Genomic DNA, 222,390 nt, shown 5'->3' on the forward strand with positions numbered 1-222,390 from the left:
CCTTGCTCTGGGAGAGAACACGGGAAAGTCAGGTTTTGGGGGGCGTTTCTGTATTTTTTTTAGAAACCCAGCTCTTTTATACAGACACTCGTTTTTATTAATGCCCCCTAAAGTTCGGCCCAGCTCTGGGAGAAGAGCTCTTCCCAGCTCCTATGGGGAAACTGAGGCACGGAGCATCTCCCCTGATGGGTAACTAGGACAAGGGGGTGCCGGGGACTTTCTGGGGCCCCCCCAGCACCACCCCTTTCCCTGCACCCACCCCCCCCCCGCATCCCCACCATAAATCACCGCCCTCCCTTGGCCGAGGACCTTTTAAAAGGATTTACGAGGGGGCTGGCGGCGCGGCGGCGATGCGCTTTCATAAATCGGGAAGGCACCGGCGCCCCTCACCGCCACCACCACCCGCTCTGGGGGTGGCGCGGGAGCACCCCCGCTCCCCACGGCCCCCCCCGGCACGCCGCCGGCCCCCTCCTCGCCGCCGCCTCCCCGTCTGTGGAGACCGCGAGCGTGGAAAATCCCCAGACGGGGAGTGTAAATGCTTGTTCTTTGTAAATGAAGAACATAATTAACATTAAATTAAGGTAATACAAATGAAGACAACACAGAGCCTGACAGGATGAGTGTTTGGGGAGGCAGTAGAGAGAAGTGATTCATATTTTTAATTTACTGTACAAATAGACTAGCAGGGCTGGGGGGAAAAGGGCCATCCAAGTGGAGTGGGGATTTTTTTTTTTTTCCTTTTTTTTTTTTTTTTTCCCACTGTTGTTTTGCTGTGCTTTAAGCACACAATGACTATTAAAGTCAACTGCCCATATAATAGGACATCTCCTACATGACTGCTCTCCGAGAGGCAGCTTGCTGTAGCAATAAATTCCAGGAGTGCCATCTGCTGGCGCGCACCCTGCGCCGGGCACCTTCGCCCCGGCCACCCCGACACGGGCACGGGCAGCAGCCTGCTCCCTGAGACCAGCAGCCGATAACACAGGATGTTTGTTTTTTTTTTTTTTTTCCATAGGAAAAAACGTTTAATGCATTTTTTCCGGTTCCCCCTTTAAATATTTCATCTTTTGCGCACGTATATGGGTTTTGGTGGGGTGCTGGCTGGCTCCGAGGAAGTGTTTTAGGCTTTTAAATGAAACACATCGTTGTTTTGCTCCCCACTGAAGTGCTGGGTTTCAGCTGAGTGCCCCTTACCCAGAACATCACAGTAAGGAATTACAACATTTCAGGTTTTTTTTCTTCCAAAAAAAGGCACCTGAGCAGAGTATGTGTGACCAGCAGGCTCGGCTGAGGCTTGCTCTGCACTTTAAGGGGATGTGCTGCTCACCTTGGCATCAGGCTGTGCAAAGCAAGGATTAATACGAAATCCAGCGGCCACAAGGACCCGTTCCTGGCCAAAATCGCCCCTCCCAGCCAGAAGATGCCCTGGGACTGCGCTGAGAGCCTCCCACCCCATCCCCAAACTGCTCACCTGGGGATTTTCCTAATTCTGGGGGCGCAGCCTTCACTCTCCAGGTCTCTCAGGTCCAAGTGGGTATTGCCACGAGCAAGCCCGCAGGCTGGTCCCTTCTGGCTGGTCCCTTCTGGCCGGTCCCTTCTGCTCCCCATCATGGTCTGAGCCTCTGCCTTGGTGTCCCTGGAGGCCCTGCTCCTTCCCCGGGTGATCCACACCTTCCCATGCTGCTGCTCCCCCTCTCGACCCCCTGGTGCTGCCTTTCCGCAGGGACAAGCTGGTTTCCCCAGCTCCACCTTCTGCCCTGTCCTCCTCCTTTACCTCCTTCTCCCCCTGTCTGTGCTCGCTGCCTTCCACCCTGAGGTGCTGAGGGCAGCTCCAGCCATCACTTCATTTTTACCGACCCCAACGTGTGACCAGAGCCTCTCAACCCCCTGCCTGGGGGCACTGGGGTGGGCAGAGGGGCTCGTGCAGGACAAACCCCGCATCCAAAGGGGATGAGATTCTCAGCCTTCATCGCCCTGCAGTGTTTTTACTGTGCCCGTGAGCCGCTGGGTATAAAACACCGCTCCCACACCACGGGTACAGGCTGCAGACACAGGCTCTGTCTGCAAGCTGCCCCCCTCCCCAGGCAGTGCACCCCTGCACCCAGCACTCGGGTGCCTCTGGGGGCTCCCGGCTGCTGGGATCCCATGAGCCTGCCCCCAGCACCGTCCCCCATCCCTGCCGGAGCCCCAGGGACACTCGTTGCTGCCACCAGCACTGGCACAGGGACACCAGGGTGTCCCCAGCGAGCTTTCATCAGCTCCCTGGTGCGCTGTGACCATTCGCCCTCAGCCAGGCACCTGGCAGAAAACTTCCCTGTAGGATCTGGAGTATTCGTGGCATCACCAGATCCTTGAGGAGCACATTTCAAAGTATCTGGGACCTTCTTTCCTACTCCATTTGGCCATGGTGTGCTCCAGATTTCCATGGGTTATACCTCAATGCTTAAGCTCCCCCATCCTTAGCACATCACAAGAAGGCATCTTCATCTTTGTTCCTGCAAAACTTAATAGGATCAGAAGAATTTCCAGGCATCAAGTCCCTTCTCAGACTCTTCCCTGCAATTTCTCCAGTTCCTCAAGGTGTGTTTGGACACTGGTAGGGGATGCAGCCTTCCCCTCATCAGCTCTGAGACATCGTCCCTCTGGGTCACCTCTGAGTGCGTCCGAACCCTTCCTGTGGGTTTGTGCAGTGCTGGAGCCCGGTGCCCCTCCCCTGCCCGTGAGGACACCAGTCCCTGCTTGGGACACTGCCCGTGGCCATCACAAGGTGACTGCAGAGCAGCCCACGCATTTCACGGCCAGCTGGGCGGCGGGACGCCTGCCCCATGGGAGGCCAGCTTGGACCGACAGCCCCAAGCAGAGATCCTGCCCCGATATCCTAATGATAAGCTGGTGAGAAGCTGGCATCCCATGAGCATGGGGCTTCCTCCACAGGTCCTGATGGAAGGAGCGTGGACGTGTCCTTGGCACGGAGCGCTCAGAAAGGTCCCCAAGGTCCCCAAGAGTGAATGCCCCCAAAAGGCACCATAGGATTTTTACCAGTGACCTCCCATCCTTGGGATTAGGGAACTTGAGGCTCTGGTGGTGTCTGAAGCCGTGGGCAGGGGGGCTCCTACCAGGTTTCCCAGGCCTGTCCCACCTCACCAGCCAGCACAGAGCAATCCTTGGCCATGGGGCAGCAGCCACATCCCTCGGCCAAGCCAGGACCCGGGGATGGGGGCTGCTCCCGGGGGGGTCACTGCCAGCCACGCGGAGGGCAGGGGGCATCTCCCGAGCTGCCCAGCACGCCGGGTGGGAGGGATAAATAAATACCAGGATAAATAAATACAAGTGGCAAAGAGGCCTGAAATGATGCTGTCGTTTGCTGGGAATGAGAGACACAAGTGTAATTTAGGTTTTGATATTATGAAAGTCTCGCTGCTCTAAAACAGCAGGGCACTCAGTGCCTCATTAATAAAGGATAAACTTGGAGTCTATTTACAATGCACTTTTTGGGGTTATTTACACTCCATTATACATATGTAATGCTGCACATATTTACCGCTCTGTTCTGCTGCCGAGAGCAGCCGAGGCGGGAGGGAGGTGGAGGGGGACGTGACGATGCTGGGGAGCCGTGACCCTGCTTTCACCAGTGTCCCTTCGGCAGCTGGAGGGTGGAGGTGCTGGGACCAGGCACTGGGCACCGCTCTGGACCAGTCCCTGTCCCCATGTGCCCAGTGCCCCCCGTTTTGGGATGCACCCCGGGGCTTTGCTGCACCCCAAAGTGTGGGGAGGTCAGGCAAGGCCGGATCCTGATCCCAATCCTGATCCCAATTCTGATCCTGATCCCAATCCTGATCCCAGTTCTGATCCTGATCCTGATCCCGATCCCGATCCCTCCAGGCTGCCCTCCAAGGCCCCATAGCCACGGAGCTTCAGCATCCCCCCGCGGCACGCCGGGAGGACGGCGCGGCGGGTGGCGAAGGTGCGGCTGATCTCCATGAAGGTTTTGTTCTTGGTCTCGGGAATGACGAGGTAGACGTAGAGGGCCACCAGCAGGCAGACGCCGCAGAAAACCAGGTAGCAAAAGGCTCCGGCTGACATCTGGGGACGGGGGAGAGCAGGGATGGGGCCGACAGGCAGGCACTGCGGTGCCCCGGGGGAGAAGCAGGGGCTGTGCCCATCCCACCCCAGAGCCCCCCAGGCTGGTACCTGCAAGAAGGGGAAGATGAAGCCGACGGTGAAGTTGCAGAGCCAGTTGAGGGACCCCCCCAGGACGTAGGCGGCCGGGCGGTGGGACTGCGTGAAGAGCTCGGCCGTCATCAGGAAGGGGACACCGGCTGCGGAGGGAAGGGACGAGTCAGGGGTGTGGGGTCAGGCCCCCTTGGGCACCCCGGGTGACAGCCCCCTGATTGCTGGACTTGGAAATTTCAGACTGAGTCAAATTCAAGGTGGAGGATTTCATCTGAGCCTCTTTTTGCAACCACTTGCCTAAATGCTGCTGTAGGAAATCTCACAGAGACCTCAGGCACGCTGAAATGCCTTCCTGGTGCCCTCCATAATGTCGTTCCCACCCTTCCTTGGTCAAAACAGTCTAGAACATTTCCTTCTATTCCACAGATAACAGTTCTGATGCTATGGCCTGCTTTAGGCAGGAAAGGAACAACCACATTTCCGAGCATCTGAATTTCCTGCAGGCCACAGAAATGGACTTTTCCAGCCAGCCTTTCCCAGCTCTTACTGTGAAATCAAAAAACAGCACCACTAGAAACGATGGCTCGAGGCTTTAAAAACTGGGCACAGGTTTTGGCCACTTCTCCTGGGAGGACCCAGCCCCTCCTGGCCGGCGTTAGCCCAGCCAGGAGCCCAGGCTCCAGGACTACCCTTTTGCTGGGGGACAGGATTTGGGGTCCAGCACACGTCCCCAGCACATGGGGACCTGTCAGGGGTTGGATTTGCCCTGGGGACCTGTCTAGGGTCCCAATGTCGGGGACAGGACTGTCTGGGACCTCCTTAGGAAGGGCGCCGTGGTGGAGAAAACAAGCAAGGAAGCGAAGTGATAACAACTCCGGGAGGAGCGGAGCCCCTGATGGACTCTTACTCACAGCTCGCCCAGAATAGAGATATGTATTTTTTTGTTTTAAAAGTCCTATTCATCATTGTTTGTGAACAATGAGCCATTAAAATCCTAATTAAAGATGTAATTACAGTGAATAAAGTCTGGGCTGAGGATGAATTACAGATCCGCTAACAGCTCTGCTAATACATCAGCTGGGTAAAGCAGCCCAGGTCTCACCCCTCGGTTTTGGAGCGTGGTCCCGCACCGACACCTGCCTGAGGGCAGGAGGATGCTCACCATGGTGGGAGTGGGTTACACCTCTGGGGGGCTGCCGGGGCTTCCTCCAAGCGTGGGCCATGGTTGGAGGTGCTGGGAGGAGGTGGGGTGTGCTCTGGGCCTTGTGGGGTGCAGCAAGATGAACCAGGACCCGGCCATGGGGAAGGGGACGGGGTGCCGGTCCGTCCCTCCTGCTGCCCCCACCTGCAAGCCCAGCTCCGTGCTGCTCCCTGCTCCCCCTGCACCCCTGCTCCTTCCGCAGACCCACCTGGTCCCATGCAGAAGCCGGCGATGATGCCGACCACGCAGGCGACGGCGACGTAGCGCGTCCAGGGCAGGGCGGTCTGCGAGGGGACACGGGGCGGTGGGACGCCGCGTCCCCAGCACGGGGCTTCGTGCCGCGGCTCAGCGGTGGCCCTGGAGGACGGTGGCCTCGACCACCTCCGCGGGACACAGAATATATAGGAGAGTCATGGGCGGTTTGGGGCAAAACCGGTGGGATTTGGCCTCAGCCAAGCTCCGTGATGCTGAGATGTCCCCGGGGCTGCGGGACAGTCAGAGGGAGGAGGGTTCCGACCTCTCCACCTGCCCTGGCATTTAGCAGCTGCCTCGCTGGCAACAACTCCTTGTGCAGAAGAAGCTACCAGAAGCAGCAAGATTTTTCTGAACTTTTTTTTTCTTTTCTTTTCTTTTCTTTTCTTTGCTCTGAGTTTTCCTTCCCTTTAACTTTGAAGGGAAAACAAATTTGCTCGGAAGAGCCAGCTCAGCCCTTAAACCCACACACACCCCTCCATCCCCAGGGAGAACCCATCCCTTCATTATACCCAGCCCTAATTAAGGTGCCCAGGGCCCCGTTCCCGGCCCTGCCCCATACCCCAGGAGCTGGCGGTGGCCGGGCCCTACCTGCAGCAGCAGGCAGAGGGTGATGCCCGCCAAGCAGACGCCCATGGCACAGAAACCAGTGATGATGAGGGGCCGCCGGCCCAGCTTCTCGATGGTGAAGCACTGCCGAGGGAGAGCAGAAACCAAAGGGAGCAATGGGGACACCCCCCCGGGGACGGGGACATCCCTTGAACCCCAGATCCAGCTGCAGGCGTGGGATGCTCCTGGTGGCACCCGGGGATGGGGACATCCCGGAGGGTTTTTCCCATCCCGTTTGGAGCCGGGAACGTGGGAATTGCTCCCGGGCCGTGGGGTGAGCGGGGTCCCCGGCCGAGCAGAGGTGGCTTTTGGGGGCAGAGGATGCAGGATGCGGGGAGGCGGCGCGGCGGCCGCCGGAGCAGGCAGGGTATTGACAGCAGAACAAATGCCTGCAATTTTATAACCAATCTCGGCACCTCCGTCGGGGGCCATTGGCGGGGCTGCTCCCCAGCAGTGGGGGGGCTGCGGGGCTGGGCAGCACGCCAGGGGCTGGGGGCACCCTACAAGGGGCCGGGGGCGGCTGGGGATGGGGGTGCCCCCCCCCTGCTGCTGGCTGAGCTATGGGGAGAGGGGGGCGGCCCCCGCTCTGCCCCTCTTTTTCTGGGAGCGGCCGCCCCCCATCCATCTCTCTAATTGTCAGGGAGCGGATTTAGTGCCGGGTGGCTCGGGCTGGCCCCGGGTGACACTCGCAGATGGGACGAGGGCCATAAATCTGCCTGGCCCAGTGCTAACTCTCCAGCTAAATGAGGGCTGGCGGGGGGGTGGGGGGGGTGGGCAGGGGCTGCCAGCCCCGGGGCGGGCCGGTGCGTGGCTGGGGGGCAGATGGGGATGTGCGGCTCTGCTAACCAAGTGACAATGAAATCGGGAGCCAGAACAAACTGCTTAGCCCCCTCCGTCAGCCCCGGCCCTGCTGCCCGCCTGGCGTCCCTCCCAAACTCCCTGCTCAGCCCCAGTTTTCCCACCTTTTCTAAATGTGATCCCCCCAAAACCGAGCCCTCCCCATCCCATTCTCCCCCCCCTACTTCCCTGCCAGTCCCTCTGCTCCCACCACCACCCAGCAAAGCGGCAGCGCTGTGGCACAGATGGTATTTGGGGTCCGTCCAGCCCCCCCCGGTTTGATGGGGCTGGATGCTGGGGACAAGCCCCCAGGCGCGGAGGGGCTGTGTCTGTCCGTCCATCTGTCCGTCCATCACTCACCCCGACCAGCCCCGCAACAACTTCAACGGCGCCGGTGCCCACGGTGGTGTAGGGGATCTGGGACGGGGGGATCCCCGCGTTCTCGAAGATGGTGTTGGTGTAAAACCAGATCTGTCGGGAACGGGGGGCTCGGCATGAGCGGAGGGCACTCAGGGAGGGTGCAACGAGCTGCCAGGTCTCAGCTCTGCCCCCGCAGAGCCGGGTCTCGAGGTGAGGACCCCGCAGGACTTACGGCGTCGATCCCCGAGAGCTGCATGCCGGCGTTCACCACCGCCACCGAGAGCGTCTGCCAGCGCACGGAGCGGTCCCGCAGCAGCTGCCAGACGGACACCGTCTGCGCAGAGGAGAGCGACCGCTGCTCCTCCTCCATCTCCTGCACCGTGTCCTGCACGTCGGGCGTCCCCAGGAACCGGCGCAGCGCTGCGGGGAGCGCGGGGCTCGTGGAGGAGCGTGGACGCTCATAGGAATGGCACGGGGCAGGGACGTGGGTTTGGCTCTGACCAGAACACCTCCCTGAGCCCCCGAGGCTGAGCTCCCCTGGGGAGATGCCCTGACACCGGGGTGATGGGCACCACGGAAATGTTACAATGCGCCTGGGAAGGTTTGGGGCTGGGCTGTTGGGGCTGGGTGTGGAAGGATGCTGCAAGGGTGCGCCCTGGTCTCGGGAGACCTTGGAGCAGCACCCATCACCTCCCGCAGCTGGACACTCCCCCCCCCCAGGACACCCCCTCACCCTCAGTGGCCCCGCAGATGTCGTTCCTCTCTATGAGCAGGTACCGCGGGCTCTCGGGGAAGCAGTGCAGCAGCAGGAGCTGGAGGGAGGCAGGGACCACCACCACTGCCAGGAACAGGGGCCAGTACCTGTCCTGGAACAGGACGTGTCACGGAGAGACAGAGTGGGGGCCACGGGAGCAGGCTGAGGGCATCACGCTCACCTTGCCCAGCAGCTCCGGGAGGCCCAGCACCTGCGCGGAGAAAACCCCCAGGCAGATGAAGATGCTGGGCATGAGGCCCAGGAAGCCCCGCAGGTTCTTGGGGGCGATTTCTCCCAGGTAGAGGGGCACCACGCTGAGACAGATACCTGGGAGTGGGGACATGGATGGGAGACACAGCCAGGGGAAGGGTACCCATGAGCCCCCCCCCCCGCCCCAGCACACCCCCTGCCCTACTCAGCACCAGCTGCAGCAGGGGACCCTGTGGCCAGCGAGGTGACCCCGTCTGCCCCTCAGAGCCCCCCCGGTGCCCTGGGAAAGGGCTGCAGCCCCCCTGCCTGGGCATCACCCACCTGCGTGGATCCCCGTGATGGAGCGGCCGATGATGACCATCTCGGGGGACTCCAGCTCCCTGCTGAAGCCCATGAAGCCGCCGGCCAGGAGGACGAGCAGAGCGCTGCGGCTGAGGGTGCCGCTCCTAGCGGGGCACAGGCAGCGGGGCAGCCCCTCCGGCCCCGTCCCGGCCCTCGGGGCCACCCGTGCCACGCCACCCCCTTACCTGCCATAGCGTGCCACCAGCAGCCCCACCAGCAAGGAGCCCCCCAGCCCGCCCAGGGCGAAGGTGGAGACGGTCAGCGAGTAGAGGAGGGTGAGGAGGCCGGGGGCCAGCCCGTGCCCGTACCGCCGGGACCAGGTGGCGTTGTAGAAAGCCTTTATGTGCTGCGGGGTGGAGGGAGACACGGGCACCGAATGTAGTAGGGAAAGGGGGAGGTGGGAAGGCAGCCCCCAGGGGAAACGCAGGGCAAGGCAGGTCACAGGTGGGGATGACTGGGGTGTGCTGCTCTGGCTGCTCAGGCAGGCTCAGTGCCAGCGGGGTTTAAGGATGTCTTAGAGGGCCCCCGTAGAGCTGGAGCAGCTGCTGAGGGCTTCCCCAGCCCTGCCTTCCAGGGGGTGATACCAACCCAAGGTCCTACATCCCTCTCACGCCGCCCTGGTCCCTGGGCTGCTCCCCCTGGGGCACAGTCTGAGGGCAAAGCCAGCATTTCAGCATGGGGCTGGGGTCCCACCACTGTGCCCTGCTCCCAGCAAGGCCGCCCCGTCCCTTACCACTGCCGGCGAGTTCACCACAGCCAGGTTGTAGCCGTAGAGCATGGAGGAGCCGAAGGACACCAGGAGGGTGACCGAGAGCAGGGGGAAGGTGAGGCGCTGGGGGAGAGGAGGGCGGATCAGCACCACCCTGGGCCACCGCCCCATTTCTATCAGGAGAGGGGCAGGGATGTCCCTGTCCCAAGCCAAGACCCCAGCCCCGGGGAGCCCCCCCGCTGGGCACCACTCCCTGCCACCCCCAGCCCAGCAGACCCACACGCACCCATCTCCCAGCACCTTTCCTCCATCAGTGCCTCCACTGGGGCTGGGGGGACAGGCAGGATGGGTGTCCATGCTGTGGGGTGCTGATGGCTGCCGAGGGACACCCCACAGACACCCCCCTTCACCCAGCAGGAGCTGAGAGGCATGCAGGGCACCCCTGGGTGCTGCACCCTGCTGTCTGCTGCAGCGAGCCACCCATGGCCTGACACTGACAGTGCTGTCACAGGGCAGATGAGCAAATTTGTGCCCCCATCCCCGGCAGCAGCAGCACACCCCAGTGCCCAAACCCCAACCCCAAGAGCCTCGTCTCTCCCCGAGCACCCCTCCAAGCCCAGTAGCCGGATCCACAGCACCCAGCAGCTCCCGGCTCACGCATGCCAAATCCCCACTGATCCCACCAGGAATCCTGAGCTGGGAATGGGGGGGGGGTCAGGCCAGGGGCTCGGGGAGAGGCAGCACACCATGGAACACACGGGGAGCGGGGATGGGGCAGCCCCCCCAGCCCAGCAGCCCCCTGCCCATCAAAGCTCACCCTGGTGATGCCCCTGCCGGGGTCCGGGGTCCCTTTCCCATCTGTCGGGCTGAGGCTGCGGCTGGAATCGGGTGAGAGAGGGTGAGGAGGAGGGGAGGAAGACAGCCCCAGTGCCTGGCTCTTCTCTCCCATTTTTACTTGGAAGAAGGAGGGAGAGGGGAAGGGAGAGAAGGGGAGGCCGCCTGGGTGTCCCCGGGACTCATTGGAGGCTCCTAAGCAGCTGGAGGAGGAGTCCGGGGGCCTCCCCGCCTCGCTGGGGCACCTTGCAGGTAGGGGTGGCCCTGGGGCCAGTTGTGGGGCAGAGGCTGGGGGTGGAGGGGGGGTCCCCCATCTCCCAACACCCCCATCAGCCCCCTGAGCCTCCCCCCACCACATCAGGCTGTGGGGCAGCAGCATCCCATCCGCTGGGACTTGGGGCAGGCGGGCTGGTAACCCACGTACCGCGATGTGGCCGTGAACCGGGGCAGCTGCCCCTGTGGGACAGGGGGGTGGCAGAGCCCCCAGCCCCAGGGCAAAGCCCCCAGCCCCAGAGAGGAGAGACGCGGCTCATGGCAGCTCAGAGGAATCCAATTTTGCTGCGGCCAGAAGCTGCCTCCCCCGCTGCTAATGAAGTGCCTTTAATTAGCAGCCTAATAGCAAGCTCTTAATTTGCCGAACAGCCAGTGGAAAGGATGGGGACCCCACTAAGCCAGGCTGGCAACAGCTCCGAGGGATTAAAAGGGAGGGGTCCGGCCGGCTGGCCCCACCGCGGGAGGGTCCCACGGGACGGGGCTGGGAGAGCCCCACGGGCACCCCAAGGCCTCGGGGCCAGGCAGAGCCGGCGCCTCGTCCTGCCACGCGGGATGCTCCAGATCCTGCCCCTTCCCTCCGGCTTCACCTCCGGCTCCCTTCAGAGTCACCAGAGCTTTACCCTGCCCCTAGGAGCCCTTCCCGGCCTGCTGGCATTGGGATTTCCCAAGGGATGGTGCCAGCTCCAAGTCTTGCTCTGACTCAGTTTCCCCGTGTCTCCACCGGGCCATCACCTTTACCAGACGCTGCCCCAAGCCGGGGGTCACCACCGCCCTGATTTAGGGGTGAATTGAGGTTACTGGTGCCAGTCCCCAGCAGCGGCTGGGAGAGGAGGTTTAGCAGATGAGCAACACGTGCCAGGGAGGAAGGGGGACGAGAGGAGGAGGGAAGCCTGGGGTGCCAATTAAGGGCCACCAGGGAGCCGGGTTAATTGGAGACACTCCTGTGACCTGACCCGGTGATGGCGGTATGAGGGGCAGGAACACCCGCTGCTCCGTGCTGCGAGGGAGCTCGTCTCTCTAATTTACAGGTGTCCCCAATCCTCTCCTGCCTGCGTGCACGGGCTCCCTGGCTAAAAACACCCGCCTTGGGGTGGGGAAGCTGCCAGGAGACCACGGAGCCGCCTTGTGCCCTCCCGCCATCGCTCCTGGCAGCGCCAGGCCCGCCCTGGCCTTGCTGCGGCCTGGTCCCCAGCCCCTGGGGTGAGGTGAAGCCCTCGCAGAGGACTTGGTCTTTGGTGCTGCCCCTCGGTGCCCACCCAGCAGCCAGGCAGGGCCAGGATAAAGGCCACGAGGAAGCAAAACGTGGCTTGAATGAACCCCGGTGAAAAAATGTGTGGCTTAGCAGCTGTGGATGCTTCCCCTGCCTGGAGGGAGCTTCGCAGCCTGGGCACGGCTGCTCGCAGGCGTCTTCATGGCTTGGAAGGTCATAGCAATTTGTTGGTGGTGCCTTTTCGGGGTTGAATCACCAGAAACAGAGACTGTCCTGTGATCATGGTGGCCCCATCCTCCCAGAGCACCCGGGAACTGTGGTTTTGCAATGGAAAGCTCCTGCCTCCATCCTCCAGCTGCATTTACCTGTACGGGTGAGGACCTGTATGGCTCCCCTCCGACACCAGGGCAGGCACAGCTGACTAGGATTTGGTTCCCAGACCACACCACCTCTGGCTGCTGAATCGTCCTACACATTTTTGATAAGAACTGCATCAATTTGCCCAGCAGGTCTAAACCGACCAATTTTCCTCTTTCCAAAAACAAGCTTACTATACCCTTGAAAGTGTGTGTGTGTGTAAATATACATATATATATATATGTGTATATATATTAAAAAACAAAAGCAAACCCCAAACCACCACCACCAGAGGATTTCATTTTAAAGCTGTAGGTTGATCAAACGCCGTTAATTTGAAGCTATGGTAAACATTACTTTCCTCCTTCATTTGAAGTGGAAATAAGGCACACATTTTTAAACAGAAAGGGTAATTAACCACTGAATCTATTTAAGATAAGCCGTCCTGGCGTTCACTCCTTTCCTGTGGAAATTTACAATTGAGATTGCTTTTCTTTCTCAAAGAGGCGCGTGCTTCGGTTCTTGAGCTTCTGGATGTGATGCCAGAATTCCTGGGAGAAGTTTTCCAGGCTGTGCTCTGCAGCGGAGCACTGCCCTGTCCCCGAAATTTGGCAGAAATACTCTGAGCCTTGCTTTCAGACATCGAAGAGGGGGAAGGACCAGTTAAGGAACGTCCAGGAATAGCCCACAGGGAGAACCTGCTGTGGTGTTTGTGCCTTGGGCACAGGCGGACATGGGGTGGGGATGCCCAGAAGGATGTGCTCTCGTTTGGGGTATGGGCAGCCACACGATGCTCAAGCCAAACTGCATCCTGCACTCCAGACCGACTGCCTGTCACCCCAAGTCCTCTTCAAAGCCTATTACTGAGTGGGAGGAGAGAGCAGGGAAGGAACAGAAAAGGTTAAAGTGGGGTAAATATATGCATTTATTTATTTTAAACAAAACAAAACAACAACAACAAAAAACCCACCCTTGCTAAACAAAGCAGCCGGCCGTTGGGAATCCTGTCAGAAGGAGAGACGGGGATTGGAAGTGACAGGAGCCCCGCTCCCAGCGCTGCAGCAAAGCAGGAGGCGTCGCAATCTCCAGTCCCCCGCTGGCTGCCAAGAATGGAGCCAGCAGGGAGAGAGGCGGCGGGAGCGCCGCGCTTGTTTGTTTTCTGGCCACCCCAGGAGCCAGGGTCTTAAAACCGCGGTAGCCTTTGTTTTAAAAGGGGCTGTTAAGGAAAATGGAAAGATCCAGGGTTGCTATCGGCGGAGCGTTTTTTAAGAGGAAGGTATTCTGAGGGCAAGGGTGCTTGCGTTGAAATTCGGGTGAGCCGCAAGCATGTCAGCATCCCCAGCCATTGTGTTGCATGGCGGTGCCGCGATATGTCAATTACTCACTCATTATTGAACAGCAGGGTTCTGATTAGCTTATAAAACAAATTTGTGCTTCTCCTACCAGGATCTTGCAGGAGTATCCAGAAAAGCACAAAGTCTTTATAGTTTTCCCCCTCCCACCCTTTTTTAATGGGCAGGCCGGCTGGGGCTCGGTGCGTCAGTCACATCCCCTCCCTGACTTACAGGGCAGACTCATTTGCCATCAGCCACGAATGGAGAGTTTGTTAATTAAAAAGTATGCTGTGGTTTTCGGAGTAAGTGTTGTTTGCTTGTTGTTTTTCTGGTGCCCTGTACCAGAAGTGCGATCCGCGTACACGGGGGGCTCAAAGACACAGGCCTGATACTGTGACGGTGTCCTTCCCAGCGAAAGGAAAACAGGAGAGATTCACAGCTTAACCTTTGTATTTAAGTTATTTTCTGAACAGTTAAAAAAAAAAAAAAAAAAGGAAAACGAAACAAAACACACTGTTACCATGACCCTAGCTCAAGTGAACATTAGTACATTAACTACACATCACCGTAACATAATCACGAAATTCAAAGCACTCATTACTTAAGAATCCAGATAACAAATATAGCAGGGTAACAACCCAAAAACTCTGGAGAAACCATGTTCTTTCTCACCTCTCCCACTCCCGCTCCCATCTCAGTCTGAGCAGGCAGTGATGCAGCACAGGCTGGCCTGGCAGGCTCTCAGGAAGGTACCGACGGTCAATGGCTGGAGAAACCAGCCCTGCTCCTTTTTGCTCAGCTCCAAATTATTTTCTGCCATGCTAAAACTGTGGGTAGGCTGGCTGAGACCTGCAACGCCTCACATGGTAAAGACAAAGCAGCTGAAAGCACATTTATGCTCCCTAAACAGCTCCAGATCCTTACACTGAATTTCCCCCAAATTCTCACAGTTAGCTCCTTGTTAGTCCCAGCAAACAGCCTGGGACAGGCTGGCCAGCCTTCCTCCTGCACGCAGAGCTTAAAACACTGTCTGTAAAGGCAAGACAATTTATTTCGGGTACAGGTGTGGAGCTGAAGGTGCCCTGTGATGAAGACTGGCGTTTCAGGCTGATTTTCTGGCCATGGCTGCTCTCGTTTCCTGCTTGGGCAGGAATCAGGATACCTTTTAGGGCAATAGGTTATTAATAACGGGACCTATCTAGGAGTCAGTTAAAATATATTAAAGGTTCATACATCTACATACATCAGCATCCCTCTAATTTTCAGAGTATCTGTTTAACATCACTGAGGATTAACTGGTGGTGACAACTCCTGGGGGATATCGGGGACAAACAGGGAAACCCAGTGGCTTTTGAGAGCAAGCCCAAAGTCATGGGAAGAATTTTCTGACAAGACAAAGGACGATTTATTCTGGCCCAGTATCAAGGCTCACCACAGGAGAGAAGCTTTGGGAATGTGCCAGGAGTTAGTCTATAGCTCATTAAAAATTAAAAAAAAAATAAAAAAAAAAAGAGGGGGAAGGGAAAAGGAGAGGAAGCCAAATCTGAGCCTCAGCAGGCAACCGCTCCCCTGGGCCCACTGCTGGGGTTGCACAGAAGGCATGAACCCAAGGGACCTGTTGCTTCTGTGAGTCTTGGTATTGGAAGTGGGGACAAAGACAGGCCCCTCATGCCAAGCAGTGCAGTAGGGCTTTGCTGGCAGGAGGAAGGAGGGATTTCATATGGAGACCTCCTCTGGGGACAGCCGGGGCTCTTGCTGTTCCCCCTTCCTTCTGGGAAGCTGTTGCTTATTGCTTCTGGGGGGGACAACAGAAGGGCAAGGCTCAGCATGTCAGATGCATCATGCATGCCACTTGGAGACCCCGGCAACGTTCCTTCTTCGCTTGGCCACTGTAGCTTAGACCAACCCTTCCAGTTCGTGCCCCCAGTGCAACCCAAAAGGGGGCATCGGCTGGCCAGTTCAGCAGCTGGAGGCAATACCTGATTACCTCCTGACATTTCTGATGTTCTTATAGAAACCCTTTGTTCTTGTGAGCCTTGTACACAAGCTAAGAAATCTATTTTCAGCATTGTCCCCACTCCCGTAGAGGTCCATCTCCATCCCCACACTTCCTTCCTAGCTTTCAACCACGTGGGTTGTCTCCTCCTTCTCCTCCCACAAGAGCAAGTCTGCAGTAGGAAGGCTGGCGGCACTTCTCGTCAGCTTCCCTACCCAGGAAAAGCTGCTAGTACTGCGCATCAACCACAAATGTGCCAGTTTGGGAATCATCAGCCAGGAAAGTCAGATCTAAAATGGTGCTGAAGGAAGGTGCGGTCAGAGCTAGGCAAGGAGCCCAAGCTGGAGATGTGCTTCCCATCAGAGCCGGGATGCCGAAAACCTCAGAGCCAAGCCTGGAGCTCTGCTCAGACTGGGAAAGGAGCACGTGGCAGGGGCAGGAAACACATACCTGGGAGCAGAGAAATGCACATGATACCATGGTACTCTCCAGCTTTTTCAGTGTTGTTCCAAAAAATAAAAAAAAAATAGGAAAAAGAAGAAAGGATCCTTTGGAGCAGGAGGCAGGTAGGTAGAGCATGGTGGTCCAAGTCAGCTTCCAGTTTAGAAACAAGTGTAAAGCATTTCAGCGTTTCTGATGATCATGGACTTCTCGACTGGTCACCTGAATCCTTCCGTTCCAGCAGCGATGTGTCTGTCCCTGAAGGTTGATGAGGAGCAGAGGGAGCTGCTCCCCAGGAGACAGCCGCACAAGTTCTCTCACTGCAAATTCCTTCATGCCGTTCTCTATTTGCATATTTTAAAGCAAGCTGTATTCCTCTGAGGCTGAGAAATATTTGCAGCGAAACTGTGCCCTATTGCCAAAGGAGTCACAAGCAGGAGGTGGTGTGGCCGCAGCGGATTGTCCTGCTCTGATGTCCCACACCTCCATGACTTTGGATCCCATAGTTCGAGGTGGAAGGCTAGCGTGAGCTTCCTACTCGTGGGAGAAGTGACGATCTCTACTCAGCAGAGGTATTTCATTTCATTTCAAAGCAATGTGCAAACACTTAGAGCCCACAGACACTTCTAGCCCCTTTTTATCTCCTTTCTGCAAGCACGTTCTAGCTCTTTTCATTATAAACTCTGCAATTGCTTCAACCCAGCTGAGGGATTACCCAGTTGGTTCATGCTGAAACCTCTCTCTCACATGCACTCTTACACACACACACACACACACACACACGCACGCACATGTATCCTAAGGGGGGAATTTGAAAAAGCCACTCTCTTCTGACACTGAGAGATCTACTTACCAGATTGCTCCTCCCTGGGGGTACAATGAACACCACCAAATGTCAGGCTGTGGCAGTTTCAAGTTCAAGTTAATCAGTTAACTTCAGTTTCCTTCTTAGCTATCAGCTAATCTGTACAACTCGGGAGCGGGGTAGGAAGCCTTGCCCTTCTGCAGGTTTGTACCAAGTACCCACACAGTCCCCTCTGGACGGTGAGACGCTGTTCTTATCCTTTGCCAAAACCAGATTTCGGCTGTTGCTCACAAACTGTACCTTGAACAGCTCTATACAGCAGAGTTCAAACTATGGTTAACTACCATTCGAATACCCAACAGTGCCCAGAGGTTACAGAACAGCAGCACGGAGCAGCAGGGCTATGACAACCATGGACAATCTGCAGTGGTGGTGTCTCTGTTTGGCCAGCCGGTCTTTCGGTTCTCCCAAATTCTTGCAACTAATAAAATAAAATGCATCCTTGCAGGCGGTACCCACAAAGACGCAGTTAAAATATTAGGAAGTCTGCAGCCTTCAGAGGCTGGAGTAACAGATTGGTGTTTTCTACAATCACCTAAATGGAAAGGACAGAGGATGACCAGACAAAGTGAGGAAAGTAACTATTAAATCTGAGGCCAAGGTTTATCCCCTACTGATATGCAACCATGCTGCAGACCACGTCATAACTGAACTTAGAGGAACAGCGATCAAATGAAGTTAAGAACAAGATGCAGAACTTCAACTGAGAGATGTCTGGGATGTGCACTTTGATTCTCCCTGCTCCCCTGCCAGTTTTGCTTTGGGACTGCGGTATGTCTGATATGTGTAACTGCCTGAAATCTAAAACGGCCTTCCTAGGCTCAGAAGTAGTGTCAAAATTAGTTGTAGATTAACTTATTATTGTCACTCAGAACATTTAGGACTCTGCAGAGATAAGTCATGCTGTCAACGTTACCTGAACAGAGCAGAGTTAACCTGTTTGACCCTTTTTACAGTAATAGTTCAAACAGGAGTGTCACCACACGCTCTGAGATGCTCTTTTGAACTGATGTAGTCTCTAGGCTCAACGAAAACCCAGGGAGCTGGGTGCTTAACGCTGCTGCTCATGCGCTGCAGGAACTGTGCCAGGTACACCCTACGCACCTGCTTTCCGTTCCTCCATACCTCCACTGCTTTCTCATCCATCTTGGCTGTCACCGAAATGATTTAAGCCCTCTGAACTGCTCTTTGGGGACCCTGGGCCCAGCTCCTTGCAAAATTTCATTGGTGGGAAAAGCGCATCCCAAGCAATTAGAAACAATGCAACTGCTTCCATAGCAGTGAAGATGATGAGAATAGCTGAATATAATTTTCCATCTGCCAAGTTCCAAGTTTAGAGGGTGTTACAAAGCCTGTTTAAAACTCCCCTAGCCCCGAGACAAAGTGCCCTGACTTCCCACTGCAGACTGGAGCAACTCCCTGCTATAACCCAGTGGGGTTATTCAAGACCTACAGTGGGAGATGTGGGCACAGCCCGGAACGGCCAGCGACTGGATTTGCACAGACTTTCCTGACCCAAACGCAGGCCTGTTGCAACTCCTTGCAGCTCTCCAGGAAGAGCCATGTTCCCCAGACCTCTCTGTCTAGTTCGGAGATAGGCAGAGTTTTTTCTCATGTCCCTACCCTCCAGGGCTATTTTTATCTCCTAAACAATAGCAATTTGCAAAAGCCTCGGCCAGAAAGCGAAGATCCAGCTCAGCTATCAGCAAAGGGACTAATCATCCTGTGTCCCTACACCGCAATGCAGCATGCACATAGGTTAGAGAAGCACACCAAAGGCTCTCCCTCCTAGAGCTTTCTAGTAAGGCCAGCCCCAGAACTGCTGTAGAGTTGTCCTGGAACCACTTCTAACTTCACTGTCTTTAAAGTCAGCCGTCATCTACCCACCTGCCATCACCAGGAGACTGTACCCTTGGATGGTAGGAAAGGAGCAGAGTCCAGCTCCCCTCCTCGTCCTATTTACAGAACGATTCCTAAGCCATCACCTGTCTTCAGGGAGAACAGCAGGGGTAAGATTGTCCTTCATACAAACCACCTCTTTGCTAGTGAAGTACTGTCCTCAGACAACGTTTCACTGGGATGGAGGGAACTGGACCTCGGCCCCAGTCCCTCATGCTTGGGACTTTGGCAGAAGAGTGTTTAACTTCTCACTGACTAGCATTCCCCAGCCAAGCAGATGTTAAAGGAGACTACGATATACATCCAGCTTCCAAAGGGTTAGCGGAGCAGGCAGAAGAGGAAAGAGATGGATTTAGCTCATAATAGTCAAATTTCAAGGGTCCTCTCTCCAAAGGAATAGGTCTGTAGTCAGAACAGCCAAAAGCCGCAGGGAAGGGGGTGCCCTGGTCTGGCTGTTATACACGTTTCTCTTGCTCTTCAGAGTCGAATGCTTTTACAAAGGCCTAGCAATGGATATTGATTTCAGTCTGAGAGTAGCAGCCTCCTCCCCACCCACCCTGGAGTGACTCTCCCAGCAGGGTGCACTGTGGCTATAAGTCTTCTGCTTAAGAGCAAAGCAACACATTCTGGCAACGTCTTAAATATATTCACAGGACATCTGTGACTGGGTTTGGAGGGGAACCAAACAGGGTAAAGGGGAGAGGAGTGAACAGGAAGATGGGGATGAGGGAGGAAAGGGATGGGAAGGTTTAAAAATGTTAATTGTTCATGAAAGATAAAAGTCATCTTCTGATATAGCAGCACTTTAGCAGTCAGCCGCGCTGAGTAGACCCTGTCTGAGATCAACCGCATGCCAACTTTGTTCCAGAAACGAGTCTGAGAGCTTCTCTCTTCAGCAAGTATTGGTTACGTGGATAGTTCTTTTGTCCTGGCATTGGCAGATAATTTAAATACTGCAGCTTAAATGAGTCCTGGGAACAAAAAACAGAACAAACCAAATAAACCCCATTTGTACTAAGCCTTTTAATGATTTAAAAGAACACCTGATTGACCAGAGTGTTTGAGAAAATCAAAGTAGCTGATGTGACAGCTCTGGAGCATCACTGTATATTTACTCATCAAACAGGATATAGGATGTGCTCCAGGACAGAGCATTTTCATGGAAAAATGTCATCGTGAACATTCCCTTGCAGAAGCCTGTCAGCTCATCTGCCTTTTTTCTAAAGTCACTAACAGCAGTGGTACCCATCAAAGTGGGCAATCACGCCATCCCACTCCGCTGACAGACATCAAATCCACTCTGCAAATGACCCAAACGTAAGAACCACAATTTCCTCCCCACGTTGTGCTGGCCAAGACAAAAAGGTAAGGTGACGAGCAGACCAGCCAGGCTCTGACATGAGCAATTTAACAGCCATGCTGTAGTAGAAAGGAGGAGGGCTGGCCCTGTCAGTAAATGATTTTGCATATTGATGCATCTCGATTTAATTTGCCAGGTCTTGGGCCTCAGTATCTCCCCCCTTAGCCAAACTGTTCTCTTGAATCAGCTTGCTGCAGAGCGAGAAGAATGGTCACCACTTCAGCGGGAGGGAATAAAGCTGACACTTCTTGGCGAAACACTCCTGCCTGGTTACAACTGCCCAGGGTCAGGCCATCTGCATCCCCTTGTTAGGCGGCAGCTGCTCTGCTCGCTCTGCAGAAACTCTTCTTCCTTCTGGACAGCAGTGATAGCTGATTTAATTATTGATGATGATGGACAGAGGAGGAGTTCTTCCAGAAAACTCACAGGCACCACATGCCACAAATCCTAGGATAAAGACCCCGTTCTAAGGTATCAGAATCCTTGCTGTCCTTTCACAGGTCGCTGCAGTTATTGTGCAACCAAGAGGAGAATTACTGATAGACTCAGCTAGGCATTCAAGCAGCATGCTCGTATTATGTCCAGTGTCATCTCTGAGCCTCTTTAATTATTATTATCATTATCATTATTACTATTATTTTTACCTGTGCGAGTGTGAGGTACAGTGTAGTGTTATTTATCTTGAGATGTAAGTGTACGTTCTGGACGGGGAACGAGTGGATTCTGCTTGGGCAGCTGGGTCATTCAGAAAATCCCAGATGAGGATGGTGTCATCGTGTGAGCTGCTAACAATCTGGAACTCGTCAAACTGAAGTCGAAAGACTCTCCCAGAATGCTCCTAAAAGCAAGTGGAAGACACAGCATGTTAACTCACAAACCTGCTGGCACCTAGGATGGAGCAGGAAAGAAAAACCTGGGCTGGGATTCTGGCACTATATTAATTCCTCAGTCAGAAAACTCTATATGACACATTGTGCCTCCACATCACGTAGTGTAAACTAAACCATCTTCAGTGAAACGAGTTTGCCGTATCATGTTCTTGGCTCACAGGAATTTTATGTTACATTTACTTATCACTCCTTCAGTCCTGGTAACTCACAGCGCAGAACAAACCAAGCTCTCTCCACCACAGGGAGCAGCCTGGTGAGGCTGATGGGAGCAGTCTCTTCCTTGTTTTATGGCAAAATTCTTTCCTGAAATCACAGCACTCCCAGATGCAGGAGGTTACAGGGGGAGAGACAAGAATTTCGCAGACAAGACTTGGCACCATTACTACTGCAGAAGAGGGAAGAGCTTAATACTGGAGGACACTAAGGAGCCTGTTGTAAAGTCCAGTGACACCGTAATAATTCCTCTTAAGCAGTTCTAAAAATATGAACCAGAAAGGGCATTCTTTATAGGCAGTTTGCATTCTGCTCTGAGGCTGAGTGGAAATGGCATGACGATTTGGCAAGAGTTCAGCCTGTAATTAACAGGAGGTAACGGCAAGATCCTGAATATCACAGAGCAAATCCACAATGCTTTCCTTTTTGTGCCGGCTATTTGTTCTTGGTGCTTACTGCTGCAAGAGCGAGCAGGAGCATCCACCTAAGTCGGAAGGGAACAGAAACCATGCAGGTGGGACAAGCCCTCTCTCTTCTATTAATATGTATTCCTCTGGAGTGTCTACATGTTGTAAGAGGCCCGGGGTCTGGAAAAAATGCTTACAAGTGTTTTAATATTGAAAATATCGTTTTTTCAAATATTTAGACAAAAGAGAATTACTAGCTACTAAATGGGAAATCTGTCTTATGGCACAGGACTCTGAAAATACAGCTCAGTTTGAAAAGCACAGAGAGAACACAACAGCTGTTTTAAAGGGCATCTCTGAATCTCTAAGCTAACTGAAAACAAACACATACTCCAAAGTCTGATTCCATTTCTATGACATTTTAAAAAAAAACTCAAGCTATTCAGACCTCCCTGGTCTTTTAACCAAATAACAATAACCCCAATTTGTCTTAGAACCACTTTCTATCTTCCCACCTATTTCAAAGAGAAATGTGCTTCCAGACTCGACTCTATATTATATCAGCGAAGAAGTTCTTGCTAAAAGTATCACTACAACTGTCAGATCCACTGAGGGACCGTTCTCAAGGACACCAAGAGAGAGGTACTTCTAAAAACTGCTTTGAAAAGGACCCGGACTTTTTAGCTCATGAGGAAAGCTGCACTTATTCTGCGCTTGGAAAGCTTCTGTCAAACTCAGGCGGCCGCTGTTCCAGCTAACGGAAAGGACCTGGCATGCAGCGAGCATTTGTTATATGTGCACTTTCCTCCTACTGTTTGAAAATTGAACATGAGCAGCAGGAGACTCACGATGTTCATTGTGCAGCCAGGTTTAATTTTGGAGGCCGAGGGAAGAGAGGAAAAAAAAAAACATGGGTAAGCGGGTATAAGGACGCCCTGTTGTCATAAACATGAAAAGCCCTAAAAGCACTACAACAGCCTCCTCTGCCCCTCCTCTTCTGGCCCCCTCCATTGCTATCAAACAGGGATTTATGAGGATCCATGCGTTGAGATTCCTACAGTGTTTCCATCCCACCGCTTCTGATTTATAATATAATTAGTTGGGGCACTTTGGCTGTCCACTGCTGGAAAATGCGGAGGAAATCACACCAGTTAAATTAAGTCTACAGGTTACTAGGCACACATTTGTCTCAGGCTGGAGCAAGAACACTACCGATATCAAGCTGAAGTCTTAGACTCTTGGGATAAAAGTGTTCATGGGCAAGGAGTTGTTCCATACTTTGCAACCGGATGGCTGAAGACAAAGGGGTTTTCTGGATTTCGGCCAAGAAATTATTTGCCGTTCTACCTGGCCACCAAGAAGGTTTTTCAACGTAGTACCTGCAGGCATCCAAGGCTCTCACAGACTCCTACTCTGCAGCTTTCAGTCCAAATATGACTGGAAGAGGAGTTAGTGTGGCTTAATGATCGACCGCCTGTCAGCTGAGTCACAGTAACCCACACAGCCTGTGCAAGGTGTGAAGTAAAATACCAAAAAAATCTACAAAATCTATTAAAATCTACAGCAACAGTAGCAGTTCAGGTGGTAGATGCCTGTGCAGAAGGTCAGCGAGAGCAGCCCAGCTGATGAGAGGTAACCACTCCTTTAGAGGATCAGACACCCTCACTATGATCTTGGTTTAGAGCACACACAATGGTCACAGGCCACTGCATGAAAAGGTCTAATGTATCCAACATCATCCCGAAATTTCTTTTCTAAAAGAAAATAATAATTCAGTACTTTTTTTTTTTTTTCAAAGTGAATACCGTACTGGACTGAGATCTTCCTTTAACCCCAGGGCAAGTCTATCAGAGCAGCAGCAGTACATGTTTTCTGGGGTGAACGGGATGGAGGAATGCTTATAGGAACCACCCCATGGCCTTGGATGTGCAGGCATTTTTGTCAAAACCTTCCCACATTATTTCAAGACCAGTGCAAAGGCACTGTTAAGCATGACTGCGCCCGTTGTTAACACTCACACAATGACATTTTTACCACACCGTCATCAGACCTGCACTAAATATCACTGGAGAGCATCAAAGTAGTAGTCACTGCTTAAGGATGAAGCAATTTCACTGCCTGTTCTAGTCCTTAGCCTTTGTTTCCTTAAGCACCCAAAAGACAGTTAAAAACAATGAAAAGGTTGCTTTTGTTACTATTTTTTCTCCTCTGATTTGGAATGTACTACTTTTCTTTAAGAAATTTCCTGTCAACAACTCACAACAACATGTACTGCTACATCATGAGGTACATACAGGCTAAAGTAAAGACTAGTCTCAAAAACGATTTAGTTATTAACCTCAAATCACAGAACAAAACTCTTGAAAAGTGAATGAAACCTCCACAGGTGTTAATTTTTAATCCGTTACAGCCTGCAAGATTAAAAGTAAGGGTCGGACACCCAAAGAAGCCAGATCGCTGGAAATGATTCTTAGAACCTGCAGGTTGGTGCTAAACTGACTTAAATTTTCATGGCTCAAGACAGCCCTGAGCAAGAACACTTTTCTGCTCCCTCCACCACCCCTACCAAAAGCTCTTACCACAAGGGTTCGCAAGCAGAGGGTCCCTGCTGGAGCACGGGGGTCCAAAGCAGCCACAAGATCCCATACCTTAATTTTCCTAGTAGTGAATAAATAGAAAAACACCATGGCTCTGTCAAAAAGAAAAGATCAAGTGCTCACAGACAAAAAAAAAAAAAAGAACTGTTAGCACAGCTTAGCTGATACAGCCATCCATGGAAAACTACAGAAATACTGCTCTTGAGACATGGTTCTTGCACTTCCCCTTTGTAAAGCTCACAGAGCTTAACGGGAGAAAAGAATATGTTGTCAACAAAGTAAAACATATAAAAGTCAAGTAATAATAACGAAAAGAAACATGTTGGAGGGTTAGTGCAGACACTAGTCCCTAATGGCAAATGGGCCAGAAGACAACCACAGATGGTAAAAATTGTTCTTACCAATGGTTCAGCTAGAAGATGTTACACGTCTAGTCTGCCAGATATTCTTACAAGCTAAATAAATGAACCACACACATGAAATAACACTGACTTATTTAAAAAGCAAGAAAAAAAACAACAACAACAAAAAACAGGTGTACTTTGTGGCATCGTCCTGATTTACTGGCCAGGAAAAGAACCTCTTGGTGTGACAGACAGAGTCTAATTTTCATAAGGAAGATCCAGCAAAGTGGGATGTGAAACACAGAGAAAGAGGAGGATGGAACGTATTAACGGCACTGACAGCCTCACCCATCATATGCCCCGCTGACTATCCTCTTGTTATCAAAGCGTATGCATCTCACCAGCTCTTCGTGGCCTTCCAGTACTCGTAAACATGCCCCACACTCGATATCCCATAGCCTGGAAAAGATTAGGAAGTATATCTGATTATTACAAGGAAATATCTAATATCTGATTATTACAAGGAAACATTTGGTCTTTGCTTTTCGTTAATGGAAACTTGGAATAATTTATATAATTTATATGATTTATATAATTTATGATAAAACAACAAAGAAGAAACAACCTATATTCACTCCTTTTCCTGCAGTGAATCTGATGTGTGTTTTTCAACATGACCCTGGTATGTTACAGTATCACATAGGAAATGATTCAGAGATCCGAACATCTTAAGACCAGTCATGTCTACCACCTACTCCCCTAGCAACACAAGACACACACACAAGACTCCCACTTATCTTTTAGGGAGCCTCATAACTTTATTTTACTGAAGTTAGTTTTCCACAAAAGTATCCAGCCTTGATTTGAAGATGTTAAGAGAAGGAGACTCACCAGTCCTTTGGCAGCTTGTTCCAATGGGTAAAATCACCTTCACAGGGCACGTGCCCCTTTCTGTACCCCTATACACCTATTTCTGGCTTGGAGGCTGATGTCAGACAAATTAAGACATCAATACAGTGGTGAAAGGCACAAGAATTAACAAGCCCCTTTTATTTGTCATTTTCTCTCTCTGAAGGTGTATCTACTCTGTAATTAAGACACCTTATACATAAGCTAAAATGGGCAGTCTGTGTTTATCATTTTGTAATGTGTTTTCTTCTTGTTATACCAATAATTTCCGTGGCTCACTGCTACCTGTTTCCATTAACCCAATCTTTTTAAAAAACTTCTTGCACCAAAACCAGGACAATTCCAGTAACAGTCTGAGCAATGTCTTATCCTTCCAACTGTAAAAAACTCAGTTTGGGGCTTTGTAAAGGATGTTTAGCATGGAGAATAAATGAAAATACATTAATTTTTTACACTTAGATACTACATCGAAAAATACGGCAGAAATGCTTGAAACAGTTATAAGAAATAAGGCTGTTTGCTTTCCATACTTTTGCCAGCTTTTTGACATGAATCCTAATTATCATGGGTAAAGAAAGAAAGATTATTTGCGTACAAGTACTGATATTCTTGACACGTATTGTCTACAGGTGTTCCCTCTAAGTGAGATGTGCTCTGTTCATGCCAAACAGCAATCTTTCAGTAGCAGCATCTGACACACAGCTGAAAGAAAGCAGTCACACGTGCTCCTGAACGCTCATTCGGTGAGAGTTCAGGCTGACAGGGACTTCATAGGAGTGAGGTTCATGGTTCATGGGATTTCTCTGGGTGACATAACCCAAAGAAACACAGCCAGTAAGGGGTCAGGTGAGTTTTCCTCAAGAGACAGAGAGATAAATTGTCCCCACGCATTTCACTCCTGGGATCCCCCAGGGAATAATCCGGATCCAGTGGACGTGTGCACAAGGATGGTGGATAATCATTTCATCTGTCCTGCCGCAACAAGCTGCCCTCACTTTGGCCAACCAAGGAATGAACAGACCTTTTTGTTTGCTGTACTGGGAAAGGGTCACTCTGTGCATACATTTGAAGCCACAGAGGAGCAGAAGATGATTCTTTAGGCTATGAAGTTAACCTTTCAGGAATCTGTGAAGATCCCAGTACTTCTGACACTAGCACCAGCACACCAGACAAGGTCAGAGCAAGCAAATCCATGGCAAAGGTCAGCCAAAGGCACTCTGGCTGGTCAGAAAGCATTAAGTCTCCCAAGAACTGCAAAATGGATGGACAATGCCAGAAATGAACTGGCGCAGAAAGGTTTAAAGAGCAATCTTGTGCCAGGAACTTTTGTGCCATGTGTTTCCATTCTTTGCCATCAATCCTGACATTGCCAGCAGCTCTGGGAAGCCGCATCACACTAATTCAGGCCTGTATTATCAGGTCCCGGTTTGATTTATTTACCTGAATTTGACTGTGATTAGAAAAGATGATCACAGCCCTTAGCCATGTGGGGAACGGGCCTTCACATACATCTAGAATTGGTACCAAGGGCACCTCCCAGATTTGATAACCTCCTCAAATGTTTACTTCTTTAAATAGTCTAATGACCGAACTGTAAGAAAACTACTTTTTGTCTTGAGAATTGTGAGAAACAAAGTTGCATTGTTGCAGTAGAAAGTGTTTTTGCAATCGAATGTGTTTTTGGAAAACTTCAAATTCCCTTTCAGGAGGCAACCCCTACTAAAGGCCAACACACAACATCTGTTATTTTACAATGGATTAAAATCAAACATACAAAACACCAAGCCACCCACAGAGAGGCCTTAGTAACCTGCCTTTTCTTAATCACCCTTCCACTGACATGTGCCTTCTGCTAATGGCTGAGAGAAAACTATGTGAACAGGTAAGCCTTGCACCTTGCCCACACAGTTGCCAGACTGGACTTCCATTAGGATTCACTGCCAACATTCCTGGAATTCTAGCACAATTTATCTGTCAGCTAGGGATTTTGTCCAATGTAAGCATAAAAGTAATCATACTCCTCTGTAGTGTTATCATGACATTGACATTTATTTTTGTTAGTATTACAAGTCATATTTTAGATCTTTCCCTAACTGGTGTAGCATTTAACTATTTCTTACTCTAATTCTGAGACCAAGTTTCACAGTACGGTTGCAGAGTGTTATTTTTTCTGTTTGAAGTGCAGGAGTTCCTACTACATACATGGTGCTGTTCTTACACAAAGCCTATTAATACTGATTCCCCTGATTAACAGACAGGAGTCCCAGCTCTATGAGCAGTCCCAGAGAGTCATGCTTTCAAACAGCCATGTATTAAAATATGGTACAACAACCTGGTAGTAACAACCAAAGAACCACCATTTTCCAGAATGCAAAGCAGGGTGAGGTGGCGTACTGCAAGCAAACTCCACAGGCAAACATCAGCATGAATCATACTCACTGAGGAGAAATAATTTCTGACACGGAAAGTGAAAGCTTTCTGCTTAGCCTTGTCCAGCTTTAAAATTTTATCAGAAGGCACACAGTTCTTCAAAGCCATGGTGAAGACAAAAGGGAGGCTTCCCGTCCTTCTGCTTGCATGACAGAGCCATACGCCTACATGACTTACACTACTATTCAAGCTTGCTCAGTACACCCAGAGATTAGTGGGACATCCCTCTGCCAGCAGCTGCAGGATGTAGGGAGAAATCCTGGCTCACGATACCAGAAGGAGTTAAATCTCGGATTGCAACAAAGGCAGCTGGAGAAGTGCAAAAGGCAGCAAACTGAACTTCATGCTCTAAACCAGCTGTTCCAAACTTAACCCAGTGCCAAGTACCACAAGAAGAGTTTGGCCAGAGCCCAGGAGGATTTCTGCAGAGGATTAAATGCCTCTTACAGCAAATCTGACCCCTTTAACTAGACACATAGCCCAATTAAAATATCACAAGAGGACATCACAGAAAGTGGTACTTGCCAGCTCTTTCATACACCAGAATTGTCAGAGCAATGCAACTTGTTGATTAGTATGGGACTCTGGAGATATAGAGGATGAAAGACAACACAGTAAACCAGACTTCTAATATCTCTTTTCAGTAGTTCCCAATGTTCTATACCAAAGGAAGCATATTTCAAGGAAGACAAGGGTACAGAGCACTTCGGTTGCCTAACCTCCGCACATCCCAGGGAATCGGAGAACGTGCTTGCAAAGGAATCTGCAGTGGGGACCGTGTCTCTCACCTGATAGTATTATCTGAAGAGCCGCTCACTACCAGCCTGTCTCTGTACTGCAGACATGCAATGCCTCGTTTGTGGCCATTTAAGGTGCGCACAAATTCGCAGGTACTAGTGTTCCATACCTGTGACAGGAAGGGGGGAACCACACAGGCAAAATTATTGAGAGACTAACAAAAGCTGGTATCTGTATGACATACAGGTGCGTTGAGGATGTTCTTAATTGGAGACATGACCATTAAGACTGGGAAAATTACCCCTCCAATGACTTGTGACTATAGCCTGCAACTGTTAGCAGCTTGGGTCACTGTACACAGGTTTTTGCCATACTGTATTAGAATTAGCTTCCAAAATCAGACTTCAGCACTCTCAGGCTATGATTTAGTCTAGACAGGAACACAGTTTTAATGCTGCAGATTGGGATCACAGCAGTAAGACTAAAGCGACTCCTATGCACTCACCTTCGCTTTGGCCCCCATGCTGCCCTCTCTGAAAACTCTTTGTGTGACCAGTGCTGAAACAGATTATGGAACCAGTCAAGTTGAAAAAGCACACAGGGAAAATAGTCCTTTTTCAACTACATCCGCACTTGGATCTGATTTGCCATACAGCTCTGTAAACAAGTTCTGCAAGCTCAGCGGAGGAGGGACTAGTGGAAGTGAGCAGCAGGAAGAATACTGCTTCTAAAGGAAGATTTGTGAAATAACAGCTAAAGACCATCTTTCCTGTCTGGTCACTGGTCTTAATTGTCAAATACCCAAATAAAAAGCCTCTGAAATACCTCACCTTGATAGTTCTGTCACCTGATGCTGATACGATGTATTTGTCATCGAAGTCCACTACGTTGACAGCAGCTCGGTGCCCTACTAGCACTCTCCTCAGGGTGATGTCCGTTGGTGAGGCCATGTCCCACACAGCAATGGATCGGTCTTTGGAACATGTCACCATCATGCCGTTATTGAAGCGGAGGTGCAATACTGCTTCACAGTGGTGAATCAGTGTATTCAGCATCTCGCCCGCATTCACGTCCCACACCCTGCAGTTTCAAATTTCAAACCAGAGAGGAGAGAGTTAAAAAACTGTACAGTAGATTTTCTGCAGAGAGAGAGAAAGGGATGGGGAGAGGTAATTAACTCACTAGCAATATTAGAGAAGCAAACAGCACAAGTTACAGCTAAATCTATTAAATATTTCATTAAAAGATATATTATATAAACCTGTTGATTTTGCATATGTTGAGACAGTCCAGCAGCCAAAAACCCTGCAATGCAGTTAACACCATAAAAACAACCCAGCCAGAAAAAAAAAAAGCATTCTTTAATTAAGAGAATTTAGTGCTGAGGAGAAGTATGAGATTGACAACCCTAGGGACTGATGTTTCCTGGTAACGTCAGCCTACCAGACTCCATTTCCAGTCACTGAGTACTTAAACACAACCTGTGAAGAAGGAAGTTCAGAGACAGGTTTAATTTTTTACTTCTCTCACAGGACTATCAACTCAAAGGATAATTTATGCAGAAGCAGAAGATAAGATTATGCTTTTCAAACAAATATAAGTAATTGCCACAAGTTGCACAACGGATTGCATTTACTCTGCAATGTATCTGGTGCACAACTACATTCTAGGAATGTGCTGAACACTCAAATTAAGACAGAGCATTTATGTTGATTTAACATTATTGGAACCAACTGCTTCATCTGAAAGATAATTTAAGATAAAAGTCAGACAAATGCTTCCTACAGAACTTCTAGGACTTGAAATGGAGATTTTAAGCCTTAAAAATTGTTCCTTTTGGGCTGTTCTGTTTGCAAACTTCTTTTGCCCTCTATAATGAGATTTCTTTTGGCACTAGCACACCTGTATCCCAGATATACTATGTGAGAGCAGAAAATGGCTGCATCAACAGGCTTATCAGACACTGCAGAAGCTGAAACTTTCCTCTGCCAATACACTGAGAAAAAGCAAGATGTGAGAAAGACTTCTAATGTCTTATTTTCTATTGCATGGAAGCTGAAGCGCATCAACTTCTGCATTATAAATGAGAAAGAAAAGTACACTTCCAATTACAAAATGCAAAGTTAAAAAGATCACAAACTAAAGACCTGAGCCATTAGCATACAAGCAGTTTGCAGACAGGGTTGCCAAACTGAACAGGAGCTGGAGACCTACTGACTTCTCTGGACAAGTGCATCCCTGAGATCTCGGAAGCATTAAGAGTCCATCTGTACTGCCTATTGGACGAAGCCCCTCTTCCTGAGGAGACCCAAGGATAAAAGTGATGCATCCTATGTGCCTCTGGGGTCTGCACAAACATTTATAGATACAGTGGGAAACGAAGTACTTCTGGGCAAGTAGCCAGTCTGCAATTTGGCCTGCCTGGCCTGAGATGTAAAGTGATAGTGCTTGTTACAGAAATAAGTATCTCCTTTTGCAACCTGTGTTTAGCATAGTACAGCTCCCACACTGAAAGTCTGAATTCCTGCTAATGGTAGGATCCCAAAATCCAGCAGCACCACAAGACATCACATGTAAGGAACTAAAATTAATGGTCACTAGCTTAACAGCAGTAGTTTACATGCAAGCCTGGTGATAACCATGAGCAGCCTGCAGCCATAGGAACACATGGCAGTAGCTTCAGAAAGGGCCACTGGCACAACTTTTTGTCATCTGTAACTTCACTGCATGGGCATCGTGGGTACTCTGACAAAAAGAGGAATATGTAACAGCATGGAGAAGACAGACATCTTCTTCATGTCCAAGTTCATATTGCAACTCACTAATTCAAATGTGCCTGTATTTACACTGCAGGTTTTAAACTCTCTGGGAACCTGTAATATGTCTAGTGGACTGTACATCTGCATAGTGAAAATGTGCACCACATGTGCTGACTTGAGGTGTTCTGCCTTTTAATGGAGACTGGAGGGAAAACAAGGTTAGAAAGACTGAGTGGGAAAAATCATCATGCTGAAATTTAATTAAAACTCACAGGAGATCTAGTCACACTTCATTTGTTAAAATTAAGGGACAACGAATGACTGAACTTTCAAACTTGCTTTGAGAACTTCAACCAACCTTTAAAACGTTATTCTCATGGAGAATTTAAGAACATTCTCAGGAAGTGCCCGAACATGCAAAACCTTGGTGAAATGTCAAATGGTCTTCCTAAATCATCTTAACATTGACTGACCTTTGCTTAGGTTCTCATTTCTCCTTGACAGCCACTTGCATGGACATCTGATAAACAAGGACAGTACACTCCTAAACAAATGTGCTGAACTACTTCATGGAACTAACTGAACAGCACACGTTTAAGAAAAGATAATTTCAGCAGTTTGCAAGGCTGAGCTCTTTGAGGCAACTGGAAAGCTCCAAATCACAAGCACACACCTGACCGTTGAGTCCGAAGATCCAGTGATGATCACCCGCTCATCGTATTGGAGGCACAGGACAGAACCCGTGTGTCCGGTGAGAATTCGCTTGCATTCCAATGTATTCTTATCCCAGATCTAGGAGAGCAAACATTAGAAAACAGACAGCTAAGTAAGCTTTTCATCATACCTCAAGCACTTCCTGCTCTGACCGGTCTGTTTCTTCTACAACACAGACATCCATATTGCAGAGAGAACACCTTTAGTGGCATGGGCTGATTTTTGTAGTCACGTACGGGCTGTTTGGTACAGCACATTAACATCTTTGATATTACTGGGTTTACTATGAACACTGGTCTTACCTTCTTGTCAAGGTACAGGACACAGTAGTTACATCGTCTGTAATTACTAATGGTGAAAAACTCTGCCAGCAAATTCAGTTCAAGAAGAAAAGAGGGTCTCTAGGCTAATGTAAGAGGCATACAAGCTGCTCAGGTATGAGGTGGGTGAAGGAGAAGGCTAAGTTACTAAAAACAGATTGGTTAAATGCCATTGGCATGCCATTCTGGAGAGTTCTCACCTTGATAGTATTGTCTCGTAGGCCACTTACTATCTTCTGATCATCATACTGTAAACAATAAACCCCTTTGCTCGTCTCACTTCGGCAGTGGATTCTCTGTAAACTGTGCCTTCCACACCGCCAGTTTGACTCTATTGTCTTGAGGAGAGACAGGAGACAAAAGAGAAGTAAATATAGAACACAGGACTCTCTCTTCTTTATTTTTGTTGGAGAAGACATCAGATATTTTTATTTACATTTATTCCTGCAGTCAGGCCCATATAATGACTTAACAGTTTTCCAGAAGAAGCAACACGTGATAAAACCAATTAAACAGGCAAAGAGGCCTGGAATAAATATCATGGCTAAACTCATCTGTGCTGTATGGAATGATGAGGGAGAAGTGACCTAAAGTAATTTTCTGTCTCCAACTTTTAACTCTGTAATTTAACAACTAAACAATTGCAGAGAAAGTCTCAGCTGAGCTCTAGCTAAGGGCTTGTGCAAACCTGCTACAACAGTACCTGAGCACCTCTTTTGCCACTAGGAAACTGTTAGAACATGGCATTTGGCATTTACCCACCACTAAATACAAGGCAACAATGCCCAGTTGCTTCCTGTTTCCCTGGGATTGCACTTTCTCCCTGGCTCATTTCCTGATACTTCCCCGTATCACCTTATAAGATCTCATCTGAGCTGGATGGAGCACAGTATTGTTAACAGAGAAAGACAAGATGGTACTGTGTTGCTCTGACATCTGATGTGCAAGCCATACAGACTCCACCTGTAAACAGCTCAGTGAACAACACAAATCACCCTCTGTTTAAGGGAGTGATGAAGGCCTGGGAATTTATAAGTAGCCCAGATCTTCAAACTCCGGACAAACATAGACACATCATATTTAATTAAATACTTATTTCATCAGCATGAAATATTCTCAGAATTCGAGCACTGTGAGAAAATCAGGGAGGCTGTAAAAAATACAAAACAAAACAAAAAAAAACCCACACCACACCTGGAAGCTATTCCTTACCTCTATGTCCTGTATAATTTTGGGGTAAAGTGCTCTGTAGAAGGAGTTGGGTGGAGCAGAGCCATCAGGGGGTTTATTTTTAAATAGGTATTGTCCCCTGGAAGACAAAGAACACTCCCATTGAACAGAAAGCATGTTTCAGCATTTTGGAGGAAGGTCTTCCTGGCATTTTACACATGGGTAACCACTGTTGAAAAGCACACAAACGTTCATATTCGAACTTCATTTACTCAGCAAGACAGGGTGGTTCCTTGTTTGTTTGCCCTGCAACATGTTCGTGTTGCATTTAGACACTGAAAAATTCATGGAAAAGCAGTTCCTACTCACTCAGGGAAGGAAAATCTGCTATCTGTTTTGGACATGAATCCCTTCAACTCAATAGGAGGTGAGAATGGCTCATACCCACTATACACACAGCCACATCAGAGGTCACCTTTAAAACAAAGGATACAAAGAAAATGAAGAGAAGCCAAGGAACCCTCAAATTCACGATGCACTCAAGGCCTGCTTTGATCTGCAGTAGCAGGAACAGCATCAGTTTTGGTACACGGACATTTTACTGCTATTGCTGCATTTTGGTAAGCAACACTTCATCTGTGGTGCCTTCCTCATTTCAACACTGATTTGGAATACTCATATCCCAAGCTAGATTTTTGCTACAAAAAAAATCCATAAACGGCAATCACTACCTGCTGTGTAAAAAACTTTAATTCCTCATCCTGAAGTTAAGAAGCCACCAAACACGGTGTGGAAGCTAGTAAACCCCACCATGGGCGTACTAACTGCTGTTCTGCCTGGCAACATGCCTCACAAAATGGAGAGAGGCACAAATGCCTCCGAGTGTAATCCTGGCATCAGAGGCACCGAGTTTATACCGGGCCTGCTCTCCGCTTCTCCCTCTCTTGCTCCATTATGGCATAATTAATTGCTCAATACTTCCTTGTGCATTTCTTTCTTGTCCTTTCCATACGGTATACCTTGAAACTCATTTGAGAGGCTGTACTTTAGCTGTCCTGCTAGACTTTGGGCAAAATCTGTACTAGGGAAATCACAACAGTGAACAGAAACTCTTAGGTTGTAAGTGGGTAGGTACACTATTGGACTGAGAACTAAACAAATGCTAAAGAAAAGAATTTTTGACAATTCTTTAAATAAACTACCTTCAATTTGAGAGAAAGCTGCTTTCTACTTTGGACAAGGGAACCATCAGCAGCCCCTCATTTGGGGACAAATATATGTGAGGAAGGTACACTTGGATGCAGGCAAACCACCAACAAGATGGATCCTTACATGACCCAGTCAGGAAATGCACGCAAGAAAATTAAAATTATTGGCCCTGGCAGACCAAAAATGCTTTGGAGATGTGCATAATAACCTACAGCACACCCTGGAAGGCTTGGCGTAGGTCTAGGACAATTTGTATATAAGCCTATTTGCCTGAAAACCTGTCAACTGTTTCCAACTATACTATTACAAGGTCTTGGTGTTACCTATAAGCTATGTCTTGCTGCATGTAGAGCCAGTTGTTTCGAGGTCAGCTAAGGCACTGTTTAGAATTTCCATGGCATCCCAGTGACTGCTGCGCTAAGGCTCTGTGACAAAAGGAACTATTGTTGGCAGCTTTTGATGACCAGCCAACTCAATCAAGTATTCAGATGGGCTTAATAGTACCCAGATTTTGGGCTTCTGTTTAATTTTTCTCTAAATCTGTGTAACCCTTACTGCTCCCTGACGAGATGTCAGCGAGGTGCTGCAGAACTGGGTGTTTCTGTTGTAAACCAGAAGCTGCAAATGCTGAAATTAGCAAGTCCACATGCAAAGTGAGGAGGTCTAAGCAAGTAATACCGGTCCTCTACCACCCTGCCATGCCTCAGCTGTATCTTCTAGAGCTAATCAGAGGGCAGTCTGAAAGATGTGGCACAACTTGCTCTAGAGGAGTCAGAAAAACCTGAGAAAGAGGTCCAATAACATGGTGTGACTGTCCTTTGAGATAAGAAGGATTTTGCAACCTTTTTTTTTTTTTAATGTCAGTCTCTGTGGCTAGTAATGGGTATTAATATTATTTCTGCAATATGGAGGGAACAACTTGAGAACTATCAGCTATTATCTCCAAGATGTGGAGAATGAATAAAGTTCCAGAGAACAAGAAAAAGACAATTGTAGCTCTTATATTTTAAAAAGGGGGATAAGGCAGACCCAAGGAAATGGTGGACAGTCCAGCTCAACATCACAGACTGCTGGTACTACAGCACACAGTCAATTAGATGAATTCCTAGAAGATGACAAGCTGACAGGCAACAGCCAAATTGATCAGTCCAGAACAAATCATGTCAACTAGATTTAGTTTCTTCTCACAGGCCATTCTCAGGTTAGCTAGAGAAGTATGATCTTGGTGGAAGTGCTCAAGGGTGGACACACAAATGGCTGGCATGCAGAGTTTACAAATGGTGCACTCAAAAAATAAAGGAAGGCAACTGGGATCTTGCATAGAGTCTGTCCTAGATCTGTCATTATTAAACATTTTCAATAATGACAAGGAATGGAACAGGGAGTATGTTTACTACATGGCCAATGACAGTAAAGTTGGGAGAAGCTACAGGCGCTTTGGAGGACAAGCTGAAACTCATAATGTTCCTGACAAAACAGAGAAATACTAAACAGTAAATGGAATCTAACTCAATAAGGACAAGTGCCAGGTTCACCACTTAGTAATATCATAAGCATGCAAGATGAGGAATAATAGCTGAGCAGAACTTCCACAGAAGAGGTAATTAAATGTTATATAACAGTATTCTATCACTGTTTAAAAAAGCGCATGTGCTACTGGAAAGCATAAAATGCAGTGTCCTCCATAAGGCAAGGAAAGCAGTGCTTCCCACACCACTAGACACTGGTGATGCCTGAGCAGGAGGAAGACACCCAGCTTGGGTGCAGCTCCATCCTCCAAAAAAGGAGCAGAGTGACTGCAGGGAGTCTCAACAGAGGCAACCAAGAATGACAAGAGGACGAGAAAACACAGGATGAGGGTTGGTTAGTGCATCCTATATATAGGAAGCAACAATCTCCCAACCATATAAAAGAATGAGTAAAATGAGAAACAAAAACGAGAAATTGTCCTCTGTGTCTGTGTAGGTTAAATATTATGTGCTGAACTGTAGCTAGGAAGACTGTGCCTAGATTTTAGGAAAATCTAGATATTAGGAAAGCAGTGACGTTACTGAAACAGTGGCATTGCTTGCCCGTGCAAGGCACAGGGGATCTCCATCAGAGGTTTTTAAGAACATGTTAGATGAACATCTCTGGAATGACTTAAAGAAAGCTCATTCTGCCTTTGGGACACAGGAGGGACTAAATAGCCTCCCAAGGTCCTCTTCTGACTTACTCTGACCTCAACAACACAGAGCAAAAATAGAAGTCCTGAAGAGAACAAGACACTAAAAGGGATGCAAAAGTTAACACTGTCTTGGTTGTGTTTATTTTACACTCCTTACAAACGTTACACTAGTAGAAGCTGATGAACATTGTGTTTATTTTTAAAAGACATTTCACAATCCTGATTTACTTGCCTTTACTCCCAGAGACAAACAGTAGAACAAAACTAAGCATGAAACGGGAGTCTTTGTTTGCAACTCTGTATCTTTTTCTTTTTAATGGCAACCAAAATGCCTGAGCTGTCACTTTTATCTTGTTTATGAAATATTCATACCCAGCTTCCTTTCTGCCAACATCCTAGGGACACCCTTGGAAAAGAAAATTATGTATTAAAGGACGTACCCCTGAGAGGGAAAGTTCTAATGAAATGTTAACAGAGCAGCTTCAAACTTGAGTGAGACCCACATTGTAGTAAGGCTATTCCAGCTGATTATTAACTAATCTATCTGCATTTCTAAAGTCCCCTATTCTCCGTGGTACCTACCCTCAGCTTCCAGTTTGAAAATTAAACAGATATCTAATAGTGAAAATCTGCTGAGGAAAACAAACAGACCTATCAGGAAAGAACTAATTCATAGCACATGCTGCCCCACTGCCACCCCTAAAAAAGCTCTTCTGCTCTGAACTGCTGACTAGTTTAGTGTTCCCCGGGGCGTACACAGCTTCTTAATTTGAACCGAATGACAGCTGGGCGTAAAAATCGCAGTCTGTGTATCTCACTCGTCACAGTGGGATAAGAGCATCATCAGATGAGGAAAGTGAGGAACAAGCCCCCACATTGCCTGCACAGCCAAATGATGCCCCGACTCCCCAACCCCTGAATTTTGGTTTAGGTTTGTGGGGTTTGGGACCAACATGTTGTTTCAGGGTGCTACGTACGCCTCTTCAAACATGGTTTGAAACACATGGCACCTACTGTCTTAAATGGGGGCAAAAGAGGTGAAGATGCAGTTCCCTCACCATCCTCTCCTCTCCGACAACCCCCTCCAGAGCGAGTCTGTCCTGACCATCCTCTCGATCAGCTTCTTCCACAGCATGCCATCCGACGTCACGCGGTACCACTCCTTGCACACCAGCTCAGCGGCGCACAGCGATTTGGCATCCAGGTAGGACAGGATGTTCTCAGCAATATGATCCAATCCCCGAGCTAGGAAAAAAAAAAAAAGAAAAAAAAGAAGAAAAAAAAAGCATTATTTGTTTGGGAGCTGTGCAGTTTAAAACAACTCCCCTTACTAGTACAAAGATGCGCTCTCTTCCCCATCCCTTTCCAGCTACTCTTCTGCATGCAGAGCTGGACCAAATGCACAGATGAGCATTTGTGGCTAAGTTCAGGAGTGAACAGCGTTCTCCAACTTCCTTTGGATATAACACAACAAGTCATTAAAAATAATAAAGAATCCAAGAAGTCATTCCAATCTATTTCGATGGGTTTTAGCACTAGGGGGATATTCTATGGATGGCATTTCCAACTCAGCGACGCAGCCCCCAAAATCTCTCTATATTAGGACCATTTCTCATCTCACTGCTACAGCTGTTCTCATGTTCCAACGGCTCAAAAGCTGTTTTTGCTAAAGCAGTAGCTTTTAAACGTAATGAAGAAAAAAATATATATTCCCAATGTGTGCCCTGAAGGGTAGTGGTACCTTTAGACATGGGGGAGGGAAAGATATGCAGATGTACAGACAAGGGGAGAGGGAAGAAGAGGCTGGCTGAGGAGAAAGTGAAGCAGGTTTGCTAGCTTCATCCATTTCAGTGGGTGGAGGGAAAATATGCACCAAAATTATATAATTTGCAAATATTTTCCAGTGCGAATACCAGGACTGGCTTTGTTTCAACACGGCTGGAGGAAAATGTAGAGCAGATGAGTAAAAAGCCAGCGACCAGCAACAATTTCAGGGCATGGCTCTGTAGCCTCGGTTGCAACTAGGAGACATCGCTGCACTGGGGGCAGCAAGGGGATGCTCTGCTTTGTAACCAGAGGGATGGGCCCAGCAAAAACGTGCCCTCACACGTTCAGATGTGATCACCAGCAAGACATCAGAAAAATAAGATGCCTTTTAAATGAGATGTTGCGTAAATACAACTTGTCTTTGAGGCTGCTGAATTCCTGAGTGAGACAGTGTCAAGGCGTCATCCCACTTCACGGGTCACATTTCGGAGGCTTTGTCAAAGCTGTGGTTGAGACCCCACTACCCCTCAGGCATCATGTCCAGACCAACCCAAAAGGAAGCACGGCAGATGGGTATTACATGCGTCTCCCTTCCAGTTCACATCTGGGACACCGTTAAATACGTCCTTTCTTGCTTTTAAAACAACGGCCTCAAAGACCAGGCCCTGCTTGTCAGTGACAAAGAAAAAGCAGCAAATGCAGTTGTACAGTCACATCTCCACACGTCAGCAGCCCAAACTGGGGGCAATCAGCTGATTCTTATTAGACTTCGTAAGAAACAAAAGGCCCAACCTTTGTTTGGTTTCGTTAACTGAAAGATCTCAAAATTATCTCCTGGCACACGATAACAAGGAAACTCAGCACGTCTCCTCACTCCTTTCAAACATCCTGAGTTTATAAACACACTCGGTGAGACTTTCTGCCCAGCCTTTTCTGCTTCCATTCACAGAGCAAAAAATGCACGGGAATGATTCCACGCACAGCCAGAGAGAGCAGAAAGAAGCCTGACATTTCTTATCTTTATAGGTGCAAAATTAGATGTCAACCTGCAAAATAAAAGCATCAGCAGCCTTTATTATGTATTTAATCTGAAAAGATATATACAGCCATTACATGAAACACTCTCTTAAAAAAGAAGTGTTTGTAAATTTAGATTGACACTACAGCAACTCGTGGAAAGAGAGAGATATTTTGGTGAACCTGAGGTGGAAATTGCACGAATTCCACAATTTAGTAGGGCAGATGTGAACAATTGTGCTCCCCTCCTTCCCCACCCTTGATGCCTGCAGTCCTGAGCTCTCTCCTGGGTGGAAACAGCATATTTGCTTTCCCAATCTGTGTTGCTTCCAGTGGGGAAACAGACAGCCACCCACCAGGACATTAAAAATGCCAGCCCATGTAGCATCCACACTGGCCTTTTTACGTAAGCAGCACAATCGCAAGAAATTATTTTATATGGGGAACAGATTAGTGGCTTTAGGAAGCAAGGCTACGCTGCATGAAGTGGGGACAGTATTCCACACCCACAATTCTGTCTCTGACCCACCTGCCCCTTCTGGATATTCAGGAGCTTTACTTTAAGCCTAGCTGTATTGAGGTGTCGTAACTACTTTAGGTTTCCATCACTGTAAGTCATGCTTTTGATCCTAGACAGATTCTTTGCCAAAAAGAAATACTGATGTTTTGGCCTCCTCTTCCCACATTTATGGTAAGTGGAAGGGCAGAGCTATCTTGGCCTGGCAGCAAACAGAAATAATTTTATTATTATGTGAGCCACATATCTACTGGAGCACTGCTTTCTTAAAAAAATCTCCTTGCACAAAAGCTTTTGCTAAACTAATGTGAAACACGATTAGCCCTTCAGTCCTCCAAACCAACTGTTAAAGGAATGTTCCAGTTATTTCACACATGAAACCCTTATAAAATGACTTTGCCCATAAAAAATGTTAAACAGCTTGGAAATGCTAAGCAAAGGCCTTGGTTTTTTTAGAAACGGAACAAAGTTTGTTAAGTACGCAGTTAAGCTGTATTTTTCAAACAACCTTAATTCTGTCCTAAGCACTGGGAAAACATTCTGAGCCAATTTTCCTCTATAGTAGTGAAGTCTGCTCGTGATCTAAAACTACCTCTGGTCATTCTGTGGGACAGCACTAGGAGGACAGAGATAAGATGCCTCATGATTCTGGAGTATCTTTATTGTTTTATTTACTTGAGGGGAGAGCAGGAAAGAGAATGAAGGTGTAAAAAAGAAACCAGAGTACTGAACACTTGCACATTTCAGAAAGCTACAAAATACTTAAAGAGTTCAGTTTTTTTTATTGACTTAATTCAAAATTTTAGGTTCACCATTCTTTCCTCAGCAGTTTCTGAACCTTCCCTTTTCCCACCACCCTTACTGGAAACCTGCCTATACCAAGGACATTCTGCACCTCCCAGACTGCAGTCTGAGCCACTACAGTTCTTTGTCATTCATTTTCTCCCTTAGAGAGAAATATATATGTTCACTATATTCACTAGGACATTAGCACTTTGAAAATATGCAAATTGACACTTGTGCTTTCTTCGAGCACACGGTTCCCACAACTGTTCATATATTCAGATATTAGCTGCCTAATTCTTATCTATTCTGCACTTGGATATACCAAAATTCAAAGCTAGAGCTGCCTCCTGAGTAAGTGTGAAAAGACCACCAACAAATGCGGTATGGCTGGGAAATTTTGGATGCCTGTGAAAATATTTCTAGTATTTGCCCAAAAAGTTCACAAAAAAGGTTGTAGCACGAAATTAAACAAGTGAAAATTAGATGTATTGGCTTGCTCTGGTGGAATTTTGTGGAGGAAGACCTGGAAAAATCGTGTAGCTAACTGTATGCATACTTCCACTTTAAAACTGGGGAAACCAATGCACTTTCAAAGTACTCTCTGTTTTCCTGAAACAGAACAGCTCCACAAGTTATAATGCTGCTCTAAGTACATGCGATTATTGCCACTGGACTACTAAAAACTAACATAAAGAAGGTACTTAGCATAACTAAGATATTTTTTTTTAATGCTACAACAACCATTTGATTACTGGCCACAATGAGCTTAAAAATCCAGAGTCTGCATACTTAACATCATAGCAAAACTCCTGCACTGCCTTCATGCTTTGTACAATTCAGAGTTAAACATGTTTTTTCCATCTTTTTTTCCATCTTATTTTGATTTCAGGCTGAGAAATCCCTTCTGAAGAATGATCAAATGACTGGAAACTCCTCTCTTCACACAGCTATGTAGTTTTAATTTAAGTTTTTTGGTTATTAATGTATCGTTGTGGGCATTATGAGCACAACTACCTGTCCTGTGGCTTGTGATGACTCTCCTTAAGATACACGTAAGAACTATTCCTAGCCAAATCATGTTGGTATTAGATCTATTAGATCATGCCTTGAGAGATGGTAGGAATACAAAACAAAATGTTCCTATATTTTGCATTGGTATGGAACTTTTCATTCAAAAGTTATCATCTATTTTGCAAGCTGACCCTTGAAGAGACCTCTTCAGCAGGGCTGGCCAAAGTCACAGGAAGCCAAGGGGAACAGTTTTCTGGAAGACAAGACGGAGGAACAAGCTTCCTCTGCCTGCAGAAATACCTGGCAGTGCGGTGATGAAGTCCCTCTGTAACATGGGTTTGAGGTATGAGTTTATATGTCCGTGCTGGTAGTGACACATCTGGGAGATGAGGTGCTCCACGAACTCCACCTGGTCAGACTCGGACCACTGTTCAAAATACTTGACGCAGAGCTCCTTCTCCTTCTCATAGCTTGCAGACAGTTTTCTTTGCTTGGGCACAATCATACTGGAAGTGCCATTGGCAAGTTTCGTCTGTGAAAGGAAAGAAAAACCCAAATGATTAATAAGAAAAGAAGCTCAGGTGGTTTTATGATTATTTTTTTAAAGATAACAGAAGGAAAAAACACTCTGATACATAAAGTTGGCCAAGACTGTGTATCTCATTTGCTGCTGTCAGTCGGAGTGCTGTCACGGTGAGCTGTAACCCCTGCAGGACAAGGTACTGGTTCATGTCTGAGCTGCACATGAAGGACTGGTTAGATGGGAAACCATGAGTGCCAATTTAATAAAAACAATTTTATTTACACCTTGCAGACAGTAAGATGCATTTGGATTCCTAATCTGCAGTTACCAGTTATGTCAATGCACTAACAGAAAAATGCACTTGTATTTTCTTCTAAAGAATGGACTGCTGCTACAATTCATAGGAAACGCCTGAAATGGATGAGAAAGAAACGGATTATACTTCTTTCAAGTACAAAATTATACCCCGAGAGTAAAGCCAGCTAAAACACACCCTGATATATGTGACATACTTCCTTCGCAGAATGAAAGATCTTAAACTTTCTGAGCATTGTTAATATCTCGTCAGAAAGGCTCAACTCAAAGAGTTTCAGGGACAATACAAAACACTGACATTTCAATTTACTACTTGATAGCAAGATGTAATTTCTGCTTTCTAAACAATTTAACTGGAAGGAAAGTGCACATTTTGCATTGCAGGAATATCCTTTGTCCAAGAAATATTAACCATTTATTGGGAAATTATTTTTTCCCATACAGGTCAGATAGTTTATTAAATGATAAATCAAGACTTTTGTTTCTTTTTAGGATTCATTATCCCTACAAACTCACTTCTTTATCTCTCCAGTCTAGGAATACATACTACGGGTACACATTTAGCCAAAGCAAGTCCAATGTTGCTGCAAAGACTTTCCTGTACAGCACCCACCCTGTGACAATTCTCATTTTCCTACTATATCCCACCAAAAACATGTGATTTTCTCTTTTTCGCTCCAATACTTAACATCAAATAGTGTTACAATACCAGTCAATAATCATTTTTATTTGCAAAATATATTTAGAAATTCTCTATTAATTATCAAATAATTCGAAACAAATTACAGACACCGAAATACGTAAACCATTGATTTAGGGGTGCCATATTTCTGTTGTACGATGACAATTCCAGGCAGCAACCTCTCTAGACTTCATTGACTTCAGAGGAAAAAATGAATACCTAAATGTCTGAAATGATATCTAAAAGAAAAATATGGATTAACTCATTTTACAGGGAAAGAAAAAGAAAAAATAAGAACAAACAACTTTTCCCAGCAAGTGCTGAAACATGTTTTGAGACCACAGAAACTAGTTATCAAAGCTGGGTTTAGAAAGCAGGAATTCATTGTTGCTGTGGAGAAAAGAATTCCTGTACTTCAATAACCCCCTGTCCTGCTAGCAATCCTGACTTCAGAACACCAAAAACATTGTAATTTGAAAATCTACCTAACTATTGATCATTTACATTCCATTTTATAGTGCAAATCCACCCAAATTTCAGCATTTCCATCAGATCTGGACAGATTTTTTCTTGTACAGAAATTAGCTGCCATTTTTAACAAGCATTTTTTTCTATTTTGGTATTATGAATTGAAACGTGGAGATCATATCACCCATGCTTAATTGTGCAGCTCAGTGTTTTCAACCTTACTTTTATCCCCACTCCTCCCTGCAGACTTGCGTGTGTGTTGAGTAAGACCACGTAAGACACGGCCTATGACTGATCTACACTACTTCATTTGGTCACCACACAGACAGCACTGACTGCAAGTGAGTCACAAACCAGTGCACTATTGGGCAGCAGGAAAGAAATACTTTCTTTTGGGGCAACTTTTTATGTAGAGAAATCTCTAAAGGGACTGTGGGAATGACATCCTTGGTGTGAAAGACTGGAGTTTTCCTAGCGAAGTCCACAGCTAGCAACAGCCTGGCAAAAAACGATTACCAATGGACTGCCCTGTACATTGGTCTTAGGGGATTCTGGTCATTTCTGCTGCAGTTAAGCTGCCTGCAAAACAGACACCCCCATAAAAATGCTGGATTAAGACGGAGGAGAGATGTTCTTTCTACAAGCTTGATGTCACTGAACTCCTCTTTTTTTTTCTTTGCCGTGAAGTCAATCTTACAATAGGCTGTCTCAACAAAACATTTTTTAAAAGCCTATACCTCTGCCTTTTAATGTGAGAGATTAAGTCTTACATGATGCTGAGCTGGCAGCAGAGCAGACAGCTGATGTGCACAGACCACAAAAGGGGCAACTTGTGCTTTCATGGGGTGGCACCAGCTTCTGGCCCTTGCTTGCCTCCTGAGCACCCTTTTCACAGCAACCTCCAGCTCCCCACTTACCTCTAAAATGTCAGCCTGGGGTATCAAATAGAAGCTGCAACATCTGTAAAAAAATCAACTAATGGCTCATGTGTGTGTAAAAACAGATGGCTTAGGTGGGAGCAAGTCATCTTGCGTACATCCCAAGTGAATACAGGCCTCTGGGGCAGGAATAATGAGTAAATTAAAGAGCCTATTGACCAACTTGTAACCTGAAGTCAAACTCTAGGCTGATATAGTGGATCTGCTAAGAAAAGCACTCTATGTGTTACAGTGAGTATGTCCAAATTAGTGGAGAGCAGTACAATGTGTTTGTAGCTCTGTGTGCTCTACTTTGGCCACATGTGACAATATCAGCTTGAGACACTGTTTGCACCCCTGCCCGTCCCAGTTTGCCATCGAAAGGAGCAGGGACAAGCCCACAGCTAGCTGTGGCATGCCCAGCAGGTCCTGTGGTCTATAAAGGCAGAGGACCAGGCAGACAGGGCAGACCACAAACACACCGGTTCTGCAGATAAGACAGATGAACTCACAAGGCTCCAAAATCATGCGACTGCAATGCATGCACCCATGCCTCCCCCAGACCGTCTGTAGCTACAGTTGAGAAGAAAATTCCAAAACTTCAGTTTGAAGATTCCTGAAAACCCACGGGGGGTTCAGTGAAAAAGGCCTGTTATTAAAAAAAAAAAAAAAAAAAAAAAAAAAGGAACAACAAAACAATGACATCAAGCATCTGTATTATTAAAGCACTGGGGGGGGGGGGGGGACCGGTTACAAGCAGCAAGAGAATCGATTTGGCTTCCTAATAAACCCTGATGACTCAACCTTTCTGATCAACTGCCTCCAGTTCATTGCAAACCACCTCAGAACAGCAGCAGTTTGTGTTTCCTGGAGCACGCGATGGCCTACAGCCTCCTCCTGCTCCTGGTACCACAGCCAGGCCTAGCCTGACGAGGCGAGAACCACCCCACAGGCCATGCACACTGCTAGGTTCAATATTCATCCAAACATGAATATAAATATAAAGCATATTATGCTTTTTATAAACTTCACCTCCAGAAGTGGCAAAGAAGAATAAGCACTGGTAGTCTGGCACCCCGGGAGAACGCTTGGGTGCAACACAGCAAACTACTAGCTTGGAACAGAGAAAGCTTTTTGTGCTTCCCTTTCACAAACCCCTGGTAAGTGAGGGCTCGGCGATGCCCAGGGTGGCTCTGGACATGCCAACCCATCTGCAAGGACAGCCGAGGTGTCCTCCTCCAACGGTGTGCCCGAGCTAGTAGGCCGTGCTGGGAAACCCAGGGGACTGCCTGCCTCAGGTTGGTACTAGCTCAGGGATCTATGTACTATGCTCCATTGCAGCCCATAATTACAAGACCATTTCTCCAAATGGCTACATTTAACACAAAGCACATTTGTATGCCCAGTGAAGTAGAAGAGGACTAATATATGAAAGGACTTTAATCTAAATAATCGTTCGCGACTATAGGAAGGTGCCATATTTCAGCACAGATAAATAAAGCCTGGATAAATCTGCTGCTTTGCATATAAAACAAAATAGCTGTGGTATATCACAGCTGTAACCCACGTATGACAACCAAGGTTATTTTTGTTTTTGTTCAGTAGGGGGGCTAAGAATCCTTCTGAAGCACAGGGAAAAAAAAAAAAGCACCAGCACAGTTCTCTGATCATGGCATAGGCCTTAAATAGTGTTTTACCACCTGTACTAAAGGTCAAAACTTTGATTTTTTTTATTAAAAAACACAACATCTTCTAATTATCGCAGAGGATTTTATTAAGGCACTTTGCACAGTGTGGATGAATTCAGATTATACATTTCTTGATGTTAAGAGGAGATCTCTTTTAAGAAAAATAGAAGCTGTTTCCTAGAGTATCACGTGTGGCTTAATCCCAGCAAGGCTGGGACGTGCTGAACCTTCCAGACATCTTCATGCTGGAGCTCTACAAAGAGCGAGAGCTTAGGTCACCACCACAAATTTCTCACTGAGCTTCTTTCCAGATGAAATGAAGGGAGTTCCCCCTGACAACCCAGTCCCAACAGGTCAAACTGGGTTTCCTCCCTTCCTCCCCGTACTCACTGGGGCTGCAGACTCCGACCCAGGTAGATGTCTTCTACAGCTTATTTGCAGCTGCAGCATTTCACCTCCAGCTGCTTGCACTGCCAGTTGTGGTTAAGTCACTGATCTAGACAGAGCCACCTTAACAGGAATTTTGGATGGGTCTTAGTGAAGGGGAGGAAAAAAGAGGACATAATGTTTAATTATAAGAAATGATTGAAATAGGCACAGACATACCCCGGGTGCCTCTGCACTGCAGCAAGCTCTAAACTTGTTATCGTTAATGGTTTAAATTTCACTGTGCTAATCATTTCAGGACACAAGCCTTTCTTGATAATCTAATGAATTATTCCAACATCCTTCAGCAAAAAAAATCCTCCATGACAGCACTAATTACAAGACGTTTTCCCAGTGCTTATGTAAAATATGACAGAGCAGCAGCTTAGGGAATTGCAGAAAACTGCTTCTAATTTCCACTGAGAAACTGACAAACACCTCTCTTTCATCTCTCCCAGCTCTCAAGTAAGATTTAACTTTCTCATTTAGTTAATTACCGAGTGAGGATCATCATTTTCCCGGATCGGAGCGGCACAGAGCCTTTATCGTGTTAACTTGTGAACTTGATCGATGGCTGCTGCTAAAACTTAATAACTTCACCCCCTGGCAAATTGTAAGATAAATATAATAGGAGAAACTCTGACAGTAAAAACCTGCCAGAAATGAGCGCTGTGTTTATGTTTCTTTGCAGGCAGCAAAAAAACAACCGACAGCTTATTACTGGGTGCGTGTTACTTATATTTAAAAGACTCCAGGCAGTTAACTTTCTGCGTACTGCTCAAACTTTACTCACAAGATAAAAGACACGGGGGAAAAAAACGAGCAATTGGATGACAAAGAAAGGTACAGTGGAGGTGTGTGTCCGGAGTGGGGGGAGACGGTAACTTGACAATGAAAGCAAAGCCACGCTTGTGTACATATCCTGAATATTCCTCAGGATTAACCGCATTAAGAAACCAACAGTGAATCCAAACACGAAACTAGTTGTTTCAGCAGCAGCACAAACAAAGCTCAGGAATTTTGAAGCTGTGTGGGAAAAGCGGAGGGATTAAAAGGTACGAGGGTGGCAGCGAGATGTTTCGGTTTGATGCCTGTAAAGCTGCGCTCAGACGGGGAACGCCGGCACGGCTCGCTTCTCCAAAGCTACTTGTGAACCTGCTTGCTCCTGCCCGGGATGAAATACCACTCGATACCACTCCAACGCAGCAAGATGATAAAAAGGCTGAAACAGAGCTGGACCGTATGCCAGCCCTCCATACTACAGGGCAGAGCTAGTATTTCAGAGTCCTGTTGAAAGGGGGCTGTTTGCATGGCCTAGAGGCAGTAACAGCGTAATTAACAGGACACAGGTTCAATTTCTATGGCTGGCTTCTTCCTTTTTAGGCTTGTAATTACCAAATGCTGCAGAATTGATTCCCAGTCTGCCAAGGCTAAGCAAAGAGGCTGGAAGTCATTTATAGCTCCTTAATGGCAACTTCCCACCCAAGAGCTCCCTTGCTTCGAGATTCGGGGGGTGACGAGCGGGTGTCTCACCATAAAGAGCAGGATCTCACGAGCCACAGCACCTGAGTGACACGAGAAGGGTAGCCGGCTTCTCATTTTTCTCCCTTGCAGAGTAAACCTGCTTTTCTGATGTTTGACTTGACAGAAAAGCTACAATGCTAGGTCATTAAACAACTCACTCCATTTACTTTTATTTTAAAAGCTCGGTTTAGAATCTACCCATTTCTGCCTGCCTCCATCTCACATAACAGACTCTGTGAGGTTAACCATGGGTTTAGCACATATATGGACTTACTCGCTCAGTACTGAATTAGTTTCCACGCTGCGAAGCTCACTGAAACATTCTGAAAAACGAACATAACCCAGAAGCAGATGATCATCAATCACATCTGAGAGTCAAAAGAAAGCACCATGAAAGAAACCACAGCATCATTACTATTTATTTTCAAGAGAAAATTCAAAATATATGCTCCTACTGAAATTAACAGCCCCCTGGTTACTCAAGGAACTTGCAGTTTTGCCTGTCTGTGGCTTTCAGCTGTTTGCCCACATCTGGTTTCTAATCACACTGCAGAAAAAACTTTGTAAGAAAGGACACATCTAGATGAAAGATCACTGGAATTACGCTGGACATAGCAGTCCAACCTTCTGCACTTTCTGAAATCCTGGGGGGCCAATAGTTTTCAGAGGTACCATCTAAGTACCTATGATATGGTGTTAGCCTGGAGGGCACCTGGCTAAGGCTATTACCTCAGACACGAAGAAAGGGAGATGGCTGCTTTGTTTTAGGGCCAGAGAAAGCTGCAGACACCGGAGAAGTAATGCTCTGAGTCTCTCTGGGGACTGGGGAGGCAGGACTGAGCCATGGGTGCTTACACACCTGCTATATAAAGAGAAGCAATAATACCTTGCTGGAGAAGCTGCTCCCCTCCTACACTGCTACACAGTAAACAGCAACAGGGAGAGGAGATTAAAAAACTATTCTTTTAAGCTAATACTTAATGTTTCAGACAGACTAATAAAGTTTAATTGCCTGGAATCTCCTAGCTCTTACTGTAAACTTTCCTTTGATATAGGTCTCCCATCTAGATTTTAAGTGCTGGTAAAAACCTCCAAAATAAAATTTCTCTGATGCCAGCAGTGGATGTGAACTGGGAGTCCCTCTCCTCCTCCTCCCCTATCTCCAAGTTGCCTTTGAAAATAACAAGCACTGATGAGAAATCTGCTTGCATCAGCACAGCACTGGCATATGTTACTTTCCCAAACTAAGATCCCTGACCAAATGCATATCCAGACATATGGGGCGGGGAGGAGCAGACATCATCACTCTTAAAGAGCTAATTTCAGAGCACACATTTTATTAGGTGCAAACTGATCATACACAAGTTTCAAAGCAGATCCTACAGTAATAAGAAATCACTTTCCCTGGAAGCCACCCAAGGAACTGCTTGCTTTCTCAGAATGGTTACCAGAACCAGTGTTGAACTGCTGGGACCATTACATGTTATTACTGTTAATGGAGGGAAGGAACACTCACATTATCACTTGGAGAACCAGTCTACTAAAGTCATCAGGTAATGGCCAGTAGCAGCACAGGGCTCGTTTATGACAGGGAAAGGCATAAGCTATGCTCTAAGCAGCAGTTTCAAAGTTTTCTGGAACAGTTGCTTCTGTTTTAAAAACACCCAAGCATGATCTACTTAATGCCTGAGCGAAGTTTCTCTTTATGGGTGTTACCGTTGATTTTCTTTTTGCTCCAAGTACTCCCTTAACTCAGAAAGTGGCCAGAACAGGCAGAAGGACTTGAGTGGTATAAAACACGGCTTAACTGTGAATATATAACACTGGGAACCAACCCCCCAGTAGAGGGAGAGAATGACCTGAGAGATCTATTATCTGCAATTATTCTCAGTAATATTATTGAAATTTTCAAAACACTACAGTTCTGTTTATGTAAAGCTTGTATTATCAAGAAAGAGAAGCCAACCAAGATAGTTTACCAAGAGAGCAGAGCTCCAAGCAGTACTATTCTCCATAAGCCTCCTCTTCGGAGATGCACTTTGTACCAACAAAGAGGGCACAAGAGCACCAAACGACCTGGCCAAGGCAAAGCGAGTGAGCGATTCAGAACTGCAAATCATCAATACACACGTGGGATGTCATGTACCGCTTCCAGACTGGCAGAATACTAGGTATTTCCAGGGAATACTAGAGATATGCAACAAACAAAAACACAGCAGCTTTCCGAAGAACTACAAGAGTCACGTACGTGCTTGCTCCCACTACAAACATACTCCTTAGGTCTGCCGGCAGAGTTGGCTACACAAGCACTGCCTAACCTATTTCAGTCAAAATAAGCTTGTTAGCAAAGACCTGCTATTTAAACTGTCTAAGCTAAAACACCTCATCTTAACTGAAAGCAGATCTGCAGTTCTGCTGACAGATCCTGGAGGGCAGCAACCTGCAGCAGCCAGATGAAGGCTGCGTGGTGCTCTTTTCCACCAGCACAGCTAGGTCTAGAAGAGGACATCTAGTGAGTTAACACTGACTGATACCAACACTCCTGCTGTCAGCAGCCACCACAGAGGCAGCTGTAAGAGGAGAAGTCCATGAAATACTTCTCCACGGTGTCAGGGTCAACGCTGGCCAGTGGATTGTAGCCAAAATCCTGACAGATTTGTCTTGTAGCCTCCTACACGGTAATCACACAACTCTCACCCGCTAATAAGTGTCTTCTTGAGACTAGCTGTTATGGTAACCGTGCAGTCAAATGTTACCTCACTGGCAAACTGGAGTGATTCATGGACGACTAATACTGCTAGGGGAGCTGGATGTGTTTGGCCTGGAGATGACCAAGGGTACGTAGTAGTCTTCCACTACCTAAGGGGAAGTTACAGAGGAAAGTGAGACAGAGTCTTTGCAGAAGTGCATAATGACAGCAAAAGAGGCAATGGGCACAAACTCTGGATGTTAAGAGAGTGATTTTAAAAATACAAGTGGACAAGGTGCCGAGCAAATTGAGCTGGCTCTGAAGGCAATCTTCCTCTGAAGAGGCAGTTGGACTGGAGACCCCCAGGTGGTCATCCCAACTTAAAGTTTTACGTGACTTTTATTTTAAGACTAGGCTGGTCCATTCTTTCATTGGTATCTGTAAGAGATTCGTAATCTGAGCAACAGACACCAAAAATAGAAGCCAGGGACATTCTCTAGTGAATTCTCTATCTTCACTCATCACATAGGGTTGGGTTAGGCCAGACAGTGTTGATAAGTGAAAGTACATGACAGAAAAAAGACGAGAAATAGTATCCTCTGCAACCCCAAGCAAACAGCTCAGACTGTAATAGCTCCTCAGCAAGGCACATTCAGTTTCACAGCTGAGCAGACTGGGTCCCTATCAGCTGATACTCAAATTGCACAGCCCAGAATCCGAGTCACAGCCTACTGCACCAGGGATTCCTCCTTGGCTCACCGCTCAGCTGCCAATAATCTTTCAGAAAAACCTTCAAAGTAAAGGAGGGAGGGAGCCTTCCAGTATTTTTTCATCTTTTCATCCCACTTCAGAGTGTTACTTTCCTGTCACATCAAGAGTGGAATCAGTGTTGAGCATATCATGTAACAAATCTCTTCCAGCCTCATGCCTTGATGCATCCCATTGTAAATTTATCTAATAATCACCAACCCTTTAATTTCTATTATAATAATTGGCTAAACATCTAAAACCCACTTACGTGCTGAGTGAAGTAGTTTTTCCTTACAACAGTTTTAAATATATTTTCCTTCAAATATGAACAGATTTTCTGTTGTGAGAATTGCTCTCCTTTGTGAAAACAAGTATATGGCAACATTAGGCTTTACCACGGTATGTTATCTGTTAAACACCTCAGTGATACCTCTCATTTCTGTCCTCTATTTTCAGGGAGTTCACAATAGCCTGTATTTAGCCTAGTATTAGTATACTTGAAAATACACTATGTGCATCTTCTCATCTAGGAAAAGCAATTTGGGAACACGCCTGAAAAAAACATATGTAACTTTCTGATACAAAATAAAATTAAATATAAAGAGAATTCAAGATCTCCTACCAGAGACCAAGCTAGACAGACACACCACTCACAGCCTGCTCCTTTGATCGAGGGGTTAGAGCTCCCTCTAGCACTCTCAAAACAGAAGAGCCATAGATGCTAAGATGTGACTATCTGGTCTCATCCAAAGCACTCTTGGGTAGTGTTGTCCATACTTTTTATTTGCTTTGCTTTTTGCTGTCACATGAATAATTCAGAATTCATCCACTAGTTTGTCTGAAATTCAGGAGAAACAAGTGTCAGAAGAAATTCTCTCTCTGATTATAAATACTCAGATCGCTATAATTAACTGTTCTCTATTTTAAAATGTAATCTAAGAGCAGTTGAAGGATTTTCATGTCAGCTGTGGGCAGAATGTGAAATGTAGCAAGAAATTAAATGAAAAAGTTGTTGAAAATTTCAAGTTTCACAGCATACAAAAGTCTTGCTACCTCACCCTACCTTGCAGCTGACAAACATCCAAATGCAGCTGACAGGTCGCCTACAGCTGTGAATTAGGTGTTTCTGCTTCAGCATTAAATATTGAGTAACTCAGCTTAAGTGAAACTCAGAAGGTGTAACCCTGCTGAGTTCTGCACAATGCTGAAGACAGAGAAACATCTAATGACAGAAAGCGTGTCAGGGTTTTTTTAATCACAGGTTATTACTTATTAATTCTTGATAAACTGAAAGCTGGCAGTACAATGTAAAAATGAGAAGGGAAAGTGGGAGCCAAGTCTTTCAAGTTTTATTCCTAACTCTCCCAATGCTTTCTTGAGTTGCCGTAGGCAAGTCACTCCTCTTCATTTCATTAGTCTCTGTTAAATGTATGTGTCCTAATACAAGCCACACACAGAAAAAAGCAAGGCCTGATGCTGGGAAAGGCCTGGGAGGCCACTGCACGGAAGGTGAGGGCAAGTACCACTGAACAACACCACACCACACAAACGTAAGTTTTCCCCTCAAGCGCTGGCAAACACTTCTGACTCTTAAAGAATAAACAAAAAAACTTGTTAGAAATGGCACGGCCTGGACATTATTAATTGGAAAAAATGAGGCTGCACTAATCATTTTTGCAGCATCTCAAAGCAGACTCAAAACTCGCAGGTATAAAGAAAAAATTACATTTTGTCAAACTGAGCCACTGCATGCAGATACCAGATACCACCAATACGAATGTGGAAACAAGTACACTCCCTGAACATGAGTGCCCTAGAGAGGGTGCACTTTAGTTAAGTTCCATTACTTACCACAGCAATTTCAATATTTAACCACCAGGGGACTTCTGAACATTGCTCGGTTTTAGAAGTTTGCAATTTTAATATTAGTGTGTGACAGAGACGAAGAAACACAATAGGATGTTAGGCTATCCCCAGTTACATTTTCACTTCTCTGACAAGCCCAGTAAGAAAGACTAGAAGTAACCAGACCCGAGGAGATGACAGAAGCACCTGACAAACACTACGCAAACTTCCTGGCATAACCTGCCCGTGTCCCTCAGTCCCAGCTGACAGCTGTCCTTGCCATTCCGGGCCCGAACTCTCTGTACGCAGTCCTGCTGCTGCACCCAAACCCTGACATCCAGACCTTCCCTCTCGTGGTACAGCTGGCATCCGAGGCCGGTTCTTTCATCCCCTTAAGAGGACTTGGAGAAAAGCGCTGGCAACTCCTTCCTGCTCCCCACACCTCTCCCATGTGGCAGGAGAGGATTACAGGCAGTTATCTGACCTGTCCAACGCGAGTGGAAGGGCATGTGAAGTGAAAGCAAGACTACCCCGTAGCAGTCCAGTTGACGATGCTGGCAGTACTCAGCTCCCTGGACCCACAGCGCAGTCTAGCTGCTCTCCCCAGCGCCTACGCATGATGGTGGCTCGGTTCTCAATCAGAAACAGGTATGTGGTTGTGCTGGCAGAACGGTAATAAGCCACAGCATCAAAAATACGTTCCTACACATGTATGCCCAAGGACAGGAACTTTCTAGATCTCTGATCACGGCTAAATATTAGAAGCCACGTATCTTCCATCTTCATTTAGGATGCAGTTTGCAGCCACTGCTCTTGTGCCTGGGTTCCTTCCAGGTTGCATACCTTGATGAGGTCCTCGGAGCTATCTCAGGAAACAAAGGGGAGGCAGCTAGTGCCAAATGTAGCCCTTCTCCTGCAAACACGTGAAATACTCCAAGCATTAGCTAGATCTGTGGATGCTGTGGCAGGCTTACGTCTTGAACCGTAGGGAAGAAGTTCTGAGTATGCAAAACGTGGGGGGAGCAGGTACCTAACCACTGACATTAACTGGGACTAATGAATTCAACATTGACTGTGCTCTGAGCAGAAGTTGGACCTCCCGAGGTCTCTTCCAGCTTAGATTCTGATTCTCTTCTTCTATACCTCGGGTCAAAGCTCATCTACATGTCCCAGGCTTCTGGGAAAAAAAAAGGTATTTAGGTTTTGGCTGAAACCAAAATATAGTTGTCTGATGTCGATGCATGTCATTTATTATAAACAAAACCTGAAATTCTATTTAAAAGATGTTTTACAGAGAATTATTTTTTTAAAGCTTTCCAGCTCTGGGCTTAACAAGCCTCTGCTTTTTTATCATTCATTCTTTGCAGCGATCAAATACCAGATTCTTAAAGAGTTCTGCAGATATGCAGGCTCTTCTGGTTTTGCAGGTTGAGAGGATGCAGGATTCCAGGGCCCTGCTTAGACATCTAATCTTGACTTTCAATTCTGTCCCTCCAATTGCTTATTTTTTCTTCAAAAACTGTTGATTTTGTTCCAAGCCATGTGATGTCTCAGAACTGTGCTGATTCTCTCCAGAAATGATTATACTCCACATATATCTTCACTTACAACCCGAACCAACTGAAAAATTCAGGTCTCAAACAACAAACTAATTGACTGCAATGCTTAATCATCTTCAGAGTCTTCTAAACTCACACTGCAACCCACCTCTGAACTGGCTGAGATTAGAAATGATGATCAAGCCCAGGATTAGCAGATCTCAATTAACATGCTAGGAGAATAATCTGATTTGACAGAATCACACAATTCTGTAAAATTCAGGGACTTAAAAGAAAACAACACTTGCACATAATTGGCATAAATTAAGCAACATTTTTATTACCTATAATCAAAGACTTACAAGGAAGGTTTACTTGACAGAAAGAGGGCTTTCTTTGCTGAGAAATTACAAGTCTTACTTAATTAACAATCTAATTTTTTTCATAGCGTAGCTGTTAAGTATTTTTCACTTTTATTTTCCCCCAGATGAATGTTATATAGGGGAACTGACTCTGAACACAAAAGCTATTGTTTAAATCGACAGAAGTGGGGTCAGAAAAAACAATGCTGCAATATTTTAATAATCACGTACTTCAACTCAGCTTGCGGCCACTGTTGCAAGGCTCTCGTTTTGTGTTCTGAAGCAAGTGGAGGATCTCAAGAGTTATGGATATGAGAAGGTTAAATCTGAAGGTTAAATCTTTCACAAATTCAGGGTATACTTTATCATGAAAGTAAGTTTGCCTGTCGCACACAGAGCCCTGTCAAGATTCACTATTACGGTGGGGTAAGTAATCGCGGCTACTTTGAATGCTACTTCCAAGTCTGTGAGAGCAATTATCTGCTTGCTTGTTTTTAATTTTCCTCAACAGTAAGGTTCAGCAATCTATACAGTTGGCTTTCCAAACTGCAGCCTCAGCTCAGCCCGTCAGTCACATGCAACAAGGGACTGCCTGCCTTGTTGAAGTTGTCTTGGATATGAGCTTCTACAGGCAGACTAATTTGAGCCTCTTTTTGTAAATTATAAATTGTGTTAAATATACATGAAGGCAAATATGGAACAATTTGTTTTACTGCACAACGTGAGTTATTTCCCATCCTAGGTTCCCACCGAGAAAACTCTGAATTTAAAAATTTGCCAATTAGTGGCAGTAACTACTGGTGAGATCTGACCCAGTCGAACAGTAGTGCGTGCTGAACGCTGCGAAGGGCAGAGCAATGTTCCAGGAGAACTAAGGAACCAGAACACCAGACAGTAACAAGAAGCAGCATGCAGTTGTTTGCCCAAGCTTACTTTTCCCTTCAGAAGAACTGAAGGTTGCGTCCCTGCCTTAACATGACAGTTACGCTATAAATTCACATCAGCCAGAAGTAGATCTTTGCATGTACATGAAAGTGAGCGCTAATTGCTGCAGTAACGTTTAGGACAATTATTAAATAGAGTGTTTGTAAGAGAGTGTGATCGGGAAAGCAACAAATTAATTCCTCCAAGAAACAAGTTCCTCAACCACAAATGCTCAAACATCTTCACCGTTTCTCTTCCTTCTTTCATAAATTAAGCCACTCCTATTTAATTTGTCCTAATAAAATAAATACAAAGAGGGCATGACTGCTCCCTATACATATATGGGGATAAACACCAAAAAGGGAAGGGCCTATTCATACAAAAGGAAGAAACAAGCATAAACACCAGTGTTACAGTCTCACTATGAATAAGCTAGCTTGGAAACTCAGAGAGGATTTCCAGTCTTTATCCAGTCTTCCAATCAGGTTCTGGAATGATCTTCTGATGGAAACGGAAGGAAAAAAAGTCCTCAGGTCAATCTTTAAGTGGTTTTAAGGGGAAACTCAAGGTTCACCAAAGGGACGACACAGTATGTGCAAAAGCAAGGGGCTGGAACCAGTGACCTGAAAGGACCCAGTAGGTAGAACGGTACAAACCAGGAAACAACCTGTTCTGCAAGAGGTCATTCACCACCTTGTAGCTCAGAAAACACCCGAGACAGCACAGATGCCAACTTGTTGACTGGTAACTGAGCAAACTGACCTTCAATGAATAGAGAACATAAATGGGACTGAGGACTCCACTCTATTAAATATACAAACGTATATTGATTCCTCTACCATGGATGATGGGCCACTCCATCAGCCAGAAAAAGAGCTGCCAATTTTCAATCTGAGCTTGAGCATACCTGAGATTTATGACGTGTCCAACCTACACCCTTTTCCACGAGGTACTGAGCTGCTGAGTTCCACATGACACACAGGAACACTATTTATTCTGGTATGTTGCTATCCATCTGTCTCAGCTCCGGGAGATCCGTAGGTAACCTCAGACTGCCCTGAGGCTATATTCAGTGTCTGTAGTTGCCTCGACAGGATATCCCTCCTAGACTCTGGTGCATTTATAACACATGGGAACAGAGAAGATCTCATTTCATACTTTCACTGCCTCCAGGTAAACTCCCATAGGATCTGGGGCAAACCTTTAAGCTGCTCGTTCATGTAATGTCTGGATGTTAGACGAAGATGGGATCTGGCAGATGGTAAAGCAAGTGACCTCAGAGTCCCTAATACGTATGCACTATTGCTGGAGGAGTAGGGAGGAGTTATCTCAAGTCACTTACCACTGACAGGAAAGACTAGGCTGTGACCTGCTGGGCAGTCAGCTGCAGAACTCTACTGTCTCCAGAGATAATCGTCTATTGTCTCTATAGTCAGAAGAAAAGATACAACTTTGCTGCTGTCTCTGCTAGCTTCTGCCTTTAACTGATCAGCTATCTAAGCATAGGTTGCAATGGCTATCTGGCACACACTCCTACACTCTCAGGCATTTCATGATTATTGTTGGAACCACAAAGAGCAAAGAAACTCAGACAGGTACCAGCTAGAGCCCAGTAGGACTCCAAATCAATTCTTACCACTAGCAGGATCACCACTTGGCCTGTCAGCTGCTGGTGATCTGCTGCAAGAGACAGAACGATGCAAGCGAGTGTCTGACCTCCAGACTATTTACATTGAGTCACTTCAGGTCCCACATAAGATGAAGAATTCTTTAATTTAATATCAGGAAGCTCTGAAGGTAAATGGGACTCCAACCAAGGACAGGATCTGAAGCCCGTTGATCTGGTCTTTCAAATCAGAAAGGATTCTAACTGGCATTACTTGATCCAAAGAAGTTACTGTGGTGACAAATGGTCAGAAAAAGAGGTAAAGACAATTACGTATTTCGAAGTAAACTGAAGGTAAGACATCAAGTTCTCCAGTTAAAACTGTTTTATTCTCTTAAACAGCATTGGAGATGAGACTGCAGACGCAACAGTGACGCTCCCATTTCCTAACCTATAACTTATCCATGCAACCTCAAAGTTCACATTTCTCTGTCCCCCTTCCATGGGAACAAGGTATGTTTTAGGGATCAGCACTTTAATACACATATTAATTTCATTAGTACAGGTAAGGTTTTTTAATCTCTCTAAAGAGAAATTATATTCTGTAATAGTTTATGAATAACTGCCTATTAAAAACTTAATAGCTAAACTCACTAAATGATTTGTCTCTAAACAAATGCTCTCCTTGTGTTTTTACATTATTCATAAAAGTTTAATGTACCTGCATTTGATAGATCAGATACCACATTGCATAACTTGAGAAACAAAGTTACCCTGTATCACATGTTGACTCATACTGTTTATATGGAAAAGGGGACGGTTAAAATCATGTAAAAACTTTGTCTCTTTTGGACTTTAAATGTGCTTTGCCTATAAAAAGATAGTACTATAATTTTTAAGTGAGGAAGGATTTCTGGGGAATGGTAATATTGATTATATAGCTGGGGGAAAAAAACACTTTAGATATACAAACCTTGCTATTACTTTTTCAAACACAAACAAAATCTTCTAAGTTAAGAGTCTGAAAATTTTGACTCGGTTTAACCTATTTTGTTAAAAATAGAAAAATTGCAAAGAAAACGTTGCTAATGTTCTGTCAACAGCAAGTGGAAAGTTTGCCAGTCCTTGTAGAGCACAGAAAGAAATGGATAACTGAAATAAGCAAAACACAGAGAGAGTTTAGATGGAGGTAGGAAAAATTCTAATACAGAATAAAAAACAGCTTTCATTAACAGTATCCAGAGAGGCTTTTGTGTTTGACCAAGCATGTAATACTCTAGAAAGTGCATGGGTATGGGATCCATGGAGTCTACCATCTTGCTTGGGGCCATTTTAGGTGAAACGCTTTGGGAACTTTTGTTACTTAACCACAGTCTGGTGTGTGCCTGCTTGCCAGAGTGTTTGTTTCTAGCAATGTGTTTATTGAGGTTGTGGGAGCTCTTTGAAAGCTGCAGGGCAGAGGGAGAGAGAGGGAAGAGTTCTGTGAAAATTTCTTCCAGTACAGGCTCTAATTACTTAATGATTTTCTTTATCAGATCCAAACCAGGCTGGCTTGTCAACTAGCAACACATGATCGATAGGCATCTATCTCCCTTCTGCCCTGCAGCATGCCCTGCAGGAGTTTGTGCAGGGCTTCTGGGTAGCTCGTTCAAAGATGAAAGCTTCCTCTCTGCAGAAGAGTCCTCACCGGGTAAGGGTCGCTTTGGATCAGGGAAGCCAATGGGGCCGTATTGTCCTCAGGGCACACACAGCCCCGTCTGAGAACCTGGCTGTACATCAAAGCCTTTGTGGTGGCCTCGGGTCATCGCCAGCTTTACAGTAGGCATATTGCTCTGTGGGGTTCCCTTTTAGGTCGGTCCTGATGTCGGAACGTTACAGTCATATGAGGAGTATTTCAGAGAGAGTTTGAAGAAGAGAGATGATGGTTATTGAACTTGTGATGAAAACCAGGGGGAGTCCAGAAAGCAAGCACATACCTCTGGGAAAGGCGAACTTGCTGTTAAAGCACAGGACTGAACTGTCAGCGGAGCCAGAGGGCTACTTCTACTCCTGGCTGTCCTCAGGCTTCCGTCTGATCCTGGCTAAGCCACTCCTTTCCTTCTGAGACACTCTGCAGCTACTTCTCAGGGTGTTGCAAGTTTACAGGAATGTTCCCTAAGCTGACTGAGCCTCGGCCAGAAGGCAGGAAGCAGCAACACTCTACACATAGCTCTGATCATGAAATACGGTAGAGAAAAACTCCAGAACGATCAGGCAAAAAAGGTGAAGGAGAACATCCTAGAGAAGGACTTCTCCCAGGCTGGAAGCAGGTCTTAACTGAGAAGGGGACAGAGCAGGGAGAGCGGAGGGCTGGGAAGAGAGAGGCTGGAAAACTGCACTGAGAAGATGCAAAACAGAGAGAGAACTGGATGTGAAAAAATACATAAAACATTTTAAACGAAATTAACAGAAAATAGGATTCTAAAAACCACCAAGAACTTCTAATGCTGATAAAATCAACCAGTTACAAAACCTAACCAGAAGCACGAAAAAAACAGATCATGTTAATAAAGAATTAAGATTTGCTGTATGTTCATTTTAACATGTATGTAAACACTAACAGTCTGTAGGCTGCCTATTAATTCACATGTGGCATATTTACACTATTTCTGATATTATACCCCATGCTGGGACATCCCATTACAGAGTCACGGTGGCGGCTCCATACTTAAGGTGTCAGGAGGCTGGGAATTCTGCAACACATCGCCTCTCTCCTGTTATTCTCTTGCAGTAAGATTACTTTTGGGCAGGAATTTGCCATTTGCTTTCAGCCCACAAGGGAATCTCTTAGGGAGCTGACAAATTGATTTAAGCAGCTGTGGAATATTTTCCTGACTTTATGTTTTATTAAAAGAGGGGAAAAAAAAAAAAAAAAGCTTTGTCATCTTTTGGTGTTTTATGCAACGAGAAGAAGAAATGTTTGGTTTACAAAGTGACTACTTTTCCTTAGACATTGCCATTGCCTCCCATGAGGACTGCATCTGATTGCAAACCTGACTGCAACCACTGGTGGCTGGGAGGCACCAGCTTCCTAAAACGTGTCTAACACTTCCCAAAATGCAGGCAGACCTGGAGAAGAGAGAAAGTGCCAAAGGAGTGGAGCTCGAATCAGCATGAGGTGTATGTAAACAGTCGTAATGCTCATGTACAAAACATGCTTCCGCTGGTATCACGTTTCCAGATCCCCAAACATCCAACAAGGAAACGTTAAGCAGCGTTATTCCGTTTCACAGACGGAAGGACTGAGATGGAAAAGCAGAATATGACAAAGACAAAAGATGCCTCCAAATCTGGAGCCGTAATTCCTCATCTAATATGCCTCCCGTGAGGCCTTGTTGCTTATTATAAATAAAGTGTTTCATTCCTGGATTTCAGTCGTAAGAGAACTTTAGAACTTCTCCACAAAAAGGGATGCTATGAGTCCAGCCCTTGTCCCAAGAAAGACTGGAAGGATTAATTAAGGCTTGTGAAGCACTCAGACTACAGGGAAAGCCCCAGGAGGAAGTTCGTATTTCCATATTCTGACCAGGGCTTGAAAGGCACGCAATAAATACAGCCTGAGGCACCGAACAAACAACATGAATAAAATAAAATATTGAGCAGCTGTTCGTTAAGTGAATACTGTTCATCCCACAGCAAACTTTATTTTTGCCTCAGGCTGCAGGGAGCAGGGGAAGCAGATTGAGCTGGAAATAAAATTTTACTTCAAAGGGTTAAATAGTAGCACAGTTATAAACAACTGAAACTGATTCTTATAAAGCAAAATATTAGACAACCTTAAGCCTAAAGGGTAAGCCACACTACTGATTATACCACAAATGCAATTGGTTTAGATAGTGCAAAAGGCCTGTGATTTATCAGGTTAACTTTTTGCAGAGATGTCGTTCAAGCTATAAAAACCAGGTGGACATCACCAAATTCTCACTAACCTCCCCCAGTTTTTATAGGAGGGGAAGGGAAGAGGTTCCATCACTGTAACACCGTTCAAAACAGTACGCTAACCGAAGATGGGGAGCTCTGCCTGGAATTACCGAATAAAAAACCCACACAAGCCCTGCTTTCCTGCACTCTGATTTCCTGCTCCCTTACCTACAAGTAAGCACAGCGAAGTTGGCGGCTGAGCAAGCGCTTGCAGGGGAGCCACAGGCACGGCCCGCACACCTAGCTGGGTGCAGCACACCGGCTTCGGGCTTCTCTCACCAGCTGCAACGGTTTCACTGGCTTTTCAGTGTCAGAAGAGGGATACCTAGAAGCGGAGGCAGCCTGCGCGAGCATCCTGATGGGAAAAATGAACGAAAAGCAGCACAGGCACTGCACGCACAGTGACAGAGCCTCGGTCTTCAACCGTTAAAACTTCTTTGGCAGTTACAGGGAGGGAGAGAGGTGATGCCTGAAAAAACAACGCAGAGAGCAAGGAAGGAAGACCAAGAACCATGTTAATCACAAGTAGCTGGATTCCTCTGCACTGCAACCATGAATATGATTTCATCGCATTTCTGATTTTCCTTCCCAGAAGTCACCCCCTGATATCACTCTTCCCTCCACATTATTTTTTCCCTTTGCAGAAATACCAGTTTTTGAAAGACTGCTGTTCAGATCCGACAGTCAGTAATTACCATTCATGATTTTAGACTACACCTGAAAAAACTGCTATTTTATCAAACCTTTAGGAAGAAAAAAAAAGAAAAAAACAACAATCAAGTCAATCTTCTCAGCAAACACAGCTGCCACACCTTTCAAATTATAATTTGGTGGTAAGTGAATAAACTGAAAAATACTGGGGCAAAAACCCAAGCCAAACAATAAATAAATAAAAGAAAAAAGGAGTCTTAGGAAACCAACGCAGTATCTGATCTCTCCTCTTTTTTGCTGCTGAAAGACACATGGCATGCACAGTATTTTTAACTGAGGAGTCTCGTTTCAAATATATGCCACGGAATCTTATTTCAAACATATACTAAATAAGGAGGGGAGTAATAAAACAGGCAGTCCCTTACTCTAATTTTATCCGTCTCCCTCCTCTTCTTTCCTTGATGCAGTGAAACTTTAAATCCAACACCAAACCCTGTCTCTCTCTCTCCTGTTTTTTTTTTTTACACAGTGATCAACATTTTCCTAAATGACCCCCGAAAGGACCTACTTCTAAACTACTCATTAGTAACAGCCACGTTTGCAATATTAACCTGGATGCGGCTGTTTATTAAGATCTTTTAAGGGGTTTCGAATGAAGACACACTGCCGGTGTACAGGGAGCACAGAAGGGGTAATTTAAAACCCGTGTTTTTCCTCCCCCTCGCCGAAAACATGCCCAGCATTGTGCAGCTGTGCTGCCAGCTTCATCACTCCCTCCGTCTCCACTCTTGCTAATTAAAAGGTTGATCACAGAACAATGCTCTTCTCATTAATTTCGCCTTTCTGATTGGGCAGGATTCCCGCTCGCTCCGCCTGATCTTTTCCACGCTGCTGAAGTTAATGTGACAGGAGCCCGAAGATGGATTACCCGCTGCCATATTGCCCATCACCTCCAATCAGCAGCTATCTGGGTAAACTGATTGTTCTAATTTGCTCTCATTATTTTTACAATATCAGGAGAAAATAACGCACACAGCTCACTGTCAAAGCCGTGAAAATCAGCCATTAGTTAAACCCAGACACTGAGTGGCTTTATTAGAAGCGCTGCGGTTTATTGATGCGGCTTCTCTACCCTAAGATAATACCTGCCCTGTTTAAGCACACTTTTTTTGGGCGTATTTATGTTGAAAGAAAATATTTATTAGGATACTTGTGGCAAGACGCGCTGTCTCAGCCTGTTATCCTGATACGCTGGCGTACAGCGAAGATGAAGAACAATAGGCTTGACTTCCACATAAAGAAGGGCAAAATATGCAGCAGCCTGCCTGCACATCTCCCCCGTTATTTTACGGTTTAAATAAATTAAATCATTTCAGCCCTAGCACGACAGGTACAATATGTAAATACACCCCCGAATCACACAAAATATTGTAATACAGCCAAGACAAAGCTGGTATGGGCATAATTGTGGGAGCTGTACGTACAAGGTCAACGATTTGGGTTGGGGTATTTGTTTGGGTTTTGTTCTGCTAAGCAAAGGAGCCTGTGGAGCCCAGCATCGAAACACGGCAATTGAGAGCAGGAGCTCCGAATGATAAGGCAAACTGTTTCGTACAGCCGGGAAACTCTTTTTCCCCTACGAAAAAGCATCGTGCTGCCGCAACTTGGGAATGAGTCAGAGCAGAAATGTCATTCCACGCTGGAGCTTCGCAGGATCCCATAGCTAAGAGATGAATAAAGTATTGTTAGCGCGATGAAGTCAGGCATTTTTACACTGCAGCAGTGGTTAAGAGCTACATTCAAAATCCTGGACCGCTGACAGTCTCTATGCTGTGTATAAAGGGACCTAAATTATTTTGGCTGCTGCCTATCTGCATCTTAGCAAAGGGAAATGCTAAATAGAAGGATTAACAGAAATACAGTACCTTAAATCTTGCTAAACATAAACCTTAAACCGGAGTCTACAATGCTGTAACTCGCAATGTGCTCGAAGACTGACAGGCAGAGCGCAGCAGACTGATTTTACTTTTAAATAATATCTAAATTAGATTAGCTCTTTGTGTAGATCTGCATGAACCAGAGGGGACATTCATCATTGTGCCAAAAAAGTTAAATTCGCTGGGGTACGCTCAAAGTGAATGGTTCTAGACCTACGTTTTATCTCTCAGACACATCATCAAGACGCTGTGCCAATATGCATGAAGCCAGCTAGGAGCTGCAAGAAAGACAACGGGAGAGTAACTGGATACCAGAAAAGGTTTAATTTTTCCCTTTGTAGATTATGAATTGCTCAGGACAGGATCTGTGGCTTCCCTGTCTGGTAAGCAAAGAGCATCCCTTTCAATACTTGAGCTTCTTTTTTAATATTTAAACGGATTAAATATAAGGAAGGGTACTCTCCTCCCTCCCCCTCCAAAACAGATGTAATTCTCCTTCCCCTTCCTCCCCCTGCTGTAATTTAAAACACTACAATTTGCAGTACTGCTTTCTTAATATTTTTAAACCCTCATCAGCTAGGGCCTTGCATTTGGGGGTTGATTTTTTCCTCCCTCCCAGCAAAAGCTGCCTCCCAGCTTCGTTTGGTGTTTCTTGTGACCCTTGCTAATGGTTTCCTCTTGGAGGGGCGTGCCAGGCTTTTCTCCTTAAAATTCCTGCACTGAAAGCCTGCACCGCACCACACTCCACGAAACGTGCTGATGGCACAAATTACAAGCCCCCAGCCGAACACTCCAGCCCCCACCATTCGGGCAGATTTATGTGGGCTCTTGCCGACGTTATTACAAGTCAGAGTTTATTGGGAAATTGTTACATTATGCGGAGTGTCTAACAAATTGCTTATGCTGCTATAATTGGATTACAACAGCCGCTTGCTCCCACCGGTAAGATTAGGCAAGTAGGACTCCTGCCGATCTCTGAGCGTTAGCAGTAATTTTATTTGCCTTGCCTCTCTCTTTCCTAACAACATGCCTCTTTCCCTGCCAGCTGTCTGCTGAAAAGGCACAGGCTTGTTCCTTGGCCCTAACAATGCAATTACAGCCCTGCAGATCGCACTGTTTGTGCATTAAGTACAGAGCCAAAACGAGGCGAATTGATCGTTTGACTTTTGGAGGAGCCATGTGATCTCGGCGTGCGGGTGATCCGGCATGCATCAGTGGGCAATGCTGCAGTACACGCCTGCTGATGAACTCGCCTCATGCCATTTCCCCTCCCCGTCTGCTCCCGACAGCAAAGACGTTGGAGCCTACCATTAATCCGGATCTGGCTACAGAAACGAGCTCCTTTTTGTCACCTCTTCTGCTGGGCTAAACTCAGGGCTGGTTTCGCCTTCTGAGACGTGACGCTTGGCCACACCAGTGGCATCCCTGCGGCGGGCTTTGGTACGAAAAGATTATTCCAGCATTTCACATCCCAAGCTTTAGCACAAGAATTGGGCTTATTTTTCAAACAACTTTTTAAATTCTTGCTTTTGAAAAATACAGAAGACATGTCTAGGTAAGGTCATGATGATGGTGTTTGTTTGCCCTACGATCTGAGGGTGCTGCCGCTGCAGGTGACTACTTGAGAAGTGATGCTTCTCTGTGCCTTTGCCAGTTTACCACTAAATCCATCAAGGATTTGGATTCCAAAGTGTTTCATGTTTCCATCACAAAAGCTCCCTAAAAAACTGCGAGCCAATTTTTTTTTCACACTCTTATCCTGGTGAACACTCCCTACAAGCTTAATGTGACAGGACCGGAATGAAGACCCCATGACTGTAACTCTTTATGCAGACTATCGATCACCAAAACACAGCAAACATTTGGGGTGGAAGAACAACATGTGACTATACACGCAATAAACGTGCAGGGCAATGCTGATTAAGGATGCCAGGTGTTTCCTAATTTGAAAGTTTTATATTACATCTTCACTACCTGTATACGTGGAGGATTATAGGAGAACTCAGTTTAGATGGGACCTCAGGAGTTCTCCAGTCCAACCTCCTGCTCAAAGCAAGGTCTGTTATGAGGTCAGATCAGGTAGCTTAGGGCTTCAAAACCTCTGGGGATGGAAGAAGCTGCAAAGCATCCACAGGCAACCTATTCCAGATGATGCTCATCATCATGAAAAAGTTTTTCTTTGTGACCAGTCAAACTTGAGAGGGAGTTTCTAAGACCTGTACGGGAGCCCCTTCAAGATTTCCTGAACTCAGCTTCACAGGTAATGCAATTTTCTTTCTCGAGATTCCAAACCCAGGCCTCCAAAAAGTAAAAACATCTCCATCGAGTTGACTGCAATTTGGAAATAATTCTTCATATCAAGATTTTTCATATCACATGCCCATCCTTACTGCAGAGCTTTGAGAAGTGATCTCTGGAATGCACTTAGAGACCCTCAGCTATAAAGCAATTTATGAGAAGTAAGTATTATAGTAATATTTCTTCAAAGTCTCTCTTTCATTTAAAAAAAAAAAACACACACAAGTGTAATTCTTTTTTAATTTGTGGCTTCATTGACACACAAAGTCATTTCGGGTGGGAAAAGAAGCAGAAATGACAAGCATAGAGTTTGCATAACTGAAGACTAAAGAAGCCTGTTTACATGTAGTTTAACACTCAAAAGAAACTCTGAACAGCTGAAATGCCTTATAAATAGCTCAGACCCAGAGGAAGTGCAAACGTCTGCATTGTGAATTGTAGATCTTAATTACAGACAATGGCTGGTACAGCAAGTAGCACGGAAAAAAAAAAGTGAAACAGTTGCACTGTTCATGGTTGGCAATAATTCTTCAGGAAAATATTTACTATCAATCAGTTATGAGAAAAGGGACTCTGCGCTCATAAAACAGCACGTTGCTTCTCATACCAGGACCATTTTGCTTCAGCATAATCTGAATTTAAACAGCTTGTTTCCTGCGGATATAATTTTGGAAATAAATAAAACAAGTCTATCAAAATCTGGAGAATGTGTATGGTAGGGTAGGGTGGGGGAGCAGAATATCACATTTCTTTCTCAGTCACTTGCAAAAAGGTTATTAGACTGAGGGGAAGCTAAAGCATAAAGACTGTCCTGACCTAAAAAGTATAAATAAAATAAAAAATTAGAAACTCACAATTAAGGTGAAAGTAGACATATTGCTATGAAAGAAGATTAGCATTAGGTCAAAGCTTTTAGATAAGCCCCTGATTCTGTATTCTGCTTGTGCTGTCTAAATACTGAGAATTCAGTGCCGGACTTCACGTTTTAAAGCACCTTTTGAACATTAACTAACCCTCAGCAATGTCCCTGCAATACAAGCCATTCACGCCACCCTCTTTTACGAAGAAAATACCTGGAACAGACATGTAAAATGACACGTATCGATCTCAAGGACTGGAAAGGCTTCAGAAGCACTGGAAAACCGTACATTATCTGAAAATATACCAACTCAGCAGTGTATCACAACAGATCTCCGAGCTGGCTTGAGTTGTTCATGCAAAGTAAATGCAGGGACACTCAGGAAAGAGGAGCCATCAATCTGTGACATAAAGGGAGTTGAGAGTACAAGAGGGACACTCTTCAGATCCATTTGTCCTACTGCCAAACTGGAACCCTAAATGTCAGTTTTTTAAAGAGTACTTGTGGTTTCGCCATTGAATTCATATAAAAATTCTGAGCTCGATGTTATTATTATTGTGCAGACTATTCTTACTCTAAAAATTCTGAAGTAGTGATGCAGAAAGAACTTACAAAGGAAAGCAGACTGCAATTACCAGCTACTTCCACCACTCCCTGCTTTATGGAATCATCCTTTAATGTAGAAGTGTAGCTACAGCTAAGTAATACTATGCATCTTTGAAGAAAATTTCACATAGCATGCTTGAAGTGACAGGCTTTGTTCTGCATTTCTGAACTGACCAGGACATAGCTCTGTTCCCCTGCATACCGCAAACAGCACATTACTGCATGCTTATGCTGAACTTTTCATCCAAGGATCTCAAAAGCATCATACAGTCAAATTTCACAGCATTCCTGCAAGGAGAGTATTGTTCAATTCACTTTTAAAAAGGAGCAGGAAGAGCCATCAAGGCCAGAGAGAATGAAGTTGCAGTGCTGGAAATGAAGAGTGTGAACCCTTTCTGTATTCCTAGTTCAATAGTGTAACCATTACAGAATGCAAAGTTTAAAGTACAACAAAGAGCAATTCAGAATTCCCTAAAAGGCACAGCATGCTTCATGCAAAGACCTGAGAAGCCTCTTGGTTAGCTGGGACCTAAAGAGGAAGGACCAGTGAGCATATGTGGGTAGCAAGGAGTGCTCAGCAGCATTTTTCTTTATCTAAGGGGAACGAAATTGGAGAAAGACACAGAGAACTTCTCCCAGCTGCTGCTGAGCTCAGATCTAAGCAGAAATCAGGGGATGCTGTGTGCCATTTAAAAGGTGTCTGTGCTGTCTTTGGCTCGTATGCCATAGGTTGCCTGTCTCTTGCACATATAGGAATGAAATACATGTACAAAATGAGAACACTTCCTTACGTAGCAGATGCAGACAAAGTGGAACTGACTGCATTAGTTAATAAAAAGTGAAGTCCTATCTAACGAATACAGGAAATGGGTATTGGCTGTACAACCCCATAACATCAACTATACGCTAATCTCTTGCTGGGAACGAAAAGAGCACTTTGAATCAGGTTATTTCCAAGATCCAAGAAAGCACAAAATCCAACAGACTCCAAGTGAACAGCAAAACTCAAACCTAACACAGCCCACATTATAAAAGGGTGAAAAGGCAAGTCCTTCTTTTGAGAACAAGAACATACATAATCCACCCAACCAAAGACTCGGCCAAGGAGACTGGAGACAGTCAGAGCCTCCCTCACTGCAGAGCAGCGTATGAAGGTCACCACAGAAAGCAAGTGGTCCCAGGTACAGAACAGAAGAGAAACTTGTCTGCACACCCAGGAGCATCACAGGAGTCCTAGGGACAGACCAGATGCCAGGGGGTTTTTAACTGTGGCCCTCTCTAATTGAGGCTGAAACGCACACCAACACCATTATCTGGCCTGAAGATACTGGCTTGCAAAATATGGAATAAACAATGGGAACAGATGCTCATTTGGCCAGTTTTCAGTAAGCCTCATTAAAACCAAACACCCTGTCCTTGGAGCTCAGGTTCATGCTACATTTCTACCTTATTTAAGCACCTAGCACGAATTTCTGAGAAAGCCATCCGCCTGTGGTTGCACACCAGTAGCATCGTAACAAGAAATCCTCTTGCAAACATTTTGTGCTTTCTAAAAGGACAAGCAGGAGGATTTGTGCGTGTGTGTACATATGTAAAAACACAATTAGAAAGTACATTTACTTTTTAAAGCCATTAGGTTAAATATACATCACACTTGTTGATCACTCAAAGGCAATGGGCAGCAACATGCCAAAAGATTAATGGAAGAGCTCCTGAGGATGAAAGACCCGCTGTTACAGATCACGCAGGTGACATCTGTGCACCTAAATATATAGCTTTTAGTTTATGATCCCTCCTCTTCAGTCAATACATGTGCACGCTTGAAACAATTTTTATTGTGCCTTATCTGCTTCTAACCACATACTCCCAAGTCCCAACAAGGGAGTTTCAGAGGACAAACATACCAGAAAAGCAAGGCTAAGAACAACATACAAAGATTAATCAGAACAGGATATTCTATTTTTAAATGCCTGAATAAAACTAGATAATCCACAGGCTTGCAAATACCACCGAGCACCTGGCTGTGGACAGTCAGCTTGGCATCATACCGATGACTGGGCAGCCTAACTCACTAACACAGAGCTCCTTGAGTGGTTGAAAACCCAGTAACCCTATGCTACTTTGCATACTTGAAAATCTTGTGTGTATATATATACGCACACACACACACGCACTTCATTTTCCACCATTTTAGAAACAATGCTGAGCTTTGTCAGCTTGGTAGGTTGCACCTGAATGTCCTGTACAGAAGTACTCATTAACAAGAGAGCTTGATGGATGGGCAGTGCTTCAGTCTGAAAAAAAGATATCTCACTATTGATGTGCATGGCCTCAAGAGAAACTAAAAATCGTTCTTTGAACAGACTTCAGAAGCATCAAACACATGATCAGCAAATGGCATTAATGTAATCATAACAGAGCACAATTTTCTTTTTTTGTAAGTAGGTGCAGAATCAGAAATCCTGTTTTCAGAAAAAAAACTCGTCTCTTGCAGACTGACAGTTCTGACAAGCACACGACAGCGCTCACTGTGATTCCCAGTCAGGGCTGATGCTGCACTGCAGAATCAGAAAAGGTAAATCATAATTTCCAAAGTAATCCTTTTTGTCTTTCACTGCCAGTTTTAAACAAAAATAAACGAAAACCCTATAATACTTTTGGAAAAGTGCTGCAGATAAAGTAACCCACGCTCATGCTTTCCAGCATTCACTCCCTTGACAAAACATTTTAATGTCCAAAGCCCTAAGACACATCAATCATGGAGGATAAAACTCGCTATGTGCGTAAGGCTAGGAGAAGGCCTCTGAACTCCTTAAATCCCGTTTAAGCCCTGCACCGAGGGAACATTTAACAGTTGTGCCATTTGCCTATGCCATCACTGAGCCATCTGCATCCAGCTAACTGGATTTTTAAATGCTTCAACACTTCTGGAATGTGAAATTTCTTAGAACCTATTTCACTTTGGTTTGTAGTTCAGAAGGCAAGGGGAAGGGGGTGTAACAGCCTGACAAGCTAATAATAGGGGAAATATATCCCCAGAAAAGTCCGTATTTTTATTTCATAAGGACTATATATATGGATATATACCATATAGCTTAGTATGTATAGTCTGTGTGGTCATACAGCAGTATATATAGCAGTATATACAGTAGGTATGGCTATATATACAGTCATGCAGCATATAGATGCAATACTTAAGAACATGCACCTTTCCACCTCCAGGATGACTGTTCAAATTCATCCCAATAGCATGAAAGAAGTCTTACTGTTCCTACCTCCAACCCTACCCCTATCTCTTACCATGATCCCCACTGAAAACAATGCTTTAGGAGAGTCTATTATTTGGGGCATTAGGATGTTAAAGGTCATGACTTAAATTAGCTGTACTTCTTGCACATCCTTGCTCCTTAGTGAGGTGATCAGGTCCAGAAAGACCCTGTGCTGTGAAGCACATGGGGTTGAGTGGGTTTGCTCTAGCTAGCTTGCTGTGAGCTGCTCATGGCATCAAAATAGCGCTATACGCTGACAGAATTCAGTAAGAGCTGCTTAAAGAATTTCACCCACTTCGCATCATAAAGGGCCTTAGAAAGCAATGTGCAATACCATTGATCTTAAGCTAGGAATGGAGGTTTGGGTATTAAATATGAGCACTTTGTACCAAGACTGGTAGCCTTCCTCTGAAGTACCTCCTCACTGGAAGGCAACCTTGCACGTCAAGTGCAGTTTACAAGTGCTAAGCCACCTGCATGCACCACGACAAACTTATGATGGCCAATTCACCGACAGAAAACGAAGGTAATGAAACATCCACATTTCACCAGAAAAATCCCAAAGCAAAGATTTAGCTGGGAGATTATCTTAAAGGTCAATACAAAAACGGGTCCCAAAGGGACAAGGCACCTTTAGAGTATGAAACAAAAAAGGGTCTTCAAGAAAATCAAGGAACTGAAAAAACAAAAGAGAAAACAGGCTTTCAAGTGGTCAGGTTGTGGTGACAGAGGAGCAACAAAATGCCAGCTGGTTTCAGTAACAGATGGCTGAGTGCACTGATCTGTCCTGCATGCCCATTCTAAACTTCCTTTCAGTGGAAATACGAAGCTTATACAAGGTTAAGCAGATCCTTCACACAGCCTTTTTATACTTATTGCATCATGGTTCAAATGTTTTCCACCCACAAACAACCCTGCATGTATCCTATTTTACTGCAGTTATGCTAAATTTTAAGAAAAGAGGGTGGCTAGTGGCACCTCATTTGTTCTGATCATATCTACCACAATTCTCAAGGAATGTCTTTTCTCTGATGCATTAAGATACCCATTTTCTAACTGCCGTATCGCCCTCCTCCCCCTCCCCTAAACATGATATAAAGAGTTCTCATGAAGTATTTTAGCATGTATCTGGATCATTTATCATTTGAAGTTGCCACAGCTAATTACATGGCAGGAATAGGTCATGCCACTGGAAAAGCCTATTACTTGTAGAGCAGAATGAACCCTTCAGTCCCGATAGCTCAGGACTCAAGTAATCATTTCCACCAGAGGGACACAGCACATCTCAAAACTCTGCACTGAAGGACAGAAAAGCCTACCCAAAATACTTACTTTTTAAATACTTTAAATACTTACTATTTAAATACTTTTTCGAAGTGTAATTTTTAACAAGAACTTTTCTTTGAATAACAGTGAACAATACAACAAAAACCTTTCCAAACCAAAGACGTTCTTTTACTTACTTTGGCCACACAATTTTCAGTCTTCATAGCCGTGCTTCCTAGACACACCGTTTCCTGGTTTAAGCACAGTCTGGCACAGCTGTTGTAGGTCTGCAGAAAGATTAAAATGGTTATGAATAGAAGAACACAATTTTCTTTCAGGCGCCACATTTTTGGCACAAGAACCCACAACAACACTACCACATTTCCTTTTTCCTAAGGTGTAAAAGTTTCAAACGAAAATAAACTAGTCTGCAGCAAAAACCTACGTTGAGGGCATGTGTTCTCTGAAAGTGATGTTCAGTTTTATAGTTCTGAGATACACAGATTGAAGAGATTTTTCTCCTCTTTTCATTTGAGAAAAGAAAAAAAAAATCTGATCTTAGTTGTTCAGTCTTTTAAAAACTACTACATAACCAAACAGCTAAAGCAAGGCGATTTCTGTACACTTGTTACCAAAGCGCAAGGCAAATGTTAATAAACATCTCCTGTCTTTATCGGGTAAGAACACATAGGTACAGTACAAGGGGTTATAATCGGAAGTGAACAAAGGCAGACCACATCTCACTTGTATCTCATTTCCACAATTTTGGGAAGTTTGCTCTTCTGAACCAGAATGACTTTATCTTAACCCATACACTGTCCTGCACAGGGGATGTTCAAGTGGGAGTCTTTGCCAAGGACGTTACTCGGAGTCCCTCCCTCTTTTAAGGGCAGCACTTATTAAGTGTGCCTAAAATCAAACTTTGGATGACTAGACTATTTAAACTAGGATGTCTGAAAAACTCAGGAATTTCTAATGGAGGCTTTCCCTGACCTGCTTTCAACACCATTTCAACAACTACTTGATGAAGCTCAATTTTTTTTAGGAGGAGGAAGAGGACAGTAGCACTTAAGATCTCCAGTACTGGTAAAAAAAAAACTACCTTGCTAGGCCTGGTACTAACAGAAGACAATAAATATGCCCTGTACAAGGTCACGAAACTTGCAGGCTACACCGGCATGGCAAGGGCTCCTAAACCTCTCCCTCTGCTGCACAGCCGTGCCATCGGAGCCAGAGGCCCTCGTTCAGTGCTCCCTGTGCCGAGTGCCAAACAAACGTCTTCCCCTTTGTATCCCCCTGCCACAGGCCTGGCTGGGCAAGATGCAGCCAGCAGCAGCACCCAACAGAGCAGAGGAACATGTTGCAAAGGATATCTGAGGCAAGAACACAGAGAGATTAAAGGGGGGTTATGCTAAGCAATAGGAGGTACATTTGGAAACGCAGCGTTCCTGATGCAGCCTCCAGCTCAGAAGGATGGCAAGCACCAACCGATGGGAGCTCGGTGTTTATAACCACGGCAAGCATCACACATTATCCACCTAAGTTCTTCTGATCCTCATTAAGCATTCATTACTGCCCACCCCGGACAAACAGTTTGCTGCCTCGGGTCGACCTGTACTGGTCCGGCACAGTCCAGACGCTCGTGGGGAAATTCAGGGATTCACAGTCCCTTCCACTGGGCTTCTTTACAGACCCCCTTCAAACTCCATCAAGAAACAGAAACAAAAAGGAGCACAAAACCCCCTTATCTTCTCCACCACTCCAGCAGTTTACGTTTTATTTCTCAGTGAGCTCTCTAACCAGAAAATTGCCAGTGACAGACAGGAATGCAGAGTATCCTGGCTCCAGCGGATCTCCTTGCAAGTCCTAACACCGCTATCTGCTGCGACTAGCAGCCAGCTAGCAATTTCTGACCCTGGATCCAGAAGGAGAGCCTGAAAAATTCAAACACACGAACCCTGTCGGAGTGCCGTGTGGCCGAACAGAGCGCATCTTTCAGCAGGGCGGGGGGGTTAGGTTCAAACTGGGATTAGGCCACAAGCAAACAGAAGTCTGAGAGACTCAACTCGGCCTCTCGCAAATATTTGCCAACGTCATAAAACCATCACTCTGGTATGCACAGCGCTTTTTCTTCAGAAGAAAGATCAGGGTAGCATAAACTATCCTAAATTGTGGCTTAGATGCAGTGGCTCAACTGGTGGACAGAAAAGTTGGCGCCATCTGCTCTGCACTGACGTTCAGACAATTCTGGAGGTGAAAAACTGGAGAGTTGGTAAGTTCCTTGTTTGTTCTTTATATTTGTGTAATTTAAGCCATTTATTGTAAATCTGTGATCTCTCCCATTTGCAGTCTCATTCCTAGAATTCCAGTAGCAGTGTTTCTGCACAACATACCTCGCATGTACCGTAATTTTTATGAGGCCCTGACTCACAGAAAGCTAATACTAACTCCCCTTTGCAGATGGAAAGCTCAGTCACAAAAACATTCACTGAAAGAAACAAGGTAGCCTGTAGCTTCATGAACTGAACCATGAACCAAATTCACATCTTTTCATTTTTTTTTTTCCCCACAGGACAAAAAACCTTGGTAACAAGCCAGCTTTTTAAAAGCCAAACTTACACCAGGCTTTCTCTCAGATATACAAATGGGAAAGAGTGGATAATCCAAACACGCTATGTAAAATAATAAAGCCAAAACTAAAAAAAAATTAGAATTTTATGAGAAGGAAGCTCACTACACTGCTACTCAAAAGCTGGATGTACATCAGAATACAGACACAAATAATTCTTCCATTGTATTGCTTTATTTTTCATTAATGTCATCATTTAAAGCAGAGAAAATGAAACAGCTGATACAGAAGGCAGTGAACTTCTAGAACCTGCTGCCACAGGATGCCATGGAGAGAAACAACATCAGCAAGTAGAAAGGGGGATTAAACAAACTCAGGGACAGCACGTCCATGGAGTACTTGGCAGGGATATCCCCTGGAGCAACAGCTGTAGAGGCTGCAGGAGCAGGAGGGGAATGGAGAGCAGAGAGAAGCCAGACCTCTTTGCTCTCCCTATGCAGCATCTTCCACTGACAGTGCTGATCGAGCTGGGCATTCCCATGTTAATACCTCTCTGCCCTTGGACCACTAGCCAATGATATTAAAATCTCTCCTTCCCAAATTTTTCAGCCACAGAAAGTAGACAAGAACTTACTTTTGTTGTGAGAACCAACTTTTGCACAGTAGTTTTGTTACGTAAAGATCTACGTAAGCACCAAATTACCCATCATTTAGTCCTTCAGCAGCTCGTTGTTTCCCAATAAAAGTAGCAGGGAAAAAAAGAAAATTAAAAGGAGTATGTATAATGGAATCAACCCATTGGGATGCAGATTTGAGAATAAAACACACAAGCAGCGATTGTCAGCTCAACGTCCCTTACTATGTTTGTACAGTTCTCCTGTTCTTCTTTTCATACTCTCACAGAAGAATGCATTATTAGCTATGTGTGGTGAATAAAGGAGATACAGAACATGCATATTCTATAATTCGGCCAAAAAACTTCAAGCAAAAATGCAGAAGTCTAGTTCTCTCTTACAATCCAGGGGTAAAAAAAAAGAGGTCATGTCACTCTACTTAACAGGTCTCAAAGGAAATTTACTGATAATGTGGAAAAGACGCTGTGTTTGGCTCACAAAGTCCAGCCACGAGAAGCTGGAAGAATATAGTGTGGAGGTTGTCTTCTTCTACTGTTTCTCTGCAGGCAGCAGTAAGACACAAGATCACTGCTGTACATGGAGATTTGGTTTCACCTGGTATGGTCGTATTGTGTCTGTACACTAACAGCTACAAGTGAAAAAGACAGAACTGAAAACAGATTGACTGTCATATCAGGAAATAATACTGCAGAGCCCTACATTTAGATGAAACATTGGATGGTGTCTCAGTTACACTGCAACACCAGAGCACCTCCCTTCATTGGCTCTGATGACTATGGGAACACTGACTAATCTGGAAGAAAAACAAGAAAATCAAAACCAGAACCAAGTCAGAGAAAAGCAAATTTCTCAGCTCACCTTTAAAGCTCGACCCTTTTATGAATCTCATCTAACTTGCACCAAAACCGTTCGAGTTTCTCCTCACCTTTCATCAAGATAAGAGGTTTCTTCACCAAGGAAAAGCAGTCTGAAGCGGTAGCCTGGTTCAACGCCACAGGCAGATAGCTTTGCGTTGGAGTGCTTTAATATGTTTTTATATTGCATATAAAGCATGCAAACATAAACCAGTTTGGTGAAAACTACCCTCTTTGTGGAAGCTGGCTGTAATTCTGAACAAGTTTTCAATTTTTGCACTGCTGCTAGGGTAAAACATTTTAAAGAGTTTAATTTTTACAGAGGCTTCAATGACACGAGATTATCTAACAAAGTAATGGTTAATCAATAGAGGGTTTAGTTGTCAGGTGAAACATATAACACACTAAAAGGGATTGATTGCAAGGCTCCTCCTTATTTACTAGGAGGTATATATTTAAAATGACACAAACTTGTTACCGAGCTGCATTCCTTTAACCTTGCAAAAGCCGTTTGAGAACAGTGTTAAGCAGCCCTATAGCAAAACAAGCTCTAATGAAAAAAAAAAAAATCCTACAGATATATGGCAACCCCAAATCATGTCAGAAGCAGGGGAACCACAAAGCTGTATTCACTCACAGCCAAAGGCTTAAAATGCCACAGAGACGCTAGACTATAGTTCACTAAAGATAGAGCTGTATCCGATCTCATTCCGTAAGTGTCTTTGGTTACATTTTTCTTTTTAAAGAAAGTGCGATCCTGCTCTTTGACACAAACACGTAAACATTTCTCCTTGTGTCGGTGTAGCTGTGGATGAGCGCTCAATGCCAACCTGAAGCCTCCGACCCAAGGCAGAGCTGCGTGTGCAGCTTTTCTGCCAACTGCAATCCATTTCTTTGGCCATTTATCCAGCGAATCCCCAGTCCCTGAACAAAACTCCACTTTTTAATAGAAGCTGCAGCCCATGAGCTCAATAAGATTCTCCCCCCCCAATAGTTAATAATTACATGATTTATCAGAGAAAGATAACACTAATAAAAACGCAGCAAAAAGACAAAACCCATACCCTCCCTTCAAGTCATTTTCAGGGAAAAGATTATTAAACTGTTCTTTTTGAACAAGGGCTTTTGTAGCTAAGCACAAATTGCCAAACGGTTAGAAAAAAAGTTATTAGACTCAGAAGAATTCAGCAGAAGTGGGAAGTTATATAAACAAATCACTCCAGCAGATTTGGAAAGATCGCTTTCATCTTACTTAGAGTCTTAGGAGACCTGCATTAATTACCCTTTAAAGGTCTTTCACATGGACTATTTAAAATAAACGCAATTTATTTATTTATTTCAAATGAGGTGCTTCTTCTGAAAGAATTAAGTAATCTCAGCAAATTTAAAAACGTTTTTATAAACAGGTAATTAAAAAGAAGACTAGAATTAAGTCAAGCTGTAAAACATTCCCCATGATTCGCTGCAATTATTTTCTTAAGACTAAATTTTTGTTATCTGGAGCCCAGTCTTTGAGAAGGGTAGTCTCCACAAAAAAGCCAGAAGACATAATAAAGACCAGCCAAACAAAAAAACTAGATCATTCACAGCATTTTCCCTAAAGCACAGTTTGTCATATTGCAATTACACCTTGCCTACTGTGAAAGCCAGAGTCCTTAATATTGCCACTAGAGGGAAGAAGTGTCTCAACACATGGCAATGGTAGTTGGGGAGTGGGTTTTTTGAGCAATTACCATAACAAAGCTCCCTTGGCTGTGTGTACCTTCTAATTACTCAGTACGATTAAAATGACTTACCTAAAACAAACAGGGAAAGAAAAAAAGCCCCTAAAACAAAAAAACTCAAGATACAGACAATGCGCCTTACTCCAATCTGCCTGTTATCTGAAATTACATTTAAGCTGGAGAGCTTTTTTTCCTCATCCATCAATGCATAAGGGCAAAGAGGGGGGGAGAGTACGCCACAATGCCCAACCACCACAGGGTTGTTCAGCCAAGTAAAAGCACGAAAACAAACAAAAACAAAGAGCAAAGAGAACTACATCTCTTGTTAAAATAAAGAAGAAAAAAAAGGAGGAGGAAATGTCGTGGTATTTAGCCATCTGGTAGCTGCTTGAAAACAAATTGTCCTCAAAAGAGCAGAAATACAGTATGTCTTCTCTCAGTTCACTGGCTTATGAATCAGACTTTTTTTTTTTTTAATACGGGCACGGCGATATTAGACTTCAGTGCTGCTGCTGCTGCTTTCACTTGCCTCTTGTGCCACTGTGCCAAACTGGCCATCCCCATCCGAACCCTTGTTCCAACCGGGATGCCGCATTCGCAGTCTTTCAGGGTGCATCTTGTTGGCCCCATTGTTCAAAATCCCTCCGGATTTTTCTTTTCCCTGACAGCCACTCGCTGGTTTTTAAACCCTTAAATCTTTCATTTTATAAGGCACGTCATTAAGGGAAGATGGCAGCCGAGCGATTTTTCTTCCCATTGACAATTTGTGACATTTCTCCAGCAGCGTGCAAGGTGTTGAAAACCTGGCAGCTGTTACCTCCCGGGATGAAGCTCCTTTTTTATCCTCCCTTGACAGTTTAACTCAATGGGTCAGCACCTTTAAAGACTGCAAAGTACCACTGAAGTGGATGGAGGCTTGAATTACTGCTCCCTCCCTAATCAATGTAAACCCTCACTGCAGGTGAAACTCTTCATCTATAGAGGTGCATGGGGGAGGAAAATGTAATGCCCTGAGCCAGATGGTTTTCATCTTGTTTTTTAAAGAAGAAAGGAACAAGCTAACAAGGGGACAGCTACTTTGTTAGCTTCTTGGCCTCTCTCATGGCTTCGGATCCCCAGGGTTCCAGCCACACAAGAGAAAGAATACAGAAAAACATAAACACTTAAAGAAATATAACTAGGGGGCTGGCAACACGCTGCTTTCAAAGAGTTGAGAGCCCTGTTCAGCGCTTTATTTATCACTGCCCACGTTCTTCGGATGGTAAGTGGACACGGACACAAAGGGCAGGGGGGAGTAGACAACACTTGCAATTTACTCAATTACAGAGGAATGCAGAAATGCAGCAGGGTGACAGATTCCTATTAGCACGACTGCTGAAAGAGCCCAGTGGCCTTTCTGCCACAAGGCAGCATTCCCATTGTAACTCAGGCTCCAGCTCAACCCAGGTTGGCTAGTTTTGTAACATGCATGAAGTGCTACAGAGGAATGGAAATGATTTTTTTTCTCTTTTCTTTGAGACAAAATATATATATATATATGTGTGTGTGTGTATCTGTATATATAAATATATAACCAAAGAATATTATTAAAAGTAAGACCAGGATGTGCCTCTAGCAATTTCAAGCTTGGAAGGCTTTTCAAGCAGCAGCTCCTTACTAGCAAGCATTAATACCGTAAAAGATGAGCTAACCCTGCTAACATTACAGACCTGGTACGTACGTCCTCGACATCTCCCCTGGGGAAGGGAGGAAGCTGAAGCCCCACACTCCTCCCCACTGTGCAATCATCCCCATTGGGAGGACAGCAGGAATACTTCTGGAGAACTTCGGTGTGTGCCTGGAGAAGAGCCCCAGGCAGCGGGATGAGGCCACTGCTGCCAGCGAGCAGCTTTTTGTCTTTGCTTTGCTTTGCCCTACCTTCTCTGACTGCTTTCTGCTTCTTCCAGTTGGCTTGTGTATTGACTTAAGAGCAGCGTGCCTCTACGTTAACACTGCAACAGTGCCAAGAGCGTGTTTGAGGTGCTAGATGTAATTTTACAACACCATCTCAAATCCATACGAGCGAACTGAGGTAATACTCTGTGCCAAAATGCTAACAGGGAAAGATCTTGAAAACGCTACGCGGCCTGTTTGAATGGGGTAGCGGGCAGGGATTTTTTCCCCCGGACGTCCATCTGGAAGCCCGCAGACAGACAGCGGGGTCCGAAGCGAGGCGTGCAGGAGGGTCGCTGCGGCAGGCTCGCTGTTTGCTGCCAGCACTGCCCCACGAGGCCACCTCTGCCTCGGCTTCCCCCGCAGAACAAACCGCGGCGGCGAAAGGCACTTCATTATTGCTCCGCTGAAGAGAAGGGAGGGAAGGGTTTTAAACAAGCTGCATTGTGCCCGTCTTCTTTAAAAACCAGCGGGGTAATCAAGTTCAGGGCAGCCCCGGACAGCTGCCCTGTGACCTATTCATGTTGACCCCCGCTATTCATCACTTTCCTCGGGACTATGAGGGCAAGCTCCCGGGGAGTGACCACCACAATAGACAGATACGAGCCAACAATAATACGGTTCCTGAAAAAAAAAAAACAAAAAAAAAACAGATGGCACTGCAATAAATTTACAAATCTGCATTCATGGCTCTGTTAAAAACACCCAGAAGCTAAAAGGCTGGAGGGGCCCCCAGAGAGCTTCCCCTGCCCGGTTTCTAAAGGCCGGCTCTCTCCCCAAGACTATTGAGCTCGTGTTCTTCATAAATGAAGAATGGAGACATAGCCCTTAAAATAACAAATGCCTGACCTAATCAATCTAGTGTTTGGGTCTAACACTAACTGATAGGCACTGAAAACTAATTATGTTTTTTGGCAAGGAAGTTGAATTAAAATGGAAACACACAGGTTAAAAAGGCACTGAAGCATTTGCGAGTCCCTTTGAAAGGGCAGCACACACACACACACACACGCTCACACGCAGGGCTTGAAACAGGAACCTGATTCAATAACTCATGCATTTATTTTTAAAATGAATCAGATTAGTCCCATGTGTGACCTGCCGGTCCATCTGTATGAGCCGGACTTAATGGGCACTCTTCTCACGCTTACTTCAGTTTGAAGTATGAGAGAGATAAATTTAGTTTAATTTTCAACAGATCAAGCTATCCATTTTCCAAATGGACCATCTGGATCAGCCTATTAAAATTAATTTATAACTTTGCAGTGTGAAAATTCGTTTGTTAGCTTAAATAAAGTTGCCAAAAACTTTTGCCACTTGTCATTGTTTTTTCGGAAGTCTGTTTTCATACTGTGGTTTTCAGTTTTCCCCTTCAAAATTTAATTTTGTCAGATCGAGCACTCAACAAGAACTGAACATTTGCATCCGTACTTCCAAATCTGTCATAGCTTAGATCATTTTACTGTTCCAGCTCACAGTGTCAAGTTCATTGCCTGTTTTTGTTTCCTTTCCCAGTGCTGATCTCCGCATCTCTTCTGCCTTGCTGCTCCTCACCAACCTCAGAGCAGCCGTGCCTTCTCCTGCCAGCATGCTGAGGACACGGCTCCACTTGTTGAGACTTCTGAAGATACCCTCCTACAAAAACCATTACAGTCACCAGAAAAACTGCTTTTCTCCTAGTAAGAGGTCCATAGCACTAAGCTATGGGGGTCTTCAGCCTCTGCTTACAACTTCAGAGGCTTAAGCAACCATTGCACCTTTATATTACCTCCACCTTCTGGTACATCTGTTCCACAAACCTACCTGAGGAAACATTTATGGCCATGGCTAATGGCTAACTAATCAAAAATGACTAAATATGTGGACAATTTCACTAGAAAGACCGTTTAAATAGACAGACTTCCCCCCTCTCTCCACATACACACATTCAATTCTTCTGCGCAGGTAGGTCCACATTTCCCAATAATGAAATTTTACCAGCAGTGTCTTAAGGGAGGGACAGAAAATATGAAGTCGTACACTCAATATTTACCAAGTTAGCATCTTTCCACTAAGGTACTAGTACCGCATTCAGCACTTTTTGAGTATTACTGCTTTGACAGCATTTGCAGGACAGATCTTTTCAGCTTTACAAAATATGTGCAGATGTGAGACAGGGTAATCACTCCGCATACCTTCCTCTAGGAGATGCAGATCTTTCCATTAAGCATCACTTTACTCATTGATTAGGAAGGAAAAAAGCACGTGCATCTGTGTCTGATTTCTTCACCTACAGTTGGAAAATTCCCAACTGGTTCTTGTCCATCATTAATAGAGAAAAAGGAGCAATATGAGCTTCCAAAATGCTTTGATAGTTTCTATTTATGCCCACACAACGAATCTAAATTCCTTCTACCGCACACGCAAAATCCTGGGCAACCACCTCATATGATCTAGACAAGAAGGTACTTGCGTTAAGACTACAGCTTGAACTTGTCCACAAACACTGTTCTCAACACCCAAGGTGCCATAGACCAACCAGAAGACCCAAGGATTTTGGCCACACAAAAGACTGGGCATAAAGATGGAGGCTGTGATGCATCTCAACAATATCCTGAAACACAGCTAATCACCTCGCTGTGAACAATGTCTTCTTTTGACAAACTGCTAAGAAATTTGCTTTACTATACATAAAAGGCTGAGATATGTTTTAGCAGCCCACTCTTTCTCCTTTCTACCCACGAGGCACATATATGAATGAGAAGAGAATATTGGTCATTTTTCAGGTTATTAACCTGGACAACACCTCCAAGAAAATCCACCTTCAAGGGTAATGGAAAACTTAATTGTTCTAGAATGCTTTGAAATTCTCGAACACATGATCTGAAGCAAGACAAAATATACTACAAACAAGGCAGGAACAAGAACAGAAGGAAAGGCTGAAGAGAGCTTGATGAATACCAAATGGAAAAATGTAAAACTCGAGAGCAGAAGTCTACATTTCCTTAGAAAGAGTCATCGACTCTCCTGAAAGGCAAATCCATGTGTCTGATTTTCCTGGGTATACTGTGACTAGCTCAGACTTCAAGGGAGAAAAGAAAGGATTTCCATGAGCATAAGTCAGACTTCAGCTTCCAAAAGCATTTAAGGATTCAAATAGCTAGAAAGTTTTATTGCATTTTTAAAGAGACTGATCACATACCTGTCTAAGTGAATTCTTCTCAGGAATGATCTTCCTAGGGGGCTCATCATTATTACAGTCTTCTCTCTCAGAGGAGTTCTGTGAAAGAAAGTAAGCTTTAATTCAGTTCTTATCCCTAATATTACTCTGCGAGGAGAAAAGAAACAGAATATTTGTACTATGCAAGCTACAGTATTTTATGTATACACACACCGGAGGCTAACTTGTACTTTTAAGCCAAACAGCTTGTTATGGCAGAGAAAGAATCTCTCCTCAGTACAGCAATGCACCACTGTGCAGGTGTCTATCGGAGAAGACTGTGCTTTGGAGATTTATTCTGAAATTACCAATAACTGCCTCTTTGAAAAGCTGAAATAATGGCTGGGTCAGCATGGTAACTAACACCAGCGCTCCCCAACACCCCAGAAGAACTATTCAAAACAGCGGAACCTGAGGAAAACAAAAGACTGTGAATGGGTGCAACTGTTCCCTGTGCCCCTATGCTTTTAGTTTGACCAACAATTATTAATTGTACCGAGTCTGCTGGGCTGCCAAAAATCATAGAGAAATTTAATTACACTAAATTCTGGTGAAAGAGGTTGTCAGATCCTTTAAAAAAAAAAAAGTGTAGGTAGCAAATGATACCGTGGTTATATTTTTCACGTCTGCCCCCTGAAGCTGCACACACAAACACCGTTTCTAGAAAGACTGAAGCTGCAAAACTTAAGCCATCGCCTCCAGAGAAGAGTAAAGAGTAAAGATGAGGGAAGGGGGACAAGAAAAAATAAATACAAGGGCTTTTTCTGCACAAGTAAGAAAGAACTCCAGGAGCTTTTTGTGTGTTAACCTCACCGTTAAAGCCAATTATTACTTGCTTTAGAGTAAAGACAGGATATTGTTTATCTCAAGACGTGTACAATCTTTAGCAAACATTTGGTTTAAAAGTGCTGGGTATGTGGGGGAACCCTGTCCTCGCTGACAAAGCCAGCTACTCTGGAAGACAGTTTCTTTGCACGGGTTCAGCTACTGTGCTGACAGAGTAATGACAGCCAGCTTTGGGGGAATCCCACATACACATCTAAAATCAGTTTGATCACCACAGTATTCGTAGCCTTAGGCCACATTCCCACGCATTCAGTAGTGAGTAACTAAACAGGTTTTAAAGAGATACAGAAAAACTGCTTAGGGAGAGCTCTGCCAGGAAAAGGGTGGTTTTCCAGCAGCTCGCAGACAAGCTCCGGAGTGCAGAATTTCTAGCAGCAGTGTGCGTTTTGTACTTGTACCTCCTCGCCCCAAAAATAACCTGTCCTTCTCAGAGCCTGATTTCTTCCATAACCAGCTTCCAGCCCAGCACCTCGGGAAGCAGAAGTGGTGTCTGCTGGCAAAAGGAGGAGCAGCAGCATGGCAGGGCAGGGCTAGCAGGGGAGCAGCGTGCCCGGTGCAGCACGGTCATCGGCTGGGGTCCAGGCAGCTCAGCTCTGCTGAAGGGGAAGAAAAGGCACAGCCAGGAGGTGCAGGGTGTAAGCTGTTTGCTGGGGAACGGCAGGGAAGGGAAAACAAACACACACACACGCTTGGGATGTCATAAATTGGTCAAGAGGATTGCGTGTTACGTCGAGGCTTGCAGACCAACTACTGATCTTCTTTGTTGGTTTTTGGTTGGTTGTTTGTCTGAACAAGCTATAGGACTCGCAAGGCACCATGACATCTGGGATGCTGTAACTAGGGTTTTATAATGGAAATCAATCCTAAACAGGCCTGATAAATCGCTGTACGAGGCCAGCTTTTAAAAGTTTTCATGTGAGGCCTCTGCCAGGACCAAGTTAGTACATTAAATCCAGCCTAGAAAGGACTGTGATCGTAAAAACGCACAAGCTAGAATCACATATCTCCAAAAAGGAATGCCAAACGTTAAAACTGCTCTTTTCTACTCATGAAATATAGTTTAGCAAGTGGTTGGATTCAAGAGAGGGTTTTAATTTTTGTCCTTTGGAGAAAAAGACCAAGGGAGAGAAACATAAGAACCTGAGGTGGGCGCCGTGCATCTCCTGGAAATGCACCTTGCCGGCTGGGGGGCTGGGGGGGACTCACAGGGTTGTTTATTCTTCTTGGATGCTTTCCCAACAGTCATCCCCTTCTCTACTGGAAGTGCTAAGATGTTTTCCCACTCCTAAGAATCTTTTCTACAGCACTGACAGCTTGCCTTATTCTTGCCTTTGGAACCATTCAAGATTCTCCCTCCAAAAATCTCAGAAAGGAGGCAAATCGGTGCTGACGGTGAATCGCCAGCCCTTACTCGGAAATTCCTAGCTACTGCAAAGCATCAAGTTATCTGCTTTTTCTTTAAGCCGAGCATCCGATTTTAAGAGCGAGCAGAGGACCATTTTGCATTCATTATCTTTATAGGTGGCAAGGCTAAGAGGTTGGCTGAACAAAGACCAGACAAAGACTGCCAAGTGCATATGGTGGTTCACAGCTTGGCGTCTCACCACTCTACAGCACCAACACAGCAGCTCCAAGCGCAGACTATTACAGAGGAGCGCTGCTCATGCACTTTTTGTCGGCAAGCAAGTTACGCTCGGTGAAGACAGAATGACTGGAAAGCATTACACTTAAAAAAAGCACAGCTGTTTGTAACTCCCACTCATTTCTCACGAAGAGGGAAGCCATCAGTCCAGGGGCAGGTACGAGACCCTGCGTATTTCAGGACTAACCGTAGCTGCGTGGAAGTGAGTTACACTCGACAGGGCAACGCTCAGCCACGGCCGTGGGAAGAGCACAACATAATCGGCTGAAACGGTGCACCTAGATATTTCTCCCTGCTGAACAAGGTGGGAGGAGGGATAAATACGTGCGAGGTCAGAGTAAGGTTTGCTTCGGCAGGACTTCGGCGATGCTCTCTGCCACAAGAGAGGCAGACAAAGGGAGGAGCTGCTCCGAGCACCCTCTCGTGGCTACTGAAACGCACGTCTCAGGCACAGAGCCGGAAAGGAGCACTGGGTATCCAGACGGTATTTTGGGTGTACTCGCTGGGAATATTAAAGATCTGCAGCAATTATGCTTGATACATAGTAGACGAACGATGGAATTTATTAGGGTGAAAGGAGCGAAGAAAACCAGTGCACACCGAAAGCTGAAAAGCCATACAAACTCTCTTTCATCAGGGAAACTAAAAAATCCTGTAACCTTCCTTCGCAGACTAAAGCCAGACTGGCCAAAACCGTTTGCACCGAACTCAAGGCTCTTTTATTTCAAACAAGGACAAGAAAGATAAGATGAGAAGTGCCAAAGCCTCCAAAGCACAAATTGATCAGTCGCGGTGAGATAAGTAACGTGTATGTGCGCACACAGTTTCCACAGGCAAAACAATTTTTTTGGTTTTGATTTGCCCAAGGTCAAACAATGACACGGGAAGTGCTGGGAAGAGAAGGCAGCAAACCCAAGCTCGTTTCCTGTAACCTTCGAAATTTCTCTTTAACGGGAGGTTCCTGCGAAAAGGGGCTTCGCCCTCCATAGTTTGTTTTTCCTAAAATGGCTCCTGTCTGTAACGAGAGCCTTTTAAATCTGATTTGCATTTAAAACTTCAGCCTGTAATTAACAGAATATAATTCCGTGGCAGGTTGTCTTAAAGACCACTACGAAATTATTACTATTTAACTCTCCCCGTGAAGCCTCCTCCGCCGCTAAACACAACATGCTACAACGCATACGCAGTCCCCAGACTGAAGCGGTTGATGGGAGATGACACGCAGCATTTTGTGTACGCAGCCCAGCAAAACACTGCTGGGAACGAGCTATAATACGCGGCTAAATGCACTCCCAGGGACTACCAATTGGGCAGAGCTACCTTTAGTACCGCCTCGCTCGTCGTGGTGGAAATCAAAGCCCTGCCAACTGGGGGAGGCTTTCTTTGGGGCTCTTCTGCCCGGCACTAATTATAAAACTGTACAGATGCAGCCTTTTTTTTTTTCCCGAGTGCGGGGAGCTGGGGGTGGGGGAGAAGTGTGTGTCTATGCGAGGAGCACAACTATTTTTTATGCTTTCAAATTCTTAATCCTGTTTGGAGCTGTCAGTGGGGGTTAATGGAAGCCTTGGATAGGAGAATTCCAATCTGGTTGGCAGATGGATAGGTTGGTTATAGCTGCATAACTATGTCTTGCCTGCAGGCACAATTCAGAACACTGTTAAAGCAATATAAAGTCTCTGTCAAGCTGAACCATTTGGATCAGTAGCAAGGAGAAATAATAATAAAAAAAGGAGTTCATTTCTGGGCCTTGCGCGTTTATGCTAGTATGCAGAAACTGATTAATTGTCATCGTGCGCTGGTCTGCTATACCTCGGATTTCTACTTCTGGAGTAGATTTTGCATGCTAATATAATCATTCTCCCTCTTGAGACATTAGCAAATAATCAAATGAAAAACAGGATCATAATTTACTGAGATTCGGGCAATTCTCTATGCAAATTTGACTTGTTATTGCTGCTGCCTCGTTAATCTGAATGCCTTTGACAAACTCCTTTGATTTATGAACTCATGACAACTCCAATGTGTATATATTTTGCTAGATTGACATTATCATTAAGAGTGGGTGGACTGAGCTCACATGAATGGCTGATTTTATTCGCTGGTGTCTGCTGCTCAACAGCTGAGCATCTCCTTCTCACAAAGCCCCTGAGCGCCAGGCTCTTCCCATCTACCCATCCATTCATCATCTCGATGTTAATTGGCCCAGGCTTTAAGCAAATTTTCAACACGATTTAAAGGCACGATGACACTGATTACTGACCCTCTGCCATACGGTGCCTATTGATTAACCTGACAGAGATGATGAGCTTGAGGGAAACTAGGTGTGCGCGGACCTCAGGGGGAAAAAAAAATATATTGTTTATGCAGGCAAAACACTTGTCATTATCCCAAAGGCCAGAATTTGTGCTGCACTGGCCCTTAAAACACACTATTGCTTTAAACACCTGCATCCAATACAGAAAACGCTGGCTTGCTGTGGAAAAATGATTACAAATTTGATGTCATGTGCAGTCTGTATTTTAATCGAGTTCCCTGATAAATAGACCCCCTCGAGCCAGCCAAGCCTCTCTCCAGCCATCGCGCGCGTATCCATCAGTTTGAGCAGAAGCCGGGGCAGGGTGTGTTTTTAGTGATATCAGCAGATCCAACCGCGTGGAGGAAATCTACTTGGGTATTTCAGGTCTCTAAGCAAATAATACAGTGGGAACACAGTGTCCGAACGGGTACAGGAGAGTAAATATTCCAAGGGCAAACCGGATGCCAGGCATAGCCATCTCGGTACTTGCTGCCACGCTAAAAAAAGGTGCTTTTCACACCAGTGAAATACTGCTTTTCCCCTCTCCCAGTGCAAACTTGTTGCTACGACCTGACCCTCAGACTCCTAGGTGCGTTCAGACGTTTTAGCAGAGCTCGAAAATAACTGGCATCCTCTTTAATGTTTCTTGAAGCGCCCCCACGATGCACTTGCTCCTCCTCACCAGGGGCAGAGGGGGACCGTGTTCAGTGGCTCCCGCCTGGCTGAGAAAGAAGGTACATCAGCATTCTGCCCGCAGACCGGTGCTAGATGAAAGGAAAACGAAGCAGAAGGCCTGCTTAACCCCTGCCCAGCCCCGGGTTAAGCCTGTCAGTCAACGCACACTTCTTCTTTCCCAATCCACGCCAGCAGCCTGCCAGCAGCCCAGATGTTTCTCTTGTTTGGTCTGGGCGGGTTGCTGCCCCAAGATGCTACGAAACCGTCTCCTAATTTGCATCATTGATTGCAGGGAACAGGACAAGGAATCGCTGGGTAAAGGTACGGGGGAAATTAGCTGCAATTATCTGATGCCCATGTCAGGCAGAGTGCACTGAAAAGGGGAGGAGAGAGGGAGGGAGGAGAGAAAAGAGAGAGATGTGTGGAAATAAGTGCCAGGCTAAGACTACAGGCACATATAAGCCTTACGTTCCCTTTCCAATAACCTTTGTAAGTGATAGATGAGTCCAAGCCCATTGTTATCGTTAAGGGACTGTCAGCATCCTGATTTTATAAATGCTGTCTGTCAGTTTATAAATATCTCAGCCATTTCAAACAGTGCCTGGATGAATCCTGGCATAGCCAATGTCAGCCCGAAAGCAGTATTACTGTTAAAAAATTATTGGGCTAACCCCCACTTAAAAACACTTAACAATAGCTTCTCCTTTTTCGCCTCCCATGAGGCCCGAAGTATTCAAATTGAGGCTTATTTAGCTAGTCACTACGCTATATAAAATGGTCCTTAACATTGGCAATGTTTTGAGAAATGCTTTGAGAAGAAAAAAAAAAGGCGTAAAAACATCAAGTTTGAAGGCAATTCTCTGTCTGTTTGGTAGATAAAACAAAACTGACAGCTGTAACACACAGGGAGATCCACAGCAATGAAAATGCAGAGATAAGTATTAGACCCCATTCCTCTTTGGCATTTGCTGCTCTGAACATTCACCGAGATTAGATCCTTTTAGAGAACACCATAAATTGCAATATGTAGGCACAAGGGGGTGACTTCAGCCCGGAATGAAGGCACAGCCAAGTTTCCCAGCCCTTCCAAGTTTCAAGTTAAATGGTACTTTTACACGGGGTTTATGGCTCAGCATCAGAATGACTGAAAGCGAGCAGTCGCTGCAGCCCGTCTTGCAGCGACTGCTATCAGAAAAGCAAAGGAAATGAGCACGACTGGCCTTCCAGTTCAGTGCCTGCTTTGCAGACTGGCATGCATGCTCATACCATGATTATGCAGCTATTATCCCGCTGCACAGATCCTGCTTGGGATATTTTTTTTCCTCCACTACATTTATGAACTCCTCACGACAAGGACTTCTGTCCCTGTCACCCCTCCCAAATGTTTACGTGGTGCCTAAAGAACTGAAGTTCGAATTCGTGCCCGAGCGGCTCAGGTACCTACTAAAAACTGAATTCTTACAATTGAAGCTCTGACAGCAGTGAAAATGGAAAAGTACAGCGCTCCCCCCCAGCCAGACACATACACACATGTTCGCACAAGTCCCAGTTTGGTTAACGCAGCCCTCAACAAGAGTTTCTAGTTTACTTATTTTTCAAAATAAAAAACAGGAGAGGATTCTTTTTTTTAATCTGTAGAATGGACCCGTCATATTTTTCCTTTTCATTCACATCAATAATTTGCAGATTGGAAAAAAAATGTGCATTTTCAAAGCAATGAGACGACAACGGAGCTTCGTGACATCAGGGAGAGTTTTCTTACCAAGCTGATTTAACTTATTAATTATTGGTTTGTTAGAAAGAATAACTTAAAGGTGCGGGGAGTCTTAACATTATGAGAACAGCATATTCAGTTTAATGTTAAAATATGAAAGACACGATAAACAGGCATCTTGAATAGCACAGATCTGAGTTGTAGTTAAAAAATACAACAGAAATCCAGGTGCAGGGAACTGGCCATTTAGGGAAATTAAAAAAAAAAAAAAAGCAGCTTCACTTTAAAGACATTTCTCAAACGAGAGAGAGAGAGGGAAAGAGAGAGAGAAAATATGGCTAATGAGAACAGTCCTTCCACGTTCCCCGGGAAGCAGCCCTGCTTAACATTTCTGTTCTGTGAATTTAAGAGAGTCAGCAGTGGTAAATTTGTTTTTAATATTCAAGCTTTCAAGCCTTGCAAGCTAGTTGGCCAATGGCCCTTTCTATTCCAATGTTTGTTGGTGCCTTATTTACACAAGCATTACATCCGGAGAGCCTTTGAATATAATTTCACGTGGATTAAGGGAAGAACATTTGCTTCTGCTAATCAGGACATCTGGTTATTTTTGTAACTCAGACATCTGCATTAGGCAGCTCGACTTCGCCATTCTTCATAACAAGGTTAGAGCTTAAGAAGCCTTAAGGACCTCTAGCTAAATTTTATTATTTGCATTTTTTCACAGCCAGCTCTGCTTCAGAATTTCTTTTCCTAAATAGCACAGATCGATCAGCACCTTCACAGGTATACATACGCTTTTCGAGCTAGCACTTTCCACGCGTGATTTTACAGCATATATCTCATACTCTAAGATTTTATAGTAGTTCAAAGCTGTCTGCATCTTTCTGAGGAACAGAAAGCCCACATTGCCAAAAAGCATGGATGAAAACATCCAGTTAACCTTATGATACATATAACATGGGTATACCTCCAAATAGCCAACCAGGCCACTTACGTAAGACTGGTGTCAGGACTTGTTCCAAATCTGATTATCGTGGGGCTTCCCTTTGCCTCTTCCTAGCGCGTTATACTCATATCTGCTCCCCGCGCTGCACAAAAAAGCATTCTTCCATTTCTGTTCTTTAGGACAACCTTAACAATTTCTCCAATCTTTTAAATTCTTGCTCAAATTCTTGTTTAAACAGTTTCAGCTGAGGTTAATTTGTCTGCAAGACTGCAGAATTGTGCCACGCATACTTCCGGAAGACAGATTTCGCATGCAACAGAAGCTTCTTAAAGACGAACAGAATCAATCACGGCTTGACTCTCGCTTCTTTGTTGGTTTCATTTTGCTACATTCCTTTCACAAAAATTCATTTTCAACACTCATCTCAGGGCGCTAAAGTACTGAATTTGGAAATTATACACACTCATTCTCAGTTTGCAGGATTCTTCCCCTCCCCTCCCACGAATCACAGCTTTTATCAGTGCTTTTTTTCATTTTTTCACCTTCAAAAAAGATGTTTTCTTGATTTTCCCCTACGTGTAAGGGGGGAAAAAGAAGCAAAGTCTGTTTTTACAGGCTGTGAACATAAGCCAACATACAAAAAAGGTGTCAAAAACATATTTCTATTACTAACAAGAGTCAGCAAGAGCCAACAGATCTTGGGAGTTTTTTAAAACTTTTTATTTATTAAAATTCTCTAGATAGAGATTAACTTTCTTTGTACAATATTTATTACAGATTCATCTGCATAGGAACCGCAAGTGCTCTAAGAACTGGGTTGTAAAATTGGCTAGTTTTGCTGTAGATTTCATCTCCTTCTTGAAGAATGATTTTCTAACTTTTCATAGCTACCTCCCTCAGAGGACCAATGCAGTTTCAGTCTCACTCTAAAAGCCCTTTCCCCTCCAATCCTTGGTCATCTCCTACTTTCTTTATTTTAATCTTTTTTGAAATCTCCCATTCTGAGCTCTCCTGTCAAGTAGACCAAAACACTTCCACTACTCAATGCACCTTTTCCTTAGAGCCCTTGGCTTGCTCACTCCCAAACTTCTAATTCAATCACGCGGCCCTCACCGTACTGCATTGTGTCATGCTTTTCTTGGTCAGCTTTGGTTTTTAACTTCTTATTTTTCATTGCAGGGAAGAGGAAAAATGATACAAAAAAGAGAAAGCATGAAGTAGACGTTGTCTGCCAAAGTCAAAATGGCAGCATGAAGGAAGAATCCCAAATTCTGTCTTGTGTTAACTTTTTAATCACGTTTCTTCCCCCAAATATTAACTGAATGCAGCTCACTTGTTTAAAGAAAGGGCTACTCAGTGAACTCACTGCATATGTCTACACCGCAGCACATCAGGGCACCCGTGTCTTCACGTTGTAGACAATGCTTGCCAGGTGACCCTCCAGCCAAAGTGACCTGGTTTTGCATCTAAAAAAGTACTAGAGAGTCACCACGGAGCCATTTGGGTGATACAGCTCCGATTTCCCAGCGTTTCTCACGGTTGCAATTTGTCCAGGCAGGCCTAGGTGCTTTGTCTACCTTCCGAAGCTACATTCATCATGGGAAGCATCATCCACCACTGGACTGCGGGGCAAATTTGGTTAACTTCCAACACACGGTGCGTCCATTTCCATACAGCACTACTGAAAAAACTAAATTGCCAATATACCAAAAGGTGCAAGTCTAAATGCTTCCCAACCTCCCATCCCCATTAAGCAAATATATATATATATATATTTCTAATAAAAGAATGGGAAACTACGGACCAGGCACTGCACATTTTAACATTTTACTAGCAAGTACTGTGACCTTACAATAACTGCCACCCAAGAAAGAATCCTGGGTCCTCCCAATCTGGCTACACCAATTTAAATGTGGTAACACAAATCCCTCCTGTAACATTTCAATTTACAAGCTCGCTGTTAGGATCTTTTAGTACAAAATAACGCCAACTCCAAAACACCATTTTCTTGTAGAAATAGAACAAGGAGGTACAAAACGTCGTTGCAAATCTCACTGCCTTGGGTAAGGATGAAGAGTTGGACCTGCTATGGAGACCATCAAATGAAGTGGGTAGTCAAGCAATCAAAGAATGAAAGATAAAGGTGTAGATAGAAGCGCGTCTTCAGATACCTTGGGGCTAGCAAACGTTTTGTTCCTATAGGAAATTATACAGCCCTAGACCATCAGCTGTCGAGATCCACTATTTGCAGCTTTTCGCTCCAACATGAATGGCTTATTAAACCTACAACATATCTGTTTTACTTAACTTCTTGGTGGAGAAGGGCCAGGAAAACAAAATGTACTTAAATGCTGAATTTTTTTTTTCCAGGCTGAATGCCTTTCATCCAATAAGACATTCAAAGCAGTGACCCAGCAAATGGATTGAAAAAGCAATCTTCCGTCTCAGTGCCACATTATCATTCCTATTCAGTATTCTCGGTGAGATATCTCAATCAGCTGGATGTGTGTGTAAGTGACAGCGCAGCCCATTGCTGGGTTAATTAAACATTTGACTTTAACACCCTCCCCGTCATTAAGCAAATAAAAACAGATAATTCAAACTGCACTTCATCCACGGGGTACACAACATACATGTCAAAATTAAGAGAGTCCAAGGCCCTCAGGGAGTTCTACTCGGGGAGGTAATCAGTTTAAATCTTATCTGGTTTATCAATTATTCTATTGATTAAAGCAGGGTGATTATACAAAACTCCTTCTTGCCACATGGGATACATGTCAGCAAAGCAGGACAACACAGGGAGGCTTAAAAACGATTTGAAGAAAACACAGACAGATGAATAACCGTCTATTAGTACATGCCAGCAATCCATACATGGAAAAGCTGACTTCTTTTTTAAGCAAGCCCTTCCAAATTAGAGCGCCGACGTTGTTACTTCATCTGCTTTAAAATCAGATCTACAAATTGAAAGGGCAACCCTTCGTTTTAAATGGACAAGTTCTTCCCCAGTATTTGAAACGTGTTTTATTGATGCTGATCTTGGAACATAACAGACACCAAACACAGGAATTTCCAGACTTTTAAAGGCATTATACTTATCCATCAATAACTCTCAAAAAGCAGATGGAAAGGGCATTCTTGATACTTGAATTCTCCTACATGTATCCATGATATAGCCATAAGTAAAACGCTGCATTTTAATGATAAGAGTGTGACAGCTCATCTCAGACTTAAAAACCTCATGTTCTAAGGGTTTTGGAGATTTTCTGTCTTGCTCTGGAGGGCTGCAAAACGTTAGCAACTGTGGGAGGTGACATAACCGCATTTTCCAAATCTTCACAAGCCCTCGTGCAAAATCCCACTAGAGCAGTCCCTAGTGCAGCTTCTCTTGCATTCAGCCACAGTACACAAAGCAATTCCCGTTACTTTGCATTTTCTGCTCCTGGATGAAGAAAGGTTCAAAGGACCACAGTTCCTCCCAGGTGTTTGAGCCCTGAGTTTATGAGCGCAGCCCCATCCCCACAATCTTCCCAGTTGTATTTTATTTCAGGTTTTACTGTCAGATCGTAAACTGGATCCTAAATTGGCCTGCTCAAGACCTTGCTTTACATACACGACCCAGGGACCATTTTAAAAATGAAGCACTGCAGTCTAGGAAAAAAACAACAATTGCAATTTATTTCTAAAAGTTCCCTCAAAGCAGAGGATTAGCAGTAGAAGAAAGGTCAGCCTTAAACCAGGGACTTTTTTCCACAACACCTCTTACGACCTTTTTCAAAATACTCAGACTGGTAGTGCAAATTATTTATTACTAATCTAATCACATCTCAATTTTTAACCAGGACAGAGGGTAGGAACCACAGTGGTCACACCTCTGACAACCTGCAGGGCCCCAGCACTCCGCTTGCCAGCATCGTTGGAGCTGCAGTCACAGGAATTTTAAGAAATAAGGCCAGCTAACAAGAAGGCCTGAGGTATGTTCTTGCCCTTCACCTTCAGAAAGGGATTAGATGCTGCTCCATATTGGCACTGCATGTGCATCCAACCATACTTCAGCCTCTTCTTCGCAGCTCTCTTTTCTTCTTTGGAAGCAAGCTAGAAGACCGCATTAGCATGCTGTATTTTACTCTCACCACTAGAAATACTGAGGGTGCTATTTGTAATTGTATTCTTTTAAGAGGTTTGTTCTCTGCAGCTGTTTTCTGCTTGCAGTGTATTTTGTGTAATCAGCACATCATCATAAATACATTGGCTGTTCCCCCGAGGGAAGCTGTCACTGTTTAATTTACAGAACAACCTGGCCAATGTGAATTCTAACACTACAGCACTATGGCAAGAAGTTACCACACTCGGAAAAACAGGTTTCTATGAATTTTTATATCAAGAGCTGGTCCCAGGACAATTTAGGTTCTAGAAATAGATTGTTTTTAAAAGCACTTTATACACTGGATGGAATAGATTCTTTCCCACTTACAGCTTCTTAAGGCAGCACTGAACTCCATCCCCACATTATTTTGTGGGTGCCAACCCCAATCCCCGCGACGTAACCATCTTCACTTCTGAGATCTACCCAAAGAAGGCACTGCAGGTAGGTATCTTAAACTGAACTTTTTTTTTTTTATGAAGAACAACCCAAAACATCAAGGTGTTAGCTGTCCTCATTTCAACAAGGAAACATACTCTGTTGCAAGGTCAAATGTTATTACCTACATCAAAAGGTTGCTGCACAGTTTATTACTCTGAAGATGCCATAGAAGTGCAAAGCATATTGCTGAAAGACTAAAAACGTATGCAGCTTTATTGGCTGAACGAAGAGTTGCTTCCTTTGTTTGCTGGATATAAGGCTGTATTTTAAGAGAATAAATCACAAGCACTGCCTTTTTTTTTTTTTGTAGAAGGTAGAAAAAAGCCTGACAGCTGATCATACTATATGCGGCCACAATTTAGCAAATTCCACAATGGTGCCAAGTTATACCGGCAATCATTTAAGAACTAAACACGAACCCCAAGTAAACCTTTCGGCACAACATGAGTTACTTGGGTATTTTATTTGCAATGTCTGCTAGAAGCAATCTGCCTGACTATTTGGAAAGGGACTCAAGGAGGCTGACAACCTGATTATTTTATGCATACATTATACATATAAAATATATAAGGTATATTGATAAATGCCAAAGAGAACCAACTACAAATGTAAATAAATCAAACCCAATTTAATGGATAAAATTAGTTGGGAATTGTCCTCAAAAAGCAACACAACTATTTAATACCAAAAAAAAAGATGTTTTTCATTTCCAGGGCAGTTAAAGAGATTTCATTGAAACTGAAAATCCCCAAGTTCTGTGTATAGCAGCACTTTGCTGGTTCTCAGCAGTAATTAGAAGCCCAATTAAACATCACCAGACACAGGGCAAGTATACGAACATAATAAAGAATCATGCACATCACAGAGTACTGTTTATGTATTTTGACAAGCACTGTCTAATTTTACTTAGTTTGCAACAGAATTCTAGGTAATTATTTTGGTCTATTTGAAAAGTAACAAAATCTAAGGAACAACCATTAAAGTAAAATAAATACCATCTTATCTCTGATACGGTCTGTGAGAATGATCTACCAAATCAAGAAAAAGCTGAGTGGGAATGGTTAAATTTTTTTTTGGAAAACTGAGTAATTGGGTTCTCTAGGTAAGAAAGCATGTCTGACTATTTTTATGCATGAAATAAGTAGCAGCCAACAGAAAACTGAAGAAATAAAAAGAAACCCATCCCATGCAGTACAAAAAAAAAATATGTCTCTCTCCAAGCTAGGAATTTGAAGATAGAGCAAGCGTATTTTTACTCTGAGGATTTGGGTTTGTCGCCCTGGAATCTGCATGGAATCAGCTAGGTACCTGATTTCACTGAAGGAATATTTAATTTTGTTCTCCCTATACATGCATGCATTTGAAGTTATTTAGGACTATCTCTGTATGTTGTATTTTACAAAGGTCACTGAATTCTGACCAGCACTGGCTTAAGTATTAGATGACGCAGTACTTGGTGACTTCCCCAAATTCATGGTAAAGTTCCATATTTTAATTTTTTAATTAAAACTGTATTTGACGTGGCATTGGCTCCGTGGCAGTTCTGCAGAAACAGGCAAAACTGATCTGATGCACCTGGCTGCCTCCGAAGCACTGCTCACGGAGTCCTCAGACCCGAAAGGATGCCCATGCCGAGCGCTTTACCGACCGCTCCGTGCTAACTCCTGCAGGAACACACCGAAATATTTATTATTGCTACCAGGGGACCGCAGCGGGCTGCGCTTAATCCCTCCTTGCTCCGCCTGAAGCGAGAAAGATTACGGTTAGATCAACGCTTATCACGATTAGATCGGCGCTTCCGATATTTACACGACGAGTGACTAAAACGTTAATTGGGAATTTATTTCGGAAAAAAAAAAACAAAACGCCACCCCAGAGCGCCCGGGCGCCGGGCCCGTGAGGCCGTGCAGTACCCGGCGGGGCCGGCGGGGAGCAGCACAGGCCGCGCCAGGCCTCACACATGCGCTGAGGCGGCTCCTAATTCAATTAGCGCAGGCTGCGGCTCCGAAAAAAAAAAAAAGAGTAATTCAATTAGCGCGTTGTGGAGCTCCGCAGTACCTCCAAGCAGATGTTCGCGATCCTTAGGAGCTGGAGCTAGGTTTAGAAGTACCTGGATGGCAGTCGGCAGGCCGCCTGCGCGCACCTCCCTGCCTCCTAACGAGGGACGGAGGCGAAAGGCGGGCTTGGTGGGGAGAGTTTTGTTCTGTTTTCCACAGCAATCGGCCAAAGTAATGGCAGTGCACTGAAGACCTTGCTCTCTTCTTCCCTGAAGAGCCCATGGTGCAGAAACCAGAACAGGGTGCAGGGGATTTTCAGCTATAAGGTGGCTTAAGCCCTTAAGCAAGGGCAGCATCTCCCACTAAGTGCTCGGCGCCTAGCTCGAGGAACTAACAGAAAAAAAGTGCAAACGAATAAATGCCATTCCCAACTGCTAAATTGTCATTTACTCCCAATCCCCAAAAGTCTTCACTTTGCCCCCTAAATGGGGGGAAGGCTCTGTGTTGCTGCTGCTAGAGCTGAGACCTCGCAGCTCCATCCCGAGGCCAGGCGAGCTGTGTGCTTCCCAGCCCAGCCGCAGCGCTGCTGCCAGACATCAAGGTCACCAGATTTAAACCCTAAATATCTCTTTTTACCAAACCTGTTCTCTGTCCACAGGGCAGTGGCTTTACTTTCTTTAAAATCTAAAATCCCAGCCTCAGATAACCTCTCTCGGTCTTCCTAAAATTACGCTCCTGAATGAGGGCTGGAGCCAAGTGCAAAAATTGCGCAATTAATTTGGCTTCGTTTCTGCTCCTTCTCTTATCCCCTCTCATGCCTTTATAATCGCTCCTGCCAGGTGGTAAGATGAGGAGAAACATGAGAAACGGATGCCGAACACCTCCAACAAGAAACTTTGCTTAAAAAACCAGGTGTCACATTGTGGCAGTTCAATATTTCATAGCCAATACAAGGAATGTGCAACAACACTGCAACTTTAAATCTTTGCCTCCCGTGTCAGTCTCTCTCCTCTCATTGTAATGCCAAAGGGAACAGCAATCAGAGTGGAGATGTTCAACGTGATAGAGGTCAGGACACCGGTGGATCAACGTACCAGAAACACGACCTTGTTTATTTTTTTCCCCAGTATTATTGTTTACAGGGTGCTTTGCTCATGTACCTTGTGGTTCTTAGCTAAAAGATGAAATTACAGCCCAGGATGAAGCGCTCAGGCACACATCCAATTTGTGTTTCCATCTCAGAAAACAAAAAGCTTCTGAGGCCCTCGGGCTGCCATTCAAACTTGGAGAGGCTGACATTTTTAACAGCATGAACCAGAGACTGGCAGAGGGAATGATCTAATGCATTTCTGACTTGTCAATCAAAGATCTCACCTCTGCTGTCTTGTAAACAGTTGGGGGCCACCTAACTACGATCATAAACAGGGGAGAGCCTGCCGCCAGCCGGGGGGTGCTGCAGCCACATGCTCTGGCTATTAGCCACCAAAATTACCATTCCGTTTTAGAGGCTCGCTGTAAACAGCCCACGGGCACATTTCACACTGCCACTGGGAGTGCACGAGAGGGGGGAATACAAAGCAGCCTTGGTCGAGGGAGGCCGCATCTTGAGGCTGGTGGGGCGTGTCAACTGGACACCACCCCATCTCTCTCCCCACTAAGGTACCCAACTCCGCCTACCAGTAAAGGTCTTCCTCCAAATTCATTTCTCACAAAAGCATTTCTGAGCAGGCACAGCTTGACCACCCCCAAGACTTTGGCTTTAACCTCCTTGTAAGGCCATAAATAAAGTACTACTATGACTACTACTCACATTTACTCTGCATTTCTCAGCAATAAAACATCAACTTTTAAGGTAAGAGGCATGAGCAATCTGAAGGAAATTAAGAATGACCATTTCTAACAATTAAAAATAAAATAGATGTAAAAATAATCTGAGAAACTAGTTCATTTCTTCCTCGAGGGTGCAACAAGCTTTCATTACACCAGACTGTTTACATCTTTGACACTCACCTTTCTCCAAAAGCGATCTCTGTCCAAAGAAGAGGAGCAGTGCAAATCACATCCATACTGCAGAACCTTAAATACCCTCCTGTTTACTTCAATTTGACTAATACAGAAGGATGGCCATGCATTCCTCAACCAGGACAGAGACTTCTGCCTCAAACAAGGAACACATTTTGCTTCTGCAAAACCTGCTTCTGCAGAACGCAGTCTTCTTCATTTAACACTGCCTGGTGTGCCATTCTTTATGATCAAAGCCTTCACTTCAAGTAAGGCAAAATGTGAATTTCTGGCATTCCAGAGAAAAGCACTTCCATATTCATTCAACAAGAGGCTGCTACCACCACCATAAGAAAGTCAATTCTCCTTTCCAATTACTAGAGCCCGTTAGAGAAATAAGAGTTTCGGATCCAGCAAAATAAAGCTGATTAGACCACTTTTTGCTTTTTCACTGGTGCCTAGGCTCCAGACAAAAAAAAAATTAATGCATGACTCTTGTCCCAAAACATTTACAACCTACAGTGGAGCCAATATTTGTAAGCAGTGTCAATTGGGTAAAAATGAAGAGATGATGGTCTGTTCTCTGTGATTACCCTGATACATAACCTTTGGCAAGACTTTTAAATTGCTCCTTAAGAGTCTGCATTCATACAGTAGCCTACAGAAATAAAGGAAATATTATGGTCTTCTGCAAACCTGAAAGGTTTAATGCAATCGTTTTCTTGGCATCGTCGATGGGTGTAACTGTAAATCAGAATTTTCAAAGAACTGTGACTATGAAAAATAACATAAGCTGAGCCCTGTAAGCATGCATGGAAAATATTTTAAAAAGGGGAAAGTAATTATCTTCAAACGAAAAACGTCATGAAAACAGGCACCTGTTGGCACATCTGGAAACTTCAGAAACATGGATTTCTAGGAAAAATACACTCTACGTTTTTTTATTATTTGAAGAATCTACTTGCAACCCAGCTTTCAGTTGTTTTGCAGAGTGACAGTACAGCATCCAAGACACTGAAAATGAAATGGCTGGCCTTTTTCTCTTTTTTTAAGCACCCTTTTTAACCCCCTCCCACAAAGCCTTATCAGAGTTCATGTTCCAATTTGCTGCCTTCTTTCACCATGATCTCTATGAAATTCAGTTACACAACAGACTATCGGTTGCCAAGCCCTGAGATAAAAGATGTTTTAAAAAACAACTGTTTCTAGCTCCTTAATCCCCCATTCCTGGGTTTAGCCTTAAAACCTTTCCCACTGTGCGAGGATTGCCAAATGGAGCTAAGGAACCAGAAGATCCTGTTTTCTCAGAAGTGTCTCCGATAATAAAAACCCACAAAGAAGAAAAATGAAGTTATCTGACATATTAACAGAATCATCTCTAAATCGACTATCTGCCAATGTTTCCCATGAGGAGTCAGCAGGGCTTTAACTGAGCTATTCAAAAAGAGCCTGTTTCCACATTTCTGTCTGAGCATCTGAAGGTAAGCATGTAAATAACTAGACAAATTCAGCAGTGACTAAGTAGCCTTCCAGATGGCACCTTCTCTTTTGCCACAAGCAAAGAACATTGATATGCTTCTCCAGTTACTTCAAGCTTGCTAGCGAAAAAAAATAAAATAACTTAATATGAGGAAAATTTGCTGGGGTACAAAGAAGTCTTTAATGCTTTCCTGAAGATTCAATACCAAAGAAAGCATTAAAGAACGATGAAATATTTCAATATCACAGCTTCAAGCAGGTTTAAACCACTCCCATTTAGACTACTGCACTGGAAAATGCAGAAGCCATGCCTCCTGGAGGGGAGTTTTCTGCAGACCATGCAAGCTAATGGGGATCAAAGCCCATTGAAAAGATGGGCTGAAATATGGATGACTCATTGCTGCAGAAGCTGTTACTGGCATTTAGTTTCTCAATAGGCACTAAATGAATTCCTCGGCAGAGTCAGTGCTATGAAGACTACTAGTATACCATTTTAGATGGCAAGTGAGGCAGCCTTCCCCAATTCCCATAGTCACTAAATACCCACGGAAATGTTTTGCTAAATCTGCAGGAATGCAAATGTCAAAGTCCTGATCCACTTCCAAGAAGGCAATACACGGTAAACGGTTCAGCTTCTGACTCATTTGACCCCAAATATCAACGCAGCGTATTAGCAGAAAAGTTACTGTACATAGCTATCATTATCGATAACATCTTGAGCTAAAAGAGGCCAGTTCCCCTTCCCCTTTGTAATATACGTTTATTGTGAGTAATCAAAAATAATTCAAAGTAGAAAGAAGTCACAATTTGAGTTTATAAATTGTTTTCAATATGCTGCTAAGGTTTTCTAAAACCTGAGCTTAAAGAGATCTGAGATTTATTCAACAGCAGAAAGCCCAAAAAACGAGGCCCATCCGATTTAGTCAAATTATGCAAATCAGGATTAAAAGTAGGATTCTAAATTCTGCCTGTTGTCTCCAGAGTCCTCTTAGACTAATAAAAAGTCTTCTTCCCCCTCCCCCATGGAAAGCTCCACTAAAACCTTGCTGCTTTAGCAGAGGAGGCCTGGCAGGACACCTTCCAGAGTCCATCAGTGCTAGTGCTGGGTCAGCAAAAAGAGTTGCAGCAAAATGATGTAATACACTTAAGCCTCCCCTGAGACTGAGACGATTATTTCCACAGTACTCTCCTAGTCCTGGAAGCAGGCAGCCAAATTCAAAATTATCTTTGCACGCTACCCTTTAGAAGCGGGTAACGAACTCCCAACAAAACGATTCTGAAATTTTCAGGACGATTCTAGCCTATTCATTATGCCTGGTTTTGCAAGATGCTGGTGAATAAAACTTGTCTGCCACAGGTTAGGTCAACAAATCCAGCAGCACAAACCCTGAAATAAACATTCATGCTACCATGAGCTCAAATGAGCACACTCTCTCCAGAAATACTTCTAAGGTCCCCCAGACACTGCAGTTCACACACAATCATCCAGAGAGAGCATCTGATAAGAAAACATCTCTGCAGTCCAGTCTCCACTGCTCTCCTTTTTGTACCCACTTGCCATCATAAAATGCTTGCAACAATATTGAGCTTTAGCTGGGTTTCTAGACACTAACCTACCAGCTGCTTCACCCACAGGAGAGTAACTCAATTTTGTAAGAGTCACTGGTCACCTAAAGCATCTGAACAAACCCTGTCCAGCAAAAAGCTGTCTCATGACTGAGAAAAGCTTAACTAACAAATGTGGAGACCAAAGAAAACCGGGTTCCTTTACTTGTCATTTGATTGACAGCTTACTTGTACAAAAATTTTCGATAGTCAAAGTGTCCAGACTACTGCTAACAAACTTGAAGGAAACAAACGCTGGCATCAGTTATCACTGTGGCAATGAACCCACCCCCTCAGTCCTCCAAATGGCACACAAAATTTCGATAGGAAGGGAATCACTGGATGAATAGCCAGATTGGAGACTGTGTGATGGATACTGTTTGCCAAATATAATTAAAGTGCTATATTTTTGACACAACTGAAAGCCAATGGAAAAGATGATGGTACCAAGCCAATTTAGACAAAATAATCATATTAAATCAAAGAAATGGAAATGCCCCAGTACTGAGCCACCCTGAATCTATGCAAGATGGGTTTAAATACTGGAGGAGCTCTGAATGACAAAGGAGAGGCATACAGTATGGAGCAGAATAAATGAAGGTAAAGCAAACGAAGTAGAGAAGCAGATGCACACATACATGGGTGGAGAGAAAAGAAGGAGCGTGGAGAGACAGAAAGTACCTGGAAAGCTGGGAGTGCGCCAGTCCCTGGGTTATACAGGCATCGCAGCGAGGGCATGCTGTCCGCCAGGCTGGAGCAGCCCAGCCACAGAGATCTGGGCATAGAGCACTGCAGAGAAAGGACAACTATGAGATGGGACTGTATGAGACAGGATGGCACAGATTACAGGAACTTTCAAGGCTTAGCCAAATGGCATCAACACGACTGCAACTGGCCTTAAAGACTGAGACATCTTTAAGAGAACACAAACTGCTGGTGACACTTTCCTTCCGAGAAGCTTTACGGATGTCAGAGTAGCAAGAAAAAGGCATTATGGATCAGGAGAGTAATTTTTTGATCAATTTTCTACACCAATGTGCGAGTTTTTTCACCAAAAAAAAAAAGTTCCCTTCCAATCAAACAGACCTCTTCCCCATGCATAGCACATTCCAGGCACAAAACAGCACAAAGCAAGCAATTCTGCAAGGGAAGCAGAAAAGCAAATGACAACTTTAAATGGAATACTGGCAGGGAAAGAACAGGCTTTTTGTACACTGGGGTTTAGAAGGAAAAACCTGCAGGTCAAGGTGAACAGGAACTTGGTGACACTTGATAGGATTTTGTGTTTCTGCTTGCCTTGTTATTCATGAAATAAAATACAATTATTACAACAAAAATTCTGATCATCGAAAGCACAAATACAAAAAAAAAAAGGAGCCAAAGCAGCCAGTCAAGGAAAATACTAACCATTTTGTATAGTTAAAGCCCTTACTTCCTGAAATACAGGGAGTTGCTTATTCATTTTAAATCGCTACTGCTAAATCTAGGGATGCATTATGACAGCTATTGCTTTTACCAGCCAGAGAATTTTTGATGCCATAAGCACTGCTGCATTTGTCTAATTACTGGTAAGGCAGAGAAAAACAAGTACATTGTAAACGGGCAGCTAGCTATGAAAACTGTAGGATGTGACAGATTAGATGCTAGAGGTTTCAAACCCTTGCACTCTTCCTTTTTGCAACACTTTTTTTTCCCCCTTTTTAAGGGGGATGGGAAGAAATCTGAGCGGAAAGGGCAGCTGGAATGGGTATGAAATGACAGCTGGCTTTTGAGCCACCATTTCTTGCTGCTCTTAAGAGGGCTAGAAAATCTTGCACTAGATTACTATGTAGGAGCAACAAAACCCATCTCTGAGCACAAAGGTGATCATCAACATTCATAATTTGGCAGTGTGTAGACAGCCACAGAGAGATTAACCCTGTCCATCACCACATTCTTTGGTGTATTTTGTCACAATTTATGCTGCTGTTCCAGAAATAGTATTAAAAGATTGCTGGGGTACAGAACCTATACAAATGTGCTTTCTGGAAGTCTATGGTACCTTAAAATAAATTCCCCACCTCATTTTCTCTTTAAAAACCTCTTCACCTTACAAAGAAACGGGAACTCAAGAACCGAGTACTTTATAATATTACTCCTCATGTGAGAAAATGCCTTTCCTGGAGACAGAAAATTAGAGCCAGAGTATTGTAACAGGCACCAGAACTGAGCGACACTTCCCTGTCTGCCATCCTAGCCTTCCAGGGGACACTCACTCCCACCTACAAGCACCTTCCAAATGCCAGCAATCTTTTCTTTGCAATGTAACGTGTATCGCTTCAGCTAGTAAAGCTGTTGTGATGATCAGCCTTAAAAAAAAAAAAGTGTACATCTACAGTTAACCTTTTATCCAATTTAATATTTACTTCAATCAAAGCTGGCTGTCAACACTCTAGAAGAACGTCACAGTAACAAAGGAGATGGAGGACAACGTGGTATCCCTGATGACATACAGCAAATTTACTAGGTAAGCATCAGCTGTTTACCATTATCCATCCTAAGGTTCAAGACATGATACAAATAAAAGAAAAAAGAGACAACTATCCCATGTTTTCTTGTGTGCATAAAGACTTGTTAGCAAAGGCTTGCCCCAGCCTTAGTCCCTCTTCCCTGGCTGTCCCATTCCTTGGGCTCACTCAATCTTCCATCCTGCCATGATGAACTAAATGAAGACCTGATTGCCACTGAAGTAGGTTTGGCAAAATAAAAGAGGTTTCTTTAAATATACGTACTGAGCAAAGCATGGAAAGAGAGGCAGGAAAAAGGAGGAGCACTCTGTCTGCAGCAATGCTCGCTCATGTTGCCTCAAAGTTGATGTGAGAGATGACTCCAGTCGGATGGAGTCACTACAAGCAGCAGCTCGGGCTCTCCATTGTGCCAGGGCAATTACAACGTTATGTTCCTCTAAAATTGCCACCAGAAAGGAAAACATTGAAGGTCTTTTCTGCCGAACTCCCTATAGCTGCAGAGGACACTCGTACTCACCCATGTGCTCTCACTGCTTAGTATTATTCCAGAACTAGGGAAGTACATAGTAAACAATTACCAACACCTTAGATGACTTCTGAATCTGCTCCGGTATGTAACAAAATTCACATTACTGATACAGTTCTGTTACCCAGCTTAAAAAAAAAAGTGGGAAGTTGCACACACACTGGGAGAAAATGTCATTGCTGTTCTTGCCTGTTACCTATTGAAGGAAGCAGAGACTCTAAATTACTGCTGGTGACTGAAAGAGGCTTATTCACAAGCATGAACAAAAGGCCCCAGGTGCTTCAATAGAAACAGCTTGTGTGTAAATCAGATGAGTGACCCAACAGAACAACTTCATTTACAGCCTGATCTCAGAAAAATCTCAACAGCCTCTGTCCCCATCCACCGAGCAAGCCACGTGTCAAATGCTCACTTTTGTACTGTCAGCTCCACAAACAAGGGACTGGCCTCTGCGTTCTCTGCTTGAAAGCTGACTGACAAAATCCTCTCCTGAACTCCAGTCAATCCACATCGATTCTTCAAAACAAAGATACAGAGGCACAGAGGTTGGACCGCAGCCAAATGGGAATGCTGATACTGCTTGCTAAGTACTGGGCTGGGGTGCAGCAGCCTCTCCACCTTCCTTTCTCCCAATTGCATTAATACTTCGGATGTCTGTGCGCCTTCCTGACCCAGTGGTGCAAAGCTTTTAATTTATAACAGCTAAGCATCTTTAGGAGACAATAAGTGGCATTAGATAAGGAATTATTTGACAAAATACACATTTCTTTCTCTGTTTCTAAGTCCTGTCCCCTGAACTCTTGAAATATGTTTTCCCACTACAGAAATGCAGAGAACTGAGTTTGAAGCAAGCTCAGCATCCTCCTGACAGAGGCTGGTACCAGCTGCTCCACTGGTGATTAAATGGGCTTGCCTTGCTTTGAATTAAAATAGGCTGAGCTGAGTGGGCAGTGACACTGAGCTGAAGGGAAGCCATATTTTAACCTATCCAACTATTCTTGTAACTATACTGCAAGAACATTTTTGACTACATCAGATGTTTCACCACTAATAGCCTACCCTCCATTCCAATTATTTGATGTCCTAAAGACAAATCTCGGTACACATTCCTTGGCTAAACTTTTGCCACTGCTAAAAACTGGTTATTTACTTTATTTCCTATTGCACTACAAGATTATACGCTACAATTTCAGGCTGCTTTTTGATCAGATTTGTTCTCTTCTGGTCCTTCAGCAAATACAATATACTACAGGTAACTAACACAGTTTTAGTAAATTACGTTACAGGTCAGAAATATATCACCTTCTCCTCTAAAACTAAGTGGTTCTACATGAGGAAAAAACTGAAGTTGTTGAACTGCCACACTTTACAACTAAAGTGCACAGAAGGTGTGAAAATACAAATGCACTTTACTGAACTCACTGTAAACAGCAACAAAAATTGAACACTAGTTTAAGGATATTTTCTTTATAAACACTTTGAAGATCTTAATTAGACAGTAATATAGGATTAAAGCCTTTAATTGTCGCCCTTTTTTACATACTAAAGGGCAATAACCTACTAGGCATTGCTGAACCCTGCACTCAGCCTTGTGATAACCCGTGCACATAAAATGCCTTTGATTTACAGGCAACATAACATGTATTTGTGCACAACATAACAAGTCAGTGGCAAAGCCAAAAAGGAAACCCTTTTTTTTTTTCGTTCCAATTGCTAATTTTGGTCAACCGTACACAAGACTAACTTCAGCTGCTAAGCATATCTATTTCAATCCTTTCCTAGTTCAGAATTATTCCTCTTCTAGCACCCTGTCCAGTGCTTTATGTAGTTCAGCTCTTGAGATAAATCAATATAATTTCTTCTTCTCCTGGGAGATGGGAATTAAGATCCTGTTCACGCAATATTTTCATTAAGGAGCACAAGTAGAATCTGACATGTTGACAAGAGAAGATGAAGAGTTTAAAAACAAAGAAAAGGGGCTTTAGCTGTTTGGTCCCACTGATCATAAGTGATGGAAGTGGACAGGGTTGTACAAAGAGAAACAGAAACAGGGCACAATTTGTAAATATTACTAAAATTGGGACAAGAGGCAAAGAGAATTACTACAAATTCTACCATGCAAACTGCAGCAAATAAAATAAAGGGACACTCGAAAACATAGTAAAACTAGATACACCAGGCCTGAGTGATGAGACAGGTCTTTCCACATTTCATCACTCGAAAAGTCAAACATGGGATGGCTGGGAAGTACAATTCTCCTTGAAGAAGTCTCTTTCAGAGTACTGTTTCCTATATGCCTTTTAAATCTAAATGTAGGAAGTATGCCTTCGGAATTTTGACCCTTTACAATGCTTTATCAAATAAATGCTCAGATGTTATTAGGATCCTTAATATTCATGATTATTTTATAACACAACACAAAAAGCAGGAGGACAAACCCCAAACCTTTCATGCCCACTCAGTTCCTCTTGTACTTTTTTTGGCCACATATTTAACTAAGCCAAGGCCAAAAATATAACACACATCACTTTCACAGTGTGTCTGATGTGCACTATTCCTGTCACCACAGAATGCAATACATCATATAAAATATATTAGATAAGGCAGCTGCTATTTACATTACAAACGTTGGTGTCATGAAACTTAATCCCAGAAATTTGCTTCTTGCTAAAGAGTGATTTGGGTTTATTTCTTTGGTCTAATTTTCATCCTTTTGACCTCCCATATATACATAAAAGTTAAAATACATCTTATATTTCTTCTCTCTGCTGTTCAGATAGGTACTTTCTTTGATTAAATATATGACATAGATACAGAGAAAAGAAATCCCCAGTGCAACCTGCGTGCTTTCACAATTAAAAATCTGCCAAATATATTTCATTTTTTAGCTCCAGTAGCACTTGATCTTATGGGGTTCTTAACCATGAAAAAGTTGTATGATATAGCCTCAAAAAAAATCCACAAAAATGGAACAAGAATTATATTTAGTAGTTCTTTGTGGGGCTTTATTTTTTCTCTGTTTCCCCCCCATCCGAACTGTGGATACAAGGCATGCTAAATACGTAATTACATGAGAGAGCCACCCAGCTTTCAGAGGAGCCATTTCAGTGAATTGTGTAAATAATATGCCTTTAAAAACCCTCAACATATGAATACAGATTTACCATTTATGGAGCAGTTATATACCTGAGAGACAAAAATACCCATTTAAAAAAAAAAAAATCCTGCCTAATTACAAACTTACCAAAGAGACTAGCGTGGCTCAGAGCAAATTAATACTTTTATAAGTTTCTCCAAAAGTTTGTCTTTTTTTCATTTGAAAAAAAAAAAAAAACCACTTTTAAACCTATAAGTCTTAATTAAGCCAAAAACTAGAGTTAGAATTTACACCTCCTTAATACTCCAGACCACTGGTTCTCTGCACTTAAAATAACGCTGACTTTCTTCGTCACTGACTTCTTGGCTGTTTTTCCATAGTAAGAAGATTAAGTTATAAAATAAAGAAGAAACTACAACATCCCTCAAAGTGTGACCATGAGAAGGATCTCCCAGGGTTCAACCAGCCCACAAGCTGTCAGCTCTTCCAGCTGGTACGTACTGCACCAGAATTGTGAAGGGCAACACACTGTTGCTGTCAGAACCAGCACTTTTCACAATTTCTCAGCTTCTATTGTGTTCAGGCGTTTAGGTCACACATATGGCGCCTATCAGAAGTGGTGTGTTCCTGTTTTGCTGTAAGAAAAGTCATTGAGCTACCTTACTAAGGGACCCCGAAGCATTTTTATGATCTACAAATCTAGCAACCCAACTCCTCACTTTTGGAAAGCAGAGAGTACGTTCCCAGTTCCTGCGGAACTCTTCAGAACAATCAGGCCTCACAAATCAGACGTTGAAACATGTTAGCAGGGTTCAAGCCCAGCACTCTTCCTCTATTCCAAACATAGGAGGTGCTGGGCTTCTTACACCCATGTTGATCACTGAATCCAGTGCAGAGGTTTTCCCATTCACCCTAAGGCTCGTGGGCTCAGTGCATTCTGCAAGCTCTGCTGTGCTCAAACAGCTCAAACCACTGGAAATGATTTCTTTTCCCTTAGCCTCCCACTTTTCATGTAATTGCTCCGTAAATTTTCCTGAACGCACATATTATGCAAACTCTTCTCTAATCTTCTGGTAACTCCCTAGCTTACAGTAACTTTTTACAAGAGATTCCAGTTCACTAACTGCTCTTAAATATCAAAGATAAGGTACGTAGAAAAGGGATTACATATTCAGGCTATCCAAATATTTTCTTACCTGAACAGGATCCGGGAGGATCAAATCACAGCTTTTAGGTAAATGTTTGTGAAGAAACATTTCCCTCAAAGAGTGGTTACTGGAGCTGTCGGAGCTCTGGGATTCAAGATCAACAGAACTGACGTGCCCCAGAAAGGAGCCAACTTCCCAGCTATAAGGTGTATGAGATCCTCAGCTGCCAAGCGCTAGAGGGAACTCATGTAGATCATATCTGAACTAGACAATACTAATGTTTTCATAATTACAGCTCTTTAATCTGGGAAGCTGATTTATCTAAAGCAGTGCACCTGCAGAGCTTTGATTCAGATGCCGTACCCATCCTTAAGGAGTGTAACAAGTAAAGACTTGTGCGTGCTTCTTTAAGCAACAAAGATGGTGTTGTTAAACCCAAGACCTACCCAAACTTACTAAAAGCAATCTCATCAAGGTCTACAGCATGCCAACTACCTGACGGGTTAAAATGGAGATGCTCTTGGACTAGTTAGAGAAGAAACAGTTGCTATTAAGTTCCATCATGTCCAAAGCCTGATTTTGTCGGAACTTCTAACAATTTAAAATCTTATCATGTCACAAGAGATAAATGGAAGAAGATGAAAGAGACAGCCTGAGACTCAGCAGACCCAAAATCTAATTCTTTGAACACGCATTCTGCATGTGCTTGAGTAAAGAGTAGCACAGCATCTCAGTCCCGCATCTGCACGGCAAGGACAACAGAACCACCCTGCCTGAGGGGTGCTAGAGACCAGAACGGGTGTTAACTGTGCAGCTCTGACACGCAAACACCAAACACTGAACAACACGGAGTGGAGAAGAGAGCAACAGTAAATCACTTTTGTAACAAAAAGCAGAAACAGCAATATACTAACTGTTTGAGCATCACTGGACCTGAACATCTACCAGGTTTAAAAAAAATCCCCAAAACCTACTACTCTAGAAATGAGTTGAAGCCTCCTCAGCTTGAGACACTTGTATACGTCAGGTCTGGAGTTCCATCACAAAAACTGCACAGAAAAATCCTACATCGGTGGAGAGATTAAATGGATGTTTTGTTAGATTTTCTCCCTATCTTTAATTTTGTGTAATTCCTGAAAATTTCTCAGGATTATTGTTATTTTATGCACATACCACACAAAAGCGTTCTGAGGATAACAGGCATGTCTTTGAAGCACTTGACATTCTCAAAATACTACATGAATGCCAAGTATTAAAAACAAACTTCAGAAAGAAAGCTTATTTCTACTTTCCACCCAAGGAATTAGTATCTGGATTGTAAAAAGCATATGGAACCATCAAAAATAGAATATATGTTTTAGAAGTTAAAGAGTAGATGCCAAATGATGAAATCAACCACTAGAACAAAATCAAAGTATTTCCAATCATTGCATTTTTTTCCTAGGAAAGTGCAGTTCTAGTGAAAGAATCCTGGTTTTGCCCCAGTCCTGCTTTTTCCACCCTGTTTTCCAGCTGACTTGACTGAAGTGCAGACCATTAATATCTCAAATGCCTTGTTTGATTACGCTGGCCTTTGCTGGTACCAATCTAGTTAAGGTAGCACCAAGAATTTCCAGCATAAAACACATTTACAGGTTTATAACTTGGCTCTAAAAATTCTACTCCAGAAGACAGTGGGAGGCAGAAAGGCTCAGATGAACACATTATATTACATATCCTATGTGATGCATACTTGCTCACGATAGTATACAAAGGGAAGGGATTATCTGTAACTCTGAATTACCACGTTTCACAAGCCACTTAAAATGATACTTCTAACCTCCCTATTAAGGCAATCAAAATAATGTTTTGCAAGTGTTTCAGCTAATTAAGAGCCTAATTTGCCCAATTTCTCACTTTGGCTTAAATCACAGAAGGCATCAATATCATATAGGGATTGGAACATGTCTACTGACCGCAGTTATACGCTAAAATTACCCCCGCCCTTCCCTCAGAAGTCAATGGCAGCCTGTCTTCAAAGGGTCAACATCTGGTGATGGGATGTTACAGGCTGCCAGCAGCACAATGCAGCCATTTGAAGAAAGGATTAACCGAAGATCAAGGCCAAATAAAATAACTGTAGGTGTTTGCCTTTTTGTAAGGGATAAACTCACAAGAAGCTGCTGGAGTAAAAAGAGCTTTCCAGGTTATTTAAAATCCTGTTCTTAAAGCAACACACATTTCTGGCCATCGGGATCGTATTTCCTCTAGCCCACATATGAGCACAGTACAGCTCTCCGCTGCAGCACAGCAACATTAAATAGAAAAAGCTGCCATTAAAGGGCAAAGGGTAATGACATTAGTGTGGGCGACCCATGCTCAGGTAGTGTTCAACTATTATCTCCAGTTTAAGTAGGCTGAAAATACGCAAATCCAGCCAGCACTGTTTTTAGATAAAATTGTCAGTTTTATGGATATTTATAGTATGTGTCCAGTCTTGCAGAACTCCATCTTCCTCCACCTCATCTGTAATATAAACTGCTTTTAGCCCACATTAATACAATGTGTTACTGGGATACTTCCCGCATTCTGTGTAAGCCAGGCAGCAGATCAATACTCAGCTACACCGAGGAAAAAAAAAATCACTAGAATCCTTTTAAAAAGGCAGACACCAGGAGGGATAAACCTGATGCACAGACAACATTCCATCTGGATGCATATGTAGATTGCTGCTTTTAAACAAATCAAAGTGGCTTTCTTTCCGATACGTGGTTTTAAAGAACCTTACAGGTAGGGCCTTTGTATATATATCCTAAAGCAAATAAGCCTGACCTCAAAAAATTAAACTCTCTGCTTATGAGAACTCTTCCTTTTGATCAAAAATTGCCACCCTTTGTATCAACTCCCTTACCCATATACGTCCTGTGGTGAAATCACAGCACTCAAATTGGAACAGTAAAGCTATTTCCAAGACAGCATCTGCTGGTGACACAAGCGCAGGTTTATAACTTTTGCTTGGATCAAGGAGGAGTAAGGAGATTTAAGATAAAGGCTTTAGGACCAATAACACTAAAACAAACACCAAAAAGAAAGCAGCCACACAGAAGAGTATAAAAAATGTGCAGGTTCTTTTATTATTTGAGATTGCCTAATGTGAAATTCGCTAGCTGAACACTTTGTGTTTGTTCCCCCCCGCCCCCCGAGTATTTTTCAGAGGCAAAAATGCACATATCCCACCTGCATCAGAGCACTGACAACATAGCATAGCATGAACAGATGCAGGTCTGTTTGCCTCAGAAGTAAAAGAAAACAGAAAAGCCACACAGCCCTCTCCCTATTGTTCTCGCAACCTACCACATAAGGAAAACTGATGCCATGCCCCATAGGTCAACAAACTTGAGCTCTGAGAGACGTTAATTGCAGAGCTGAGATTCCTCTGAGACACCTTGCCTGCAGCTCAGCAAAGTTTAAATCAAGAGAACATTAGCTCCGGTGTCCCAGCTGACCTTCGCTAGTGGGGACTTCCAGACAGAGAGGGATGGGCTCTCAGAGAGAAGCTCCAAACCGCGCTTTGCCTTTGCAAGACATCACTCATCTGAAGCACTGGTTTGCAAATGTACTCCGGGACTCAACGCCCAACTTTTTATAAGCATTTGAGCTCTTCTCAGTTTCCCAGAAGGCGATGTAAACTGAGAGCAGCGAGCAACTTGCACGAACACGTCACCACTTACTACTTGGAAGATACTGAGACAAGACTGGAGAGGCTCAAAACCATCCTGTTAGCACCTGCAGTGAAACCCGGGTGTTTCAAGGTTTTGTGCTGCTGTTGGTTTTAATTCTCTCCCACTCCACACAGGTGACTTGTCTCTTTGTTTCCGTTGGGCTCACAGCTCCACGGATCCTTTCACCACCACTTTTCATCATTTTCCCAACTCCAGTTGCCACGACAACAGGATGCAGCTTATCTGTGCTGTTTTCATATTTCCAGCTTTTGTTGCCATAACAACACAATCTTTCTGGCTTTCGACAGAAACAGCAACTTTAAGCCCCGTATTCGGAAGGACGCCGGATCCTCTCGTGAAGATACACGTATGATGAAGAGATTGATACAGGCAATTTGTAAATTAAGCCATTTTTTTCTGAAGGGGGAATTTTTCACTCGCAAAAGTGAAAAAGCTGACAGCAATTGCTAGAGGCAGACTGCTGAGACAACTAAAGCCTGGCCTTTAATAACAGCCGGAGCAATATAGCGCTGGGCCGCTTCTGAGTGGGGAGTCCCCACAGTGTCAGATTGTGTCAAACTGCACAATTGTTATGTGATGTGAGCGAGTGTCCGCACTTGTTTCACCCAGTCAGACCTGAATTAGACGCTCGATGCAATTCTCTCGTGTTTTAACCCATTGGCCTCACCATTATTACCAGCGCCGCCGCCACGCAGCTTTGTGTTTGAAGGCGCGTTTTAATTCTGTAATTTGAGCTGCTGTTGCAGATTTCTTTTCGGACTCTGATCCTTTCTGCTTTCAGGTGACTGCTTTTTGAACTTTTATTTACAAGGAGTGCACATTCAGAAGACTTGTGAGAAAACGTTATACAAACACAGCATGCATAAACACAAAACAGTGATGGCTATGAAGGGTATCAGCTAACATGGCACCGTAACTTCATTATACCCTCATTTATGTACTTCACTAATGAGACAAGCACAGGTGTCCAACACAGTCCCTCACATGAGATGAATAACAATAATACAGTCCAACCTGCTTTAGCCATGCTTGGTATCCAGAAGATAAAAGTTGGAATCCATCTTTTGGCATGTGTATTCGGGGCTAGGAGAGAATAGACATAGAGAGAGACCTCCTTTTACACTGGGACCTAGCTAACCTAAGGCTAAATTCTGGAGTATTTTAAGCAATGCAGATTTTTATTTATTTATTTATTTATTACAAAAAAAATGTGAATGTTTAGTCCCCAGATTTTGTTTATTACCTCTGGTATCAGCTGCTTTAGGAACACTCTCCTAACAAATCCATCACTTTTTTTTTTTTTAAACAATTTCCACCATTTTACATTTCAGCTGGGTACATAGAGATATTTCTTTACAATTCCCACACAAATGCACTTGGATAAGCACAGCGGCTGTGGTAGGTGCAGCACCAGAGACTAACAGCCTTTAATGATTTTTTTGCCAATGTGTAAAGCTAAATGGTACCAAAACAGCAGCAGTCAGGCTATGAGAGCATTTTTAGTCGCTCAACAATCAGACCAGACAGTGGACAGTGTGAAAAGATTATGGAAAAACTCTGGAAAGGTACAGCCTTGACATGGGAATAGCAGGAAACCACACTCGCACACTATCATAAATTATGCCTCAAACTGAGAGGCAAATATAAACTCCTCCCTTTTTATTGATTCCATGCTTATCGGCTTGAGGAAAAGGCTAGATATCCAGTCGCTCTGGAAGCACAAAGCATATTGTGTAACTTACAAATAAAGAAATGTAACAAAAACGAAACATTACCTGTCATAATATTCATTTGCAATTCAAGATTCTCAGAATTTGCAAAACTGTTTGAATTTAACCATGCCCCCCAAAAAAAGGAGATGCTTAGGAACTAAACTGACATCTGAGCCACAGGACCAGACAGGACACACTCAGACACCAAGTTCACCATCCTTTTTAGTCCTGGCAATTACTTCACAGTCCCTTTCTTAATTCACTGTAAATTTCCGTCTAAAACAGCAGACGCATGTCCCCACTTCTACTTCTGGATGGCTGGAAACATCTATCTGATTTTCAGAATAGATCTATTCAAGGTGAGTTTGTTCCCATTTGTTCTTGTGTCAACACAATATTTAGTTTGTACAAACTGCGTCCACCTTGGTACTTGTAACAGTAAAAATTAGAACTGGTTAGAGAGGAAAAATGCGTCAGCACTGAATGACTAATATTCACAGCTATGGCAGGGAGGCAGTTCAGCCTTGGAATTGGAAACAAAAACATGAACTGGAACATACGAAAATGTTCCCTATAAAGAGAAGTACACATACAGGATTTCAAAATATACTTTGAACCTTAGTTATCTTTGCTTCTCTCCAGCTGAAATTGAAATCCTCCTAAATCTTTCAAAATACTTGTAAGATTATGCCCTGGTGTCCTAGCCTGTAAACTCGGTTAAACATGATTTTTAATAACCACTATTGTGCTGATAAATTAAAGTCAAGTACATCTGGTTATGGCATTCACCTGCTGAGCTTGGACTTGCAATGCTTAACACATTAACAAACCATGTTTTAGGGGACTCCTTACACAGCTAGAAGCATCATGCTCCAAGACCTAATCCTTAGTTCAGCACTAACTTCATGGGTGGTTAGTCTCTCTACTACTGTAAAATGAGGACAACACTTATTTAACCCACCTCACAGGTCTGCTGAGAGGAACTGCTGACATTCCTACGTGCTTTGAAAACAGAAGAAACTACACAACATCCTACCTACCTAGCAAGAATGCTACAGAAACCCACATTTTACATCTGGCTCAAGAGCTTCGGTTGCTTTTTCGAAGTTGTACAGCATGGTATACCTAACAAGGGGAAAAAGAAAAAAAAAAAACAGCCTTCATAAACAAGCAGAAATAATAACCTTTTGGTTAAATCAGTGTCAGGAGTACCAAGACCTGAATACCAGCCTCAGATCTGCCCAGGTTCACACAACAAATCTGTGAAAAATGACCTCGCTTCTTTCTCTGTTTCGGTCACCTGGCCTGCAAATTAAAGAATAACAGTAAAGCTTTCTCTTAGGACTGGCAGGCTGCTTAATGTTTGTAAAGACCAGCAGCCTCGAGTAGTCTGAGTAACAGATTTAAGAATGATTTAAACCATTTAATTTGAAGATCCTGGTGCTGCAAACATGTAAGTATATTAACAGATCTTTTGCAACCACCAGGATTACTCCCATGCAGAAGTGTCTCCAACAAAGATAACACCGTATTTTTATTTATACAACTCTTAGCAACACTAATTCTTTGTGACTTCATTGCTTGAGCACTAGCAATAAAAGTAATTAGGACTTTCAGCAGATTAGCAGCTACTGTAAACTTGATTTATTTTTCAATACTGATGAGTTAAATACACAAACAGGAGAAACCAAGACCCATCACCACACTTGCAAAAGCACCTCAGTGAGGCACGGCTCCTCTACATTTGATAAGTTATCCCCATTAATTAAAAATAATCTATGCAGAAGAGAAGCAAATCTTACCAGTACAAGGCATGTCACTACCCACACATGCTGCTTATTCTGTTGAAGTGGGATATGTGCACAGGTGAGCCCCCATTCACATCAAATGCAAGCACTGATGGAAAAGCGTAACTTAAATAAAATCTCTGGAGCTCTAACTCACCAGCATTTAACTTATATACACTCACCATTGGCTCAACTTTATTTTACAACCAGTCTCCTAAATGTTGCCTTTGGTTCTCATAGCCACACTTTGAATGACCCCAGGAATGCCTTCTTCAGCGCAAACAAGTAAGTACATCTGGTTAAACCTTTCTGAATTTCTGTGCCCAAATGACAGCAGACATGCAACTGCAAGTGACAGAAGAGGAACGCACATGTACCTTTATTTAAAAAAATATATATTTTTTTAAACCTTTAAATTAAAATAAATAAATAAAACCATCCTTCTTCCCCTGCCAGCCTTTAAAACCTCTGGAACACTGACAAATATCTTGGTTGAAAGTTGTAGTATTTTATCAATCAACACTAAAATCCTCCAGAGTTACGACCCATTCAGGGCAATTCTATCAGCGACACAATTAATTGCCCAGCAAGATCTACTCATTTTTGGATTTTCATGAGCATGCACTGTTTATGATCATGATTGCAGTGTCATTCAGAAGTGTAATATTATTTTCTTAGTGTCTGCTCCAGCATTTTCCATGACTAGAGGTTAGGCTGCTACATTTTTTTCTGTCTTTTTCAATGCCCACCCCTGTGCTCACCTTCCTCAGAAGTAACTTGGCAAGCACTCTAACCGCTAACTTCTGTCTTGTTTTTTCCAACCCTTAACTGGCTTCTTTCCTTTAGCAATCCACTCTTCCTTTTTCAATCCATTTGATTTCTGCCGTCCCCAGCAAGGCCTAGAACAACAGAATGATTTCTGAGAACAAGTCAGTAATTTAATATTCAGTGGTACCCTCTTCCCTTCCCTAAAAGGGCTGATTTTTAGAGGACATTTAATTACAGGCCTGAGTTCCTATTTTCTAAGCCTAAACACAACCCCTGAAGGCTTACAATATTTGAGTCACAGCTGGAGCTGTGGTTACTATACAGTTTAAATATCAGCCTCTTTACTGTGCAATTTGTTTTGAAAATCAAATCAGATGCCGTGTCATAAACAAGTGCTAATTAAGTACTGAGCGGAAATTGGGCTTTTTTGTGCAAGAAGGGTTCTTAAATATCTGCATCTTCACTTCCATAAGAAAAGATAAATATGTCAGAGCGATAATTATAAAGTGAAACCTACTATGGTACGTGCAGAGCAGTACTGCTGCCTCTCCGTTTTATCTGCTCCCACGTAAGAAGAAATAGGGGGGGAAATGAGACTCATATGAAATATATGTACGTACTAAGGATTTTATGAATCTGATCATAGAACCCATAATGCTTCCTTCCCCCTCAAAGAGGACACCGACTCGGGGTTTCCATCACGTACCGTTCAAGCAGGCAAGCTAAACCCATCGCTCTCTGTCACCGCAGAGCAACTGTAAAGCTACTTCTATTTTCCTTCCTTTTAAGTTATGATCTACAGCCAAGTATTTATTTGAAGATAACATTGCATTCATTAGATGTAACACCTTGTTTTGACAAATACCAAGTGAAGAAGAGGAATAATGCATTTTAATACTCTGAAGGTTGCCTCTGAGTAACAATATTCACGACTCCATTAACTAAGAGGCTTGTGGCTACAACGGCAGAATTAGATCTGTCACTCACTGACATGAGAGGGCATGGCCAGTTGCACTGAAGATTGTCCAGTTGAGATGACTTTCACAGTAAAGGAAAATATCCCCCGTGGCCTAGAACTTGTTAATGAGGTTGTATGCATTACAGCAATAAATTGGATTCCTACTACACAACATACTGTCTCATGGCCCAAACAGATACCTTATTCCACTGCCCAAAGCACTGCTCAAAATAAGGGGCCGTTAAATCTGTGGACTCTAATTCAACAATAACAGATAGGATTTCAATTTCTTTCATTATTATTAGGAGAGAAATCCACCAACTCTCTGATACTAAAACCACAGGCTGCTAACATGTAAGCATTCCTGGGATTTTGGAGAAGGGATGAAGGACATCGAGCTGGTTGGCAGATCTCACAGTTCAATGCATGAACTCCTTCTCAGGGACACAGCACTCCCAAGCAGGAGGCTCTGCCTCTGCCTAGAAGCTTAATGAATTCACCGCACATGGTGAACACGGCTACTCTAGTTCTTCAGTGAATTTGTCTGGAGTGTATTGACCAGGATATGTTCAAAACCAACTTATTGGCAAGCACGTATTTATATTCCTTGACAGATAAAAAGACAAGCTTTTATAGCCTGCAAGAGCTGCAGCTACAAGGAAAGCTATTTCAGTAAGGTGAAACATCAGGATACCTTCTTAAGGGCTCACAGGAATACTAAGCTACAGCATTCAAAACCAGATGGAGATCCGTGATGACACTCCATTAATCTTAAGACAAAGTAACAGCAAGCTCTATGAACATGCTTGCTATCACAGCATAAAGACATCCTCCTCATGCCCATGCATAAAAGCATCCCTGATTTCACATCCACTGGACATTTCACATCTGAAATTCAAGTTCAATCCCTTCAAGACTACAAAATCTAATGGTGAAGAGAAACCACGTCTCATGTTACTGTCTCGACTTGTGCAGAGTATCCAACAAGAATAGTGGCATCCATTACGTACAAAACAGAAGGTGGAGAAGCTTGTCCAAATCTCAAGAAAATTAAGACAGTGCTTTCTAAGTCTGTATCTTGTCTCTTTTTCCTAAACCCATATAAAAGCTGGAAAGCTCATCCTTGATACTAATTTCTCATTATGACTCAAGAGCATCAGGAATAAAAAAAAATGTGTTTCAGAAAAAAAAAATAGAGCCAAGGTGAACAAAATTAAGAAGTCTGGAAAACTATGATTTCCATAATCAGTAAAAGAACCTCTAGCACTTTTACCTTCCCGATTTCCTACTCAATTCCAGGTAGCAGACCAAAAAAACAATACAGAAGAGATGGGTTAGAGATCTGTGCCAACTATCCTGCAAGGAAATGTGCATTTCACATTAAGCAGACAAATTTTTAAAGAGGAATACAATTATTTTTTTCTAAAGAAATTGAAACACTTTCGAGAACAAAATCCAGCATTCAACCACAACATTCTGGTTAGCTAGTCAGCCTTCTGAATACACAACACTCCAGCCAAACGCTTTCCTGTTCAATAAAATAATCAAAAAACCTTCCATTTTGCAAAAACGGCCATTCTGTCCCAATTAATTCCCCCCACAAAGCACTGTGCTACAATTACAACATGGAACCTATTCACTCCTAAGTAACTTGGAACCCATAAATAACTGCTTGGGGTATTTACCAGGATGTATTTAGTCTCCTTTCCTAAACGCCCTGTACTAAGGTCAGCTCCACGACAGTTCTCAGCTCCTCAAGACTGGCACAAGATGCAAATGATCCTTTGCCTGGCTCGACTAGAGAAAAGGCTTCCTTAAAACCAGGAGTACCTAGGAAGTATATTGTCTTGGAGGAAGGATTATGGTGCAAGAACAAAGCAGAAGTAACTGAAGATACCTCATCGGAGGTCTCTGGCAGCATCCTCATGCAGAACAAGTACATGTAACAAGACTAACGAGAATGAGTCTGAAACGTTGCAGGACTGGCTGACCAACCTTCAGAAAAAAATAATAGTAAAAAATACACACACATAAAAACCAGTACATACCATCTCCCAAGAAAGGAAATCTAAGACCAAGTTCTGATAACTATTGCCAAAATGAAGAACTCACCATGGGAGACCAAAGTAAATCTACTCCCAATTTAGAACAAATTAGAATTAGTGCTAGACTAACCCAATCTTCTTCTTTAAGAAGATCACTGAAGTCCAGACAAATTAGAAGTAGTTAAGCATTTGATAGATGACACGTAGGAAGTTACTAGTTAAAATGGAGAGGATTAGGATTAATACCGGAGTGGTAAGGAGGTTAAAAAACCAAAGAGGGTCGAGGATCACAGGTTATTTTGAAAAAGGAGAACCACTGACCGAGCTGTACAATTTGATCCTTGTTGAAATCAATTATTAATCTTAGAATTAATGTTCAAATATTTTCATTAATCACTAAAAGAGAATTACCAATGCACTGATGAAATTTGCTGAAAAAGTTAAGAGACATCATAACACATAGGGCACGGCATCCTGAAGATTTGAGTAATACAACTAACACAAGATGTGTATAAATCAAAAAGTAACATTATTCCCATTATTCCCTCGGCACCCAGCAACTGAGAAGAGGGGAATAGGCCTAGAGCTATGTTCAGATTCATTAGACAGTGATGGTTCACCAGTAAGATGAAGCCACAAAAACAGAAAATGCTACTACAGGATGTATAATATGAAAAGTTCTCTGTAGAAATACATTAGTATGAATGCTTTAGTACAAGGAACCCATAAAACCTCTCTGTAGAATACTGTGTATAGCTCTGACCACTCTTGTTCCAGGTAGATTAATCAAATTCTGCAGCTGTTTAAAAAAGATCTGCTAAGATGATAAAACGTTATACAAAACATCCAATGAGGAAAAGCAAAAGGAAGAAAAAATCCATCTCAGAGAATAGGAGGATACAACTGCTCCCCACAAATATATCCAGATGAGCACAGAGGACCAAGAAGAGCTGTTTAAGCTCAAGAACACTGACACAAGAACAAATGAGAATGAATTTGCCATGAATGAAGTTAAGCTGGAAAATAAGAATGAGAATTCTAGGTATCAAGTACTACAGTTTGGAATAGCCCTACAATACCATATCAAAGAAAATTCTACTCATCTAAGAAACTCCTTTGAGTAGGTTGCAAAAGAGACTACAGAGTACAGCCAATACAGGGGATTCAGACCCATGGTCCACAAAACCTGCTCCGATGCCACATGGAGATCTTTCCTGTCACTAAAGGGCTCTGTACTGTTTTGCCTCTGCATAAAGTCTTATTTTTAAGGTCAGTGAGAAACGGATATATATGATTATCCTCTTGTAAGTGGAAAAGTCTCAAGACATTTCTGCTTGTTTATAAAAAACAGCTGTAACAAAGTACAAAAACAATGCACTATACTGGAGTCATCCAAGTCAAAAAAAGGAAAAAAGGGAAAAAAGTTACAAAAATGCAGAGGGAATGTAGATTTTTCTTTTAAACTTATTAGCAACAGAAAACACCTTCTGTCATACTTGAAGAGGGTGTTAACATCGTCTAGGTTTCTTCAGAAAACTGCTGAGATGCTTCCAAGAAGCATCTTCTAAAATGAGACCGATCCCTGGTTCTTGAGACTACACCCACTTCTCATTGTTCTAATTTTTAGGAGATGAATGATGGCTGGCTGCATTCCTCAGTTCTGTTGAGAGCTTTGGCATACCAGAAGGAAGAGCATTCAGCAGATCCAACGAACCACCCCTCTGGAGAATCACAGCATCTTCCTATCAGACAGGAATTTGAAGGCCAGCTATCCATAAACTAAAAGCAACTCCCACATAACCACAGCTCTGTTCTGCAATGCTCTCACAATAAATTACAAATGATGTGCGTGGAGAGGGAGCGATTGTACTGTATGACAGACTTCCACACTAGACCATTTTTCCCTGAAGCAACCAGAGACTGCTTTGGCAGCCAAATGGGGCAAGCCTGGAAACTTCAAGATTTCCTTTTCCAGTCAGAACGCAGTCAAGCCCTGCTTTGTACCCACACAAAGACCACCATCACCTTTTCCCTGAGTATTGAGTCCATCCTCCTCCATTTGAAAAAACCTCATAAACTGTAAGAATAACTATGTCCTTAGATGCAATAATCAAACAAGCACTCCTACAAACTGCAAGAATCCACGTGGGCATAAAGCCAGGTGATGGAAAAAGCCACACCAGAATTCAGCACTCGCTGCTATCTCCCAAATTCCCTTTCTACAATCTTCTTCAGATCTATTTTGCTACAGATGCTTCCAAAGAGGATGGTGCAGACAGCCAGACTACAGTTAGAAGCACGCTTCATGCTGTCCTGCTAACGTACATCTGGACTTCAGAAATTCATTCCTTCAAAGGACGTCCCTGCAACGTTTCCTTTCTTACCACTAAGGCTCTTTGCTTCTGCCAGTCTGAACTGGTTACTCCAGCAGATTCTGCCAAGAGGTTGCATGGCTCCAGCTCGCAGAGGGTAAACGCTCCTGTCCTTCCCTCAGGAAGGCTGGAAGGACCCCTCGCCATGCTTCCCTGTTCTTCCTCGTCCTCTCTTTCCTGCTGCTCTCATCAAGACGATGCAAAGACCCTGTTTCTGCAGTGGGGAGAAGGCAAATTAAATCAGATCTTTTCAATTCTTAGTACAGAAGACTAAAATCAGCAAATTTACGATCTTTTGTTTCTGAACAACATCACTGTGAAAAAGTGAAGGAATTTAAAACAAGAAGCCTCCACTGCAGCTTCTGCCATCACAGCTACCAAACCGGGCTGTGCACATAGAGCTGCAAGCAGGCTGGGCACCCATTGGCAAATGGAACCACGGAACTTGCAAATGAAGGAGAAAAAATGAATTTTAATGCAGTTTTTAGAAATACTTGTCATTGTTTCAGCACCGCCATTTAGTGAATGGGACCGATTTCTCTCTCAGTAGGGGATGGTATTTTAATGATGTAACAGTGCACTTCCCAGAAGAAAGACAAGCCTCATGAGGCAGATTAAAACAAAGAATATTCAGATCCCATTAAAAACAGACAGTTTCAAGCCATTTTAAAAATTAATTTTGTTTAATGATAAAATGTGTTATCTTAACAGGTGGTTAGCCAATTGTAAAATTAACCAAAACATGGTTAGAAGCACAGGGGTAGCTATTAGAACAACTGGTTTCTTTTTTTTCTTCCTACTCTTATCAGGGTACCATATGACCCTACACAAATTCCTCCCGGTCATGACCTCAGGCAAATTTCTGAGTTTCAGTTTCCTCTTCTGCAAAGCGGGGGTAGTACGTGGCCAACACCAGACTTCCTCAAGAACTCAGACAAAAAAAATAAAAAATAATTAGAAAGTAGAGTTGTTTAATAAGCAGGACACATTCAATGTAAATCTCAAGATGTTTATTTCCCAGCAGTTACTGTGGAACCAGGTTTTTCTCAGCGCTAATCAGCTTCTCCATTAAGTGAACAGCTTCATGTTCGATCGCCTATTAATTATATTTTGAGCACCTACCATTTAGCTGCAGCCACTGGACTCTGCTATGCTGCAACTCATTTGCTGTTTCCACAGCTAAACAAATGCTGCATTCAGCCCTTCTGTGCAAAAGCACTTGAAATATATAAATAATATGCCTTGTTGAGCATCTCCTGAGTTGTATGAAGGAGGAAATGAGGAAGACTGGAGAGAAGACAGAGCATTAGAAACACTAGTTGGCCACTGAGCATGCTTAAATACTACACACCTCTCAGCAGCACACAGGGAGCTTTGAGGTGACACAATGTAAACAGACAATGAAGCAAGGAAACAGGGATAGCTTATTCCACTTGCATTGCTGAATTTAGTATGACAACTTTTATAAAATAAAATCAAGTGGCTCAGCTTGCTGGTTGTACATGTGGTCATTCATACTTTAAATGCTGTTGTAATGATCACTCAGAAAATGAATATGCCACAAAACGCATCCCTCTATTCAGATGACAAAAGTCAGTGGAATCCCATCACTCAATTCAGTGAAATTTCATAATTTTCAGGTGTAACTGACTTTCCCTGTAATAAAAGGCCTTTTCATTAACAAGCTTTATGGTACAAACAACTACCAGCAGAGTAAAATGAAAAAAAAAGTGGATGAGCACATCCACTTGACAAGATACCCAGTCAGCATTTGTACCACAGCAAACACTTTCTCCTCTCCACTTTAAATGTTTTTATAGCTTGAAGTGAATTTTAAATCAGATTAGAACATGAAGCTTCTCCTGCCATTTAATTTCTAGTCTCAAATCACTTTCCCCTAGCTCAGTGAGTGCTCACACTGAAAACAAACAAAGGGAAAACACTGGGTAACTTTACCTTTTCATCTCACTTACTGCCCAGAGATCAGAACTTGTTTGGCCACTGGAAATGCTCTGATCAGGTTCTGTTGGGTTGGGTTTGTTTCCTCCCCTCCTCTCTCATTAAAGATCACCTCTTGAAGAGGCAATCTCCAAACACGGCATATTCCCTACCTTACCTCTGGAGACTACAGAATAATTTTATTTTCTTCTTTGGAAATCCTCATTACATCTTGCCATCTCCCAAACCACTACAGACTATCAGAAGTGTTGAGGCCACTGCACATATTTTGTACCTTCTAAAGATTATTTGGGAAAACCTTTGCCTAACCAAACTCTGTGGCTAGAACAGGCTGCTTTATCTCACTAATGAGAATGATAATTTAGTACCAAATACTCATGAGGAATTATAGCTCTGCTGACTGGCAAATAATTTGCCAAGGCAGATTAGTTTAGCTGCATAAAATAAATATCCACCTGCACATACTAGTACTAATCAGGGCGTGAAATTAAACTTTTTATTCAGTGGGAAATAACTGCTGCAAGGCGGCGATTTAGTCTGAGAAGCAAATATTAAGGTCAGCCTATTCTCTCTGATGTTTATAGTATATATAATAGTGCAAAGAGCACGGTGCAACAAATTCTGCTTTTTAAGTCTATGAAACTAAATACTTCAGTGATGCGATAGCAAATTTGCCATTTGCTTTTCTAATTGCACACATTTAATGGAGCAAAGTGGCTGAACTGAAACATTACCAGAGAAGCAAGGGTAAAGTTAGCCAAGTACCAAAGGCCTACCCCGAGTGCAGAAAAACCTACAGCACAAAGAGTTTGGGGCAGAAGAAAAGAAATCAATGTCTTCCTTACAACACACTAGTTCCAACAAATCCTCAAACTAAACAAATGTTATTTCAGGTCTATTGGAGAAAACGACTAAGTATATATTCAATACTCAAGCAGGATTTAAAACCCCATATTTAGGAAGTAACTCTCTGCTATCCCAGCTATTTTACCAAATTACTCTCATTGCCTTCACGCCACCCTTGCTTTGGGTGCTCAGGATTCTCTGCCAAAGTTACCACAATGCAAATATGCTACTAGGAAGATGGTAAGATTCTTAAAGCGGTTTTAAAACAATAGCTAACAAGTCCTAGGTCTTTAAAATCTGAGTCCTACTGATGCCATAAATCAACAGAGTTCAGTACAAATGGAACCTCTTGAAAGTATAAGCTTTTGTCTATCTGTTTTGTGTGTATGTATATATATAAATATTTATATATATATGAATAAAAAGAGAAGGAAAAAATAAACCAGGGATTCCAAGTCTGTTACCTTTCAGCCTCCAACTACACTTACTATTCCTTACTGTGTTGTCGTCCAGTTAGGCAGAAGCTCCTGCAAGCATTGTAATACCAAAATTAAGGAACTTAAGGGCTTTCTCACAGAGAAAAAGAAAATGAACAGATGCATCTTAAAAAAAAAAAAAAAAAACTGATTTTGCTTCTTCCGTGACACTGGAAGGCAATATCAGGACCTCCTAGAGTCACATTGCCCAGAAATAAAAGGAAAACACTAACAGGGGTGAAGTGGAAAAAGAGCCTCACGAAGAACACTATTATCAACATCTTCCTATTTACAAGGCAAGATATTAAATGAAGTATTGCAAATTGGTTCATTCAGAAAAACTGAGAAAGTGAAACTGCATTAAATAGCAGGTTATTGCTTGACAAACCATCCTAGCTAGGATCCCACACTGGTCAGGTACAGCTCCAAGCACTGCTAATTAAACACAGCTGAAGTTGTCACTAGTCCATTCAAGAAAACAGATGTTGCTTCATAGAGCCTTGATATTTTTCTTAAATACCTTTCAAAATGAGGAACAAAAAATATGAACTCTTATAAAAAGGGCTTTATTGTATTTTTATAGCATATTACATACCTTATAACAATCATTCCGTTAAGTGTGAATGTCAGTTTTATTTTCTGTCCCTTTTTTCCTGGCTATTTACAAGCTTTGTAAGAATCGTTCCTTAATTAAGTCTAAACATAGTTTTATATAAATGGATTCCTGGAATTAAAAACGTTCAGACTTAAGAAATGATTGTTACAGAGACTGTAACAGGCCGTAAAAAAGAATGCCACTTTAAACAAAGATTTCTCATTTTAATTAAAAAGATAATCATCAGAACATTCGTACACTTAACAGAACCATTTGAAGCTACTTTGAAAAAATATCTACTATTCTATGCAGGCATATGTAGTTTACTTTATATGACATTTAATCAAAGTCTCAGTTGAGCCTATTGCACTCAGGCTTTAAATACTGTATCTACAGTTTTAAGCGCTTCATTCAAATATGGAAGTTACTTATTGAGCACCTCATTCCTAGCACTTCTGTAAATGGTTATGAGAACAGAAATCCCATATTCTTGGAAGAATAAAAAAAGAGCTCTGTAAGGCATGTTTTTGTTGATGTTGTAGGGCTTTTTTTTTGTTTTTAAAGTAATGGGCATATCTGTCTCTCCTTTTATCTTGTGTATCACTCTCTTAAACGCTGCACTTTACGAACAGTGTAGTTTTTTCTCTATAATGTTTTAGGAACGTGAAAAGGCACCGAGATGAAGTGAGACAGATCCCACTCCAGTAAAATCCTTGGTGCAGTTGCAGAACAGTGGACTATGTAATTCATAATATCGTATTTTAAATCTATAAGCTGGCTTTCACTCAAAAGAAGCTCTGAAAGATGGCATGCGGACTGCGTGACAGAAAACACTCATTCACCAGCAGCTACAGTCATCCCTGGTGAGCAGCAGCGTAGCATTGCATAATGCTAACACACAGCAGCTTAGTATCAGAAATAAGTTAGACCTCCTTGAAACACAGAGGCAAACAGAGCAGGCAGATGAAGTTAAATGAATAACCTAAAGCTGAAAGCATGAGGTTATATATATTATAGCTGAACACACAACTGGAGAGCCGGTAGCAGCTATTAGCTAACTGCAATATTATTACTTCACTGGCCAGTAAGCAAGCCAATACCAGCCAGGAAGAACAAGGCCTTCTTTTAGTCTCGTCAAAAAGGTTACACACACAAGCACACAGGAAAGACACAGTCAAGTTTGTCTTTCAAGGCATCAAATATAGATACTTGGATGAAGTTTCCATGTGGCATTTTTCCATTAGCGTTGGACATTAAAAGAAAAATTGAATCACCAGGTCTGTCTTGCCTGATACCTTGTGACTCAGGAGAAATGCTCAAAGGCACTGCCAAAAATTAGGTACTGACATTTTTAAGTAGAAAAAGTAATATTTGCTAGAGGAGCCCAAAAATAACACCACCTACAGGGCTGGTTTTCAACATGAAATGAAACCTAGCAGAAATCCAGACCAAAAAACAAAGCGAGAAACTGGAAAGACAATAGGCCTCACGCCTACAAAAGAGATTTGAATATTTCCCCAGGATGACACGGGTAGCACCTTAGCGGTTAGGAAACTCTCAGGGAAAACTCGGTAATTAACAGCAAAACCCACCTCAACCCGAGCTGCAACCACCTGGTGAGGAAGCAGAGCATGAAGCGCATCACGCAGTCGGATAATTCTCTGCGAATGATTCAGCATTAGCTGCGAAGACCTGCTACCTCCACGCAGCTAATTGTGCCCCTGCCATTACCGCTGCGAGGCAGACACAACAAGAGGCTTTCTCGCAGAGCCGAGCTGGTATTTACCGCTGATAGGATCTCACTTATCAGAGCAACCTGCCTGCGCCACACCCCCACGTACGGCAAGGAGAACACTGAAAGGCCTCACCAAGTCTGACAAACACACTTCTTCATCAACGTAATTAAAATGAGACGTGTACTAGATGGATATTTACTAAAGCAAAAGCCTGAGAGGTGTTAACAAAAGCCTTTCTCACTCTTCCGTCGCCGGTAAAAAAAATACCTTAAAAGTTCAGTGGGGATAGAAGGAAGCTCCATCTTCCATTGCACTTTTTACATGCATTTTGCATTCGAGGCGTATTTTAATAAAACATTAAGGAACTTGTTTTAGCTTTTAGTTCCCAGTGCAGCCTGATCCTTGCTAATTCTTCCCTTTATCTGGAGCTCTTAACAGATGCAGCTTCTGTAAGAGCAGCTCTCTCTCACGCTCAGGTCTCTCCCTAGTGTCAGGGAGCTCTATTGTGCAGGCGGAGCGCAGCCAGCTGCAAGACAGACAGGGAATCCCATGAGATAGGGCCTGGTACCTGCTGAAGATCTCAAATGCCTGGACTAAGGCCTTAGGCTGGGAATCGTAGCTCAGAGGGTGAAAAAAGTAGCCCAAGAGACATCAGGGCAACATGCTCGCAATGTTGTTGGCAGAAGGCAGAAACTTCTGCAGAAACTTTTCAGGATATGAAACTCGCTATCTCGCTGCAGGTTGTAATTACCAAGCTTGGCCAAACACAAGCGCAACAGGATCCGGGACACTCCTTTGGCCAATCGCACACCAACAAGGGTGGGTTATTATTACTAATTGCTACCCTGCCCATTTAGGTATCCATAGCATTTTCTCACTTCACTGAGCTGAGGCTCTATAAATCTGACAGACTTCAAGACTATTAGCAAAAGGGTCAAGAAGTCTCAGGAGAAACAAGTTCTACAGGATTAAAAAAGCAGAAGCCAAACAAGCATTGCGAAGCACAACTAAAAACCAAAATTTGCAGCGAGCGTTTCCTCAGTTTCATTCTGGGCATACGTGCTGGAGGTTTAACAGAATCGCTTCTTCTTGATGAGCTTGGATTTAATTCTGTACAACTGGAAGCACTAATCCGAAACAAACTTCTAGCAAGCATTGCCAGCCACTCCAATGATATCCTTAGGGAAAGAACAGTGTGGGGCACCCGAAATTTACATGCAGTTCAGTTGGCACCAGTTTGATTTCATTTCTAAATCTCGTGTTCCTAGCCAAATGGTTTAGGAATACCAACAATAAAGAAAAAATGAATTAAAGTAGACTTTAAGCGTATCAGGCCTCAAATCTAAGTTAAGTAGGCACGTCTGAGGAGCAGCGTGGATGCTGGCACCCCCAAGGCCAAAGGCCAGCCCACAGACCTTGGCCGCTCACGGTGGCTACCAACGACAGGCAGCAGGCGGAAGATAAATTTGCGGCTCGGTGCTTAGGGCTCTCAGAGCAGGGAAACGCAAAGTAAAACTGCGGGGGGACGGCGTGCGGCACAGAAGCGCAGCCTGGAGCACCCACACCAAGAGGAAAAACCCCACAACCCCCCCCCCAGCCCCACAATCCCCCCCAGCCCCACACCCCCCCCATAGCCCCACAACCCCCCCCCCCATAGCCCCACACCCCCTCCCCCTACAGCCCCCCAACCCCCCCCCAACCCCAACAAGGCACCACACGGGGACACCCCCCCCCCAGATCCCTCAGGGCCCCGCTGGCCGCCCCCCGGCCCAGCACCCCCCTCACCCCCTGCCCCTCTCCCCCCTTCCCCTCACCCGCAGCCCCCCCCACACGCACCCAGGTGCCCCCCCGCGCCCCCCAGCCCCTCACCATGAACTTGAGGGCCTTCTCCTGCAGCACGGCCTCGGCCGGGTCCATAGTCCTCCGCCAGGCCCGGCCCCGCCGCCGCCGCCCCCTCCTCCTCCCGGTGCCAGGCCGCAGCCAGCGCACACAGGAACCTGCGCTGCCCCCCCGCCCCTCCGCCTCGGCCTCCCCCCCCCTCCCCGTCCGCCCTCACGGCTCATGCGCCTCCCGTGGGCCCACGGGAAATGGAGTCCCCGGCCGCTCTGCCGGCAAGGGGTTGAGACGGGGTGGGAACTACAAAGCCCAGAGGGCATTTCGGAGGGGGGCACGCCGGGAGCCGGCTGGAGCGTGCGCTGCCGGTGGAAGGAAGGGATGATGGGAGTTGTAGTGCGGGGAGGGGGGTGACGGTGTAACTTGAGGGCAAGGGCTGAGAGGAGGCCCCCAGAGGGGGCCGTTCTTTGGGGACATTTGGACCGTTTCCAGCCCAAAATCGCCCCACGGCCCCCCATGTCATGGCCATGCCCTGTTTCCAATTAGTGCCCTACGTGTGGATAATGATGGGTGCCCACACACAGGTTCCCCACGCCTGGGGGAGTCAAATCCTATTAACGCAGCCCCACACACCACCTGCAATTAGTCCTGTGCACGCGTCAAACCAACACCAAAAACACTCGGTGACTTGAACACGGGTAGAACGTTGGGCCAAGGACGCCATCGTTGCTCCTCGGCAGTGCAGCGTGACCTGGGGAGACTTACATCCCCATCAAATTCCCCTTGCTGTGTCAAGCAGTAAACAAACAAACAAAAAGGAATCGACCGGCAGCCCTTTGGGAACAGCTGCACGTAGGCAGGAGGGTGTTTGTCAGACCCCCCCGGCCCTCTTTAATCTCCTCTGGAGCACACCAAACGAGAGCGGCTCGCTCTTTGGCAGCCACTGCTTCTAATCCTCTCAGTTTTGTTAATTTTGTCTAATCTCTTTCCAATTTGCCTACATTTCTTACAGTCTGCCCAAAAGCTGAAGCCACTTCACATGGAGGAGCAGAGAGGAACTACCTCCTCTACCTTCAGCACTATTTGTAAGAACCTGATAAAATTTGCCTTTCTCTATGGCAAGCATAACACTGATTCCTATGCAGATTGTGATCCAGGGAAACACTCAGACACTTTTCCTTGCTGCATTTATATATACAACTTTGTACATTAAGTGGGTTATCCTGAATTTCTTCCAATTTAGATGCAAAGGAGCCAGGAACAAACACCAGCCCTTACTTGCCAACATGCAACTTAAGCCCATTCTCTCTGTCCCTGTGTTTAACCGATAAAGTGAAGCTTCAAGCTGCAGGTATGGTGCCAGCATCTCCTCTGCGCCAGCCCTGCCCCTCATTTTCTCTAAACACCCCGCATCTCCTCCAGATTTTAAAGCAAGATAATCAGAGAGAGCACGATGCAGAGAATATGCCCATTACTGCATTCCTTGCAGGGACGCCTGACCTGGGTGGTGCCTTGTGACCCACTGCCAGGAGCGTGTCCTCCAGCAAATTCCCCCTCAGAGGTGACAAGGGAACATGAGCTCACCCGGGGCTGGGCCGCGCTGCCGGATGAGCTGTGTTCCCAGAAGAGTGGCTTGAGAGACAGAGGCAGGGTAACCTTATGTCCTCCCTCTGAAGTCCCAAGGCATAGAAATCTTCCAGAGAAAGCTTTCAGGTCACCAGGACATGGGCAGCTATTCTTGGCCTGTCCCAGCCACGCTGTTGGTCATCATACTTTGAGCCCAGACTCTCAGCAGTGAAACGCCTGAAATGCTTGGCTGTAATAGGCCTGGGCATCTTCCAGACTGCTGACAGAGCTGAAAACACTTGCCACAATTATATAAATAACAGTAATTATAATGAGGGAGTCTTATAATTACAAAGGGACGGCTCCTGTAACAGAATCGCAGGCAACCGGGGGCCGCCGGTGCTGAGGGCACAATTCTCCTGCCTCCTCTCTGTGGGCACCCTGCAGTGGGCTGGGATGCGAGCAGATCCCCTCTGCAGCAAGGCGGCAGCTCGGGGCTTTGATGGCATGCTTTATTTGTCAATAATATTTGATGGTGGCTTAATTGTGGGAAAATTGGAAAGTTTAATGCTTCAACACCAGATACCTTTGTCCCAAAGCCCTCTAGGCTGATTGATCTATCTGGACTGTAACTTAAAGGGGGTTAATGTGTCTGGGTCATAAAAGGCACAGGCTCATAGCAGAGCCAAAACTGTGATGAGTATTTAGGAACTAGACTTAACCTTTGTGTAAACTGGACTTTGATGGAAGAAGAGACTGGCTCAGTTATTCTGCTCTGCTGCTGTTGGGCTCCCATGATGCAGAACCACCACAGAGGGACAGGGCGAGGGGCAGCCTGTGTGTGCGTCCCACAGCACAGAGGGACCAAGGAAGGAATTGTAGAGGCAGCACTTGACCTGGGGATGCTCAGCAGGGAGGCAATGCTTGGCTTTCCCACATCTGCAGCCCAGCATTGTGGCCTCTTCCCACCCAGGGGTGCTCACTGCAGCTGGCCATCTGGCTCTGTGCTTGCCACATCTGCCACGTCCCAGAGCAGACCGGCTCTGACACTGAACTGTGACCCTGACCAGGGCCCAAAAATCTCTGCAGCAGCCCTGTGCTATCAAACAGTCACATCACACAACAGGGGAGAGGCATCAAAGAGGTCCGTGGTGCGTGGTCAAGGTACATTTTGAGTCCAGCAGATTTACAACCAATGAAATAACAATTTGTTTGGATTGCAGGAACCAAGACCTGGGCGTGTGTGGTCAATGCTGCCTCTAACACAGTAGAGCTGCCCTGGCTGTTCCTCTTATTCTGCCTTGAAACAGCAACCACGTACCCCAGGTACCCTCCTTCCTGCCCTCCGCACCCTCACTGCAGAGCACGTTGCACGAAGTGAGCCATATAGTGCACAGGGAGCTTGCGATCCTTCCAGATGAAGGATGCTACCTAACAGTAAAGATATTACTGTGATTATTTTTGCAATAGCATATTGCTCTGTGCATTCTGGACTCTGCGGACCACATCCACGCCTGGTGTAACGCCATGTTAATTTGCTGTGGCAATCATTAATTGGGTAAGGAACAGCTGGTGCTTTGCTTTAAGTGAAGCTGATTGGGTCAGTAAGTAACTGTTTGGGTAAACGATCTACAGCAGGTACAGCCCTGCCTCTCTCTGCACTCCAGAGGGGTTTCACTTCTTGTCCCAGTGACCCTTGGAAGAAGCAGCAAGATTTGGCCATGAAACATTAGGGAACTTTAATCAGTGCAGTTCCTTTGGGCATTATTGCCTGAATTTTAATATTTTGAATAATAAAGGATGATTTTAAATTAAATTTGTGGGCTCACCATCTGTGTGCGCTTGGCCTTGTTTTCCTCTGCTTTGGCAGTCCCTCGACTTCGCTCTTTCCAAGTTGCGGCAAAAGGGAAGGAAAGAGAAAAGAGGGGAAAGCGCTGGTGCAGGAACCTTTTGTTGTTCCCTTTGTCCTGCAGGATCTTTGCAGCGGCGGCAGCCGTCACTGCGGTGTGCTGCACAGCGCTGAGCATGCAGACAGCGCTCAGCGGCATAAGAGCTCGTGAGAGGAGGCAGGATACCCCCACCCGGACAGCAGGGTGGTCAAGAGTCCCTGTGGTCCAGCTCAGCCTCTCCATCCCACGCTCACCTGTGCTTCTCACAGAGATCCCTCTGTTGGCAGTGGCCTGGGGAAATCAGGGGTCAGGAAGCTTTGCTGCAGCCTGTGAGCAAAGGAGCTTTTTTAGGGCTAAGGGGCACAGCCAGTTGTTTGTGCAAGAGGAAAAGAAGAGAGCCCAAGACCTTGCAGAATGAATTATAGTCCCTATACAGCTAAAATAGGGCAACACCCATTAGCTGGTACTAAGGAGATGTGTAGAGGAGATAGTAGATGGCCACGCACACAGCGTGGTTGCTCTGCGCTGGCTGGAGAGGGAGTCTTGTCCTCAGAGCAGCCAGGCCGTGGATTGACAGTACAGGTTCAGCTGAATTTACACCTCACACTGCTGGAAGGGGGCTGCATCCCCTCTCCTCCCCCTGCCCAGCCACATGCTTCCACCTTTCATCCTCTGCCAGCTCCGATGCTCATTTGCTAGCACAGTGAACTGTTTTAATTCACTACAGTGACAGAAGAATGATAATCAGGACGTACAAACTAAGCATTTCTTTGTTGGCAAGCCAAACTGGCTTTCCTTGTGATCAGAAAAATCGCAGAGCTGCTGCGAGGGGGGGTGGGAACTGCTCCTCAGTGCACAGGAGGACAGGATGAGCCTGGTCCTTCTCAGTGCTGATTTCACAGATACCAGGTGAAAAACCTCACGTCTTCACACTGCCAGGGTCTCTTGGCCTACACCCTCTCCCAGGGTTGAGCCTTCCCTGCTCCCATAGCACCGCTGCTACCACTGGGGACTCTGGATAGCTACGGCAGAGGAGTGGGACTTCTCAGGAAAGCCAAACCTGGGATTTTGGGATGCTGAGCAGGGATTTCCCATCTTACCACTTGGGCTGCACATCACTGGTTCTCCCCCTGGATTTGCTTTGCCACCGAGAAGCAGGAGATGCAGAAACCCCAGTCCCAGCCCTCTCCCTAGACTCTGTGGGTGCTTGGTTTTAAAATACAGATGGAAAGAAATCAGTGCAACAGTGTTGTTCTCGAACAGGACCTCAGCAACAGGCCACCCCCACGCTTCTGGGATGCATCCTCCGGTGCCTGCAGCATCTTCTGGCAGCCTGTCCTTGGGATGGCAGCAACGACGAAGTCATCAGGTCCTTGGCAAAGGCAAGAACACAGGAGGAGCAGCGCTGGGGGCTCAGCACCACTGCCCAGCTAATGGGGAAGAGGGGGGGAAGGAAGATTTCTTTTTACGAGGTTGAAAAACAAACCCAAACCACCAAACCTGACCCAACCGAACAAAACCCACCCCAGCAAGTACCTCGCAGTCAGAAAAGCTTTTGAAAGCCTCATGAATATTTAGCTTGTCCTCATGTAAAATATATGACTTTGTGTAAGGATCAGGCAAAGGAGGTGCATGATTTTTTTCTGATTTATGGGCCCGGCAACGGATTATTCATAGCAGAGCAGCTGTGTGGAAAGATTCATCCACTGCAAAATGTGATTGTACATCAGGCAGTGTGAGGGAACAGAGCTATGACTAATGGCTACTTTACATATAAATGAGAAGGTTTGCGCTAGGAACTGTAAAAAAAATACAATCGTTCAGCTGACGGGCCCGGCCTCTTTATCGCAAGCACTGCACAGGGGCCCGGGGAAGACAGAAGAAGGCTGCCTGGAGGCGCTGCCTCCCCTCGCATCCTCCAACGTGCAATAAATAAGGCCACGGCGGTCGAGGCTTCCAAAGGCCAAATTTGTTGCTGGTGTCAAGCCGCAGGCTGCGGTGGGGGGAAGGCAGGCATGGCTCCCGCCCCGAGCACGGATGCTCTGGATGTCCCTCGTGGCTGGGGCAGACCTGGCTGTGCTTTAAGGCAAGGGGACAGCACAGGGTGGGTGCCCAGCACAGCCCCAGCACCACCCTGTGCCCCCCTCCCCGCTGCGCTCGCAGCCCCCCACCCGCTCCCCTCCCCGCGACGGGCTGTCTAGACGTTGCAGATGTGGACAGATGTTGGGGCTGTAATTTATAACAATGGCCTCCAGAAGGCAATTCCAATTTGTTTCGCTAAAGCTTTAAGTTACAGGCAGCAAGATCTCCTGTAAATACTCTTGACTTACATACTAAGTACGTAAGAGTTTTCCTGGTGAATGCCCACTTGCTGTGGTGATTATTGCTTTCCCCGTGCCTCAGAGGGCTCAGGAGAGGTGTCACAATTCACGGGTCCAAAAGGGACCTGACAGGGACCCGACAAGTCCCAACTGACCTGTGGTGCAGGTGCTGACAGTGGTTCTGAGGTCTCTTCTCCAGCATCATTCAGGTTGGGATCCGGACCACGGAGCCAGCTCCCACCCCTCGTGTGCTGTCTTCCCCAGGGGGCATATCCCAGCCATTCAGCACCTGAAGGACAATCTGCAAAAGCAAACTTGCTAGGAAACTCTTGAAGGCAAGAACACCCTTCACAGGAGAGGTTTTCCTCGTGGCATCCTTCTAAAGCCAATAAAAAGTGCAGAACTCAGCCTTGCATCTTCCCTGGCTCCCACCAGCCCTGCTCAGAGCAGCCCAGGATGGACACCAGAAGATGATCTCCCTCCTTTGGACACCACCAGATATCCCAAACACTCCTGTGCTAACACACCTCTGAAAGATGACCACAGCCCCGGCTTTGCAAACCTGTGGCGGATAGCATCAGAAGTGAAGGACGTGCTGAAAGCAGGAACACCGCACCCATGGGAATAGAGGGCACCAGGGAAGGACGCACCCATGCCCAGCTGGCTCTTCTGCTTTGCCATTCAAAGCTGCCCGGGGATGCTTCTGATGAGGGAGAACATTTCTCCCGCATCACCTCAGAGGACCTGCAGCTCTTCGGCTTGTCCTCAGCCCAGAGCTTGGGTTTTCTTGGACAGCTGGAGGGAAAAGAGATCCCACCTTGTTGTAGATTCAGCCCTGATAGCTGCAATAAGAACAACGCAGATCATTCTGCCCAGAAAGCTAGCAAACCCATTGGTTTGTCTGCATGGACTTCCACCTGCCCAAGGCAGGTCCCACTGACCATCGTACCAGGGAGAACCTGCAGAAAACCTCCACATGGAGAAGACCACAAGATGACAGAGATGAAGTTACACCAGTAGACCAGGATAGAGCATACAGATGAAATCCCACCATAGGGCATCAGCCAAGAGAAAGCAAGTTAAAAAAAAAAGTATGTAAAACAAAAGAGCAGTGTGTTACACAAAGTGGGACAAAGCTGGGAAGACTCATGCCTTGGAAACTCCCACTTTTCATCTCAGAGGTGATAGCTGGAGCACAGCCAGCTGCTCTGGCAATTTTGCCCATGAATTTGTGAAGAAACACAACTATGCAGAGGCCAAGAGCCACACAGTGCTTCGATTAAAGCACAGTCCTGTGAGGTTTGGGTTGGGTTAGAGACGTGCTCCTTCTGGAACTGCAGCTCCAAGTCTACACCTCTGTGCCACCCTTGCCTTGCGGAGCCCAAAAAGAGAAAAAAACCACTGGTCTCCAAGCAGTGGGAGCAGAGACCAAACCAGCACAACTGCACTTTGTAAAGTTTGTCACTTTTGTTCCAGAGTTTGTAATTAAAGCAATGGGAAAAGGCAGTTTTCAGGGTTTCGGCCAAATTAAAAAGTCTTCCTTTCCCCAGCCCCCAAAAGTTTAATTTCAGATTTAATGAAACATTTAATTTGAAGCAATATATCTTGATTTGGGGGGGGAAGCAATTTTTTGAATTACAGTAAATAAAGTAATAAATTATTTATTGCTCTTTAATTTGGAACTTTTGTTTTCAGCTGAATGGAAGGTGAACCAAACATCTCCGTGAGCCACCGTCCACCTTCACGAGCAAAGTGTTTGACACCTCTCAGCTCCACGTGGGACAGGAGAAGGGCATGCAGGGAGGGCAGCGGTGTTTTGGCACTCTGCTCATTTTGCAGCCACAAAGGCACCTTTCCATATCACCCTGCACACCCATATCAGTGCTGGGAAGGCACAAAAGTGCTGCGGCTCATCCCATGGGCAGCACCTGGACCATCCTGTGGTGGAGGGATGGTTTCATCCATGGGAATCTGCCTTGGAGACTTTTCTGTGACCTGAAGGACAATGTGGGGATTGGCATCCAGAAGCAGATTTGCTTCCCATTCCCTTTGAAACAGGAGATGGGAACAGGCCTCTTAGATTTAGGTAATTCTCCCAAAATGTACCCCAGCTGCATGTTACCTACCCATACCTCATCCAGGGCTGTGCTGTCCTTGCCCAAGGGCACAACCCACATTTTCATGACATGGGTCAGCACGGGAGGGACAGGACCCGAGTCCCACTTGCACGCACCATGCACTGAACCAGCTTCCAAAACAACACACAGCCCCAAATCCCACCTTATCCCAGCTGCTTCACACCCATGTCCCAGCATTTCCAGAGCCCTTGTGGGAGCCTACCTGAAGATGGAGGAGGAAGATGAGGCTGGGGTGCCAGGGCACCCCAAAGAAGCAAACCAGCCAGAGCTCGCAGCATCCCCAGCAGAGAAGGGGCTGGCAAAGCCCCGGGAGCAGCCAGCCCCCCCGGGAGAGCGCTGCTTTTGGGTGCCTGGACCGGCCGGCTCCCTCCCCTGCTTGCTCAAGCACTTCCAATTAAACCCGGTGGAATTTAATCTCTTACTCTTAATAAACTTCCCTGTTTCCTTGCCAACTCCCCTCCGGACACCAAGACGCTATTACTCCAAACACAACAGGAAAGGGCTATTTTTTCTGCAAACTTTCTGACTGAAGAGGCAAGCGTGATTCCCCCCTAGCAGGATCCGAGCCATTAGGATCCATGAAAATTAACTGCAAATAAACATTTGGGGAGGGGAGCGGGGGGGAACAGGGCTGGCTGCCGAGCCACAGCAGAAGGGATGCTCACAGACACTCACACCTCCTGAGACGGGTGAATACACGGGGTTGTGACCAGGGTGCGCCTGCGTAGGGTGCAGCATGGAAATAGGGAACGTGCACCTTGCTGCCAGCACTGGGCTCTCCAGGAATGCTGACTCCCACCCCACAGGTCCCTTCTCCTGCATCCCAGGCACATGGTTGTGGGGGAGACAGTCCGACAGCCCCGACCCAGCACCACACGTACATGTGCACAGCCCCATCCTGCAGCCTGGCTGCCTCCATCCCGAATCCCTCGTCCCCACGCGCTGCGTCTCCGCCACGCAGACCCAGAAGATTGATGCAGCCATCGCCCCTTTCCCAAAGCCCCGGCCACAGCTTTGCGAGGCAGGAGCCTCCTTCTCCGCTCTCCTCTCCCTGACAGATGCCTCAGAGCCCGGGGCCGCAGTTAAGGTGACAAGATTCAGCAATTCTTTATGAACATTTCATTCCCGCTCGCTACACGACGTAAATTAGATGGTGTGTTACATTCGGGCAAGAAGCACGATATGTCACCGTGGCGCCGGCCCATTGGATGGAGAGGCTAATCCTGCCGTGAATTTCATTACTGCTTTTATGCCGTCGGAATTAGCTCGGTGACAGCGAGCCTGATTGTCTTTCACTAGGGGTTTGCCGGGGCGCGGGAAGGCTTCCTCCCTGATGGGAGCACCACGGAGTGACCCCGCGCCTCCGCCAGGCAGGGAGGGAGCCGTGTCCGGCTCAGCGAGCTCCCATGTTCCTCCTCCCCAGCACCAGGATGAGCTCGGTGGAAGGAGACCCTTCATGGTGGGTAGCCAGGATGGCAGCGACCCCCTTCCCTATAAAAAAATGGGTGTTGTGTCCCCCATCTTGCCCCCACATTGGCAAAGGCAGCTATCCTGGGGATGCTCTTCTTGATACATTGGATTTCTGCTTTCTCCGTATATCATGCCAGGTACCAGTACTCAAAAACTTGAAGCTCAGAGCTGGAGAGCTAGGGATGTGGTTCTGAGGGCTGCAATCCACCCTGCAGCCAGGCCAAATTCAGTCATCATATCTGCACTTTTTATTTATTTATATATTTTTTTTTGGAGTTGTTTTTCTTTTCCCTTGGCCAGCACAGGAGAAGGAGACACCCAGAGCTGTGCTTCCACCACTACCTGCAGGCTCCTCATGCACCGATGCTCAGGCTCCATTTGGCCAAACTGCTTCTTTGGGGGCATGCTCATCGAGGACAGCAGGAGCTCAGGTGACTCGGACAAGGCTTTGACATCAGAACAAGTGAAGCTGGATGAGCTGAACCCACCTTCCAGTGTCCTATCTCTCCTGTTATAGAGCTGCTACTAAGCAGGGAGCCACACCAGGGGCACACAACCCCCCCTGCACCCCCCCGGCAGCCAGCACTTACCTCCTGTGAGATTGCCAGGAGGCCACGGGTACCAGAAGGGAGGCTCCAAAAAACGTGTGGCAGAGAAGTCTGGGAACACCTGGAGAGCTCGCGCCAAACACACGTGGGGCTGGATGCGTGCACATGCTGGGTCTGTGTCCCTGGCAAAACCAGGAGTCTCAGAAACACAAATTGTCCCCTGATGTCACCTCCAGACCCAGCCATCAGGGGTCCCCTGAGCCTGGCCACACCGTGTTTCATGGACACCATGGCATGGCTTCTCCAAACCCAGCTTCTGTAAAGCTTTCCTTCCCCAGGCTGTGCGCTGTGGCCAGGACAGCCCCAACTTTCTCTCCATTTTATCTCTTTATTTTACCAGGAATAATATCCAGCAGGCTGAGGTGTTACCAACAGGCAAGTTAAATTTGAAACCCATCCCTAAATGTGCATCTGAGAGCGGTGAGGGTCCAACTATAAAACATTTAGTCTGGACATGCCAGCAGAAAACCCAGAGAGCCAATAATACCGAGATCTGGAGCTCTGCTCCGGGCTCCTGGCCCTCTCCTCCAGCTCTCAGGACCATGAGGATGCGGAGCCTTAATGCACATCTATTAGTCGGAGTGCTCTCCCCTTAGGTAAGCACTTTGGGAAGCTTGCCTAGCCCTTTGCAGCAATACTGCATTAGCCCTTCGCTCTAAATCCAGTTAGGGGGAGGAGAAGGAATGGGAAGGGATGGGGAAGAGGGGGAGGAAGTTAAACTGATTTGGGATGATGAACTACATGAGGTGTATCAACAGGAAAAAGAGTAAAAGCAGTCAAATTTCAGATGTTTGCAGGATGAGGGCCTGAAAGGGATCTGGGAACAAGGTGCAGGAGAAAAGGGCTCCTGAGCTCTCCCTGAAGGAGAAGGGGGCAGGATGCAGCCATTCCCCCAGCCTTTGGGGTGGGAGGCAGGCAGCTCCGGGAGCTGGGTGGGCATCACCTGGGGAGCCAGGGGACCACTGGCACCCAGGCATCACCCCCAGGGCATTGTCACTGCCTTCCCTACTTTTGGGAGCCATCCCAAAGCACCCCAGCAGCAGCAATAGGGGCAGGAGAGCTGGGTCAGAGCCAGCCCCCAGCCCACCCCCACCACATCTCCCCTCCAAACCTCTCCTCGCTCGCTGCGCCAGGCAGAGCCTGCTTCACCAAGGCAGCCCTCCTGGAGCCCAGAGTCGTCTCGCCTGGATTTGCCCCCAGCCGCCAGGAAGCCTTGGACAGATCATTCATCGTGCAGTCCAATGCAGCTGAGACGAGGCCAGGAGCTGTGCAGAGCAAAAATAAAAAAGTCACAGGGACTCCCCATATCATATATATATCAGCCAGCAACGGCTCCACTGGGAACAAAGGTATTCAAGCATTGGAAAGAGAGTGCTTAGCAGTAAAATAGGTCCTGGAAGCCCTCGGGCACTATTTACTGGGGAATGAATCTACCTTGGTGACTGATTGCAGCCTTTTAACCTGGATAAATCAGATGACAGATAAGAGCATCTCCCAGGTAGCCCTGCCGGCAGGTACCTCTGCTACAGCCCCATCCATTTCAGACAGCTCTGTCACCCACCAGGGGACATGTCCCCTGCTGTGCAAGGCAAGCTCCACGGAGGGATCAGTGGGCAGAGGTGCCTGCCAGTTTTTGGAGCACCTCTGCCCCTCTTTTTATGGCAGGGAAGAGGAGGGAACCATTTCCAGCCTCTGCGATGCTGAGGACTGAGCCCTGCCAGGCTCCAGAACCCCAAAGGACCCCACGTCCCAGCACCAGAGCACTGACAGGGGTGGGAAAGGATGAGTGGCTCCCCCCAGCATGATTTTCTGGGGTACACCAGCCCAGAAAGCTTTTCTCATCCACAGAGAGCATTTTGCAGGCTGCCTGAAGCAGGGCCCCTCTGCATCTCACACCTGAGCCAGCAGGAGAAGAGTCACCCCAAATCCACGCAGACTGCCACTATCAGGGGAACAAGCTGGGTTTATATGAGGACACTTGCAAGCCACGATTGCTTGCAGGCAGCTTGCCCCAGGCTCATTTTGAGCGATGCCACCCCTTGGTATATCTGACCCAGAAGGGCTCAACGTCAGGTTTTGCTGCATGACTTAGTAACACACAAAATCCCGGCTCCTCCTGTCCTGGAGATGAGCTGCAGGCACAAAGCTTCCCAGCTCCCCTTCCAGCTCTCCAGCAAAGGAATCAGGAGCAGCAGCAGCGATGCTGCAAGCAGCAAACTGGGTGCAGCCCCAGCTGTCTGTCCCCTCTCAGGCTGAGGATGCTCAGGGTTAGGTTTGGGTGCGCACACCCTGCCAAGGTCAGCCACAGCGCAGCAGCGGAGCAGTGGCAAAGTTAGCAGCAGCAGCACCTGCCCCATGCAGCCTGCCACCCCTGCAGCCCAAGTGAGGATGCTGCCACTCCCTTCTCTGCTTTCCTGACTTGTTTTTTCTCCCCTATGGGCATTCAAAACTTGCAGGTGAGCAATACAACTCACTTGTTTTCCACAACTCCAATCACAACATCCACAGTCACTGTCTGCAAAGCTCCAGTGATACACCAGGCATAGTCCAGGCAGCATTCTGCCCCATTCCTGGTCCTAATTCCTGTTCATGTCTGCTTTGGGGCCATTTGGAGGACTCTAGTATTTTGACTGTCACCCTGCAGTGCTCTTCAGCAGGGAAGCAGCCCCACCACAGCAGACTGCACCAGCAGCTCCATCCCCACGTGCACAACAAAGCACAGAAGACCAGGGAACTTCTGGGAAGGGGAGAGCCCCAACCCCCCCACTGCCTCCCCAGGGCTCTGCACTGGGACCTGCTGCCCCCAGCAGCCCGGGAGCAGAGCCCAGCTCCAGCAAGGAGCACCCATGTCACCAGCACGCTGCCACTGCTCCTCCACCAAACCCCAGAACACGGCAGAGAGCACCTGCTGCGGGGCTGCCTGGCAGCCCCCACAATCCTGCAAGCCCCCAGCAGCTCTGTGCCATCCTCTCCTAACACAGCAAGGAATGCAGAACAGGAAAACGGACATTTCAGCAACAATTACTGCTCAATGTGTCCCTTTACCTTATAAAAGGGGAGAAGCATTCTCACCCACAGCACCTTCCCTGGGCAAGGACCCCAGGCACTGCCCTCCCCTCTCCCACTTTATAGATTTTAGGGAGAAAAGGAGAGGCAAGGACAGGTGTTCTCGCATCTTATAACGCAGCCCTCTGCTCTGCCGCAGCTCTCCCCAGCACGGCTCCCACCCAGGACCAGCTGCTGATGTTCAGGAGAATTAATTACTCACCCTGAGATAACAACCCGAACCAGAGAGCTGGGTGGAGAGGAGTTAAAGGAGCGGTGCTTGGCTGGGGTGGCGAGGCCAGGGCTGGACAATCTCACAGCGCTCCAAGCCATCGGTGTCCCCAAAAAAAGACTTTTACTGAAAACTTTGGTGGCAGACACCAAGTGGGGAGGGGATGTGTGCACCCAGCTTTGGCTCTGCGTGTTGGATCAGCGTGTTCTGGAAAGTATAAGCATGCACACTCCTGTTTTTCTCTTGGTTTTACAGTTACCAGAGGACGAATGAGGGGAAAAAAAAAATAAACCAACCCAATACATATCGTTTGCATTCCTGTGTATGGGAGTGCTCCCCTCTGCTCCATCCCCATGCCAGCTGGTGCCAGGGGCTTGCACAACAGGCACGGGGCGTTTGCTGGGGCTGGAGGCAGAGCGGGGCGCGCAGCACCGGGCACAGCGATGCTCCCCTTACCCCAGAGCACGCCCGGCGGTGCTCAGCCTGCCGGGAACCAGCGGCTGCTTTTCAGAGGGAAAATCCCTGGGAAGCGCTGGGACAGCCCCGCTGTGTGCAGTGCCTCGGATCAAGGACCCGATCCCACTGGGAATTATTATTATTATTTATTATTATTTTCCAACGGGGTTGTTTTTAACTGGATTGATTCCCTGCCCTGGCCTCTGCGCATCCCTGGGGCCAGCAGAGTGGGGTGAGCACGCGGGGAGCTGCCAGGGTGCCCAGGGCAGGATTGATCCCAGCTTGGCACATTTCCCATGCTCCAGAGCCTCGGAGCAGAGACAGGGGAAGCTCCAGAGAGGGGCTGGGGGGTTTGGGGGAACAAGGACCCCCCCTTTACCCAGCCACGTGAGCCGCAGCATGTCCCTGCCCCACTCCGCGTGTGTGATGCAGATGGGGAAGCCATGGACTGTCTGTCTGTCCGGCCAGGTCTCAGATCTCCGGGATGGTAAAAGAGGGATGAAGGCATGTGTGCGGGGCCGAGGATCCACCCAGAGCCTGGCCTCCCCCCTCCGTCAGAGATCGCACCCTGGAAGCCATGCTCAGCCATCATTAGTATGCAAAGACTGTGATCTGAGAGAGGGGGAGAGAGAAGGAGAGAGGCAGGGAGGGGGGAAGAGAGGGAAGGGAGAGAGAGAAAAAGCCAGTTGTTTTATTCATGGCTGGTGATATTATAGACTGAGTGAAAATCACATTATCGTAATGGGAAAGTTAGAGTTGCCGTGATGATGCCCTGAAGCTTGTGTGCTGATTGGGGTGTGATTGCTATCTGTATTTATATGTAGAAAGCAAAGTTCACTGCCAGTTCAAGATGGTGGAGCCTGCTTCTTCATGCTACATAATTCTTCAGTAGGGAGAAGCTGGGAGCAGCCGGGGCAGCCGAGCCCGGAGCGCGGGCAGCAGCGGGGGCACCGTGTCTGAGTGCCCGGGGGGGTGAGCGTCCGTCGGCCCCCCAGCTCTGCTTTCTGGTGGTGCTGCGGGAAACCGAGCCGCCGTCCCAATTCTGGGGGTACAGAGCGATGCCAGGAGCGGAGGAGCGAGGGGGAGCGATGCTCACGTCGCTGTGCTGCTTGCAGGCACGATGGCTGCACGTTGTTTGGGGGCCAGGATTTAGTGATGCCTCCGGGTGTTTTCAGAGAGGCGGGGATATGCGAGACAACCTGTGGATGCTGCACGTCCTGTCCATCATCCGAAATCCCCCCTCAGCCCCCAAGGACTTCTTGCGGGGAGGAGTGGCCTTGGACCCTCCTGCTCCAAACCCAGGCTTCTGCAGCTGCACCTGGGGGGGGTTCTGAGCAGCAGCAGCAGGTAGTGGGGGTGGAGATAAATCCTCGTGGCAAACACCCACCTGCAGAAACGGGTGATGCCCAAGGAGCTCTGAAACCTCCAAGCGCAAACCTTTTCCTCTGCCAGGCCTGGCGCTCATGTCTGGTTACTGTGCTGCAGCGCAAGGGGACTTCTGTTCACCAGTTTGGGTTTTTAGATCCCAAAGCGACACACATTAAGCAGGCAGACCATTAACTGTGCATCTGTCAGCACTAAGGCGGAGGTTATAGCAGCATCCCCGCGTCCCCGCCACCTCCTCCCAAGGACACACCTTGCAGCAGGCTCCCGTTCTGCAGAGGTGTGCCTGCACCCAAGGGGTGCCTCTGCCTCCTGCTTCTGGGGTCTGCTAGGGAGGATAATGAAAATTCAGTTTCGGTGGAAACAGAGGTGTATTTATTACACCACAGAAGAGAAAAATAAAAATAGTTTTGCAAAAGAAAAGTGAGGGCAGGCCGCTGGAAAAGTGGGAAAGAGCAGAGGAACGGTTTAAAGGCTTTCCATTTCCTTGCTGAGTTTTGGCAGGGTTTATGGTAAGCCACTAAATGTGCTCTGCTCCCCCTGGAGAGCCTTCCCCACGGCCAGCTCAGCCCCGTGCCTCCCATCTTGCTGGTGCATTTCCCATCCGACCCCACGGGGAGCATCCACAGGGAGCGCCCCATTCTGTGCAGGTTTACGACAGGTTTCCTGCAGGTTTACAGCAGAGCCAAGAGCCGAGCTGGTTTCTCCCCGTGCCAGATGACCGAGCATCCCACGCTGCTGCTGCCCACGGGCCCAGGGATGCATCTGCCCAGGGCCCAGTGCTGTGGTGGGGATTTCTTGCACATCTCCAGCCTCGTCACCCTTTGGTGTGATGTGCAAAAATTTGGAAACATGCCTTGGGAGCACGAAATGATCTTCCAAGGTGATTCTGCCGCATTTTGCGCTGGTGCAAGGAACGGCACAAGGTGCAGGGACCAGAGCAGCATCCCCCAGAGGCCGGACTGTCCCCATGCTGCGTGGGGAGCCGCAGCAGAGCAGAGGGACTTGGGGACGCTGCGTGTCTGGGGATGCTGCGTGCTCTGCAGGAACGGCTCGGCCCCAAGGTCAGCGGGAAGGACAAGCTTCCCTCCCCGGGCAGAGCTCAGCCCTGCCCCGTCCAAGGACGCGTGGTGGCAGAGCCAGCTCCTGGGTGCCAACCCCCTGTGCCCTCGGTGCGCCAGATGGATGCTCACGCTCCCGAAAGAGCAGCCGTTACCTCGCCCGCCTCCCTCCCGCTGAGGGAGGCAAATGTGGCTCCGAGCTGTGCCATGCCGCGGAGCAGAGCCTGCCTCCGACCCCACCTGTCCCCTCTGCCTGCCGGCACGGCGGGGCTGCCAGCCAGGACACCCCCGTGTCGGGCAGCGGGCAGGCTGGGATGGAAGGACGACGAGCGGGGACCTTGTGCCACCTTTTTGCCATTTCGGCTCTGCAACAGCCCAAGACGCACCCCACGCAGCAGCCCGCATGCAGGTGTGGGTGTGGGACACCCCCACTGCCCGTGCCTGGGGCGAACAGGCACACACGTACTCCTGCAAGCAGGAGGCCAAGCTCCAAAAAACTCATTTCCCAGGCCTGACTTCCCCCAGTGCTTAACACATGGCATCCCTGCTCATCTCTGCTGCATGCAAACGAATAAAGAAAATAGCATCCTGCAGATACAGACTTCAGCAAACACCTCCACAGAACTCGAGGTTTCCTCCTGCCAAGCATGTGCGTGGGGCTCTGCCACACGGGAACCCCCAAGGACCTCAGGCCTGCGTACGGGGACATCGCTGACCCACGGGTGTACCAGGTGCTGTGAGCACAGAGGGTGCAGCACCCCCTGCACACCCCGCAGCAATCAAAGCAGCGTGCAGGTCTGCACATTTCCACGTGCACACTCACACGCACACATGTGGGTGCGCACAAAGGTGCTTTGTTACCGCAGATGCCCACGCCACGACGCCCACAGCTCCCCTCTTCCCACGGCACCTCCTCCCTCCCCTCCTGCCTCCTCCGTTTTTCACAGTTTAACCAGAATCAGCAACTTCTGTCACCTGCTGCTACCTGGCGCGTCCCTTCCCGCGCTGGCTAAGTCTGCCTGAACCCACAGATGTGTGATTAAACACGGCGAGCGTTCGTGGCGAGGCACCGCTGCGCGCTCCCCGTCTGGCTGATGAGCGTGCAGCTGGAGCAGAGCTCCCTGGGGTACCCTGCTGCTCGCTACAACACGCCAGGTCGGGGGGAGGAAGGTGTCGACACGGCGGGCAGGGCATTTAAGCATTAAGCCATTTCTTTTCCCTACAAGGTTCCTGGAACCGCAGCTTTTTCCTGCCTGGAAGTGTCTGCCTGAGCCTCTGATGTGCTTGTGGCTCAATGTGACCTGCGCTGCAGGGGAGAGAGGGAGGTGTAGGGAAAGGTGCCTCGATTTGAAACAAGTTTATTAGTGACTTGCCCAAACAGAGCAAATCGTGAGCTCAGAGCAGGGCAGGGCACCTGAACCCCTTTTTTGAGCTCAGCAGAGTGAAGCACTTAGGGTCAGAAGCAGGAGTCCTCAAGAGGCACCCGAGGACAGACCCGAGCAGAGACATTTCACACGAGCTCCAAATAAATAACAGCTTCAGGTGGCTTGTGGGGCCGGCCCAAGAAACACAGGGCCACACTTGGGTGGTGCAATAAAACCCTCATCTGCTGTTTCCTCCACGTCCCTGCCATGATCCCTGACCCCAGACTCTACCCAGCTTCTCCACCTCTCCCCAAAACCGAACGTGGCACCAGGGCAGCCTCCCAGCCAGGACAACCACCAGGTATCCCCTATCAGCTTGCACCAAACCAAGCTGGCCCCGATCTCTCTGCTTCCCTCTGTGCTCTGGTTGCTCCTCTTGCTGGCCTCACCCCTGCCCTCCTTGCTTCTCCGTGTCCTGTTTTAACGGGGAGCAGACCGGGTGCGATGCTCCCATCTGAGTGAGCCCCACGTAAGCGCTGCTCTGCTCTCTGCAAACAGTTGACGGATAAAAAGGGCGCCTAGAAGGCCCGCGAGACCACGAAGCATCATTCCTGGGGAATTAGCACCGACACAAATTGACATGGTGCTCTGCAGCTGGTTTCCTCTGCGCAACGCCCTGTGCCAACAATTACTGCGGGCAGGAAGAGGAAGATCAGTGGATGAACGGGTGTTCACGGGAGCTCCACGAACGGAGGGATGGATGAAGGGCAGCCCAGATGGATGCCGGGTCCAGTCAAGGTTCCCGTGTAAATTCCCAAATTCCTCATATTAATTTACTTTCCCACCTGCTGCGGTGAAACCAAACACCCCAAACTTTTCCTTATTCCACACTTTTCCCTCTTTCTGGCAAGGATTTCATGGCATTCTGCTGGCGCCTGGCTTGCCGACCCCTCTCTGCGTGGCATGACGTGCTGCGGGGAAGCAGCCAGCATTAACACCCCGAGGGCACCGTCCCCTCGGGGCCGGGCACAGGATACCCCTGAGTCTGTGCTCTCCCCTGTCCCACCTGTGACAGTGTCTTTGCAGGAGGCAGATCAGCCACCAAGACCTTTGCACTGATCTTCTGCACCCCGAAATGGGCTTGCATTTGTCAGGACTTGGGGAAATGGAGAAGGACCAGTCCCCCAAGCACTGTGCAAATCCTAATGCATCACCATTAAAGGGTCTGCAGACCTCTGGGGTGCGAAGCTGATTTTCCCCAGCTGGTCTGGAGTTACCCAGGACCACGAGGCAGGGGCACAAGGCAGCAGCAGCCCCCCCTTTGCTGGACTTCAAACCCTCTGCCCTCCACGTCTCGCATTTGCTGCCTGTGGTGGGAGCCAAGCTGGCTGGAGGGCACGCAGCTCCCGGAAGGGCTGCGCTTCGCATGCCACAAGTGGCTTTGGTGCAAGCAGCACCGTATTATTTGGATGGAGTCAGTGGAGTCAGAGCCTCATTTTCCTCGTGAGATGAGAGACAAGAGAGCTGGTGACGCCGGTGACGCTGGGGACTTGGCAGGATGACCCCGCTCACGAGCTCTGCACGGGAAGGCAGCACCCCTAATGCTGCGCCTGCAGCAAACGCTGGTGGAGCTGGGTGACATTTTGGGCAAAACGCTCCTTAAAGCACTCCAAGCCCTTCTGCAGAAACTTTTTGCTTCAGTAGAAATCTCCTTGTTATTTATTTATGATTCTGCAAAGCCCTCGTGTCCAATTTGGTTCTCAGCAAGGCAAAACCAACAAAAAAAAAATGACAACCGGGGGTTTGTTCTGATTTTTGGAAAGCCCAACACAAAATTTGGCTCTGAAAGCTGATTTGGGGAGAGAGAGAGAGGGAGGACGGGTTGCTTCCAGCCGCTCATCCATAGGAAAAAAGGAGGAGAAAAAGCGAAGCCATTGGCAGTCGCACACAAACCCGGAGAGGCAGAAGGAAAATGTCAATGCCATGTCACAGCTCCAGCGGGTACAAGACAGCTCTTAGACAGAGATGTAAGAGGGCTGTTTGGGATCATGTACCCTCTGATCCATAAATTACGGGGGAGTTGAGGGGGGCAGAGCGAAGCGGGGCTGGTCGGCGGTTTTGGGAGGAGGTCCCAGCCGGTTCCTATTTCACCCAAAGTGGGTCACCTGTCCCAGCTCCTGTTCCCTCTCGCTTTCAACCTTGGCTTCCTCTTGGGCGTTGGGCGCCCGGCCACCGCGCCTTGCCTCTGCTCACGATCAATTTTGATCTCCCCTTTCTACCTTTTTCTTTGCTTCCCAGGAGCCGTGTGAGCCCTGCAGAGCCGGAGGGATGGATCCGGCCCCCTCCTCACCCCACGCTTCTTGGGGTCCCATGGCATCGGGGCCTCGCCAGCCAAACTCTGGCATGGTGCGGCTGGGCAGCGTGTCCTGAGGCTGTGAATCAAACCTGCACATTCCCCTGGTGGCATCCCGCTCGGGACATGTTTGTTCCCCTCCAAAAAAGTGCAGCAAGGCTGCACGCCCCCACACTGCCTCCTCGGCCCTGCCCGGCCGAGCTCCAGCAGCCGCCACCCCAGGGACTGCCACGCGGTCCCTTCGTGTCATTTTTGAGCACAAAGAAGCATTAAATTATAATCCACCTACTTGGCATTCTTTCTCCTTCCCTTCTTCGTCTCCTCCATCCCCAGTCTCCTCATCCTTCTGGGCCCATAAATCTTAATCGTGTCTGCAACTTGGGTTTTCTTTCTCCCTCTTTCTGTCTCTCTCTCTTTTTTTTTTCTTTTTTTCTTTTTTTTTTTTTTACACTGTTAATTAATCATGTTTAGGCCTGGTCCCAGCTGTTGCCACAAGAGTCCCCTGCCAGCCCCCTCTCCCCACCCCCAGCCCAGATGCACGTCACTTTTGGATAAACCCAACCCAACGGAGGAATTTGGCGCGAGACACGGACAAGGGGCTCCTATCCCCAAATCCCCGGGCTCATCCCCATCCAGGAGGGATGTGGATAGAGGAGCCATCCTCCCTCCTTGGGGAACCACATGGCGAGCAACGTTGGCACATCCCCTGGGGGTCTGAGTGCAAGGTCAGGCCCTGTGGTCTGCCTTCCCCCGGCTCCCCCATCCCCTCCCTTCCCTGCACCAACCCGCAGTCAGCTGCATCCTCGCCTGGCACCGCTCCCCGGAGCAGGAGCGGTGTTTGCATCAGCTGACGGGGCTGGCACATCTCCGTGCCACGTGGCACCCTGTCCCCGGAGGTGACCTTGTGTCTGCCACTGCCACGGCACACGGGGACATGCAGGCAGATGGGCAGAGGGTGCTCGTTCTCCCCGGAGCTCTCCCCAGAGCTCTCCCCAGAGCGGATATTCGGTATCACGAAAAATTGAAAGATCCCTGTGTGCTCTAGTTAGGATGGTTGGGAGTCTCTGTCTTGGAAAGACAGAGGGCTGGGAGAGCGGAGGTGGGAAAGGGTCAGCCCTGCTGTGGTGCAGCGGGCGTGCAGAGCTCCCCTACCAGGGGCTGGGAGGAAATCTGGGGTGCGGAGCGACCCCGGGGATACGGGGAGAGCTGAGGGATTTGGGGACGGCAAAGGGTGCCTGAGCCCAAGCAGTGCTGGCAGAGTCCCTGGTGCTGGGGAGCTCTGAGAGAGCTGCAGAAGACACGAAGGGCACGGGCACAGTGGGCAGGGCTGGACATGGAAGGCCCGGATTGCGCACCCCGACTGACGCACGAGCGCGGCCGCGGCATGCGTTGAGCCGGCTCCCAGCCATGCCTGGCTGGCTGGGGCCCCCGGCACTTCCACGAATGCTTGCCTCTTGTGCCCAGCATTTTTTTTTTTTGCTCCCCAGCAGTGTGCCAGCCTGCCACGCCAGGGCTCACGTGGGCCAGCAATGTGAAAAGCCCATCAGCTCACCCCGTGCTCACCCATCACTCCAGGTGTGCTCCACAGCACCTCATCCATGTGCTGCTGTGTCCCGGTTGTGTCCCATCATTGCCGGGATGAGCACATCCCATTTCCCGATGCTCCTGGCTCTCAGGAAGCTTTCTTGAAGATCCTTCTCTGTTTTGCCTCCCTTCCCTGCCGCCTGTCCCTCTAAATTATATTCTTTCATCCCCCCAGGCCGTGCTCCTGGTGCTAATACCCCTCAGATATTTGCAAGCTATCATCGTGTCCTCAGTGAGTCATCATTAGGCTAAGCTCTTGCACTTAGCTCCTTTAATCTTTCCTTGTAAATCTTTCCCTTTGCACCTCCGCTTGCTTTCATTGCTTTTCCTGAACATCTTCCAATCGTGCCAGTGGCTTTCGGGTCATAGGCCTGGAAATGACCCTCGTGCCTCTACTTGGACCATAGGCAGAGCTGCCCAGGGCCGATCCTTCCCTCGGCACGTCTGTGTTCAGTCCCAGATTATATGGGCATCTTTCCAGTGGCAATCTCCCCTCTACCAGCCACTCATGGCTGTGCCCAAGGGTGCTGTTCCCTGACTCCAACACCAGCTGAACCAACGTGGGCTGAAAAAAAAAAAAATCAAATAAAATTTACTTCTATTTGTTCCCTTTGAAAAAAAAAAAAATCCAGCCTGTTTTCCTTTAGGCTCACAAGGCAAGAGGTGGTGACTCACACTGCAAGTGAAGCAGGTGAAAATGGAGCAGGATTCTTTCCCCCACAACAAGCCAAGCCACTGCTGGGTATTTTGGGTTGGGAGCTGGAATGAAGCTGATGGGGCCCATCTGTTACTTTCCCCTTCGCAGATCAGCTGTGTTTTCCCAAGCTGACCTTCATCTGCTATTTCAAACCCCAGGTCAGCCTTCCCGTGGGCTCTGTCCAGCTCCCACTGGGAACGAAACCCGGTGCTAAATATTTTGGTGTCATTTCACTATGTGTTCCTGCCTTTACTACCACCTACAGGCTTCAGGAATGAAGCAGCTTCTTCCCAGATCATTAACAGGGAGCTTAATTAAGAGCTGTCATAACACCAGGCATCACTGCTGGAGAATGGTAGCCCACTTTGCAGCTGGGTGACAGGGTCACGCTGTTCTCATTACCCTATCGAGAACATTCTTCCTTTATCGCTGACTCCAGGACTCACAGCTCCATCTCTTTTTTTAACAACTCGCCCCTCCTGCAACCTTTTCCCATCCTTCTTCAAATTCTGGCTGATATTTTAGATGGAAGAAGCCAGTTTTAAGTGAAGAGAGCAGGAGTGGTGAAACAAATTATTTCAGGTTGTTTCTGCCCCGTCCCCATCTCCTCTGCAGAGCTTACCAGAGTGAGACACTTTGACCTTTTAAAGCAATATTCCCGTTAGAGGCTTTGGGGAAGGGCTGAACTGATTTACCAATATCCACACGAAAACTTGGTTAGAGTTTGATGGCTGGTGACTAGCAATACCAGGCACAGCCAGGCCAGAAAGCTCCGTATGCTCAGCCATGACTGCTCCACACTGGCACGAAGAGATAAGCCTCCATCCATGTGTCCCCTAATCCCACCCAATTCTCTGTACCCCATAAGTGGGTAAAAGCCTCCACACAGATCAGTTTCTGTCCTGCCCCTTGCTATTTTCAAAGCTAAGCCCCACAAGGACCCCCGTTCGTGCAAATGTTGAAGCACACACTCAAGCCGTGAGCGCATGTGCTTTGCCACTGCTCCCAGAGGACTTCAAAGGGTCGGGCCCACGTGCTTAAAACTGAACAGGTGTTAAATAAGCTGCTGGATCAGGTCATCAGTCATCTGCGAGGCAGGGGGCACTGGATCTATCTTGCGATAATAAACCACTTTGCTACATTTGCACAGGCCTTTGCAACAGCCAATAAATCAGGCAAAACAGCTGCTGCCGAGCTATGCAGAGACTTCGCCCTCCGACGCAAACTTTCTGAAAAGACCAGCCGTGAGCTGGGCTGGGGGAATTTGAGGCTGGGCTTCTGCAGACCCCGACGCCGGACTGGGGGCTGTCACTGCAGCTCACCCCGAAATGCAGAAGTGGATGGAAGAGCAGGTGGTGACAGGAGCTGGGCTCAGCACCGTGCCACTTGCAGCACGGGGAGCCCAGTGCAGCCGTTGCCCATAGAGCACCAAGCCTCCCAGTGGCTAAAGCACCCACGTGTGGCTGGGGAGATTGTATCACCACTGCTATCAGGGCTCCCCTGGCTTGCTAAACTGGGCAGCAGCACAAAACGTGGCTCTGAAATGTTTGGGGATGTGATGAGCAAAGGGAGGTGGCAGGAACCTGGGCATGGGTCCTCAGTCTGGCTCCGTCGGCTGCTCCCTGATTTGATCCAGTCACTTCCCTGCTTTATTAAAGGATTCTTACCTAATTCAGCCAGCACTTTACTGGGCACAGCTCCCCAGGAAATGGTTCTCTGTGAGTTTTATCACCTGCTGCCCTGAGGGAAAAGGAAAGAAACCCCCAGCAGGCAGTGAGCCCCTGGGGACAGGCTGCTGAGATACAGCAAGAAGCGGCTGCCAGAGCAGGTTGCAAGGGATGAAGAAGGAAGAGTGAGGAAAGCCACACACAAAAAGGAGAGGAGAAAGGCCCCGTTTGAGAGGAAGCCCCAAAATGAGACGCTGTCAACTCTACAAGCTCCTCAGAGCACACCATGAGGAGAAAGGGTAATGTTGCTCTCCGTCAGCATTTAGCTCCTGATCCCAGAGGCTAATTTCTGCTAATGGAGAGCAATTCGCCTCGGCCGGGATCCCCAGGGTGACGCCAGCTCCCACCTCACTCCTGTACACACAGACATTTTGAGCTGAGGCCTGGAATCCATACGTTGGGCCTCAGCTGTCACCGAAGGCCTGGGGGGGCTGACAGGGCCCAGCTGCCGGGCCAGGCACGTCCCGTGGTGTTCGGTTTTAGCACACCAAGTTTCACAGAAAATCTCTCCTAGCTTTTCCGGAGCGGGCTACTGCTTCAGGGCTGCCAAAATACTTGTTTGCAAGAGGGACGGGGAAGGGGAGTCTCTCCACAGGACGGGAAGTATCGCTTCCCTGCCTAGCCCCACGGGGGGACTCAGCGCGGGGCCCTCGGATCTGAAGGACAATCTCCACTCTGTAAAAGACCCCGCAGCCGATGTGTGAGATAAAGCCACCAGCAGCGAGGGAACATGCTGCACTCTATCAACCTGTCAGGCAACAAGTGTGCGCTGTGCTGGGCTCGCTGCTTCCGACCTGGGCAAATACATCCAAGCGGGGAGGACAGCTGCGGGAAGCCTCTGTGTGTGTCCTGCCATCTCGCTCACTTGTGCGGAGTGACTCCCAGAAAGCTCCTTCTGACCCTCGTCTGCTTCTCTGCTGCTTTTCTGCCTCCGTCCCTCCCAAAAAGAAAAAATAAACAGGCTCCGCATCCCTCCTGCTCCTCCAGCAGCTGCGAGAAAAGTACACCGGGGGGATATTTTTTCACAGCCGTGAGTTAGTGCAAGGGTTTGCACGTGGAGATGGAAGTCGTGGGGCTATGGCAGGGTCTGGATGGGAACAGAGTGCTTCGGGTTTGGTGTTGTTTGTTAAAGGGCAAAGAAACCCACAGCTGGGCAAGCTACAAATTGTTATTATCTCCACTGTGCTTGGCTCTTCAGGACACGGACAGGCATCGGGGCACGCTGATAACCCAGGCAAAATAGCAGGAGCACCACTAGTGCCCTGGGACAGTGTTTCCCACTTGCAGAGCTCAAGGTTTATGCAGCTCTAAGCCAAGCCTGGAGGTGCAAGAGGGCCAAGGAGCCAGGCGATGGGCTGCCAAGATGGGGGAAGGTGGTCAAAAGCAGCAGAAGGGAGGAACCCCTGTGGGACAGTTCAGAAAGAAAACCAAGCAGGACCAAAATTTGGGGAAGATAAAAGGTGATAAATGTCCGTTTCTTCACCAAACTTTTCCGCTTAGCCTCTTGCTGAACCCAATTACCCTAACTAAAATGAATGTGCTGTAATACGACAGACTTTTCTCTTTGATTAAGGACTTGCAGGCCTCTTGCAGGTGATGCACACTATAACTCACTGTAAAGATGGCTGCATTTTATAACCACTGAGTTGTGTGGAGTTTAGGGCTTTTTTTTTCCCCTTTCGCCCCCCTCTTCCCCGATTCCTTGCTCTCCAGTTCAGACCGAACTGGGTTTAACTAGGCCTGAATAATTTAATAGAGTCATTATGCTCCTATGTTTTTCCCTTACTGTCAACTGTAAAATCCATACAGTAGCTTCGGGAAATGGGGCTAATTTGAATTGATAATAGGAGACTCTGGAAAAAGTCATCTATTGCCGTGCAATGGTGGAGCAGATGCATGCTAAATCTTGTATAATGAAAGAATATGCTGGTGTCAATTATGTAAGAAAACGACTTTACAGTGGTTTGAGGCAATGGGTTAGCATTCTGCTTGATATTATCACATAAAGAAACACCCATCAAAACTTCTCATAAATATGGAACGGCGAGTAAGATTACATTATAAATTTGAATGTTATGAATGTGTATGAGAGAGACAGATCAAAGCAGGAAACCCACCTCTCATAACTGGAAGTGAAAAAAAAGCCATATTTCAACATTTACATAGCACCGGGAGGGCAGGACGAGATTGGGGCCGGGATTCTGTCCCTCCCTCCTGCCCCATAGCTGCCGTGATGGCATTTGCTGGGGACAGCATTGCCACCAGACGCTGGTGACACAGCAGCAGGAGCCTGCATGATGCTTTGGGGTGAGGTGGCTGGGGAGGTGGCGTTGCTGCTGCAGGTGGCTTTCAGCTTGAGAGATGTTTGCATGAGGAGCTAAACTTCAGCATTTCGGGACAGTTTTAGGGGTCTGGTTGCCATCAGCCAAAACCCGTACCAGCAGCCAGCACACGGCTGGGCACATGTCTGAGTGCAGAAAGCCTCAGCAGCTCGGGTAAGCAGGTCGCTGGGACAAGGTCTGTTTGCCCAGGGGCAGAGAGGTATCAGCTCAGGGCACGGCGGGCAGAGAGAGACAGAAAGGATTAGCAGGGTATCAGAGGGGATTTGCTTCCCAGCAGATTCCCAGCACGTGCTGGAGGGAGGAGGCGCTGGGGGCGAGGGAATTCCAGGGCACAGACTCAACGAACCACGTAACTAAATTCAATTCCTCGTAAAACACAAGCTGCAGCAGGCGTAGAGGAGAAAAGAGACGGCTGGCCTGAGCTGAGAACCGGGGCCGGGCAGCTACAGGGCAAGTCCCACAGCTCACATCCAGCCTGGGGCACGGCAGGTCACCCCGTGCAAACCCTCTGAGCTTGCGCTGCCCACTCCCAATCCCCCTGGGACCTCAGCAGCACCCGAGCCGCTCCCAGCCACAGCATGGCCCCTGGCAGAGCTGTCGGTTAGCCCAGCTCCAGGGCTGGATGCAAAGCGGAGCAGATCCAGGCTCCTTGCTCCCAGCTGATGGCTGAACCCCCTCGGTTTGCTCTGCCCGGGCTCCAGCTGGCCGGCTGCAGCCTGGGTCCGTCAGGCGCTGTCAGCGTGGTGTACCCGAGCTCCCGACGCGAATGGGAGGCATGTGTGAGGCATCACTTCGCAGCCATTCATTCCCTCATGCTCTCCCAGATGTTGCTGCCCTCCGCAGCCGGGACAGCTGAACGCATCCAGCCCAGAGCCAGCCTGATCTGGTGCAGGCTTTCAGCATCAACACAGAGAGAAATCGGCAGCGTCAACATTGGGTTGTGAGCCGTGGCACTTCAGGAGCAAGCATCCAGCCGGCCAGCTGCTGGGGTGGAAAAGGCCAGCTGTGGGGCTGGGGCCAGCCAGAGCGTTAGGTGACAACACGTCTGCCACCTGACCTCGGCCCCAGCATTTGAGTTGTCCTCTGAGCCCATGCTCGTCCTCTCTGGCCCTACTGCTGGATGTTCCCAGCCCTGGAGCAGTGGGAATTGTGCTGCTGTGGGTGCACTCACCCAGTGTACCTGTACCAAACTATCTCAGCATCGCCCACATCAATACCCATGTCACGCTGTGGGATCTGGTGCAGAGGTGTTAATCAGCAGTGTGCTGCCTGGGAGAAGCAGCAGCTCTTTTGTGCAAAAGCTGCCACTGGAAGCTGCCCAGCAGAGCAGGGTTTGGGGTGACAGGTCTGCTCTGGGGCATGCAAGATGCAGAGAGCCAGGGCCAGGAAACCAAACGTGAGAGCAAGGGAGGTGTCTCCAGCCAGTCATTAGCGTGAGCTTCTGCCACAGACTGTAAATCCTCAAGTAGTCACTGCAGAGCATGGGGTGGGCCCAAATCACTGCAGGTTTCCACCAAAAGTCCATAAGGATGGCAAGTGCCACTGTCTTCCTAGGGCAGGTCCCTGCGAAACTGCATTCACTTTGACATCTCCGGTGCAGGCAGCACCACCATGAGGCAGGGTAGCTCTAACCCCTGTATAGGACGGGTGCCCACATCTGGTCACCAGGCTCTGTTTGGCCTGAACCACTAAATTTTACCTCCTCTTGGGTGTGATGTGTCTCCTGCTGCTTACGGTGGCAACATCTCTGTTACCTGGCACTCATCGGGCACTTCTCATCTACACCGGGAGCCCCAGTCCATCTGGCACTCCAACAACGTTGCATGTGCAGGTGATGGCTGCTTTAGTCGGGGTAACAGGCTGAATGAACCCCATGCCCTTGGGGCGAGGTATGTCTGCGGAGGCAGCAAAGAAAGAAGATCCAAAGGACGAAAAGAGAAATGTGACTTTGAACAGAGCTCCACAGGGGAAATGACTCTGGAAGTTCTGGTGGCCCCACGTATGGGTGCCAGCATGCTCCTGCTAGCACTGAGTATGGGCTCAGCTTAAAGTCCTACCTTGGGTAGGTCGGACCTGGTGCAGAAGGCTGGAAATCCAGCTGCTCTTGGAGCTGGAGCACATCCCAGCAGAGACGCTGGTCCACCTGGTTGAGAAAGGAGGATCCCAGTATCAGCACCTCCATCAATAATTAATAGTGGAGGAAACCAAGGAAAGGTGTCTCTCTGCAAAGCCTGACTTCACAAGGAGAACAGAATTGGGGCTGGGGGCTCTTGCTTGGAATGCACCCAGCACAGCAGCCCCCTCATGGACCGAACAGCCTCTGTCTTCCACGAGCACCGACTTTGGCCCACACCTGCCCAGTGTGACTGCTATTCCAGCCTCTCTTTGCTCTGGTGGTTACAAACCTGCTGCTAATATCCAGCCCACATTTCTTCCCTTCTGCTTTAGCCTTGTTTGCTCCAGTGCCAATGTCCTCTTTTAGCTTCAGCGGCTCTTCCCTGCTGTTAACCCTGTTGATGTATTTATGGGCGGCAATCAGATCCCCTCTCAGCGGGTGTCATGCTGGGCTAAACAAGCCGAGCGCGTTCAGCCTCCTCTCCCCAGAAGTGGTAAGAACATCCTGCACTGAGGCACTGCAGCTGCTTTGCTTCTGCGGCCAGGTGGGAGCACATCTGGGCTGGATTCAGACCGTCCCCGTCCCCATGCTTCCCCTGCTGTCACGGCCTTGCTAGGAGTGGGGGTAGGTGCTGTGTCTCACCCTTTCCCCTAGGACAGATGTCCCTGCAGAAGTCACCCTGAGCAAAAGGCAATTCCAGGAGCTTTTCTAGGGACAACCTAAAGCCTTGCTTGCTCCTGGAGAACCTTGGTAGGGAAATAGTGGCCAGCTGCACAAGGTAGTGTCTGTCCCGCACAACAGGTGCCACTTGGGTGCTGTCATGAGGAGGGTCCCTTCCCTGGCTTTGTGGAGGGGCTGTGGTTTCTTGTGGGTGGCTCTGTGCTTCCCCTTCAGACCTTCCCTGCTCCCCACCTCGGCTTTTCTAAGAGGCCCAGGCAACATCCTGATCTTGGAGAAAGGCAGAGCAGCAGAAGGCAAGGAAAGCACTGTCTGAAATGAGGCTGGAGGAGGACACGCTCCCAAAGCTGTCTTCCAGAAGGCTGGAGAGCCGGTCAGTGTCCCCTGGCGAAGCACAGCAATGTCCTCAGGAGAGGAGGAATGTCCCCTCTACGGTTGCTTCATCCACTGCTGCCCTCTGATCTAACAAAGAGGTTGGCTTTTAAATGTAGCTAACTTAAGAGAATGACAGCTTATCTGTCAAGCTAACATACGGCCCTCTGTGCTGGCTCTTGCCAGCAGCACAACACCAGATAATTTAATATTATAATAGGATTCGAACGGCCCTTTAAACTAACAGGGTAACAACTCTATTAACTGGTACACAGGCAGGGAAAATGAGGTGCTGGAAAAACAGAGGATGCATCAAATTTAGACTTTGACAGAGGTGTTCACATCCCCCCAACATTTGCTTTGTTTGCCAGCGCTTGCAATTTATTGCCCAGAGACATGAAGTCTGTTTGTAGGATTAGCCACAAACTGTATGTGAAGGTGGCAGTGAGGAAAGTGGCACAGCAATCCAGCCACCAAGGTCTAATCTCTGGTATGGATCAGTCCCCTGTGGTCTCTGAAGATGCCCTAACTCTGGCTGGTCGGATCCACAGCTAACGTAACCTGAGAAAAAGCCTGCCTGCTGCAGGACTGACCTGGGCTACCATATTCAGGGGAGTAACCCTGAATTTAGGTGAAGTGTGGTCAGGTGTTGGCCCACTGAAGCCAGTCCGGGTGTGGAAAATGGACACTGCATGAATGGGGGTTAAGTATGTCTCTGTAGGGTCAGCTGGTAAATCACTTCTGTATCCGCAAACAGCTGCCTAATCTGACTCCAAAGAAATCCACTGGCTGATGGAGATCCTCCTTTATCACTCATCCTTAGGGCTCGTAAGTCTGCAACCGTGATATCGGAAGACCTCAGCCCCTGATGGTCCTCCTCCTGCACTCCTCAACCCCAGCACAATTCCCTCTGGGTGCTCCTGGGCCTGGGTCTTGGCTCTTTTGGGCAGCGGTGCTGGGCTGATCAAGGTCTTCTCTGCTGTTCTTTGTGCCTGTTTCTGGTCTCCTGTCTTCAGGCAGTGATAGCCTGTCAGTTTCAGAAGTCATGCAGTCCATTCCACCATCCCACAGGGACACTGATAATCTTTCTTTCTCACATGGACATTTCCGTATGGTCGCATACCCTGGACCAATATTGCTTTTCTCCCAGTGGTTTTTGTGCAGTGTTGGCATCTCACTATTTGGATTTCTGATTTCTTCTCATCCCTGCCCGTCTCCTCTTTTCACACCCTGTAAACAGCACAGTATTTATTACCTATTTTGAACTCTATTAAAATCATTTCCACTCTGCTCTACCTGCAGGACCTCATTTTCACGCATATTTACCCAATTTGTGGTGACTATGGCTCTGGGACCAGCTCTGCTTCACCTTGACATCGGCAGCAACGCAAAGACATGATGCTTTTGCATCTGGCTGCTAGGATGTCTCTGATGAGATCTGTTCATATGAAGCACTCTCTCTTCGATCTTCCCCTGTGACATAGCTCAGAAACATCCTAAAAATCTGCCCTAAAGCAAAATGGCTAAAGAAATTCCTGCAGGACAGCACTCAGTCAGAATGGACAATTCTTCTAACATTGGAAAGATTTGCCTGATTTTACCAGGATTCCAGTTTGGGAGAAAATCCAGAGGAAAAGCTTGGTCAATGTTCGATGCCTCTGCTTCTGTATTTTCAGAAATAACTATGCTTGGTGTGTGGATATGACTTCCTGTTTTAACATTTAAAAAAATATGATACTTTTAAACCTTGAAATGAAAATGAAATTAATTAATCTGATCTGAAATGAGTGTTCCTTGAGGACTTTCCTTTGCAGGCATTTTGAAAGTGGTGAAAGGAGGGAGGGAACGAGATGGACATTTCTAATTAAGTGTTGCACATCTGGAACTCTCAGGCTTCCTTCTCCCCTCTGCATTTTGCAGACTTCTGTGCCTTGCAGAGCTCTGACCAGCCCTTTATTGTGCTTGGTGCTGTATAAGCATTTAAAAACAGTAGTCCCAACGCCAGTCCAAATCCCAGAGCTTCAGTTCCTATGTAGCCAAACGTTTCTCATTTATTAGCATGGATTTACTCCTAGAAAGTTGTTTCTTGCTATATCTTTGTGCAGCATTCACTGCATTTCAGCCTCTCACCCCCTAGCCCCTTCCTGACACCCCTTTGCTATGCTGCAGAGCCCTTGCATAATCCACAAAGTTGTTGACTGTAAAGCAGAGATTATAATTCTACTTTGCCTAAGATGAAATGTGCTTTATTAATTTTGTCTCCTAATTTGCTGAAGTTAAATTATTCAGTGGACTGGTTTAGACATATTCCCTATTTTATAAAAAGTGTAAACGTTCTGAAACAGTTAAAATACTATAAAATGAAAAAGTGGCTGTTTTCTGCATAAAATGAGCTTTTTCTTTCAAAATATAAAATTCAATGAAATGATGAAAACTGAAACCAAGTGATTCAAAGTAGCACATACAAAAATATTCATCCAGATTTCTGGGAAAGGAGCTGCTGTGACTTTTGGAGGTTTTGTCCTGAGTAGGGACAGGGCACTTCTATAACCTTCAAAAAAAAAAAAAAAGAGAGAGAGACTTCCTAATCCTAATTCCAACCAAGTTTAAAGGCTTCAGATTGTAAAACTCATTAAGATACAGATCTTTGTCCCAACTTTGTCCCTGCCCCAGCTGGATGGGCCGAGCCTAAAGCCCTGGAGTGAGAGAGCCCAGCCAGCTGGTTTCCTTGCAGTATTTTGCCTCTTTTGCCTTGGTTTTTAAGCTAGGAAAGGGGAGACCACCTCCCCAGCCGTCTGGAAAGCTCTCCCAGCAGCTTGACCGCGAAGCGGTGGGTTGGTGTGTGCTCAGCATGGACCCTGCACTGCCAGCCGGCCCTGGGAGTCTTGCCCACGCGCCCTTCTCATGTACCAGGGTATTTATAGCCGCCGATGCCAGGAATTCGGCTGGGACGCCGCCGGGGAGGATAACAAGTTTCTCTTTAGGAGGAATGTTCCACCCCGACCGGAGGAGCGAAGAACAATAAAAGATGATTGATTTCCTCGCAGCCGCCCCGGAGCACGGCGCTGTACCCATGCCAGGAGGGCTGCCAGTGTCCCCGGTGCAGGTCTGCCTTCCTCCACTGCCCTCGCCATGGCCAGCCGAGATTGTCACCAGCGGGCAATCGGGGGCTGCAGCCCGACATCCGCATTTGCTCCCCAATCCGGGCGTCTCACATCGCCTTCGCCTGAGACGAGTGGGAAGAGGAGGAGGAGAAGGAGGGAGGGCTTATAAGACCGTCTCCATGGGCCTTCAGGCACTTTCTATTTACATTCTTTGGAGTAAATTACCGAGCTTTAGAAATTTACAGGGAAATCGCTTTGATTCTTAAACTATATGAATGAAGCTGCAGATGGAGAGAGTAATGGCTTAAATTTATTAGCGTGCATAAAATTGTTGATGCTAATTTTCAGCTGTACACTAAGCAAACAGTCTACGGGATTAAACTGGATCCCTTATTTAAACAAACTCACAAAATGTAATTTACATCTAGTTATTATTTCCGACTCTTCTCAGACCCCTTCCCAAAGCTCCCTCTAATGTTGCCAGGTTTGTATTGCACCCGCTCCTTATGCTCCTCCATCACCTCTGGCAGGACAGCGATGCAACCGCTGAGGGACCTTGATGGAGATAGATATATATTTAGGCAGAGCAGCGCCCTCTGAGCTTTCTTCTCTAGGCAAACTGGCCTGGATTTTTTTTCCCCTACAGATGCCAGATTTTCCACTAGAGATGCCACTTAGAGGTGCTTTTTTTCCACTAGCAACGCCAGTCATTAATTTTTGGGTTAAGCCTCCACCGGTGTGTTCTCACAACGAAGGGAAACCTCTGTCACAGGGCAGTGCCAAGCTGTCACACCTCGAGGATTAAGTATACAGCCTTGTCTCCTGCCCTGCAGTGAGTCTGGGTATCTGTTGTTCACAGCACCAAGCATCTTCCCTGCTTCTTGAGCCCTACTGCTGGTGCCTACTGCTGGTGCTGGATTAGGAGAGATTCTAGAAGGATTTAGCAGCAAACGAAATTCCTGGAGACCATGGGAGATGGCCCCCATGCCAGCAGCCTCACACCTTGCTCCTCCTTGCTCCACCACCTGACCTGACTTCCCCTGCATCTTGATGCATGCTGTCATCTTCCCTGGGAAGCAGAAAGCTCAGCTGCTGCCCCTGAGCCAGCAGAGAAGACTAGACAAAAAAAAAAAAAAAAAGAAAGGACATGCAATATGCACTATCTTTCATCTGCATATAAAACTCTGCAGGTCGAGTGAAGATTCGCTCATTACATGCAGAGTGCCTGACCTCAGTGGGGTCCAAAGGGGCTGCAGGGATGAGAACTAATTAGATGGAAAAAATCTGGCCATCCTCAGCCCCAACCAGTCACATGAACTAATCCCATAAGTGTGTCTGTGCTCCAGCCAGGAAAGAGACGGTGACATAGGACAGGGAATGGGGTCAGAAAGATCATCCATGCTTCTGACAGCCACACGCAGAGTCCTTATTCCCTGCCCTCTGGTGCCTCCCTATGAGAGGAGTCTGTGTTACAGAAAGTCTGGGTGTTGCTGGAGGGTAGGGAGGCTGCAGAGGAGGAACAGGGCTGGCAGAGCATGTGGAAATACAGGGATACCAGGGGAGCTGCTAATCCTGCTCCCTGTGGCTGTTAGGGTGACCAAATCAGTGATGCTCACACACTTGGGATAGGGCCACACTCAAAAATTTCTCTTCCTGGGCCAGGGCTGTCCTCAGGCCCCTGGAAGCTTTTTCCCCAGTGCTGGGGTATGCAAGGATTAAGCTGCTGCTGTGAACTGAGCTGGATGGGATAAACCAGGCTCCTCTGTGTCCCTGCAGCAGGATCGACACAGACTTCAGTCTTCTCCACCAAATGGACACACCTGTGTTTGGAAAAACACAGGCTTGCCCCCATATATGTTCTACACCTCCAGTGCTTGGAGGGGCCCCACTAGAAACATCACTGCTTGGGACAGAGAAAAGAGGCTGGAGGGACCAATCCTGCCCTCCTTGAGAGAAAAGGACATGGAGGTGAGGCCTGAAAGGCCTAGGAGCTGCTGTTCCTTCAGCTCCAGTGGGGACAGGAGACCAAGGACAGAGACGGAAAGCCACTTCAGCATCTCCCCTCCCACCACACCACTGCGCGCTGATCAGCCCCGTGTCACCTTACAAGCCACTTAATCCCTTCCGTCATGCTTCTCAAGGAAGGGGGTGTGCAGGCCAAGGTTTAGCTGCCACCAGCTGCCCCAAAGTCATATGCCAAGTGTCTGCAGGAGCATGTGCAGGGGGACGTGACTGACACCTCGCCGGTCCCCCGCACCTGGGAATCGCCCAGCCCGGCAACCCCAGGCCCAGCTGGCCCTTTGATCTCCGCAGGGGCTGAAGCCGGTTCCTCTCCGCTCCAGCTTTGGAGAGGATCATTTTGATTTTGTCTGGACATCTCACATCCTGGCAGGTGTCAGTCTTGGATTCCAAGATGCCTCAGAGGGGGAGGTGGGAAAAGAGAGGATTGTAAAAATAAATACAATATCTGTGCCCACCCTTCCTCTTGGTCCATGTGCTGGGGCCTTTTTTTTGATCTCTGGAAGGGCCTTCTCCTCTCTGACAATACCAGCAGCCTTCAAAAGAGTAGCTACACACCTACTACTGCAGGAAATATCACCCTCGGTGTTTTTGGAGCACCCTGAAGTGGAGATGTGGGTAGCTGGGTGACCTGGAGACAGCCTGTGCCCTGCCTCAGCACTGGACAAAATTGTCCATCATCTCTGCTGGGGAAGGGGCCAGAGAGACCACTGGACACACACAGGGCTGGAGGACAGAACAAATAACTTATACTCTTCTCAGCTGCCTTGCACTGAGTCCCACCAGCTCCTGCTTCTACTGGCTGAGCTGAGTGATGAGCCAGTCCACACTGCTCCCTGTAAGGAGCTGCTGTAGAAGTAAACCAGCTACTAACCAGGGCCCTCTAAAGCCTTGACCATCCTCCACCTGCACTGAGCATCTTCCAGTCCATCCCAGGAGGCTGTATGCCAGGAGGGGTCTCCTGCTCTTGAGTCCTCCAAGCCCCGATTTGGTACTAGCTATTGATAGACCCCAGATGACGGAGTCAGCCTAAGTGCCTTTCTGACAGCCAATGCTGAACCCACTTTTTAGCAGGCCTGTTGTCCATTAAAGAATAAGAAGAGGGTCAGTGCGCCCTGACGTTTCTCCAGAACAGTTTCACAGTCTTCAGTGATCTTTGATCAGAAGTTTCCTAAGCCAAACGTTGTGGCTTTGTATGTAGTAGCAGCTCTTTTTTTTTTTTTTCCATGCAATTTTTTAGTTCCCTTTTGAACCCCTTTAAGAAGCCAGCATCCACATACCCCAAGGCGAGGAGTCCCACAGGTCAGCTGCACACAGTGCAAAGAATTCCTCTTTCCATTTGTTCTCCTGCTGCCTTTATTTGGCAGCCTTGATTCTTGTATTGAAGGAAAGAGAGAACTGTCATTCCTTATTTACCAGTTCAATAACACTCACCTCCGTCACCCAGCCTGCCTCTAGTCTTTCACTGGCTGAAGGGTCTCAGCTCATGCATGGCACAGATGCTGTGTTATCTCTTTGACCATCCTTGTATCCCCTTCCTTTTTCTCATCAGCTCATGCTAGATCCACTTTTGAGGGAAAACCAGAACTGCACTCCAGGGCTGACTATTCCACCTTGCTCACAGCAGGTAGGACATCCAGAGAGCTGTGTGCTGTTCTTGGCATCATGCTGCAACAGAGATAAAGACTTTGAAAATCTGACCTTGGAAGGAAAATTGGAGGAATTGCATTTATTTTGCCCCAGAAAAGAAAGGACCAGAAGGCAGCAAGCAAAAATATTTCAGTATATAAGGTTTTTATACAAGGACACAGATGGATTGCTCTCCATATTCAGTGTGGGGACAGGACAAGGAAAGTGAGATTCCATTTGCAGCAGAGATTATTTAAGTTGGATGTTAGGAACCTCCTTCAACTCTAAGCACACACAAACCCAGGAGCAAGCTGTCGGGAAGGGATGGAGTCTCTTTCACTGGCAGTATTTACAAGCAGGTTGGGCACCCATCTGTTGGGAGGGTTTGGGGGGAGCTGTCTTGCAAGACCATCTATCAGGGTCCCTCCAGCCTCACATTTCTCACTCCATGTTCCCTCTGTCGAACCATTCGGCTAGGACAGACCGTGCCATCCAGGGGCTGGGGACACTCTGCCAAAGGGCCTGAGGGAATGAACAGCACTAAGAGGAAATCTGTGTGAATCTATTATCTGTACTCTCTGCCGAAGGCAGGGAGGGTCTCAGTATCAAGCACATCCCCAGTGGGAACTGCCTTCTCACCTCCCTCTGCTCCCCCAAAATGTCACTGCTCTAACTACAGAGGAAATAGTAAAGGAAAACTTGACAGGGGCAATGTGAATTTTGGTCACTTGCAACCCCACTGGCTTTTCTTTTGCACTTTTTATGGGACTTCTTGGGATCCCACAGACTGAAGGCTGAAAGCTGTTGGTGACAACTATATGTCGTGGGGCTCATCTCCCTTCCAGTGTCACAGCATCTGAGGCCAAGCTGAGGGACCAAACCTCCTCACCTGCATCAAAGCAGAGATACCTGCTCCTGGCTGTGTGGGCAGGCACTCCTCAGATGCCCAGGAAGATGGAGCAGACAAACAATGAACCTCCCACTCCCCAATGGACTTCACTGAGGACGAAGTTTTTAATAGGGACATATTTTTAAGAGTTTACACCACAAGAGGCTGTTTGTCATTGCTTCCTCCTCTGTTAGAGCACTGTGAGTTCCTTACTTACCACTTACTTACCACTTAGTTACCACTGCGCTGTGGTGAACGGATGGTAAAGAGACGGATTAAATAGGCCAGACATGCACAGGCCACCCAAGAGCATGGGGTTACAGGCAGTCACTTCCACTATCTGTCCCTGAGGGCAGTCACATTCTGGCTGAAGACACCAATGAACTGTTCTATCAACACTGCATTCACTATGGGAATCTTCTTAAATGGCTGGGCTTAGTTAATGTGTCTTCCATGGACTGTCAGGGCACGTGTTAACTGCAAAGGATCATTCAGGTTGCAGTACCAACCCTGCAAAGATGCTCAACTCCACCAAGATCTGCTGGTCCCCCTCTCCCTCTCCAGATCTGTCTGCATGGCCAGTGCTGTACAGTCATTGCTGATGCTTTCCCTTCCCTCTCTCCTAGCTCATGCAAGGCATGGCCACAAAGCAACCCATCTTTTTGCACTTGTAAATGCATTTTACAGAGTTGTAAATGTTCTTATTGATTCTTCAGCCTTATTATCCTCACTGCTCAGCCAAGAATTAACTTCCATTTGAGGATAAATTATTAATCAGCCTTCCCCAGGTCTATTTCATAATCATTTCCACCATCCTCGCTGTCACATAAGAAGGATTTGCATATTTATTCTGCCACTTTTCCCCAGAACAGTACGTGGGAGCACATGTTTACCTGCAGTCTCGTAAATCACGTTCCCTACCTTATAAAAGCATTGCTTTTAGAGAGAGCCGGCCCTGCACAGCGCAGTCCAAGTCCCTCTGACTCATTTACTTTGTGGCATATTTTTGCAGGCTAATACTTTTCCTTTTCACTTCTCTGCTTTTTCATTGCTTATTTATGATACCCTGTAGGGTAAAACTGTGTGGTTTGTTCAACAACCCATAACAAAAATACACAAGCTTCCAGCCTTGTACCGACTGTCTCCGGTCCCTGGCCCAGCTTGCACAGGCGAGCATGTTGAGCTGGTGTTTTGGCTTTCGGCATTGTTTTCCCCAGACGGTCAGAGATGAGCAGCCCATGTGCCCTACTCAAGGCATGGATGTGTTTCTGTAGTACAGAGTGCTGCTCAATGCAAAGCGTTTGGGGAATGGTGGGGCAGGAAGCGGGTGGGAGCATGGTGAATCTAATGGCACCTATCTAGGAAGGGCCAATGTTTGTAGTCACAGCACGTCAGACGGAGGGACCTGAGCAACCCAAGGGCTGGTGTTTTAAACAGCATGCAGGAGGACACATTCTAGGATTAAAGCCCGGGCTTTGCAGTGCCCTGAGTGCACAGGCAGGCAGGCAGTGGGTGGGCAGGTTCACCCCAGCGCTGCCCTCCTCCTTGTGCCAGCCATGTTATGGCTCCCAATGGGGTTTGTGTGGTGAGTGAGCGCACAGGCTGATTCCTTCCAGCAGATGGTAGCAGGAGTATATGAGGGGACAGACATCCACACCAGGACCCCCAGCTGGACATCACATCATCACCTCACAGCAAGGCCAATGTCCAGGGAGAATGGCTGCCAAGTGAACAGCACCCAGAGCCGAGGCATCCTGGGGCACCACAGCCATCCCTTGGTGCCTGGGCCGTGGATAGTGTGTGCTTAAGGAAGGACTTGCTATTCCAGCAGGGAGATCATGTGTCAAATGGCCATGGGTTGTGCTCATAGACACGGCAGCCTGTTGGGGTCTGTCGGCCAAGATGGCGGCAGTGGGACACAACAAGATGGCTGCCATGATATCGGGCAAGATGGCAGCCACAGCGCAGGCCAAGATGCCTGCCACGGCACTGCAGGAAGTGATTTACAGCCCTGCTTAAAGTCTGCCCCATTGTCCTCGAGTTTTGTTTGAAAACCTCCACCCCAGACCTCATGTCCTGTTCTCTCTCACCTCAGGAGCCAACAAAATCACAGGCATTGTCCCTGTACATAACTCCATGTCTCTGTCTCCTCTCTCCATGTCCCTCCTTCATTCTTCCACCTTCTCTGTGTATATCCCCAGCTGTCCTATTTCGTGGCATCAGGACACTGCAGAGAAATTTCCAGTTTGGCTTTTTTTTTTTTCATTTGCTCTGAAAGTAAAGATTTTGCTCTCCTGATTACAGAGAAAGCTTAAAAATGTGGTGAGTACAACGGGAAGAGTGGAGACTAATCAATAGAAATCAAAAGGAGCCATTAAACAAGCGGCTGAACAGAAGGACATGGGTGGCTGAGGTGAGCGTGGATCCATTTTGCAAGCAGAGACAAAAGCAATCTTTCTTGGAGCTACACAAGACGAGAGAGAAGCAGGCAGATCCACCAGGAGAGTGGATAAGAGGACAGGTGGGGGCAGCTATCAATGCTAAAAGACAGTCTGCAGATGAGCAAAGAGTGAAGACAGGTAAAATCCTGCTGGGTACATTAATGAGCAGGGTTAGATTGGATGTAATTACCTGGCAAGCCTCTTAACACCCAGGTTAGCATGCCATGGAATCCACATCGTATCATGGTGAGGCAAGCAGGAGTGAGGTGCAGTTAGGGTGGTAGATCAACAGCAAGAGCATCGCCTGCATCTGCTTTGCTATGGGAATCTTTTATTTTGCTGCACAGTAACAGGGCTGTATTAGCATTTCAGCAAGCACATGGGGTGAGTTCCTTCAGGAAGACTTGCTGGGAATAGCCAGATATATGCTTTTATATATACAGTACATATACAGAGGTGTTGCCATCTGCCAGAGGGCTTGGTAGCAGGTCTATCCCACTGGTTAGCAGTATAACTCATTCCTCTAAGTCTAATGCCTTTTGTCCCCAGCCGTGGTGTCTGTGATATATGTTTGCTGCCAGAGGGCTGCAGTTTTGGGGTTTAGCGTGGTTTCCTATGGAAGGGATGTTTAGGCACCTTGTTTGCAAGTATGCCTGCCTGTCTTCTCCTTAATGACTTTTGAAACTGTTGGACAGTTTCAAGTGATTTTGACAGAAGGGAGGAGGTCTCAAAGATGTGAAATTCTGGCAGAATTTAGGAAAATACATGCTTGGGAAGAGGAGATACCCAAATTAGCTCCTTCACTGAGATGAAGAGCTCAAGCTGTGAAAGAAGACCAGTATCCCCCTTGCCTTCCTTCTTTGTGCTGCTCAGTGTAGCTGGTCCTCCCTGGAGCAGTCTGGCTGCTCTGCTGTGAAGTTGGGCTCCAGTTTATCTGGGAGAAGATGCACTGCGATAAAGATGTGTCTGTAGCACGTCTAAGAGTGAAAATGAGAGACATTTGCTTCAACACCTGTTGTGCCCAGGCTCCTGGAGAACTTGTGTGCTGTTTTACAAAGGCATGCTTATGCATCCTGGTCGCAGCAGCTTCCCACCTTCAGGATGTCAGTCTCCTGTTACTGTGCCCATTTTCTAAGACCCCAGCTTGCATCCAGATGATGGGGGTACTCCTCTGTGAAGGTGTGTGGTGTTTGTGTTGGGTTCTGGAGGATTGGGATGTCAGGGCACAGCATGGACCTTCTGCAGAGGGAGCCGTCGGGCACGTGTTGCTGTGTGTGACATTTGACAGGTCTGCAACATATGCTGCGTCCCATTGCAGGCCCGGGCTGTCCTCCGAATCAGCTTCCAGCCTGTCTCAACATGAGGTTAAACCCTCACTGGGGAGTGGAAAAGCAGAGAAGCAGCAGATGGAACCAATCAATTTGCCACCCGAAAACCGATCAATTTGTGGGCACCCCTCCCCATCCAAAGGCAGGGTGGGAACAGGCCCTGGCTGCTGCATGCATGCAGGAAAGATCAGTGGGCAGCCTATAATAAACCCTGAATGTATTTCCAGCCATAAAATGCTTGACGTGCCTTCAGAGAGGCTGTTGAAATCCCTGATTTGCAGCTGGCACTCATTTTCCATCGCAGGTAGTAAAAAGACTCAGCCAGAGCGCTCAGATATTTCATAGTCGGGGTCCATCGCCATCCCCCAGCCTCATGGCCAGATCTCTGGGACTCACACACCTCCTCCCGCTTCCTTCTCAGGGCTCTCCTTTCCCTTCAAACGCGGATCCGGACCCGGTGCAGATGACGGGACAGCGAGATAACGAGCAGGAGTGGCAATTTCAGGAAGTGGTCAGGCCTTGTAAATCCTCGCGGGGGCTTCCTCTGTCAGAGGAGCCATCCGGGGAGCGGGACATGTGCGGGCTGAAGTCACGCCTGTTAGGGAGGTATTTGTTCTTCTGGCCCCCGCGGCCGAGCCCGGTTGTTGTAACATCCCTCGAGCCAGGATCTGGTTGCAGCAATAAAGTTGGGCGGGTCGGGTTCCTGGCTGGGCAGGAAAGAGTTATTGATCAATGCCACCAATCCTTCCCACCTTCCTCCTGTCCCAGGGCGGATGTAACAGATACCAGGAGAAGTGGGAAGGAAAGCTGGGAAGATGCTCTGGTGGGGAGCAGAGGGTGGCCCAACCAGGACAAGGACATGGGGGAGGTTAAACAGAAGCTGAGCAAAGCGCAGGAGCTTTTAAATGTCTCCAGATTGGGGCTGCAGGTGGATGTGGTTCACTCTGTGGCTGAGCAAATGCATCTGAAGATATAGGAGGGAACAGGGACGGGGTGTTTCTCCATCCATTTGCTCAGAGGACATCCCAAGGCCCTGCTCTCTCTCGCATCTCCCCCTCGGTGCCCAATCTGCAGCAGCTCCATGCCTTGCACATGCCCCAGCGATCGGTGCTGGGGATGGATACTGACAGGAGCACTCAGACATTCCCTGGGTGCTGGACGTGTGCACCCAAACTCTGCAGCACCATGTCTGTGAGCACATTCCCTCTGCGAGTTAAGCTGGGAGCAATTCAGAGGCAGCTCTTCATTCTCTGGGGCTGGAGAGACATGGGGGGACACCAATCCAGAATGGAGGTCTCACCAGAGCAGGGTAATACCAGGGAAAACTAACTCTAAAGAAACAGCATACTCGTGTCTTGAATTGTACAGGATCTCCAAGGCATATTTTCTCTCCCGCAGTGCTGCTGAGATCATCGGTGGACAACCACTACGTGCCCACTGGGAGATCTTTGGCATGTGGCCTGAGACCCAGCACCTCGGCCAGCTAGTCCAGCTTCATCATTTTTGATCCTCACCAGATATTATGACTATAATAAGATTGATATTAGTAATACAGCTAACAATTGAGGTAATACTAATAAAATAATATTGTACTCCTCCATCCAAGGAGCTTGACGCTTTTAAAGGAGTTTAAGTCTCATGGCATCCATCCCACTTCAGGAAAGCTTATTTAGACAGCAGCAAAGCCTCCTCACCACCTTTGTGGAGCGCAGCCTCCTCCAAGGTGGAACACAGCAGCTATTTATGAGGATGCAATAACAATCCACAGCAATCTGGGCCAAGCAATGAAAGCAAATACCATATTCAGGGCAATTATAGGGGCTATAGAGAAGATAATGTACCAGGACACTCCTCTGAACCACTAGGATTTTAGGAGATGTGTTAGGGGATTTTTTTTTTGTGGTGTTCACATCCTGCTGTGGTCCATCATAAAGACCTCTGTCTCCAGCAGCAGTGTGGTCTCTGGCTCTACCCTGGACACCCATCCCCTCTTGATTTGGAAAGCAAAGTCCTACTGTGCAGTGTCCTCCAAATTAGCTACTCCTGACTCCTGTCCTGGTACTCTGCAGTAGGGATTTCTGCATGTGCTATCTCGGGGTATATACCATGACTAGAAGTTAGGAGAGGAAAAGCTCTGGCTTTTAAAAAGCATGCTCCTTTCCCAGAGCCTGTAACTGGCCTGTGCCAGTACAAGCCTGCCAGGAGCGAGTGGACCCCATGTGTCCATTGCATGCACAAGAGCAGGCTCTTGATGACCACACAGCCTTTTCAATCCACCACATTTTCTTCTCTGGCCTTGTGGAAATTACAGATACCACCAGCCCAGCCTGAACATCTGCAGTGGAAGCTGCACCGGGACCTAGAGCCATGAGGAGCTTGCAGAGAGAAAGCCAAAGCATTTCTGCTCATCAGCACATGGTGCGCTGCCGTCCCCTCCTGCAGGCTTTGATGAACGCAGAACTAGTTAGCAGCACTGGTGTGAGTGGGTCCGAGAGGTCATGCTGAAAAATGGCACTTTGTCAAAAATGTCATTTCAGCAGCATTTCATTGCCTTTTTCTTTAAATGAAAAATTTCAGAAGGAAATGAAGCCAATGTGTTATTTCACCGTGATTTTAAATTTTTTGCTTGCTGGTTCTTTAAAACAGCTCTTCCCCATGCCTAGACTCCTCACCCTCTTTCAGGACATCATTTACAGCTCAAAGAGCAGATCTCTGTCATTCTTCAAAGAATGCAGTTTTACCTTTACTCAGTGTTTCCTTTGCTCAAAAAAGATGTACAACGGCAAAATGAAGATGTAATGGCTTTCAGCATCACGGGGAGAGGAGGTGTGAGGGGTGAGGGAGCCTGTCCTAGCCTGCCTCAAAACCCTCCCCCATCTCTGCCTTCTCTCTGCCTGGGGAAGAGAGCAGGAACTCACCTAGGACCCTGGAGACAGACTTTCAGCAAGGAAGAGGCTGCTGCTGTGCATGTCAGGAGTGATTTGATCAGCAAGAGAGATGAGCACCTCCAGCGCTGACATCAGGGGACAGGCAGAGGAGAGTGCGAAAAAGCTGATGATGGGCAGCGGGACTGCAGTGCACGGCAGGGTGTGGAGACCTAGGGCTGGGGGAGCACCCGCAGCCTGGACACAGGTCTCTGCTGGGGACAGCGGAGCTCAGAGGTGCCTCGCCAGCTGACGAGACTGATGCTGTACTGAATATCTTCTCCAACAAAAGCAGCACCCCTGCTCCCATCTGGGATAACAGTTTAAGAGCTTTTAGTGCAAAGCTGTGGACCTGTGCTGGCTGGGATTAAAACCAATTGGATGGCAGCAAGAACGCTTTGCTCTTACACATACGTGTTTACCCACATGTGCTAACACCCCACACATTATATATTACCTGTGAAAAGATGGGTGAATTCAACAAATGGGGGATCAGCTTTACCCAAACCCTTCCTAGCAGACCCTACTTTAGCCTGCCTCACTCAGGAATGTGGCCCATCACCTGGCACATCTGCTGAGCCTGGGTGTCAGCCACCCCACAGCCTTCCTCTGTGCTCACCAAGGAGCAGTGGGAACAGACTGCATAACCCAGACCCCTCAGACAAACCCGTCTCAGGTTTGCCAATCTGAAACCCTTTCCAGTTTTTTAAAACCTCTTTTCAATGTGAATTCAGTGCTAGTGAAAGGCACTGGATTGTCAGCCATGGACAGCGACATATCTTATTTATCCATGGAGTTTTGGAGGTCCTATGACAACAGGTCCCTTGTCCTGATATTTGCAAGACTAGATATCCAGCAAGCGAATTCCCATGAGGGTTTCTAAGCAGAGGCCAGTTGTGATGCACGCTGTGTGTATGTGCACGTGTGCTCCAAACCGCATAGCGCTCTGTCTCATCCTGGCACACCAAATTGTCAGGGCCACCAAGACCCTCAAGGTCCTTCTCTGACCTCTCTGGCTCAGCAGTTTCTGAGAGCCACAAATTGCTTTCAAGGGCTGGACTCCCACCAAGCCCAAACCCTGGCATTACAGCATGTCCTAGAGGGCTGTGAGTATATTTTTGCCTCCCATACAGCCAGCCACTTCAACACGTAATCCTCTTCAAGGATGCTCACGGGGCATAGGCCTTTGGGTAATATCCCCTTCCTTGGAGCTATTTCCCTTCTTTAACAGCCAGGCACTTTCCAGAGCCCTTTCAATACATCTCACTTTCCTCTGCCCTCTCATCATCACAGCATTTTGCCATCTGCTCGTATTTATTTCCTTTGGGAATAACTCCCCTTTATTTTTAGATTCCAGGGGCAAAACATAGTCAGGAGGCTGTGGGTGGGGGTTAGCCTCTTTTAGCCTCTACTTTAAAAAAAAAAAAAAAATACCCAAAACATGGGGAAAAAAGGGCAACAACGCAGCAACCCCAAAACAAAAAAAAATCGACACCAGAAATTCTGCAGAGGGCCACAGCATGGTATTACCATCACATCTACAACGAAGCCCCCCTGTCAAAACCCCTCTCTGCCCCTCTGCGTGTGATTCTCAGCCTCACAGTCTGCTGGTGTCTCCTTGCCTCTATTTATACTAAAGCCCTTGCAGAATAAAACATCCATGTAAAATCCAATTTCCTCTGAATCTCTCTCGGAGACGAGGCCTCGAGATTGAGTAGATAACCTCTGCAGTAATTGCCTGAACCACTCCTGTTTGCTGGAAAGGTGAGATCCATTTTTCAATTATCTATCTGCAGTGACAGCAGCGAGCAACGGAGCTAAGAGGAAGGAGAGAGAGGGAGAGAGAGAGAGAGAGGAAATCCAGCCAACAAGAGCCGTCTGTGTCAATCCTGGCAAACGGGAGGTACGATAGATGTGGTCACAGTTCCTGCCATCAATATCCTCTAATATAAATGTCAGCGATGCCATTTTACCCACAGTCATTTCCCACAATGCTGATTACATTATCGTATAATAGAGGGGCGCCAGCCGCACCGCTTTCTCTCCTAACCCTCCTTGCGGTAATGTGTCAATAGCCTGCCTCCATGAAACAAGTCAATTTTCTGCAGGCTTGGCAGCGGAATAAATCTGCCGACTATCTAGAGAGCTGGAGATATTTATACACACCGCGTCCTCTCTCTCTCGCTCTCTCTCTTTCTTTCGCCCTCCCCCCTCCCGCCTCCCCTCTCTGTGTGTGCAAGCATAGATGTGTGTCCTCAGCAGAATTGAGTGATTTTCAGCCCAGACTCAATAAGAAGAGAATTTAGGGCAGTCCTACAGCTTGGCTTCCAGTAACAGCCCTACACGTTTATTTTCTTTAGCTTAACAGGAAAGAGAGAATTATGTTTAGATTTATATGACAAGGGCAGTTCTACCAAAACACTTGCGATAAGCACCGTGGAAGGGGGGAGGACGGTGTGTGCGTGTGTGGTGAAAACCAGGCAGGCCAGTGGCAGAGAGGGATTGCAACACCTTGCAGGTCACAACAGGGGGGTCCTCTGGGAGCTGGCAAAGCAGCTCTCGTTTTAACCGACAGCTCCTTTTTTAGTGTATGGCCAAATCACACAGCGGTGGAGGAAGGAGGAGGGAGGCCATGGACTCCTCCGTCCCCACTGACAGATGAGGGTGGAGGTGTTCGGCTCCGCTCTCTCGACTCTTGCAAGCAGAGAGCTCGCGGGATGCTCTTTCTCCTGGGGATGTCCCCATGAGACCCTGTGGTCCGCCGCCCCACAGACCCCACTGGGATTTCTGCTCTCCGCCAGCTCAGAGGAGGCTCAGCCCCCCCAAGAGCCCCAGTGGCTCCCTCTGCCAGCCAGCGTGGGCTGCTGCTGGGGCCGAGCACAGCCTCAAACGGCAGCTACTGCTCACATAGGCAGGCATTTGCCATCTTGCTGAGCCACGCCGGCAATTCAGAAGGGCTTTGGAGAGCCCCTGCTCCCTCTGGGAGCTGCCAGAGAGAGCTGGACACTCAGCAGGTGATCACCGATCCCTGATGGCCTGGGCCAAGGTAACGGGAAGGATTGGTCCTTCCTCTCAGCGCTGCTCAGCACAGCAGGCTTTATATTTATCCCCCAGCAGGGGAATTTTTTGGTGATGGAAAATGTCGTCAACTATTTTTTTGCCACAAGGGGAATAAAAGCCTGAAAAGAGTAACAACAAATATGAATTTGCCTTCAAAATCCTGGGCTTTGTTTTGGGTTGTTTTTTGTTGCTGTATTTTTTTTTTTTAATAAAAACCTGCAAATGTTCCATCTGTTTTCATGTTTTCAACAAAATTTTGTGCAAGAGGCAAATAATGCTTGGATCATTGCTTTTGGCTCGATTGCTCCATCCTCCTGCTCCAGAACATAGCAGTTTCTGGGCAGGGAGCTGGTGTGTCCTCCATAGCGAGTCCACTGCCTCCCACAAAGTGATGGGGACGGCTCCCTCCTAGAAGAGAACAAAAACGAGCAGCTCACAGCGAAAGGTTGCCCTGCAGGCTGAATGCCATCACTGGCAGTTTTCAGAAAGAAGATCCAGGAGGGGACGGCGACCTGCTTCCAACTAAGAAGACCCCAGAGACCTGTTTCGATCCCTGGCCCCGAGCAGAGCTCTGTCCATGACCCCCAGCCTCAGTGAGCATCATGCACTTCCTCACCCAGCTCTGCTGTGACTTTGTGAAAGGTCATTTATGAGCCCCACCGACACCACAAAGTTCATTTCAGACACAAATCCCCTCTGAAGCAGAGCAGGCTCAGCAGACGCGGAGCATCCTCAGCACACTGGAGTGGCTTGGCACAGCGGGCACATTGCAGGATTATCCCAGGCTCAGGCTCTGAGCTTCCTCTCCGCAAAGGGAAGACATCCAGCTCCCCACCCACTGCTCTGCTTTTGCACACACGTTTACAATGAGCCCAGCAGCTTTTTTTTTTTTTTTTTTTTTGCCCTGGCAGCTGTGTCAGAGATTGACAAGGGCTTTACAAAATTGGGAGGGAAGTGAGGCTCTGTGTCTTGATGAAAGCTTTATTTAGAAATCAATGAATCCCACAGCTCCATCACACAAACTCCAGCCCTCCTACCCTTTTCAGCCCTGTGTGCCTGGGCTGCAAGTCATCAGCACCTGTCAGCAAGAGAGGTACCTAAGAAAAACCAGGCACCACACAGTTTCACACACTGAGGAACCTTAAATTCCAATTCCTTCAATGCTATCTAGAGAAGGCTCTTTGTCTGGAGAAGTGTTGGGTCTGTGCTGGGAATGGCCCTACACACATGTGGAAGGGAGCAATCTGCAATGGAAAAGAACTGAAGTGAGAGATAGTCAATGCTGCCTGGTCCAAGAGCTGTCGGAGCCAGCAGGAGCCTTCCCGTTGACACCATCAGCCTGCAGATGAGTCCAAGATTTGGAGACGTGCCCTGGATCACAGCCTTCCTAGGGTCGGGGGGATTGGGTCTCTTTCATTGCCAAGCCCAGAAACAAACTGCAAAGAAACAGCATTAAGAAACATTTCCCCAAAGCTAGGAAGTGGGGACTGACTCCAGAGCTCTGGTTCAGATCCTTGTCTGCATATGTGGTGTGTCATTAAGGGAGAAAAGCTGGCAGCGAGCTTCAGCCGCTTACTACGGCACTGGCAGGAGAGACAAATGCAGAGCGTAAGATAAATGAGGCACTTCCAAGTGCGAGAAAGTCAATACTATAGAGACCTTCAAACTGGAGCCTGGGGAACGGCTCACAGTTCAGCTCACCGGTGCAGATGGACAGACATCTCTGTGTGCTGCGAGCTGATGAACCTGGGGCTGGACTTGGACACCAGTCCTTGCAGAAGCCCAGCAGGAGGGTTTGCTCATGTATTATGGGAGCTCCTGGAGGAAATCAGAGCGTTGCTGAGCATCACAGTGTACCTGTAAAGAGACTCCGTCCAGGTGCAGGACAGCCTCCGGTGTGACCAGGCAAAGAGCAAGAGGGAACGGAAAAAGGACTGGCCCCAAATCTCAACAAAAAGCCAGGCTGCTTTTCAAGATGTAAGGAGTCACCCAGGAACGCTGGGCACCCAACAAGTCTGTGCATTGCCCCTTCTCTGCTGTGAGGCAAGGAGGGAACGCCTTCTGTGTGACCCCACAAGAGCCACCAGCCCCGACGGGCACCAGCTCGGTGCTGCAGCATGGGACTGAGCGTGGCTCTGAGTGCACACACGTGCCCCGTCCGACAGCTGAATGAAATGCAAACTGATCCACCCGAGGAAAGAAAAGAGACGCTGCCCTGCTTTTTTCAATTATATCCAGGTCCAAGGTCGGCGACCTCTTCCCTCCTGCACTGCAGTATCTTGTCACACAAAACCCAGAGAGAAAGGGAATGTGATAAAGATGAAAGTGATGTGGCAGTCTCGTATGTGAAAACAATCACCCTTCAATTAAGTGTGATTGATTTCCCAAATCAGAGATGCATTCAGTTTCCAACAGATAGATATCAGGGAAAGCCAGATGCTGGGGAATTCAGCGCACGTGCTTGGGCTGGGACATCGCAAGGAAGCAAAATGGAGATGCTGTAAAGTGCCAGGTGCTTTGAGACGAGGCAGAAAGGGGCACGAGGGCCGAGCCTGGAAAATTTCCCCCCTTAAAGCAAGGGCAGGATCAGTAGAGTAAGAAGAAAGAAGAAGAAGCATTTTTGCATGCACTGAAACTGCTGCTCTGTAGAAGATTTTTTGCATGACAGCAGCAGCCAGGGACAGCCCAAAAGAGAGAGGGGATTGTGTAGAAGAGACCCACAGACTTAAAGCAGTTTCTGTACAGGGTCGACAAGGGGCTGCGAGGCACCGTAGTGACATCTCATGGAGTTGCTCTACAGCCTTTGACAAATGACTGCGAGGACCAGAAACTCCATTTGGTTCCTCTGCGTGTCCTCCGTTTGGTTCCTCTCGGCTGTGTCCCCTTTCACATTCAGGTGGACATGGGGCCCTTCCAGCTGTTTGATGGACCCCTGGTGCTTCGTAACCCAAACCTGCCACCCACTGCAACTCTGCTGGGCGAAGCACCTCGAGGCGTTTAACAACAGGCACGCAGTGGCCTGGAGAAGGACAGCAGAGAAGCCACCGTGTGCTTGCCTGAGGTGGAGGGTGCTCTGGTGTGAACGTCTGCAGCGAGCCCTGCTCTTCAGAGCCCCCACTCATCGGGGCTGGCCTAAGAATACGCCGTGCTTTTGGGGGAGGCTGGGATCTCCCACCCTGACTGCCAAAACTGCTCTGGTTAGCAGCCGCCATCAGCAATATTTGAACCATGAAAGGGGAGCTTCCCCAAAACTTTGCTCCCTTGGCTCTGATGTGAGTGCCCATCATTGTGGCATCTGGTCACAGCATTCCCCGAGCCCCACAGATTCCTCCTGCATTTGTCAGTAATGGCAAAAGACAACACTGGTGGCACCAGGGAGGGGTTTGAATGGGGAAAAGGGAAGGCAGCACTGCAGGCTTAGCACAGTTTGTGTCAGGAGAGCATCTCCCATAGGTTAGTCTGGGCTGTTGTGCCATTTTCCCTACCCCGTTCAGCCTAATCCATCCCCCTTTCTCTCCCCCTCATCCCTTTCAGGCTCCGAGAAGGAGGGATTTCAAATAAAAGGTCTGCACTTGACCCCCTTCCTCCCTGCGGGGAGAGGGGACGGCCGTGAATAGCGAGACCCTCATGTTTGCAGAAGCGATTTTCCCACTAATGGCAGCATATGTTTGCATCGATTCCCACCTGCAGGGCTGCGCGCGGGCGCGTGCGTGTGTGCCTGCGCGGCCGGCGGCTCTGCGTGTGGGTGCACCAGGTGCTCGCTGTCAGCCTCAACAAAAAGAAGTGTCAGCGCTCAGCGCCGGGGGGCTGCGCTGGCAGCTCCCCCCCCCCCGCCTCCAGCCCCACGCTCCGAGCATCCTGCCGCTGATTCACATCAGCATCCTCTTGCATCAGCTGCTGAGCTCTCCTCCCCTTCTCCTCTTCCCAAATCGCGCGGCGTGCCCTGACTCCAGGCTGTCTGCTGCCACCCGTCCCTGCTCCCTCAAGGCTCACATGGTCCCTGCGGATGGATGGAGGGAGGGAGGTTGTGCAACCTCCTTGCGCTGGAGCATCCTCCGGAGACTGCTCTGACCTCCTGCCAGAGCCCATGTAAAGTCGTGCCGTACCCAAAACCAGCAGCTTGCTGAATTTTCAACTCCAGCTCACGGCTGGCTGCAGCCTGCTGCCTCCTTTTGTGCCTTCTCCCCACGCTGAGATGCCAGAGGGCTGGCACCCAAATGTGTTCTCCAGGCTGGCCAAGCATCCCTGCGCTCACCAGGGGAGGAGAACCACCCTGTCCCAGCACCCAGCACTCACCCTGCTGCCTGCACGGCACCAGGCTTCCTCCATCCTGTGCCAGCAAAGCCGGCTCTTCCCTCCCTGTTGCAGTGCAGAAGCAGGAGTTATGGCTTGAGCAGGGACCAAAAGCAAGCTGCACAGCTCGCTGCCCTCCCGAGGTGCGCTGAACCCAGATATTTCCCCATGATGATGAAGCCAGGCCTTGCAAAGGGGGAGGCCCGACCCTGCCGCCTGCTTCACTCACGCCCAGGGAATTTACCAGTTCATGGACGTGCTCAAACTTTTGTCAGCAAAACTTTCCGGAGGAGACCAGGCCTTAATCTTTTTTTCTGCTCCATTTCTCCCGCCTCTGAAATGGGAGTCACTGTGTTTCTTTCTGCTGCACTGTGCATCCATCTTGTCTGCTTAGATCCTGACCCGCCTGGTGCCCTGGAGATACGCAGCGGCTCCAGCAGCAGGCCCTGCGTTTCCCGGGGGTCTGCAGGCACTGCTGCAATCACAGCACACTCACGAAGAATAAGAATCAGGCATCATCCGATGCGGACTACAAGGGCTCTCGGGGGCACAGCTGGAGTGAACAGAAAGAGCAAGCCTGTGGGTGCTGCTGCAGCTCCGGGCACGGTGATAAGGTGTCTCTGCTCCTCCCAAGTGAGCTCGGGGCTGCAAAGGGAGCCTATATGCCCACCAGCTGCCTTGTGCCCCAGGGGAGCTCAGCTACTGGAGGGTCCCAGCCTGAGAGCAGCAGAAATGAGGCATCTTCCTGGTGTCGGTGAATAGAGGGAGTCCAAGCGCGTAATAACGCAAGCCCAAGTTAAGACAGGTCAGAGAGAAGCACCACTAACTGTGATCACGGTGAGGGAACACTTGGACAGCATCTCCCGCTCTGCTCTCCTGTTCTCTGCTAAGTGATTGCAGAGCCCCAGCTTAGGTACTGCTTCAATAAAACAAAGGCGAGGAAAAACACCCATTGCAATGTCACCAAAGCCAGACATCCATCCTTGGGACGGATGCACTTCAAGCAATCATTTATATGTTAGCAAGACCAAGTACCCACTCCTGAAGGGGAGAACTCCTTCACTAGGTTGCTGACTGCCACAGTTCCAAGGAGGAACCAAACGGTGAACGTGTGACACTAGGGAGAGATCTCCTGGTGGACTGTAGGGCCTGTGCCACCCATCTTACCCCTTGGTGAACAGCACGTTTCTTCCATCCGTGGTTTTATCTCCATTGCAAGTGTGGGTTGGTTTGAACAGAGACGCCTGTAGGGTTTGTGATGTGGAAATGGTTTTTCTACCGCAGGGCAGCATCCTGCCACTGCAGGCAGAGTTCCCGTGGGGAGCGGTCGTGGCACCTCGCAGAGGTCACTCGGGACAGCCTGGGGCCCTGCAGGCAGCCAGCACCAAGAATCTGATATTCGTATACAGTCCTTAAGCAGAAAATGCAAAAAGTGAAAACACCAGCAAGAAAAACCTCTGCTTGGCCAGTGGAGGCGTGATTTGGGATGTGTCACATTTTAAAATGAAGACTGCTGCTTTGCCTGGGAATTTTGAGCTGGCATGGTTTGTACTGTTGCTTTGGTTCTCCTGATCAGAATATTAAGAAACCTGCACCAATGAAAATATTTTCCATGAACTAGTCTTGATGCTGGAATAACTACATTTGTGGGAGATGTTGGATGTTGAAGAAAAAAACAGATTTCCCTCTGTAAGAAATTCATACACACAATTCATACACACAATTGGTCAACTCATTCTGTTTAGGTACACTCATACTCTAATCTTAAATCTTCCTTTCTGTCATTTTGGCTATTAACACATTTGTTTTCCCCTGAAAGCAGAGCCTCCATGTAACCACAGAACCCAGGAGCTGGGGCTTTAATGCAAGCACCACATATCCCAGAGGTGCCAGTGCTACACATAGCCACACCACGCTTCTATAGACCAGAAGAATTTGGTGGATGCAATAGCCTGGTGCCTTATTTTTAGCACAAAGCTGTGGAGTGGCAGTGGTTTGAGCTCTGGTTGCCATTTCCCTTTCAGTGTCTGCACCCAGGAAAATAAAAGCCTGTAAGATAGACTAAGGTACTGTCACCCCATGCTCTTGAAGACTTCACTAGCACCCAGCAAGCAGAGGACCACCAGCTCCAGCAGTGGTGCATTTGGTGGACAGACTCCTTCCAAACCCAGCACGGAAATCAGGCAGGTGACCCCACAGCATGGAGAGTTTTTTGCTGGTTTTGTGGGTCCGCAATGATGGGAGAAGAAGCTAAAGACAGAGTGCTTTTAATTTTTCCCACCACCTGCAGCAAGATTCAAAAACCCATCTCCGAACACCAAAAACCCCACGATCCCAAACACGTATAGGACATTCCCTTGCCAAGCACCTTCCCGCCAGCATCCCTGCACCGTGCTGATGTGGATCACGCGCTCCCAGTGCAGCCCTCCTGCCATAGCAGGGCTGCGGGGATGGAGGTTGATGGGAGGGCTTAATTAATCAGTTAATTAATCCCAAACATTTTAACCCTCCAAATCCCTGCTGCGCTGTAGTTCGGCAATTTGTTCATTAGCAGAAGTTTTTTGTTTGTGTTTGAACTTGGATCATTTGGTTTTTCCCCCAAGACAGGAATGAAATATGACGGTGTCATTAAGAGTGTGCGAACGCGTGTGCGTACATTTGCGTGGGGAACTTTGTGTGTGTGCACGCATGTACTGCTGTGGTAGGAGCAAGCTGTGCTCGGGGCTTCTCTGTGCTATCTCTGACCTCTCCTTGGATCTTCCTTTGCGCTGAGCATCCTGAGTCTGAAGTCAGGCTGTGCAGGCGTGGTAAAGCTCCCTTGGTTTCTCTGTGCATTGGTCAAGGCATCCCAAATGCTCAGGCCAGGGACATAGGGTGGTGAGCACAAGGGGAGAAACCTGCCCTGCCTGCAGCCTGCCCTGCTCATTTTGGGGTAATGATATGCATAAAGGGCAGAGGCACGCCATGTCCAGCCTCCTGGGACACAACCATGTTTTCCACAAAGCTCCACACTCTTTCTCTACCCCTTTGCTCTGCCTCCATCCCTGTCCCTGGCTGGGCTGGAGATGTGCCTGCCTTACCCATGCTGCTGCCTGCACCGTGCTAGAGCTGCCGCTCCCTGAATTTGGCTTCCTTCCCCTCCTCAGCTCCCCGAGCACACACGCTCCCTGCCCCGTGCTGCCTCTGCAGCATCTCTCCTTGAGACAAGCCCAGCACCACCCAGCTGAAGGACCTCTGGGCAAGTGAGAGGATGTACAGCTCCAGATCCCAAACATCACAGCAGTGCTCTGCACAACCCCATTCTCTGTTTTTTTTACAGTGCATCTTTGTGCCACTTGGCTACAGTAATGAGGCCCCACCTAATTGCCATTCAATAAACTCCAGTTAAATTAACAGCTCCACCCGATGAGCACCAACATCTGCTGTTCACCAGGCAGCCTTCCCTCCCCTCCTCCTCCCTGCGTCTCCTTAAATCCCAAAATTCAGCCCCGTGGGTCCCCAGCAAAGGGGCTGTGAAGGCTGATCCAAAAGCCTTGCCACAGCCAGGAGCTTTTGTGGAGCGCATGGAGGGGTTTGTGTGGGCAGGTTGTGCGTGGGCAGGGTATGGAAGCACGGAGAGGATACAAGAAAGAAAGTGTGCCTCCCGTTGTGCCCATGGGGTGTGCTCACACAAGTGTGGCTCTCATGCAGATGTCCATTGGATTGTGGCACGCCCATCTGACCCCTGTGTTGCCACACAGTACATTTGTCATGGGCATGAGCTCCGGGTGACTCAAACGACTCAAACCTCAACTTAAACCTCTGCTTTTCTCTGTGTTTTTTCAGTGTAAGAGCAAGTGGAAGCACGTGCTTAGCTGCAGGGATGGGTCTAGAGCTTCACACAAGAGCTTCACGCTGCTTTCATTCATCATTCCTGCGTGTGGGTTTGGTTCTGCACCAGCCCAGCTCTAACCGAAAATCAGAGCCCAGGTCTGACTTCTGTAGCAGGTTTGCACACAGATGTGTGCACGCGTGTATGAAAGCTTGCTTGTGCATCGCTGTCTCCAGCAGCTCCATGGCGGCTGGGGAGAGGGAAGGTCACCTCTCCAATCCAGAGGTTAACAGGGTCACGCTTCGCTTGTGGAAAAAACTCTTGCTTAAAATTAAGTCTCAGCCTTGCAGAAAGACAGGCCAGACAAACCATTAAAAAAGGTCAAAGATATTATCAGCTCCTAATCCAATTAGATCCTGATTATCTGTAAATTCAGCACAGCCTCACTGTTAGAGCTATGCTTAGGAAAATGAGCATCTCCAAAAAGCAGCTGGAGATCAAGGGGGCTCTGAGAGCCGAGGCAGCCTCGTGAGCGATTATGCCACTGCCTGGGGAGCGCTGGCTGTAGCAAGAGCCACGTCGGGTTTCCATAGCTATCTTTCTTCACACTTGTCACCTGATGGGTGACATTACGTTGCTGGTGAGGGAGGCAAGCGGCTCTGCAGTCATCCCTTCTCGTGAATATAAGTTTAAGGACAAAAAGAAACGAGAATTTCTGTATTCGATTAAAATCAGTGATGCAGCAGCCTGACTTGTTGGGAATTCTCCAGCAAAACATTTTTAATGGAAAATATCATTCTGGCAAAACCAACAGTTTCCATGGGGAAATAACAGTTTTACCGTTTACTTGTTGTGTTGTGGGTTTTTTATTTATTTTATTTTATTTTTGGTCAGTCCAGCGAAAAGCATCACATTTTAAGGAGATCTCCTATCAATGTCGTTCCGGAAAGAAAACCTTTCAGCAGGGTAGAAATCTAACTGATTTTAATCTGGAACTTGATTGCTTTATTAAGGGGATTATGTGATATGGTCCTGAGATACCAGGGGGATGGATTTGCTCCCCTGGCAGGCGGTCTGACTCGGAGAAAAGAGAGTTTGTGTGCTGAATGCTGGCTGAAAGAGGTATGGAAATGACCCCCCGTGGCTTCATCCCCCTTGTCTCTGGACAAGGAGGTCTTTGATATTTCTTTGTGCTGATAATAGGACTGAACCCAGGCCGCTTTCTGTCTGTAAATGGAGCACCTTGCACATCTTGCCGTGACAGACCGATTCTGTGCAGGTGTGAATGCTTCTGGGTGATTCCTTACATAAAGGCAGGGAGAGCTGCAAAGGGCAGGGCACGTGCTGAGCGCCAGCCCTGCTGCCCTGTGCCCTGGCTTGCTTTTTTGGTGCTGGCTGCACCAAAGGGTGGGTTTGCATCCCCCTGCCTTCTGCAGCTCACCCTTCCTGAAGGCAGCATCGGCCTGGCTCCTTATTTACAAAAGGCAACCGATTTAAATCTCTTCCCTTGTGCTTTACAATCTCCCATGCCTGGCTGGTCAGGGCGGGACAGCTTTGCAATAACTCGCTGAGCAGCTCGATGGATTTCCAGCGTTGCCGTTTGGCTGCACTGACACTTCGGTTGTAGCTTCTGCCTTGGGGGAAGCAAAATTCTGCTAAAAGCAAACCCATCCGTCAGCAGGGCACCCCTGGGCTGGGGCAGGAGCAGAGGCTGAAAGGCTGCAGAGCAGACAGAAGCAGATCATGAGGGTGGCAGGTGATGGAGCTGGGACTCGGGTACCAGTTCCTGACCTCCAGAAGAAACCCTTTTGACTGTAGGCTGGACATAGGAAGATAACACTGTGGCCTCCCCTCTGTGATTTAGCTGTGAGAGCAGCTCTTCAGCCAGGCAGTAGCACTCTGAGTCCGTGCTTTGGGTTTACATCTGCTGAACATCTGGACTTGAGGGTTTAGCCACGTGGCACTGGTCACCAGCATGCACTTGCAAAGGGCATCTATTACACTGCGCTAACCCCACGCGGACACGTGCGGGCAGGATTAAGAGGCCGTAATCACATTCAGCTTGGTGGGCTTTTGAAAGAGAAATCAAATGAAGGCTGTGAACAAGGATGTCCCTGAGGGGGCTTAACGCAATTTGGCTAATCCATTTGGCGTGTAAATGGTTTGTTCAACTTCATCATCCCTGCCGGCCTGTAGAGACAAGGCGGGAGGAGTGCACGTGGACTGCAGAGCTCCAGGTTGGGGGTCTCTGGGGGGGCCCTGGGGTCCCCTCCTGCTCCCCAGGAGCTTGGCCTTTCCCGGGGCATCTGAGGCAAAGAGGGAGAAGTGCGATGGGCCCGGCTGAGGGTAGGAAGCACTTTCCCCGGTTAAGTGAAAGACAGAGGAGGAGATGTTGGTAAATAGGCTATTAACACCCAGTGTCACTCCATTAATTTCATGGAATAAATCTGTCCTCTCTTCTGCCTCCTGCCTCCCGTGGCCTGAGCTGGAGGCTGTTTGCTGGGCTTCAAAAGAGACCTGACACGAAACCAGGGCTGGTCGGCTGCGGCCCCATCCTGGGAGCTCAGCTGGCACCTTCGATCTGACAAAGGTGACCTGCAGCAGTCAATGTTCCTTCCATTCTGGGAAAGCAGGAATTTAGGAGTATTTGCTATCCTCCCTGCCACCCCTAGAAAGGCAAGAAGCCTTTCAGACAGCATCTGTATGGCTGTGCCCGTGCTGCCCCTCCTCTCCCTCCATATCTGTATCTCCCCAGCAAGGACAAAGCCCACAGAAGACGGGAGAGCTGTTGGCCCTGTCTCCAGGCCCTGTTTTTTGCTGATAAAGAGCCAAAACTCAAGGCAGAAAGGTGCAAATGCTCCCTGGGAGGAGCAATAATGCCAGAGGGAGAGCTGCAGCCGGTTCCTGATGGGAAGAGCCTGCCTCAGGCCTGGCAACCCTGAAGCCCAAGGTGCTGCCGCCTGCTGAAGGAGCAGCTCCATCAGGACACGGGATAAATGTGGGGACTTTCCCCTCTATACGTGGTCTCTAGGCCCTGGTGTAAGCCAGGCAGCTGCCAAGGCCATCGGGACCAGGCCTGGCTGTGCCAGGCACTGCTCAGGCCTTCGATGGCACTGCAGCAAACGGCCTGAGCACAGGGGCAGAGGTGGGAGGAGAGGCAAGTGGACATTTTGGCTGCTGGGTAGAGATCTGTTTGATTTTTATTCATTATTTTTATTTATTTTTAATTGATGCTTCCATGGCAGGAAAGGGTTTTGCCCAGAGACCGCAGGGCTGCAGGTAAAGGCTGCTGGAGTTTGTGGGAGGCCTAGTTAGAGTGGATGATTTGAGCAGGCTCCCAGATCAGTGTTTCAGAACCTGCTGCCATAAAGAGCTTTCCCCATCCCTCTGCCAGCACAGCCCTGCGTGCTTGGTGGCACTGCTGTGTTCCGTGAGAGAGGAAGACTCTCAAAGATGTTTAAAGTGGGAGGTTTATTACACGCGTCCTTTCCATTTCTTAGGGTTTCCTGAACTGTAGCCACTTCCCTCCTTCTCAATATTTAGGGGTGTGAGTGTGTCCTTAGGGCAGCAGGCTGGTGGTAGAGGACGAAGCACGATGAGCCCAAAACCCGGCCAGCTAGGTGGGAAGCTCAGGACACCCACAAATGCCTCCTCCTCCAGCAGCAGCCCCCATCTGAGCCAGTCCAGGCCATCCACCAGTCGAACTGAGGGGCAAATGGGGAGCAAGGGGCGGCTGAGCCGCAGGGGAGAGGCAGCAGGAGATGCTCTGGTTTCAGTCGTGCCCGCTCCCGTGGGAAGCTGGGGAGAAGGTGAGAGGAGCCCCTGCTCTGGCATGTGTCCCAACACATCCCCCTTCCCACCGGCTCACGGGCAGCTGCAAAATCCACCACTTTCCCAGCACTCACCCAGGAGGGAATAACGATAATAAAAACAAAATTAGAACAACTCCCTTCCCCAGACTGGGGGGTGGGAAGGGAATGAGCTCTTGGGAACGGCTTGGATTTCACAGCCTCTCCTGGCAAACGTGACTTTTCAGAGAGAAAGTCGCCGCCACCGGCTTCTCCTTTGTGTCTGCAGAAACAGGGTCCTCTCTCAGCTTTTCCCTTGTCATTGGATCTTGTCAGAGGGGCTGCGGTCCTGCCACGTCCCATGCAAGAGAAACAGATTTGCCAGCCCTGCTTCAGGCTCTGCATTCCCAGCCTCTCTTGCCTCATTTAAAGGAACTCCCCAATCCCCCAACAATGTAAAGCTTGAAATCTTTTCTTCCTACTTGATGCTTCATTATTGTGATTGCTCTTTATTGATTGACAGAGCTGCTTTTGCAAACACCCAGGACCCTCGGAGAGTTGCAAGCTGCAGCCCCAGTCCTGCTCTTGCACACGGGAGCTGCTCCCACAGAGCCTGGTGGAGCTGCATGTCCACTGGGACAGGGGGAGACATTTCCCCTTCCTCCCCAAAGGGTAGGTGGGAAGATGTGGAGCTGGTTTCTCTGCCAGAGAGCCTAGCACAGAGCTGGTCCCTCGGGCAGGCTCTGTGCCACATGTGGCACAGACGGCCATGAGGATGCAAGAGGCGGCCATGAGGATGCAAGAGGCTGCCACCAGGAGCATTATTAATAAAGGGTTTTTCTCTGTGCAGCAAGGGCAGGCTGTGGCTCAAGGATCGCTGCACAGAGGCACATCACTACATCAGTGCCACAGGCCCTGGCAGGATCTTTGCAAAAAAAAAAAAATATATATATATATATATGTAATCTCAAACATATCCCTGCTTCCTCCAAACCCCTGCCATGGGATACATTTTTCCTGCTGGCCTCGTATGGCTGCAGCTTTCCAGTCATGTTCACAGGGGCACCACCACATCAGCCACATGAAATCAAGCCCTGGTGCCAACCTTCAAACCTGCCCCTGCCCTGCAGACAGGTACAGGGCAGCCAGCACCACCCCAGAGACCCTGCCCCTATTACCTGTGAGCAGCTTTCAGCTCCTGCCTCTTCTGGGAGCTCAGGAGTGGGTGGATGGATGGATGGATGGATGGACGGATGGACGGATGGATGGATGGATGGATGGACGGATGGACGGATGGATGGATGGATGGATGGATGGATGGATGGATGGATGGATGGACGGATGGATGGATGCATGGATGGATGCATGGATGGATGGGCAGGCAACCCTAGCTGTGGGCAAGACCCTGACCTCTCTCCTGCCCCAGGACCCCATGTATAGGTGCACTATCAGACTGAGAGGCTGGACACAGAGCTGGGATGCAAATGCGCGAGGTCCCAGCCTGTTCATGACAGCCCATGGCAGGATGAGCATCTCAGCTCTGCTCACACTCAGGGGATTTAAAGCCCAGGGAAACAGTCAGGGGGGTCACAGCAGCAGACTGAAGACTTCCCAAGAGCAAACCCTTTTTCCCACTCCGAACTTCTTGCTACACATGCAAACCCAATTAAGCACAGTGCAATGGTCAGGGCTTGTTAATATTAGGGCTTGGCTGGTTTCATTCTTGGCTGCCAGGAGGCAGGGACTGAGGTGGAGGCAGCGAAACCACACAGCGTAGCGAAACGCTGGCACTCTTCCTGCTCCCTCTTGGTAGGATTTAGGAGGACAAGAGATCCCAGCAGCCAGATCACTCAAGGTGGTCTGCAAGATGGGTCTGCCTGCCCTGGGTCTTCAATCACACCCGAGGATACTTTCTTCTCCTGACTTACTGAAGACACATTGCTCAGAAAGCAGGAGACAAAATGCAGCTGTCAGAATACAGCTCTCAGCCCTGAGGCATGGGGCAGTGAGACGGGCTGCTGCTTGTTATCCCTGCTCTGCCTCACCAACGGACACGGGGACGATGCGGAGAGCCACTGCCAGGCAGCGGGCAGATCTCAGGGAGCTGAGCCATAAGGAAAAACAGCCCAAAAGGATCAGTTGTGAAGGTGAGGGGAGCATTAGCTGTTAACCCTCTGCAGACACTGATTAAAGAGATGCTATCCTATGGATTGCACTCAAGGTTTTCTAGCCATGCTAGGAAGAGCAATATTTCATAACCGAGGGGTTTCCAGTGCTATTTCCAAGCATTTTGAATTTTAAAGCAAACCTTTTCCCCTCCTTCCTGCAGGAGGGGAGCTGGTGCTCTGCCCCAGCAGCGCAAACCCAGCTCTCTGCCAACAGCCTGGCACGGCTGGGGGCTCAGCACGAGCACAGGCTGCGCTTGCCTTGCCCTGGCTGAGCAAAGCATTTCAGCAAAGCACCGACAGGAAAGCTGGGGCCACAGGCTGAGACATGCTTTTTCTTCCTGCCAGCTTCATTGCAGGGGGTAGGATCCATTCCCGATGGCAGCAGGGAACAGGGGTCGGCGTTTCCTGGCCTTCTCCGCAGGTGACAATGGGGACGAGGAGGTGTGTGCCGGCAGGGAGGAAAGAGTGCTTCGTGCTGGTGCGGGCAGCGCCCCAGCCCCTTGCCCCAGTCACCAGCTTACATCTCCCCAGCCAACTAATCCAGGGTATTTGCATCGCAGAGCAGATTATCCAGAGCCGAGCCACCTCCCTCTGTGGGGTCACTGTGCCTCCAAGGGTCAGCCCTCGGCCCAGCAGTGCTGGGAAGTGAAGGGGCAAACAAAGGCCTTGCTGCACAAGGCTGCCATGTGCTCCTGGAGCAGGCACATGTCCCAGGCTAGCCTAAGCTGGAGGTGTCACCCTGCCACCCCTGCCCATGGAGAGTCATTCCCAGGAGGAGATGGCACAGCCCTCCGTCCCCCAAACCCATTTTGCTGTGCACCCTTCTGAGCACCTCCCAGCAGAGGGAAACACCAGCACAGGGTCCGTGTGACGGCAATAACCTACATGAGCCTGCTGATGGGTGCTGTCACCCTGCTTCTCTCCAGGGAGCCAGGGCAGTTCTTGGCCCTGTCAGGGTGCGCGGGGGAGCCCCGGGCACAGAGCGCACATGCAAGGGGCCATGGCAGCTGCCAGACCTTTGTGCCCAGGCTGCCCAGCGGCTTCGCATCCAGGAGCTCTTCCCTGTGGTGAGAGCAGCTTTGAGTTGCGCCCTGCAGCCCTGGCTTCTTGGAAGGGTTATTCCCTTTGTCTCCTTTCCTTTTTTTCCAGATCCGACTTAAAACAGAGATCAAGATGACTCGCAGCGAGCAAAGATCCCATGACTGTTTCCCCAAGAGCCAGGATATTAGTCCTTGTATCCTGGCCATATTCCAGCTCGGGAAATTACCTTCTGCCTCCCTAAATACCCCCTGTGGTTTCAATTGGATACAGGCTTCTTCGCTCTCTTGCTGAAACTGCTGCGCAGGGTTGCTGTGCGCGGTTAAGCAGCTGCTGCAGGAGATGGGTGATGGGGTGCACCTCAGGGTGCTGCACCCAGGGCTGCTCCCAGCCCCAAACTGGGCTCCCCTCACACGTCTGCCCCTGAAAACTCTTGCCCCAGGCTCAGGCCCCTCTTTGCCCTCTTTGTGCTGCAGATCCAAGACAAGCATGGAGCAAGATGGATTTTGGTTTGGTTTACAGCGTCTCCAGAGCAGTTGGTTGGACACCACACACTTGCTCTCCTTGCAAGCACATTTAGGCACAGGTCCCCTCTTCCTTTTGCATGTTCGTGAGATACCTCTGGACTTTCAGCCACTGCAGGACTTGTCCTTGTAGGAGGAGCTGCAGTGGCCCCACATGGGATGCGCTGTGCCGCTACACTCACAGTGTGGTCTCCTGCAGCAAGAGGCCACGGCACAGAGAGAGCCCGGCTCTGCCCTAAATCCTAAGCCTGGGGCTCAGCCCGTGGCGGGACCCCCTTTACGTGTCCTTGTGCCAGGGAAGGTGCCACCACATCCATCTGCAGAGCATCACCCAGCGCTGCCGCTGCAGAGCAAATCCCAGCAGCGAGCAATCCTGGCACAGGAATCAAATCCTGGAGGTCTCCAGGCTGAAATTGTTCAGCCTCGAGTTAAAAATGCAACAATGTCGAGCAGCCGGAGTTTTCGTTGTGCTTGTTGCCAGAATCTATACAAGCAAATTACTTTGCTGTCAGGAATACAACAGGAGACAGAGAGAGAAATCCCCTTCCCGGGCACTCTGGAGACATACCCAGAGTATTCAGAGTAATGCAGCCATCGCGCTGACATCCCCTGACATCTGGGGAATGCAAAAAAAAACAGACTGAAAAACCTTTAAAGTCATTTAGTAGATGTGATTTGTGGATAAAATATAATATACAGTGAAAGATGGGGACAAAATGGCCTTTAATGGAGTGTCTTGGAGGAAATCTTGCGCGTTTGTGCATGCGTGTGAAGGGGAGGTGTTTATACGCACAGATACATGCTTTTAAGCACACGTCTAAATCTGTAAAACATTATTCCTATGTGTGCGCATGTATAAATGTACCCATATGGCATTCCTCAGGGGTCTGCCCACAGTTTATCCCATCACACGGCCACGTCCTGCTGCCGCACACGCTTTTGGAAGGGGACAGGCAGCAGGACCCTCTCTCCCCTCCAGCAAGCACCACGCACCCCGAAAGCAGGCGCCCTCGCCCCATCTGGGGTGCCATAAGCGAGGGGAGCTCTGGCAGCTGCCTCCCGGCCCTGCTCCACCATGCAGAGCTGTTCGGGTTTAAAGCGGGAGCTAGAGGGGAGGCTTATTTTAGCAGCAAGTTGTTTTCATGGCCTGCTTCGTCGAAGCAGAGGCGGGCTCGTTTAAAGGGAAACCCCCTGCGCGCGGGTCCAAGCACGGGGCTAATTTTAGAAGCCGGAATATCCTGGCGCAGTGACAGGGGACTCGAGGGGACCGTGCGAAGTGGGCGCCAGCAGAAACAGGGCACGGGTCTGGCCGTGTATGGGCTGCTGCTGAGGGCCCAGGTGGGTGCGCTGCCCCGGCCAGCTCGCTTCTCCGTGCCTCAGTTTCCCCACCCCCAGGGGGGGATGTTGCTTCCGCATGAGACCACTGGAATGGTCACGTCCCGGTTGCAAATGGCAACTAGAAAAGAGAAGTTCATTTCAATCTCTTAGAAAAGATAAAAGGGATTCTGGGAGGACTGTGTTTGTTTGGGTTTTTTTTAAGTGTTTTTTGCAGTTCAAAGAGTGTGAGAGTTTGCAGGGAGGATGCCAGCAACAGGCCAGGCTCAGAACCAGCCTGTGGGTTTTAACCCAGCATCTGCAGGCTCAGGATCGGGGTGCAGCCTTATCCCAGCTACTCCCGCAGCCTTGCCCTGCTGCTCCAAGCGCTGCAAAACCCAGGGATAAGCTGCCTGCACGCCCTCCCTGCAGCCTGCCAGCCTGCTGAGCTATAAGCTAATCCTACCCCGAGCTGATCTATAACTAATTCACTCACAACACAATTGCAATATCGATTCTCAAACTGCTTTGCAGACAGTGCTGAAATACGTTTGTGTGTGTGAATGTGTGTGTGCAGCAGGGACGAGGGAGCCGGCTGACAAAAAGCCGCGGCGCGGGGAGGGCACGGGTCAGTGCCCGCGCTTCGGGGGGAGATCGGAGGGTGCTGCTGGGGGGAGGCAGCCAGAGCTCCCCCCTGGAAACACCACTGCCAAGGGCTGTGGCTGGCTGCAGGGAGACCGAATGCTCCTTTCCACCAGGGCATCCTGCGGACACTACGCATCCACCGTCGCTGTGAAGCAAACCCAGTCCCACGCTCACCTACAGCCACAGGAATCACTGCAGCGTGGGCAGGCCTGGGGCTGGGCATCGGCGTTTTGGGGGAGAAGCACAGGAGCAAAGAGCTGGGTCACGGCTAATGGGGAGGTGAGGCCACGCTCCCAGCACGAGCTGGGCTTACCTGGGGAGGCAGCCACCACCGCAGCTCCTGCTCTGTCCCTGGAGGATGGGGCAGCTCGCCCCAGCACCACCGGTGCCCGCTTTCTGCTGCACCCAGAGCCCCATGGACCGACAGTGCTTTGGGGCACAGAGGGGCCCCAGGAGGGTGTATCTGCAGCCAGTCTTGCTCCTGCCAGCCCGGTTTGGCTTCAAACAGCCTGGTTTTGGCTACCAAGCCCATCACAGACTGGACACAGTGATCTTTGTACCTTCCTAAGCCCTGGGGCGAGCACAAAGCACTCCCTGAAGGCAGCAAGAAAAGCCCCCTGCTTCGGTCAGTGGTCTCCGAGAGCAGCTCTTCACGCAAGGAGCCGTGTCTGAAAGGTTGATTTATGCAGCACAAAGTAAGGACGACATATTTAATGACGAATGGAAATGTCGTATCGATCCCAGGGACGGGCTGTATCACACGCGGGCTGTCGCAGCATCCACCAAGTGGCTGGGGCAGTCAATACGGGGAGCAGGCTCTGCACCCGGGGAGCATCAGCAAGCCGGGATAGGAAACTGGAGGAACCTCCTAAACTGCGAAGCAAAGAGGATGTCCAAGGACTTCCCAACACCCAACAGCACGGTTAACATTTCCAGGGTGTTTGCGGGCATGAAGGGACACCTTTGGAAAAGGGACCCCACAACTGTGTGGGGTGACCCCAAAGGGATTTGGGGGGCTGCCGTCATCCCCCTGCCCTGCTGCAGCCGTGAGGGTCTGTCGCGTTGCTGTAGCAAAGGCTCAGCTCAGCTGGAGGAAAGTTCCACTTGGGCACAGCACAGCAGAGGGGAAAAGTGATCTTAAACTGGCAAAAATAGAGCATCAGCCTCATATAATTTCTCTGAAAACAAGATTTATTGAAGTTCTGTCTGTGGAAATCACTGTAGTGTGGTACATTCAACGCATGGGTTCGATCACTGACTCGTACCCTACTACATTTTTCATTAGGAAAAATATTGGCTGGGAAAGTTTGACCTCATAATCTCTGCATTTTAAACAATAACTAAGGAAAACAAAAGTGACGGGCTAAGGCAATCTCTTCCACCTCAGCACTCTGCTAGGCAGGAGCCAGGACCTGAAGCTGGCTGCCCTGGACCAGAGCTGCCTGCTGTGACACCTCCAGACCTGGGGGACATTGGCCACATCTACCCAAGGGTTTTCCAGCATGGCACAGAGCTCACCGGTATGTGCTGGAGGACAAAGCCACACAGGCTGTGAGCTCAGGACAAGGAGGGTTTGCAAAAAAGAATGGCAACATTTCAGAAAGCTGGGCTCCGTTCCCAGCGTAATCTGGGTCCCTGAGCATGCCCAAGCAGGGACGGTCTCAACTGCAGGGCAAATCAGAGATAACCCTCATCTGAGCCTCGACTTCTCGCCTTTCCGTAACCAGATCTCCCCAGGCTGCAGGCAGCACGGGGTCGGGCAGACGGACAGATTTCCATCCAGGAGAGCTGTGGTGTCCACCTCCAGTGCGGCCAAGGTGTCCCTGCCACCCGCCAGGGCTGGCTGGAGCCTCGTGCTCCACGGCAGCCCCTTTCAAATTAATTCCTGTTTTACGGTCTAAATAAATTAACCTCCATCGATTAGAGGTTCCCGGTGCTTTTAATGTCAGTGTCATAATCAGGCGCCAGAATGGATTTGCCTTTCTAAATCATAGCTCCAAAAGGCTCTGAACGTGATGCTCTCGCTGCCTGATGCGCGCCAGGCAGAGCGGCGAGGCTGGGGGTCCCGAGCTCGCCAACAGCCTGCCCCTCACAGCCAGCACCGGGCCTCTCCCTGGGCTCTGTCCGTGCCTCCCACCACCTGAACTCCTCGGCCACCAGCTTTCCAGGGAGGTTTTCTGTCTTCTGCTTTATCGCTGCAGATCTCGGGGCCCTTTCTGACCATTCATCTGACACCGGGCAGAGAATTCCTCTCCACCCCCTCTCCCGCGCTCAGCATATCCCCTGCAACTTGGTCCAAGACCCTCGGTTTGATTTCCAAGTTCTGACACAGCCATCAGTTACGAAGAGCGATTAGTTTGGTTGTTGTCGTTAAGTCATTTTTTAAATGGCTCCAGGCGGCATTAGAGAACAAAGAAACAAAATACCCGTGAAAAGAGTTAATCACAAATTACTAATTATTCCCCCCCTCCCTTTGTGCTTCTTCCTCCCCAAATCATGAAATATTATCCCCATGAAGAAAGGAAAAGGTCTGTCCATCCGTGAGCCCTTCACGGATTTTATACACCTAATTCATCAAACGAGAAACACTTCCTGATTGTCCGGGATTATTTGGAGAGGGGAGCTCCTGACCCCCGACCCCTCCGCTGAGAGCCACGGCGAAGGGCGAAGGCTCTGATTTACGTGTCCCCAGCCCCGGGGAGGGGACCTTGCAGCCCCCCCACCCCTGCCAGCCCCCTCCGCCCGGGGGGACCCCAGCTCCCGTGACTCCAAACGTTTCTGAACCCACTCGGATTTTATGGGGCCGCCGATTTCAAATGCGCCGAGCGCTTTGAACAAGGCGCTGTGCATGCTGTTTGGGTTTTCATCTTTATTTACAGTGAGGTCCTTTATTCCCCTTTCCAGCCGAGAGGTACGTGACACAAGACAGGTCCTGAGCTCAGAGGGACAATCTGGAAGGCATGGGGCTCTGCGGATTTTGCTGGGAAGGAAAACCTGGGGTTGGCAAGGGCTGAGTGCTCCAAGGCACACAGGGACACCCATTGCTCCCACGTGTGGATCCACCAGAATCCACTTGTTAAAAATCCCCAGGTCACTCCGAGTGGAGGTGGCTACCTGGGAAAGCACCGTTGAAATAGTGACTCCTGCAAATGTCCTAATTCCCTGCTTGCCCTGTTCTCATGGAAAGCACCAGTGGTGCCAAAAGAGACACAACTGTGATTGTGCCAGAGCAGAAACCATTGATGAGGAGTCTGGATGCAGATAAACCCAGATAATAATGGGGATAATATTTCAGACCCTTTGTCACCCCTTAATCTCTTCCTCTGTGGCTCTTCCCGTTCCCCACTGAGCCTCACTCCTCACATGAACAAAAGCGTTCCTGTTCCCAAGCCCCCATCAGAACATCCCTCCAGGCCTTGAAGATGCTCAGGGTTCAGCTGCAGACCCACACCTAAATACTGAAGATATTCTTATAAACACGCAAAAGCAAAATCAGAGGACTTGAATGCCTCCAGGAGACCCAAGCTCCAGATCTGCACAGCAGACGGCAGCGGTAACTGTAGGACCGCTGCGTGGTGGGAAGCTTGGACATGCAGGTACATAAATCCCCACCTCGAGGTATTTTTGCAGCCCTTAGGAATGGCTCCCATCGCAGAGGTGCTCTGAACTGCACCACAACCTCTTCTACAGGCTCCAGTTTTGCCCTTTGCTTGTTTAAAACCCTCTGACCTTCTCTGCATGCGTTCAGAAGGACATCCTACTTTGAGTGGCAATGAACCTACTTGTCAAAAGACAAACAAACAAACCCTATCCCCCAGACCTGGGAGGTGAGTTTGGGAGCAGCGTGCCCCTGGGCTAACCGCTGCGTTTCCCAGGGCAGAAAGAGCCAGTCCTGTTTGCCTAAATCTGAAAGTGATGCAAGAAGGGGACCATAAGGGAGTATGGAAATGCATTTGAATCAATAGGATGAAGTTAACAGGATCAAGAACAAATAAAATGAATCAAATGGGATAAAAATGCCAGAGGCAACGCTAGACTCGGCTGTGCCCCAGGGATCCCTGCTAGAGGAGCAGCGCAGCCAAGTTCAGCCTCGGCCGTTCCTTCCTGGCTTTTTAAAGCTTGGTGGATTTAGGAGCTTTGGGCAGGATTTTTTTTTTCTCCCTGTCAATGATGTCTCAATTGAAATAATGTGTGAGATTCTTGGGTTTGCTCCACACCCACCTGGCACGGCTCAGGGCCCGGCTTCTATTAATGGCAGCTTCCCGTGACCCAGCGGCGCTGCTTTGGCTACCGGGGTGTCCGGAGAGGTGCCTACATGTGAGGTTTGGGTGATGAATTTAAAGCAGCCATGTTTGCAGACCAGGTCCGATGTTTATGTGACAGCCTCTGTCCTGATTCAACAAGCATGCTGACAGCCAGGCTTTGCTCCAAGCATGTGCTTAAATCTCTTTGGCTATCGAGGGCTTTATGCCTGTGCTTTAAGTAAAGCAGGTGCTTTGTGGATCGCGTCCTGCATCCTCTTAGCAGGGTCACCATCTTCTCGAAGATAGCAGGGAGAGGCTGTGGAAGAGACACTCGGGTATTTGCTAGCTGCTTTCCCAACAGTTCCCGCTGTGACTGCTCCTGCCTGGCTCCCACACAACCAAAACACGAAAATAAAACAAAAAGAAAAAGCATGCAGATATGTTGCGAAGCATCTTTTCTCCCTACCAGCTCCCCAGGCACCTCGCCAGCGGGTGTGGGTCCTGCCTCTCATCGAAGCACAGACGTGATTCACCTTGTTTTATGGGTAACAGGGGTCTTCAGGAGCCAGAACAGCCCCTGGACCCCGCTCATCAGTGGGTGAGTAGAGGGACCCCGAGTACCCCAGCTCCTGGAGCATCGCTCTGGCGTCCTGCCCCATGCCAGGATCTGGCCCTGCACTGGAACCTGACTCCAGGGTTCACATTCCCACCCTCCCCAACCCAGCCCAAAGCTGTCACACACTTGGTTGGAAACGTGACCCTCGGGGGGGGCAGAACCCCGCTCCCCACCTCTGCTATCTCACGGTGCCCTCGGGGAGCAGCCCCTCGTCCCACCGCCTGGGCTTTGCCACCCAGCTCCCGATCCAAGGCTGGTTTTTGCTTAGCTTAGGGGACTGGATGAGTGCGCCGCCAGAGGCGAGATGGCTGCAGGCCATCTGCTAAAATAGTTGCTTGTCATCATCTCCTTTGTCCGGGCTGCAGGCTGGCATGACCTGTCCCCTCTGCTCCCTCTGAGATCCTTTTACACCCAGCCTTTGAAGGACTGACAGGCAGCGGGACCTTGATCTTTCCTTTCGTCCTCTTCCCCCTGCTTCTCTCCCTTTCCTCTGCCACCTGCTCTGGCTGTTTTCTCCCCGTTCCTTTTGGGGGCTCTTCTTCTCCCTTCCCCATTGTCCCCTTTCTCCCTCCGTGGGTCCTCTCCCTGTCACCCTGGGTGGTTGCAGACCCCTAGGTTAGTTGGGGTGCCCACCCAAACCACCACCACACTCCCCCAAAGAGGGACAGGCTCCAGTGGGACGTGTAGGTTTGCGTGGGTCTCGGTGCAGACCCAGCAGTGACCACAGCCCAGGGAGAGAACATCCTCCAGCACCCTCACCCAGAAGTTCCCACCTCTTCAAGCCCCAGGGTGGGTGGATCGTGTGCCCCCCCCCCCCCTCCCAGGGATCATGCGACTCTCCCAGGGATCATGTGCCCCCCCCCGAGAGGCTGATCAAAGCAGCCCCTTCACCCTGGCACCGGGCTGTGCCGAAGCCTCTCTCCGCAGCAGGTTGCCCCAGCAGTCAGGTGGCCAGCGTGGCTGAGCAATTCCTCCCGGGTCAAGGACCTGGCATGGTCCGGATGTCACTTACACCCAGACGTGGATGGCACAGGCCAGCTGGGGGGGGATAACTCATCCCGGCGTGCTGAGCCCCTTCCCGAGGTGCTGTGCTCCTGTTCCAGGGGTGCCTGCTGGGTTTGAACCAGGAGCTGCTGCACGTGATGGTGGCCACGCTGGCTCTAACCCCTCCTGGGCTCTGAGCCCCATCCCAGGCCCTGATGCCCGTTGTGTGGAATGGGAACACATTGCTTTCCAGTGAGAAACGCATTGTTGCACTGAGAATAATTGCCCCGTAATGCCAGCTGCAGGGACCAGAGCATGCATTTCCACGAGGTTACGCTCCTTCCAATCCATCTGCTGTCCCTCTGTCGAGCTCGGATGTCTCCCCTTCTGCCCCGCTCTCCTCTCAGCTTTCAGAGAGGCCCTGGATGTGCATTGAGCCCTTCTGCCACCACCTCCACCGCCCCACAAAGAGATGAAATCTCCTTACAGTCATGGCAGAGCCTTACCATGCTCAACGCTTGCAGGGAGGGGACGGCAGCCACCGTCCCACCCTGCTCCTGTGCCCTTCCCGCATGGCACGGCCACGCAGGGACATCCAGAAGGCGAACACACAGCGCGGGGCCAGGCTGGCAGCAGCGAGCAGGGCAGCTCCAGCCCTCCGCAGGTGCAGGGCTTCGCGGGCAATACAGCTGCACACTCATCTCTCTTACATGCTGGTCCCGTTTTCCCGTGTCTCTGCCTTTTTATCCTTGGTGCTTTTGCCTGACGGGTGCCCGGTGAGCAGCGATGCGCTGCCATTTCCAACAGCACCACAACGGGTGCCAGCACAGCGAGGGCTGCAGCCTGGTGGGCTGCTGGGACCAAACCCCAGCGAGGGGCGAGCCCAGGGCACAGCACACTGCAAAACCGAGGGCGGACGGCTGCAGCGAGGCGAGGAAGGGGCTGATTTACACCCCCGCCATCTCCATGCTGCTTCGTTCCAGCAGAGCTGAAGTGCCGGTTGTTCCTGTACTGGGCCCGTCGCGGTGCGAGATCCTGCCAAAGCGTGAGAGGGATGTGCGGTGGAAAGCGTATCAGGGGTGGTATTGTCTACACGCAAATGCTCAACTTTATGTACTTTTAACTAGAGGTGTAACAGATGGTTGCATCTCGGTCCAAGCAGCGGAGAGCCATGCCCATTCCGGCTGGAGCCAATCAATCCCGCCACCCTGGGGAAAACGGCAAGCTGGGTTTGGAAGCGCGGCTGCCAGCAAGCCAGAGGAAGGCTCCACGCAGGCGAACGTGGGCTGCTGCCATGCGAAACCAGGGAAACGGGATGCAAAACCAGGGAAATGGGATGCAGAACCACGCAGGCAGCCAGCAAAGCGCCGCGCCGCTGGCCTTCGTGCGCTCGCCTCCCCTGTCCGGCCGCTGCCCTGCGCTGGCACGGGGAGGGGAAGGCGAAGGGGTTTGCTGGGGAGGGGAGGGCACTTTTGGGGAGATGGGAGGGATGCTGCTCCTCTCCCGTGTGGTGGTGCCGGGGAAGGGGCTGCCTGAGCTGCTGTGCCCTGCTCAGCACCCCCAGCTCAGCCCATGACAGACATGGGGCAGGGGGACACCAGCATGGGCAGGACCAGCCCCAGGCCCTACAAATGGCATCTGCCGTTGGTGTCTGGGGAACTTCGGGGCTGATGGAAGAAGATGTAGGGGTGTCTAAGTCTGGTTAATTCGGGGACATAGTGTAGGGTTTTGGGTATAGGGAGCTGGCATGTGGAGTGAGATTATCCAGTTCTGCTTATGGGAAATGGGGCCCAGAGCTTACAGTCAGGAGATTTTACCGTAACGGCCTTCAGCATAGCCAAGAGCAGGAAAAAGAGCCCAAGAAGTAAAGAAACATCACACCGTCCCTGTTTCTCAGGCTCACTGGCTGAAGTGATGGCAGATAGTCACTCACCTCTGGGGCAGGCGTCACGTTTTCCAACAGGACTGAATTCTCCTCATCGTGTGAAGGGCTGGATACATCCACGGTTTCTGCCAGCTCTTCCAGACCCACGTTGTGGGGTGAAACACCTGCATCACACCCTCCCCATGCATTCTTTATATGAAAAGAGAAGGAAAGACAGACTACCAGAGGAACAATTTCCCTGTGCCAGTCACCTCCTGCCAGGGAACCTGCGAGGCTGAAGCACCGCGGGACCAGATGCAGCCGAGCCCACGGGTGGTTTGCGAGGTGCTCAGCAGACACCCGGGTCTGGGAGGTGTCCCAGGGGCTGGGAGTTACAGCAGTGCAGAGCATCAGATCGTGAACTGCAATGGGAGGTCGCAGGGAAGGCAGCGATTTTGTTTAATGGCTTCTGGAGACTGAGGGATTTGGGAAAATCACTGGAATTGCAGGTCCTGGTGGGAAATCCATGCTCCGTTTCAGTGCTGTCAACACAAAGCAGCCAAAAGAGCAGGGAAATAGGTTCAAAATCATGTCTGTTTTATCCTTGTTGCCTGCCCTGGGTGGTTTGACCATAAGCATCAGCTCATCTTCAAGGGTACCTCTCTCCCCACAAAACGTGGGTTAGAAAACCCATCCATGACCACCGAGCTGTCCCCAAGGTTTTGAGCAAAACATGAACAACTTCCAAAAATGCATCAGAGCAGTGAGGCTGGGTGGCCCAAGGAGCCTCCCCAGCAGGGCACAGGGCAGCCCAAGGCTGAAATCTTGAGGACTGCTCACGGGGAGACACCTGCATCAAGGACTTATTCCTGCCCACCCCTAACACCTCCCAGAAGCCCTAAAGTTGCACGGCTGAGATGGAAACGCTTCCCAGCAAGCAGGCAGGGAGACGGCAGGCAGCCTTCTGCAATTAAAATGAAATATTTCAAGCAAATCTGGCTCACTCCTCACTCCTGTCATATACCAAAGCCCTGAGATTGCCTCTCCAGAGGCTCCCTCCTGAGCCTGGTAGGGTTGGTGTCCCCCATAGTGCCATCGAGCCTTTCCCATCACCTCCATGAGGATGGGGGCTCCAGTCTCTTCTGAAGACCCCTTCTCCCTCCCCCCTGCACCTCCTCCTCCTCTCTCGTTGTCACATCCACAGGTACCTCTCAGCAGATGTTTGTGATGCTTTTGTGAAACGTTCCCACCTCCCAGAGCCTATGCAGCTCTCTCCTCACAGGTGCTCTTGTCTGGGGAATGCAATATCACAAAGCGATGGCTCTGACTGCAGACATCTCCTCCTCCAGCTCCTCTCCCTATCTGACAGGCAGGGCACCACACCTAGAGACACCAAGAAATGCCTTGGGGAGGCTGAGGACACTTGTCCTTACATATCTGCCATCATTATTCCCAAGGCACGATAATTTTTAACAACAGCACCTAGAAGTCCCTTGGATATTTCACTTTACACCTGCAAAGCCCTCCCAGCCCTGGGAACATGGGTACCTGAAGGAGCCACACCTGGCTGAGCAAAGCAGCAAGCCCAGACCCACTCGGGTCCATCCTAGGAGAGTGTGTGAGAGCCTCAGACTCCCTCTGTGCTTTGCCCTGGCTCCTCAGGAAACCCTGGAGATTTTGGCCAGCTAGGATGAGCTTTTTTCCTTCTTTCCATCAGCTTCTCCACTGGCTGCTCAGCCCTGAATTACAGGAGAGGCACTCCTCCTGGGTCAGCTCCGTGCTTCCAGAGTTTAGGAATATTTTAGGAATTTAGGAAAATTAGGAATATTGGGAATACCAAGGACTATGGACATCTGTGCTGTCAGGCTAGGGAGAGGGCAAGCAGGGATTAACCGTGTGTTGCCTCTTCCTGAACAAGTGCGAACCGAGTGAAGTTGTCTGGTGGCAGGCTCATAACAAATGAAAGGAAGATCTTATCTGCATAGCTTGTAGATCAGCTGTGAAACTCATTGCCCCGGGATATTGTGGATGCCAAAAGATTATATGGGTTGAACAAGTGGTTAGACACGTTCGTGGAGGAGCAATCTATCTGGGGCTGTAAAACACCCAAGTATCACTTCTCAGGAATCTCTGAACCACGGACTGCTGGGGGCTGATGAAGTATCCCAGGGAAGCACGCCATATACTCGCTAGGGTATGCATTCTGATAATATAATGCACTAATATAACGGCAATAATACACTCCGTAATTGGGTTTTTCCCTCCCTAAGCACACCCTTCCACCAGCCACGGCTGGATTCAGGGTACGGGGCCAGGCAGACCTTGGCCAGACCCCGTATGGCCTCCCCCAGCCTCTCTACACGGCGCTGGCATGGATCAGTGCCACGCCAACTGTCATTAGCGCTCCTGCAAGCACACACCGAGCTGCCTCGGCGCTCTTTAAATGAGACAGGTAAAAATAAAACCTCTGATCCTGAGAGGGTTCGTCAACCTCATCCTGCATCGCAAAGCCCTGCCCATGCAGGGGAAAAGCCTGGCACTGGGCTGCATGTGACTGAGCTCTGCCTCTGCAAACAGATCTGCCCGTCAATCTGCCAGCCGCTGTTGTCTCTGGGTGCGGGTGTCTGCACCTTTCCTGGAAAGTTCTCCATTAGGGGAAAAAACAATCTGGAAGTGGCTTTTTCCTTTCTCAGGAGTAGGTTCTTTCCCGTCGCTCACCTACCAAAATCCCTGCCTCTGAAGGTGACCTGGGGATGGGGCTGGATCACGCCCCTCCTTTACCAGGGGGAAGTTTGGGGAAGGAAGGGCAAAACTTCTTCATCCAAATACATCTAATAAAAAACGGGGAAGAGCAATGCTGGAAATATGCTAAGTAAGCAAAAATCTGGCTACCCAGAAGTTTTCCATGAGGCATCAGGAAATCTCTAAATTGCCATGAGTGCCTTATTTAGTGGTGTGTGTGCTTTTTGTCCACACAAGTTCCAGTCACTGCAGCCATCAAACATTTTTTAATAGGAGCATTAACTTAAGAATAGCTAACAGTAATATTCCTAGCTGTGTGGAAACAGCATTTTATTAAATGCTTCACACAGATTTTGTATAATAAAGATGAATATATTATATCCTCTGCCTCCCCCAGAGTGAAACAATAATAGGAAAATAAAAAAAAAAAGCCAATAAAGTGCAACATAAATAGAACATAATGGGACTAGTAGCGAACTGAACTGACTATATAACATCTGCTATTGTTTGCCTGGCAAACGCAAACAAGGGTAGAAACCAAGAAAGATTTTAACAGCCCTAACCTCTTCCCCCCTCTGCCGCAAAGAAAGCAGTGCTGATATCCAAAGCAAATCTATTTCAGAGCTGATGGAACAGCAAAAGGCACGACTTGCAAATTCATCCTTAACCAAATGTGTCAAAATTCCCTCGGTTCCCGTGCACCGGGCAATTTCCACAAGCCTTTTGATGCCAGCCAGTTTACTTGCGGAAATATTCCTGGGTCTGGAGAGTTCTCGATGCAAACATTCATTCATTTAAAAGCTCGGGGGTTTTTTTGCCATGTATTTGCCCCTTGCTGCTCTCCGGTTTCCAGAGCCCGGTCACCCCGTCAGCTGAGCAGAAACAAAGCCATGTGAGCCAGGCAACAAATCGTGCCAACTGAAGAGGTACAGAAAGAGGCGACATTTATGGGCAAGGCCTCAGCTGGCTCCCGTATATCATAACCGGGGAGCGCTTGCCTGCATCCAGGACCTTTGTAGAAATTGGGAGAGCTACGGGATCAAACTGTGAGCAGAGGGGGGAGAAAATAAAAGGAAAAGAAAGGAAGGATTTCTGCCCAGCAGCTCCTTCGCGGGTAGCAATCTGGCCAGCTCACAGGTGCTGGGAACCCAAGGCTTAGCATCTGCAGAATTCAGTCTGTTTGTGACCAAACTTAAATTATAGGCATCCTGATACCAGACAGATAACAGAACTGGCTGGAAGCTGGGGGAAGGAGAGAAGAGCTAAATGCCTATAAAAGTCATTTTCTCTTTTATTTGTTATCTTCCTTGTAATGATCACACCATGTTTCCTAGCTATTTTTGCAGTAAGTTGTATGCCGGTCTCAGGAGGCCCCTGGATGACTTATTATTAACGATGTCTTCTTATTATGGATGGTGATTTATTATCAGAATGATTATATTTGTACCGGGTATGCCGTTCTGCTGCCAGCACAAAGCTCTTACCATCTTCAGAGCAAAAGGTCGTGTTCCTGCAGCACTACGTGCCCAGCTCTGAAACTCTGAGCCAGTGGAGCTGCAGATTATGCACACACACGGGGCAAAAGGGCAAAGACCAAAGACATGAGGAGCCCTGCTGCACCCACAGCACTGCAACTGCTCCACAGCTGGGGGACACTTGGGCACTCCAGGTTTCACTCCTCCTCAGCCTCTCCTGCATCCCCTCTGGGGAGTGAGGTCACCATGTAAGGACCTGTATATATCTAAAAAAAACACATTGCTGCAATCCGTAGCTTGCATTACCAGTCAACAAGTGTTTAACCTTAGGAAACTGGAGTCACTTTTTTACCCTGCTTGCCTTGGAGGTCTCACACTGCAATGCTCCCAGCAGCTCTAACACGGGACTTGCAGGGCGCAGGAGCCTTTTGACGCCAGCCTCTTGGCTGACACTAAAAGAAGCCGCAGGAGCAGGTAGACGGCTTCCTACGCCGAAAAACACAGGATTTAGGAGCAGGAGAGGGGCTGCTCCTGGCAAATCGCCCCGGGGGTTGGGCCAGCCCCGCGCCCCGGCCGCGCACCCTCTGCGCTCCCCGTCCTCCCTCTAGCGGCTGCTCCCAGCCTCCGCCCCGCGGGTCCCCTGCTCTAGGGCTCCCTTTGCAGCCTCTCTCACAGCCCCTTCGAGACTCACCTCCAATCACACGGGTCTTTCCCGAGGCCTCAGACCCTCCCCGAGGTGAGATGTAAGGGCAGGGTGACACCCACCCCAGCCCTTCCCCATGCACATCCCCAGCTGCATCACTTCTGCATCACTTTTGGGGCCTCCCTTTATGGGTTTCACTCCCCCTCATTAGCTCTTCCTCGGGACACCAGTGGGTCCTCATTAAGGTGTAGGACTATCAGGTGTGGGGATCCTGACTGCTTGTGTCATATGGAGGCAGAATCCGGGCCCACGTGTTGCTGCATATTTGGCATTAGCCAAGGTCTTCTTTCCGCACCTGTACAAAGCAGCAGAACTAAGGAGACCCCGAGGAGATTTCAAGCAGAAAAATGGGAGAAATCTTGAGGCTGTTCACTACACATGCTTTACTAAGTGCCCAGGAAAAAAAAAAAGAAAAAAGAAAAAAAAAAATCCCAGGCAGTGAAGTTCCACCATTCCAAGTCATCGTTCATCAGCTGGAAAAGAGCCCTGGGTCTCAGGCAGGAGGACGTGGGAATTTGGTGCCACGAGATGTCACAAAGTGACCAGAACAGAGGACAGAGATTGGCCGGACCCTGGCAAGCGCAGAGATGGAATCACTAAAGATGAGGCACTTTTGCAGTGATGTTAAGCCTCGGTGTTCAGAGTTTGAGTCATTTCCTGAAAAGCAGGAGTTAGGGAAATGCCTAATAGCAAAGAGATTTTTTCGCCCCAGCCTGCTTTAGGAAGCTCTTCTCTCCCTCTCGTCCTCATACCGGCAGGCAGCAGTGGAGCCAGGAGGCAGCCTGATCTGACAGCGATGGGTGTAGAAAGCTGACAGCAGCTCTCAGGCAGCACGGAAATGCCAGCCACCACCACAGGATGCTGAATGCGCCCGTCGAAGGGGCTGTGCCTGGGCTGAGGAACGCAGCTGAGGCTCCTGGGGCAGAAAGCAGAATAAAATAAACCGAGGTACAAAGCATCCCACCAGAGGTGTCTGTCCTGACCGCGGCCAAGCTGGGGAAAGGCAGGTCTGAGATGGGCCTGAGGCAGGATGCAGGGAGCTGCTGGCACTAGAGGGGGGTGCAGCAGAGCCCCGCATCCACAGCGAGGGCTGGGAGAGGGTTGGGGACCGCCTTGGGAACCGCTTAAGACCCCCTATGGTCTGGTCCCAAGGGGGGCAAGGAGAGCAAGCCTAACACAAAGGGATTTTAGGGACAGTCAAGTTTTAATTCCCAGCAGCACTCGTACCACTGGAAGGAAGAGGTGAATCCTGCCCGAAGGAAACCCCACGGGCCCAGCCTGGATTTCCCTTTGCCCCCCAAGCAGGTAAAGGAGAGCCACCTCTGGGCACAGCCGATCCATCGCTCCATCAGGGCCTCCGTGTCCGAACCCCAGAGCTTCAGGGGGGCGAGTGCCTCCCCTGGGAACCATCCCCAACATGTCCCATCAGTGTCCCGGGGAGACGGGGGGCCAGGGTGCAGAGCACCCACTGGGGTGGTGGTGCCTGTGCTGGGGGAGCCCATAGGGGTCCTACAAGGTAAGATGGGGTAGGATGCAGAAAAGGATGGATGGAGAAATGGGAAAAAATAAAAAAAAAAAGGGAGGGAGAGAGTGAGAGAGGGAGGAGCAGCCTCGCAGCACAGAAAGTTGGAAGAGATCACGGCCAAACTCCAGCAGTGCCTCCCGCTCCACATCTTGATACTGCTTTTGCAAGGGAAATATTAGTTTTTAATTAATTTTCTCACTTCGGTTGCTGGAAGAGGAGGAGGGAGGGGGATCACCTTCAAAAAAGAAATACAAATAACTGCTTTAACAGGAAAGTTTTGCTGCTGTAATTTATTGGAAGGCAAAATGAGCTCCGATTACATTATCCACCCGCACTGTGCCGGCAATGCGTACTTCGGATATTGCGCTATAATCCAATGACTGCTCCTGAATTATTAACACCAAGTTGTTATTAGAAGAAGTTGCCTGGCTTATTTCCGCCATTCTCCCCCCCACTCCCTTTATTAAGTTTCAATTGATTCCCCACACCTCCTCCTGCCCCCCAAAAATGAGCCTTCGCCTCCCCGGCTCCTTCAGAGCTGCCACACGTTACTTGCATTTGGCAGCCTGGTGAATTATTCACACGTGCCGGGAGCGGAGGAGATATTACAGGTCTCGGAGGAGCCAGCACGGCTCGGCTGTCATATCCCCGTGTGGATGCCCCCCTTGTCCCCCCCCCGTCCAACAAAGTTTTGTCCAGAGTGAAGCTGTGGGGCAGGGGACGTCCTGCGAGCATCCCCTGTGCGCTCCTCGCCCCCGTTTGCTCCCTAACCCAGCCTCGCTTCTCCCGGGATGGAGAAGGGGCACGGAGGGCCCGGGAGCTGCCAAATCTCTGCCGCCCACAGAGCCTGGCACGGCCGGGAGGCCTGAAATGCCCCCGGTGGCTCCGTGCCACCTCCCTGCCCGCCTCCGGCCTCCCTCCTCCTCCTCCTCCTCCGCGGGGGTCCTGCAAATGGTGCTTCTCAGCGTTTAAAAATAAAATAAATAAAATAAAATAAAATAAAATAAAATAAAATAAAATAAAATAAAATAAATCAAGTTCTCGCCTCTCTCCAACCTGGGACGGGCACGTCCCGGCTGTTCTTCCCCGGGAGCCCACGTCCAGCTGCGTTTCTGGGACTAGAAATTAAAATTCTGGAGTTTAAAAGGATAAAAAAATGCATCGAGCCGCAGGCACTCACGCCTCCATTTCGGGAGTCCCCGCGGCGGCTGCAGAAGGATCCGACCCTGTCCCGGTCCCTGTCCCTGTCACTGTCCCCACCACCCTAATCTGTGGGGGTCAAAGTCCCCCGAGCCTGGCTGCCCCCTGCAGCGGCTCGGAGGGGCTCTGCACCCCCCCGGGAACCCCGAAAGCCCCCGGCGTGCTTAGGGACTACCCGGCCTTTGGGATGGGGACACCCTCGGGAGTTGCGTTTAGTTTGTGCTTGGGACCGACTTACTGGGGGGGGGGGGTCCCCCTTTTTCCTTCCATCCAGACCCCAGGCACCCTCCTCCAGGAGCATCCCCCTTACATCGGGGCTCCCCCAAATTCGTTGCCCTTCCCCGGCCTCCCCGACGGCGGCAGGCTGTACGGGCACAGCGTGGGGGGGGGCAAGCCAGGAAAAAACAAATTGTCCCCTTGAGCTGGGGCGGGGGGAAGGGGGGGCGATCCTCCATCCCCACCGGCCCCGGTGCCGCTGGCTGTCCCCGGGAGTTTGCTCGCAAACGAAAAAGCGGGGGCTGCCCCCCGCTGCCCCGGCTTCAGCCGTGGTTTTGGGGCGCTGGGTTTCGTCCCCCCCCCAGGGATAAAAGGGGGGCTCGGGTAGGGCCCTCGCCGTGCCTCCGCCGCTTCCCCGAATCCCCGCTGCCCTGGGGAAAACCCCGGTTTCGCTCTTTTTTGGTTGAGGGGGGAGGTTTTTTGGGGAGCTGCGCCCCCCGCCCGCCCGCCCTGCCCCTGGCCCCGTTTCCCCGGCCGGGTGCGGGCGCTTGGGTCAGGTTTATTTTTGGTGCGGCGAAGTTATTTATTATTTTTTTCCCCCGCAAGGGAACGGCTTGCCAGGGGAGGAAGGAGAGGGACACAGCTCCAAAACGACCTCCGGAGATCGGCTCTGGCGGGGGGCTTCTGCCCAGCCCCGCGGGGCTCCCCGGGGCCCCCCCGGACCCTCCCCGGCAGCGCCGGGACCCGGCGGGCGCCCAGGCGGGGGCGGTTGTTTGCCGGGGGGAGCAAGGAGCCCGTCGGAGGAGAGGAAGGAGGACACCTGTGGCCACCCACGGGGGACACGGGGACATTTACCGGCTGCTCTGCGAGGGAAGGCGAAAGGGACCTCCGGGCTCTCTCCGCCCGCGCGCACTCGCGACCCCAAATCTGGGGAAAGGGTGTGGGGGGGGGCTTTAAGACAAAACCGAGTTAGTTGCCGGGCTCCCCCCGTGCGGGATGCTGTGCCAGGCCCCTGAGCTCGCTGGCAGCTGGAGGGCACGGAGTCTGCTCTTCTCCGAGCCTCTCCCCGGGAGCCGCAACGTGTTCAGGGCACTTCAAGCAGGCAGACATAACTGGGAGCCATGCACGGCTCAGCTATGCCGGGGAAGGAGGTGTCATTTGTACGCAGTTACTTTGGTGATCAACACTTGAATGATTTATGCCGCCTGCTTTAATTCTATTCCTGTGACATTTTCCTGGACAAAAGCGGGGCCGCACGCAGCCAAACCCGAGCGGCCCCCGGGCTGCCTGAGGGGGGGGGGGAAAGGGGGAAGGACGGTGCCACCACCCCAAAATACGGCTCTGGGGGCGGCGGGGGGGAGACGCCTCCAAAGCTGCCCCCCATAGCCGGAGGGTTTCTTCACGCCCCCAGGTAAGCTTCGGGTTCAGCGGGGGTTTTCTGCGGGAAAGGCCGCTGCTTCGCCCGCTTTTCTTCCCCGGGGGAAGGCGGGGACCCTGCGCGACATTTCCCCGACGGCTCCAGGACCCCCTCCTCCAGCCCCCAGTGCCGCCGTTCCCCCCTCTTTGGGTCCGGCCCCAAACTTTTCTGCGTGCCCCAAGGGGGAATGGGCGCCGGGTCCCCCCTCACAGGAGCTGGAGCTGGTAAGCGCGGGGTGAAACGCCCCGAATGAGGGCGGTTTTCCCCCCAAAACGAACCCAAAACTGGGAGAGAAGAGCCGACGGCTGGGCGGGCAGGAGAAGAGCCCGGCAGGACGCGAAGTTTGGTGGAGGAGTCAGGATCCGACCCCGGGCTGCTCCCGGTGCCCCCTGCTCCCCGGGGCCCTCCGAGGACGGGGAGATGCGATGGGACCCGCCGCGGGGCACCGAGGGTCTCGAATTCGGGGCCGGATGCCAAGAGGGCTGCCAAAACAAAACAAAACAACACAAAACAAAAATTAAGCATCGGAGGGTGCGGAAAGGGGACGCTGTGCTTTTTCCCTGAGCCAGGGCAGGGGCAACCCAGCCTGCCCCTCCTTTTAGTTTTGCCCCCCCCCCCCTCGGAGCGCAGATATATAGGGTGTCGGTATAGGGAATGGATGCGCGGGGAGCGAGTTGCAGGGAGCGCAAAGCGCAGGAAACAAACCCAAACGCACCAAAGGCGCCAGCGAGCATCCCAGAGCACGGCGGAGCGGGGTCGGGGCGACCCCCCCGGGGACAGCCACAGAGCCCCCTTCCCTCTGGGCCCCCCCCGGCCCCCCTCTTTCTCAGCGATGTGATATTTTGGGGGTGGCGGGGAGAAGGGCAGGCGCCAGGCCTGGAGCCGCCCGTGCAGGGACTGAGCCCCGCATCGTTGGCACGGACCGGGCGAGGCAAACGAAAACAGCCCCCCCCCGGCCCGGGGAGCCTGTCCTGGGGGTGCTGCCCGCCCCCCCCACGGGCTGTGCCCGCTTTGGTTCCCTTGGGAACCAAAAAGCACTGGGGGCACGGAGACCCCTGACCCCCCTTCAGGAGGGGAGACGCTTTCTGGAGGGGCTCCGGGAGAAACCCCAAATCTTTGCGGCTCTCTGCCGTCGTTAGCACAGTTTCCCCCCCTGCCCTGAACGGAGGGGGCTGCTCTCGGGGTGGGGGGGGCGCAAGCTGCGCCCCCGCGCTGCGATCCGCGCTGCGGGGAGGGCGAGCAGCCTGCAGCCTCGGCGCATCCCAAAACGCTCGGCCAACCTGCCCCAAGTCTCACCCAGGAACTGGATTTTTTTGTTGTTTTTCCCCCGTTCTTTCTTTCTTTTTCTTCTTCCTTTTTTTTTTTTTTTTTTTAATCTTATTTCTGTAATTATAACACCAGCATCCCCGGCTGAGTCCTCAATAAAACCCGGATCCTGACATAAAACGCCACGCTGGAAAATAATGCGAGGGGACACAAGGGAGAGGAGGAAAGTCTCTAATTGGTTAAAATATGTTTAAATCACTTCATAAAACCCAAGCAAAGCGAAGCAAATAATCCACCTAGCAAAGCAAAGAAGCCCGGCGATTTAGAATCAGTGTAATACGCTCCCCCCCGACCGGCTCCCCCCAGCTCCTCGCAGTATTTGATATGATGAATAACCCAATATAGGCCTTTAAAAATAGGTCACTGCATAAAGAGACTCCCAGAGAGCTATAAAAAATGGGAAGAGGGCGCTTTAAGGAGAGAAGCCATTTGCTTCTTTTGTGCTTCTTTGGTACCTAGCGGCCTGGGAGCTGCCGGCCGCTCTCCTCCTGCCACTCGAGGTGAGGAAGGAAAAAGTTGGGGCCGGAGCCGGAGCCGAGCCGAGCCCCTCGGGTCCTCCCCGTCCAGCCGCGGGCCGGCTGCGGGCAGCCCGGCCGGGACCCCCCGCCCACGGAGCCACGCACGTCCCCCCCCCGCCCCGGCCCCGGGCTTTGTCTCCGGCCCCGGTCCGGGTTAGAAGGGGCGATTCTCTCCCCCTCTGCGTGTCCCGGGTTGATTTTCCCCGAGGGTGTGGGCGCCGAGCCCTGCAGCACCCCGCGCCCCCCCCTCCCGCCCCTTCCAACTCCGGAGCCGCCCGAGGGCTGGCACGGGAAGGCCTGGGGCTGGAATCCGGCCCTCTGTGCCCGAGGCCGAGCTGAGCCAAACCGAGCCGAGCCGAGCCGGGCCGGGCCGGGCCCACCGCAGCCCCCGCGAACACCGACCCCCGGCGGCAGCAACTTGGAGGGGGCCCGGCCCCGCAACCCCCCCCCCCCCCCGGCACAGGGCGCTGGGAAAGAGGAGCACGACAAATTCAGCGGCAATCTTCGGGTTTTATTCGAAAGGAAAGGTCTGCCTTACCTGGAAACACGCATCTCCCCTTCTTCCCCTCATTAAAACACCAAACGGCTCCGGGTAGAGCCCGAGAGAGACATTTTAGACAAACTAGTAGCCGAAATTAAGAAGAGGGAGCAATAGAATAAAAAAATATATATATCGGGAAAAAAATTGAAATAAAAAAGCCGAAAGAAAAAAAAAAAAAAGAAAGAAAGAAAAAAGAAGCCGCCGGATTTTTGTTTTGTTTTGTTTTCGCTTATTATTAATTTTCACTCTACTGTATTATCCTTATGCAATAAAGGCTGCTTTGTAATGTAATTTAAAAATATATATGTCCAAACAAATAGCAGGGCCAGAATATGACAAGTGCATTCAGCATTATAATTCAACTGGGCTCCACCTACATACCGCCTCCTAATTAATGGGTCTCCGAACTTGCAAAAGCCTGCATTGGACAGAGAGAGAGAGAGCGAGAGAGAGAGAGAGAGAGAGAGGGCGAAAAGTGTCATTGAAGATAATTGATTACCTCCCAATCAACAATAACTTGTTAGCAATAGTCAATTACCCCGTCTCTTCTCGCCTCTTTCCCCCCGGTCCGAGGTCTCGGTGCGAGGGCTGTTCTCCCCCTCTTCGAAGTCTTTTTTTTTTCTTTCTTTTTCCTTTTTTATTTTTTTTTTTTAGTTTTCCTTATTTTGGGGGGCATTCGTTTCGGGGGGGAGGAGGGCAGGGAAAGTGCCGCGATTTGGGGTGTTTCTTAAAATAGCAGCTGGGAAGAGGAAAAGAGAGAAGAGAGAGAGAGAGAGAGAGAAGAGAGAGAGAGAGAGGACAGAGAGAGAGAGAGAGAGAGGGAAAAATCCCCGACCCGAAACCCTGGGACAGGAGGTGCGGCAGGACCACCTCTCGGCGAGGGACCGACGGCAGCTCCGCTCCCGGCCGCCCCGCCGGCCGCCCGACGTGGCTCTCCCCGGGCAGAACCGGGGCTCCTCCGCCGGCCTTGGAGGTGGGCTTCAACTTTTGCTCGCTGCCCTCTCCTCCGCCTCTCCCCCGCGGTCCCGCCGGGGTTTTCTCCCCGCGGCAGCGCATCCCCGCGGCGGGTGGGGAAGGCAGCCCCGCGCGGCCCGGCCCCACCATGACTTCCAAAGAAGAAGCCAAACCTTCGTCGGGGGAAGAACGCCGGAGGAGCCCTCTGGATCACCTCCCCCCGCCGGCCAACTCCAACAAGCCCCTCACCCCCTTCAGCATCGAGGACATCCTCAACAAGCCGTCGGTGCGGAGGAGTTACGCGCTGTGCGGGACTGCCCACCTGCTCTCCGCCGCCGACAAGCACCCCCCGGCCGGGCTGCCCCTCTCCGGCCGGCCGCTGCTCTCCCAAACGTCTCCTCTCTGCGCCCTGGAGGAGCTGGCCAGCAAGACCTTCAAGGGGCTGGAAGTCAGCGTGCTGCAGGCGGCCGAAGGTAAGGAGAAGCGCCCGGGGGTGTCCCCTCGGGGTCGGGGTGGAGGAAAGGTCGGGGGCGCCGTCGGGGATTTGGGGTTTTTCGGCGGAGCGGGGAGTAAGGGAGGATTTGGGCCACGACGGCCGGCTCCGGGGGTGGAGGAGCGGAGGCTGAGTCTCGCCGCCTCCCCACCGAGAGGCAGGGGTCGGGAGGGGAAGGAGCGGAGGGGCGGGGGGGGGGGTTTGCCGTCGAGGAAAGGGGGCAATGTGGCGGCTCGTCGGCAGGCAGGGACGGGATGACGATCTTCGGGCAGCGGCAGACGCCGAAAAAGCGTCGGAAGTCGCGGACGGCCTTCACCAACCATCAGATCTACGAGCTGGAGAAGAGGTTCCTCTACCAAAAATACCTGTCGCCGGCGGACCGGGACCAGATCGCCCAGCAGCTGGGGCTCACCAACGCCCAGGTCATCACCTGGTTCCAGAACCGCCGCGCCAAGCTCAAACGCGACCTGGAGGAGATGAAGGCCGACGTGGAGTCCGCCAAAAAGCTGGGCCCCAACCCCGCCGTGGACATCGTGGCCCTGGCCGAGCTGGAGCCCAGCACCGAGGGTCGGGGCAAGGCTCGGCCCGGCTCCCCCCCGCCGCCCCCCGCAGCCCGGGAGCCCGGCGCCCCGCCGCCGCCCCGCCCCGCCTCGCCCCCCACGGAGCGGCCCCGCAGCCGCCGGGACAGCGAGGAGGAGGAGGACGAGGAGGAGGAGGACGTGGAGATCGACGTGGATGACTGAGGGGCGGCCGCCGGGCTCCCCCCCGCACCCCACGCCCCCCCCTCGGCCCGCTCCCCCATCCCCGCCCGACGGCTCCAAACCGGCCCCCCCCCCCCCCCCCAGCCCGGCCCGGCACGGCTCGGCACGGCTCGGCCCGGCGGCTTCTCCTCCTCGGTCAGAGCAATAAGCAGCAGCAGCCCGGCACACACACACACACAAACACACCCCCCCACACCCCCACAGTCACGCGAAAATTAATTTAGGGTAGAGTCGCTATCCCTCCGCCTGTCACATCTTCGGAATGGTGCAATTACGGACGGCTTCTGTATAAATATTTAAACGTATATATTGGATTTTTTTTCCCCCCTCCCCCCACTTTTTTTTCTCTTTTTTTTTGAGGTTTTCATTATTTTTAAAAAAAAAAAAATATCCATCCGTTGCGATTATTTCGTCCATAAGGGAGACGCGTAACCTTGGAACAAACTCGGCTCCCACCAGATGTCTGGGGGGGCGGCTGTTTCCAAAGACTTCCGAAACGAACCGCTTTAGAGGAGGTTTAAGTTAGGCTTAAAACGGCGACGACACGAAATCAGCCACTTTTCTTTCCCTGCATGTTTCAAATGTGCACGAAGTAATTTTGTTTTTATTTTTTTTTTCCTTTTAAAAACATTTTTTTTTTCCTTTCGCAATCTTGGGAACTTGGGGATGGGGTATAATGCAAGTTTAAAAATATATACTTTCTTTTTTTCCTAGAGCATAGAGATTTGTCTCCAATGCAATTTCTGCCTCATTTTACCAATTAAAAGCTATTTTTACCATTTTCTGCTATTGTTGTGCTTTTATTAAAAAGCTGCCTTTCGTATTTTTGATATGAAGGTGGTAACAAAAAAAAAAAAAGAAAATTAAAAAAAAATCCTAGAATTATTTTTTACTCTTTTTAGAATTTTTTGCATGCTACGGAAATAAAAAGAACAAATCCCAAGATCAATACATTTAAATATTACGCTATAAATTAAAAAATAAAAAAAAAATGTACAGATTTAAAACATGTTTTTGTTTGAATTGTACAAATTTTAAAAGGCCTGCTATTTAAGTTCCGGTAGGGACAATGTCGCTTTATTTACTGTCTCTTAGAATTGTACAGATAGCTCTTTTTTCCGATACAATAAAATCTTTACCATTTTAATATACTTTTACCGTCCTTCTTTGTGAACTAACCCCCGGCCCCGGGCCGCGGCCGCCCCCATCCCGTTCGCATTTAAAGTTTCTGCAGCGCAGTTACCTGCGAGGAAATGAGGGGCGAGGAGCACCTGAGCGGGAACTTTAGCACTTTGATATTCCTTTCTGGTTTTAATTTTTTAGTGTCATTCTTTGCCTGGTGGAAGCGCGCGGCCAGGCTGGAGGCGCAGCTGCCTCCCCGGGGCCGGCTTCTAGGGCGGCCGCCCCGCACCTCCGCACCCAGCCGGGGGGGAAAAAAGGGGGAAAAAGGGGGGAAAAGGGATCGAGGGGGGGGGGGGGCGAGGAAGGAGCTGGGGCCCCTCTGCACAAAAGCAGCTCCGTGTGCGGCCGGGGGGAGCTGCCCACAGCCCGCCGGCCGACACCAACCGCTCCCGGGCACAGGCTCTGCCTCTACGGCACCTACGGGGCACGGGGATGGGAAATTGGAAAAGGGGCCCTTCCCCTTCCCCTTTTTGCCCTTTTCTCTTTTTTTTTTTTTTTGCTTTCTCTTTTTTCTTTTTTTTTTTTCTTTTTTTTTTCTTTTTTTCTCTCTCTCTCTTTCTTTTTTTTTTTTTTTTCCTCCAAAATTAACGCTCCCCTGAATGCGCTTTCCCTTGGCAGCGTGAGCTGCCTTTTGGAGGCGAGCAACGCGTGTTTCTCCCCATTCTTTGCAAAATTTATGTGAGAAAGACAAATCTGGTGTACAGTGGCAGAGCTCCGCGGAGAAGTGTCCAGATAAGACAGGGTTGGTTTGTGGGTTGGATTTTTTTTTTTTTTCGGTCCAGTTTCTCCGAGGCTAAATAAATCTTTCTCCTCTTTGAGAATGGATGGGGTTGTAATTTTTAGCGTAAAGCATGAAAACTGGGGACAAATGAGCCCTCTTCTCTGAAGTGACAAGCGACAATGGAGCATATACAGCCTCCTGCGGTTCGCCATGCTGAAACAAGCGTGCCCCTCCGCAGCAGAGAGAAGGCGAGCGCTTGGAGACCATATGGTTTTTGAATTTTCTTCACAATTTCCAGACAATTTGATGGATTAGGTTAACCCTCCCTTCCACTGTTTAACTCCGCAACAATGGGAGCAGAGCTGTTCTCCCTTCGTCGGGGCATCTGTGCGCTTCTATTCTTCTCTCTTTCTCTCTTGGTATTTGGAACAAGCCTATGAATTACAATGAAATCCACTTTTCTTTAGTATTATTTGGAAGAGCACTTGTTTTCCGCCACCTCCCGCCCCCATCCTCCCATCCCCTATTTTTTTTTGTTTGTTTTTTTTGTGTGGTTTTTTTTTTTCCTCCGAGTGATAGGTTTGACTTCTGTCCAGATCTCTCGGAAAGCCTTCAATCTTGTCCTTAAGTGTTTTTATGCTAAACAGGCAAATCGTAAATGCTGAGAAACTGTGACATTTATGTGAAGATCTAGTTAAAGGGCTTTATTTGTTTTCTTTATCTGTTCTTTTTTTTTTTTCCCCATTCCCTCTCCTCATCCCCCTCCTCTCCTGCCCCCTCCCTCCCCCCAGCCTTTTATTCTTTTGTCTTGGAATGGATTTAATGAGGCTGCAAACACTACAATTCAATATAACCAAGAAATAAAAAAAGGGTGGCTGGGTCTATGGAAAATAGGCTCGGAGTTAATTTGGATTTCTCATCTATTGACTCGTGTGTGCAAACAGCAGAGCTGCCGGGCCGCCTTGAACCCGGCGAAGTTTGCCACACGTGGCTGGGGCGGGTTGGTAAATAATGCCTCCTCCCCAAGATTTGCAGCGTGCTCATTTGGCTCGCCCCCCATTTCCAAATAGCCGGGATTTGGGTGAGTTAATTCGCGTACAGGAAAAAAAAAAATGGAAAGAAAAGAAAAGAAAAAAAAACAGCAAGCTTTTTATCGTGCCTGTGTGTGTATATATATATTTAGCTTAAAAACCGAGCGCCGGCTTGTGCCCCTCATTTGTCATGCATTTTTAAACGCGCCGTTTCCTGGGATTACCTAGCCGCCTAGATTTATTGCCCGGGGTTTGCTCTCTCTCGAATTGTAGGCACACTTCGGAATCGGGTGGGGCTTTTTTTTTTTTTTTTTCACCTTCTTTTTAATCTCCTTTCTCTCTCTGTCTCTCCGCAGCAGCAGTAGGGACGCGGAGCCAGCGCGGAATCGGGCCCTGCGGGGCTGAGCCAGCCGCAGCCTCTCCCAGCCGGCTCCGTGCCCCGGCAGCGGGCGGGGGCCGTGCCGAACCCCCCCCTACAACCCTACAACCCCCGAGACCCCCCCCCAAAAAAAATTCCCTGTCCCCTACAACCGGCCGGGCCCGCCCGCGGGGGAGCCGCCGGGATGGGAGATGGGTCCCTGGGTCCCCGAGCCCCCCGGGGCCGTTCCTATTTTCGGGCCTTCTCCCGGCCCCGGGGGGGGTCCCGGGGGGGCAGAACCGGTCCCGTATTCCCACCCGGCCCCCGGCAAAGGGGCTCGCTGCGGGCCGGAGGTTGCGGAGCTCCTCGGCACCGTGCCCGGGGCCGGCGCCTCGCTGCCCCCCGGGATGCGCCGGCCCCTCGTTGGGGCAGGGGGTGGCAAAAGGGGGGGGGGGGGGGGGGGAGTGGAGAATTCCTCTTTCCCAAACGAATCGGGACGAAAAGGGTCCGGATTCGAGCGGGAAACGCGGGATTCCCGACGGGAAAAAGGAAAGGTGTAAACCCGGGGAAAGCGGGCTCCCCGAGCTCCGGGTCGGTGGAAGTGAAAAAAGCGAAGTTTGGCCAAAAAGGGGTGCGTTAGCACCGCGAGGGCTTTGCGAGGATGGGCTGGAGACCCGGCTGCCCTCCCCCCCGTGCCCGCCCCGTCGGTGCCCGGGACCCCCCGTGGGTGCTGGCGGCCGTGGGTCCGAACCCCGGTGCGGGCGCTGGGAGCGGGCCGGGGCTGGGGACGAGGCTCCCCCCACCTCGGGCACGTCGCCCTCTTCCCGGGGGGGCCTCGGCCAAGCCCGCATCCCCTGCCCACGATTTTCCCTGCCGGCGAAAACCCCATTTCTCAAGCGCCGGAGCTGGCGCTGCGCCCCCTCTTCCCCATCCTTCATCCCCAAAGCTGACGCTGCCTTGGATTTCGTTTGGAGGTGGGAGGGAGGCGGGAGGGGAGGGGGCGGGGGGGGGTGTTGTCTGCTTGGAAATGCTACCCTTTGGGGTTTTTTGTCATCCTTTTTTTTTTTCCCTCCTTTTTTTTTTTTTTTTTTTGAGGGGGGTGGAGGGTGGAGGAGATCCATATTTGATCTTGTTCACTTCACACAGGGCTCCCAGACGGAGAATAAAGCCCCCCTCCTGAATTATCCAACAGGGCTAAAGCAGGTTGAGTCAGTGAAATTCAGTTCCTTATTTTATGAGGTGTCAGGGCTGATGTCGAATATGGCAACGATA

At 48.1% G+C, this 222,390-nt stretch overlaps 3 protein-coding genes and 2 long non-coding RNA genes across 28 annotated transcripts; 1 reads left to right on the forward strand and 4 right to left on the reverse strand.

Moving 5' to 3' along the window:
• Nucleotides 1–324: 324 nt before the first annotated feature.
• LOC310902766 (solute carrier family 2, facilitated glucose transporter member 9-like) lies at nucleotides 325–12,912 on the reverse strand. 2 transcript variants are annotated; one of them, XM_083844805.1, is made up of 12 exons: nucleotides 10,265–12,912; nucleotides 9,472–9,570; nucleotides 8,924–9,084; nucleotides 8,718–8,842; nucleotides 8,368–8,513; nucleotides 8,166–8,244; nucleotides 7,665–7,852; nucleotides 7,433–7,543; nucleotides 6,218–6,319; nucleotides 5,583–5,658; nucleotides 4,192–4,319; nucleotides 325–4,083 (listed from the first exon to the last, which is right to left on the reverse strand). In XM_083844805.1, the coding sequence occupies exons 1-12, from the start codon at nucleotides 10,658–10,660 to the stop codon at nucleotides 3,775–3,777; spliced, it is 1,920 nt and encodes a 639-aa protein (XP_083700931.1). In that variant the 5' UTR covers nucleotides 10,661–12,912; the 3' UTR covers nucleotides 325–3,774. The 2 variants fall into 2 exon arrangements, with proteins under 2 accessions (XP_083700931.1, XP_083700930.1); XM_083844804.1 differs by having other exon boundaries at nucleotides 8,166–8,298.
• A 116-nt stretch (nucleotides 12,913–13,028) lies between these two features.
• On the reverse strand, nucleotides 13,029–132,076 carry BTRC (beta-transducin repeat containing E3 ubiquitin protein ligase). 15 transcript variants are annotated; one of them, XM_083844800.1, is made up of 19 exons: nucleotides 131,907–132,043; nucleotides 119,044–119,181; nucleotides 118,465–118,627; nucleotides 117,536–117,620; nucleotides 115,798–115,866; nucleotides 104,465–104,572; nucleotides 83,980–84,057; nucleotides 73,282–73,371; nucleotides 42,282–42,513; nucleotides 37,942–38,128; nucleotides 33,550–33,646; nucleotides 32,538–32,675; nucleotides 31,977–32,095; nucleotides 29,375–29,624; nucleotides 28,595–28,713; nucleotides 24,816–24,926; nucleotides 24,106–24,184; nucleotides 20,661–20,854; nucleotides 13,029–19,627 (listed from the first exon to the last, which is right to left on the reverse strand). In XM_083844800.1, exons 5-18 carry the CDS (start codon nucleotides 115,852–115,854, stop codon nucleotides 20,693–20,695), a joined length of 1,827 nt encoding a protein of 608 aa, XP_083700926.1. In that variant the 5' UTR covers nucleotides 115,855–115,866; nucleotides 117,536–117,620; nucleotides 118,465–118,627; nucleotides 119,044–119,181; nucleotides 131,907–132,043; the 3' UTR covers nucleotides 13,029–19,627; nucleotides 20,661–20,692. The 15 variants fall into 15 exon arrangements, with proteins under 15 accessions (XP_083700926.1, XP_083700918.1, XP_083700915.1 ...); XM_083844792.1 differs by lacking the exon at nucleotides 104,465–104,572; XM_083844789.1 differs by lacking the exons at nucleotides 117,536–117,620; nucleotides 118,465–118,627; nucleotides 119,044–119,181 and adding an exon at nucleotides 124,438–124,639 and having other exon boundaries at nucleotides 131,907–132,017.
• Nucleotides 132,077–134,458: 2,382 nt separating this feature from the next.
• LOC310902767 lies at nucleotides 134,459–145,051 on the reverse strand. 9 transcript variants are annotated; one of them, XR_014586987.1, is made up of 9 exons: nucleotides 144,908–145,047; nucleotides 142,974–143,127; nucleotides 141,845–141,984; nucleotides 140,666–141,700; nucleotides 138,297–138,441; nucleotides 137,802–137,947; nucleotides 136,592–136,755; nucleotides 135,580–135,652; nucleotides 134,459–135,321 (listed from the first exon to the last, which is right to left on the reverse strand). It is a non-coding gene; the product is annotated as an uncharacterized lncRNA (long non-coding RNA). The 9 variants fall into 9 exon arrangements; XR_014586982.1 differs by having other exon boundaries at nucleotides 135,580–136,755; nucleotides 144,908–145,051; XR_014586985.1 differs by having other exon boundaries at nucleotides 134,459–135,652; nucleotides 136,592–136,697.
• Nucleotides 145,052–200,183: 55,132 nt separating this feature from the next.
• LOC310902629 lies at nucleotides 200,184–209,006 on the reverse strand. Its single transcript, XR_014586852.1, has 4 exons — nucleotides 208,864–209,006; nucleotides 205,164–205,338; nucleotides 204,025–204,497; nucleotides 200,184–203,126 (listed from the first exon to the last, which is right to left on the reverse strand). It is a non-coding gene; the product is annotated as an uncharacterized lncRNA (long non-coding RNA).
• A 6,602-nt stretch (nucleotides 209,007–215,608) lies between these two features.
• On the forward strand, nucleotides 215,609–220,270 carry LBX1 (ladybird homeobox 1). The gene is made up of 2 exons (XM_083844636.1): nucleotides 215,609–217,045; nucleotides 217,309–220,270. The coding sequence occupies exons 1-2, from the start codon at nucleotides 216,721–216,723 to the stop codon at nucleotides 217,806–217,808; spliced, it is 825 nt and encodes a 274-aa protein (XP_083700762.1). The 5' UTR covers nucleotides 215,609–216,720; the 3' UTR covers nucleotides 217,809–220,270.
• The last annotated feature ends 2,120 nt before the right edge of the window (nucleotides 220,271–222,390 follow it).

The sequence above is a fragment of the Anser anser genome (assembly GCF_964211835.1).
Source record: "Anser anser genome assembly, chromosome: 7".
Classification (NCBI taxonomy): domain Eukaryota; kingdom Metazoa; phylum Chordata; class Aves; order Anseriformes; family Anatidae; genus Anser; species Anser anser.

Bases quoted from the DNA above. Each gene is read 5' to 3' on its own strand.
- LOC310902766 (XM_083844804.1), bottom strand. From the start codon at position 10,660: ATGCTGCTGCCCCACAGCCTGATGTGGTGGGGGGAGGCTCAGGGGGCT. The intron at 8,299-8,367 runs GTGAGCGTGATG...GTCCTGTTCCAG, and splicing joins TCCCGGAGCTGCTGGGCAAG to GACAGGTACTGGCCCCTGTT. The intron at 6,320-7,432 runs GTGAGTGATGGA...CTCCCTCGGCAG, and splicing joins TTGTTGCGGGGCTGGTCGGG to TGCTTCACCATCGAGAAGCT.
- BTRC (XM_083844789.1), bottom strand. From the start codon at position 124,572: ATGGCGAGGGGTCCTTCCAGCCTTCCTGAGGGAAGGACAGGAGCGTTT. The intron at 29,625-31,976 runs GTGTGTGCTTGT...TTGAAACTGCAG, and splicing joins TCTTCGGACTCAACGGTCAG to GGTGTGGGACGTGAATGCGG. The intron at 24,927-28,594 runs GTGAGAGACACG...AATCTTTTCCAG, and splicing joins TCTTCAGATAATACTATCAG to GCTATGGGATATCGAGTGTG.
- LBX1 (XM_083844636.1), top strand. From the start codon at position 216,721: ATGACTTCCAAAGAAGAAGCCAAACCTTCGTCGGGGGAAGAACGCCGG. The intron at 217,046-217,308 runs GTAAGGAGAAGC...GCTCGTCGGCAG, and splicing joins CGTGCTGCAGGCGGCCGAAG to GCAGGGACGGGATGACGATC.